The sequence below is a fragment of the Phyllobates terribilis genome, unplaced genomic scaffold, assembly GCF_046119375.1.
Source record: "Phyllobates terribilis strain yellow unplaced genomic scaffold, ASM4611937v1 Scaffold_2__4_contigs__length_985480577, whole genome shotgun sequence".
Taxonomy (NCBI): domain Eukaryota; kingdom Metazoa; phylum Chordata; class Amphibia; order Anura; family Dendrobatidae; genus Phyllobates; species Phyllobates terribilis.
The window spans coordinates 978,979,089-979,267,446 of NW_027362762.1; the positions used below are offsets into that span (position 1 = coordinate 978,979,089).

Sequence of the window (288,358 nt, forward strand, 5' to 3'; positions counted from 1 at the left end):
TGAAGGCCACCAGCGCCGCTGCAGTCCGCTGAGGCATGGTGTTATGGCGGCCAAAGTTCTCACTGCTCCCCACAGGCGGAGCAAGGCCTCAGGGCAGAGGGACAGAAGGACGGGGTCAGCAGTAGAGGGAGACTGGCGCCGCGTCTCGTGGTGTGGCGCAGAATAAAAAGTCCGGAGGCCATAGGGGTGAACTTCCAAGGCTGTACTCACTTTAGAGATGGCAGAAGGAAGGCGACTCCCTGCTCCCCGTGGAGTCCTGCGGTCACCAGGGACGGGGGGCCGACTACCTCCGAGTAAGTCCAGCATTCAATCGGGACCCTACACCAGAGTGTTCCTGAACTACAGACCGAATCCTTTCCTGTCCGTGTGTGTGCAAATAGGCCGGACTCCCTCTGAACTCCTCCCAGAACAAGGGCACGGGTGGCAGCTCCGCTCCGTCCGATACCCGGTGGGATCCTCAGGGCCTACCGTGCTTTCCCGACCAGGACATGGAGTAACAAGGTTCGGTATCGGGGGCCGGTACCCCTCTTGCAGCCGGACTCCCTCTGAATATATAAGGTTGGCGAGGACAGGTGGCGTACTGCGCTCCGTCTGCCACTTCCTGGCTGCCTCGATCCCTGCATGCGGAGCGTAAGAGACCATCTCTATTACTCTTTTTGGCTCGGATGTATCCCCTCTTTATGGATCTGTTACTGTATCCCCTATTTTGAAACGTTTCTCTCATATCAGGAGCTTGGGCCTCAAATTTAGAATCAGATGAACAGATACGTCTGATTCGTATAAATTGCCCTACTGGAATCCCTTGGATGGTCGAATACAGATGGCCAGATTTGGCATTTTGTTAGAACCCTCCTGTTTGTTTTCCCATCTTGTGTTTTGCTGTCACGTGACCATCTGCCTTTATTTTACAGCTCTGCCCTTTTGGCTGTGCTGGACTCCAGTGTTGTTTGACTGTTTCTCTAGCCAGGTGCTTCGGTGCCTTTCTCTGTCATTTTGCTTGGTCCTTCTGGGACCTCTAGTACTTTTTCTCAGTTTGTCTTTTTGTGTTCTGCAACAACTTTCTGTCTTGGAGGTGTCCCTTTTTTGTCCCAGTCCTTAGTTCTTTTAGTACCCCTTCCTTTATGCTATAGGTCTTCATTCAGACTAGCCGAGGACTAAGGCGGGTCTGTTCACTAGGAACAGGCAGCCCGCTACATCGTAGGGATTCAGCTTAGTCTTACCGTAGGGACAGCTTTCCCTTATCTTTCCTTAGTACTTGTTGCAGATCATAACACATGGAGCAGCGAGGTAACTGAGTGGATTTCCTGTGAACGTCCGTCTGCAACTACAGATGCGCATCCACGTTTATCTTGATGTCTAAGAAGTCCACCTCTGTTTTACTGTATGTGTAGGGGCGCCCTCCCCACCAAAAACATCCCTCTCCCAGTACCCTAGAAAGAGGTTGGCGAAAGAAGGCGCACAGGCTGCCCCCATGGCGGTGCCGCACCGCTGCAGGTAGAACATATCCTTAAACACAAAAAAGTTGGTCACAGTTATCACTGTCCCAATTGATACCATATAAATAAAAGCGACATGCTTCAATGCCATCCTGGACTTTATAACACTGCTGCGTTACCCTGTATGCTGCCCTTTAACTTGCTGGTAAACCTTGATATTAATATTCTCCCTGTTGTCAGGTGGATTCCTCCTACCCATATACTGGGTATTTATACCGTCTAGCTACATATATATTTCTATTTTTTGTACTTGAATATGTAATGTTTTTAATATATTACTTAATAAAACATTATTTTTTAATGAGGATTATGAACTCAATTGCCTCCGTATTTTGCAAATTCAGAAAACACAGCAATATTGGGTGCAGCAAAAGCAGACGCTGGCAGGAGCTCTAGATGAAGGCAGCACTGATTGCAGCCCTGAGAGCAGCAGCTCCCCGCCATACAGTGCCAGACACTCCTGTCGCTCTCCCCATCCATTACATCTGTCTGCTCCCTTCTCCTCACACACGTTCTGTATTCTACATACTATCTGCCCGATTCATCATTTCACTTTCATTTTTTTATCTTTTAGTATTTCCTGTTGTTGTTTTGTGCCAAATTCTTCAAAATGGCTCAAGCAAGTTCATGAATCTTGTGTAAAATAAAGAATGCCCTTTTTTTTGTTCTGTTGCACTTTTTTAGAGCAAATGGCACGCAACGCTAATCCTTCAGGTGTTCAACAGAATCACTCCCAGGGGAGGGAACTGCAGGACCCTTGTACAAATATTTAGAAACTTTATAAAAAGTCGCAAAAAATGAATCGGCTGCAAATATCTGAACAGAGAAAAAACAGATGAAGGAGTAGAATATAGACTTCAAAATAAGCGAAACTTCAAAAAGAATTTGGTGCAAAACAAAAATACAGACTAAAAACACAAAGTATTTTGCTAATACAATAATGAATGGCAGCCGCATCTCCTGCTTGGGCTTTTATAGTGGCTGTGAATCATCAGTGACCTCTGACCTTTGCTCCCAATCATTGGCTGAGCTGTAAGGTGGGGTGCTGCATGACATTATGGGGAGGCCCGTCAGACCACACCCCAGTTCCTGTCATCCTCTCTCTGATTGGCTGAGCTGTAAGGTGGGGTGCTGCATGACATTATGGGGAGGCCTGTCTGACCACACCCCAGTTCCTGTCATCCTCCCTCTGATTGGCTGAGCTGTAAGGTGGGGTGCTGCATGACATTATGGGGAGGCCCGTCAGACCACATCCCAGTTCCTGTCATCCTCTCTCTGATTGGCTGAGCTGTAAGGTGGGGTGCTGCATGACATTATGGGGAGGCCCATCAGACCACACCCCAGTTCCTGTCATCCTCCCTCTGATTGGCTGAGCTGTAAGGTGGGGTGCTGCATGACATTATGGGGAGGCCCGTCTGACCACATCCCAGTTCCTGTCATCCTCTCTCTGATTGGCTGAGCTGTAAGGTGGGGTGCTGCATGACATTATGGGGAGGCCCATTAGACCACACCCCAGTTCCTGTCATCCTCCCTCTGATTGGCTGAGCGGTAAGGTGGGGTGCTGCATGACATTATGGGGAGGCCCGTCAGACCACACCCCAGTTCCTGTCATCCTCTCTCTGATTGTCTGAGCTGTAAGGTGGGGTGCTGCATGACATTATGGGGAGTCCCGTCAGACCACACCCCAGCTCCGGTCATCCTCCCTCTGATTGGCTGAGCGGTAAGGTGGGGTGCTGCATGACATTATGGGGAGGCCCGTCGGACCACACCCCAGTTCCTGTCATTCTCCCTCTGATTGGCTGAGCTGTAAGGTGGGGTGCTGCATGACATTATGGGGAGGCCCGTCTGACCACACCCCAGTTCCTGTCATCCTCCCTCTGATTGGCTGAGCGGTAAGGTGGGGTGCTGTATGACATTATGGGGAGGCCCATCTGACCACACCCCAGTTCCTGTCATCCTCCCTCTGATTGGCTGAGCTGTAAGGTGAGGTGCTGTATGACATTGACATTATGGGGAGGCCTGTCTGACCACACCCCAGTTCCTGTCATCCTCCCTCTGATTGGCTGAGCGGTAAGGTGGGGTGCTGCATGACATTATGGGGAGTCCCGTCAGACCACACCCCAGCTCCGGTCATCCTCCCTCTGATTGGCTGAGCTGTAAGGTGAGGTGCTGTATGACATTATGGGGAGGCCCGTTGGACCACACCCCAGTTCCTGTCATCCTCCCTCTGATTGGCTGAGCGGTAAGGTGAGGTGCTGTATGAAATTATGGGGAGGCCCGTCAGACCACACCCCAGTTCCTGTCATCCTCCCTCTGATTGGCTGAGCTGTAAGGTGGGGTGCTGTATGACATTATGGGGAGGCCCGTCTGACCACACCCCAGTTCCTGTCATCCTCCCTCTGATTGGCTGAGCGGTAAGGTGAGGTGCTGTATGACATTATGGGGAGGCCCATCAGACCACACCCCAGTTCCTGTCATCCTCCCTCTGATTGGCTGAGCTGTAAGGTGAGGTGCTGTATGACATTATGGGGAGGCCCGTCTGACCACACCCCAGTTCCTGTCATCCTCCCTCTGATTGGCTGAGCGGTAAGGTGGGGTGCTGTATGACATTATGGTGAGGCCCATCAGACCACACCCCAGTTCCTGTCATCCTCCCTCTGATTGGCTGAGCTGTAAGGTGAGGTGCTGTATGACATTGACATTATGGGGAGGCCCATCAGACCACACCCCAGTTCCTGTCATCCTCCCTCTGATTGGCTGAGCTGTAAGGTGAGGTGCTGTATGACATTGACATTATGGGGAGGCCTGTCTGACCACACCCCAGTTCCTGTCATCCTCCCTCTGATTGGCTGAGCGGTAAGGTGGGGTGCTGTATGACATTATGGGGAGTCCCGTCAGACCACACCCCAGCTCCTGTCATCCTCCCTCTGATTGGCTGAGCTGTAAGGTGGGGTGCTGCATGACATTATGGGGAGGCCCGTCTGACCACATCCCAGTTCCTGTCATCCTCCCTCTGATTGGCTGAGCTGTAAGGTGGGGTGCTGCATGACATTATGGGGAGGCCCGTCTGACCACATCCCAGTTCCTGTCATCCTCCCTCTGATTGGCTGAGCTGTAAGGTGGGGTGCTGCATGACATTATGGGGAGGCCCGTCTGACCACACCCCAGTTCCTGTCATCCTCCCTCTGATTGGCTGAGCTATAAGGTGGGGTGCTGTATGACATTATGGGGAGGCCCATCTGACCACACCCCAGTTCCTGTCATTCTCCCTTTGATTGGCTGAGCTGTAAGGTGGGGTGCTGCATGACATTATGGGGAGTCCCGTCGGACCACACCCCAGTTCCTGTCATCCTCTCTCTGATTGTCTGAGCTGTAAGGTGGGGTGCTGCATGACATTATGGGGAGTCCCGTCGGACCACACCCCAGTTCCTGTCATCCTCTCTCTGATTGTCTGAGCTGTAAGGTGGGGTGCTGCATGACATTGACATTATGGGGAGGTCCGTCTGACCACACCCCAGTTCCTGTCGTCCTCCCTCTGATTGGCTGAGCTATAAGGTGGGGTGCTGCATGACATTATGGGGAGGCCCATCAGACCACACCCCAGTTCCTGTCATCCTCCCTCTGATTGGCTGAGCTGTAAGGTGAGGCGCTGTATGACATTGACATTATGGGGAGGCCTGTCTGACCACACCCCAGTTCCTGTCATCCTCCCTCTGATTGGCTGAGCGGTAAGGTGGGGTGCTGTATGACATTATGGGGAGGCCCATCAGACCACACCCCAGTTCCTGTCATCCTCCCTCTGATTGGCTGAGCTGTAAGGTGAGGTGCTGTATGACATTGACATTATGGGGAGGCCTGTCTGACCACACCCCAGTTCCTGTCATCCTCCCTCTGATTGGCTAAGCGGTAAGGTGGGGTGCTGTATGACATTATGGGGAGGCCCATCAGACCACACCCCAGTTCCTGTCATCCTCCCTCTGATTGGCTGAGCGGTAAGGTGGGGTGCTGCATGACATTATGGGGAGTCACGTCAGACCACACCCCAGCTCCTGTCATCCTCCCTCTGATTGGCTGAGCTGTAAGGTGAGGTGCTGTATGACATTATGGGGAGGCCCGTTGGACCACACCCCAGTTCCTGTCATCCTCCCTCTGATTGGCTGAGCGGTAAGGTGAGGTGCTGTATGACATTATGGGGAGGCCCATCAGACCACACCCCAGTTCCTGTCATCCTCCCTCTGATTGGCTGAGCTGTAAGGTGGGGTGCTGTATGACATTATGGGGAGGCCCGTCTGACCACACCCCAGTTCCTGTCATCCTCCCTCTGATTGGCTGAGCTATAAGCTGGGGTGCTGTATGACATTATGGGGAGGCCCATCAGACCACACCCCAGTTCCTGTCATCCTCCCTCTGATTGTCTGAGCTGTAAGGTGGGGTGCTGTATGACATTATGGGGAGGCCCGTCTGACCACACCCCAGTTCCTGTCATCCTCCCTCTGATTGGCTGAGCTATAAGCTGGGGTGCTGTATGACATTATGGGGAGGTCCGTCTGACCACACCCCAGTTCCTGTCATTCTCCCTCTGATTCGCTGAGCTGTAAGGTGGGGTGCTGCATGACATTATGGGGAGGCCCATCAGACCACACCCCAGTTCCTGTCATCCTCCCTCTGATTGGCTGAGCTGTAAGGTGGGGTGCTGTATGACATTATGGGGAGGCCCATCTGACCACACCCCAGTTCCTGTCATCCTCCCTCTGATTGGCTGAGCTATAAGGTGGGGTGCTGTATGACATTATGGGGAGGCCCGTCTGACCACACCCCAGTTCCTGTCATCCTCCCTCTGATTGGCTGAGCTATAAGGTAGGGTGCTACATGACATTATGGGGAGGCCCGTCTGACCACACCCCAGTTCCTGTCATTCACCCTCTGATTGGCTGAGCTGTAAGGTGGGGTGCTGTATGACATTATGGGGAGGCCCGTCTGACCACACCCCAGTTCCTGTCATCCTCCCTCTGATTGGCTGAGCTATAAGGTGGGGTGCTACATGACATTATGGGGAGGCCCGTCTGACCACACCCCAGTTCCTGTCATTCACCCTCTGATTGGCTGAGCTGTAAGGTGGGGTGCTGTATGACATTATGGGGAGGCCTGTCGGACCACACCCCAGTTCCTGTCATTCTCCCTCTGATTGGCTGAGCTGTAAGGTGGGGTGCTGTATGACATTATGGGGAGGCCTGTCGGACCACACCCCAGTTCCTGTCTTCCTTCTTCTCTGTCTTATGGTTGTTGTAATTTTGCTGCAACCTGTTAGGAAATTCATCCAAAATTAATTGAGAATTATTCAGACTCGCTAACTTCTACTAAATTCTGCAGATTCGTACACTGGTGGATTCGTTCTTCTCTGTCTTATTATTACATCATGGTACAATAAGGGGTTAATGGCACAAAGAAGGCCATCATGTACCAGGAGCAGCACACCTGTCCTTTACCACAGTTGTTTCTTCCCCTGGGGGATGGGAGGGTGAGGACATTTTTTTTAAACGTTTTGCCCTTCTGCGACTTTTTTGAAAAGTGGGAGGAGCATAGAAAATGGGAGTGGCCAACAACCACATGACAAATTAATACAATTATTAAAAATCTTCAGATTTCATCTTTCTCGCACACGTATGGCTCAAAGAAGTGGCAAATCTATAAAGATGAATGTGCCACCCAAAAAGGCGGTGTTCACACGTTGCATTTTTGCTGTGTTTTTTCATGCAAATTTTCAGCTGCGTTTTACAGCACCATCAAAGTCTATGAGATTTCAGAAATTTCCTACACATCTTGTTTTTTTTCCTGACTGTTCTGTTTTGCAAAGAGCTGCGTTTTTGTGAACTGCTGTGTGTCACTTCTTCCAACATTTTTGCAGCGTTTTTCACCCATAGAAAGCAGTGGGTAAGAGCAAAAATGCTGCAAAAAAAGCAGTTATTAGGTTTTGTTTCATTTTTGGTGCCAAAACCTGAGGAAGTTGAATGAGGTTATTTTTTTCCGCACTAAACTTTATCAGCATGCACAAGAGACAAAAATGCAGTAAAAAAAAGCGCAGCAAAAATGCAACGTGTGAACATAACCAAAATCCAAGGGGTAATAGTTCTCCTTGCGGAGAGCGACATGTTAAGCATGTCACGGTGAGGAGACTTATAAAGCCCCAATATGCAAATTGTCTCTTCAGAGAGGAAGAGGACCAGAACTCTAGCGCCACCTACAGGAAGTAGCAATCCTAAGAGTCAATAGTGACCCTTTAACGAGCCTTATCACATGACTTAGGATATAATCCATAACCAGTAACTCAATGTGCAGACACTGTGTTTCGGGGTACTGCCCCTTGTCAGTGCAAAGTGTACCGGTCTGACGCCTCTCACCCAGCCAAACCAGAACTTTGCACTGACGAGGGGCAGTACCCCGAAACACAGTGTCTGCAAATTGGATTTCTGGTTCTGGCTTATATCCTATGTCATGTGGTAAGACTCGTTAAAGGGTCAATATTGACTTTTAGGATCGCTACTTCTTGTAGGTGGCGCTAGAGTTCTGCTCCTCTTCCTCTCTGAAGAGACAATTTGCATAACCAAAATCTGACGCATCTTACTTCAGCCGACTTTCTGATACAGGACAGATGCTGACAAATTCCCCCTGACTGCACAGGGAACTATTTGAGGCTGCACCACTGAGGCCTCGTGACTACGACCAGGACTGGTGGGGCGAGAATAGGGGAAAAGTCCCCATAGTAGAGAGACCGACATCACAGCACATGAAGGGTCTCCACTGCTCCACTGCAGGGGCTTCGCCCCGGACAGTCACAACCATTGCTGGTTGTTATGGTTACTGAGGACCCCGTTACCGCTGAACTCCCCCGGTTAGGTCAGTTATAGCATTGCCATGTAAAAGTATTGATTCTGCTACGTCTTGTATGTCGTGTGTAGCAATCACATATCGTGTGCCGTGTGTGTCACTTTGTGTGCCATGTCACGTGTCATATGTATCACGTGTGCTTTGTGTGTTGTGTGTACTGTGTTTGTCTGCGGTGCCGTGTGTGTTGTGTATATCATGTGTATCACGTGCGCTTTGTGTGTACAGTGCTTGTGCCCCGATACTTATGTTGGCAGGACACACTGGGTGTTAGCAGTAGGGTTGAGCGAGTATGTTCTGTTCCGAGTATGCTCGGCCGAGCTCCGAGTATTTACAGCTGCTCGGGGATATGGTTGAATCGCTCCCCATGATTTGCGACTGTTTGACAGCTTTATTACATGTGAGGAATGTGTAAGAAATAGACATCACATGTAATAAAACTTCCAACTTCCAACCGTCTCGGATTTGGTGGGACTGTCCCGATCTGAGGGCTCAGTCCCGCGTCTCGTCACAGCTGTGCTGCCGGCTTCTATACTCACCTCTCCTACATTCTCATGGCTCCATAGCTCCTCCTCCAATCATCTCTTCTCAGTGCATAAATTAAATTATATAAAATTACCTCTTCTCCCTCCTGTGATCTGTCTCACCCAGGAATCAAACTCACATCTCAGTGCGCATCTCAGTGTTCACAGGATGTTGCTCTACCACTGAGCTACTTCCCATAGTGATCTGTATTGGAGAATTTGGTATTCTTGACCTCTATATTGCAGGCAATGAATTCAGAAGCAGAGTATACATCTCCATAGAAATACATTGTGTATAACAATGTATTTTTACGGTGTCTGAATACTGAGGTGATAATGAAAAAATTAATTTCATTTGAATGCGTTTTTTTTAAATAATAGTCATCACAAATCAGCAAATAGAATGGACATATTTAGTGTCCATTTAATCATAACGACCCGCACAACACAGAGATTAGATTTACGGGGATCAATAAATGGTGTAAAAAAATGGCGTGATTGATATTTTTCTCTATTAATCCTATAAATAATGTAAGAAAACTGTAATGCTGAGGCCGTGTTCACACGTAGCGTTAATGCTGCGTTATTTCTGCTGCTTTTTTTCTACAGATGTCCGCACCACACGACGCAGTAACAATGATCACTGATTTTACTGTGCTTCTTTTATGCGTTTTCCTGCTTATTTGATGCGATTCTGGGGCAGATATGAAGCAGAGTTTTTAACGCTTTTTTAATTTTACAGAAAAGCTTTGATTCTGCGCTTAAAAATGCAGCGGAGTTTATTTCTTTATGGGTTTTTTTTTTCAGAAGAAGCCTATAGAGAAAATGCTCCAAAACCGCAGAGTTCAGCAGAGTCTTGAGACCACAGAGAGTGGAGATTTCATGGAATCACGTCCACTTTGCTTAGGCGTTCGTCCTCCCCCTTTTCTTTCCTTGCCTTTCCTGTTCCTTTTCTTCCCCGCCTACCTCCTAAATGTTTTATATATAAGGTGTCTTATATGTGTATCGTAACCCCTTTCCCTCACCTATCTAGTACACGCCAATCTTTTTCATTTTCCCTCAATCTCTTTAATTTGTTCTTTTTCCCTTTTTCCTTAATAAACCATATTTTTCCTTCCCCTTTTCATCCTGATCCCTTTACACCCTTTATTTTGTCTATATCTTTCATCCCTTTAAATTTAGCTTTTTTGCTTTTATTTTGCTCTTGTATGCTTCTATATTACTGTGTATTTATAATATGTCTCCGCCTTTACAGTGTATTTATAATGTCTCCACCCTTTTTCTATATTACTGTGTATTTATAATATGTCTCCGCCTTTACAGTGTATTTATAATGTCTCCACCCTTTTTCTATATTACTGTGTATTTATAATATGTCTCCGCCTTTACAGTGTATTTATAATGTCTCCACCCTTTTTCTATATTACTGTGTATTTATAATATGTCCCCCTTTTTCTATATTACTGTGTATTTATAATATGTCTCCCCCTTTTTCTATATTATTGTGTATTTATAATATGTCTCCCCCTTTTCCTATATTACTGTGTATTTATAATATGTCCCCCCCTTTTTCTATATTACTGTGTATTTATAATATGTCTCCCCCTTTTCCTATATTACTGTGTATTTATAATATGTCTCCCCCTTTTCTATATTACTGTGTATTTATAATATGTCCCCCTTTTTCTATATTACTGTGTATTTATAATATGTCTCCCCCTTTTTCTATATTATTATGTATTTATAATATGTCTCCCCCTTTTTCTATATTACTGTGTATTTATAATATGTCCCCCTTTTTCTATATTACTGTGTATTTATAATATGTCTCCCCCTTTTTCTATATTACTGTGTATTTATAATAGTCTCCTCCTTTTTCTATATTACAGTGTATTTATAATATGTCTCCCCCCTTTTTCTATATTACTGTGTATTTATAATATGTCTCCGCCTTTACAGTGTATTCATAATATGTCCCCCCCTTTTTCTATATTACTGTGTATTTATAATATGTCTCCCCCTTTTCCTATATTACTGTGTATTTATAATATGTCTCCCCCTTTTCCTATATTACTGTGTATTTATAATATGTCCCCCTTTTTCTATATTACTGTGTATTTATAATATGTCTCCCCCTTTTTCTATATTATTGTGTATTTATGATATGTCCCCCTTTTTCTATATTACTGTGTATTTATAATATGTCCCCCCCTTTTTCTATATTACTGTCTATTTATAATATGTCTCCCACTTTTTCTATATTACTGTGTATTTATAATATGTCTCCCCCCTTTTTCTATATTATTGTGTATTTATAATATGTCCCCCTTTTTCTATATTACTGTGTATTTATAATATGTCCCCCCCTTTTTCTATATTACTGTGTATTTATAATATGTCTCCCCCCTTTTTCTATATTACTGTGTATTTATAATATGTCTCCCACTTTTTCTATATTACTGTGTATTTATAATATGTCCCCCTTTTTCTATATTACTGTGTATTTATAATATGTCTCCCCCTTTTTCTATATTACTGTGTATTTATAATAGTCTCCTCCTTTTTCTATATTACAGTGTATTTATAATATGTCTCCCCCCTTTTTCTATATTACTGTGTATTTATAATATGTCTCCACCTTTTTCTATATTACTGAGTATTTATAATATGTCTCCCCCCTTTTTCTATATTACTGTGTATTTATAATATGTCTCCCCCCCTTTTTCTATATTATTGTGTATTTATAATATGTCTGCCTCCTTTTTCTATATTGCTGTGTATTTATAATATGTCTCCCCCCTTTTTCTATATTACTGTGTATTTATATATGTCTCTCCCTTTTTCTATATTACTGTGTATTTATAATATGTCTCCCCCTTTTTCTATATTACTTTGAATTTATAATATGTCTCCACTTTTTTCTATATTACTGTGTATTTATAATATGTCTCCTCCTTTTTCTATATTACTGTGTATTTATAATATGTCTCCCCCTTTTCCTATATTACTGTGTATTTATAATATGTCTCCCACTTTTTCTATATTACTGTGTTTTTATAATATGTCTCCCTCCTTTTTCTATATTACTGTGTATTTATAATGTCTCCCCCCTTTTTATATATTACTTTGTATTTATAATATGTCCCCCTTTTTCTATACTACTGTGTATTTATAACTCGTCTCCCCCTTTTTCTATATTACTGTGTATTTATAATATGTCTCCCTCCTTTTTCTATATTACAGTGTATTTATAATATGTCTTCCCCCTTTTTCTATATTACTGTGTATTTATAATATGTCTCCACTTTTTTCCATATTATTGTGTATTTATAATATGTCGCCCCCCTTTTTCTACATTACTGTGTATTTATAATATGTCTCCCCCCTTTTTCTATATTACTGTGTATTTATAATATGTCTCCCCCTTTTTCTATATTATTGTGTATTTATAATATGTCTCCCCCTTTTTCTATATTACTGTGTATTTATAATATGTCCCCCTTTTTCTATATTACTGTGTATTTATATGTCTCCCCCTTTTTCTATATTACTGTGTATTTATAATAGTCTCCTCCTTTTTCTATATTACAGTGTATTTATAATATGTCTCCCCCCTTTTTCTATATTACTGTGTATTTATAATATGTCTCCGCCTTTACAGTGTATTTATAATATGTCCCCCCCTTTTTCTATATTACTGTGTATTTATAATATGTCTCCCCCTTTTCCTATATTACTGTGTATTTATAATATGTCTCCCCCTTTTCCTATATTACTGTGTATTTATAATATGTCCCCCTTTTTCTATATTACTGTGTATTTATAATATGTCTCCCCCTTTTTCTATATTATTGTGTATTTATGATATGTCCCCCTTTTTCTATATTACTGTGTATTTATAATATGTCCCCCCCTTTTTCTATATTACTGTGTATTTATAATATGTCTCCCACTTTTTCTATATTACTGTGTATTTATAATATGTCTCCCCCCTTTTTCTATATTATTGTGTATTTATAATATGTCCCCCTTTTTCTATATTACTGTGTATTTATAATATGTCCCCCCCTTTTTCTATATTACTGTGTATTTATAATATGTCTCCCCCCTTTTTCTATATTACTGTGTATTTATAATATGTCTCCCACTTTTTCTATATTACTGTGTATTTATAATATGTCCCCCTTTTTCTATATTACTGTGTATTTATAATATGACTCCCCCTTTTTCTATATTACTGTGTATTTATAATAGTCTCCTCCTTTTTCTATATTACAGTGTATTTATAATATGTCTCCCCCCTTTTTCTATATTACTGTGTATTTATAATATGTCTCCACCTTTTTCTATATTACTGAGTATTTATAATATGTCTCCCCCCTTTTTCTATATTACTGTGTATTTATAATATGTCTCCCCCCCTTTTTCTATATTATTGTGTATTTATAATATGTCTGCCTCCTTTTTCTATATTGCTGTGTATTTATAATATGTCTCCCCCCTTTTTCTATATTACTGTGTATTTATATTATGTCTCTCCCTTTTTCTATATTACTGTGTATTTATAATATGTCTCCCCCTTTTTCTATATTACTGTGAATTTATAATATGTCTCCACTTTTTTCTATATTACTGTGTATTTATAATATGTCTCCTCCTTTTTCTATATTACTGTGTATTTATAATATGTCTCCCCCTTTTCCTATATTACTGTGTATTTATAATATGTCTCCCACTTTTTCTATATTACTGTGTTTTTATAATATGTCTCCCTCCTTTTTCTATATTACTGTGTATTTATAATGTCTCCCCCCTTTTTTATATATTACTGTGTATTTATAATATGTCCCCCTTTTTCTATACTACTGTGCATTTATAACACGTCTCCCCCTTTTTCTATATTACTGTGTATTTATAATATGTCTCCCTCCTTTTTCTATATTACAGTGTATTTATAATATGTCTTCCCCCTTTTTCTATATTACTGTGTATTTATAATATGTCTCCACTTTTTTCTATATTATTGTGTATTTATAATATGTCGCCCCCCTTTTTCTACATTACTGTGTATTTATAATATGTCTCCCCCCTTTTTCTATATTACTGTGTATTTATAATATGTCTCCCACTTTTTCTATATTACTGTGTTTTTATAATACATCTCCCCCCTTTTTCTATATTACTGTGTATTTATAATACATCTCCCCCCTTTTCTATATTACTGTGTATTTATAATACATCTCCCCCCTTTTTCTATATTACTGTGTATTTATAATACATCTCCCCCCTTTTTCTATATTACTGTGTATTTATAATATGTCTCCTCCTTTTCTATATTACTGTATATTTGTATGTCTCCCTCCTTTTTCTATATTATTGTGTATTTATAATATGTCTCCTCCTTTTTCTATATTACTGTGTATTTATAATACATCTCCCCCCTTTTTCTATATTACTGTGTATTTATAATACATCTCCCCCCTTTTTCTATATTACTGTGTATTTATAATATGTCTCCCTCCTTTTTCTATATTACTGTGTGTTTATAATGTCTCCCCCCTTTTTATATATTACTGTGTATTTATAATATGTCCCCCTTTTTCTATACTACTGTATATTTATTATACGTCTCCCCCTTTTTCTATATTACTGTGTATTTATAATACATCTCCCCCCTTTTTCTATATTACTGTGTATTTATAATATGTCTCCCTCCTTTTTCTATATTACTGTGTATTTATAATGTCTCCCCCCTTTTTATATATTACTGTGTATTTATAATATGTCCCCCTTTTTCTATACTACTGTGCATTTATAACACGTCTCCCCCTTTTTCTATATTACTGTGTATTTATAATATGTCTCCCTCCTTTTTCTATATTACAGTGTATTTATAATATGTCTTCACCCTTTTTCTATATTACTGTGTATTTATAATATGTCTCCACTTTTTTCTATATTATTGTGTATTTATAATATGTCGCCCCCCTTTTTCTACATTACTGTGTATTTATAATATGTCTCCCCCCTTTTTCTATATTACTGTGTATTTATAATATGTCTCCCCCCTTTTTCTATATTACTGTGTATTTATAATATGTCTCCCACTTTTTCTATATTACTGTGTTTTTATAATACATCTCCCCCCTTTTTCTATATTACTGTGTATTTATAATACATCTCCCCCCTTTTTCTATATTACTGTGTATTTATAATACATCTCCCCCCTTTTTCTATATTACTGTGTATTTATAATACATCTCCCCCCTTTTTCTATATTACTGTGTATTTATAATACATCTCCCCCCTTTTTCTATATTACTGTGTATTTATAATATGTCTCCTCCTTTTCTATATTACTGTGTATTTGTATGTCTCCCTCCTTTTTCTATATTATTGTGTATTTATAATATGTCTCCTCCTTTTTCTATATTACTGTGTATTTATAATACATCTCCCCCCTTTTTCTATATTACTGTGTATTTATAATACATCTCCCCCCTTTTTCTATATTACTGTGTATTTATAATATGTCTCCCTCCTTTTTCTATATTACTGTGTATTTATAATGTCTCCCCCCTTTTTATATATTACTGTGTATTTATAATATGTCCCCCTTTTTTCTATACTACTGTGTATTTATTATACGTCTCCCCCTTTTTCTATATTACTGTGTATTTATAATATGTCTCCCCCCTTTTTCTATATTACTGTGTATTTATAATATGTCTTCCCCCTTTTTCTATATTACTGTGTATTTATAATATGTCTCCCTCCTTTTTCTATATTACAGTGTATTTATAATATGTCTTCCCCCTTTTTCTATATTACTGTGTATTTATGTCTTCCCCCTTTTTCTATATTACTGTGTATTTATAATATGTCTCCCTCCTTTTTCTATATTACTGTGTATTTATAATATGTCTTCCCCCTTTTTCTATATTACTGTGTATTTATAATATATCTTCCCCCTTTTTCTATATTGCTGTGTATTTATAATATGTCTCCCTCCTTTTTCTATATTACTGTGTATTTATTATATGTCTCCCTCCTTTTTCTATATTGCTGTGTATTTATAATATGTCTCCCTCCTTTTTCTATATTACTGTGTATTTATAATATGTCTCCCTCCTTTTTCTATATTGCTGTGTATTTATAATATGTCTTCCCCCTTTTTCTATATTACTATGTATTTATAATATGTCTCCACTTTTTTCTATATTATTGTGTATTTATAATATGTCGCCCCCCTTTTTCTACATTACTGTGTATTCATAATATGTCTCCCCCCTTTTTCTTTACCCCATTTATGTAAAAAATCCTTAATTTAACTACTTTAAAGAGGTCCTATCATTCCTTTTTTTATCATTTAAATTAAAAGCAGAGGCAATAATGGTAATGATTTGACAGAAAACAAGGCATATACCAAATGGGAGAAAAACTCTTCTTGGCACGAGCCTCTCAGTTCAGCTGAAGTCGCCTCCAGGCCAGGAAAGAGAATTCCTTGGCTTCTCTGTTCTGCTGAAGTCAATCTCCCATGATGCAGTGCATCAAGGAAAGTGAGCAGCAGTCTGCAGATCTGTGCCCAGGCCGGCATGGTAACGATACTGTTTTGGCTCAGTGCTGCTGACATTTTTGTGAAAGGCAAGCAGTGCTGCTCCAGATGCAGAGCCACAGAAACTAAGTACTCAAAGAAGAGGTATGCCGGACAAGAGGGGGTTTATTTATTTCCAATACCTGTATGTGGGCAGTGTATATACAGTGGGTACGGAAAGTATTCAGACCCCTTTACATTTTTACAACTGAAATATCACATGGTCATAAGTATTCAGACTAGTGATGAGCGAGCATGCTCGCCACTGCTCGGTACTCGCCCGAGCATCTCAGTACTTGAGATGCTCGGAGCTCGCTGAGTTCTTTCGAGATGCTCGGGCGGGAGCTCGGGTCCCCGTCCTGCATGTCTGGCACTATTTAGAGCAGCAATCATGCAGGGATTGTCTGCCACTCACTGTAATGTCACAGCCAAATCTATGGGAACAGTGCTCACAGTGAAACATGAAAAGCCGACAATTCAGCAGCTGCATACACCGGTACCCGACAATTTATAACAGAAAGAATAGAGCATCACACATAGATTAGATAGATAGAAACATGTCAGTCACATATATATGAAGTACAGTGATAGTGTTGGTTACTGTACTTGTCATTTAGTATTAAAATAAAGAATTTATTAAAAAAAAAATTGGCGTGGGGTTCCCCGTAATTTTAGTCTCTAGCGGAGGTTAAGCAGACGGCTGGGGCAGATGTTTGAAGCCTGGGAAGGGGGCAATACCCACGGAGCTTTCCAGGCTACTAATATCAGCCCCCAGCTGAATGCGTAGCCTTTACTAGCTATTAAAATGGGGGACCCCCCCAAAAAATGACGTGGGGTCCCCCCTAATTTAATAGCTAGCAAAGGCTAGGCAGACAGCTGGGGGCTGACATTAATAGCCCAGGAAGGGAGCCATGAATATTGGCCCCCTCCCAGGCTAGAAACACCAGCCGTCAGCCGCCCCAGAAATGGCGCATCCATAGGATCCGCCAATTCTGGCACTTAGCCTCGCTCTTCCCACTGCCCTGTAGCGGTGGCAGTGGGGTAATAGGGCTGGGGTTGATGTCAACTTATAATGCCAGCTGACATCAAGCCCAGGTTAGTAATGGAGAGGCGTCTATAAGACACCCCCATTACTAACCCCATAGTCAAAGTTACAAAAAAAAACACAAACACCCAGAATAAAGTCCTTTAATTGAAATAAACACACAATTCTTTATTGTTCTAAATTAAACCATACTTACCATCACGCCCATTCCAGCTGAAGCCAACGATCCCCTGCAATAAAAGAAAAATAATAAAGCAACCTCATCCTTACCTTTTCATGGTTCCCACGACGGCTCTAGCTCTTCTACATTCACATGACAGGCTGGACCGCAGCAGAAAGCTGCCATCCAGCCTGTCATCCTGCAGACACTGAGAAGCGCAGGCTTGCTTGCGCTCCTCAGTGTCTGGCTGTGACGGCATAAAGATGAGCCGAGGTCATGTCCAATCAACTCAGCTCACCTCATGCACGTCACTGACAGCGTGGGAAAATTCTCCTGCGCTCAGCGCTTGAGCAGGAGAATTCTCCCACGCTGGGACGGCATTGAGATGGCAGGCTGGATCGCAGACCTCTGCCATCCAGCATGCCATCCTTCAGAGACACTGCAGAGCACAGACATGCTTGGACACACCTTCTCATTTAAAGATTTTTCTGTATTTTCATGACTGTGAAAATTGTACATTCACACTGAAGGCATCAAAACTATGAATTAACACATGTGGAATTATATACTTAACAAAAAAGTTTTTTTCCCCCTCCCTTTGTCACTAAATATAAACGTGATCGCCTTCACTCCACAAGTGGAAGCCGCCCCCTTCTCTGCATCCAAATCTTCTAACTACAATCGACCAACACAGGTACAAAAACCCATTTTTCTCCCCCCTCCTTCCCGTAGGCAACTAAGACCTCCCGTGACCAAAGGAAAATCGAATCTCATTCCCTTGCAGTCTAACTGGAATTTGGATAACCCACACCTGACCGGACCCCTTCCCCAAAACCCTCCTACACCTCAGATCAGGTAACTAGATATCTCAACAATATAAGAAGGCAACCTCTAAAACTTGCCACTAAACAATTCCCTTCCTTTTATCCATATAAGGATATATGGACCTGGTCATCAAAAGACCCTCCAGGAAGCCTATAACTGCCTCTCAACCAGGAGAAACTTCTCGGGCTCCCATCCTGACTATCTTCCCTCCCCCCATTGCTTTTAGCCCACTAGCCACTTTTTAAAACAATGATTTTTAACTTATTGTAACCTATGTATTTAATAAGATTGGACAATTGTAACATCTTCATTGTTATTTCTTGCCACATACCCCCTATACACCAGCGTAAGTTGTTTTATATATATTTTTATCTTGAAAACGTCAGAGAAGTGTAGTAGTTGTCCTCTCTTGGTAGTTGTCCTCTCTCTTGGTAGTTGTCCTCTCTCTTGGTAGTTGTCCTCTCTTTTGGTAGTTGTCCTCTCTTTTGGTAGTTGTCCTCTTTTGGTAGTTGTCCTCTCTTGGTAGTTGTCCTTTCTTGGTAGTTGTCCTCTCTTGGTAGTTGTCCTCTCTTGGTAGTTGTCCTCTCTTTTGGTAGTTGTCCTCTCTCTTGGTAGTTGTCCTCTCTTTTGGTAGTTGTCCTCTCTCTTGGTAGTTGTCCTCTCTCTTGGTAGTTGTCCTCTCTTTCGGTAGTTGTCCTCTCTTTCGGTAGTTGTCCTCTCTTGGTAGTTGTCCTCTCTTTTGGTAGTTGTCCTCTCTTGGTAGTTGTCCTCTCTTTTGGTAGTTGTCCTCTCTTTCAGTAGTTGTCCTCTCTCTTGGTAGTTGTCCTCTCTCTTGGTAGTTGTCCTCTCTTTTGGTAGTTGTCCTCTCTTGGTAGTTGTCCTCTCTCTTGGTAGTTGTCCTCTCTTTTGGTAGTTGTCCTCTCTTTTGGTAGTTGTCCTCTCTTTCGGTAGTTGTCCTCTCTTGGTAGTTGTCCTCTCTTTTGGTAGTTGTCCTCTCTTGGTAGTTGTCCTCTCTTTTGGTAGTTGTCCTCTCTTTCGGTAGTTGTCCTCTCTTGGTAGTTGTCCTCTCTTTTGGTAGTTGTCCTCTCTTTTGGTAGTTGTCCTCTCTTGGTAGTTGTCCTCTCTTTTGGTAGTTGTCCTCTCTTGGTAGTTGTCCTCTCTTTTGGTAGTTGTCCTCTCTCTTGGTAGTTGTCCTCTCTTTCGGTAGTTGTCCTCTCTTGGTAGTTGTCCTCTCTTTTGGTAGTTGTCCTCTCTTGGTAGTTGTCCTCTCTTGGTAGTTGTCCTCTCTTTTGGTAGTTGTCCTCTCTTTCGGTAGTTGTCCTCTCTCTTGGTAGTTGTCCTCTCTCTTGGTAGTTGTCCTCTCTTTTGGTAGTTGTCCTCTCTTGGTAGTTGTCCTCTCTCTTGGTAGTTGTCCTCTCTTTTGGTAGTTGTCCTCTCTTTCGGTAGTTGTCCTCTCTTGGTAGTTGTCCTCTCTTTTGGTAGTTGTCCTCTCTTGGTAGTTGTCCTCTCTTGGTAGTTGTCCTCTCTTTTGGTAGTTGTCCTCTCTTTTGGTAGTTGTCCTCTCTTGGTAGTTGTCCTCTCTTTTGGTAGTTGTCCTCTCTTGGTAGTTGTCCTCTCTTTTGGTAGTTGTCCTCTCTTTTGGTAGTTGTCCTCTCTTGGTAGTTGTCCTCTCTTTTGGTAGTTGTCCTCTCTTGGTAGTTGTCCTCTCTTTTGGTAGTTGTCCTCTCTCTTGGTAGTTGTCCTCTCTTTTGGTAGTTGTCCTCTCTTGGTAGTTGTCCTCTCTCTTGGTAGTTGTCCTCTCTTTTGGTAGTTGCCCTCTCTTTTGGTAGTTGTCCTCTCTTGGTAGTTGTCCTCTCTCTTGGTAGTTGTCCTCTCTTTTGGTAGTTGTCCTCTCTTTTGGTAGTTGTCCTCTCTTTCGGTAGTTGTCCTCTCTTGGTAGTTGTCCTCTCTTTTGGTAGTTGTCCTCTCTTGGTAGTTGTCCTCTCTTGGTAGTTGTCCTCTCTTTTGGTAGTTGTCCTCTCTTTCGGTAGTTGTCCTCTCTTGGTAGTTGTCCTCTCTTTTGGTAGTTGTCCTCTCTTTTGGTAGTTGTCCTCTCTTGGTAGTTGTCCTCTCTTTTGGTAGTTGTCCTCTCTTTTGGTAGTTGTCCTCTCTTGGTAGTTGTCCTCTCTTTTGGTAGTTGTCCTCTCTTTTGGTAGTTGTCCTCTCTTGGTAGTTGTCCTCTCTTTTGGTAGTTGTCCTTTCTTTTGGTAGTTGTCCTCTCTTGGTAGTTGTCCTCTCTTTTGGTAGTTGTCCTCTCTTTTGGTAGTTGTCCTCTCTTTTGGTAGTTGTCCTCTCTTGGTAGTTGTCCTCTCTTTTGGTAGTTGTCCTCTCTTTTGGTAGTTGTCCTCTCTTTTGGTAGTTGTCCTCTCTTGGTAGTTGTCCTCTCTTTTGGTAGTTGTCCTCTCTTTTGGTAGTTGTCCTCTCTTGGTAGTTGTCCTCTCTTTTGGTAGTTGTCCTCTCTTGGTAGTTGTCCTCTCTTGGTAGTTGTCCTCTCTTGGTAGTTGTCCTCTCTTTTGGTAGTTGTCCTCTCTTGGTAGTTGTCCTCTCTTTTGGTAGTTGTCCTCTCTTGGTAGTTGTCCTCTCTTTTGGTAGTTGTCCTCTCTTTTGGTAGTTGTCCTGTCTTTTGGTAGTTGTCCTCTCTTTTGGTAGTTGTACTCTTTTGGTAGTTGTCCTCTCTTTTGGTAGTTGTCCTCTCTTTTGGTAGTTGTCCTCTTTTGGTAGTTGTCCTCTTTTGGTAGTTGTCCTCTCTCTTGGTAGTTGTCCTCTCTTTTGGTAGTTGTCCTCTCTTTTGGTAGTTGTCCTCTCTTGGTAGTTGTCCTCTCTTTTGGTAGTTGTCCTCTCTTTTGGTAGTTGTCCTCTCTTGGTAGTTGTCCTCTCTTTTGGTAGTTGTCCTCTCTTTTGGTAGTTGTCCTCTCTTGGTAGTTGTCCTCTCTTTTGGTAGTTGTCCTCTCTTTTGGTAGTTGTCCTCTCTTTTGGTAGTTGTCCTCTTTTGGTAGTTGTCCTCTCTTTTGGTAGTTGTCCTCTCTTTTGGTAGTTGTCCTCTCTTGCAGCAGATATAGGGCGTACCCTTTAGCGCCACCATTCCACTGAATTGATTTTATATATTATGCTATATTGATGGTGTCTCGGCTTCCTTTGTACACTCCTATCAGGCGCCCTCTTACCGCATTGATTTTCATTGTTTCTTGTATTTGTAGTCCATGTTCACATCTGATTTGTAAGCATTAAGTAAAGATTACGATTTTTTGTGATACCATTTGGACTTTTTTTTCAAAGTTTTCTTCTCTTTTTTTTCTTTAGCTGTCATTATGCCTTCGATTGCCCGGCGTCCACTGTTTAGTCCTTGATTTGGGTTATATAAATCATTGATATATATTCTGATATCTCTGCTCTTTATATTCTGCCTATGAGTAATGAGACATGATGACAACCACTTCTCGCATTATCATGTAACCTGGGAACATGAACAGATCAATCATTACATATATAAATCACGGGAACCTGCGGCCGACATCCTTGACGCCGGCACTTCACCAAAAATCTCAGCAGAATTTTTGAAATAGCTGTAAATCTTCCAACATATATTCAGTGTTAGTGAAAACTTCTCTTCTGTCTCAGAATAAACCGAAGCGTCATTGTATCCATTACTCTGAGTTATTAGATTGAGGGGAGGAAGAACAGATCTAGTAACTCGTTCACAGTAATGGATACAATTGTCCTATTTGCTTGCTGGAAAGCGCTGACAGGCGCAGCGGTCCTGGCAATGTGGCGGAGACTAAGTTGCGGCTGGTAGATAATGCGCATGTGTTGTGACTGCGGCGCTTGTGGTGGATCGGATGGTGACTACGGCAGCGTCGTTTGATGACGGGGGTAAAATGAGAGATATGTATACTACTCAGGATTGGACAAGAGTGGATTCTGACATATGGACTATACCTAGGATGGGCTGATTGATGCGAAAATTTGATTGCTCTTTGGTCGTTCCAATAGAATGTGAGCTTAGGCTTTAAAAGGTCAGTATGAGGATTTTTATATTCACTATAGCCCTAGCCCCCTGAGAAAGCCCTTGTGGCGAAACTTGTTGGGGTGACTATGTGCTGAACGTTTTAATATGCGCTAATAGTGTCAGTGAGCAATAGCGCTAGTGATTCCATCGAGTTTAGTGTAGATCATGAATGCAGTCATGGTGAATGAAGGAGTAAACCGTTGAGAATCAGCTAGTGGTCGACCCGGACCAACAGAAAGAAGCCAGCCAGAACACGGACACTATACTGTGCTTTTAATTTTTTGCTTTACTGTTACTTCTTAAAATTAATAGAAGTCAAGTTTTAGCACATCCCTAAAATTGGGTCTAGTTGTCCCTGTGGGTAATATGGTGGCTCAGTGGTTAGCACTGTATGGTGGCTCAGTGGTTAGCACTGTATGGTGGCTCAGTGGTTAGCACTGTATGGTGAGTCAGTAGTTAGCACTGTATGCTGGCTCAGTAGTTAGCACTGTATGCTGGCTCAGTGGTTAGCACTGTATGGTAGCTCAGTGGTTAGCACTGTATGGTGGCTCAGTGGTTAGCACTGCAGCTTTGCAGCGCTGGGGTCCTAGGTTCCAATCCCCCCAAGGACAATATCTGCAAGGAGTTTGTATGTTCTCCCTGTGGGTTTCCTCTGGGTTCTCCTGTTTCCTCCCACACTCCAAAGAGTGATAGGGAATGTAGATTGTGAGCCCCGATGGGGACAGTGCCGATAATGTATGTAAAGCGCTGTGGAATTAATGGCGCCATATAAGTGAGTAAAATAAATGAATACGGTAATTAGTATAAGTTATCCCTATGGGGGTGTGAACACCTTCCATTAGTTTTTGGTATCAGGGTTTGGGCGCAGACGGCCGCCATCACTGATGGGACAATGAATTCTGATTTATATCAGCAAATGGTAAAGGAAAATGTCCGGACGTCTGTCCATGAATCTCCGGAGAACGAGGGTCCTGCATGAAGACAACGATCTGAAGCCACAAGTTCTACACAAGAAAGAATAATAAAGAAGTTCTGCAGCAGCCGTGTCACATCTTGACCTCAGTCCTATAGAAGTATTGTGGAAGGAGCTGAAGAGAGAAGATTATGGAGAAACCACCGACATTACAGGAGAAGCTGATCTGTAGGAGGAAGAGGATACAACTCCTCCATCCGATGTGCAGGAATAATCAGCGATTACCGGAGACAGAAGCCGTTATTACAGCACAAGGGACATACCAGATCCTGAGAGCGAGGGGGTCACATACTTTACCACTACACCAGATCCTGAGAGCGAGGGGGTCAGATACTTTACCACTACACCAGATCCTGAGAGCGAGGGGGTCACATACTTTACCACTACACCAGATACTGAGAGCGAGGGGGTCACATATTTTACCACTACACCAGATCCTGAGAGCGAGGGGGTCACATACTTTACCACTACACCAGATACTGAGAGCGAGGGGGTCACATACTTTACCACTACACCAGATACTGAGAGCGAGGGGGTCACATACTTTACCACTACACCAGATCCTGAGAGCGAGGGGGTCACATACTTTACCACTACACCAGATACTGAGAGCGAGGGGGTCACATACTTTACCACTACACCAGATACTGAGAGCGAGGGGGTCACATACTTTTACCTCTGCAGTCATGTGATATTGGAGCATTTTCCTCCATAATAAAATGATAGCGCCTTGGATTTCTGCCTCATTTGTTTGATTTGATTCTTTATTTGATGTAGTTTTAGGTCAAATGTTCACGGAAATATGGAAAATCCTGAAGGGTCCCCAATCTCTCCTCATCGCTGCAGGGGGGTTCCCATCATCTCTGGCACATCACATATCCTGTCTGCTATCCACCATTACTGAATGGTCACCACTAGTGTTGAGCATTCCGATACTTAATTCCGATACTATTGCAATATCGAATACCGGAATCGGAAGTTCCCATAATGCAATGAGCCATTTTCATTTTATTCAGCCAATGAGGATCCTAAGAAGTGTGGGCACATCCTGTTAGGCATGTAGGCATCTTAACTAATGGCATGGCTGTGATTGGCTGCTGAAATGAGGTCATGATGCACTATAAAAGCCGCCGCCGCCATTTTCAGCTCACTCTGCTGTGAATTCAGTTAGGGATAGGACGCTGTTGTTCTGAGGGACAGTTTTAGCGACCTATTTGTTCTATTCTGCTTTACCCAAGCTACTTTATAAATCACTGTGCCTTGCAGCGCTAGTGCACAGTTCTCTGCACTGTTCACGGCTGTCTGCAAGGTCTCTGTGTGTGAGTGCAGCTCACCCTGTACTGTGTGCTTCAGCCACGTCTGGTTGTAGTGCACTCAGTGTGTGTCACTGCCTCATACATTGTCCTTTATTGCCAATTCATAATTTTTCCTGATTTCTCCTATTACTGTGGTGGTTCCATCCGTATTCAGCTAAATTGGTTCCAAACACACTATATAGGAGTAGTTAGAGGAGCCTTTCTGCAGCATTGGGCCCTGCAGCCCCAGCCAGATTAGTATTAGCCTATTTTTTGCAGCCTCATCTATTGCATTGTAGGTTACCTTCCTACATTGTAATAGCTACAAAAAGTTTGTGATACTATCGTTATTACATCTTTAGGCACATCCAGTGTCTTTTTGTGACAAAAAAAAACCTAAATAAAGTTCACCAAACACTCCACTTTACAGTTGTGTAGGCCACATTAGCTCATATTAAAGTCTAGTCCACACTTTATAAAATTAGTGTTTCTTATACCTGTTAGCAGCTGTTCAGGAATAAGCACACTAAGCCCTTAGTACTTTTCTGCCTATCTTTATCAGTCTACCAAGATGAAGAAGGCAGGGAGTAAGGCATGTGGTCGTGGGCATGGGCGTGGGCATGGAGTTTCTGCAGGGAGAGGACGTGAGGATTCTGTGACTGCAGGGAGAGGACGTGGGGATTCTGTGCCTGCTGCAGGCACCAGTGACTCAGCATCCCCCAGTTTTACCAGGGAACAGTCCTTTATGCGCAGCTTTGTAGGAGCTAGCCGTACCCCACTGCTGCGCGAGGACCAAATTGAAGCCGTTGTCGGATGGATGGCAGCTAACGCATCGACTTCAATTAGTTCCAGATCCTCTCAGGTCCTGAGCACTGAAGAGCACCCATCTGTCTCTTCACCACCTGCCAAATTGCCCAGGCAGTCAGAGAGCCCTGGACAGGAGCCATCTCTACTTCTGTTCTCTGAATCTCTTGGCTTGGAAAGAGGGGGCCAGCCAAGCAGAATTCGAGAATTTGAAGAAGAGGTAGTATGCAGTGATGCGCAACCGTTTTGTCTCTCTGAATCTGAAGAGGCGGGTGGGCCAGTGCCTATGGTCAGCAGCACACCTCAGTACGCATCTGATGATGAGACTCAGGTGCCACTTTCTGGTGCGTACTGTGCTGTCGAGACTACCCAGGAGAAGCAGTTGTTTGAAGAGGGTGGTGTAGATGATGAGGTCCTTGACCCATCATGGCGTGAGGGACAGGAAGGTGGTGGGAGCAGCTCTGAGGAAGAGATTCCCCGAACGGCCCAAAAAGGAGGGAGAGGGAGGGGGCAGACTTGGTTGCCTGTAGCCTCCACTTCGGCACCCATTAGGAGCATGGCTCTTCCAAAATCCAAAGCGGGGGCTCCCAAGACTTGCAGTGCCTGGTCCTTTTTTGACACAGTTGCAGATGACATTTGCTTTGTCAAATGCAAGCTGTGTAATCAGAAGGTGAAAAGAGGGAAAAGTGTCAGCAACCTCAATACCACAAATATGTGGAAACATGTGCGGACCAAGCACGTGGTGGAGTTACAAAAACACACTGAAGACCTAGGCCAACCTACAGCGCCACCTACCTTCCTCCAGCTCACACACAGCTGGTTCGGCTTCCTCACAGGATCGCCATGGAAGAATCTCTGGCACTGTTGGACAGAGACACAGTGTAATTCCACCCACAGCACCACTTTCCCAGTCATCCTCACACTCCCAGGCCAGTCTACAGCCATCGTTAGCACAGGCATGGGAGAAAAGGCGCCCATACTCGGCAAACCACCCCCGAGCACAGGCTCTGAATGCTGGCATTGCTAAACTACTGGCCCTTGAAATGCTATCATTCAGGCTGGTGGAGACTGACACATTCCGTAACTTTATGGCATTGGCAGTCCCACAATACAACGTGCCCAGCCGCTTTTATTTCAGCAGGCAAGCCGTCCCTGCCCTGCAACATCATGTGGAGGGAAAAATTAAACATGCGCTACAAAACGCCGTCAGTAGCAAGGTCCACCTGACCACTGATGCGTGGACCAGTAAGCATGGACAGGGACGATACCTTTCCCTCACTGCCCATTGGGTAAATGTTGTGGAGCCGGGTACAAATCTTGAGAGTGGCGCTGTACGTGTTCTGCCAACTCCAAGGATTGCAGGAATCCAGTCTGTACACATTGACTCCTCCTCATACTCCAGTTCCTCTGAATCAGCGCTGCAGGAGCCGTCACGGTCTACCTCCACATCGACCCGTGAACGGTTACCTGTTATGATGACCGATATGAGCACAGCCGTGGCCAAACGTCAACAGGCCGTATTAAAATTAATTTCTTTGGGGAATCGAAGCCACACAGCCCAGGAGCTCTGGAATGCCATCAAGCAGCAGAGCGACGTGTGGTTTGTGCCAGCGAATCTCCAGCCAGGCATGGTAGTGTGTGACAATGGCCGAAATCTGGTGGCAGCTCTGGGCCTAGGCAACCTCACTCACATCCCATGTCTGGCACATGTGCTCAACTTGGTCGTGCAGAGTTTTTTGAGGGACTATCCGGATCTTGATGCACTGCTTCACAAGGTCCGCATAGAGTGCGCTCACTTGCGGTGTTCCAGCAATGCAAGATCACGCATTGCAGCTCTGCAGCGCCGATTACGTCTTCTGGAACATCGCATCATATGTGACCTACCCACCAGGTGGAATTCAACGTTACATATGTTGGAGAGGTTGTGTGAGCAGCAGGCAGCAGTAATGGAGTACCAGCTGCAGCAGGCGCAAACAAGTCGCAGTGCGCGCCGTTCACACTTCACCACCACTGAGTGGGCCTCTATGAAGGACATTTGCCACGTTTTGCGTGCCTTCGATTATTCCATGCGGATGGCGAGTGCAGATGATGCACTAGTCAGCATGACTATCCCCCTTATCTGCCTGCTTGAAAGAACACTGCAAGCACTAAGGGACGAGGTTTTGGAAGAGGTGGAGGATGAGGAGTCACAAATTCCATCTGCTTCTCTACAGTCTGCGCAACGTGGTTCCTCACAAAGGCCTAGGCAGGGGACACTTTGTGAGGAGGATGAGGAGGAGTCAATGGATGAGGAAGACATCTGTCCAGAGGAGGGAGGTACACAATGCTCTAGTAGTCAGTATCTAGAGCGAGGGTGGGGTGATGCAGAGCAGGCAGAGATCACACCTCAAGCAGGAGACAGCGTTTCTTGGCCAGTTGGCAGTCTGCAGCACATGGTTGATTTCATGCTGCAGTGCCTGAGAAACGACCGCCGCATCGCCCACATTCTCAACACGGCTGATTATTGGGTGTGCACCCTCCTAGATCCTCGCTACTGGGACAACTTACAAAGCCTCATAACACCGTTGAACCGGGAGCGTAAAATGCGGGAGTACCAAGACGCACTGGTGCATTCCATCATGTTCTCCATTCCAACCGAGAGCAGTGCTGCTAGTGCTTTACAAAGCAGCTCAGTGCGTCGAGGCAGTGGAGGAAGCGCTGCACAAAGAGGAAGCAGAAGCAGCACCTCAGCACAAGGCAAGACCAGTATGGCCGAAATGTGGCAAAGTTTTGTGTCCCCGCCGCCACAAATGTCTACACCATCACAGACGGCTTCAGTCAGCAGGAGGCAACATTTCCGTCAGATGGTGACAGACTACATGTCTTGCCCTCTTAGTGTACTCCCAGACGGCTCTTCTCCCTTCAAGTTTTGGGTCTGTAAGCTGGATACATGGCCAGAGCTTAGTCAGTATGCATTGGAGGTGCTAGCTTGCCCTGCTGCTAGTGTATTATCGGAACGCATCTTTAGTGCCGCAGGTGGTGTACTAACAGACCGTCGCATGCGACTATCCTCCGATAACGTTGACCGGCTTACTTTTCTCAAAATGAAAAAGGCCTGGATCTCTCATGAATTTGCCAGTCCTCTTCCAGAATAAATAATTGGTTGGCAACAGTATCCAGGTCTCCTGTTCTGTTCATGTTTCTACCACCTGAACTGTAATCCCTGAGCTCCAACACCGCCAGTTGGCGCTCGGAAGTGCCGTCTGCACAGTCAACACTTGCTGCCGTGTTATTGGGGTTCAGTAACGTCAGCTGTTCCCCTGCTGTGCGGACGGCAATTTCTCCTGCTCTGTCCACATTCTCACTACTACAGATTTGAAAGTTTCTCCAATTACACCTCTGGCTCCTCTGTTTTCAGTATTATCCCTGCGCTCCAACACCGCCAGTTGGCGCTCGGAAGTGCCGTCTGCACAGTCAACACTTGCTGCCGTGTTATTGGGGTTCAGTAACGTCAGCTGTTCCCCTGCTGTGCGGACGGCAATTTCTCCTGCTCTGTCCACATTCTCACAACTACAGATTTGAAAGTTTCTCCAATTACACCTCTGGCTCCTCTGTTTTCAGTATTATCCCTGAGCTCCAACACCGCCAGTTGGCGCTCGGAAGTGCCGTCTGCACAGTCAACACTTGCTGCCGTGTTATTGGGGTTCAGTAACGTCAGCTGTTCCCCTGCTGTGTGGACAGCAATTTCTCCTGCTCTGTCCACATTCTCACTACTACAGATTTGAAAGTTTCTCCAATTACACCTCTGGCTCCTCTGTTTTCAGTATTATCCCTGAGCTCCAACACCGCCAGTTGGCGCTCGGAAGTGCCGTCTGCACAGTCAACACTTGCTGCCGTGTTATTGGGGTTCAGTAACGTCAGCTGTTCCCCTGCTGTGCGGACGGCAATTTCTCCTGCTCTGTCCACATTCTCACTACTACAGATTTGAAAGTTTCTCCAATTACACCTCTGGCTCCTCTGTTTTCAGTATTATCCCTGAGCTCCAACACCGCCAGTTGGCGCTCGGAAGTGACGTCTGCACAGTCAACACTTGCTGCCGTGTTATTGGGGTTCAGTAACGTCAGCTGTTCCCCTGCTGTGCGGACGGCAATTTCTCCTGCTCTGTCCACATTCTCACTACTACAGATTTGAAAGTTTCTCCAATTACACCTCTGGCTCCTCTGTTTTCAGTATTATCCCTGAGCTCCAACACCGCCAGTTGGCGCTCGGAAGTGCCGTCTGCACAGTCAACACTTGTTGCCGTGTTATTGGGGTTCAGTAACGTCAGCTGTTCACCTGCTGTGTGGACGGCAATTTCTCCTGCTCTGTCCACATTCTCACTACTACAGATTTGAAAGTTTCTCCAATTACACCTCTGGCTCCTCTGTTTTCAGTATTATCCCTGAGCTCCAACACCGCCAGTTGGCGCTCGGAAGTGCCGTCTGCACAGTCAACACTTGCTGCCGTGTTATTGGGGTTCAGTAACGTCAGCTGTTCCCCTGCTGTGCGGAAGGCAATTTCTCCTGCTCTGTCCACATTCTCACTACTACAGATTTGAAAGTTTCTCCAATTACACCTCTGGCTCCTCTGTTTTCAGTATTATCCCTGAGCTCCAACACCGCCAGTTTGCGCTCGGAAGTGCCGTCTGCACAGTCAACACTTGCTGCCGTGTTATTGGGGTTCAGTAACGTCAGCTGTTCCCCTGCTGTGCGGACGGTAATTTATCCTGCTCTGTCCACATTCTCACTACTACAGATTTGAAAGTTTCTCCAATTACACCTCTGGCTCCTCTGTTTTCAGTATTATCCCTGAGCTCCAACACCGCCAGTTGGCGCTCGGAAGTGCCGTCTGCACAGTCAACACTTGCTGCCGTGTTATTGGGGTTCAGTAACGTCAGCTGTTCCCCTGCTGTGCAGACGGCAATTTCTCCTGGTCTGTCCACATTCTCACTACTACAGATTTGAAAGTTTCTCCAATTACACCTCTGGCTCCTCTGTTTTCAGTATTATCCCTGAGCTCCAACACCGCCAGTTGGCGCTCGGAAGTGCCGTCTGCACAGTCAACACTTGCTGCCGTGTTATTGGGGTTCAGTAACGTCAGCTGTTCCCCTGCTGTGCGGACGGCAATTTCTCCTGCTCTGTCCACATTCTCACTACTACAGATTTGAAAGTTTCTCCAATTACACCTCTGGCTCCTCTGTTTTCAGTATTATCCCTGAGCTCCAACACCGCCAGTTGGCGCTCGGAAGTGCCGTCTGCACAGTCAACACTTGCTGCCGTGTTATTGGGGTTCAGTAACGTCAGCTGTTCCCCTGCTGTGCGGAAGGCAATTTCTCCTGCTCTGTCCACATTCTCACTACTACAGATTTGAAAGTTTCTCCAATTACACCTCTGGCTCCTCTGTTTTCAGTATTATCCCTGAGCTCCAACACCGCCAGTTGGCGCTCGGAAGTGCCGTCTGCACAGTCAACACTTGCTGCCGTGTTATTGGGGTTCAGTAACGTCAGCTGTTCCCCTGCTGTGCGGACGGGAATTTCTCCTGCTCTGTCCACATTCTCACAACTACAGATTTTAAAGTTGCTCCAATTACACCTCTGGCTCCTCTGTTTTCAGTATTATCCCTGAGCTCCAACACCGCCAGTTGGCGCTCGGAAGTGCCGTCTGCACAGTCAACACTTGCTGCCGTGTTATTGGGGTTCAGTAACGTCAGCTGTTCCCCTGCTGTGCAGAAGGCAATTTCTCCTGCTCTGTCCACATTCTCACTACTACAGATTTGAAAGTTTCTCCAATTACACCTCTGGCTCCTCTGTTTTCAGTATTATCCCTGAGCTCCAACACCGCCAGTTGGCGCTCGGAAGTGCCGTCTGCACAGTCAACACTTGCTGCCGTGTTATTGGGGTTCAGTAACGTCAGCTGTTCCCCTGCTGTGCGGAAGGCAATTTCTCCTGCTCTGTCCACATTCTCACTACTACAGATTTGAAAGTTTCTCCAATTACACCTCTGGCTCCTCTGTTTTCAGTATTATCCCTGAGCTCCAACACCGCCAGTTGGCGCTCGGAAGTGCCGTCTGCACAGTCAACACTTGCTGCCGTGTTATTGGGGTTCAGTAACGTCAGCTGTTCCCCTGCTGTGCGGACGGCAATTTCTCCTGCTCTGTCCACATTCTCACTACTACAGATTTGAAAGTTTCTCCAATTACACCTCTGGCTCCTCTGTTTTCAGTATTATCCCTGAGCTCCAACACCGCCAGTTGGCGCTCGGAAGTGCCGTCTGCACAGTCAACACTTGCTGCCGTGTTATTGGGGTTCAGTAACGTCAGCTGTTCCCCTGCTGTGCGGACGGCAATTTCTCCTGCTCTGTCCACATTCTCACTACTACAGATTTGAAAGTTTCTCCAATTACACCTCTGGCTCCTCTGTTTTCAGTATTATCCCTAAGCTCCAACACCGTCAGTTGGCGCTCGGAAGTGCCGTCTGCACAGTCAACACTTGCTGCCGTGTTATTGGGGTTCAGTAACGTCAGCTGTTCCCCTGCTGTGCGGACGGCAATTTCTCCTGCTCTGTCCACATTCTCACTACTACAGATTTGAAAGTTTCTCCAATTACACCTCTGGCTCCTCCGTTTTTAGTATTTACCCTGGGCTCCAATACCGCTAGTTGCTGCTCAGAAGTGCCGTCTGCACAGTCAACGCTTGCTCCAGTGTTATTGGGGTTCAGTAACGTCAGCTGATCCCCAGCTGTGTGTCCGGCAAATTCTCCTGCTTTGTCCACATCCACTGTACTACGGATTTAAAACCTCCTCCAAATACACCTCTGGCTACTCCGTTTTTAGTATTTACCCTGGGCTCCAATACCGCTAGTTGCTGCTCAGAAGTGCCGTCTGCACAGTCAACGCTTGCTCCAGTGTTATTGGGGTTCAGTAACGTCAGCTGATCCCTAGCTGTGTGTCCGGCAAATTCTCCGGCTTTGTCCACATCCACTGTACTACGGATTTAAAACCTCCTCCAAATACACCTCTGGCTCCTCCGTTTTTAGTATTTACCCTGGTCTCCAATACCTCTAGTTGCTGCTCAGAAGTGCCGTCTGCACAGTCAACGCTTGCTCCAGTGTTATTGGGGTTCAGTAACGTCAGCTGATCCCCAGCTGTGTGTCCGGCAAATTCTCCTGCTTTGTCCACATCCACTGTACTACGGATTTAAAACCTCCTCCAAATACACCTCTGGCTCCTCCGTTTTTAGTATTTACCCTGGGCTTCAATACCGCTAGTTGCAGCTCAGAAGTGCCGTCTGCACAGTCAACGCTTGCTCCAGTGTTATTGGGGTTCAGTAACGTCAGCTGATCCCCAGCTGTGTGTCCGGCAAATTCTCCTGCTTTGTCCACATCCACTGTACTACGGATTTAAAATCTCCTCCAAATACACCTCTGGCTCCTCCGTTTTTAGTATTTAACCTGGGCTCCAATACCGCTAGTTGCTGCTCAGAAGTGCCGTCTGCAGTCAACGCTTGCTCCAGTGTTATTGGGGTTTAGTAACGTCAGCTGATCCCCAGCTGTGTGTCCGGCAAATTCTCCTGCTCTGTCCACATTCACACTACTACAGATTTTAAAGTTGCTCCAATTACGCCTCTGGCTCCACTCTGTTTTTAGTATTTACCCTGGGTTCCAGCACCGCCAGCTGTTTCCCAGCAGTGTCTTTGGCACGGGTACTCCCTCCTGCCCAGCCTGGTTCCAGCACGCCAGCTGTTTCCGGGTAGTGTCAACGTCACTTTGCCTCCAATGCGTTGTCCTGTCGTGTTGCGGTCGGGTTAGCCGACTCTATGGTGCCTGCAGTTTAGGTGACTCCTATGTGGGCTGCGGGATCTGGCAATGAAGGCTGGTTCCATAGTGCCAATAGGACAAGCACCCCCTGTAGGACTGTGGGTTTTGGTAACTGCGGCCGGCTCGCGGCCTTGAACTTTTTTTTACATGGGTACCTTCTGCTACCCATCCGGGTTCCAGTACCGTCAGCTGGTTCTCGGCAGTGCCTTTGGATTAGGTGCCTCCTTCTCGGTATCCAAGTTCCACCAACGTCTGCTGGTCCTTGGTAGTGCTTTCTGGCACAGGTACCTCCTGCTTAGTAACCGAGTTCCAGTACCGTCAGCTGGTCTTCGGCAGTTCCATTGGCTCTTGTACCTTCTGCTACCCATCCGGGTTCCAGTACCGTCAGCTGGTTCTCGGCAGTGTCTTTGGCACGGGTACTCCCTCCTGCCCAGCCTGGTTCCAGCACGCCAGCTGTTTCCGGGTAGTGTCAACGTCACTTTGCCTCCAATGCGTTGTCCTGTCGTGTTGCGGTCGGGTTAGCCGACTCTATGGTGCCTGCAGTTTAGGTGACTCCTATGTGGGCTGCAGGATCTGGCAATGAAGGCTGGTTCCATAGTGCCAATAGGACAAGCACCCCCTGTAGGACTGTGGGTTTTGGTAACTGCGGCCGGCTCGCGGCCTTAAACTTTTTTTTACATGGGTACCTTCTGCTACCCATCCGGGTTCCAGTACCGTCAGCTGGTTCTCGGCAGTGCCTTTGGATTAGGTGCCTCCTTCTCGGTATCCAAGTTCCACCAACGTCTGCTGGTCCTTGGTAGTGCTTTCTGGCACAGGTACCTCCTGCTTAGTAACCGAGTTCCAGTACCGTCAGCTGGTCTTCGGCAGTTCCATTGGCTCTTGTACCTTCTGCTACCCATCCGGGTTTCAGTACCGTCAGCTGGTTCTCGGCAGTGACTTTGGCACGGGTACTCCCTCCTGCCCAGCCTGGTTCCAGCACGCCAGCTGTTTCCGGGTAGTGTCAACGTCACTTTGCCTCCAATGCGTTGTCCTGTCGTGTTGCGGTCGGGTTAGCCGACTCTATGGTGCCTGCAGTTTAGGTGACTCCTATGTGGGCTGCGGGATCTGGGAATGAAGGCTGGTTCCATAGTGCCAATAGGACAAGCACCCCCTGTAGGACTGTGGGTTTTGGTAACTGCGGCCGGCTCGCGGCCTTGAACTTTCTTTACATGGGTACCTTCTGCTACCCATCCGGGTTCCAGTACCGTCAGCTGGTTCTCGGCAGTGCCTTTGGATTAGGTGCCTCCTTCTCGGTATCCAAGTTCCACCAACATCTGCTGGTCTTTGGTAGTGCTTTCTGGCACAGGTACCTCCTGCTTAGTAACCGAGTTCCAGTACCGTCAGCTGGTCTTCGGCAGTTCCATTGGCTCTTGTACCTTCTGCTACCCATCCGGGTTCCAGTACCGTCAGCTGGTCCTCGGTAGTTCCATTTGCTCTTGTACCTTCTACTACCCATCCGGGTTCCAGTACCGTCAGCTGGTTCTCGGCAGTGACTTTGGCACGGGTACTCCCTCCTGCCCAGCCTGGTTCCAGCACGCCAGCTGTTTCCGGGTAGTGTCAACGTCACTTTGCCTCCAATGCGTTGTCCTGTCATCTTGCGGTCGGGTTAGCCGACTCTATGGTGCCTGCAGTTTAGGTGACTCCTATGTGGGCTGCGGGATCTGGCAATGAAGGCTGGTTCCATAGTGCCAATAGGACAAGCACCCCCTGTAGGACTGTGGGTTTTGGTAACTGTGGCCGGCTCACGGCCTTGAACTTTTTTTTACATGGGTACCTTCTGCTACCCATCCGGGTTCCAGTACCGTCAGCTGGTTCTCGGCAGTGCCTTTGGATTACGTGCCTCCTTCTCGGTATCCAAGTTCCACCAAGGTCTGCTGGTCTTTGGTAGTGCTTTCTGGCACAGGTACCTCCTGCTTAGTAACCGAGTTCCAGTACCGTCAGCTGGTCTTCGGCAGTTCCATTGGCTCTTGTACCTTCTGCTACCCATCCGGGTTCCAGTACCGTCAGCTGGTTCTCGGCAGTGACTTTAGCACGGGTACTCCCTCCTGCCCAGCCTGGTTCCAGCACGCCAGCTGTTTCCGGGTAGTGTCAACGTCACTTTGCCTCCAATGCGTTGTCCTGTCGTGTTGCGGTCGGGTTAGCCGACTCTATGGTGCCTGCAGTTTAGGTGACTCCTATGTGGGCTGCGGGATCTGGCAATGAAGGCTGGTTCCATAGTGCCAATAAGACAAGCACCCCCTGTAGGACTGTGGGTTTTGGTAACTGCGGCCGGCTCGCGGCCTCGAATTTTTTTTTACATGGGTACCTTCTGCTACCCATCCGGGTTCCAGTACCGTCAGCTGGTTCTCGGCAGTGCCTTTGGATTAGGTGCCTCCTTCTCGGTATCCAAGTTCCACCAACGTCTCCTGGTGTTTGGTAGTGCTTTCTGGCACAGGTACCTCCTGCTTAGTAACCGAGTTCCAGTACCGTCAGCTGGTCTTCGGCAGTTCCATTGGCTCTTGTACCTTCTGCTACCCATCCGGGTTCCAGTACCGTCAGCTGGTCCTCGGTAGTTCTATTTGCTCTTGTACCTTCTACTACCCATCCGGGTTCCAGTACCGTCAGCTGGTTCTCGGCAGTGACTTTGGCACGGGTACTCCCTCCTGCCCAGCCTGGTTCCAGCACGCCAGCTGTTTCCGCGTAGTGTCAACGTCACTTTGCCTCCAATGCGTTGTCCTGTCACCTTGCGGTCGGGTTAGCCGACTCTATGGTGCCTGCAGTTTAGATGACTCCTATGTGGGCTGCGGGATCTGGCAATGAAGGCTGGTTCCATAGTGCCAATAGGACAAGCACCCCCTGTAGGACTGTGAGTTTTGGTAACTGCGGCCGGCTAGCGGCCTTGAACTTTTTTTTACATGGGTACCTTCTGCTACCCATCCGGGTTCCAGTACCGTCAGCTGGTTCTCGGCAGTGCCTTTGGATTAGGTGCCTCCTTCTCGGTATCCAAGTTCCACCAACGTCTGCTGGTCCTTGGTAGTGCTTTCTGGCACAGGTACCTCCTGCTTAGTAACCGAGTTCTAGTACCGTCAGCTGGTCTTCGGCAGTTCCATTGGCTCTTGTACCTTCTGCTACCCATCCGGGTTCCAGTACCGTCAGCTGGTTCTCGGCAGTGACTTTGGCACGGGTACTCCCTCCTGCCCAGCCTGGTTCCAGCACGCCAGCTGTTTCCGGGTAGTGTCAACGTCACTTTGCCTCCAATGCGTTGTCCTGTCGTGTTGCGGTCGAGTTAGCCGACTCTATGGTGCCTGCAGTTTAGGTGACTCCTATGTGGGCTGCGGGATCTGGCAATGAAGGCTGGTTCCATAGTGCCAATAGGACAAGCACCCCCTGTAGGACTGTGGGTTTTGGTAACTGTGGCCGGCTCGCGGCCTTGAACTTTTTTTTACATGGGTACCTTCTGCTACCCATCCGGGTTCCAGTACCGTCAGCTGGTTCTCGGCAGTGCCTTTGGATTAGGTGCCTCCTTCTCGGTATCCAAGTTCCACCAACGTCTGCTGGTCTTTGGTAGTGCTTTCTGGCACAGGTACCTCCTGCTTAGTAACCGAGTTCCAGTACCGTCAGCTGGTCTTCGGCAGTTCCATTGGCTCTTGTACCTTCTGCTACCCATCCGGGTTCCAGTACCGTCAGCTGGTCCTCGGTAGTTCCATTTGCTCTTGTACCTTCTACTACCCATCCGGGTTCCAGTACCGTCAGCTGGTTCTCGGCAGTGACTTTGGCACGGGTACTCCCTCCTGCCCAGCCTGGTTCCAGCACGCCAGCTGTTTCCGGGTAGTGTCAACGTCACTTTGTCTCCAATGCGTTGTCCTGTCGTGTTGCGGTCGGGTTAGCCGACTCTATGGTGCCTGCAGTTTAGGTGACTCCTATGTGGGCTGCGGGATCTGGCAATGAAGGCTGGTTCCATAGTGCCAATAGGACAAGCACCCCCTGTAGGACTGTGGGTTTTGGTAACTGCGGCTGGCTCGCGGCCTTGAACTTTTTTTTACATGGGTACCTTCTGCTACCCATCCGGGTTCCAGTACCGTCAGCTGGTTCTCGGCAGTGCCTTTGGATTAGGTGCCTCCTTCTCGGTATCCAAGTTCCACCAACGTCTGCTCGTCTTTGTTAGTGCTTTCTGGCACAGGTACCTCCTGCTTAGTAACCGAGTTCTAGTACCGTCAGCTGGTCTTCGGCAGTTCCATTGGCTCTTGTACCTTCTGCTACCCATCCGGGTTCCAGTACCGTCAGCTGTTTCTCGGCAGTGACTTTGGCACGGGTACTCCCTCCTGCCCAGCCTGGTTCCAGCACGCCAGCTGTTTCCGGGTAGTGTCAACGTCACTTTGCCTCCAATGCGTTGTCCTGTCGTGTTGCGGTCGGGTTAGCCGACTCTATGGTGCCTGCAGTTTAGGTGACTCCTATGTGGGCTGAGGGATCTGGCAATGAAGGCTGGTTCCATAGTGCCAATAGGACAAGCACCCCCTGTAGGACTGTGGGTTTTGGTAACTGCGGCCGGCTCGCGGCCTTGAACTTTTTTTTACATGGGTACCTTCTGCTACCCATCCGGGTTCCAGTACCGTCAGCTGGTTCTCGGCAGTGCCTTTGGATTAGGTGCCTCCTTCTCGGTATCCAAGTTCCACCAACGTCTGCTGGTCTTTGGTAGTGCTTTCTGGCACAGGTACCTCCTGCTTAGTAACCGAGTTCCAGTACCGTCAGCTGGTCTTCGGCAGTTCCATTGGCTCTTGAACCTTCTGCTACCCATCCGGGTTCCAGTACCGTCAGCTGGTCCTCGGTAGTTCCATTTGCTCTTGTACCTTCTACTACCCATCCGGGTTCCAGTACCATCAGCTGGTTCTCGGCAGTGACTTTGGCACGGGTACTCCCTCCTGCCCAGCCTGGTTCCAGCACGCCAGCTGTTTCCGGGTAGTGTCAACGTCACTTTGTCTCCAATGCGTTGTCCTGTCGTGTTGCGGTCGGGTTAGCCGACTCTATTGTGCCTGCAGTTTAGGTGACTCCTATGTGGGCTGCAGGATCTGGCAATGAAGGCTGGTTCCATAGTGTCAATAGGACAAGCACCCCCTGTAGGACTGTGGGTTTTGGTAACTGCGGCCGGCTCGCGGCCTTGAACTTTTTTTTACATGGGTACCTTCTGCTACCCATCCGGGTTCCAGTACCGTCAGCTGGTTCTCGGCAGTGCCTTTGGATTAGGTGCCTCCTTCTCGGTATCCAAGTTCCACCAACGTCTGCTGGTCCTTGGTAGTGCTTTCTGGCACAGGTACCTCCTGCTTAGTAACCGAGTTCCAGTACCGTCAGCTGGTCTTCGGCAGTTCCATTGGCTCTTGTACCTTCTGCTACCCATCCGGGTTCCAGTACCGTCAGCTGGTCCTCGGTAGTTCCATTTGCTCTTGTACCTTCTACTACCCATCCGGGTTCCAGTACCGTCAGCTGGTTCTCGGCAGTGACTTTGGCACGGTTACTCCCTCCTGCCCAGCCTGGTTCCAGCATGCCAGCTGTTTCCGGGTAGTGTCAACGTCACTTTGCCTCCAATGCGTTGTCCTGTCGTGTTGCGGTCGGGTTAGCCGACTCTATGGTGCCTGCAGTTTAGGTGACTCCTATGTGGGCTGCGGGATCTGGCAATGAAGGCTGGTTCCATAGTGTCAATAGGACAAGCACCCCCTGTAGGACTGTGGGTTTTGGTAACTGCGGCCGGCTCGTGGCATTGAACTTTTTTTTACATGGGTACCTTCTGCTACCCATCCGGGTTCCAGTACCGTCAGCTGGTTCTCGGCAGTGCCTTTGGATTAGGTGCCTCCTTCTCGGTATCCAAGTTCCACCAACGTCTGCTGGTCCTTGGTAGTGCTTTGTGGCACAGGTACCTCCTGCTTAGTAACCGAGTTCCAGTACCGTCAGCTGGTCTTCGGCTGTTCCATTGGCTCTTGTACCTTCTGCTACCCATCCGGGTTCCAGTACCGTCAGCTGGTCCTCGGTAGTTCCTCAGCTTTCTTGTACCTTCTGCTACATTTCCAAGTTCAAGCTTTTTGAAATGGTTCTTGGTAATCACTCTAGATCTCCCTGACGAGGACCCTGAAGACGAGGACCCCGAAGACCAACCATAAGAAAACGAGGACCCCGAAGACGACGACCCTGAATACGAGGAACCTGAAGACCACCCCGAAGAAGACGAGGACCCTGAAGACCACCCCGAAGAAGACGAGGACCCCGAAGACGAGGACCCAGAAGACCAACCCGAAGAAGACGAGGACCCCGAAGACGAGGACCCCCGAAGACGACGACCCTGAAGACCACCCCGAAGAAGACCAAGAAGATGACCCTGAAGAAGTTGACCAAGAGGACAAAGAAGAGAAGACAAGCACCAAGATACAGAAGAACAAGAGACAGAAAGCCAAGAAGCAGAAATACAAGAAGCTGCAGAACAAAAAGCGGAAGAACATTAAGCATAAGACTAAAAATCATAGCAAAAGATAATATCTAAATTATAAGCAGAAGATGACTAAGCAGTGTATGGGGGTGAGTCTGTTCCTCCTCGTGGTGCCCCTGGAAAAGACCTGCTGCTGCAGCCCAAACTGAACGCGGACAAATCCTGTTGTAAATCGTTTGTGACGGGCAGAACGAAAGGTGTAATGTCCAACCTTTTATAGATAGCAACTACAGGAATGCCTGCAACAAATAAGAATATGATGAAGAAGAAGAAGATGAAGAAGATGAAGAAGTAGAATATGAAGAATGTAAAAAAAAAGAATAATACGAAGAAGGTGAAGAAGAAGAAGATGAAGAAGGTGAAGAAGAAGTGGATGAAAAAGATGCTGAGGATGATGAAGGAGAAAGTGTGGGAGAAGTAAAAAAGAAGGTGAAGAGCATGTGTAGCACCCTGAGGATTCGGCTGCTACAGGGGTATTGCACCTCAAGCCAGAGGTGTGGTATTCCACTCCCGGGTAAGGATGGAGTGTGGAACTAAGCTCAGTAGGCTGCATGCACTACATACATCCCATTTCCGGGGGACAGATCAACGGTACTCCCACTAGGTATATGTGCAGGTACGACAGGGGGAGCAGTCTGGGTAATGCTAGGAGCTCATTGGGTGCTGGTCACCTGAGCTCACACATAGAGGGAGTATATAAGGTGGGAACCATCTTAGATCAGGGTCAGACAGGCAGACAGTTACCAGTCAGTCTTTTGTAGAGGGTCAAGCAGTCCTGAAAGAAGAGAGAGAGGAGAAGAGAAGGACCCAGAGGGGAAGAAGAGGGAACCCCAAGAGCCCAAATACAACCAGAAGGGTGAAGGGTTGGCACAAGGGTACCGGATCCCAAGCTGGTGGAGGGCACTAATCCTCAGCCAGAGACCGGAGGTTGTGGGCAGGATCTGCCACGACCCCCCACTAAATCCACTGCGAAGGCACACCAAGTATAGGGTCAGGGAACCCAGAGACAAGGGTTTTACCAACAAGAGGCCCGAGGGAGCCGGACATAAGTGGATCCCTGGTGGGGAAGGCCAGAGAAAAGGAACGTCAGAGAGGGAGCTCAGGATCACGCTCCAGAATTACCTGGGGGTTGGCCGAGTCCAGGACCTGGTGGACGCAGCACGGCTCGGGCGGTCACTCAAGGCCGGAGTGACCAGCACAACAGCAGTAAGTAAAAACCCTGAACTGCACAGCCCGACTCTGAGTCTTATTACCATCCTCACTGCACCACCACAACCACCACCCTCTACAACTGACCCCCTGAGGCTATACCCCTCCCGTTGGGGGTTATACTACCAGAAGCTGCACACACACCACCAGCCTCAGCGGACCCTGCTGCAGCGGCGGCCGTATTGACCGCAAATCAACGGGTGGCGTAGTCGACACTAAAGAACATCCAGCAACATCTGTAGGACTGCCACACACTGAGCTTGACACCCTGGGCACGGACCGGGTCACCGCCACTCGGAGACTACAACCCCCATCTGATCCGGCTCCGGGTATCCCCCAAACAACACTGGCCCAGGGGGCGCGTCAACTTTGGCGTAGTCGGCAGGATAACGTGCCCGCAACAACCGGGTACTGCGTGCCTGAAGAAAAGTTCACCGTTACCTCAAAAAGAAGTCTCCCGCCGGTTCCGGAGGGTCCCCGCCAACGGACCCCATCACAGGTCGTTTCCCGCCGGTTGTCCGCCATTTGCAGCTTTTTCCCGCCATCCATGGAGTTTCCCGCCACTGGGAGACGATTCCCGCCATTTCCAAAGATTTCCCGCCTTGGAAGAGCGGACGCCATTATGGGCGTGCCAGAGGGTGGCAAAAGGCCACCTCCCATCGTGGGCCAGGTCGAAGAATGGCGCCAAAAGCAGAAACCGCGCCCACCAACAGAGACTGTGATGCTGGAAGTGTCCATCAGCGTGAGAGAACTGCCCCTGGAACTGACAATCACAAAGTTGCCCCGGGACCACCCTCAATGTGGGCGGAGACGGAACAAAAAAAGAGCGAAGATGGGTGCAGCCTGGAGGAGTCTGGAGAGAGCGCACCCGGAGACAAGAAGTCTGGAGAGGACTCCAGAGGAGCCGTACCCGGAGATGGAAGGAGAGTCAGGCAGCACCGACCCTGAGGTCAGGAGCCTGCTGCAAGCAACAACCCCACTAGGCTTAGTGGAGATCCTAGCACAGCTCCCCCGAGACCGGGAGTGTGCACAGACCGCGCTGGAGGGCCTCGCACGGAGGATGGCCCAGGTGCAGCAAGACACGCTGACGGAGTGGAGCCGTGAGATGGCCCAGCAGACCGGAACCCGTCAGCGGAGCACGCCACCCGAGACGAGGAGACAGACCGCCTCTGAGGATGGTGCAGGAGGAGTGAAGGCCGGAGACGGCGCCGAGAAGGGAGCTGGACAACTGGAGGCAGGTAAAGGGGACGTCACTACCCCGAGCCGAGAAACCGTGAGCCTGCCCCAGCTCCCCGTCGCAGAGCCCGAAATTCCCCCTGCCGTGCCCGTCGCTGCATCGTCACCGTGCCGGACTAGGCCTCAAGTAGAAGCCGCGGCCGCGACCCCTGTGACGTCATACGCCTCGACCCTGAGCGTGGCGAAGCAGGAAATACCATCGGCCTGGTCGCAAGGTCTAGTACCTCCGGGCGCCGCAATTCCAACAGCGCCCCCTACCTCCGCGGAGCCACCGGCCTGGTCGCAGGGCCGAGTACCCCCGGGCGCCACCGTCCTTACGGTGCCCTTTACCTTTAGGGTGCCCCAAGCCTGGTCGCAAGGCCTGGTCAACCCGGGCGCCGCTACCATCAACGCGCCCTCAACATCTCGAGTGCCGCACCTGGGCGAAGATCTATTTGCCCAGCACACGTGCCCGGATGGGCAGCCCTTTGTATGGCCCCAGGAGTACTACCAACTGGAACTCCAAAGAGCAAGGCCCCTGTGCGAGCCCCTGATTCCGGCTCCGAAGCCCGTCAGGAGAACCCCGCTCCCGCTAGAAGAAGCACAATTCGAGTGGGACCCCACCGGAGGAGACCTCATGGGGTTCACTCAAGAAACGCGGGCAGCCGCAGCAGAGCGAGTGGAGTGCTGCCGCCAGCAGTTGGCAGCCTTCGAGCAAGAGCGGAAAGAGAGGCGGATCCGTGAGCAGCGGCTGCAGGAACAGAGCGCAGGGCAGAAGAGCCGGACCAGGAGGAACCCCCGTGCAGCTCATGGTCCCCGTACCACCGGGACTGTGATTAAATTCAACCTGCAGCATGGGTGGGGCTTCATAAGAGACCATCATACCCCCGGCGACGTCTTTGTAACCCGCAGAGACGTAGAAAGCCATCTGCCGGAGGGACACAGAGGTCGTGACCTGTACGTAGGGGACGAGGTCACGTTCACCCAGCACAAGTGTGCCAAAGGACCCTACGCCCTCCATGTGCATCGCCTGACGGAGGAGGAGCTGCGGTGTGAGGAGGAGCAAGAGGACCCGGACGGGTCTGAAGATAAAGAAGGAGCAGGAGGACGCCGTCGTTAAAGTACGGTAAAGAGACTGTAAATAGTTACCCGTCGGGGTACAGTGAACTGTTGCTGCTTTAAATATGTCCCCGTTGGGACAAGTGTGAACTGTTAACCCGTGTGTCCCTTAATCCCACTGACCGAGGACTGAGAGCGGTCATTCCTTCCTTATACCTGGCCGAGGACTGAGAGCGGCCACTTTCCCCTTGTATATAGTTGCGCTTCTTAAAGTGCCCCCTACCGGTTTTATAGGAAACTGTTGTTATTACTACAAGAGACTGTTGCACTTTACCCGGTCACAAGTCGCACCGTGGCCGGAGGAGCAAGAGTGTTAATATATATATAATGTTTTATATGTTATTGTTGTTATGAAAATTTGTATGTTTGATGTTTTTATTCTCTTACAGCCCGAGGACGTGCTGTGATTTACCAGGGGGGAATGTAGCACCCTGAGGATTCGGCTGCTACAGGGGTATTGCACCTCAAGCCAGAGGTGTGGTATTCCACTCCCGGGTAAGGATGGAGTGTGGAACTAAGCTCAGTAGGCTGCATGCACTACATACATCCCATTTCCGGGGGACAGATCAACGGTACTCCCACTAGGTATATGTGCAGGTACGACAGTGTCTGTCCCTGGCTGGAGTGGGAGGGGGGTGGAACATCCCAGTAGTGTAGGGGCAGATAGGGGGAGCAGTCTGGGTAATGCTAGGAGCTCATTGGGTGCTGGTCACCTGAGCTCACACATAGAGGGAGTATATAAGGTGGGAACCATCTTAGATCAGGGTCAGACAGGCAGACAGTTACCAGTCAGTCTTTTGTAGAGGGTCAAGCAGTCCTGAAAGAAGAGAGAGAGGAGAAGAGAAGGACCCAGAGGGGAAGAAGAGGGAACCCCAAGAGCCCAAATACAACCAGAAGGGTGAAGGGTTGGCACAAGGGTACCGGATCCCAAGCTGATGGAGGGCACTAATCCTCAGCCAGGGACCGGAGGTTGTGGGCAGGATCTGCCACGACCTCCCACTAAATCCACTGCGAAGGCACACCAAGTATAGGGTCAGGGAACCCAGAGACAAGGGTTTTACCAACAAGAGGCCCGAGGGAGCCGGACATAAGTGGATCCCTGGTGGGGAAGGCCAGAGAAAAGGAACGTCAGAGAGGGAGCTCAGGATCACGCTCCAGAATTACCTGGGGGTTGGCCGAGTCCAGGACCTGGTGGACGCAGCACGGCTCGGGCGGTCACTCAAGGCCGGAGTGACCAGCACAACAGCAGTAAGTAAAAACCCTGAACTGCACAGCCCGACTCTGAGTCTTATTACCATCCTCACTGCACCACCACAACCACCACCCTCTACAACTGACCCCCTGAGGCTATACCCCTCCCGTTGGGGGTTATACTACCAGAAGCTGCACACACATCACCAGCCTCAGTGGACCCTGCTGCAGCGGCGGCCGTATTGACCGCAAATCAACGGGTGGCGTAGTCGACACTAAAGAACATCCAGCAACATCTGTAGGACTGCCACACACTGAGCTTGACACCCTGGGCACGGACCGGGTCACCGCCACTCGGAGACTACAACCCCCATCTGATCCGGCTCCGGGTATCCCCCAAACAACACTGGCCCAGGGGGCGCGTCACATGGAAGTAGTGAAACATAAATATATAAAAATACTTAACATAGTCAATATTTCCGTAACTCAGAACGTCTTAAAAAAAAATATTAATTCCTGCTATTCCATTTGATTGGGTTAAACCTCTATGCCTTTATTGTCTCCCCCACCTCCCCCAATACATTCTACATTATTCTTAGTTGTTTTCCTTCATGTAGAATTAACCTACAAGGAAAGAAAGGGTTTATTTTCATTCCGATATTTCTGTCCCATTGACTTGCATTGGTTTCCGGTATCGGAATCGGCGATATCCGATACTTTTTCGGTATCGGTCCGATCCAATCCGATCCGATATTTCCCGATATCGGAAGGTATCGCTCAACACTAGTCACCACATGTCACATTACAACTGATTCATTCTCCGGTGCCCCATCACCACCCAACAGCGTATAATATTGTGAGACGGTGGGAAGACGTGAAAGTCCCGGGAGGGTGCAGAGTCTTCACACTGGCAAGACCCATGACATCAGGGTTGTTACATATGGAAGGCCCCCGAGGCTTGGCCATATCCCAAGGATGGTGGTCCTGGGCTGAACACGTAGGTGACTGGAGGTTGTCAGTGACCGGCTGCTGAAGATACGTCTCCAGGGATTGGCCGGCAATGGGGCTATCTTCTACTGACAATCCTTGTGTTTGAGGACATTGGTTCTCTTATATCCCGGGGTCCAGCCATTCTCACCGGAAGGTGGAGAGCGTCTCTACTTCACCGATTTCCTCTTTATTTCCTCCCAGCTCAGCCCAGGGACCTAGAATATAGACAACCAGATAAGTCCCGGGTAAACCCTGGGTGCTGAGAAAAGTACAGTCCTGGTAAAAAGTAAGTGCCCCCTACATTTATCACTACCATAGAGGACTAAGACTACAATTTGGTGCAGCAGATTATACTCCATGAGGAAAACTTGCTGAGGTTTGTCATGGTAGCCTCTTCCGAGGAGAGCTGATTTGGGTTGAGATACAAATTATCTTCAAATCTGCCATTATTGCTCCAAATTAAAATAAAATAAATAAATATGATGCATCAGAGGCAAGAAAATCCAATTCTTTTCCATTGCCCAGTCACAAGTCTTTATTACAAGCACAGAGATAAGGAGAAGGCAATGGCTTTACAAGACCTAAGGAAGAAGATAGTTTAATTGGGAAAAACAGATGATGGAAACTGACAAATTCCTTGAAACTGCTTCTACCCAACTTTCTATTCCTTCTGTAACAAAGAAACCTTAACACAAAGGCTCCTCTATATCAGAGACAGCGCCCCGTGTTACTGCTTTTATGAATAACACTTATAAAGCTAATGCTAAAATACCAACGATAGATACAGTGGTTACAGAAAGTATTCACACCCCCTTAAATTTTTCCCTCTTTATTCATTGCTGCCATTTGGTAGATTCTAAAAAGTTCATTTTTTTTCCTCATTAAAGTCCACTCTGTTCCCATCTTCACTGAAAAAAAACAGAAATGTAGAAATTTTTGCAAATGTATTAAAAAAACTGAAATCTCACATGGTCCTAAGTATTCAGACCCTTTGCTCAGTATTGAGTAGAAGCCTCTTTTGAGCTAGTACAGCCATGAGTCTTCTTGGGAATGATGCAACAAGTTCTTCACCCCTGGATTGGGGGTCCTCTGCCATTCTTCCTGGCAGATCCTCTCCAGTTCTGTCAGGTTGGATGGTGAACGCTGGTGGACAGCCATTTTCAGGTCTCTCCAGAGATGCTCAATTGGGTTTAGGTCAGGGCTCTGGCTGGGCCAGTCAAGAATGGTCACAGAGTTGTTCTGAAGCCAGTCCTTTGTTATTTTAGCTGTGTACTTAGGGTCATTGTCTTGTTGGAAGGTGAACCCTCGGTCAAGTCTGAGGTCCAGAGCACTCTGGAAGAGGTTTTCATCCAGGATATCTCTGTACTTGACCACATTCATGTTTCCTTCAATTGCAACCAGTCGTTCTGTCCCTGCAGCTGAAAAACACCCCCATAGCATGATGCTGCCACCACCATGTTTCACTGTTGGGATTGTATTAGGCAGGTGATGAGCAGTGCCTGGTTTTCTCCACACATACCACTTAGAATTATCACCAAAAAGTTCTTTGTCTCATCTGACCAGAGAATCTTATTTCTCATAGTCTGGGAGTCCTTCATGTGTTTTTGAGCAAACTCTATGCGGGCTTTCATATGTCTTACACTGAGGAGAGGCTTCCGTCGGGCCAATCTGCCATAAAAGCCCGACTGGTGGAGGGCTGCAGTGATAGTTGACTTTGTGGAACTTTTTCCCATCTCCCTACTGCATTTCTGGAGCTCAGCCACAGTGATTTTGGGGTTCTTCTTTACCTCTCTCACCAAGGCTCTTCTCCCACGATTGCTCAGTTTGGCTGGACGGCCAGGTCTAGGAAGACTTCTGGTGGTCCCAAACTTCTTCCATTTAAGGATTATGGAGGCCACTGTGCTCTTAGGAAACTTGAGTAATGCAGAAATTCTTTTGTAACCTTGGCTAGATCTGTGCCTTGCCACAATTCTGTCTCTGAGCTCCTTGAGCAGTTCCTTTGAGCTCATGATTCTCATTTGGTCTGACATGCACTGTGAGCTGTGAGGTCTTATATAGACAGGTGTGCGCCTTTCCAAATCAAGTCCTATCAGTTTAATGAAACACAGCTGGACTCCAATGAAGGAGTAGAACCATCTCAAGGAGGATCACAAGGAAATGGACAGCATGTGACTTAGATATGAGTGTCTGAGCAAAGGGTCTGAAAACTTATGACCATGGGATATTTCAGTTTTTCTTTTTAATAAATTTGCAAAAATTTCTACATTTCTGTTTTTTTTCAGTGAAGATGGGGACAGAGTGCACTTTACTGAGAAAAAATGAACTTTATAGAATTTACCAAATTTCTGCAATGAAACAAAAAGTGATAAATTTAAAGGGGTCTGAACACTTTCCGCACCCACTGTAGGTAGATTTAATTGTCTAAATGATAATCAAAGCAAAGTATAAGTATTAATCACTACAGCTTGAACTTATTTATTCATTATCACAAAATCGGCTTTACCGATAATCTACAGCAAGAAGTGATTCATCTAGGGACCTACAGGAGGCTCTCCCCGATACCAGAGCAGGGGCAAGAATTAGCGAGAGGAGCACAAATGACATCAAATCTACCTGTGCTCTAATGTGCCTTAACTCCCCCTACCTGTGACATAATAAGCTGTGACTCCTCCTACCTGTGACATAATATACTCTGGCTCCCCCTACCTGTGACATAATATACTCTGGTTCCTCCTACCTGTGACATAATAAGCTGTGACTCCTCCTACCTGTGACATAATATACTCTGGCTCCCCCTACCTGTGACAAAATATACTCCGGCTCCCCATACCTGTGACGTAATATACTCTGGCTCCCCTTACTTGTGACATAATATACTCTGGCTCCCCCTACCTGTGACATAATATACTCTGGCTCCCCCTACCTGTGACATAATATACTCTGGCTCCCCCTACCTGTGACATAATATACTTTAGCTCCCCCTACCTGTGACATAATGTGCTTCTGCTCCCCCTACCTGTGACATAATATACTTTGGCTCCCCCTACCTGTGACATAATATACTCTGGCTCCCCCTACCTGTCACATAATAAGCTGTGACTCCTCCTACCTGTGACATAATATACTTCGGCTCCCCCTACCTGTGACATAATATACTCTGGCTCCCCCTACCTGTGACAAAATATACTCCGGCTCCCCATACCTGTGACATAATGTGCTCTTGCTCCCCTTACTTGTGACAAAATATACTCTGGCTCCCCCTACCTGTGACATAGTATACTCTGGCTCCCCCTACCTGTGACATAGTATACTCTGGCTCCCACCTACCTGTGACATAATATACTCTGGCTCCCCATACCTGTGACATAATGTGCTCTTGCTCCCCCTACCTGTGACATAATATACTTTGGCTCCCCCTACCAGTGGCATAATATACTCTGGCTCCCCCTACCTGTCACATAATAAGCTGTGACTCCTCCTACCTGTGACATAATATACTTCGGCTCCACCTACCTGTGACATAGTATACTCTGGCTCCCCCTACCTGTGACAAAATATACTCCGGCTCCCCATACCTGTGACATAATGTGCTCTTGCTCCCCTTACTTGTGACATAATATACTCTGGCTCCCCCTACCTGTGACATAGTATACTCTGGCTCCCCCTACCTGTGACATAGTATACTCTGGCTCCCACCTACCTGTGACATAATATACTCTGGCTCCCCATACCTGTGACATAATATACTCTGGCTCCTCCTACCTGTGACATAATATACTCTGGCTCACCCTACCTGTGACATAGTATACTCTGGCTCCCCCTACCTGTGACATAATATGCTCTTGCTCCCCTTACTTGTGACATAATATACTCTGACTCCCCCTACCTGTGACATAATATACTCTGGCTCCCCCTACCTGTGACATAGTATACTCTGGCTCCCCCTACCTGTGACATAGTATACTCTGGCTCCCACCTACCTGTGACATAATATACTCTGGCTCCCCCTACCTGTGACATAATATACTCTGGCTCCCCCTACCTGTGACATAATATACTCTGGCTCCCACCTACCTGTGACATAATATACTCTGGCTCCTCCTACCTGTGACATGATATACTCTGGCTCCTCCTACCTGTGACATAATATGCTGTGACTCCTTCTACCTGTGACATAATATACTCTGGCTCCCTCTACCTGTGACAAAATATACTCCGGCTCCCCATACCTGTGACATAATATACTCTGGCTCCCCCTACCTGTGACATAATATACTCTGGCTCCCTCTACCTGTGACATAATATACTCTGGCTCCCCCTACCTGTGACATAATATACTCTGGCTCCCACTACCTGTGACATAATAAGCTGTGACTCCTCCTACCTGTGACATAATATACTCTGGCTCCCCCTACCTGTGACATAATATACTCTGGCTCCCCCTACCTGTGACATAATATACTCTGGCTCCCCCTACTTGTGACATAATATACTCTGGCTCCCCCTACCTGTGACATAATATACTCTGGCTCACCCTACCTGTGACATAATATACTCTGGCTCCCCCTACCTGTGACATAATATACTCTGGCTCCCCCTACCTGTGACATAATAAGCTGTGACTCCTCCTACCTGTGACATAATATACTCTGGCTCCCCCTACCTGTGGCATAATATACTCTGGCTCCCCCTACCTGTGACATAATATACTCTGGCTCCCCCTACCTGTGACATAATATACTCTGGCTTCCCCTACCTGTGACATAATATACTCTGGCTCCCCCTACCTGTGACATAATATACTCTGGCTCCCCCTACCTGTGACATAATATACTCTGGCTCCTCCTACCTGTGACATAATATACTCTGGCTCACCCTACCTGTGACATAATATACTCTGGCTCCCCCTACCTGTGACATAATATAACCTGGCTCCCCCTACCTGTGACATAATATACTCTGGCTCCCCCTACCTGTGACATAATATACTCTGGCTCCTCCTACCTGTGACATAATATACTCTGACTCCTCCTACCTGTGACATAATATACTCTGGCTCCTCCTACCTGTGACATAATATACTCTGGCTCACCCTACCTGTGACATAATATACTCTGGCTCCCCCTACCTGTGACATAACATACTCTGGCTCCCAGTACCTGTGACATAATATACTCTGGCTCCCCTTACCTGTGACATAATATACTTTGGCTCCCCCTACCTGTGACATAATATACTCTGGCTCCCCCTACCTGTGACATAATATACTTTGGCTCCCCCTACCTGTGACATAATGTGCTCTTGCTCCCCCTACCTGTGACATAATATACTTTGGCTCCCCCCACCTGTGACATAATATACTCTGGCTCCCCCTACCTGTCACATAATAAGCTGTGACTCCTCCTACCTGTGACATAATATACTTCGGCTCCCCCTACCTGTGACATAATATACTCTGGCTTCCCATACCTGTGACAAAATATACTCCGGCTCCCCATACCTGTGACATAATGTGCTCTTGCTCCCCTTACTTGTGACAAAATATACTCTGGCTCCCCCTACCTGTGACATAGTATACTCTGGCTCCCCCTACCTGTGACATAGTATACTCTGGCTCCCACCTACCTGTGACATAATATACTCTGGCTCCCCATACCTGTGACATAATGTGCTCTTGCTCCCCCTACCTGTGACATAATATACTTTGGCTCCCCCTACCAGTGGCATAATATACTCTGGCTCCCCCTACCTGTCACATAATAAGCTGTGACTCCTCCTACCTGTGACATAATATACTTCGGCTCCACCTACCTGTGACATAATATACTCTGGCTCCCCCTACGTGTGACAAAATATACTCCGGCTCCCCATACCTGTGACATAATGTGCTCTTGCTCCCCTTACTTGTGACATAAAATACTCTGGCTCCCCCTACCTGTGACATAGTATACTCTGGCTCCCCCTACCTGTGAGATAGTATACTCTGGCTCCCACCTACCTGTGACATAATATACTCTGGCTCCCCCTACCTGTGACATAATATACTCTGGCTCCCCCTACCTGTGACATAATATACTCTGGCTCACCCTACCTGTGACATAATATGTTCTGGCTCCCCCTACCTGTGACATAATGTGCTCTTGCTCCCCTTACTTGTGACATAATATACTCTGGCTCCCCCTACCTGTGACATAATATACTCTGGCTCCCCCTACCTGTGACATAGTATACTCTGGCTCCCCCTACCTGTGACATAGTATACTCTGGCTCCCACCTACCTGTGACATAATATACTCTGGCTCCCCGTACCTGTGACATAATATACTCTGGCTCCCCCTACCTGTGACATAATATACTCTGGCTCCCACCTACCTGTGACATAATATACTCTGGCTCCTCCTACCTGTGACATAATATACTCTGGCTCCTCCTACCTGTGACATAATATGCTGTGACTCCTTCTACCTGTGACATAATATACTCTGGCTAACTCTACCTGTGACAAAATATACTCCGGCTCCCCATACCTGTGACATAATATACTCTGGCTCCCCCTACCTGTGACATAATATACTCTGGCTCCCTCTACCTGTGACATAATATACTCTGGCTCCCCCTACCTGTGACATAATATACTCTGGCTCCCCCTACCTGTGACATAATAAGCTGTGACTCCTCCTACCTGTGACATAATATACTCTGGCTCCCCCTACCTGTGACATAATATACTCTGGCTCCCCCTACCTGTGACATAATATACTCTGGCTCCCCCTACTTGTGACATAATATACTCTGGCTCCCCCTACCTGTGACATAATATACTCTGGCTCACCCTACCTGTGACATAATATACTCTGGCTCCCCCTACCTGTGACATAATATACTCTGGCTCTCCCTACCTGTGACATAATAAGCTGTGACTCCTCCTACCTGTGACATAATATACTCTGGCTCCCCATACCTGTGGCATATTATACTCTGGCTCCCCCTACCTGTGACATAATATACTCTGGCTTCCCCTACCTGTGACATAATATACTCTGGCTCCCCCTACCTGTGACATAATATACTCTGGCTCCCCCTACCTGTGACATAATATACTCTGGCTCCTCCTACCTGTGACATAATATACTCTGGCTCACCCTACCTGTGACATAATATACTCTGGCTCCCCCTACCTGTGACATAATATACTCTGGCTCCTCCTACCTGTGACATAATATACTCTGGCTCCCTCTACCTGTGACATAATATACTCTGGCTCCCCCTACCTGTGACATAATATACTCTGGCTCCCCCTACCTGTGACATAATAAGCTGTGACTCCTCCTACCTGTGACATAATATACTCTGGCTCCCCCTACCTGTGACATAATATACTCTGGCTCCCCCTACCTGTGACATAATATACTTTGGCTCCCCCTACTTGTGACATAATATACTCTGGCTCCCCCTACCTGTGACATAATATACTCTGGCTCACCCTACCTGTGACATAATATACTCTGGCTCCCCCTACCTGTGACATAATATACTCTGGCTCCCCCTACCTGTGACATAATAAGCTGTGACTCCTCCTACCTGTGACATAATATACTCTGGCTCCCCCTACCTGTGGCATAATATACTCTGGCTCCCCCTACCTGTGACATAATATACTCTGGCTCCCCCTACCTGTGACATAATATACTCTGGCTCCCCCTACCTGTGACATAATATACTCTGGCTCCCCCTACCTGTGACATAATATACTCTGGCTCCCCCTACCTGTGACATAATATACTCTGGCTCCTCCTACCTGTGACATAATATACTCTGGCTCACCCTACCTGTGACATAATATACTCTGGCTCCCCCTACCTGTGACATAATATACTCTGGCTCCCCCTACCTGTGACATAATATACTCTGGCTCCCCCTACCTGTGACATAATATACTCTGGCTCCTCCTACCTGTGACATAATATACTCTTACTCCTCCTACCTGTGACATAATATACTCTGGCTCCTCCTACCTGTGACATAATATACTCTGGCTCCCCCCACCTGTGACATAATATACTCTTGCTCCTCCTACCTGTGACATAATATACTCTGGCTCACCCTACCTGTGACATAATATACTCTGGCTCCCCCTACCTGTGACATAATATACTGTGGCTCCCCCTACCTGTGACATAATATACTTTGGCTCCCCCTACCTGTGACATAATGTGCTCTTGCTCCCACCACCTGTCACATAATATACTTTGGCTCCCCCTACCTGTGACATAATATACTTTGGCTCCCCCTACCAGTGACATAATATACTCTGGCTCCCCCTACCTGTGACATAATATACTCTGGCTCCCCCTACCTGTGACATAATATACTCTGGCTCCCCCTACCTGTGACATAATATACTCTGGCTCCCCCTACCTGTGAAATAATAAGCTGTGACTCCTCCTACCTGTGACATAATATACTCTGGCTCCCCCTACCTGTGACATAATATGCTCTGACTCCCCATACCTGTGACATAATATACTCTGGCTCCTCCTACCTGTGACATAATATACTCTGGCTCTCCATACCTGTGACATAATGTGCTCTTGCTCCCCTTACTTGTGACATAATATACTCTGGCTCCCCCTACCTGTGACATAATATACTCTGGCTCCCCCTACCTGTGACATAATATACTCTGGCTCCTCCTACCTGTGACATAATATACTCTGGCTCCTCCTACCTGTGACATAATATACTCTGGCTCCCCCTCCCTGTGACATAATATACTCTGGCTCCCCTTACCTGTGACATAATATACTTTAGCTCCCCCTACCTGTGACATAATATACTCTGGCTCCCCCTACCTGTGACATAATATACTTTGGCTCCCCCTACCTGTGACATAATGTGCTCTTGCTCCCCCTACCTGTGACATAATATACTTTGGCTCCCCCTACCTGTGACATAGTATACTTTGGCTCCCCCTACCAGTGACATAATATACTCTGGCTCCCCCTACCTGTCACATAATAAGCTGTGACTCCTCCTACCTGTGACATAATATACTTCGGCTCCCCCTACCTGTGACATAATATACTCTGGCTCCCCCTACCTGTGACAAAATATACTCCGGCTCCCCATACCTGTGACATAATGTGCTCTTGCTCCCCTTACTTGTGACATAATATACTCTGGCTCCCCCTACCTGTGACATAGTATACTCTGGCTCCCCCTACCTGTGACATAGTATACTCAGGCTCCCACCTACCTGTGACATAATATACTCTGGCTCCCCATACCTGTGACATAATGTGCTCTTGCTCCCCTTACTTGTGACATAATATACTCTGGCTCCCCCTACCTGTGACATAATATACTCTGGCTCCCCCTACCTGTGACATAGTATACTCTGGCTCCCCCTATCTGTGACATAGTATACTCTGGCTCCCACCTACCTGTGACATAATATACTCTGGCTCCCCGTACCTGTGACATAATATACTCTGGCTCCCCCTACCTGTGACATAATATACTCTGGCTCCCACCTACCTGTGACATAATATACTCTGGCTCCTCCTACCTGTGACATGTTATACTCTGGCTCCTCCTACCTGTGACATAATATGCTGTGACTCCTTCTACCTGTGACATAATATACTCTGGCTCCCTCTACCTGTGACAAAATATACTCCGGCTCCCCATACCTGTGACATAATATACTCTGGCTACCCCTACCTGTGACATAATATACTCTGGCTCCCTCTACCTGTGACATAATATACTCTGGCTCCCCCTACCTGTGACATAATATATTCTGGCTCCCCCTACATGTGACATAATAAGCTGTGACTCCTCCTACCTGTGACATAATATACTCTGGCTCCCCCTACCTGTGACATAATATACTCTGGCTCCCCCTACCTGTGACATAATATACTCTGGCTCCCCCTACTTGTAACATAATATAGTCTGGCTCCCCCTACCTGTGACATAATATACTCTGGCTCACCCTACCTGTGACATAATATACTCTGGCTACCCCTACCTGTGACATAATATACTCTTGCTCCCCCTACCTGTGACATAATAAGCTGTGACTCCTCCTACCTGTGACATAATATAGTCTGGCTCCCCCTACCTGTGGCATAATATACTCTGGCTCCCCCTACCTGTGACATAATATACTGGCTCCCCCTACCTGTGACATAATATACTCTGGCTCCCCCTACCTGTGACATAATATACTCTGGCTCCCCCTACCTGTGACATAATATACTCTGGCTCCCCCTACCTGTGACATAATATACTCTGGCTCCTCCTACCTGTGACATAATATACTCTGGCTCACCCTACCTGTGACATAATATACTCTGGCTCCCCCTACCTGTGACATAATATACTCTGGCTCCTCCTACCTGTGACATAATATACTCTGGCTCACCCTACCTGTGACATAATATACTCTGGCTCCCCCTACCTGTGACATAATATACTCTGGCTCCCCCTACCTGTGACATAATATACTCTGGCTCCCCCTACCTGTGACATAATATACTCTGGCTCCTCCTACCTGTGACATATTATACTCTGACTCCTCCTACCTGTGACATAAAATACTCTGGCTCCTCCTACCTGTGACATAATATACTCTGGCTCACCCTACCTGTGACATAATATACTCTGGCTCCCCCTACCTGTGACATAATATACTCTGGCTCCTCCTACCTGTGACATAATATACTCTGGCTCACCCTACCTGTGACATAATATACTCTGGCTCCCCCTACCTGTGACATAATATACTCTGGATCCCCCTACCTGTGACATAATATACTCTGGCTCCTCCTACCTGTGACATAATATACTCTGGCTCCTCCTACCTGTGACATAATAAGCTGTGACTCCTCCTACCTGTGACATAATATACTCTGGCTCCAACTATCTGTGACATAATATACTCTGGCTCCTCCTACCTGTGACATAATATACTCTGGCTCCCCCTACCTGTGACATAATGTGCTCTTGCTCCCCCTACCTGTGACATAATAAGCTGTAACTCCTCCTACCTGTGACATAATATACTTTGGCTCCCCCTACCTGTGACATAATAAGCTGTGACTCCTCCTACCTGTGACATAATGTGCTCTGGCTCCCCCTACCTGTGACATAATATACTCTGGCTCCAACTACCTGTGACATAATATACTCTGGCTCCCCCTACCTGTGACATAATATACTCTGGCTCCCCCAGCCTGTGAGATAATATACTTTGGCTCCCCCTACCTGTGACATAATATACTTTGGCTCCCCCTACCTGTGACATAATATACTCTGGCTCCCTCTACCTGTGACATAATATACTCTGGCTCCCTCTACCTGTGACATAATAAGCTGTGACTCCTCCTACTAATGACATAATATACTCTGGCTCCCCCTACCTGTGACATAATATACTTTGGCTCCCCCTACCTGTGACATAATATACTCTGGCTCCTCCTACCTGTGACATAATATACTCTGGCTCCCTCTACCTGTGCCATAATAAGCTGTGACTCCTCCTACCCATGACATAATATACTCTGGTTCCCCCTACCTGTGACATAATCTACTCTGGCTCCCCCTACCTGTGACATAATATACTCTGGCTCCTCCTAAATGTGACATAATAAGCTGTGACTCCTTCTACCTGTGACATAATATACTTTGGCTCCCCCTACCTGTGACATAATATACTCTGGCTCCCCCTACCTGTGACATAATAAGCTGTGACTCCTCCTACCCATGACATAATCTACTCTGGCTCCCCCTACCTGTGACATAATATACTCTGGCTCCTCCTACCTGTGACATAATAAGCTGTGACTCCTCCTACCTGTGACATAATATACTCTGGCTCCCCCTACCTGTGACATCATGTGATCTGGCTCCTCCTACATGTGACATAATATACTCTGGCTCCCCCTACCTGTGACATAATATACTCTGGCTCCCCCTACCTGTGACATAATATACTCTGGCTCCCCCTACCTGTGACATAATATACTCTGGCTCCCCCTACCTGTGACATAATATACTCTGGCTCCCCCTACCTGTGACATAATATACTCTGGCTCCTCCTGCCTAAGACATAATATACTCTGGCTCCTCCTACCTAAGACATAATATACTCTGGCTCCCCCTACCTGTGACATAATATACTCTGGCTCCCCCTACCTGTGACATAATATACTCTGGTTCCCCCTACCTGTGACATAACATACTCAGGCTCCCCCTACCTGTGACAAAATGTGCTCTTCCTCCCCCTGCCTGTGACATAATATACTTTGTCTCCGCCTACCTGTGACTTAATATGCTCTGGCTCCTCCTACCTGTGACATGATATACTCTGGCACCCCTACCTGTGACATAATATGCTGTGACTCCTCCTACCTGTGAGATAATATACTTTGGCTCCCCTACCTGTGACATAATATACTCTGGCTCCCCCTACCTGTGACATAATATACTCTGGCTCCCCCTACTTGTGACATAATCTACTCTGGCTCCCCCTACCTGTGACATAATCTACTCTGTCTCCCCCTACCTGTGACATAACATACTCTGGCTCCCCCTACCTGTGACATAATATACTCTGGCTCCCCCTACCTGTGACATAATATACTCTGGCTCCCCCTACCTGTGACATAATATACTCTGCCTCCCCCTACCTGTGACATAATATATTCTGGCTCCCTCTACCTGTGACATAATAAGCTGTGACTCCTCCTACCTGTGACATAATAAGCTGTGACTCCTCCTACCTGTGACATAATAAACTTTGGCTGCCCCTACCTGTGACATAATATACTCTGGCTCCCCCTACCTGTGACATAATATACTCTGGCTCCCCCTACCTGTGACATAATATGCTCTGGCTCCCCCTACCTGTGACATAATGTGCTCTTGCTCCCCCTACCTGTGACATAATAAGCTGTAACTCCTCCTACCTGTGACATAATATACTTTGGCTCCCCCTACCTGTGACATAATAAGCTGTGACTCCTCCTACCTGGGACGTAATATACTTTGGCTCCCCCTACCTGTGACATAATATACTCTGGCTCCCCCTACCTGTGACATAATATACTCTGGCTCCCCCTACATGTGACATAATAAACTCTGGCTCCCCCTACCTGTGACATAATAAGCTGTGACTCCTCCTACCTGGGACGTAATATACTCTGGCTCCCCCTACCTGTGACATAATATACTCTGGCTCCCCCTACCTGTGACATAATAAACTCTGGCTCCCCCTACCTGTGACATAATATGCTCTGGCTCCCCTTACCTGTGACATAATATGCTCTGGCTCCCCCTACCTGTGACATAATATACTGTGGCTCCCCCTACATGTGACATAGTATACTCTGGCTCCCCCTACCTGTGACATAATAAACTCTGGCTCCTCCTACCTGTGACATAATATACTCTGGCTCCCCCTACCTGTGACATAATATACTCTGGCTCCCACCTACCTGTGACATAATATACTCTGGCTCCCCCTACCTGTGACATAATATACTCTGGCTCCCCCTACATGTGACATAGTATACTCTGGCTCCCCCTACCTGTGACATAATAAACTCTGGCTCCCCCTACCTGTGACATAATATGCTCTGGCTCCCCCTACCTGTGACATAATATGCTCTGGCTCCCCCTACCTGTGACATAATATACTCTGGCTCCCCCTACATGTGACATAGTATACTCTGGCTCCCCCTACCTGTGACATAATAAACTCTGGCTCCCCCTACCTGTGACATAATATACTTTGGCTCCCCCTACCTGTGACATAATATACTCTGGCTCCCCCTACCTGTGACATAATATACTCTGGCTCCCCCTACCTGTGACATAATATACTCTGGCTCCTCCTACCTGTGACATAATATACTCTGGCTCCTCCTACCTGTGACATAATATACTCTGGCTCCCCCTACTCTGGCTTCCTGCTAATACATGTGGGGACAAATGACACCGCAAGAAAGGACCTGGAAACCATCTGCAGTGACTTTGAAGACTTAGGCAAGAAAGTGAAAGAATTGGGAGCACAGGTGGTCTTCTCATCCATCCTCCCAGTGGATGGCCATGGAACAATGAGGTGGAATAAGATTCTACAGGTGAACAACTGGCTACGTCGATGGTGCCGTCAACAAGGATTTGGATTTCTGGATCACGGAATGAATTACCTATACGATGGACTACTTGCTAGAGATGGGGTGCACCTTACGAAGACTGGAAAACATGTATTTGGAAGTCGCCTTGCTACACTCATCAGAAGAGCTTTAAACTAGAACAATGTGGGAAGGGAAGCAAAAGGCCAGAAAAAGCCATACAGCTGACAAATACTATTGAGATCTCTGCTACTGGAAGTGGAAAGGAAGAACAAAGACAAAACAATTTAAATAATAAAAATATGGGAGGAAGAGAAACCAATCACAAACTAAAATGTTTTTATACAAATGCACAAAGCATGGGCAACAAACAAGGAGAATTGGAACTACTAATGCAGGAAAAGGAATATGATGTCATTGGAATCACTGAAACTTGGTGGGACGATACACATGATTGGAATAAAAGGCTAAAAGGATACAACTTATTTGCAAGAAACAGACTTGATAAACGAGGAGGAGGTGTCGCATTGTATGTTAGAAAAGCGAATATCTGCACAGAGACTGAAGCTTCAGAGACTGGGAGTTCTGTGGGAACTGTCTGGGTAAGAATACAAGGAGAGAACAACGGAAAGGACACCATTGTAGGCATTTACTACAGGCCACCTGGGCAAGCTGAAGATATGGATGAACTCTTTATGTATCAAATGACCAAGTTCTCCAAAAAATATGACGTAGTGGTCATGGGAGATTTCAACTATCCAGACATTTGTTGGGAATCTCTCTCAAGTAAAACTAACAGGTCAAGCAAATTCTTATCGTCTCTTGCTGACAACTTTATCTTCCAAAAGGTAGGGGAGAAAACAAGGGGATCTGCTACTTTGGATCTAATCCTTATAAACAGGGAGGAAATGGTTGAGGAGGTAAAGGTGGCTGGGACCCTAGGAGGCAGCGATCATGCTATTATAGAATTTTGGATAACTAGAGGAGGAAGACATGTGAAGACTCAGACTTCAAGGTTAGATTTTAGAAAGGCAGATTTTAAGAGACTCAGAAAGAGAATAGGAGGGATCCAATGGCTGGATGTCCTTAAGGACAAAAATGTCCAGGAAGGATGGGAAATTTTTAAAAATGAGATTCTCAAAGCACAATCGTTAACAATCCCGAAAAGTAGGAAGAATGGGAAGCATTTAAGGAAACCAGGATGGATGAACACAGAACTTAAACACATGCTAAAAAGAAAGAAAGAAATGTTTATTAAATGGAAAGAGGGAGGCATATCTAAAGAAGATTATAATGCAGTCTGCAGATCCTGCAGGGCACGTATCAGGTTAGCTAAAGCTGACAATGAATTAAGGCTTGCAAGAGATGTCAAAAGCAATAAAAAAGGATTTTGGGGGTATGTCAAAAGTAAAAGAAAAGTCAAAGATGCTATAGGATTTTTACAGGATGAAAATGGAGAAATGGTAAGAGAGGATGTTGAGAAGGCCGAACTTTTTAATTCCTATTTTGCATCTGTTTTCTCTCAGAAAGAAAATGTAACATCAACTGATCTTCACTGTCCTTTTAAAGGAATAGAGGAATCCAAGTTATCTGTAAACAGAAAGATTGTGAGGGAATATTTAGCTAACATAAATGAGTTCAAGTCTCCAGGTCCAGATGAATTACACCCCAGAGTACTGAAGGAGATCGTAGAAGAAATTTTAGAACCACTCTCCATAATCTTTGAAAATTCTTGGAGAACAGGAGAAGTCCCAGAAGACTGGAGAAGAGCAAATGTTGTTCCTATCTTCAAAAAGGGGAAGAAGGTGGACCCAGGGAACTATAGGCCGGTGAGTCTGACTTCTATACCAGGAAAGATCTTTGAACAAATTATTAAACAACATGTATGTAAGTACATGGATAAGAATGAAGTGATTAACCAGAGTCAGCATGGGTTTGTAACTAACAAGTCATGTCAGACTAACTTAATTTCCTTCTATGACAGAATCACTGACTGGGTGGATCAGGGAAATGCTGTAGATATAGTATATCTTGACTTCAGCAAAGCATTTGACAAAGTATCTCACACCATCCTTATTGAAAAAATGACCAAGTATGCAATGGACCAGGCAACTGTTAGGTGGATTCATAACTGGCTTAGTGATCGGACTCAAAGGGTGGTTGTAAATGGCTTCACATCCAGCTGGATGAATGTCTCAAGTGGGGTACCACAGGGCTCCGTCCTGGGACCTGTATTGTTCAACATCTTTATCAATGATTTAGATGAAGGAATTGAGGGTAAACTGATTACATTTGCTGATGACACAAAGCTAGGAGGGATAGCTAATACTAGAGAAGAGAGAGGGAGGATTCAAAAAGACCTAAATAAACTGGAGCAGTGGGCAGCAACCAACAGAATGGTTTTTAACAGGGAAAAATGCAAAGTACTACATCTGGGCAATAAAAATGAAAAAAGCATATACAGAATGGGAGGAATAGAGCTAAGCAACAGTACATGTGAAAAAGACTTAGGTATACTAATAGATCATAGACTCAACATGAGTCAACAGTGTGATGCAGCAGCAAAAAAGGCAAATACAATTCTGGGATGTATTAACAGAAGCATACAGTCTAGATCACGTGAAGTCATTATCGGTCTTTACTCCTCTTTGGTCAGACCCCATCTGGAATACTGTGTACAGTTTTGGGCACCACATTTTAAAAAAGACATAGACAAACTGGAGCAAGTTCAGAGAAGAGCAACCAGAATGGTGACTGGTCTGCAAACCATGTCCTATGAGGAACGGTTGCAGGATTTGGGAATGTTTAGCTTGCAAAAAAGAAGACTGAGAGGAGACTTAATAGCTGTCTACAAATATGTCAAGGGCTGTCACATTGTAGAAGGATCATCTTTATTCTTATTTGCACAAGGAAAGGCTAGAAGCAATGGGATGAAACTAAATGGGAGGAGACACAGATTAGATATTAGAAAAAACTTTTTGACAGTTAGGGTGATTAATGAGTGGAACAGGCTGCCACGAGAGGTGGTGAGTTCCCCTTCAATGGACGTCTTCAAACAGAGGATGGACAGACATCTGTCTGAGATGATCTAGTGAATCCTGCTTTGAGCAGGGGGTTGGACCAGATGACCCAGGAGGTCCCTTCCAACTCTACCATTCTATGATTCTATGATTCTACCTGTGACATAATATGCTGTGACTCCTCCTACCTGTGACATAATATACTCTGGCTCCCACCTGCCTGTCACATAATATACCCTGGCTCACCCTACCTGTGACATAATATACTCTGGCTCCCACCTGCCTGTCACATAATATACTCTGGCTCCTCCTACCTGTGACATGATATACTCTGGCTCCTCCTACCTGTGACATAATATACTCTGGCTCCCTCTACCTGTGACATAATATACTCTGGCTACCCCTACCTGTGACATAATATACTCTGGCTCCCTCTACCTGTGACAAAATATACTCCGGCTCCCCATACCTGTGACATAATATACTCTGGCTCCCCCTACCTGTGACATAATAAGCTGTAACTCCTCCTACCTGTGACATAATATACTTTGGCTCCCCCTACCTGTGGCATAATAAGCTGTGACTCCTCCTACCTGTGACGTAATATACTTTGGCTCCCCCTACCTGTGACATAATATACTCTGGCTCCCCCTACCTGTGACGTACTAAGCTGTGACTCCTCCTACCTGTGACATAATATACTCTGGCTCCCCCTACTTGTGACATAATATACTCTGGCTCCCCCTACCTGTGACATAATAAACTCTGGCTCCCCCTACCTGTGACATAATATACTCTGGCTCCTCCTACCTGTGACATAATATGCTGTGACTCCTCCTACCTGTGACATAATCTACTCTGGCTCCCCCTACCTGTGACATAATATACTCTGGCTCCCCCTACCTGTGACATAATCTACTTTGGCTCCAACTACCTGTGACATAATATACTCTGGCTCCCCCTACCTGTGACATAATAAACTCTGGCTCCCCCTACCTGTGACATAATATACTCTGGCTCCTCCTACCTGTGACATAATATGCTGTGACTCCTCCTACCTGTGACATAATCTACTCTGGCTCCCCCTACCTGTGACATAATATACTCTGGCTCCCCCTACCTGTGACATAATCTACTTTGGCTCCAACTACCTGTGACATAATATACTCTGGCTCCCCCTACCAGTGACATAGTATACTCTAGCTCCCACCTACCTGTGACATAATATACTCTGGCTCCCCGTACCTGTGACATAATATACTCTGGCTCCCCCTACCTGTGACATAATATGCTGTGACTCCTCCTACCTGTGACATAATCTACTCTGGCTCCCCCTACCGGTGACATAATATGCTCTGGCTCCCCCTGTGACATAATATACTCTGGCTCCCCCTACCTGTGACATAATATACTCTAGCTCCCACCTACCTGTGACATAATATACTCTGGCTCCCACCTGCCTGTCACATAATATACTCTGGCTCCTCCTACCTGTGACATAATATACTCTGGCTCCTCCTACCTGTGACATAATATGCTGTGACTCCTTCTACCTGTGACATAATATACTCTGGCTCCCCCTACCTGTGACAAAATATACTCCGGCTCCCCATACCTGTGACATAATATACTCTGGCTCACCCTACCTGTGACATAATATACTCTGGCTCCCCCTACCTGTGACATAATATACTCTGGCTCCCCCTACCTGTGACATAATATACTCTGGCTCCTCCTACCTGTGACATAATATACTCTGGCTCCCCCTACCTGTGACATAATATACTCTGGCTCACCCTACCTGTGACATAATATACTCTGGCTCCCCCTACCTGTGACATAATATACTCTGGCTCCCCCTACCTGTGACATAATATACTCTGGCTCCTCCTACCTGTGACATAATATACTCTGGCTCCCCCTACCTGTGACATAATAAGCTGTGACTCCTTCTACCTGTGACATAATATACTCTGGCTCCCCCTACCTGTGACATAATATACTCTAGCTCCCACCTACCTGTGACATAATATACTCTGGCTCCCACCTGCCTGTCACATAATATACTCTGGCTCCTCCTACCTGTGACATAATATACTCTGGCTCCTCCTACCTGTGACATAATATGCTGTGACTCCTTCTACCTGTGACATAATATACTCTGGCTCCCCCTACCTGTGACAAAATATACTCCGGCTCCCCATACCTGTGACATAATATACTCTGGCTCACCCTACCTGTGACATAATATACTCTGGCTCCCCATACCTGTGACATAATATACTCTGGCTCACCCTACCTGTGACATAATATACTCTGGCTCCCCCTACCTGTGACATAATATACTCTGGCTCCTCCTACCTGTGACATAATATACTCTGGCTCCCCCTACCTGTGACATAATATACTCTGGCTCCTCCTACCTGTGACATAATATACTCTGGCTCCCCCTACCTGTGACATAATAAGCTGTGACTCCTTCTACCTGTGACATAATATACTCTGGCTCACCCTACCTGTGACAAAATATACTCCGGCTCCCCATACCTGTGACATAATATACTCTGGCTCACCCTACCTGTGACATAATATACTCTGGCTCCCCCTACCTGTGACATAATATACTCTGACTCACCCTACCTGTGACAAAATATACTCCGGCTCCCCATACCTGTGACATAATATACTCTGGCTCCCCCTACCTGTGACATAATATACTCTGGCTCCCTCTACCTGTGACATAATATACTCTGGCTCCTCCTAACTGTGACATAGTATACTCTGGCTCCCCCTACCTGTGACATAATATACTCTGGCTCACCCTACCTGTGACAAAATATACTCCGGCACCCCATACCTGTGACATAATATACTCTGGCTCCCCCTACCTGTGACATAATATACTCTGGCTCCCCCTACCTGTGACATAATATACTCTGGCTCCCCCTACCTGTGACATAATATACTCTGGCTCCCCCTACCTGTGACATAATATACTCTGGCTCCCACCTACCTGTGACATAATATACTCTGGCTCCCCCTACCTGTGACATAGTATACTCTGGCTCCCACCTACCTGTGACATAATATACTCTGGCTCACCCTACCTGTGACATAGTATACTCTGGCTCCCACCTACCTGTGACATAATATACTCTGGCTCACCCTACCTGTGACATAATATACTCTGGCTCCCCGTACCTGTGACATAATATACTCTGGCTCCCCCTACCTGTGACATAATATACTCTGGCTCCTCCTACCTGTGACATAATATACTCTGGCTCCCCCTACCTGTGACATAATATACTCTGGCTCCCACCTACCTGTGACATAATATACTCTGGCTCCCCCTACCTGTGACATAATATACTCTGGCTCCTCCTACCTGTGACATAATATACTCTGGCTCCTCCTACCTGTGACATGATATACTCTGGCTCCCCCTACCTGTGACATAATAAGCTGTGACTCCTTCTACCTGTGACATAATATACTCTGGCTCCCCCTACCTGTGACATAATATACTCTGGTTCCCACCTACCTGTGACATAATATACTCTGGCTCCCCCTACCTGTGACATAATATACTCTGGCTCCTCCTACCTGTGACATGATATACTCTGGCTCCCCCTACCTGTGACATAATAAGCTGTGACTCTTTCTACCTGTGACATAATATACTCTGGCTCCCTCTACCTGTGACATAATATACTCTGGCCCCCCCTACCTGTGACATAATAAGCTGTGACTCCTCCTACCTGTGACATAATATACTCTGGCTCCCCCTACCTGTGACATAATATTCTCTGGCTCCCCACACCTGTGACATAATATACTCTGGCTCCCCCTACCTGTGACATAATATACTCTGGCTCCCCCTACCTGTGACATAATATACTCTGGCTCCCTCTACCTGTGACATAATATACTCTGGCTCCCCCTACCTGTGACATAATATACTCTGGCTCCCCCTACCTGTGACATAATATACTCTGGCTCCTCCTACCTGTGACATAATATACTCTGGCTCCTCCTACCTGTGACATAAAATACTCTGGCTCCGACCTACCTGTGAAATAGTATACTCTGGCTCCCTCTACCTGTGACATAATATAATCTGGCTCCCCCTACCTGTGACATAATATACTCTGGCTCCTCCTACCTGTGACATAAAATACTCTGGCTCCGACCTACCTGTGAAATAGTATACTCTGGCTCCCTCTACCTGTGACATAATATACTCTGGCTCCCTCTACCTGTGACATAATATACTCTGGCTCCCCCTACCTGTGACATAATATACTCTGGCTCCTCCTACCTGTGACATAAAATACTCTGGCTCCGACCTACCTGTGAAATAGTATACTCTGGCTCCCTCTACCTGTGACATAGTATACTCTGGCTCCCACCTACCTGTGACATAATATACTCTGGCTCCCCCTACCTGTGACATAATATACTCTGGCTCCCTCTACCTGTGACATAATATACTCTGGCTCCGACCTACCTGTGACATAATATACTCTGGCTCCCCGTACCTGTGACATAATATACTCTGGCTCCCCCTACCTGTGACATAATATACTCTGGCTCCCCCTACCTGTGACATAATATACTCTGGCTCCCCCTACCTGTGACATAATATACTCTGGCTCCCCGTACCTGTGACATAATATACTCTGGCTCCTCCTACCTGTGACATAATATACTCTGGCTCCGACCTACCTGTGACATAATATACTCTGGCTCCCACCTACCTGTGACATAATATACTCTAGCTCCCACCTACCTGTGACATAATATACTCTGGCTCCCCGTACCTGTGACATAATATACTCTGGCTCCCCCTACCTGTGACATAATATACTCTGGCTCCCCGTACCTGTGACATAATATACTCTGGCTCCCCCTACCTGTGACATAATATACTCTGGCTCCCCGTACCTGTGACATAATATACTCTGGCTCCCTCTACCTGTGACATAATATACTTTGGCTCCCCCTACCTGTGACATAATATACTCTGGCTCCCCGTACCTGTGACATAATATACTCTGGCTCCCTCTACCTGTGACATAATATACTTTGGCTCCCCCTACCTGTGACATAATATACTTTGGCTCCCCCTACCAGTGACATAATATACTCTGGCTCCCCCTACCTGTCACATAATAAGCTGTGACTCCCCCTACCTGTGACATAATATACTCTGGCTCACCCTACCTGTGACAAAATATACTCCGGCACCCCATACCTGTGACATAATATACTCTGGCTCCCCCTACCTGTGACATAATATACTCTGGCTCCCCCTACCTGTGACATAATATACTCTGGCTCCCCCGTACCTGTGACATAATATACTCTGGCTCCCCCTACCTGTGACATAGTATACTCTGGCTCCCACCTACCTGTGACATAATATACTCTGGCTCACCCTACCTGTGACATAATATACTCTGGCTCCCCGTACCTGTGACATAATATACTCTGGCTCCCCCTACCTGTGACATAATATACTCTGGCTCCTCCTACCTGTGACATAATATACTCTGGCTCCCCCTACCTGTGACATAATATACTCTGGCTCCCACCTACCTGTGACATAATATACTCTGGCTCCCCCTACCTGTGACATAATATACTCTGGCTCCTCCTACCTGTGACATGATATACTCTGGCTCCCCCTACCTGTGACATAATAAGCTGTGACTCCTTCTACCTGTGACATAATATACTCTGGCTCCCCCTACCTGTGACATAATATACTCTGGCTCCCACCTACCTGTGACATAATATACTCTGGCTCCCCCTACCTGTGACATAATATACTCTGGCTCCTCCTACCTGTGACATGATATACTCTGGCTCCCCCTACCTGTGACATAATAAGCTGTGACTCCTCCTACCTGTGACATAATATACTCTGGCTCCCCCTACCTGTGACATAATATACTCTGGCTCCCCCTACCTGTGACATAATATACTCTGGCTCCCCCTACCTGTGACATAATATACTCTGGCTCCCTCTACCTGTGACATAATATACTCTGGCTCCCCCTACCTGTGACATAATATACTCTGGCTCCCCCTACCTGTGACATAATATACTCTGGCTCCCTCTACCTGTGACATAATATACTCTGGCTCCCTCTACCTGTGACATAATATACTTTGGCTCCCCCTACCTGTGACATAATATACTTTGGCTCCCCCTACCAGTGACATAATATACTCTGGCTCCCCCTACCTGTCACATAATAAGCTGTGACTCCCCCTACCTGTGACATAATATACTCTGGCTCACCCTACCTGTGACAAAATATACTCCGGCACCCCATACCTGTGACATAATATACTCTGGCTCCCCCTACCTGTGACATAATATACTCTGGCTCCCCCTACCTGTGACATAATATACTCTGGCTCCCCCGTACCTGTGACATAATATACTCTGGCTCCCCCTACCTGTGACATAGTATACTCTGGCTCCCACCTACCTGTGACATAATATACTCTGGCTCACCCTACCTGTGACATAATATACTCTGGCTCCCCGTACCTGTGACATAATATACTCTGGCTCCCCCTACCTGTGACATAATATACTCTGGCTCCTCCTACCTGTGACATAATATACTCTGGCTCCCCCTACCTGTGACATAATATACTCTGGCTCCCACCTACCTGTGACATAATATACTCTGGCTCCCCCTACCTGTGACATAATATACTCTGGCTCCTCCTACCTGTGACATGATATACTCTGGCTCCCCCTACCTGTGACATAATAAGCTGTGACTCCTTCTACCTGTGACATAATATACTCTGGCTCCCCCTACCTGTGACATAATATACTCTGGCTCCCACCTACCTGTGACATAATATACTCTGGCTCCCCCTACCTGTGACATAATATACTCTGGCTCCTCCTACCTGTGACATGATATACTCTGGCTCCCCCTACCTGTGACATAATAAGCTGTGACTCTTTCTACCTGTGACATAATATACTCTGGCTCCCTCTACCTGTGACATAATATACTCTGGCCCCCCCTACCTGTGACATAATAGGCTGTGACTCCTCCTACCTGTGACATAATATACTCTGGCTCCTCCTAACTGTGACATAGTATACTCTGGCTCCCCCTACCTGTGACATAATATACTCTGGCTCACCCTACCTGTGACAAAATATACTCCGGCACCCCATACCTGTGACATAATATACTCTGGCTCCCCCTACCTGTGACATAATATACTCTGGCTCCCCCTACCTGTGACATAATATACTCTGGCTCCCCCGTACCTGTGACATAATATACTCTGGCTCCCCCTACCTGTGACATAGTATACTCTGGCTCCCACCTACCTGTGACATAATATACTCTGGCTCCCCGTACCTGTGACATAATATACTCTGGCTCCCCCTACCTGTGACATAATATACTCTGGCTCCTCCTACCTGTGACATAATATACTCTGGCTCCCCCTACCTGTGACATAATATACTCTGGCTCCCCCTACCTGTGACATAGTATGCTCTGGCTCCCACCTACCTGTGACATAATATACTCTGGCTCCCCGTACCTGTGACATAATATACTCTGGCTCCCCCTACCTGTGACATAATATACTCTGGCTCCCACCTACCTGTGACATAATATACTCTGGCTCCCCCTACCTGTGACATAATATACTCTGGCTCCTCCTACCTGTGACATGATATACTCTGGCTCCCCCTACCTGTGACATAATAAGCTGTGACTCCTTCTACCTGTGACATAATATACTCTGGCTCCCCCTACCTGTGACATAATATACTCTGGCTCCCACCTACCTGTGACATAATATACTCTGGCTCCCCCTACCTGTGACATAATATACTCTGGCTCCTCCTACCTGTGACATGATATACTCTGGCTCCCCCTACCTGTGACATAATAAGCTGTGACTCTTTCTACCTGTGACATAATATACTCTGGCTCCCTCTACCTGTGACATAATATACTCTGCCCCCCCCCTACCTGTGACATAATAAGCTGTGACTTCTCCTACCTGTGACATAATATACTCTAGCTCCCCCTACCTGTGACATAATATACTCTGGCTCCCCACACCTGTGACATAATATACTCTGGCTCCCCTACCTGTGACATAATATACTCTGGCTCCCCCTACCTGTGACATAATATACTCTGGCTCCCTCTACCTGTGACATAATATACTCTGGCTCCCCCTACCTGTGACATAATATACTCTGGCTCCCCCTACCTGTGACATAATATACTCTGGCTCCCCCGTACCTGTGACATAATATACTCTGGCTCCCCCTACCTGTGACATAATATACTCTGGCTCCCCCCTACCTGTGACATAATATACTCTTGCTCCCCCTACCTGTGACATAATATACTCTGGCTCACCCTACCTGTGACATAATATACTCTGGCTCCCCCTACCTGTGACATAATATACTCTGGCTCCTCCTACCTGTGACATAATATACTCTGACTCCTCCTACCTGTGACATAATATACTCTGGCTCCCCTACCTGTGACATAATATACTCTGGCTTCCCCTACCTGTGACATAATATACTCTGGCTCCCCCTACCTGTGACATAATATACTCTGGCCCCCCTACCTGTGACATAATATACTCTGGCTCCTCCTACCTGTGACATAATATACTCTGGCTCCCCCTACATGTGACATTATATATTCTGGCTCCCCCTACCTGTGACATAATATACTCTAGCTCCCCCTACCTGTGACATAATATGCTGTGACTCCTCCTACCCATGACATAATCTACTCTGGCTCCCCCTACATGTGACATAATATACTCTGGCTCCCCCTACCTGTGACATAATATACTCTAGCTCCCCCTACCTGTGACATAATATACTCTAGCTCCCCCTACCTGTGACATAATAAGCTGTGACTCCTCCTACCCATGACATAATCTACTCTGGCTCCCCCTACCTGTGACATAATATACTGTGGCTCCCCCTACCTGTGACATAATAAGCTGTGACTCCTCCTACCTGTGACATAATATACTCTGGCTCCCCCTACCTGTGACATAATGTGATCTGGCTCCTCCTACATGTGACATAATATACTCTGGCTCCCCCTACCTGTGACATAATATACTCTGGCTCCCCCTACCTGTGACATAATATACTCTGGCTCCCCCTACCTGTGACATAATATACTCTGGCTCCCCCTACCCGTGACATAATCTACTCTGGCTCACCCTACGTGTGACATAATATACTCTGGCTCCCCCTACCTGTGACATAATATACTCTGGCTCCCCCTACCTGTGACATAATATACTCTGGCTCCTCCTACCTGTGACATAATATACTCTGGCTCCCCCTACCTGTGACATAATATACTCTGGCTCCTCCTACCTGTGACATAATATACTCCGGCTCCCCCTACCTGTGACATAATATACTCTGGCTCCCCCTATCTGTGACATAATATACTCTGGCTCCCCCTACCTGTGACATAATATACTCTGGCTCCCCCTACCTGTGACATAATATACTCTGGCTCCCCCTACCTGTGACATAATATACTCTGGCTCCTCCTACCTGTGACATAATATACTCTCGCGCCCCCTACCTGTGACATAATATGATGTGACTCCTCCTACCTGTGACATAATATACTCAGGCTCCCCCTACCTGTGACAAAATGTGCTCTTCCTCCCCCTGCCTGTGACATAATATACTTTGTCTCCCCCTACCTGTGACATAATATACTCTGGTTCCCCCTACCTGTGACTTAATATGCTCTGGCTCCTCCTACCTGTGACATGATATACTCTGGCACCCCCTACCTGTGACATAATATGCTGTGACTCCTCCTACCTGTGACATAATATACTCTGGCTCCCCCTACCTGTGACATATTGTGCTCTTGCTTCCCCAGCCTGTGAGATAATATACTTTGGCTCCCCCTACCTGTGACATAATATACTCTGGCTCCCCCTACCTGTGACATAATCTACTCTGTCTCCCCCTACCTGTGACATAATAAACTCTGGCTCCCCCTGCCTGTGACATAATATACTCTGGCTCCCCCTACCTGTGACATAATATACTCTGGCTCCCCCTACCTGTGACATAATATACTCTGGCTCCCCCTACCTGTGACATAATATATTCTGGCTCCCTCTATCTGTGACATAATATACTCTGGCTCCCCCTACCTGTGACATAATATACTCTGGCTCCCACTACCTGTGACATAACGTGTTCTTGCTCCCCCTACCTGTGACATAATAAGCTGTGACACCTCCTACCTGTGACATAATAAACTTTGGCTGCCCCTACCTGTGACATAATCTACTCTGGCTCCCCCTACCTGTGACATAATAAACTTTGGCTGCCCCTACCTGTGACATAATCTACTCTGGCTCCCCCTACCTGTGGATTTAGAAAATCTACGTCAGTTAATGCCCTAATACACGCTGATACAGCTCACCACCCTACCACTATAAGGGCCGTCCCCGTCGGGCAATTCTTGAGGGCGAGGCGGATCTGCTCCTCTGACCTTAGATTTGAGCGTCAGGCCGTGGATTTGAGGCTCAGATTCAAACAACGAGGTTACAGTAACAGATGTATCAAGCATGGATATGACAGGGCTAGACGAACTCCACGCAACAATTTATTATATTCCAACGTTATTAGAGGATCGGAGACCGGACAGGCAAAAATTCGGTATATTTCGAATTATAACCATGAGTGGGAGAATATGAGGAGGATTATGACCAAGCATTGGGACATTTTGGCAACCGACCCCTCCCTGGGACCAATTCTTGGGGATCGTCCCCTTATGACACCGAGACGGGCCAAGAATCTTAAAGATTTTTTAGTGTCGAGCCACTATGTTCCGACACAACCAAATCCCTTTGACTCTCGTGGACCGACCCTTGGAACCTTTCCCTGCGGTCGTTGTCTTGCCTGCACCAATGTCGCGCGCTGCAACACGTTTACGTCCTCAGATGGCAACAGACTCTTTAAAATAAGACACTATATTTCATGTGGCACTAGTAATGTCATCTATTATGCCACATGTGATTGCCCCCTAATCTATATTGGCCTTACTTCCAGAGAACTGAGAATACGTGTGCGTGAGCACGTGCGCGACATTGGTGCGGCCAGGACAGCGACCGATGTTAGCGAACTTAAAAGTATTCCTAGGCATTTTAGGGCTGTCCATAATTGCGACCCTCGCTGTTTCAAAGTGCGGGGGATAGACGTGATACATTTGGGTTCACGGGGCGGCAATGTCAAAAAGATTTTGGCGCAGGTTGAAGCTAAGTGGATAGTAACACTTGGGACATTGTCGCCCCGTGGACTTAATGAGTCCCTCTCTTTTTCCTCCTTTTTGTGATGTTGGTCTTTTCTGGTTGATTTTAATTCATACAATTTACCCTCTCCCTGTTACCCTCACTGTGTTCGAGGGATATATATGTTTGTCTGGGGTTATATCTGTCTTCATGTTTTTCTTTTTTTGTTTGGTTTTAAATCAATTTTGTGTTTTTAACTGTATACATTTCTCAGTTTTCTTTTAGATAACAATATAACTCCTCTCTTAGCACCCTATCGGATCAATCTTCATTTATTTCAATATGATTATGTGATGCAGATGCTCCATAGAAATTAAGGATGGGATGACAGAAATATGGAAAAAGACAAAGAAAAGGGCCTGATGGATAAATTGTCATGGATATGGTGTCATGATAGGAAATTTCCTGTTTAATTCCTGCCTTGCCTTCCTTGGTTCTTGTGTACATTTACTTTGTTGTATGCACTGCTGCCCTGGGACGTGGTGCGCATGCGCCGGCCTCCCTGCTGGTGGGCGCGCCTCCGGCTGTCATTATGACGTCCGCGCACGGTCGGGCACCTCCGCTCTATGAGCGGCGTGCCCGCGCGTGCGCGATGATGTCTTGACGGATTGGGGGCGTGGCCTGGCGCGGGTTACGGCGGGCGCATGCGCCGGCGTCGCGTCGCTAGGGCACCAGTGCATGCCCCCATCACACATGTGACCGGTCACGTGATCACTCACGTGACCGGCACTAATGATTTAAAAAGGGTGCTTGTCCCTCTCTATCTGCACTGCCCCTTGAGAAAGCGGCCGTAATCGCCGCAAAACGCGCGTCGGGGGACGTACTATTTGTCCCAAAGCCCATTTGACTGCCCACCACCACCACCACCCCTGGTAAGAGTAACATCTCCCCCATTGTTTATTTGAGTGTCATGCCCTTTATGGCACTTTATGTTGAAATGTCTAAGAGGTCACTCTCCCCTCCTTTTATTTTGTAGGAGTGGGCGTTTGGGGGATGGGAGGAAATATGTGGAGATGCTTTTCTATTTGTCCAACTCTACAGTTTACATTAATATGCACGCTGCACCTTAATTGATGGGTCTGTCTTTGATGCCTGTTTTTCATTATACTATAGGGCGCCACTAGGCGTTTAAATTTAATGACAGTCCCTCAATCTTGTTATTCCATTGAGATAAATTATTGGTCCATCATTTATGCTATTTTAATCGTATTGGTTGGAAATTCTAGGTGCAGCGGGTTTTCCATTTTCTCGTGGAGAAATCCCCTCTTATTTTTAGCTACAAGAGTTGTGCTTACTTCTGATTATAGCATCTAATATTGGGGCAGGTCCGTTTGGGCTTATGTGGATAATTCATTGTCCACCTTGCCTTTTCACTTGTTCTTTATCAATTTTCTTTTGTTTTTCTGATTATAAGATTTGTCTTAACTGATTGTTAATAAAATATGTGTCTCTTTCTAAAAAACCATGATGACTCTGTTTTTCTCTTAGTAAAAAAATGTTGCCTTGGAGTCGGTATTTGAGGGTGTTGGGGGGGATTATTTTCCCTTGCCTACGCTCAATTTATAGTATTTGGGCTATTTTTCTAATTATATTTATTTCTGTGGTTTACACAGTTTATTTCAGGCCTGCTATGGACTTCCGAGCCCGGGACGGAACCTGGCTCTCACAACTTAATGATGCATGCAAGGAGGACAATGATAGTAATGTAGGGGGGGGGATTTGTGTTAATGAACACACCAACAAATTTAAGGATCTCATCAGAAAGAGAACACGGCTATGGTGGAATGTGGCTTTCCTAAAAAAATATATTGAGAGGGGTCTTATACCCCGGGGTCTGAGAGTACAGATCTTTCCCTCCTTTCATGTAGACGATGATTCTATCAAGACTAGATGGGAACAGCATTCCAACATATGCTCAATTGGATACATGCACCTACTTATTGAGATGAACCAGAAATCTCTAACATCAATCGAGACCGAAATTGAGCAATTACAGCTCATATTGAAGAAAGAGATGTCTAACGAATCTTTAAAAAAATTTAATGAAGACATTGAAACTTTAGCTCAGGAATTGGATAATGAGGTCCAGACGTTTAAGTCTAAGAAATTCTCACGTGATTTACAAGATAAGCAATTACAACGTATGTATAGATGGGGACATTCAAATAGACGGTCTCGACCTCAACAGAGAGGAGGCTCTTTTTCAAGATCAAGATCAACGTCTATGTCATCCACCACGTCTGTGGAGGACCCTCACGAAAAAACGAGGGTCGACATGATATAATCTGGCTCCTCCTACCTGTGACATAATATACTCTGGCTCCTCCTACCTGTGACATAATATACTCTGGCTCCCCCTACCTGTGACATAATATACTCTGGCTCCCCCTACCTGTGACATAATATACTCTGACTCCCCCTACCTGTGACATAATATACTCTGGCTCCCCGTACCTGTGACATAATATACTCTGGCTCCCCCTACCTGTGACATAATATACTCTGGCTCCCAGTACCTGTGACATAATATACTCTGGCTCCCCCTACCTGTGACATAATAAGCTATGACTCCTCCTACCTGTGACATAATATACTTTGGCTCCCCCTACCTGTGACATAATATACTCTGGCTCCCCCTACCTGTGACATAATATACTCTGGCTCCCCCTACCTGTGACATAATATACTTTGGCTCCCCCTACCTGTGACATAATATACTCTGGCTCCCCCTACCTGTGACATAATATACTCTGGCTCCCCCTACCTGTGACATAATATACTCTGGCTCCCCCTACCTGTGACATAATATACTCTGACTCCCCCTACCTGTGACATAATATACTCTGGCTCCCAGTACCTGTGACATAATATACTCTGGCTCCCCCTACCTGTGACATAATAAGCTATGACTCCTCCTACCTGTGACATAATATACTCTGGCTCCCTCTACCTGTGACATAGTATACTCTGACTCCCCCTACCAGTGACATAGTATACTCTAGCTCCCACCTACCTGTGACATAATATACTCTGGCTCCCCCTACCTGTGACATAATCTACTTTGGCTCCACCTACCTGTGACATAATATACCCTGGCTCCACCTACCTGTGACATAATATACTCTGGCTCCCCCTACCAGTGACATAGTATACTCTAGCTCCCACCTACCTGTGACATAATATACTCTGGCTCCCCCTACCTGTGACATAATATACTCTGACTCCCCCTACCTGTGACATAATATACTCTGGCTCCCAGTACCTGTGACATAATATACTCTGGTTCCTCCTACCTGTGACATAATAAGCTATGACTCCTCCTACCTGTGACATAATATACTCTGGCTCCCTCTACCTGTGACATAGTATACTCTGACTCCCCCTACCAGTGACATAGTATACTCTAGCTCCCACCTACCTGTGACATAATATACTCTGGCTCCCCCTACCTGTGACATAATCTACTTTGGCTCCACCTACCTGTGACATAATATACCCTGGCTCCACCTACCTGTGACATAATATACTCTGGCTCCCCCTACCAGTGACATAGTATACTCTAGCTCCCACCTACCTGTGACATAATATACTCTGGCTCACCCTACCTGTGACATAATATACTCTGGCTCCCCCTACCTCTGACATAATATACTCTGGCTCCCCCTACCTGTGACATAATATACTCTGGCTCCCCCTACCTGTGACATAATATACTCTGGCTCCTCCTACCTGTGACATAATATACTCTCGCGCCCCCTACCTGTGACATAATATGATGTGACTCCTCCTACCTGTGACATAATATACTCAGGCTCCCCCTACCTGTGACAAAATGTGCTCTTCCTCCCCCTGCCTGTGACATAATATACTTTGTCTCCCCCTACCTGTGACATAATATACTCTGGTTCCCCCTACCTGTGACTTAATATGCTCTGGCTCCTCCTACCTGTGACATGATATACTCTGGCACCCCCTACCTGTGACATAATATGCTGTGACTCCTCCTACCTGTGACATAATATACTCTGGCTCCCCCTACCTGTGACATATTGTGCTCTTGCTTCCCCAGCCTGTGAGATAATATACTTTGGCTCCCCCTACCTGTGACATAATATACTCTGGCTCCCCCTACCTGTGACATAATATACTCTGGCTCCCCCTACCTGTGACATAATCTACTCTGTCTCCCCCTACCTGTGACATAATAAACTCTGGCTCCCCCTGCCTGTGACATAATATACTCTGGCTCCCCCTACCTGTGACATAATATACTCTGGCTCCCCCTACCTGTGACATAATATACTCTGGCTCCCCCTACCTGTGACATAATATATTCTGGCTCCCTCTATCTGTGACATAATATACTCTGGCTCCCCCTACCTGTGACATAATATACTCTGGCTCCCACTACCTGTGACATAACGTGTTCTTGCTCCCCCTACCTGTGACATAATAAGCTGTAACTCCTCCTACCTGTGACATAATATACTCTGGCTCCCCCTACCTGTGACATAATATACTCTGGCTCCCACTACCTGTGACATAACGTGTTCTTGCTCCCCCTACCTGTGACATAATAAGCTGTGACACCTCCTACCTGTGACATAATAAACTTTGGCTGCCCCTACCTGTGACATAATCTACTCTGGCTCCCCCTACCTGTGACATAATAAACTTTGGCTGCCCCTACCTGTGACATAATCTACTCTGGCTCCCCCTACCTGTGACATAATAAACTTTGGCTGCCCCTACCTGTGACATAATCTACTCTGGCTCCCCCTACCTGTGGATTTAGAAAATCTACGTCAGTTAATGCCCTAATACACGCTGATACAGCTCACCACCCTACCACTATAAGGGCCGTCCCCGTCGGGCAATTCTTGAGGGCGAGGCGGATCTGCTCCTCTGACCTTAGATTTGAGCGTCAGGCCGTGGATTTGAGGCTCAGATTCAAACAACGAGGTTACAGTAACAGATGTATCAAGCATGGATATGACAGGGCTAGACGAACTCCACGCAACAATTTATTATATTCCAACGTTATTAGAGGATCGGAGACCGGACAGGCAAAAATTCGGTATATTTCGAATTATAACCATGAGTGGGAGAATATGAGGAGGATTATGACCAAGCATTGGGACATTTTGGCAACCGACCCCTCCCTGGGACCAATTCTTGGGGATCGTCCCCTTATGACACCGAGACGGGCCAAGAATCTTAAAGATTTTTTAGTGTCGAGCCACTATGTTCCGACACAACCAAATCCCTTTGACTCTCGTGGACCGACCCTTGGAACCTTTCCCTGCGGTCGTTGTCTTGCCTGCACCAATGTCGCGCGCTGCAACACGTTTACGTCCTCAGATGGCAACAGACTCTTTAAAATAAGACACTATATTTCATGTGGCACTAGTAATGTCATCTATTATGCCACATGTGATTGCCCCCTAATCTATATTGGCCTTACTTCCAGAGAACTGAGAATACGTGTGCGTGAGCACGTGCGCGACATTGGTGCGGCCAGGACAGCGACCGATGTTAGCGAACTTAAAAGTATTCCTAGGCATTTTAGGGCTGTCCATAATTGCGACCCTCGCTGTTTCAAAGTGCGGGGGATAGACGTGATACATTTGGGTTCACGGGGCGGCAATGTCAAAAAGATTTTGGCGCAGGTTGAAGCTAAGTGGATAGTAACACTTGGGACATTGTCGCCCCGTGGACTTAATGAGTCCCTCTCTTTTTCCTCCTTTTTGTGATGTTGGTCTTTTCTGGTTGATTTTAATTCATACAATTTACCCTCTCCCTGTTACCCTCACTGTGTTCGAGGGATATATATGTTTGTCTGGGGTTATATCTGTCTTCATGTTTTTCTTTTTTTGTTTGGTTTTAAATCAATTTTGTGTTTTTAACTGTATACATTTCTCAGTTTTCTTTTAGATAACAATATAACTCCTCTCTTAGCACCCTATCGGATCAATCTTCATTTATTTCAATATGATTATGTGATGCAGATGCTCCATAGAAATTAAGGATGGGATGACAGAAATATGGAAAAAGACAAAGAAAAGGGCCTGATGGATAAATTGTCATGGATATGGTGTCATGATAGGAAATTTCCTGTTTAATTCCTGCCTTGCCTTCCTTGGTTCTTGTGTACATTTACTTTGTTGTATGCACTGCTGCCCTGGGACGTGGTGCGCATGCGCCGGCCTCCCTGCTGGTGGGCGCGCCTCCGGCTGTCATTATGACGTCCGCGCACGGTCGGGCACCTCCGCTCTATGAGCGGCGTGCCCGCGCGTGCGCGATGATGTCTTGACGGATTGGGGGCGTGGCCTGGCGCGGGTTACGGCGGGCGCATGCGCCGGCGTCGCGTCGCTAGGGCACCAGTGCATGCCCCCATCACACATGTGACCGGTCACGTGATCACTCACGTGACCGGCACTAATGATTTAAAAAGGGTGCTTGTCCCTCTCTATCTGCACTGCCCCTTGAGAAAGCGGCCGTAATCGCCGCAAAACGCGCGTCGGGGGACGTACTATTTGTCCCAAAGCCCATTTGACTGCCCACCACCACCACCACCCCTGGTAAGAGTAACATCTCCCCCATTGTTTATTTGAGTGTCATGCCCTTTATGGCACTTTATGTTGAAATGTCTAAGAGGTCACTCTCCCCTCCTTTTATTTTGTAGGAGTGGGCGTTTGGGGGATGGGAGGAAATATGTGGAGATGCTTTTCTATTTGTCCAACTCTACAGTTTACATTAATATGCACGCTGCACCTTAATTGATGGGTCTGTCTTTGATGCCTGTTTTTCATTATACTATAGGGCGCCACTAGGCGTTTAAATTTAATGACAGTCCCTCAATCTTGTTATTCCATTGAGATAAATTATTGGTCCATCATTTATGCTATTTTAATCGTATTGGTTGGAAATTCTAGGTGCAGCGGGTTTTCCATTTTCTCGTGGAGAAATCCCCTCTTATTTTTAGCTACAAGAGTTGTGCTTACTTCTGATTATAGCATCTAATATTGGGGCAGGTCCGTTTGGGCTTATGTGGATAATTCATTGTCCACCTTGCCTTTTCACTTGTTCTTTATCAATTTTCTTTTGTTTTTCTGATTATAAGATTTGTCTTAACTGATTGCTAATAAAATATGTGTCTCTTTCTAAAAAACCATGATGACTCTGTTTTTCTCTTAGTAAAAAAATGTTGCCTTGGAGTCGGTATTTGAGGGTGTTGGGGGGGATTATTTTCCCTTGCCTACGCTCAATTTATAGTATTTGGGCTATTTTTCTAATTATATTTATTTCTGTGGTTTACACAGTTTATTTCAGGCCTGCTATGGACTTCCGAGCCCGGGACGGAACCTGGCTCTCACAACTTAATGATGCATGCAAGGAGGACAATGATAGTAATGTAGGGGGGGGGATTTGTGTTAATGAACACACCAACAAATTTAAGGATCTCATCAGAAAGAGAACACGGCTATGGTGGAATGTGGCTTTCCTAAAAAAATATATTGAGAGGGGTCTTATACCCCGGGGTCTGAGAGTACAGATCTTTCCCTCCTTTCATGTAGAGGATGATTCTATCAAGACTAGATGGGAACAGCATTCCAACATATGCTCAATTGGATACATGCACCTACTTATTGAGATGAACCAGAAATCTCTAACATCAATCGAGACCGAAATTGAGCAATTACAGCTCATATTGAAGAAAGAGATGTCTAACGAATCTTTAAAAAAATTTAATGAAGACATTGAAACTTTAGCTCAGGAATTGGATAATGAGGTCCAGACGTTTAAGTCTAAGAAATTCTCACGTGATTTACAAGATAAGCAATTACAACGTATGTATAGATGGGGACATTCAAATAGACGGTCTCGACCTCAACAGAGAGGAGGCTCTTTTTCAAGATCAAGATCAACGTCTATGTCATCCACCACGTCTGTGGAGGACCCTCACGAAAAAACGAGGGTCGACATGATATAATCTGGCTCCTCCTACCTGTGACATAATATACTCTGGCTCCCCCTACCTGTGACATAATATACTCTGGCTCCCCCTACCTGTGACATAATATACTCTGGCTCCCCCTACCTGTGACATAATATACTCTGGCTCCCCCTACCTGTGACATAATATACTTTGGCTCCCCCTACCTGTGACATAATATACTCTGGCTCCCCCTACCTGTGACATAATATACTCTGGCTCCCCCTACCTGTGACATAATATACTCTGGCTCCCCCTACCTGTGACATAATATACTCTGACTCCCCCTACCTGTGACATAATATACTCTGGCTCCCCGTACCTGTGACATAATATACTCTGGCTCCCCCTACCTGTGACATAATATACTCTGGCTCCCCCTACCTGTGACATAATATACTCTGGCTCCCCCTACCTGTGACATAATATACTCTGGCTCCCCCTACCTGTGACATAATATACTCTGGTTCCCCCTACCTGTGACATAACATACTCAGGCTCCCCCTACCTGTGACATAATATACTCTGGCTCCCACCTACCTGTGACATAATATACTCTGGCTCCTCCTACCTGTGACATAATATACTCTGGCTCCCCGTACCTGTGACATAATATACTCTCGCGCCCCCTACCTGTGACATAATATGATGTGACTCCTCCTACCTGTGACATAATATACTCTGGCTCCCTCTAGCTGTGACATAATATACTCTGGCTCCCCGTACCTGTGACATAATATACTCTGGCTCCCCCTACCTGTGACATAATGTGCCCTTGCTCCCCCTACCTGTGACATAATATACTCTGGCTCCCCCTACCTGTGACATAATATACTCTGGTTCCCCCTACCTGTGACATAATATACTCAGGCTCCCCCTACCTGTGACAAAATGTGCTCTTCCTCCCCCTGCCTGTGACATAATATAGTTTGTCTCCCCCTACCTGTGACAAAATATACTCTGGTTCCCCCTACCTGTGACATAACATACTCAGACTCCCCCTACCTGTGACAAAATGTGCTCTTCCTCCCCCTGCCTGTGACATAATATAGTTTGTCTCCCCCTACCTGTGACAAAATATACTCTGGTTCCCCCTACCTGTGACTTAATATGCTCTGGCTCCTCCTACCTGTGACATGATATACTCTGGCACCCCCTACCTGTGACATAATATGCTGTGACTCCTCCTACCTGTGACATAATATACTCTGGCTCCCCCTACCTGTGACATATTGTGCTCTTGCTCCCCCAGCCTGTGAGATAATATACTTTGGCTCCCCCTACCTGTGACATAATATACTCTGGCTCCCCCTACCTGTGACATAATATACTCTGGCTCCCCTACCTGTGACATAATCTACTCTGTCTCCCCCTACCTGTGACATAATATACTCTGGCTCCCCCTACCTGTGACTTAATATACTCTGGCTCCTCCTACCTGTGACATAATATACTCTGGCTCCCCCTACCTGTGACTTAATATACTCTGGCTCCCCCTACCTGTGACATAATATACTCTGGCTCCCCCTACCTGTGACATAATATACTCTGGCTCCCCCTACCTGTGACATAATATACTCTGGCTCCCCCTACCTGTGACATAATATATTCTGGCTCCCTCTACCTGTGACATAATATACTCTGGCTCCCACTACCTGTGACATAACGTGCTCTTGCTCCCCCTACCTGTGACATAATAAGCTGTAACTCCTCCTACCTATGACATAATATACTTTGGCTCCCCCTACCTGTGACATAATATACTCTGGCTCCCCCTACCTATGGCATAATAAGCTTTGACTCCTCCTACCTGTGACGTAATATACTTTGGCTGCCCCTACCTGTGACATAATATACTCTGGCTCCCCCTACCTATGACATAATATACTCTGGCTCCCCCTACCTGTGACATAATATACTCTGGTTCCTCCTACCTGTGACATAATAAGCTATGACTCCTCCTACCTGTGACATAATATACTCTGGCTCCCTCTACCTGTGACATAGTATACTCTGACTCCCCCTACCAGTGACATAGTATACTCTAGCTCCCACCTACCTGTGACATAATATACTCTGGCTCCCCCTACCTGTGACATAATCTACTTTGGCTCCACCTACCTGTGACATAATATACCCTGGCTCCACCTACCTGTGACATAATATACTCTGGCTCCCCCTACCAGTGACATAGTATACTCTAGCTCCCACCTACCTGTGACATAATATACTCTGGCTCACCCTACCTGTGACATAATATACTCTGGCTCCCCCTACCTGTGACATAATATACTCTGGCTCACCCTACCTGTGACATAATATACTCTGGCTCCCCCTACCTGTGACACAATATACTCTGGCTCCCACCTACCTGTGACATGATATACTCTGGCTCCCACCTGCCTGTCACATAATATACTCTGGCTCCTCCTACCTGTGACATGTTATACTCTGGCTCCTCCTACCTGTGACATGATATACTCTGGCTCCCCCTACCTGTGACATAATATACTCTGGCTCCCCCTACCTGTGACATAATAAGCTGTGACTTCTCCTACCTGTGACATAATATACTCTGGCTCCCCCTACCTGTGACATAATATACTCTGGCTCCCCACACCTGTGACATAATATACTCTGGCTCCCCTACCTGTGACATAATATACTCTGGCTCCCCCTACCTGTGACATAATATACTCTGGCTCCCTCTACCTGTGACATAATATACTCTGGCTCCCCCTACCTGTGACATAATATACTCTGGCTCCCCCTACCTGTGACATAATATACTCTGGCTCCCCCTACCTGTGACATAATATACTCTGGCTCCCCCTACCTGTGACATAATATACTCTGGCTCCCCCTACCTGTGACATAATATACTCTTGCTCCCCCTACCTGTGACATAATATACTCTGGCTCACCCTACCTGTGACATAATATACTCTGGCTCCCCCTACCTGTGACATAATATACTCTGGCTCCTCCTACCTGTGACATAATATACTCTGACTCCTCCTACCTGTGACATAATATACTCTGGCTCCCCCTACCTGTGACATAATATACTCTGGTTCCCCCTACCTGTGACATAACATACTCAGGCTCCCCCTACCTGTGACATAATATACTCTGGCTCCCACCTACCTGTGACATAATATACTCTGGCTCCTCCTACCTGTGACATAATATACTCTGGCTCCCCGTACCTGTGACATAATATACTCTCGCGCCCCCTACCTGTGACATAATATGATGTGACTCCTCCTACCTGTGACATAATATACTCTGGCTCCCCGTACCTGTGACATAATATACTCTGGCTCCCCCTACCTGTGACATAATGTGCCCTTGCTCCCCCTACCTGTGACATAATATACTCTGGCTCCCCCTACCTGTGACATAATATACTCTGGCTCCCCCTACCTGTGACATAATATACTCTGGTTCCCCCTACCTGTGACATAATATACTCAGGCTCCCCCTACCTGTGACATAACATACTCAGACTCCCCCTACCTGTGACAAAATGTGCTCTTCCTCCCCCTGCCTGTGACATAATATAGTTTGTCTCCCCCTACCTGTGACAAAATATACTCTGGTTCCCCCTACCTGTGACTTAATATGCTTTGGCTCCTCCTACCTGTGACATGATATACTCTGGCACCCCCTACCTGTGACATAATATGCTGTGACTCCTCCTACCTGTGACATAATATACTCTGGCTCCCCCTACCTGCGACATATTGTGCTCTTGCTCCCCCAGCCTGTGAGATAACATACTTTGGCTCCCCCTACCTGTGACATAATATACTCTGGCTCCCCCTACCTGTGACATAATATACTCTGGCTCCCCCTACCTGTGACATAATCTACTCTGTCTCCCCCTACCTGTGACATAATATACTCTGGCTCCCCCTACCTGTGACTTAATATACTCTGGCTCCTCCTACCTGTGACATAATATACTCTGGCTCCCCTACCTGTGACTTAATATACTCTGGCTCCCCCTACCTGTGACATAATATACTCTGGCTCCCCCTACCTGTGACATAATATACTCTGGCTCCCCCTACCTGTGACATAATATACTCTGGCTCCCCCTACCTGTGACATAATATATTCTGGCTCCCTCTACCTGTGACATAATATACTCTGGCTCCCACTACCTGTGACATAACGTGCTCTTGCTCCCCCTACCTGTGACATAATAAGCTGTAACTCCTCCTACCTATGACATAATATACTTTGGCTCCCCCTACCTGTGACATAATATACTCTGGCTCCCCCTACCTATGGCATAATAAGCTTTGACTCCTCCTACCTGTGACGTAATATACTTTGGCTGCCCCTACCTGTGACATAATATACTCTGGCTCCCCCTACCTATGACATAATATACTCTGGCTCCCCCTACCTGTGACATAATATACTCTGGTTCCTCCTACCTGTGACATAATAAGCTATGACTCCTCCTACCTGTGACATAATATACTCTGGCTCCCTCTACCTGTGACATAGTATACTCTGACTCCCCCTACCAGTGACATAGTATACTCTAGCTCCCACCTACCTGTGACATAATATACTCTGGCTCCCCCTACCTGTGACATAATCTACTTTGGCTCCACCTACCTGTGACATAATATACCCTGGCTCCACCTACCTGTGACATAATATACTCTGGCTCCCCCTACCAGTGACATAGTATACTCTAGCTCCCACCTACCTGTGACATAATATACTCTGGCTCACCCTACCTGTGACATAATATACTCTGGCTCCCCCTACCTGTGACATAATATACTCTGGCTCACCCTACCTGTGACATAATATACTCTGGCTCCCCCTACCTGTGACACAATATACTCTGGCTCCCACCTACCTGTGACATAATATACTCTGGCTCCCACCTGCCTGTCACATAATATACTCTGGCTCCTCCTACCTGTGACATGTTATACTCTGGCTCCTCCTACCTGTGACATGATATACTCTGGCTCCCCCTACCTGTGACATAATATACTCTGGCTCCCCCTACCTGTGACATAATATGCTGTGACTCCTTCTACCTGTGTCATAATATACTCTGGCTCCCTCTACCTGTGACAAAATATACTCCGGCTCCCCATACCTGTGACATAATATACTCTGGCTCCCCCTACCTGTGACATAATATACTCTGGCTCCCCCTACCTGTGACATAATATACTCTGGCTCCCCCTACCTGTGACATAATATACTCTGGCTCCTCCTACCTGTGACATAATATACTCTGGCTCCCACTACCTGTGACATAATAAGCTGTGACTCCTCCTACCTGTGACATAATATACTCTGGCTCCCCCTACCTGTGACATAATAAGCTGTGACTCCTCCTACCTGTGACATAATATACTCTGGCTCCCCCTACCTGTGACATAATATACTCTCACTCCCCCTACCTGTGACATAATATACTCTGACTCCCCCTACCTGTGACATAATATACTCTGACTCCCCCTACCTGTGACATAATAAGCTGTGACTCCTCCTACCTGTGACATAATATACTCTGGCTCACCCTACCTGTGACAAAATATACTCCGACTCCCCATACCTGTGACATAATATACTCTGGCTCCCCCTACCTGTGACATAATAAACTCTGGCTCCCCCTACCTGTGACATAGTATACTCTGGCTCCCACCTACCTGTGACATAATATACTCTGGCTCCCCCTACCTGTGACATAATATACTCTGGCTCCCCGTACCTGTGACATAATATACTCTGGCTCCCCCTACCTGTGACATAATATACTCTGGCTCCCACCTACCTGTGACATAATATACTCTGGCTCCCCCTACCTGTGACATAATATACTCTGGCTCCCCCTACCTGTGACATAATATACTCTGGCTCCTCCTACCTGTGACATGATATACTCTGGCTCCCCCTACCTGTGACATAATATACTCTGGCTCCTCCTACCTGTGACATAATATACTCTGGCTCCTCCTACCTGTGACATAATATACTCTGGCTCCCCCTACCTGTGACATAATAAGCTGTGACTCCTTCTATCTGTGACATAATATACTCTGGCTCCCCCTACCTGTGACATAATAAGCTGTGACTCCTCCTACCTGTGACATAATATACTCCGGCTCCCCCTACCTGTGACATAATATACTCTGGCTCCCTCTACCTGTGACATAATATACTCCGGCTCCCTCTACCTGTGACATAATATACTCTGGCCCCCCCTACCTGTGACATAATAAGCTGTGACTCCTCCTACCTGAGACATAATATACTCTGGCTCCCCCTACCTGTGACATAATATACTCTGGCTCCCACCTACCTGTGACATAATATACTCTGGCTCCCCCTACCTGTGACATAATATACTCTGGCTCCCTCTACCTGTGACAAAATATACTCTGGCTCCCACCTACCTGTGACATAATATACTCTGGCTCCCTCTATCTGTGACATAATATACTCTGGTTCCCCCTACCTGTGACATAGTATACTCTGGCTCACCCTACCAGTGACATAGTATACTCTAGCTCCCACCTACCTGTGACATAATATACTCTGGCTCACCCTACCTGTGACATAATATACTCTGGCACCCCCTACCTGTGACATAATATACTCTGGCTCCCCCTACCTGTGACATAATAAGCTGTGACTCCTTCTACCTGTGACATAATATACTCTGGCTCCCCCTACCTGTGATATAATAAGCTGTGACTCCTCCTACCTGTGACATAATATACTCTGGCTCCCCCTACCTGTGACATAATAAGCTGTGACTCCTCCTACCTGTGACATAATATACTCTGGCTCCCTCTACCTCTGACAAAATATACTCTGGCTCCCCCTACCTGTGACTTAATAAGCTGTGACTCCTCCTACCTGTGATTTAATATACTCTGGCTCCCCCTACCTGTGACATAATGTACTCTGTTTCCCCCCTACCTGTGACATAGTATACTCTGGCTCCCACCTACCTGTGACATAATATACTCTGGCTCCCCCTACCTGTGACATAATATACTCTGGCTCCCCCTACCTGTGACATAATATACTCTGGCTCCCACCTACCTGTGACATAATATACTCTGGCTCCCACCTACCTGTGACATAATATACTCTGGCTCCCCCTACCAGTGACATAATATACTCTGGCTCCTCCTACCTGTGACATAATAAGCTGTGACTCCTTCTACCTGTGACATAATATACTCTGGCTCCCCCTACCTGTGACATAATATACTCTGGCTCCTCCTACCTGTGACATAATAAGCTGTGACTCCTTCTACCTGTGACATAATATATTCTGGCTCCCCCTACCTCTGACATAATAAGCTGTGACTCCTTCTACCTGTGACATAATATACTCTGGCTCCCCCTACCTGTGACATAATAAGCTGTGACTCCTCCTACCTGTGACATAATATACTCTGGCTCCTCCTACCTGTGACATATTAAGCTGTGACTCCTCCTACCTGTGACATAATATACTCTGGCTCCTCCTACCTGTGACATAATATACTCTGGCTCCCCCTACCTGTGACATAATGTACTCTGTTTCCCCCCTACCTGTGACATAGTATACTCTGGCTCCCACCTACCTGTGACATAATATACTCTGGCTCCCCCTACCTGTGACATAATATACTCTGGCTCCCACCTACCTGTGACATAATATACTCTGGCTCCTCCTACCTGTGACATAATAAGCTGTGACTCCTCCTACCTGTGACATAATATACTCTGGCTCCCCCTACCTGTGACATAATAAGCTGTGACTCATCCTACCTGTGACATAATATACTCTGGCTCCTCCTACCTGTGACATAATAAGCTGCGACTCCTCCTACCTGTGACATAATATACTCTGGCTCCTCCTACCTGTGACATATTATACTCTGGCTCCCCCTACCTGTGACATAATGTACTCTGTTTCCCCCCTACCTGTGACATAGTATACTCTGGCTCCCACCTACCTGTGACATAATATACTCTGGCTCCCCCTACCTGTGACATAATATACTCTGGCTCCCCCTACCTGTGACATAATATACTCTGGCTCCCACCTACCTGTGACATAATATACTCTGGCTCCCACCTACCTGTGACATAATATACTCTGGCTACCCCTACCTGTGACATAATATACTCTGGCTCCCCCTACCTGTGACATAATATACTCTGGCTCCTCCTACCTGTGACATAATAAGCTGTGACTCCTCCTACCTGTGACATAATATACTCTGGCTCCTCCTACCTGTGACATAATAAGCTGTGACTCCTCCTACCTGTGACATAATATACTCTGGCTCCTCCTACCTGTGACATAATATACTCTGGCTCCCCCTACCTGTGACATAATGTACTCTGTTTCCCCCCTACCTGTGACATAGTATACTCTGGCTCCCCCTACCTGTGACATAATATACTCTGGCTCCCACCTACCTGTGACATAATATACTCTGGCTCCCCCTACCTGTGACATAATATACTCTGGCTCCCCCTACCTGTGACATAATATACTCTGGCTCCCACCTACCTGTGACATAATATACTCTGGCTCCCACCTACCTGTGACATAATATACTCTGGCTCCCCCTACCTGTGACATAATATACTCTGGCTACCCCTACCTGTGACATAATATACTCTGGCTCCTCCTACCTGTGACATAATATACTCTGACTCCCCCTACCTGTGACATAATATACTCTGGCTCCCCCTACCTGTGACATAATAAGCTGTGACTCCTTCTACATGTGACATAATATATTCTGGCTCCCCCTACCTGTGACATAATAAGCTGTGACTCCTTCTACCTGTGACATAATGTGCTCTGGCTCCCCCTACCTGTGACATAATATACTCTGTCTCCCCCTACCTGTGACAAAATATACTCCGGCTCCCCATACCTGTGACATAATATACTCTGGCTCCCCCTACCTGTGACATAATAAGCTGTGACTCCTTCTACCTGTGACATAATATACTCTGGCTCCCCCTACCTGTGACATAATATACTCTGGCTCACCCTACCTGTGACATAATATACTCTGGCTCCCCCTACCTGTGACATAATAAGCTGTGACTACTTCTACCTGTGACATAATATACTCTGGCTCCCCCTACCTGTGATATAATAAGCTGTGACTCCTCCTACCTGTGACATAATATACTCTGGCTCCCCCTACCTGTGACATAATAAGCTGTGACTCCTCCTACCTGTGACATAATATACTCTGGCTCCCTCTACCTGTGACAAAATATACTCTGGCTCCCCCTACCTGTGACATAATGTACTCTGTTTCCCCCCTACCTGTGACATAGTATACTCTGGCTCCCACCTACCTGTGACATAATATACTCTGGCTCCCCCTACCTGTGACATAATATACTCTGGCTCCCCCTACCTGTGACATAATATACTCTGGCTCCCACCTACCTGTGACATAATATACTCTGGCTCCCACCTACCTGTGACATAATATACTCTGGCTCCCCCTACCTGTGACATAATATACTCTGGCTCCCCCTACCTGTGACATAATATACTCTGGCTCCTCCTACCTGTGACATAATAAGCTGTGACTCCTTCTACCTGTGACATAATATACTCTGGCTCCCCCTACCTGTGACATAATATACTCTGGCTCCTCCTACCTGTGACATAATAAGCTGTGACTCCTTCTACCTGTGACATAATATATTCTGGCTCCCCCTACCTCTGACATAATAAGCTGTGACTCCTTCTACCTGTGACATAATATACTCTGGCTCCCCCTACCTGTGACATAATAAGCTGTGACTCCTCCTACCTGTGACATAATATACTCTGGCTCCTCCTACCTGTGACATATTAAGCTGTGACTCCTCCTACCTGTGACATAATATACTCTGGCTCCTCCTACCTGTGACATAATATACTCTGGCTCCCCCTACCTGTGACATAATGTACTCTGTTTCCCCCCTACCTGTGACATAGTATACTCTGGCTCCCACCTACCTGTGACATAATATACTCTGGCTCCCCCTACCTGTGACATAATATACTCTGGCTCCCACCTACCTGTGACATAATATACTCTGGCTCCTCCTACCTGTGACATAATAAGCTGTGACTCCTCCTACCTGTGACATAATATACTCTGGCTCCCCCTACCTGTGACATAATAAGCTGTGACTCATCCTACCTGTGACATAATATACTCTGGCTCCTCCTACCTGTGACATAATAAGCTGCGACTCCTCCTACCTGTGACATAATATACTCTGGCTCCTCCTACCTGTGACATAATATACTCTGGCTCCCCCTACCTGTGACATAATGTACTCTGTTTCCCCCCTACCTGTGACATAGTATACTCTGGCTCCCACCTACCTGTGACATAATATACTCTGGCTCCCCCTACCTGTGACATAATATACTCTGGCTCCCCCTACCTGTGACATAATATACTCTGGCTCCCACCTACCTGTGACATAATATACTCTGGCTCCCACCTACCTGTGACATAATATACTCTGGCTACCCCTACCTGTGACATAATATACTCTGGCTCCCCCTACCTGTGACATAATATACTCTGGCTCCTCCTACCTGTGACATAATAAGCTGTGACTCCTCCTACCTGTGACATAATATACTCTGGCTCCTCCTACCTGTGACATAATAAGCTGTGACTCCTCCTACCTGTGACATAATATACTCTGGCTCCTCCTACCTGTGACATAATATACTCTGGCTCCCCCTACCTGTGACATAATGTACTCTGTTTCCCCCCTACCTGTGACATAGTATACTCTGGCTCCCCCTACCTGTGACATAATATACTCTGGCTCCCACCTACCTGTGACATAATATACTCTGGCTCCCCCTACCTGTGACATAATATACTCTGGCTCCCCCTACCTGTGACATAATATACTCTGGCTCCCACCTACCTGTGACATAATATACTCTGGCTCCCACCTACCTGTGACATAATATACTCTGGCTCCCCCTACCTGTGACATAATATACTCTGGCTACCCCTACCTGTGACATAATATACTCTGGCTCCTCCTACCTGTGACATAATATACTCTGACTCCCCCTACCTGTGACATAATATACTCTGGCTCCCCCTACCTGTGACATAATAAGCTGTGACTCCTTCTACCTGTGACATAATATACTCTGGCTCCCCCTACCTGTGACATAATATACTCTGGCTCCCCCTACCTGTGACATAATAAGCTGTGACTCCTCCTACCTGTGACATAATATACTCTGGCTCTCCCTACCTGTGACATAATATACTCTGGCTCCCCCTACCTGTGACATAATAAGCTGTGACTCCTCCTACCTGTGACATAATATACTCTGGCTCCCTCTACCTGTGACAAAATATACTCCGGCTCCCCATACCTGTGACATAATATAATCTGGCTCCCCCTACCTGTGACATAATATGCTCTGGCTCCCCCTACCTGTGACATAATATGCTCTGGCTCCGCCTACCTGTGACATAATATGCTATGGCTCCCCCTACCTGTGACATAATATACTCTGGCTCCCCCTACCTGTGACATAATATACTCTGGCTCCTCCTACCTGTGACATGATATACTCTGGCTCCCCCTACCTGTGACATAATAAGCTGTGACTCCTTCTACCTGTGACATAATATACTCTGGCTCCCCCTACCTGTGACATAATATACTCTGTCTCCTCCTACCTGTGACATAATATACTCTGGCTCCCCCTACCTGTGACATAATATACTCTGGCTCCCCCTACCTGTGACATAATATACTCTGGCTCCCCCTACCTGTGACATAATATACTCTGGCTCCCACCTACCTGTGACATAATATACTCTGGCTCCCCCTACCTGTGACATAATATACTCTGGCTCCTCCTACCTGTGACATAATATACTCTGGCTCCCACCTACCTGTGACATAATATACTCTGGCTCCCCCTACCTGTGACATAATATACTCTGACTCCTCCTACCTGTGACATAATATACTCTGGCTCCCCCTACCTGTGACATAATATACTCTGGCTCCCCCTACCTGTGACATAATATACTCTGGCTCCTCCTACCTGTGACATGATATACTCTGGCTCCCCCTACCTGTGACATAATAAGCTGTGACTCCTTCTACCTGTGACATAATATGCTCTGGCTCCCCCTACCTGTGACATAATATACTCTGGCTCCCCCTACCTGTGACATAATATACTCTGCCTCCTCCTACCTGTGACATGATATACTCTGGCTCCCCCTACCTGTGACATAATAAGCTGTGACTCCTTCTACCTGTGACATAATATACTCTGGCTCCCCCTACCTGTGACATAATATACTCTGGCTCCCACCTACCTGTGACATAATATACTCTGGCTCCCCCTACCTGTGACATAATATACTCTGGCTCCTCCTACCTGTGACATAATATACTCTGACTCCTCCTACCTGTGACATGATATACTCTGGCTCCCCCTACCTGTGACATAATAAGCTGTGACTCCTTCTACCTGTGACATAATATACTCTGGCTCCCTTTACCTGTGACATAATATACTCTGGCTCCCCCTACCTGTGACATAATGTACTCTGTTTCCCCCCTACCTGTGACATAATATACTCTGGCTCACCCTACCTGTGACATAATATAGTCTGGCTCCCACCTACCTGTGACATAATATACTCTGGCTCCCCCTACCTGTGACATAATGTACTCTGTTTCCCCCCTACCTGTGACATAGTGTACTCTGGCTCCCACCTACCTGTGACATAATATACTCTGGATCCCACCTACCTGTGACATAATATACTCTGGATCCCACCTACCTGTGACATAATATACTCTGGCTCCCACCTACCTGTGACATAATATACTCTGGCTCCCCCTACCTGTGACATAATATACTCTGACTCCTCCTACCTGTGACATAGTATACTCTGGCCCCCCCTACCTGTGACATAATATACTCTGACTCCTCTTACCTGTGACATAGTATACTCTGGCCCCCCCTACCTGTGACATAATATACTCTGGCTCCCCCTACCTGTGACATAATATACTCTGGCTCCCACCTACCTGTGACATAGTATACTCTGGCCCCCCCTACCTGTGACATAATATACTCTGGCTACCCCTACCTGTGACATAATATACTCTGGCTACCCCTACCTGTGACATAATATACTCTGGCTACCCCTACCTGTGACATAATATACTCTGGCTCCCACCTACCTGTGACATAATATACTCTGGCTCCTCCTACCTGTGACATAATATACTCTGGCTACCCCTACCTGTGACATAATATACTGTGGCTACCCCTACCTGTGACATAATATACTCTGGCTCCTCCTACCTGTGACATAATATACTCTGGCTCCTCCTACCTGTGACATAATATACTCTGGCTACCCCTACCTGTGACATAATATACTCTGGCTACCCCTACCTGTGACATAATATACTCTGGCTCCTCCTACCTGTGACATAATATACTCTGGCTACCCCTATCTGTGACATAATATACTCTGGCTCCCCCTACCTGTGACATAATATACTCTGGCTCTCCCTACCTGTGACATAATAAGCTGTGACTCCTCCTACCTGTGACATAATATACTCCGGCTCCCCCTACCTGTGACATAATATACTCTGGCTCCCCCTACCTGTGACATAATAAGCTGTGACTCCTCCTACCTGTGACATAATATACTCTGGCTCCCTCTACCTGTGACAAAATATACTCTGGCTCCCCCTACCTGTGACATAATATACTCTGGCTCCCCCTACCTGTGACATAATATACTCTGGCTCCCCCTACCTGTGACATAATATGCTCTGGCTCCCCCTACCTGTGACATAATATACTCTGGCTCCCCCTACCTGTGAGATAATATACTCTGTCTCCTCCTACCTGTGACATAATATACTCTGTCTCCTCCTACCTGTGACATAATATACTCTGGCTCCCCCTACCTGTGACATAATATACTCTGGCTCCCCCTACCTGTGACATAATATACTCTGGCTCCCCCTACCTGTGACATAATAAGCTGTGACTCCTTCTACCTGTGACATAATATATTCTGGCTCCCTCTACCTGTGAAAAAATATACTCCGGCTCCCCATACCTGTGACATAATATACTCTGGCTCCCCCTACCTGTGACATAATAAGCTGTGACTCCTTCTACCTGTGACATAATATACTCTGGCTCCCCCTACCTGTGACATAATATACTCTGGCTCCCCCTACCTGTGACATAATAAGCTGTGACTCCTCCTACCTGTGACATAATATACTCTGGCTCCCTCTACCTGTGACAAAATATACTCCGGCTCCCCATACCTGTGACATAATATACTCTGGCTCCCCCTACCTGTGACATAATAAGCTGTGACTCCTTCTACCTGTGACATAATATACTCTGGCTCCCCCTACCTGTGACATAATATACTCTGGCTCCCCCTACCTGTGACATAATATGTTCTGGCTCCTCCTACCTGTGACATAATATACTCTGGCTCTCCCTACCTGTGACATAATATACTCTGGCTCCCCCTACCTGTGACATAATATACTCTGGCTCCCCCTACCTGTGACATAATAAGCTGTGACTCCTCCTACCTGTGACATAATATACTCTGGCTCCCTCTACCTGTGACAAAATATACTCTGGCTCCCCCTACCTGTGACATAATATACTCTGGCTCCCCCTACCTGTGACATAATATGCTCTGGCTCCCCCTACCTGTGACATAATATACTCTGGCTCCCCCTACCTGTGACATAATATACTCTGGCTCCCCCTACCTGTGACATAATATACTCTGTCTCCTCCTACCTGTGACATAATATACTCTGTCTCCTCCTACCTGTGACATAATATACTCTGGCTCCCCCTACCTGTGACATAATATACTCTGGCTCCCCCTACCTGTGACATAATATACTCTGGCTCCTCCTACCTGTGACATAATATACTCTGGCTCCCCCTACCTGTGACAAAATGTACTCTGGCTCCCCCTACCTGTGACATAATATACTCTGGCTCCCCCTACCTGTGACATAATATACTCTGGCTCCCCCTACCTGTGACATAATATACTCTGGCTCCCCCTACCTGTGACATAATATACTCTGGCTCTCCCTAACTGTGACATAATATACTCTGGCTCCCCCTACCTGTGACATAATAAGCTGTGACTCCTCCTACCTGTGACATAATATACTCTGGCTCCCCCTACCTGTGACATAATAAGCTGTGACTCCTTCTACCTGTGACATAATATACTCTGGCTCCCCCTACCTGTGACATAATATACTCTGGCTCCCCCTACCTGTGACATAATAAGCTGTGACTCCTCCTACCTGTGACATAATATACTCTGGCTCCCTCTACCTGTGACAAAATATACTCCGGCTCCCCATACCTGTGACATAATATACTCTGGCTCCCCCTACCTGTGACATAATAAGCTGTGACTCCTTCTACCTGTGACATAATATACTCTGGCTCCCCCTACCTGTGACATAATATACTCTGGCTCCCCCTACCTGTGACATAATATGTTCTGGCTCCTCCTACCTGTGACATAATATACTCTGGCTCTCCCTACCTGTGACATAATATACTCTGGCTCCCCCTACCTGTGACATAATATACTCTGGCTCCCCCTACCTGTGACATAATAAGCTGTGACTCCTCCTACCTGTGACATAATATACTCTGGCTCCCTCTACCTGTGACAAAATATACTCTGGCTCCCCCTACCTGTGACATAATATACTCTGGCTCCCCCTACCTGTGACATAATATGCTCTGGCTCCCCCTACCTGTGACATAATATACTCTGGCTCCCCCTACCTGTGACATAATATACTCTGGCTCCCCCTACCTGTGACATAATATACTCTGTCTCCTCCTACCTGTGACATAATATACTCTGTCTCCTCCTACCTGTGACATAATATACTCTGGCTCCCCCTACCTGTGACATAATATACTCTGGCTCCCCCTACCTGTGACATAATATACTCTGGCTCCTCCTACCTGTGACATAATATACTCTGGCTCCCCCTACCTGTGACAAAATGTACTCTGGCTCCCCCTACCTGTGACATAATATACTCTGGCTCCCCCTACCTGTGACATAATATACTCTGGCTCCCCCTACCTGTGACATAATATACTCTGGCTCCCCCTACCTGTGACATAATATACTCTGGCTCTCCCTAACTGTGACATAATATACTCTGGCTCCCCCTACCTGTGACATAATAAGCTGTGACTCCTCCTACCTGTGACATAATATACTCTGGCTCCCTCTACCTGTGACAAAATATACTCCGGCTCCCCATACCTGTGACATAATATACTCTGGCTCCCCCTACCTGTGACATAATATACTCTGGCTCCCCCTACCTGTGACATAATATACTGTGGCTCCCCCTACCTGTGACATAATATACTCTGGCTCCCTCTACCTGTGACAAAATATACTCCGGCTCCCCATACCTGTGACATAATATATCTGGCTCCCCCTACCTGTGACATAATATACTCTGGCTCCCCCTACCTGTGACATAATATACTGTGGCTCCCCCTACCTGTGACATAATATACTCTGGCTCCCCCTACCTGTGACATAATATGCTCTGGCTCCCCCTACCTGTGACATAATATATTCTGTCTCCTCCTACCTGTGACATAATATACTCTGTCTCAACCTACCTGTGACATAATATACTCTGGCTCCCCCTACCTGTGACATAATATACTCTGGCTCCTCCTACCTGTGACATGATATACTCTGGCTCCCCCCACCTGTGACATGATATACTCTGGCTCCCCCTACCTGTGACATAATAAGCTGTGACTCCATCTACCTGTGACATAATATACTCTGGCTCCCCCTACCTGTGACATAATATACTGTGGCTCCCCCTACCTGTGACATAATATACTCTGGCTCCCCCTACCTGTGACATAATATACTCTGGCTCCCCCTACCTGTGACATAATATGCTCTGGCTCCCCCTACCTGTGACATAATATACTCTGTCTCCTCCTACCTGTGACATAATATACTCTGTCTCAACCTACCTGTGACATAATATACTCTGGTTCCCCCTACCTGTGACATAATATACTCTGGCTCCTCCTACCTGTGACATGATATACTCTGGCTCCCCCTACCTGTGACATAATATACTCTGGCTCCCCCTACCTGTGACATAATATGCTCTGGCTCCCCCTACCTGTGACATAATATACTCTGTCTCCTCCTACCTGTGACATAATATACTCTGTCTCAAACTACCTGTGACATAATATACTCTGGCTCCCCCTACCTGTGACATAATATACTATGGCTCCCCCTACCTGTGACATAATATACTCTGGCTCCTCCTACCTGTGACATGATATACTCTGGCTCCCCCTACCTGTGACATAATAAGCTGTGACTCCTTCTACCTGTGACATAATATACTCTGGCTCCCCCTACCTGTGACATAATATACTGTGGCTCCCCCTACCTGTGACATAATATACTCTGGCTCCCCCTACCTGTGACATAATATGCTCTGGCTCCCCCTACCTGTGACATAATATACTCTGTCTCCTCCTACCTGTGACATAATATACTCTGTCTCAAACTACCTGTGACATAATATACTCTGGCTCCCCCTACCTGTGACATAATATACTATGGCTCCCCCTACCTGTGACATAATATACTCTGGCTCCTCCTACCTGTGACATGATATACTCTGGCTCCCCCTACCTGTGACATAATAAGCTGTGACTCCTTCTACCTGTGACATAATATACTCTGCCCCCCCCCTACCTGTGACATAATAAGCTGTGACTCCTTCTACCTGTGACATAATATACTCTGGCTCCCCCTACCTGTGACATAATATACTCTGGCACCCCCTACCTGTGACATAATATACTCTGGCTCCCCCTACCTGTGACATAATATACTCTGGCACCCCCTACCTGTGACATAATATACTCTGGCTCCCCCTACCTGTGACATAATAAGCTGTGACTCCTTCTACCTGTGACATAATATACTCTGGCTCCCCCTACCTGTGACAAAATATACTCCGGCTCCCCCTACCTGTGACATAATATGCTCTGGCTCCCCCTACCTGTGACATAATATAATCTGGCTCCCCCTACCTGTGACATAATATACTCTGGCTCCCCCTACCTGTGACATAATATGCTCTGGCTCCCCCTTCCTGTGACATAATATACTCTGTCTCCTCCTACCTGTGACATAATATACTCTGTCTCCTCCTACCTGTCACATAATATACTCTGTCTCCTCCTACCTGTGACATAATATACTCTGGCTCCCCCTACCTGTGACATAATATACTCTGGCTCCCCCTACCTGTGACATAATATACTCTGGCTCCCCCTACCTGTGACATAATGTACTCTGGCTGCCCCTACCTGTGACATAATATACTCTGGCTCCCCCTACCTGTGACATAATATACTCTGGCTCTCCCTACCTGTGACATAATATACTCTGGCTCCCCCTACCTGTGACATAATATACTCTGGCTCCTCCTACCTGTGAAATAATATACTCTGGCTCTCCCTACCTGTGACATAATATACTCTGGCTCCCCCTACCTGTGACATAATATACTCTGGCTCTCCCTACCTGTGACATAATATACTCTGGCTCCTCCTACCTGTGACATAATATACTCTGGCTCCCCCTACCTGTGACATAATAAGCTGTGACTCCTCCTACCTGTGACATAATATACTCTGGCTCCCTCTACCTGTGACAAAATATACTCCGGCTCCCCCTACCTGTGACATAATATACTCTGGCTCCCGCTACCTGTGACATAATATGCTCTGGCTCCCCCTACCTGTGACATAATATACTCTGGCTCTCCCTACCTGTGACATAATATACTCTGTCTCCCCCTACCTGTGACATAATATACTCTGGCTCCCCCTACCTGTGACATAATAAGCTGTGACTCCTCCTACCTGTGACATAATATACTCTGGCTCCCTCTACCTGTGACAAAATATACTCCGGCTCCCCCTACCTGTGACATAATATACTCTGGCTCCCCCTACCTGTGACATTATATACTCTGGCTTCCCGTACCTGTGACATAATATACTCTGGCTCCCCCTACCTGTGACATAATATACTCTGGCTCCCCCTACCTGTGACATAATATACTCTGGCTCCCCATACCTGTGACATAATATAATCTGGCTCCCCCTACCTGTGACATAATATACTCTGGCTCCCCCTACCTGTGACATAATATACTCTGTCTCCTCCTACCTGTGACATGATATAATCTGGCTCCCCCTACCTGTGACATAATATACTCTGTCTCCTCCTACCTGTGACATAATATACTCTGGCTCCCCCTACCTGTGACATGATATAATCTGGCTCCCCCTACCTGTGACATAATAAACTCTGTCTCCTCCTACCTGTGACATAATATACTCTGGCTCCCTCTACCTGTGACATAATATACTCTGGCTCCCCCTACCTGTGACATAATATACTCTGGCTCCCCCTACCTGTGACATAATAAGCTGTGACTCCTTCTACCTGTGACATAATATACTCTGGCTCCCCCTACCTGTGACATAATAAGCTGTGACTCCTTCTACCTGTGACATAATATACTCTGGCTCCCCCTACCTGTGACATAATATACTCTGGCTCCCCCTACCTGTGACATAATATACTCTGACTCCCCCTACCTGTGACATGATATAATCTGGCTCCTCCTACCTGTGACATAATATACTCTGTCTCCTCCTACCTGTGACATAATATGCTCTGGCTCCCCCTACCTGTGACATAATATACTCTGGCTCCCCCTACCTGTGACATAATATACTCTGGCTCCCCCTACCTGTGACATAATATAATCTGGCTCCCCCTACCTGTGACATAATATACTCTGGCTCCTCCTACCTGTGACATGATATAATCTGGCTCCCCCTACCTGTGACATAATAAGCTGTGACTCCTTCTACCTGTGACATAATATACTCTGGCTCCCACCTACCTGTGACATAATATTCTCTGGCTCCCCCTACCTGTGACATAATATACTCTGGCTCCCCCTACCTGTGACATAATATTCTCTGGCTCCCCCTACCTGTGACATAATATACTCTGGCTCCCCCTACCTGTGACATAATATTCTCTGGCTCCCCCTACCTGTGACATAATATTCTCTGGCTCCCCCTACCTGTGACATAATATACTCTGGCTCCCACCTACCTGTGACATAATATTCTCTGGCTCCCCCTACCTGTGACATAATATACTCTGGCTCCCCCTACCTGTGACATGATATACTCTGGCTCCCCCTACCTGTGACATAATAAGCTGTGACTCCTTCTACCTGTGACATAATATACTCTGGCTCCCTCTACCTATGACATAATATACTCTGGCTCCCCCTACCTGTGACATGATATACTCTGGCTCCCCCTACCTGTGACATAATAAGCTGTGACTCCTTCTACCTGTGACATAATATACTCTGGCTCCCCCTACCTGTGACATAATATACTCTGGCTCCCTCTACCTGTGACATAATATACTCTGGCTCCATCTACCTGTGACATAATATACTCTGGCTCCCTCTACCTGTGACATAATATACTCTTGCTCCCCCTACCTGTGACATAATATACTCTGTCTCCTCCTACCTGTGACATAATATACTCTGGCTCCCCCTACCTGTGACATAATATACTCTGGCTCCCTCTACCTGTGACATAATATACTCTTGCTCCCCCTACCTGTGACATAATATACTCTGTCTCCTCCTACCTGTGACATAATATACTCTGGCTCCCCCTACCTGTGACATAATATACTCTGGCTCCCTCTACCTGTGACATAATATACTCTTGCTCCCCCTACCTGTGACATAATATACTCTGTCTCCTCCTACCTGTGACATAATATACTCTGGCTCCCCCTACCTGTGACATAATATACTCTGGCTCCCTCTACCTGTGACATAATATACTCTGGCTCCCCCTACCTGTGACATAATATACTCTGGCTCCCTCTACCTGTGACATAATATACTCTGGCTCCCCCTACCTGTGACATAATATACTCTGGCTGTTAGAACCTTGCTGTTAGGTTTTTTTTCCTTTGCTGGTCACATGACCTTGTTGGCCTATTTAATCCTGCTCCGCCCTTCTGGCTTTGCTGGACTTCATTGTATATCTACTTTCTAGCTAGCCTGTGCTCTGTGTCTTGCTCTGTTAGTTTGCTTGGTCTACGGACCTCTATGTTCTTTATATTTTGTTTGTTCGTCTGTCTGCTACTATTTCTGTTAGGAGGTGTCCCATATTCCTCCCAGTCCTTAGTACTTGTAGGGATTCCCTCCCCACATCTATAGGTCTCCGTACAGACTTGCTTAGGACTTTAGCAGGTCTGATCGCAGGATCAGGTTCCCTGTTACATCGTAGGGATTAAGCTGAGTTCTATTGTAGGGACAGATCTCCTCTCTTTCCTTAGCTCTGGTAGCAGAACATAACAGTAAGTCCAGCCAGCAAATTCTCTAAGGAAAGATTTTTCTGTTCCATCATGGTGTCGGTTCAGGATTTGGCTCATCGCCTGCAGGGACTCTCTCTGGAAGTGGCCGAGCTCCGTCAGCACGTGAGTAACTGTTCTGGAGCACATTTCTTGGAGCCTAAGGTATGTTTGCCGGATTTATTTTTTGGTGAACATCGAGAATTTTTTTCATTTAAAAATGCTTGCTTATTGTATTTTCGTTTGAGACCCAAGTCCTCTGGGGATGAATCCCAGCGCGTAGGGTTCATAATGTCACTTTTGCGCAAAGAGCCTCAGGAGTGGGCCTTTTCTTTGCAACCTAGTGATTCATGCTTCAGATCAGTGGATAGTTTTTTTTCTGCTTTAGGACTATTATATGATGATCCTGACCGTGTGGCATCAGCTGAGACTGAGTTGAGACGTTTAAAACAAGGATCAGGTAATGTCGAAAAATATTGTACACATTTTCGTCGTTGGTCCATTCAAACAGGGTGGAACGATTCTGCTCTGAAAAGTCTATTTCTTGCTGGGCTCAGTGAAAGGGTTAAAGACCTGCTAATTGCTTATCCTACACCTGAGGATTTGCAACAGGCTATGCAATTAGCTATACGGATGGATAGAAGACTGCGTGCTAGGGTTAATGAGAGCAAATCCTCTGCTATGTCAGTTTCTGGTTATGATAATGTGTGTACTAACAGTGGTGAACCGATGGAGATTGGATCGGTGGCACCTCGCTCTCAAGAAAAAGACCGTAGATTTTCTGAAGGCTTGTGTTTCTATTGCGGAAAATCTGGTCATTTGATTAAAGGCTGTGAACTTCGTATGAAGAAAGAAAAAAAAATGGTCAGTCACGCCCGTATTGCCTGTTTAAATTCCAAGGGTGTATTTTTAGCTGCTTCCACGATTGCTCAGGAAAAATTAATGGAATTTCGGGTGTTTGTTGATTGTGGGTCTACTCTGAATGTAATTGATGGGGGATTCGTGGAAAAACTCAATTTAAAACCTGAACCTTTATCATCCTCCATTGCTGTGGTTTCTGTGGATGGTTCCCCTTTGAAGAATATTACTCTCAAGGTCTGTGAATTTCCTCTCACTATTAATGGTGTTCACCATGAGAAATTGGATTTGGTAGTGTTGAATAACTTGCCTTCTCCAGTAATATTGGGATTGCCCTGGTTAAAATTTCACAATCCTGTACTGGATTGGTCTACCAGTGAAATTAAATCCTGGAGCCATAAATGTTATGACAAGTGTTGTAACGGGCGTATTGCAGCTTTGGATAGGGGAGAATTGCCTGTTCCTATTCAGGATTTTTGGAGAGTTTTTTCTGAGAAGGAATCGCAGGTTTTGCCTCCCCATAGAGACTATGATTGTTCTATTGAATTTGTCCCTGGAGCGACTCTTCCTAAAAGTCGTTTATTTAACCTTACTATTCCTGAGAGGAAGGCTTTGGAGGAATACATACAGACAAGTTTGGCCGCCGGTCACATTAGGCCCTCTAAGTCTCCTGTGGCGGTTGGATTTTTTTTTGTAAAAAAAAAGGACGGCGGTTTACGTCCTTGTCTGGATTTTCGTGAGATTAACAAAATTACGGTACGCAATCCTTACCCACTGCCATTGATTCCTGATCTGTTTAACCAGTTATTGGGGGCCAAGTGGTTCTCTAAAATTGACCTTAAGGGGGCATACAATCTGTTGCGCATGAAGGAGGGTGACGAATGGAAGACTGCTTTTAACACTCCTGTGGGTCATTTTGAGAATCTGGTTATGCCTTTTGGTCTTACTAATGCTCCTGCATTTTTTCAGAATCTGATTAATGACATCCTTAGACCTTTGATCGGTAAAAATGTGGTTGTGTATTTGGATGACATTTTGATTTATTCGCCGGATCTGGAGTCTCATTGGCGGAGCGTGCGTGAGGTATTACAGTTATTAATGGACAATTCGCTTTTTGCTAAGCTGGAGAAATGTGAGTTCGCTGTACAGAGAATTAGTTTTTTGGGCTACATTATCTCCAGCAAAGGTTTTGAGATGGATCCGGTTAAGGTTCAGGCTGTGCAGGAATGGCCTAGGCCTATTGGTTTGAAATCGATACAGAGGTTTTTGGGTTTCGCCAATTACTATAGAAAATTCATAAAAAATTTTTCTAGTATTGTCAAACCTCTGACTGATCTCACCAGGAAAGGTGCTGATGCGGTTCAGTGGTCTTCTGAGGCCATTGAAGCTTTTGTGTATCTCAAGGAGAGGTTCACCTCTGCTCCCATCCTTATGCAGCCTGATGTGACTAAGCCGTTTTTGGTTGAGGTTGATGCTTCCTCTGTGGGGGTTGGCGCAGTATTGTCTCAGGATAACGGGGATGGATTCCATCCCTGTGCCTTTTTTTCAAAAAAATTTTCGGAGACTGAATTGAATTACGATATTGGTAATCGGGAATTATTGGCTATTAAACTCGCATTTGAACACTGGCGCCACTTCTTGGAAGGTGCGGAATTTCCCGTTCAGGTTCTTACGGATCATAAAAATCTGATATATCTTGACGCTGCCAAGCGCCTGAATGCCCGTCAGGCTAGGTGGGCACTGTTTTTCTCGCGGTTTAATTTCTCCGTTACTTACATCCCTGGTACTAAGAATGTTAAGGCGGATGCCTTGTCTCGCAGTTTTTCTCCCATAGTCGGTGCTGAGAAAGAGGAGAACATTTTACAAGAAGGTGTTGTGATAGCTGCTTTAGACTCCGTTTTGGAAGATGAGATTCTTAAAGCACAGGAGAATGCCCCATCTAACACTCCTCATGGGAGGTTGTTTGTGCCTGGGACCTTTAGGAGAGATTTGTTTGTTGAGTGTCACGAATCTCGGTTGGCAGGTCATCCCGGAATCTCTGAGACCAAGAGACTGGTGGGTCGCAGTTTTTGGTGGCCTGGATGGCAGAAGGAAGTCATTAAGTGGGTACGCCAATGTACTGTATGTGCTAGATCTAAGTCCTCACATACTCCTGCTGCAGGGTTGCTTTGTCCTTTGGAGGTCCCCAGTGCTCCTTGGACACATTTGGCTATGGACTTTATAACTGACCTTCCCCCCCTCTGAGGGTTTTACTGTCATCTGGGTGGTCGTGGACCGTTTTAGCAAGATGTGTCACTTGGTTCCCTTCATCAAACTGCCCTGCGCTAAAACTCTCGCTAAGGCCTTTGTCAAGGAAATTGTCAGACTTCATGGCGTTCCTACTGACATTGTTTCTGATAGGGGTCCTCAGTTCGTGGCTCGTTTTTGGCGTGCCTTTTGTGACAGGTTGGGAATTCATTTGTCGTTTTCGTCCGGATATCATCCTGAATCTAATGGCCAGACAGAAAGGAAAAACCAGGATGTTGAGCAGTTCTTGCGTTGTTTTGTGGCAGACAATCAAGAGGGGTGGTCTGAGTTTCTGCCACTTGCCGAATTTGCTCTGAACAATCATACATCTTCTTCTGCTGGTTGTTCGCCTTTTTTTTGTTGTTCTGGGAGACATCCGTCGTTTGGGTCGTTCTCCAAGTTGGGATCTGCCGTGCCTGAGGAGGAGAATTTTTCCGGTGATTTGGAAAGAGTTTGGACGGATGTGCGTGGTAATCTTCAGGAGGCCAACAGAAAATCTAAAGACTACTTTGATAGGAAACGACAGGAGGTTTTGTTCGCTGTTGGTGACATGGTTTGGTTGTCCTCTAGGAATCTGCGGTTGAGGATTCCTTCTAAGAAATTGGGTCCCAAGTTTGTAGGGCCCTTTAAGGTGCTTCAGGTTGTCAACCAATCTGCTGTTAGGTTGGAGGTTCCTACCTCCTGGAGAATTAATCCGGTATTTCATGTCTCTCTGTTAAAAAAAGCTGTTGTGTCGGATGGTGACGCCTCTGCCTCTGTTCCTCCGGTGGTGGAGGACGGGGAAAATGAAATTTCTCGCATCCTTGACTCTAGACGGTATAGAGGTAGTTTGCAGTATCTTGTGGCCTGGAAAGGTTTCGGACCCGAGGATAACTCTTGGGTGAGGTCAGATGATGTTTCCGCGTCCAGACTTATCAGAGCGTTTCACAGGAGATTTCCTGATAAGCCTGGTCCTAGGGGATCCGGAGGATCCTCTTAGAAGGGGGGGTACTGTTAGAACCTTGCTGTTAGGTTTTTTTTCCTTTGCTGGTCACATGACCTTGTTGGCCTATTTAATCCTGCTCCGCCCTTCTGGCTTTGCTGGACTTCATTGTATATCTACTTTCTAGCTAGCCTGTGCTCTGTATCTAACTCTGTTAGTTTGCTTGGTCTACGGACCTCTAGGTTCTATCTATTTTGTTTGTTCGTCTTTCTGCTACTATTTCTGTTAGGAGGTGTCCCATATTCCTCCCAGTCCTTAGTACTTGTAGGGATTCCTCCCCCACATCTATAGGTCTTCGTACAGACTAGCTTAGGACTTTAGCAGGTCTGATCGCAGGATCAGGTTCCCTGTTACATCGTAGGGATTAAGCTGAGTCCTATAGTAGGGACAGATCTCCTCTCTTTCCTTAGCTCTGGTAGCAGAACATAACACTGGCTCCCCCTACCATTGACATAGTATACTCTGGCTCCCCCTACCTGTGACATAATATACTCTGGCTCCCCCTACCTGTGACATAATATACTCTGGCTCCCCCTACCTGTGACATAATATACTCTGGCTCCCTCTACCTGTGACATAATATACTCTGGCTCCCTCTACCTGTGACATAATATACTCTGGCTCCCACCTACCTGTGACATAATATACTCTGGCTCCCACCTACCTGTGACATAATATACTCTGGCTGCCCGTACCTGTGACATAGTATACTCTGGCTCCCCCTACCTGTGACATAGTATACTCTGGCTCCCCCTACCAGTGACAAAGTATACTCTGGCTCCTCCTACCTGTGACATAATATACTCTGGCTCCTCCTACCTGTGACATAATATACTCTGGCTCCCCCTACCTGTGACATAATATACTCTGGCTCCCCCTACCTGTGACATAATATACTCTGGCTCCCCCTACCTGTGACATAATATACTCTGGCTCCCCCTACCTGTGACATAATATACTCTGGCTCCCACTACCTGTGACATAATATACTCTGGCTCCCCCTACCTGTGACATAATATACTCTGGCTCCCCCTACCTGTGACATAATATACTCTGGCTCCCCCTACCTGTGACATAATATACTCTGGCTCCCCCTACCTGTGACATAATATACTCTGGCTCCCCCTACCTGTGACATAATAAGCTGTGACTCCTCCTACCTGTGACATAATATACTCTGGCCCCCCTACCTGTGACATAATATACTCTGGCTCCCCCTACCTGTGGCATAATAAGCTGTAACTCCTCCTACCTGTGACATAATATACTTTGGCTCCCCCTACCTGTGACATAATATACTCTGGCTCCTCCTACCTGTGACATAATATACTTTGGCTCCCCTACCTGTCACATAATATACTCTGGCTCCCCCTACCTGTGACATAATATACTTTGGCTCCCCCTAGTTGTGACGTAATATACTTTGGCTCCACCTACCTGTCACATAGTATAATCTGGCTCCTCCTACCTGTGACATAATATACTCTGGCTCCCTCTACCTGTGACATAATATACTCTGGCTCCCCCTACCTGTGACATAATATACTCTGGCTCCCCCTACCTGTGACATAATATACTCTGGTTCCCCCTACCTCTGACATAATATGCTGTGACTCCTCCTACCTGTGACATATTATACTCTGGCCCCCGCTACCTGTGACATAATGTACTCTGGCTCCTCCTACCTGTGACATAATATACTCTGGCCCCCCCTACCTGTGACATAATATACTCTGGCCCCCGCTACCTGTGACATAATGTACTCTGGCTCCCCCTACCTGTGACATGATATACTCTGGCTCCACCTACCTGTGACATAATGTACTCTGGCTCCCCCTACCTGTGACATGATATACTCTGGCTCCTCCTACCTGTGACATGATTTACTCTGGCTCCCCCTACCTGTGGCATAATAAGCTGTAACTCCTCCTACCTGTGACATAATATACTTTGGCTCCCCCTACCTGTGACATAATATACTCTGGCTCCTCCTACCTGTGACATAATATACTTTGGCTCCCCTACCTGTGACATAATATACTTTGGCTCCCCCTAGTTGTGACGTAATATACTTTGGCTCCACCTACCTGTCACATAGTATAATCTGGCTCCTCCTACCTGTGACATAATATACTCTGGCTCCCTCTACCTGTGACATAATATACTCTGGCTCCCCCTACCTGTGACATAATATACTCTGGCTCCCCCTACCTGTGACATAATAAACTCTGGTTCCCCCTACCTCTGACATAATATGCTGTGACTCCTCCTACCTGTGACATAATATACTCTGGCCCCCGCTACCTGTGACATAATGTACTCTGGCTCCCCCTACCTGTGACATGATATACTCTGGCTCCCCCTACCTGTGACATAATAAGCTGTGACTCCTCCTACCTGTGACATAATATACTTTGGCTCCCCCTACATGTGACATAATATACTCTGGCTCCCCCTACCTGTGACATAATATGCTGTGACTCCTCCTACCTGTGACATAATATACTCTGGCTCCCCCTACCTGTGACGTAATAAGCTGTGACTCCTCCTACCTGTGACATAATATACTCTGGCTCCCCCTACCTGTTACATAATCAACTTTGGCTCCACCTACCTGTGACATAATATAATCTGGCTCCTCCTACCTGTGACATGATTTACTCTGGTTCCCCCTACCTGTGACATAATATGCTGTGACTCCTCCTACCTGTGACATAATATACTCTGGCTCCCCCTACCTGTGACGTAATAAACTCTGGCTCCCCCTACCTGTGACATAATCTAATCTGGCTCCCCCTACCTGTGACATAATATACTCTGGCTCCCCCTACCTGTGACATAATATACTTAGGCTCCCCCTACCTGTGACATAATATACTCTGGCTCCCCCTACCTTTGACATAATATACTCTGGCTCCCCCTACCTGTGACATAATATACTCTGGCTCCCCCTACCTGTGACATAATATACTTTGGCTCCCCCTACCTGTGACATAATATACTCTGGCTCCCCCTACCTGTGACATAATATAGTCTGGCTCCCCCTACCTGTGACATAATGTGCTCTTGCTCCCCCTACCTGTGACATAATAAGCTGTAACTCCTCCTACCTGTGACATAATATAATTTGGCTCCCCCTACCTGGGGCATAATAAGCTGTGACTCCTCCTGCCTGTGACATAATATATTCTGGCTCCCCCTACCTGGGGCATAATAAGCTGTGACTCCTCCTACCTGTGACATAATATGCTGTGACTCCCCCTACCTGTGACATAATATACTCTGGCTCCTCCTACCTGTGACATAATATACTTTGGCTCCCCCTACCTGTGACATAATATACTCTGGCTCCCCCTACCTGTGACATAATATACTCTGGCTCCCCCTACCTGTGACATAATATACTTTGGCTCCCCCTACCTATGACATAATATACTCTGGCTCCCCCTACCTGTGACATAATATACTCTGGCTCCCCCTACCTGTGACATAATATACTCTGGCTCCCCCTACCTGGGGCATAATAAGCTGTGACTCCTCCTACCTGTGACATAATATACTTTGGCTCCCCCTACCTGTGACATAATATACTCTGGCTCCTCCTACCTGTGACATAATATACTCTGGCTCCTCCTACCTGTGACGTAATAAGCTGTGACTCCTCCTACCTGTGACATAATATACTCTGGCTCCCCCTACCTGTGACATAATATACTCTGGCTCACCCTACCTGTGACATAATATACTCTGGCTCCCCCTACCTGTGACATAATAAGCTGTGACTCCTTCTACCTGTGACATAATATGCTCTGGCTTCCCCTACCTGTGACATAATATACTCTGGCTCCCCCTACCTGTGACATAATATAGTCTGGCTCCTCCTACCTATGACATAATATACTCTGGCTCCCCCTACCTGTGACATAATATACTCTGGCTCCCCCTACCTGTGACATAATAAGCTGTGACTCCTCCTACCTGTGACATAATATACTTTGGCTCCCCCTACCTGTGACATAATATACTCTGGCTCCCCCTACCTGTGACATAATATTCTGTGACTCCTCCTACCTGTGACATAATCTACTCTGGGTCCCCCTACCTGTGACATAATATACTCTGGCTCCCCCTACCTGTGACATAATATACTCTGGCTCGCCCTACCTATGACATAATATACTCTGGCTCCTCCTACCTGTGACATAATATGCTCTGGCTCCCCCTACTTGTGACATAATATACTCTGGCACCCCCTACCTGTGACATAATATACTCTGGCTCCTCCTACCTGTGACATAATATGCTCTGGCTCCCCCTACCTGTGACATAATATGCTCTGACTCCTCCTACCTGTGACATAATATACTCAGGCTTCCCCTACCTGTGACATAATATACTCTGGCTCCCCCTACCTGTGACATAATATACTCTGGCTCCCCCTACCTGTGACATAATATACTCTGGCTCCCCCTACCTGTGACATAATATACTCTGGCTTCCCCTACCTATGACATAATATACTCTGGCTCCCCCTACCTGTGACATAATATACTCTGGCTCCCCCTACCTGTGACATAATATACTCTGGCTCCCCCTACCTGTGACATAATATACTCTGGCTCACCCTACCTGTGACATAATATACTCTGGGTCCCCCTACCTGTGACATAATATACTCTGGCTCCCCCTACCTGTGACATAATATACTCTGACTCCCCCTACCTGTGACATAATAAGCTGTGACTCCTCCTACCTGTGACATAATATACTCTGGCTCACCCTACCTGTGACATAATATACTCTGGCTCCCCCTACCTGTGACATAATATACTCTGGCTCCCCCTACCTGTGACATAATATGCTCTGGCTCCCCCTTCCTGTGACATAATGTGCTTTGACTCCCCCTACCTGTGACATAATATACTCTGGCTCCTCCTACCTGTGACATAATATACTCTGGCTCCCCCTACCTATGACATAATATAATCTGGCTCCCCCTACCTGTGACATAATATACTCTGGCTCCCCCTACCTGTGACATAATAAGCTGTGACTCCTCCTACCTGTGACATAATATACCTTGGCTCCCCCTACCTGTGACATAATATACTCTGGCTCCCCCTACCTGTGACATAATCTACTCTGGGTCCCCCTACCTGTGACATAATCTACTCTGGGTCCCCCTACCTGTGACATAACATGCTATGACTCCCCCTACCTGTGACATAATAAGCTGTGACTCCTCCTACCTGTGACATAATATTCTGTGACTCCTCCTACCTGTGACATAATATACTCTGGCTCCCCCTACCTGTGACATAATCTACTCTGGGTCCCCCTACCTGTGACATAACATGCTATGACTCCCCCTACCTGTGACATAATAAGCTGTGACTCCTCCTACCTGTGACATAATATACTCTGGCTCCCTCTACCTGTGACATAATATACTCTGGCTCCCCATACCTGTGACATAATATGCTCTGGCTCCCCCTACCTGTGACATAATATACTCTGGCTCCCCCTACCTGTGACATAATATGCTCTGACTCCCCCTACCTGTGACATAATATACTCTGGCTCCCCTACTTGTGACATAATATACTCTGGCTCCCCCTACCTGTGACATAATATACTCTGGCTCCCCCTACTTGTGACATAATATACTCTGGCTCACCCTACCTGTGACATAATATACTCTGGCTTCCCCTACCTGTGACATAATATACTCTGGCTCCCCCTACCTGTGACATAATAAGCTGTGACTCCCCCTACCTGTGACATAATATACTCTGGCTCCCCCTACCTGTGACATAATATACTCTGGCTCCCCCTACCTGTGACATAATAAGCTGTGACTCCTCCTACCTGTGACATAATATACTCTGGCTCCCCCTACCTGTGACATAATATGCTCTGGCTCCCCCTACCTGTGACATAATATACTCTGGCTCCCCCTACCTGTGACATAATATGCTCTGGCTCCCCCTACCTGTGACATAATATACTCTGGCTCCCCCTACCTGTTACATAATATGCTCTGGCTCCCCCTTCCTGTGACATAATGTGCTGTGACTCCCCATACCTGTGACATAATATACTCTGGCTCCTCCTAACTGTGACATAATATACTCTGGCTCCCCCTACCTGTGACATAATATACTTTGGCTCCCCCTACCTGTGACATAATATACTCTGGCTCCCCCTACCTGTGACATAATATACTCTGGCTCCCCCTACCTGTGACATAATATGCTCTGGCTCCCCCTACCTGTGACATAATATGCTCTGGCTCCCCCTACCTGTGACATAATATACTCTGGCTCCCCCTACCTGTGACATAATAAGCTGTGACTCCTCCTACCTGTGACATAATATACTCTGGCTCCCCCTACCTGTGACATAATATGCTGTGACTCCTCCTACCTGTGACATAATATACTTTGGCTCCCCCTACCTATGACATAATATACTCTGGCTCCCTCTACCTGTGACATAATATACTCTGGCTCCCCGTACCTGTGACATAATAAACTCTGGCTCCTACTACCTGTGACATAATAAGCTGTGACTCCTCCTACCTGTGACATAATATACTTTGGCTCCCCCTACCTGTGACATAATATACTCTGGCTCCCCCTACCTGTGACATAATATGCTGTGACTCCTCCTACCTGTGACATAATATACTATGGCTCCCCCTACCTGTGACATAATATGCTCTGGCTTCCCCTACCTGTGACATAATGTGCTCTGGCTCCTCCTACCTGTGAAATAATAAGCTGTGACTCCTCCTTCCTGTGACATAATATACTCTGGCTCCCCCTACCTGTGACATAATATACTCTGGCTCCCCCTACCTGTGACATAATGTACTCTAGCTCCCACTACCTGTGACATAATAAGCTGTGACTCCTCCTTCCTGTGACATAATATACTCTGGCTTCCCCTACCAGTGACATAATGTACTCTGGCTCCTCCTACCTGTGACATAATATACTCTGGCCCCCCCTACATGTGACATAATGTGCTCTGGCTCCCCCTACCTGTGACATAATATACTCTGGCTCCCCCTACCTGTGACATAATATACTCTGGCTCCCCCTACCTGTGACATAATAAGCTGTGACTCCTCCTACCTGTGACATAATATACTTTGGCTCCAACTACCTGTGACATGATATACTTTGGCTCCCCCTACCTGTGACATAATATACTTTGGCTCCCCCTACCTATGACATAATATACTCTGGCTTCCCCTACCTGTGACATAATAAACTCTGGCTCCCCCTACATGTGACATAATGTGCTCTGGCTCCCCCTACCTGTGACATAATATACTCTGGCTCCCCCTACCTGTGACATAATATACTCTGGCTCCCCCTACCTGTGACATAATATACTCTGGCTCCCCCTACCTGTGACATAATATACTCTGGCTCCCCCTACCTGTGACATAATATACTCTGGCTCCCCCTACCTGTGACATAATATACTCTGGCTTCCCCTACCTATGACATAATATACTCTGGCTCCCCCTACCTGTGACATAATATACTCTGGCTCCCCCTACCTGTGACATAATATACTCTGGCTCCCCCTACCTGTGACATAATATACTCTGGCTCACCCTACCTGTGACATAATATACTCTGGCTCCCCCTACCTGTGACATAATATACTCTGGCTCCTCCTACCTGTGACGTAATAAGCTGTGACTCCTCCTACCTGTGACATAATATACTCTGGCTCCCCCTACCTGTGACATAATATACTCTGGCTCACCCTACCTGTGACATAATATACTCTGGCTCCCCCTACCTGTGACATAATAAGCTGTGACTCCTTCTACCTGTGACATAATATGCTCTGGCTCCCCCTACCTGTGACATAATATACTCTGGCTCCCCCTACCTGTGACATAATATACTCTGGCTCCCCCTACCTGTGACATAATAAGCTGTGACTCTTCCTACCTGTGACATAATATACTCTGGCTCCCCCTACCTGTGACATAATATACTCTGGCTCCCCCTACCTGTGACATAATAAGCTGTGACTCTTCCTACCTGTGACATAATATACTTTGGCTCACCCTACCTGTGACATAATATAGTCTGGCTCCTCCTACCTATGACATAATATACTCTGGCTCCCCCTACCTGTGACATAATATACTCTGGCTCCCCCTACCTGTGACATAATAAGCTGTGACTCTTCCTACCTGTGACATAATATACTTTGGCTCCCCCTACCTGTGACATAATATACTCTGGCTCCCCCTACCTGTGACATAATATTCTGTGACTCCTCCTACCTGTGACATAATCTACTCTGGGTCCCCCTACCTGTGACATAATATACTCTGGCTCCCCCTACCTGTGACATAATATACTCTGGCTCGCCCTACCTATGACATAATATACTCTGGCTCCTCCTACCTGTGACATAATATGCTCTGGCTCCCCCTACTTGTGACATAATATACTCTGGCACCCCCTACCTGTGACATAATATACTCTGGCTCCTCCTACCTGTGACATAATATGCTCTGGCTCCCCCTACCTGTGACATAATATGCTCTGACTCCTCCTACCTGTGACATAATATACTCAGGCTTCCCCTACCTGTGGCATAATATACTCTGGCTCCCCCTACCTGTGACATAATATACTCTGGCTCCCCCTACCTGTGACATAATATACTCTGGCTCCCCCTACCTGTGACATAATATACTCTGGCTTCCCCTACCTATGACATAATATACTCTGGCTCCCCCTACCTGTGACATAATATACTCTGGCTCCCCCTACCTGTGACATAATATACTCTGGCTCCCCCTACCTGTGACATAATATACTCTGGCTCACCCTACCTGTGACATAATATACTCTGGGTCCCCCTACCTGTGACATAATATACTCTGGCTCCCCCTACCTGTGACATAATATACTCTGACTCCCCCTACCTGTGACATAATAAGCTGTGACTCCTCCTACCTGTGACATAATATACTCTGGCTCACCCTACCTGTGACATAATATACTCTGGCTCCCCCTACCTGTGACATAATATACTCTGGCTCCCCCTACCTGTGACATAATATGCTCTGGCTCCCCCTTCTTGTGACATAATGTGCTTTGACTCCCCCTACCTGTGACATAATATACTCTGGCTCCTCCTACCTGTGACATATTATACTCTGGCTCCCCCTACCTATGACATAATATAATCTGGCTCCCCCTACCTGTGACATAATATACTCTGGCTCCCCCTACCTGTGACATAATAAGCTGTGACTCCTCCTACCTGTGACATAATATACCTTGGCTCCCCCTACCTGTGACATAATATACTCTGGCTCCCCCTACCTGTGACATAATCTACTCTGGGTCCCCCTACCTGTGACATAATCTACTCTGGGTCCCCCTACCTGTGACATAACATGCTATGACTCCCCCTACCTGTGACATAATAAGCTGTGACTCCTCCTACCTGTGACATAATATTCTGTGACTCCTCCTACCTGTGACATAATATACTCTGGCTCCCCCTACCTGTGACATAATCTACTCTGGGTCCCCCTACCTGTGACATAACATGCTATGACTCCCCCTACCTGTGACATAATAAGCTGTGACTCCTCCTACCTGTGACATAATATACTCTGGCTCCCTCTACCTGTGACATAATATACTCTGGCTCCCCATACCTGTGACATAATATGCTCTGGCTCCCCCTACCTGTGACATAATATACTCTGGCTCCCCCTACCTGTGACATAATATGCTCTGACTCCCCCTACCTGTGACATAATATACTCTGGCTCCCCCTACTTGTGACATAATATACTCTGGCTCCCCCTACCTGTGACATAATATACTCTGGCTCCCCCTACTTGTGACATAATATACTCTGGCTCACCCTACCTGTGACATAATATACTCTGGCTTCCCCTACCTGTGACATAATATACTCTGGCTCCCCCTACCTGTGACATAATAAGCTGTGACTCCCCCTACCTGTGACATAATATACTCTGGCTCCCCCTACCTGTGACATAATATACTCTGGCTCCCCCTACCTGTGACATAATAAGCTGTGACTCCTCCTACCTGTGACATAATATACTCTGGCTCCCCCTACCTGTGACATAATATGCTCTGGCTCCCCCTACCTGTGACATAATATACTCTGGCTCCCCCTACCTGTGACATAATATGCTCTGGCTCCCCCTACCTGTGACATAATATACTCTGGCTCCCCCTACCTGTGACATAATATGCTCTGGCTCCCCCTTCCTGTGACATAATGTGCTGTGACTCCCCATACCTGTGACATAATATACTCTGGCTCCTCCTAACTGTGACATAATATACTCTGGCTCCCCCTACCTGTGACATAATATACTTTGGCTCCCCCTACCTGTGACATAATATACTCTGGCTCCCCCTACCTGTGACATAATATACTCTGGCTCCCCCTACCTGTGACATAATATGCTCTGGCTCCCCCTACCTGTGACATAATATGCTCTGGCTCCCCCTACCTGTGACATAATATACTCTGGCTCCCCCTACCTGTGACATAATAAGCTGTGACTCCTCCTACCTGTGACATAATATACTCTGGCTCCCCCTACCTGTGACATAATATGCTGTGACTCCTCCTACCTGTGACATAATATACTTTGGCTCCCCCTACCTATGACATAATATACTCTGGCTCCCTCTACCTGTGACATAATATACTCTGGCTCCCCGTACCTGTGACATAATAAACTCTGGCTCCCCCTACCTGTGACATAATAAGCTGTGACTCCTCCTACCTGTGACATAATATACTTTGGCTCCCCCTACCTGTGACATAATATACTCTGGCTCCCCCTACCTGTGACATAATATGCTGTGACTCCTCCTACCTGTGACATAATATACTATGGCTCCTCCTACCTGTGACATAATATGCTCTGGCTTCCCCTACCTGTGACATAATATACTCTGGCTCCTCCTACCTGTGAAATAATAAGCTGTGACTCCTCCTTCCTGTGACATAATATACTCTGGCTCCCCCTACCTGTGACATAATATACTCTGGCTCCCCCTACCTGTGACATAATGTACTCTAGCTCCCACTACCTGTGACATAATAAGCTGTGACTCCTCCTTCCTGTGACATAATATACTCTGGCTCCCCCTACCTGTTACATAATATACTCTGGCTCCCCCTACCTGTGACATAATATACTCTGGCTCCCCCTACCTGTGACATAATAAGCTGTGACTCCTCCTACCTGTGACATAATATACTTTGGCTCCAACTACCTGTGACATAATATACTCTGGCTCCCCCTACCTGTGACATAATATACTATGGCTCCCCCTACCTGTGACATAATATGCTCTGGCTTCCCCTACCTGTGACATAATATACTCTGGCTCCTCCTACCTGTGAAATAATAAGCTGTGACTCCTCCTTCCTGTGACATAATATACTCTGGCTCCCCCTACCTGTGACATAATATACTCTGGCTCCCCCTACCTGTGACATAATGTACTCTAGCTCCCACTACCTGTGACATAATAAGCTGTGACTCCTCCTTCCTGTGACATAATATACTCTGGCTCCCCCTACCTGTGACATAATGTACTCTGGCTCCTCCTACCTGTGACATAATATACTCTGGCCCCCCCTACATGTGACATAATGTGCTCTGGCTCCCCCTACCTGTGACATAATATACTCTGGCTCCCCCTACCTGTGACATAATATACTCTGGCTCCCCCTACCTGTGACATAATAAGCTGTGACTCCTCCTACCTGTGACATAATATACTTTGGCTCCAACTACCTGTGACATGATATACTTTGGCTCCCCCTACCTGTGACATAATATACTTTGGCTCCCCCTACCTATGACATAATATACTCTGGCTTCCCCTACCTGTGACATAATAAACTCTGGCTCCCCCTACATGTGACATAATGTGCTCTGGCTCCCCCTACCTGTGACATAATATACTCTGGCTCCCCCTACCTGTGACATAATATACTCTGGCTCCCCCTACCTGTGACATAATATACTCTGGCTCCCCCTACCTGTGACATAATATACTCTGGCTCCCCCTACCTGTGACATAATATACTCTGGCTCCCCCTACCTGTGACATAATATACTCTGGCTTCCCCTACCTATGACATAATATACTCTGGCTCCCCCTACCTGTGACATAATATACTCTGGCTCCCCCTACCTGTGACATAATATACTCTGGCTCCCCCTACCTGTGACATAATATACTCTGGCTCACCCTACCTGTGACATAATATACTCTGGGTCCCCCTACCTGTGACATAATATACTCTGGCTCCCCCTACCTGTGACATAATATACTCTGACTCCCCCTACCTGTGACATAATAAGCTGTGACTCCTCCTACCTGTGACATAATATACTCTGGCTCACCCTACCTGTGACATAATATACTCTGGCTCCCCCTACCTGTGACATAATATACTCTGGCTCCCCCTACCTGTGACATAATATGCTCTGGCTCCCCCTTCCTGTGACATAATGTGCTTTGACTCCCCCTACCTGTGACATAATATACTCTGGCTCCTCCTACCTGTGACATAATATACTCTGGCTCCCCCTACCTATGACATAATATAATCTGGCTCCCCCTACCTGTGACATAATATACTCTGGCTCCCCCTACCTGTGACATAATAAGCTGTGACTCCTCCTACCTGTGACATAATATACCTTGGCTCCCCCTACCTGTGACATAATATACTCTGGCTCCCCCTACCTGTGACATAATCTACTCTGGGTCCCCCTACCTGTGACATAATCTACTCTGGGTCCCCCTACCTGTGACATAATCTACTCTGGGTCCCCCTACCTGTGACATAACATGCTATGACTCCCCCTACCTGTGACATAATAAGCTGTGACTCCTCCTACCTGTGACATAATATTCTGTGACTCCTCCTACCTGTGACATAATATACTCTGGCTCCCCCTACCTGTGACATAATCTACTCTGGGTCCCCCTACCTGTGACATAACATGCTATGACTCCCCCTACCTGTGACATAATAAGCTGTGACTCCTCCTACCTGTGACATAATATACTCTGGCTCCCTCTACCTGTGACATAATATACTTTGGCTCCCCATACCTGTGACATAATATACTCTGGCTCCCCCTACCTGTGACATAATATACTCTGGCTTCCCCTACCTGTGACATAATATACTCTGGCTCCCCCTACCTGTGACATAATAAGCTGTGACTCCCCCTACCTGTGACATAATATACTCTGGCTCCCCCTACCTGTGACATAATATACTCTGGCTCCCCCTACCTGTGACATAATAAGCTGTGACTCCTCCTACCTGTGACATAATATACTCTGGCTCCCCCTACCTGTGACATAATATGCTCTGGCTCCCCCTACCTGTGACATAATATACTCTGGCTCCCCCTACCTGTGACATAATATGCTCTGGCTCCCCCTACCTGTGACATAATATACTCTGGCTCCCCCTACTTGTGACATAATATACTCTGGCTCACCCTACCTGTGACATAATATACTCTGGCTTCCCCTACCTGTGACATAATATACTCTGGCTCCCCCTACCTGTGACATAATAAGCTGTGACTCCCCCTACCTGTGACATAATATACTCTGGCTCCCCCTACCTGTGACATAATATACTCTGGCTCCCCCTACCTGTGACATAATAAGCTGTGACTCCTCCTACCTGTGACATAATATACTCTGGCTCCCCCTACCTGTGACATAATATGCTCTGGCTCCCCCTACCTGTGACATAATATACTCTGGCTCCCCCTACCTGTGACATAATATGCTCTGGCTCCCCCTACCTGTGACATAATATACTCTGGCTCCCCCTACCTGTGACATAATATGCTCTGGCTCCCCCTTCCTGTGACATAATGTGCTGTGACTCCCCATACCTGAGACATAATATACTCTGGCTCCTCCTAACTGTGACATAATATACTCTGGCTCCCCCTACCTGTGACATAATATACTTTGGCTCCCCCTACCTGTGACATAATATACTCTGGCTCCCCCTACCTGTGACATAATATACTCTGGCTCCCCCTACCTGTGACATAATATGCTCTGGCTCCCCCTACCTGTGACATAATATGCTCTGGCTCCCCCTACCTGTGACATAATATACTCTGGCTCCCCCTACCTGTGACATAATAAGCTGTGACTCCTCCTACCTGTGACATAATATACTCTGGCTCCCCCTACCTGTGACATAATATGCTGTGACTCCTCCTACCTGTGACATAATATACTTTGGCTCCCCCTACCTATGACATAATATACTCTGGCTCCCTCTACCTGTGACATAATATACTCTGGCTCCCCCTACCTGTGACATAATATACTCTGGCTCCCCCTACCTGTGACATAATATACTTTGGCTCCCCCTACCTGTGACATAATATACTCTGGCTCCCCCTACCTGTGACATAATATACTTTGGCTCCCCCTACCTATGACATAATATACTCTGGCTCCCCCTACCTGTGACATAATATACTCTGGCTCCCCCTACCTGTGACATAATATACTCTGGCTCCCCCTACCTGTGACATAATATACTCTGGCTCCCCCTACCTGTGACATAATATACTTTGGCTCCCCCTACCTATGACATAATATACTCTGGCTCCCCCTACCTGTGACATAATATACTCTGGCTCCCCCTACCTATGACATAATATACTCTGGCTCCCCCTACCTGTGACATAATATACTTTGGCTCCCCCTACCTATGACATAATATACTCTGGCTCCCTCTACCTGTGACATAATATACTCTGGCTCCCCCTACCTGTGACATAATATACTCTGGCTCCCCCTACCTGTGACATAATATACTTTGGCTCCCCCTACCTGTGACATAATATACTCTGGCTCCCCCTACCTGTGACATAATATACTTTGGCTCCCCCTACCTATGACATAATATACTCTGGCTCCCCCTACCTGTGACATAATAAACTCTGGCTCCCCCTACCTGTGACATAATATACTCTGGCTCCCCCTACCTGTGACATAATATACTTTGGCTCCCCCTACCTATGACATAATATACTCTGGCTCCCCCTACCTGTGACATAATATATTTTGGCTCCCCCTACCTATGACATAATATACTCTAGCTCCCCCTACCTGTGACATAATATACTCTGGCTCCCCCTACCTGTGACATAATATACTCTGGCTCCCCCTACCTGTGACATAATATACTCTGGCTCCCCCTACCTGTGACATAATGTGCTCTGACTACAACTACCTGTGACATAATATACTCTGGCTCCCCCTACCTGTGACATAATATACTCTGGCTCCTCCTACCTGTGACATAATATACTCTGGCTCCCCCTACCTGTGACATAATAAGCTGTGACTCCTCCTACCTGTGACATAATATACTTTGGCTCCCCCTACCTGTGACATAATATACTCTGGCTCCCCCTACCTGTGACATAATATGCTGTGACTCCTCCTACCTGTGACATAATATACTATGGCTCCCGCTACCTGTGACATAATATGCTCTGGCTTCCCCTACCTGTGACATAATATACTCTGGCTCCTCCTACCTGTGACATAATAAGCTGTGACTCCTCCTTCCTGTGACATAATATACTCTGGCTCCCCCTACCTGTGACATAATATACTCTGGCTCCCCCTACCTGTGACATAATGTACTCTAGCTCCCACTACCTGTGACATAATAAGCTGTGACTCCTCCTTCCTGTGACATAATATACTCTGGCTCCCCCTACCTGTGACATAATGTACTCTGGCTCCTCCTACCTGTGACATAATATACTCTGGCCCCCCCTACATGTGACATAATTTGCTCTGGCTCCCCCTACCTGTGACATAATATACTCTGGCTCCCCCTACCTGTGACATAATATACTCTGGCTCCCCCTACCTGTGACATAATCTACTCTGGCTCCCCCTACCTGTGACATAATAAGCTGTGACTCCTCCTACCTGTGACATAATATACTTTGGCTCCCCCTACCTGTGACATAATATACTTTGGCTCCCCCTACCTATGACATAATATACTCTGGCTTCCCCTACCTGTGACATAATAAACTCTGGCTCCCCCTACATGTGACATAATGTGCTCTGGCTCCCCCTACCTGTGACATAATATACTCTGGCTATCCCTACCTGTGACATAATATACTCTGGCTCCCCCTACCTGTGACATAATCTACTTTGGCTCCCCCTACCTGTGACATAATATGCTCTGGCTCCCCCTACCTGTGACATAATATACTCTGGCTCCCCCTACCTGTGACATATTGTGATCTGGCTCCTCCTACCAGTGACAAATTGTGCCCTGGCTCCTCCTACCTGTGACATAATATACTCTGGCTCCCCCTACCTGTGATATAATATACTCTGGCTCCCTCTACCTGTGAAATAATATACTCTGGCTCCCCCTACCTGTGACATAATGTACTCTGGCTCCCTCTACCTGTGACATAATATGCTCTGGCTCCCCCTACCTGTGACATAATATACTCTGGCTCCCTCTACCTGTGACATAATATGCTCTGACTCCTCCTACCTGTGACATAATAAGCTGTGACTCCTCCTACCTGTGACATAATATACTCTGGCTCCTCCTACCAGTGACATAATGTGCCCTGGCTCCTCCTACCTGTGACATAATATACTCTGGCTCCCTCTACCTGTGACATAATATACTCTGGCTCCCTCTACCTGTGAAATAATATACTCTGGCTCCCTCTACCTGTGACATAATATACTCTGGCTCCCTCTACCTGTGACATAATATACTCTGGCTCCTCCTACCTGTGACATAATATACTCTGGCTCCCTCTACCTGTGACATAATATGCTCTGACTCCCCATACCTGTGACATAATATACTCTGGCTCCCCCTACCTGTGACATAATAAGCTGTGACTCCTCCTATCTGTGACATAATATACTTTGGCTCCTCCTACCTGTGACATAATATACTCTGGCTCCCCCTACCTGTGACATAATAAGCTGTGACTCCTCCTATCTGTGACATAATATACTTTGGCTCCTCCTACCTGTGACATAATATACTCTGGCTCCCCCTACCTGTGACATAATAAGCTCTGACTCCTCCTACCTGTGACATAATATACTCTGGCTCCCCCTACCTGTGACATAATATACTCTGGCTCCCCCTACCTGTGACATAATATACTCTGGCTCCCCCTACCTGTGACATAATATACTCTGGCTCCCTCTACCTGTGACATAATATACTCTGGCTCCCCCTACCTGTGACATAATATACTCTGGCTCCCTCTACCTGTGACATAATATACTCTGGCTCCTCCTACCTGTGACATAATATACTCTGGCTCCTCCTACCTGTGACATAATATACTCTGGCTCCTCCTACCTGTGACATAATATACTCTGGCTCCCTCTACCTGTGACATAATATACTCTGGCTCCCCCTACCTGTGACATAATATACTCTGGCTCCCCCTACCTGTGACATAATATACTCTGGCTCCCTCTACCTGTGACATAATATACTCTGGCTCCCCCTACCTGTGACATAATATACTCTGGCTCCTCCTACCTGTGACATAATATACTCTGGCTCCCCCTACCTGTGACATAATATACTCTGGCTCCCCCTACCTGTGACACAATATACTCTGGCTCCCCCTACCTGTGACATAATATACTCTGGCTCCCCCTACCTGTGACATAGTATACTCTGGCTCCTCCTACCTGTGACATAATATACTCTGGCTCCCCCAACCTGTGACATAATATACTCTGGCTCCCTCTACCTGTGACATAATATACTCTGGCTCCCCCTACCTGTGACATAATATACTCTGGCTCCCCCTACCTGTGACATAATATACTCTGGCTCCCTCTACCTGTGACATAATATACTCTGGCTCCCTCTACCTGTGACATAATATACTCTGGCTCCCCCTACCTGTGACATAATATACTCTGGCTCCCCCTACCTGTGACATAATATACTCTGGCTCCCTCTACCTGTGACATAATATACTCTGGCTCCCTCTACCTGTGACATAATATACTCTGGCTCCCCCTACCTGTGACATAATCTACTCTGGCTCCCCTTACCTGTGATATAATATGCTCTGGCTCCCCCTACCTGTGACTTAATATACTCTGGCTCCCCCTTCCTGTGACATAATGTGCTCTGGCTCCCCCTACCTGTGACATAATGTGCTCTGGCTCCAACTACCTGTGACATAATATACTCTGGCTCCCCCTTCCTGTGACATAATGTGCTCTGGCTCCCCCTACCTGTGACATAATGTGCCCTGGCTCCCCCTACCTGTGACATAATGTGATCTGGCTCCTCCTACCAGTGACAAAATGTGATCTGGCTCCCCCTACCTGTGACATAATATACTCTGTCTCCCCCTACCTGTGACATAATATACTCTGACTCCCCCTACCTGTGACATAATATACTCTGACTCCACCTACCTGTGACATAATATGCTCTGGCTCACCCTACCTGTGACATAATATACTCTGGCTCCCCCTACCTGTGACATATTATACTCTGGCTCCCCCTACCTGTGACATAATATACTCTGGCTCCCCCTACCTGTGACATAATATGCTCTGGCTCCCCCTACCTGTGACATAATATACTCTGGCTCCCCCTTCCTGTGACATAATATACTCTGGCTCCCCCTACCTGTGACATAATATACTCTGGCTCCCCCTACCTGTGACATAATATACTCTGGCTCCTCCTACCTGTGACATAATATGCTCTGGCTCCCCCTACCTGTGACATAATATACTCTGACTCCACCTACCTGTGACATAATATGCTCTGGCTCACCCTACCTGTGACATAATATACTCTGGCTCCCCCTACCTGTGACATAATATACTCTGGCTCCCCCTACCTGTGACATAATATACTCTGGCTCCCCCTACCTGTGACATAATATGCTCTGGCTCCCCCTACCTGTGACATAATATACTCTGGCTCTCCCTTCCTGTGACATAATATACTCTGGCTCCCCCTACCTGTGACATAATATACTCTGGCTCCCCCTACCTGTGACATAATATACTCTGGCTCCCCCTACCTGTGACATAATATACTCTGGCTCCCCCTACCTGTGACATAATATACTCTGGCTCCCCCTACCTGTGACATAATATACTCTGGCTCACCCTACCTGTGACATAATATGCTCTGGCTCCCCCTACCTGTGACATAATATACTCTGGCTCCCCCTTCCTGTGACATAATATGCTCTGGCTCCCCCTACCTGTGACATAATATACTCTGGCTCACCCTACCTGTGACATAATATGCTCTGGCTCACCCTACCTGTGACATAATATACTCTGGCTCCCCCTACCTGTGACATAATATACTCTGGCTCCCCCTACCTGTGACATAATATGCTCTGGCTCCCCCTTCCTGTGACATAATGTGCTCTGGCTCCCCCTACCTGTGACATAATGTGATCTGGCTCCTCCTACCAGTGACAAAATGTGATCTGGCTCCTCCCACCTGTGACATAATGTGCCCTGGCTCCTCCTACCTGTATCATTTCTTGGGCTGCTCCTTTCAGCACCACTTCGGTGGCTCTTCCTTCGGATCTCAGTGTAGGAGACGCAGGATTTGCCATCATCTGAAATGAAATGATTACTCTTATTATCTGACCTCATCATCATCATCACTACTCTCACTGTCACTGTTCGCCATTATCATTCTCATCATCCTCAGCTTCTTATACTTTACATAGAATTTATGATATGAGAGGCCCGTCCTGACCTCTCCAGCTGCCAGCGCTCAGGCAGAGGATATTCTTGTATCATTGGTGTCAGGAGATCCACTTTATGCTATATACGGTGGAGTCCTGCTTGATCCGGTGTGTTGGGTGGCCTCACTGGAGCCACGTTTTAAGCTGTGCTGTTGAAGTTGCACTTACACTGTGTCAGGTGGAGTTATATTTTACGCTTTGTTGGAGTTATGTTATACTCTGTGCTGAGTTGAGTCTGTAGTGCCAGCGTCCCTGCATGCTGCCACCCTCGCACGGCAGGGGCGCCGAATAAATAAACGCTGCGTCCCCGTCACGCTCTTCCTTCTCCTTTCTCATCTGCTGCTGCCTGGGGTGCGCGCACAGTGCGCAGATCCCCGGGCACTGTGCTTAGGGAGCGCGTGCTCCCTCTTAAAGCGTTCTCAGCCTATGACTGGGAGGCACTTACTATTTAAGGCACCTCCACCTGTATGGAGGTGCATGTGCAACATTGTTAGTCTGTTCCCAAACACTCTTGCTAGTTCTCAGGTCCCCAGTGCTTGTATCTCAGTATGCCTGTCCTGTATATCCATGCCTGCTATGCCTGCCTGTGTTAGTTATATCTTCCAGCTCAGCTGCCTGCCTGTATATCAGCTGTGCCCGCCAACACCTGCCTGCTTGTGTATCTGACGTACCCGCCTGCTTGCCTGTATATCTGCCGGTCCCTTCCACACCTGCAATGCCCATCAGTTTATATGCCAGGCCTGCCTGCACCTGCTGTGCCAATCGGCATATCAGCCTTGTCCCTGTCGGCACTTGCCGTGCCACTCTGTATATCAGCCGGATCCGCCTGCACCAGTCTTACCAGTCTTACCAGTCTGTGTATCAGCTGGACCCTACTGCATCTGTGGTTCCTCTGTTCCTGCCATGCTTGCCTTATCAGCTGAACTCTCCTACTGGGCCGTTCCAGCTACCTGTCGCTTGGGTGTCAGCTGCTGTGTACCCGAGGTCAGTCCTGGTTTCACCTCCCCGGGCTCTCCTTGGACCGTGGTACCGTCTTTTGCGGTGCATCCGGGGTCAGCCTTGGTGTGGCATTTAGTCAGGCTTTCCTTGGGTCTTGGCACAGTGGTTCCACCACCCAGTCCTGCTTTGTTCTATAGTGGATGGCGCCCTGTTTTAAGCTGTGTCGGTAGGAGTCTTTGCTTTGGGTGTCGTCTTGATTTATGTGGTGGTTTAAGTGGCATCACAAATTACGATGTGCTGGGAGAAATCACGGTTTACACAGAGACACTCTTTACACTTTGTTAGTAGGGATGAGCGGACCTGTGGATGTTCGGATTCATTGGGTTCGGCCGAACTGTAGTTCAAAGTTCGGTTCGGCATCCTAACTTGACCCCGAAACCCGAATCCAATAGAAGTCAATGCGGACTCAAACTTCAGTGCTGTAAAATGGTCATAGTCTGGGCTATAGAGGGCTGAAAAGGAAGCAAAATGGGGGTAAGAGCAGGACAATTGCCCTGCAAAGAAATGTGGACAGGAAAATGACTCAAAGTGACATAGAAATAAAAAAAAAAAAAATAATAATAATCTTGAACCAGGAGGTGGAGGAAGTGGAGGTGGACATGGCGGTGTCAGTGGGAGAGGCAGGGGAGGACGCATCCAACAATATTTTTGTGTTTTTTTTTATTTGGGGAGGCCCCAAAATTAAACAAATGGCAAATAGAGTATAACAATGGCTGGGTGAGGCTGGTATAGTTGTCTAGTCATCCAAAGGTACAGACAATTCCCTTGCGGTCCATGCCTGGTTCATTTTAATGAATGTTACCTTCCCCACGTTGGATGTGGACAGGCGGATGCACCTGTCTGTGATCACACCCCATGCCGTGCTAAACACACGTTCTGATAGTACACTTGCCGCAGGGCAGGCCAGCACCCCCAAGGCATAAAGGGCAGGCTCAGGCCATGTCTCCGATTTGGAGACTCAGAAGTTAAATGGGGAAGACCCAGCACTCAGTATGTGGAGATGTGTGGATAGGTACTCTTCCACCATGTTGTTGTAACGTTGCCTCCTTCTAATATGGACCGTATCAGATGGTGGTGCCGGATGTTTTGGCGTGCTGAGAAATTCTGCCATGCTAACCCAGCTTTCCGAGGTGGTGCCAGTGCCCCAGCTGAGTTGGCAATGTGGCACCCCAGGGGTCTGGTTTCCACAGTAACAAGCAATGTTATGTCTGAGAGCAGGTGGGAAGTCTCTTGGTCAGGGATCCTATGCATGCCACACCTCCTGCCCAGTCCTGGGAGGGGAAGAACTTCCCCTAGATAAACCTGGGGCTGAGGCAGGGTTAGAGAGTTCAGAGGGAGAGTTCAGCCAGGAGGGCTGACAGGGAGCTGTGGCTCCGGCTGGGCCCAGCTCCTGGGCCATGCCAGAAGTAGAGAAGAGAAGCAGCATAGGAAGAAACAACAGGAGCTCTGTGGGAGCAGTGTTACAAAGAGTCAGGGGCTGGCAGCTGCAGAGCTCGCCCTGACTGAGAAGTTATCACCGGACCCAGAGTCCGAGGCTGTGGGGACTAACTCCTACCCAGCAGCAGAATCCGTCAGGCAGGGGATTTCAGGTCCTCTGGCACGGTCACACGCATGGGACCAGCACCGCCGTCGTGGAGCGGAAGCTACTAGAAGGCCCCGAGTCACCGGCCATACGGGTGAGCACCACACGGTACACTCAGGGACGTGGGCTACTTATACCCGCTTCTAGCAAGGTAGCCAGAAGAGTACAGTCAGTTTGGGAGGCCTACAACTCCGCCTGGCCAGGGGAGATCCCATCTGCTCAAGGACTGACCAGGCCCCAACCGCTAGCCAGTACTCCGGGAGGGTCTATCTTTGTCACCAGTAAAGACCCTGAACTACACCGCATCGTCTCTGAGTGGTTCCTGCTACCCCCATCATCCACGTCGGCTGCCCTGAGGCCATACCCCTCCCGTTGGGGGTTATACCATCCCCGCTGCACCATCCTTCCACCGGCCTCAGCGGTCTGCCCTGCAGCGGCAGCTCCAAAGCTGCATTCAACGGGTGGCGTAGTCATCCAACATCTACTGCTAATAGACTCGCCACTTAGTTTGACTCCCTGGGCACGGACCGGGTCACCGCCACGAGACTACTACCCCCATCTGATCCGGCTCCGGGTAAGCCCCCGTGCGCGCGATGCCGCACGACACAGAAGGCCCAGGGGCGCGTCAGCAACTTCCTCCTCCTCCTCCACCTTGTTCTTCTTCTGAGCCCCTGCTGTCAGGTGGGAATGCCATCAGTAATGCCTCTACGGAAGTAATGATGGTAGGTTGTCCTCGTAGTGGGGATCCAGCAAGGAGGCCGCACAGTAATCTGCACTGGTAACAATCCAGCAACTCAGCGGTCATTGCGCAGGCACAGCAGCATGTATTGGTTCATGTGTGCCAGGCTGCCCAGGGGCAACGACAAGCTGTCCTAGGTGGGAAGTGTATGGTCTGGGTACTCTATATCCCCCCAGCCACGCTCCAGTGATGCCGTGAGCTGCTTTAAGTGCCACCCTTCTGTGAACACTGTTCCTCCTCCTCTTCCTCATCCTCCAAAACTGTCCCCTGGTTGGACAGTTGTTTCCTGGCCACTGTTGGTACTGGAACCCACCCTCTGAGTCATGTGCAGATGACAGGACTGATAATGGTGTCAATGGTCCCTGTTCCTGCTTCTCCTCTTCCTCCTGTGCCACCACCTCATCCATCATCGCCTGAAGTGTTTTTTCCAGCAGGCAGAGAAGTGGTAAAGTAACGCTCATGATTTCATCATCAGCACTGGCCATGTTGGAGGGTCTGAAGACTTATGACCATGTGATACTTCAGTTTTTCTTTTTTAATAAATTTGCAAAAATTTCTACATTTCTGGGTTTTTTTCAGTGAAGATGGGGACAGAGTGGACTGTAAGGAGAAAAAAAATGAACTTTTTAGAATTTACCAAATGGCTGCAATGAAACAGAGTGAAAAATGTAAAGGGGTCTGAATACTTTCCGTACCCGCTGCATAATCTATTTAATACATGCCTTTATTTGTTGCTAATAGCGTGTTTCAACCACACTATCTGAGCAACATTAGTGGGAAGAAGTGAGGTCGTGGTGGAAGGGGGAATAGGCTTGGTGTTCAAGATATATGTGGGGTAGGTGGTAATGGCAGTGAAAGCACTAGTGAACCAACACCGTCATGTCCTATCCAAAGACAACTTCTGTTAGTGGACGGCTACTCCACTCCCTTTCTTTGGCAGCCGCACAGCGATACGCCTTGTAGATGAGGGCCAGAAAGAGCATGTGCTCCTGTGGATGGCAAGCGCTGCGTCAAGTGGCCTCTCCTCCTCTTCCTCCACCTCAACATCACACACAGTACAGTCCTCAGAGGTGGCACCCCGATTACCCTTGTTTCCCCCCATGTCACAGCTCTCCAACAGCCCAACTGACTGTAGGGAACCACAGATGGGCGAGTCTGCAGAGCTGTTCACACATTCTATGCCATGGGCATCAGAAGTCTGCTCCAAAGATTCACAGACTCAAGAGGAGGAAATCATCTGCAATGATGCCCAAAAATTTTTTATGTTGGATCTGGGGCAGGACGAAGTAGGATCCGAGCAGAATCCTGACCCTCGTCACCAGACGTTAACCCCCCGGGGGAAGGTGATCCTGATGAGACTCAGATACTTGAGGCTCACGAGGACTGTACTGTGCTGTCAGGGCAGGAAGAGAAGGAGGGTGACTCTCAGGGCGAAGAATGGGAGAACAGAGAGGATGATGATGAGGTTGTAGATCCCAATTGGTGTGAAACCAGAGGCACGCACCTGAGTAGCTCATCTGAGGAGGAGGAGGAAGACGAGGAGGTTATGTTGCGCCATGTGGCACAGACACGGAGTGATGCAACCATGATGAGCACTGCATCCACAACTGTGGCTATAGCCAGTGTAACATACCTGGCGGCGTCCTTGCATGGTGGTCCATCTCCCACTGTGCAGGAGCGCGCACTTGATCTCCAGTGCAGGGTGTCTCTCTGGCTTCCCTCCATGCTGTCTGTTTGCTTCTGTTTCTGCTGCTTAAGGGCGGCGCCCGATCACTTCCTGCTTTTTGTACCTGCTGTGGGTCACACCCCTTGTGCGTCCTCAGCCTATTGCTGTCTGACACCTGGTATTTAAAAGAGCTGCCCCAATTAACCCATGCCTGAGCATCTTGCCCTGTCAGTTAGCTTTTGTCTCTGACATGCCAGGTCCTGTCTATGTTACCTGTCTTGCAGTATCTGTTCCCATGTCTGTACTGTGTCCTATCTGTGTACTTTAACCTGCAGTCTGTACTCGTTCCTTGCCTGTTCGTTCCGCCTTCCTGGAGGCTGTATTTCCAGGCCAGTCTGAACACGCTCCTTGCCTGTTCGTCCCGCCTCTCTGGGGGCCGTATTCCCAGACCCGCTCCTGTATCCCGCTGCAGTGTCGGTCTCCTCCGTACACTCAGTTCCAGTCTGAACTCTCTCCTATCTTTTACCTGTTTTTTCTCTATGTCCGTTCCTTTCCTTTTTCTGCAGAGTCTGAACTCGTACCTACTCCTGCTCGTTGTCACTGTACTTCCGTTTGTGAGTTTGTGGTCCACTCGCTACTTCTCTGCAAGTACCCTGTGGGTATCTGGTTCTGCCTTTCCCTTCTAGTCTGTTCCGTGTGAACAGAGCCCTGTTCCCTCCGCGTCTGCGGTTTTCGCTTTGCTCAGCTCTGTCCGCCGCGTCTGCGGTTTTCGCTTTGCTCAGCTCTGTCCACCGCGTCTGCGGTTTTCGCTTTGCTCAGCTCTGTCTACCGCGTCTGCGGTTTCGAATTTGTCTCCCAGTCTGTACTGGACCCTACCCAGCCTGTGCTCTAGTCTGCCTGTTCCTGTATTCCCCGGTGTGGGTCAACAGCCGTGTCCGGAGTCTGACCTGGAGTAGACCCTGGTTCCTCTGCTCGGTTCCTCCCTGGTGCACTGGCGTCGTATGCCGTCGTGCGACCTTGGTCGGATCGGGCAGATACTTAGTTACGCCCCTCCAGGCACTCTCCGGTTCATGGCACAGTGGAATCACTACATAAACACGCACACGCCAGTCAGTCTGGGCGTGTGCTTTACAGCCAGCAGCGGTCGCCGGTCTGCAGCTCGCAGGGGCAGCAAGGGTTGCCTAGCCTAGGCCTTTTTTGACACCGTAAAGGAAGAGCCAACTCACGTTATCTGCCAACTTTGCAAAAAAAAGACTCAGTAGAGGGAAAAATTGCAATAATTTGACTACTACATGCATGAACCGTCACATGTGCGGTCAACATGCATTACTCTGGCAACGTTACTACGATAAAATGTGGACCAGTGGGCCTCCCCAAACCATCAGCCGCCCCATCAACATAATCTGCTGCTTCTTCCTCCTCCTCAGTTACCTTGCCAAGTGTTGTCACACAGGTCTCCTACTGCAGAACCTCCATTTGTTTACCAGCTCCAGTCAGACTGACTGAGAGTCCGTCAGCTGTAATGGAAGTGGACATGCCTGCTGCTGTCTTTGCTTCAACGAGCACACCACACGTTTCTCAATCCATAGTAACATCTGCGCCTGCACCTCATTCACGGTCTAGCTCACCGTTTCACCGTACTTCGCCCTCTCTCAGCACTGCAGCCAGCCCTCGGTCCCGCAGTTGTGATCACGTAAAAGATTGTTTCCTCCTACACATGATAAAGCTAAGAGGTTGAGCTCCACCATCTCCAATCTGTTGGCCACTGAAATGCTGCCTTTCTGCCTGGTGAATACAGACGGTTTCCAAAAGCTGATGGTCGTCGCAGTCCCCCTAGTACTAGTTGCCCAGTCACTATTACTTCTCAAAGAAAACTGTGCCTACGCTACTGTGATGCCTCTTACTCGAAAAAGCCCTTTAGTTTACCCTGGGTGATGGGGAACTCGGAGTCGGGTCCTGTGATGGAGAGATGGGGTGCAGCCGTGGCCCGGACCTGACCCGTGCTCAGGGCCGTCACATTAAAAAGAATGGTGTGGGCTTATCCGGGTTGAGTGGCTGATTTACGACTACGCCACCTGTGGCACCTGGTGAAGGCCACCAGCGCCGCTGCAGTCCGCTGAGGCATGGTGTTATGGCGGCCAAAGTTATTACTACTCCCCACAGGCGGAGCAAGGCCTCAGGACAGAGGGACAGGATGGAAGGGGGTAGTAGTAGAGAAGAACGGATGCCGCGTCGTGCGGTGTAGCGCAAAATAAACAGTCCGGAGGCCATAGGGGTAAACTTCCAAGGTTTTACTCACTTTAGAGATGGCAGAAGGAAGGCGACTCCCTGCTCCCCGCGGAGTCCTGCGGTCACCAGGGACGGGGGTTCGACAACCTCCGAGTAAGTCCAGTGTTCAGTCGGGACCCTACATCAGAGTGTTCCTGAACTACAGACCGAATCCTTTCCTGTCCGTGTGCGTGCGAATCGGCCGGGTCTCCCTCTGAGCTCCTCTCAGAACAAGGGCACGGGTGGCAGCTCCGCTCCGTCCGATACCCGGTGGGATCCTCAGGGCCTACCAGGCTTTCCCGACCACGACATAGAGTAGCAAGGTCGGGTGTCGGGGGCCGGTACCCCTCTTGCAGCCGGACTCCCTCTGAATATATCAGCATGGCGAGGACAGGTGGAGTACACCGCTCCGTCTGCATCCTGCCTGGGATCCATTTGCTGTGGAGCCACACCCTTAAGCTCCGGGCCTTCTTGGTCCTGGTCATTGGCCGGGTTGAGACATCCCCGTCTGCAACCTGCCCCTCATCCCAAGGCCGGGGTACGAGGGCCGTGTCTCCCTCCCTGCAGGTCCACACAGGATCCACTATCAGGTTGGGAGATCACAGTACCTGACAGTCAGAAGAACCAAAGACCAAGATGGCGTTTTATTAAATATCAAATTTAAAGTGTAACTAACTTGTAAGTCCTCCACCCTCACCCACTAACTGGTTCCCCTAACTCTTGGTTCCCCAGTCTCCCTGTAACCAGGGGAGCAGCACCTAGTGCATACTAGCTCCCTCTGGTGGAGAAATGTGGTGTTGGATGCAAAGGTCGGGTCACGACTATCACACTGTTCTTACCTCAGAGGAGGAACACTACACTCCATTAGAGAAGTGCAGCATCCCTGTGGTGGTCGAACCCTCAGGGGCGCCACACTACACCAACATGTCACACACAACATCACCCGTTCCTTGACTAAATCTGTGTCTGCCAGGGTGCATTTCACCACAGACACCTGGATGAGTAAGAATGGCCAAGGGAGTTACATCTCGCTGACTGGGCACTGGGTGACTGGTGGATGTGGGGGCAGGCAGGGAAGGGGCTGCTCCACAAATCTTGGAATCCGCAAGACTTAAGGGACAAACCTCTGTATTTAACAGTTACTCCACTGCTTCTGCCTCCTCCAACTCCTCTAGGGCCTCCACCTGCACCCTCAACCTCTGCCTTAATGAGACACGACTTCCAACAGTCCAAAACGAATACACACCAACTCCATACTGCACAGCCAGTGCTCACCGAAATCAGGCAGTCTTAAAATTAATTTGCTTTGGAGATCGCAGTCATATGAAGAGTGGCGGACAGCTATCCAGGCCGAGTTTGAGCATGGAAGCTGTGTGCTCACTTCTGCAGTTTGCACAATTGGATATACAGTTTTAACGGTTTCGTTGTGACCTAACACAGTCTTTGGATCCAGTCTAATTTTGTGTTTCGTAGTATTCATCACCGATACTGTCACTCGAGCAAACCCACCAGTAGGAGTCGTAAGCACAGTCTCACCTTGAACTAGGCCTTCCGGAAGTTCTGAGGAGTCTTTTGGCACGAACAGACTTTTATGGACTTTTCTTCCCGGTTCTACCCGGACTCCACACCTCACCCCGACATCTGGTTTGCAGGGATGATGGTTGGGCGCCAGCCTACCTTGACTTCTTTTAGGTCCATTGTATTCTGTGCTTTCTTTACTCTGTGAATCAAATTTTCAGCCACGGCGTTGGGTATGGCAAGCGATTTGGCAACTGCATCCACCACCAGTATCTCTGACTTGTGTTTCATGATGACCTCGCTGATTACATTATAACCCAGGATAGGATCCTGTAGCACGTTCTGATCACTGGTCGCGAGAAAAGGTACCAAAAGCTCAATGGTGTTGCTGTTCTTCGTGTCCCTCAGTTGGAAGTCACTTCCACCCAGCCTATGAAAGGGATTTCGGTCTGGTTGATGGCTTTGCCATGGATTTCCACTGGTGCTAAGAGTTCTTTTAGCGACCAAAGGCAGGTATGTGGCAGGTAGTGCCTTCTCCATTCTTCATTTAAAAGGCTCGCTTGGGCTCCTGTGTCCCACAGTGCTTTTACCAGGAGTCCATCTAGCTGGCACTGTATAAAGCACCTTTCACCGATTAGGCTGATGAGGCTATCTTTCATTTGACCTCCACACTGGGCATTAAGTAACTGATGCCTCTGTCTCCCTTGCAGCTGTTGTAGACGGGAACACACTTGGGGATAGTAGTGACGCAGCCATTTTACCTCATGCGCCGTTCTGGGGTTTGGTGAGATTCGGATTTGCTTCTTGGGCCTCCTCCGTGTCGCGGTTACCAGTCGCCCCGCACTGGCAACCTCCTGTCTTTTAACCCAAACGGCCGTGACCATTGGCATTCCTTGGCATAATGTCCTTCCTCACCACATCTTAGACAGTGGACACACACCATACTCTGATTTGATGAACGGCACGCTTCACAAGCCGAGTATCTTCTGTTTTGGAACCCACTCCTGGGTCTGAGGGATTTTGGTCCTGGCCTGGAACGAATCAACTTTTTCACTTCAATCAACTCGGCTCGCAGTTCGCCTATTACTTCCTCCCAGTCAGCGCTGGCGGTTCTCTCTTTTGCTGGTGATTTAAGGTTCCAACTCGGAGGTGCCACTGGAGGGTCTCCATGATGATCTTCGGATTGGCCACTGGGGGTCTCCAACTTCAGCTGACTCATTTTGGTGATTTTAGGAGCAGAGCTTTTCTTTAACTTCTGTTCGCTCTCTGACTCCAAACTAGCTGCCTCATTCATTTTTTCAATTAGGACTTTGTCCAGAATGCCAGGATCTTCCAAGTACTGTTTCAGCTGCAACTTGATGTCTTTGCTGATTAACCCCGTTGCCAATGATCTCAAGAACTTCTGGACTAGTCCAGCATTAAAATTCTCTTCCGCATCTACATAGCTGGATGCAAACAACAGTTTATCCTTAAGTTCAATTACTCTGAACAAGAACCTTTGGGATGATTCATTATTTTTCTATGAGAGGTTAATGAGTCAGTGGAACAATTCTGAAGTACTCTCTTCTTTATAGTGCCCTTTTAAAATCATCTTCAGCTGTTGCAAGGTCAATTGACTCTTCATTTCTAGTATACTACAGAGGTTCAGTCCTGGGCTGATCGCTTTCACCACCCCCTCAATGATCTCATCTGGCTGGTAGCCTTTCTGTAATCCTGCTTAGAACTGGTGCAACAAGTTCATGTAAGACAGTTTCTCTTTCTCTTCACACTCTCCAATCTGTCCCAGGATCTTGAATTCTTTCCTTATGGTGATTTGTGGTGTTAGAGAAGACTGTCTCCCTGATTTATCTAACCCGAGCAGGTTAAAGGTCCTGTCTGAGGCTATCACCCATTCAGAGGTTTTCGTCGATTCCTGAAGGGCTGTTGTTAGGACTTTGAATTGTTCTTTAAATTCCTGTAGTTCAGTCTGTGGACGGAGATTCTCGCTTTTGATAATTGGTGCCGCCCCTCCATCCTCCAACTTCAACCTGGTTATAAACTGTGTTAGCTTCTGGAGGAATGTCCCCATGACGTCTTCAGCTTCTTTCTTCCCCAGCTCATCCATTTTTGCATTAATGGCAGCTAACAGTTGCCTGCTGGTTGTGTGCTTTGGAAATCTGTTGTACTGACGTCTTTATATGTTCTGCTACTGTTCTCAATTCTTCACAGGTTAACTGAAGAAGCAGCTCACTAATTCTGTCCATTTGTATTTCCACATCCATTGCTGCTAGTGAGTTTTCTTTAGGGCTGATCCCCTTTAACTGGTGTAGCAGAGTTGAGTTGAGGTGGTGTGCTGCTGTGTTTTTCCAGACACTTTTCCTCTTCTCCCTCTACACGCTAATTCCCACTCAGGACTCCCCGTACGGGCCACCAATGTCACACGCACGCCGCTAGGTTCAGACAGGGGTGAGACAGGTTACATGAAGTCTTTGGAATCCTGGGGGAACCGGTACTCAGGACGACCATAGACCATGTGCTGCAGCTTCTCTCAGGCACACAGGGGTATTGACCCTCAGGCACAGACATGTAGGTTGTTTCACTTGCTGACCAGACACACTTGACAAGAGTCGTCATAAATGGTAAAACAGTAGCATTTAATAAGAAGCCACACAGCCAGTGCAAGTTAAGTCTTATGAGCAACAGGCTCCAGTGACAAACAGTACAGTTTCCTTAGCAGCACCGCAGTTCACAGTCTACCCAGTAGTACAGGACAGCACAGTTCTAATGCAAAGGCACATTAATGAACACAGCATTCTTTGCAGCACAGTGAGATGGAGGAGGGGGGAGAGTTTGCTGAGGGAGATGATCCCTGTGACACCATTTCTTCCAGTCCTTATCTTTCTGCCTGACAATACTCTGCACTGTTAGTTCAGGAACTCTACCTGACCTGTGCTTAGCTTCTCTCCTGACTTGAATGCTTTTCACTTGCAGGGGCGCTTCTTTGAGATACAGAACACACACACCACCTTTCTCTTCGGTTCCAGCCAAACAGTAAACAACTTCTCCACAATCCCCTGGGGCTCTGCTAAAACACTCCCTTTCTCCTGTGACTGTGTTAACCCCTCTAGTTGCTGGATGCTTCTGGAGCACAACACTTCCTGTCTCCTGTGCTTGTGTTACGTCTAATAGTTCCTGGATGCTTTTAAAGCAACAGCGCTATTTCTGCATGTCACATATGGCTACTTTAATTTGCACCTATATAATGATATATATATATATATATATATATATATATATATGTATATACTTACCTGTATGTCATAAGTTTGTCTGTAGACCACATTACCCATTGTTTTTAATTGGGATTGTTTTAACTGTTTCGCTTGCTGTGTTAAATAAAGTAATGTACACAATTGATTATCACATGACTATGTCATAGTATGACTTTTTCTAAACATAATAAAAGGAGGAATTGTTGAGGTATGCAATCTTACACCACCTCAACATGTTTTGGGATCACCATTTGTGCAGCGGTACTCGACCCTATGAAATCATGCAGAACGTCCTGTCGCCTGTGTGCACCAGAGGAAGGTGTTTCATTTGAGCATGTAGCAGGTACAGAACTACCACGTCCTCTCCCTGCAGCAGATACACCACCACCAGCAGCTACACCAGTATCACCAGGGCCACGTCGACGTCCCCTACTTGATGTTCTCCTCATTTTTTTAAGTGGTTTTTAGGCACAATTCTCGACATGGATGTGATGGCTCTGGAAGTGCCCATAGCCTAAAAGCTTGTTGATTGGCTGAGCTGCAGCCTTTCAACAAACTTTACTTGGCATCTGAACTTCCGGTAAAAAGTCTGTATTTGAGTTCACTCCTCCCTATTTTCTTAGGTAGAATCGCTATTTACGTGCCATGTTGGGTGGGGACACTCTTTTTGCTGTGTTGGGTGGGGACACTCTTTATGCTGTGTTGGATGGGGTCACTCTTAAGGCTATGTTAGGAGGGGTCACAGTTTTACATTGTATTGGGAGGGGTCACTCTTTACGTTATGTTGGGTGAGGTCACTCTTTACGTTATGTTGGGTGAGGTCACTCTTTACGTTATGTTGGGTGAGGTCACTCTTTACATTATGTTGGGTGAGGTCACTCTTTACGTTATGTTGGGTGAGGTCACTCTTTACATTATGTTGGGTGAGGTCACTCTTTACGTTATGTTGGGTGAGGTCACTCTTTACATTATGTTGAGTGAGGTCACTCTTTACGTTATGTTGGGTGAGGTCACTCTTTACGTTATGTTGGGTGAGGTCACTCTTTACATTATGTTGGGTGAGGTCACTCTTTACATTATGTTGGGTGAGGTCACTCTTTACGTTATGTTGGGTGAGGTCACTCTTTACGTTATGTTGAGTGAGGTCACTCTTTACGTTATGTTGGGTGAGGTCACTCTTTACGTTATGTTGGGTGAGGTCACTCTTTACATTATGTTGGGTGAGGTCACTCTTTACGTTATGTTGGGTGAGGTCACTCTTTACGTTATGTTGGGTGAGGTCACTCTTTACGTTATGTTGGGTGAGGTCACTCTTTACATTATGTTGGGTGAGGTCACTCTTTACATTATGTTGGGTGAGGTCACTCTTTACATTATGTTGGGTGAGGTCACTCTTTACGTTATGTTGGGTGAGGTCACTCTTTACGTTATGTTGGGTGAGGTCACTCTTTACATTATGTTGGGTGAGGTCACTCTTTACGTTATGTTGGGTGAGGTCACTCTTTACGTTATGTTGAGTGAGGTCACTCTTTACGTTATGTTGGGTGAGGTCACTCTTTACGTTATGTTGGGTGAGGTCACTCTTTACATTATGTTGGGTGAGGTCACTCTTTACGTTATGTTGGGTGAGGTCACTCTTTACGTTATGTTGGGTGAGGTCACTCTTTACGTTATGTTGGGTGAGGTCACTCTTTACATTATGTTGGGTGAGGTCACTCTTTACATTATGTTGAGTGAGGTCACTCTTTACGTTATGTTGGGTGAGGTCACTCTTTACGTTATGTTGGGTGAGGTCACTCTTTACGTTATTGCAGTTACCTGATTTTTCCATCTTTCTCTTCTTCCACAAGAATCTTCCCAGTGCAATAAAGGTGAGTACTCCCAGGCAAGAGATGATTATCATACAGATGAAGAAGACTAAGGGCACGGAGGTACTCCCATTGTTACTCCCCTCATTGGTGGCCTCAACATCTGAAACTAATCACAAAGAGCAGTGAGAGGAGACTCTGTCACCCATGATCATATTTTTAGGAGCTCCGTTGCCTGTGAGAAATAACTAAACTCAGAGCAGTTAGTCTCCTGCAGAGTTTTTCCTTACATATTATAAACTGATCGCTCTCATCTACAAAGCTCTGCACAGTTTTGCACCACCCTAAACCTACCCATCCTCTCCACAGCACTGCACCACCATACATCTCCTCCTCATCTCTGTCTACCGCACTACCCGTCCTCTGCACAGTGCTGCAAAAACCTACATCTCCTCCTCATCTCTGTCTACCGCTATACTCTTTGTGATGACACAGCATTTAATATTAATTATCCAGACGTCTAAATTCAGTAGGCCAGGAGAAATACACTATTATCTTTATGTTGACTTTTGAATTTATGTGTTTTTCTTTGGTTGCTCAAGAAGGTCAGACTGTTATTTGTATAAGTCTGGATGTTGTTACTTTAGTTGATAATTACTGCAACTTATTGTCTGTTATCTCTGGAGGACAGGGACTCAGGGTCATGGAACAATGATGTTTACTAATATGCTAATTGAACCAGGCCAGCTAGTTTATTGATCTGCAGAGCAATAGAAGACAAACTATGCAAATTGATTAAATGCTCAAGCAATGAGACATGAGCCCCTGACACCTTCCCCTCTGCCCTGTGAATGATGAGAAACACTTTACAAAATCACAGCCAAGAGAGACTCTTTAGATTCAGTGTAACTCTTCAGAACAGCAACTAGGATACATCGCTCCATACAGGGGGACACAGATTTGGATTCTACAGGATGCCAGCCTAAGAGACCAAGGCTCTGGTTAATGGGATACAGATCTGCCCCATTGACTATCACAGAACCCATGGATACATTTGGGGAAAATCAGGTTGGGACAATCATGTCACCTGGTCCCATGGATATTTTTGGGGTAGCCAGGTTGGGACCCACCGGTCACCAGGAACCCATGGATACGCTTGGAGAAAGCCAGGTTGGGACCCACCGGTCACCTGGAACCCATGGATACGCTTGGAGAAAGCCAGGTTGGGACCCACCGGTCACCTGGTTCTATGGATATGTTCGGAGAAGCCAGGTTGGAACCCACGGGTCTCCTGACCACATACCTCAATAGACTGTCAGCTTCCTAAGCTTGCCACTGCCTCCTCTCTGTGGGTGTCCACCCAAAACTGGGTGCCACTGGTTGAGGTAGTTGGCCCTGGAAGTCCCAAAGTCACAGCTGCTCTATCCCCGGCGGGCCAGCGGAAGGGAGAGACTGTGTAATGTTGTACCATCTTGGGTATTTGCTGGGACTGTTCTGTTTACTGCCTGTTTTGTGGTTCAATAAAGTATTGCCAAACTGTTTTACCCTCACCCTGTGCTGTCTAAGTAGTATTATGCCCACGGGAGACCCCCGTGTCTTCACACTCGTCCTCTCCACAGTGTTGTACCACCCTACATCTCCTCCTCTTCTCTGTGTACCGTGCTACCTGTCCTCTCCATAGTGCTGCACCTCCATGCATCTCCTTCTCTTCTCAGCCTATCACCCTTCCCATCCTCCCCACAGTGCTGCACTACCTTACATCTCCTTCTCATCTCTGTCTATCACCCTACCCGTCCTCTCCACAATTCTGAACCGCCCTACATCTCCCCCTCATCTCTGTCTATCACCCTTCCTGTCCTCTCCACAGTGCTGGTTGGCGCCCCTGCGGGTCCAGTTGCCACAGAGGTATTGCATCTCAGCCAGAGGTGTGGTACCCCACTCTCAGGTAAGGAGGGAGCAGTACCCAGGACCCAACCACTCACATCCAACACTCCATTAGGGAAGGTCCAGATTGCTCCTAAGGGAGAGCACAGACCTGGTCCCTGTCTGGAGGGTGGAACTAAGTAGAGGAGGTGGATGGAGGAAGTAGTTTGGGGGAGCACTGAAGGCAGAGTGACAGTTGGCGATGTGGGTCACATGACTGAGAGTATAAAAGGAAGGGTAGAAACATCTAGAAGGGGGTTCAGCTCAGTTCAGTAAGTGAGGACCGTGGAGGAGTAGGGTCCAGACTGAGTAAGGGCCCAGTCAGAGGGGCCCAGTAGGAGAGTGAGGAGAGAAGACCGGAGCAGTGAGAAAGGCTCCAGAGAGAGAGAGGATCCTAGGGGCACGGGAAGTGCGGAGTCCACCCATGCGCCCGAGTTCACGCTGACCGTGAAGGGATCAGGTCGCAGTAGGGGACCGGCCCCAGACTAGTGGAGGACTGCAAGACTCAGCTAGCAAACCGGAGGTTGCGGTATCTTCATGTGCCGTAGCCAAAAACCACACACATTCGCTGAAAAGGTGGCCATATAGGACAAACGGGACAGAATGGACGTCGCCCAACAAGGCCTGCGGCCACTGGCTCGGGACACTGTGTGTGAGGCGCAGGGCGGGAGGGCGAGAGCCAGCGCAGAGAGATGACCCGGAAAAGGTACATAAAAAGGGGGTCCCATTCAAGTGCACCCAAGTTATCTGAGAGTTGGCTGGATCACTTCCCCGGAGGACACAGGACTCGGTGGGCTGTTATAACCTGCTGGCAGTTGTAACCTGGAACATCATAAGAACTGTGAGTAAATACTTGAAGACTGCACCCAGCTGTGTCCTCTATTTAATTGCTGCGTCACCTGCCTTGCACTACACCAAACAACATCCAAACTGATCTCTTTAATTGCCCTGAGGCCTAGCTCTACCCGTGGAGAGCTGAACCATCTTTGCTGCGTCACCAAGAGCCCCAGTGGATCTGAACAGCAGCGGCGGCCACCTATAGCCGCATACCACGGGTGGCGTCACGAATCTTATTTCCCCAATTGACTTTTCTTATTGACCGCCCTGGGCCATGGACCGGGTCACTGCCACCGTGACTACCCCAAAAAGGACCGGCCTGGCTACCGAGTACCCCATGGCCCCAGGTATGTTTACCTCCCTACCTGTCCTCTCCACAGTGCTGCACCATCCTACATCTCCTCCTCATCTTTGTCTACAACCCTACCTGTTCTCACTACAGTGCTGCACCACCCTACATCTCCTCCTCATCTCTGTCTATCACCCTTCCTGTCCTCTCCACAGCGCTGCACAACCCTACATCTCCTCCTCATCTTTGTCTACAACCCTACCTGTTCTCACTAAAGTGCTGCACAGTCCTACATCTCCTCATCTCTGTCTACCACCCTACCAGTCCAATCCACAGTACTGCACCACCATACAGCTCCTCATCTCTCACCCTACCCTCTCCCCAGTGCTGCATTACACTTTATCTCCCCCTTCAACTCTATCAACCTACCCATCCTCTCCGTTCTGTAACTGATCTAAAACATCCTCAATAATCCAAACTTCGCACCTCCATCTCCAAGACTTCTCTCGTGCTGCGCCAGTTTTCCGTAATGCATTACCCCAAATGATCCCATAAACACCCACGGCCACACAGTGAGAACATGTCCTGTGGGGTCACATTGTAGAGGGGATGAAGAATCTTACCATTGATGTACAAGAAGATTTGGAGGAGGGGGGACAGGGAAGAGTTGAGGGTCCGTGCTGAGTACATCCCTTCATCTGCTTTCTGCACACGCCGTAAAAAGAGGCTGCCATTACTGAAGACATGAGAGTGCCCGATGCAGCCTTGGATGCACACCTCCATAGATGCATTGCCCACCTCCTCTGCTCCCTTGCTCCACACAACCTGTTTGGGGTAGTCCGGGGACCCACTTTCCAGGTTGAGGTCAATCATGTGATCTGTAAAGACATCTAAATAGAATAAATCAGTCAATGACGGGAGATTTCATTGTTCCTCTATATGGGGCCAATGTCTCAGCTCCTGCAGGGCCACATTTGGAAATGTCACTGCTCCAAATTGTGACAGACTCTTAGGATGAGTATGAATATATATATACATATATATATACAGTATATAGATATATAGGTATCTTGTACAGTATGGTGCGATATGGTATGTGGGGTAGTGGCACAGGTTCCTTGGAGGTCCATGGCCAAAAGACCCCTCGGGTACCTACCTACTATATGTAGGAGGATCTCAGCTTGGTGGACGAGGACTCCAGACTCATTATACACGACTGCCATGTATGTACCCTCGGCTTCTCTTTGTACTTGACTGAGGAACAGGCTCCCATTGGATAAAACGGAGAACATCTCACTGCAGCCATAAGTACACTGTCCTCTGTGGATTCTGCCCAGCAGTGCCCCCTCTTTCTTCCACATCACCAAGAATGGAGGTTCCTGGGTCTTCAGACCAAGTGGAATCAGCAGCGAGGTTCCGTCTTGCAATGACGATGATGATCCAACATACGGAAAATCTGATGGACACGGAGAAGTTCAAAGGCGTCAGATCCACACGCACCCTCCCATAGTTAGACATGTCTGATCAGTTATTCTATTTCATCATCTGTAAAATGTAATATTTTATTTTTTGAAGGATGTTGGAGTCCCTGCTGTGAGATACAGCTGCTTGCCTCTGTGTGTGTGTGTGTGGGGGGGGGCAGCTACACGTTCTTGTGTAAGGCGGGGACGGCACACCGGGAGAAATAGTGGCGGCTGGGGATCGAGTACTAAGGGACGGCCGCTGCCATGAAGTTGCGGAAAGATTCCGTCTCCACGAGCCTAAACGACAACATTTCAAGTGAAAGCAGTCGAGAAATGTGGCAGTTTAGGGGCGTTGGCTGCGTATTTGCACTTGTGCTCAAATGACTGGGGTAGGGACAACTGAACGCTGCGCTGGGACAAGGACATGGTTGCTGATGGTGGTGGTTGCAAGTGTGCAATGACAGGTGCAGGGCAGAAGGCATCTTCGTCTGTGCCATGGACAGGGGATTGGAGTGCACGCACAACAGCGGAACAGGAAGTGGTGTCATCCACAGACACTGTTTCTGGACCCTGGCGTTCGACCCAATTAGTCGGGTGCTTTGCTCTCATGTGCCTGAGCATGCTGGTGGTGGTCAGGCTGGTAGTTTTGCTGCCCCTGCTGACGCTGGCATGGCAGATGTTGCAAATGGCCTTTTTGGGGTTAACTGGACAGTCTTTAAAAAAGAAACAGACTCTGGAAGACCTAACAGTTGGACTGGCAACTTCCCTCGTGTTAGTGTTCTGGGGAACAGTTTCCTGCCTTGTGTCTGTGGGCACCACACTGCTTGTTCCAGCCTGTTGTGGTGCTATGGCTCCCTTCCCCTCTGTGCTGCTGTGCTCGCTATGCATGTCACCTTCCCAGGATGGGTCAGTGACTTCATCGTCCACCACCTCGTCTTCCACATACTCACCCTGGGCCTCCTCCTGACTTGCTGGCAATTGTCTCATCCTCATCCACCTATTGTGACAGTAATTGCACTTTCCCACCGTCACCTTTGTGTGACTGTGGCTGCTTCAATATTTGGGTATCGCTACATGCGATTTCCTCTTGCCCCACTTCAAGCAGGCTGGGCGAGAAGCCCAAATCTATAAATGGAAAAGTGAACAGCTCTTCAGAGTGTCCAAGTGTGGGATCAGTTGTCTCCGGGCACTCGGCATGGTGGGAGGAAGGAGGGTCAGGGTGAGGAATATGTGGTCCAGACTCACAGCTACTGATACTGGACCGTGTGGAAGACAGGGTGGTGGTGGCCAAGTGACTGGAAGGATTATCTGCTGTCCAACCAACGACCTTTTCACACTGCTCTGGCTTCAATAGTGGTGTTCCGTGGCTCCCTACAAAGTGGGACAGGAAGGTCGAGGGACAAGATGTGGGTGCTTGTTTTGCTCCCTCAGCAGGCACAATTTCAGCTTGCCCATGGCCACGACCTCTGCGTGCACCATCACCATCATGTCCACCTTCTCGTCTTTTGCCATCCGCCTTGGCCATTTTAAATGGAATATAATATTTGTCACGTTCCCAAAAATGTCTGTATTATTACCGCAGTAATACCGGATCACGTCTGATGACCACGGTTTTAGGCAGTGGCCTAATAGTGTTCCCCAACTACAGTCTTCAAAGCCAACCAACAGGTCGTGTTTTCAGGATTTTCTTAGTATTGCACAGGTGATGGAGTTATTGCCTGTGCAGGTGATGTAATTTTCATCTGGGCAATACTAAGGAAATCCTGAAAACATGATCTGTTGGTGGGCCTTGAGGACTGGAGTTGGGGAACACTGGCCTAATAAATATGGTACTGGTCAGCGACCCAGTGTGAATAGGTTTGAACAACACACAACTGGCAGACTTTAAATGGAGTGTAATATTTGTCACGCTTCCAAAAATGTCTGGATTATTACTGTAGTAATATAGGATCACCTGAGATGATGGACAAGTGTCTCTGCTTCCACAATACAGCAATGCTATTAAAATCAAGCAAATCTGTCTGTATTCTGCTAACAAGCAAATGGAGCAGTAAAAATGGTGTATTATATTGCTTTTCCCCAAAATAATCAGGATTCAGAGCAAAAAGAATATTATTAGCCCTGATATCTAGGGCTATGGATATCAGTAACAGCAGCAGAAAGAACGTGCAATGGACCCTATTCTGCTCTACACGCTCTCCACAAACTCTGCCTGCCTAACTCCTGCTATCACCAGGATTAATATTCATCAGAATTAGTCCTTAGAAGGACTGTTAGTGTACCCTTGTAACGCTGTGGAATACCTCACTAAAACAACCACCAATTCTCTCTCTCCTTCAGCTGCAGCTCTCCCTACTCTGCCTGTCTGAAGGGTAGACTGTGACGAGCATATAGAACCGATGACTCCAAGCGGCTAGCCAATCACTGTAATACCACAACCAATATGGCTGCGGCATTACAGTGACTGGCAGGAAATCCCTGCCAGTTAATTCGCTGTCTAAACAGCAGTAAACATGCGGGGCGAGTACTGAGCATTTGAGAGCATTGCTATTGCTAATGTGATTCAGCACGCCATATCTCACCTTGTCATTTAGTGGCGCTGAAATTCAGCTGCGTGCAGAGCTGGTGCAGAGTAAAAAATCTAATTTTTTGTTGCTAATAGCGTGCTCCCACCACAGTATCTGAGCAACATGAGTGACTGGGAAAAAGAGAGGTCGTGGTGGAAGGGGGAATGTACTTACAAAAAATGAAGGCTCTTAGCGCATAAATTGCCCAATTCATGTATGCCCATCAACCACGACAAGATAGCCTCCGCATGATGGGTAACTAATCTCCTAAACATGCCTCTCTTGGGCTAGATGCCTGCAAATTTAAGTGGGCAGGTAGAAACCAACACTAATTAAAAGCTCCCTTGGGCTGATGGGTGGAGTGCAGAGTCAGAAAAGGAGGCAGTCAAAACCTCCATAGTAAACTGCATTTATACTGTAGGCTTATAGCCGAAGAGAGGCATGTTTAGGAGGTTAGTTACCCATCATGCATTTTTTCCATTTTCATTCTGTTGCAGTGTGTCGGTGAAGCTATTCACACTAGGTCTCTGTGTAGAATAATATTAGTAAATTACAGGCCTGCTATTTAAAATCGTGGTTCTCTGTCAGACGTATCACATATAACTGCCTTCCAAAATCAGTAATTTCTCGTGAACGTGGAAGATATTGTCCTCCATTTAAAATGGGCAAGGTGCGTGGCAAGGGACGGGGAAGTGGACGTGATGGTGATGGTGCATGCAGAGGCCGAGGACTTGGCCGTGGGCAAGCTGAAATTGTGCCACAACAAACACCCACATCTTGTCGCTCGACCTTCCTGTCCCAATTACTAGGGGACCGCAGACCACCACTATTGAACACAGAGTCAAAAGGTTGTTGGTTGGATAGCAGATAATGCTCCAGTCACTTTGCCACCACCACCACCCTGTCTTCCACACGGTCAAGTTTTAGCCATGAGTCTGGACCGCATATTCCTCACCCTGATCCTCCTTCCTCCCACCATGCTGAGTGCCCAGAGACAACTGATCCCACACTTGGACACTCTGGAGAGCTGTTCACTTTTCCATTTGTAGATACGGGCCTATCGCCAAGCCAGCTTCAAGTGAGTCAAGAGGAGAACGCGTGTAGTGATGTCCAAATATTGGAGCAGCGACAGTCACACGAAGGTGACGGTGGGAAAGTGCAATTACTGTCGCAAGAGGTGGATGATGATGATGAGACACAATTGCTAGAAAGTCAGGAGGAGGACCAGGGTGTGGAAGTGGAAGACGAGGTGGTGGATGATATAGTAACTGACCCAACCTGGCAGGGGGACATACAGAGCGGGAAAAGCAGCACACAGGGGAAGTGAGGCAGAGCACCACAACAGGCAGGAAGAAGCAGTGTGGTGCCCGCAGACACAAGACAGAAAAGCGTTCCTCATAACGCCAACACAAGTTGCCAGTACAACTGTTAGGTCTTCCCGAGTCTGGTAATTTTTTAAAGACTCTGCAGATAACCCCAAAAAAGCCATTTGCACCACCTGCCAGGCCAGCATCAGCAGGGGTAGCAAAACTAGCAGCCTGACCACCATCAGCATGATCAGGCACATGGCAGCAAAGCACCCGACTAAGTGGGCCGAACCCCAGGGTCCAGCAACAGTGTCTGCTATTGACACCAATGCTGCTTCCGCTGTTGTGTGTGCACGCCAATCCCCTGTCCATGCGCATGCTACGATGCCTCCCGCCTTGCACCTGTCGTTGCACATTCTCAAGTAGCACCATCAGCAAGCACGTCCTTGTTCCAGCGCAGTGTTCAGTTGTCCTTGGAATGCAAGTGCAAATACGCAGCCAACGCCCCACAGGCCACACTAATAAATTCACACATTTCTCGAATGCTAGTGCTCGAAATGTTGCCTTTTAGGTTCGTGAAGACAGAAGCTTTCCGCAACCTGATGGCGGTGGCCCTCCCTCGGTACTCGGTCCCCAGCCGTCACTATTTCTCCTGGTGTGCCGTCCCCGCACATGAGCACACGTCCCACAACATTAGCCATGTCCTCAACAACTCAGTTACTGGGAAAGTCCACCTAACCACAGACATGTGGACAAGTGCTTGTGGGCAGGGATGGTACATCTCGCTGACGGCACACTGGGTTAATATAGTGGAAGCTGGGACCCAGTCGTACCTTGGGACAGAACACATCCTCCCGATGCCGAGGATTGTGGGCCCTGGGTCAATCAGGGTTGCCCCCACATTCTACAGCTCCTGCACCTCCTCCTCCTTCTCTTCAGCCTCCATCTCTGAAATGCCCACATCAGTCACAAGCTGGAAGCACTGCAGCACTGCCTCGGCCAAGAGGCAACAGGCTGTGCTGAAGCTAATATGCTTAGGTGACAAACCGCACAACGATAAAGAGTTGTGGACAGCTCTGAACGAGCAGGCACATCTGTGGCTGACACCGCTGACTCTACAGCCAGACATGGTCATGTGTGACAATGGCCGGAACCTGGTGGCGGCTTTGAGGCGAGGCGAGCTCACACACCTACCATGCCTGGCCCATGTGCTTAACCTTGTGGTTCAGCGGTTTCTCAAAACCTACCCGGATCTGTAGGATCTGCTTGTCAAAGTACGCCGCCTGTGTGCCCATTTTAGAAAGTCAGCTACAGTTTCCGCTGACCCTGCCATGCTTCAGCAGCGTTTGAAGCTTCCAGCTCACCGGCTACTCTGCGATGTCCCCACACGTTGGAACTCTACATTGCAGATGTTGGGAAGGATTTGTGAGCAGAAGAGAGCAGTTGTTGAGTACCAGCATCAACAAGGCCTTCGGTATTCAGTTCAGACTACACACATAAGACCTCAGGAATGGATATGGATGTCAGAATTATGTACCATCCTCCAACACTTTGAGGACTCCACCAAGATGGTGAGTGGTGATGACGCCATAATTAGCGTCACCATCCCGCTTCTCTGTCTTCTGAAATGCTCTCTACCCACAATTAAAGACATGGCAGATGGACTGGCAGATGAGCACGACTGGTAGGCAGTCAGCGCAGGTAGACAGGCAGGCTCGGCTGGCGGGCTGACTACCGGGCACGGCAGAAAGACAGGCTGGTGGGCACGGCTGATAGACAGTCTGACGGGCACGGCTGATAGACACACTGAGGAGGTGCCTTAAATAACGGAAGTCCTCCGGCCATTGGCCGGGGAAGTCTTAGGATGGCGCACGCGGCCCCTTTAAGAAGCAGGGAGCGTGTGCGCCCTAAGCACAGTGACTGGGGATCTGCATGGTGCGCTCACCCCGGGAAGACGCGGCGAGGGAGCCGGAAGGAGGGGCGGAGGACGCCGGACCGGACCCGCGGTGGTGAGGAGATCGGCATCTGTGTCGGGCAGGAGGCAGAGACGCCGACGCTACAGTACCCCCCCTCTTCTTCAAGCCCGCAAGAAACCCCTTTCAATCCACAAGAAAGAAAGTCTTTCCTCTTACCCTCTTGGTGGCCAGAATGTTTTTTAAACATCCTTAGTGGAGACTGGAGCTGGAGTGGTTCCTGGATCGTCAGAGAAGGAATTGAGGACTACAGGCTTGAGGAGAGACACATGAAAGGAATTGGAGATCAATAATGAGGCAGGGAGTTTCAACTTGTACGCCACTGGATTTATTTGGCTAAGAATCTTGAAAGGACCGATGAACCGTGGACCCAACTTGTAAGAAGGTATCTTGAGACGAACATACTTGGAGGATAGCCCGACCTTGTCCCCCGGACGGAATAGAGTTGGGTCCAGACGTCTCTTGTCAACATGTCTCTTCATCCGCTCAGAGGACTGCAGCAGTGCAGTTTTAGTGTCCTCCCAAATCACAGAGAAGTCTTTAACGAGAGACTCCTCAGCAGGATTGCCAACAGAAGTAGAAACCGGAAACGGAATATTGGGATGCTGACCGTACACCACAAAGAACTGGCAGAGGATTCACTTACATGCTTTTTGTAGGAAAATTCGGCCCAAGGCAGAAGCTCCACCCAGTCATTATGGTGAGCGTTGACAAAGTGCCAAAGAAAGCTAGTGAGGATCTGATTGATACTCTCAACCTGACCATTGGACTGAGGATGATAAGCCGATGAGAAATCCAATGCGACATTCAGCAGCTTGCATGTGGCTCTCCAGAAGCGTGTAGTAAACAGAACTCCTCTATCCGAGACAATATGAAGAGGTAGGCCCTGGAGACAGAAAATGTGAAGGATGAATTCTTTAGCCAGCACTGGCGCAGAAGGAAGACTTGGCAAAGGGATGAAGTGGGCCATCTTGGAGAAGCAGTCAGAGATCACCTAAATGACAGTACAACCGACCGATACAGGAAGATACGTGATGAAATCCATCGCAATATGTTGCCACGGAGTGGAAGGCACGGGTAGAGGAAGAAGTCGACCAGTCGGAAGTTGCCTAGGCGTCTTGTTACGGGCACAGGAAGAGCAAACAGAGACAAAATCTGCAACGTCCTTGCGCAGGGTAGGCCACCAATAATGTCGGAAAATTAGCAGAAGCGTCTTCCCCTGACCAGTATGACCTGCCAGTTTGGATGAATGACCCCAGAGTAAGACCCTCTTCCTATCCGGAGCGGCAACAAAGGTCTTACCAGGAGAAAGAAGAGACAGGTCAAACGAGGCGACAGTCATTATTCTGGAGGGCTCAGTGATATGTAGAGGCTCCTCCTCTTGATCGGTAGACAGGAAGGAACGGGAGAGCGCGTCTGCCTTAATATTCTTGTCTGCTGGACGGAAGTGAGGAGTGAAGTTGAAGCGAGCAAAGAACAGAGACCATCTGGCCTGACGAGGATTAAGTTGTTGAGCGGACTGCAAGTAGGCGAGATTCTTGTGGTCCGTGTAGATAACCACTGGATGCAAGGCCCCCTCTAGGAGGAACCACCACTCCTCCAGTGCCAGCTTGGTGGCAAGCAGTTCTCAATTTCCAATGGAATATCTGCGCTCTGAAGGAGTGAAGAGCTTGGAAAAGAAGCCTGGATGAGGACTTCTGGGTGAGAACTGCTCCGGCCCCAGAGGAAGCGCGTCAACCTCCAGGAAGAACTGCTTGTTACCGTCAGGACCATGAAGCACCAGGGCAGAAGAGAAGGCTTGTTTCAAGGATACAAAGGTACTTTCCACCTTGGGAGTCCATTCCTTGGGATTAGCCCCTTTACGGGTCAGGGCAGAGATGGGAGCAGTCCGGGAGGAAAAATGAGGAATGAACTGGTGGTAATAATTAGCAAACCCCAAAAACCACTGAATAGCCTTCAACCTCTCAGGTCGGGGTCACTTTAGAATGGCAGACACTTTTTCGGGGTCCGTCTTAAGCCTGGTCTCTGAGATTATGTATCCCAGGAAGGGAAGAGAAGTCTGTTCAAAGACGCATTTCTCGAATTTGGCATACAGACGATTCTTTCGCAGCCTCTGCAATACCTGTCGAACGTCGCTTCAACGTGAGGGCAAATCAGAAGAGAACACCAGGATATCATCCAGGTACACCACCACGCAAGCGTATAGGAGATCTCAGAATATGTCATTCACTAGTTCCTGGAAGACTGCTGGTGCATTGCAGAGTCCGAAGGACATCACGCGGTACTCGTAGTGTCCATCCCGAGTGTTGAATGCCGTCTTCCACTCGTCATCCGGGCGAATCCGGACCAGATTGTATGCGCCACGGAGGTCGAGCTTAGTAAAGACCTTGGTGCCCTTGAGGTGATCAAACAGCTCGGAGATGAGAAGCAGAGGATACTTGTTTTTGATAGTAATCTGATTTAGACCCCCATAGTCGATACAATATCTTCTTCTTGGCCAGGGACATCTTAGGACGGCACGCGCGGCCCTTTAAGAAGCAGGGAGCAAGCGCGAGCCCTAAGCACAGTGCCCGGGGATCTGCGCGCAGCGCGCACACCCCGTGCACGCGCAGCGAGGGAGCTGGAAGGAGGGGCGGAGGACGCTGGACCGGAGCTGCGGCGGTGAGGGGATCGGCGTCTCTGCCGGGAAGGAGGCAGAGAAACCGACGCTACACATTGCAGGCTTTTGCCGGCTCCTCTTCCTCTCCTTTTCCCCTTACTATCGGGGTCCGCAGGGCTCAGTCCTAGGCCCCCTCCTCTTCTCTATACACACCCCCTATTGGACAAACAAGCAGCAGATTTGGGTTCCAGTATCATCTCTATGCTGACGACACCCAACTATGCACCTCTTCCCCTGACATCACCCCTACCCTAATACAAAATACCAAGGATTGTCTGTCCGCTGTCTCTAACATCATGTCCTCCCTCCATCTGACACGGAATCTCTCCAAAACTGAACTTCTTGTGTTTCTCCCCTCTACTAACCTAACTCTACCCAACATCGAAATTACCTTGGAGGGTTCAACCATAACTCCCAGCAGCACGCCCGCTGCCTTGGGGTCATATTCGACTCTAACCTTTCCTTTACTCCCTATATCCGACCAGTCACTCGCTCCTGTCACCTGCATCTTAAACACATCTCCAGAATCCGACCTTTTCTCACTTTTGAAACTGCTAAAACTCTTACTGTCTCTTATTCCCTCTCGTCTGGACTATTGCAACTCTCTTCTGATCGGTCTCCCTCTTACCAAACTTTCTCCTCTTCAATCCGTCCTGAATGCGGCAGCCAGGGTCGTATTTCTGTTCAGCCGCTTCACTGATGCCTCCATCTTGTGCCAGTAGTTATGTGCCGCCCCTGCGGGTTCAGTCGCAACAGAAGTATTACAACTTGTGGTGCCTCACTCTCTGGTAAGGAAAGGGTACAGCCCGGGACCCCAACACCTGCATCCAACTCTACACTGCTCCAGGCCGGCTGGAAGGGCAAGATGCACTGTGTTCTGCTGAGCCCTGTCCCTGGCTGGAGTGGGGGGAACCAGAGTGAGGGGGAACCAAGTAGTGGGTGTGGGTGGAGGAAGGAGTTTAGGGTAGCATTGGTTAGGAGTATAAATAGGGATCCATCTTAGGTAGTGAGGAGTAGTAGTAAGTGGAGGTCTGTGTTCTAGTAACAGGAGCAGGTGCTCTTCAGGAGCTCTGCTCCAGAGTGGGCCTGGTGAATGAGGCCCAGGAGGGGAGCAGAGGAGGAAGGCTCCGGTAACTGAAGGGGTCCCAGGGGTACGGAAGGAGCAGGAAGCCACCGGTACGCTCTAATCTGTCAAGTGTCAGAGGGACCAGGCCGCAAGAAGGGAACTGGTCCCTGGGCTAGTCGTGTCGCTTCAAGCCTCTGCTAGGAAACTGGAGGCTTCTGACTTTTATGGTGCAGTTGCCATACTCGCATTCTAGCAGCCAAGAAAGGTAGCCGAGTAGGACCAGGGAACTCCAGGTGTCCTTGAGGGATCCGAGGACGCCATCTTGGGGCTCAGTTTGTGAGGCGCAGGGCAGGAGGGAGAGACCCAGCACGGAAAGTCGGCTGAGGAAAGGAACATATAGAAAGGGGATCCCGATAAGTACTCTCGAATTGCCGGAGGGACTTCTGAACCCCTGCTTGGTGAACGCAGCGCGACGCGGGAAGCGGTAACCTGTACAGTGTACCTGAGGAACCTAAAAAGAACTGTGAGTAAACTCGGATGACTGCACTCCAATGTCTCTGTCGGTTATTGCCACCGCGCCATCTCTCACCTGCATCCCATCTATCAACCCTGCCCCGGGGGTCCGCTCCACCTGTGGGGAGCAGAAACTCCTCAGCTGCCATCCCATCACCCCCGGAGGTCTGCAGCAGCTCCGGTAACCATTACCAGAAACCACAGGTGGCGTCACGAGAGTGACCCAGAGGACGGGCCCGGGAGCCGACTGCCGTGACATCCCAAGGAGGTAAAGGCCCGGGTACCGAGTCTCCCCCATATCCTCCCCCCCGGGTGAGACAATTACACTGGTTAGCTATTCGCTACAGGGTCCAATATAAACTCATCGCTCTCACCCACAAAGCTCTCCACAGTTCTGCACCGCCTTATACAAATGACCTAAGACTAACATCCCCCATAATCCGAACCTCGCACCTCCGTCTCCAAGACTTCTCTCGTGCTGCACCAGTTCTCTGGAATGCTCTACCCCAGACTATCTGAATGATGCCTAGCCCCCACGTCTTCAAGCGCGCTTTAAAAACCCATCTCTTTAAACAAGCCGACCACCTCAACTACTCAGTAACCTAACTTTCCCCTGTTCCCTCCTTCTAAATATTAGGAGGGTTTCTCCACACCCTCCATGCACACGATAACAGCACTCAGTACTTGAGTATTGCACTTAAACATACAGGCTGATGACCGGATGATGCAGCTTTATATGAAAATCCCTATTTATTATAGTTGCCAGACCTGAAATAACAAGCACCTTTCACCTATTGTGTCCCCCCATTTCCGTGTAGATTGTAGCTTGCGAGCAGCCGGACCCTCGCTCCTGATGTAACTGTTCACTGTCTCACCTTGTATTGTTTTTATTGTCTGTACATGTCCCCGCTTATTGTAAAGCGCTGCGGAATATGTTGGCGCTATAGAAATAAAAATTATTATTATCTATGAAGCTGATGTTTCTGTCACCTGAGTGCGGCTGAGCAGAAGACAATGCTGAGCTGTTACATGAAGCATCAGGGGTCCAGCACAGCGGACCTACACCGATCCCTCACCCACCGCGTGCATGGCCCAGACCCTGATACCTCATACATGGCCCAGACCCTGATACCTCATACATGACCCAGACCCTGATACCTCATACATGACCCAGACCCTGATACCTCATACATGGCCCAGACCCTGATACCTCATGCTGGCCCAGACCTTGATACCTCATGCATGGCCCAGACCCTGATACCTCATACATGGCCCAGACCCTGATACCTCATGCATGACCCAGACCCTGATACCTCATACATGGCCCAGACCCTGATACCTCATGCATGACCCAGACCCTGATACCTCATCAGTGGCCCAGACCCTGATACCTCATACATGGCCCAGACCCTGATACCTCATACATGGCCCAGACCCTGATACCTCATGCATGGCCCAGACCCTGATACCTCATACATGACCCAGACCCAGATACCTCATACATGACCCAGACCCTGATACCTCATGCATGACCCAGACCCTGATACCTCATGCATGGCCCAGACCCTGATACCTCATACATGACCCAGACCCTGATACCTCATGCTGGCCCAGACCCTGATACCTCATGCATGGCCTAGACCCTGATACCTCATACATGGCCCAGACCCTGATACCTCATACATGACCCAGACCCAGATACCTCATTCATGACCCAGACCCAGATACCTCATACATGGCCCAGACCCTGATACCTCATACATGGCCCAGACCCTGATACCTAATGGATGGCCGAGACCCTAATTCCTCATACATTGCCCAGACCCTAATACCTCATACATGACCCAGACCCTGATACCTCATACATGACCCAGACCCTGATACCTCATGGATGGCCGAGACCCTAATTCCTCATACATGGCCCAGACCCTGATACCTCATACATGGCCCAGACCCTGATACCTCATACATGGCCCAGACCCTGATACCTCATACATGACCCAGACCCTGATACCTCATGCTGGCCCAGACCCTGATACCTCATGCTGGCCCAGACCCTGATACCTCATGCTGGCCCAGACCCTGATACCTCATACATGGCCCAGACCCTGATACCTCATACATGGCCCAGACCCTGATACCTCATACATGGCCCAGACCCTGAAACCTCATACATGGCCCAGACCCTGATACCTCCATACATGACCCAGACCCTGATACCTCATGCTGGCTCAGACCCTGATACCTCATGCATGGACCAGACCCTGATACCTCATGCATGGCCCAGACCCTGATACCTCATGCATGGCCCAGACCCTGATACCTCATGCATGGCCCAGACCCTGACACCTCATGCACGGCCCAGACCCTGATACCTCATACATGGCCCAGACCCTGACACTTCATAAATGGCCCAGACCCTGATACCTAATGGATGGCCGAGACCCTAATTCCTCATACATTGCCCAGACCCTAATACCTCATACATGACCCAGACCCTGATACCTCATACATGACCCAGACCCTGATACCTCATGGATGGCCGAGACCCTAATTCCTCATACATGGCCCAGACCCTGATACCTCATACATGGCCCAGACCCTGATACCTCATACATGACCCAGACCCTGATACCTCATACATGACCAAGACCCTGATACCTCATACATGGCCCATACCCTGATACCTCATGGATGGCCCAGACCCTGATACCTCATACATGGCCCAGACCCTGATACCTCATACATGGCCCAGACCCTGATACCTCATACATGGCCCAGACCCTGATACCTCATACATGACCCAGACCCTGATACCTCATACATGACCCAGACCCTGATACCTCATGCATTTCCCAGACCCTGATACCTCATGCATGGCCCAGACCCTAATACCTCATACATGGCCCAGACCCTAATACCTCATACATGGCCCAGACCCTGACACCTCATACATGACCCAGACCCTGATACCTCATACATGGCCCAGACCCTGATACCACATGGATGGCCCAGACCCTAATACCTCATACATGGCCCAGACCCTAATACCTCATACATGGCCCAGACCCTGATACCTCATGGATGGCCCAGACCCTAATTCCTCATACATGGCCCAGACCCTGATACCTCATGGATGGCCCAGACCCTAATACCTCATACATGACCCAGACCCTAATACCTCATACATGGCCCAGACCCTGATACCTCATACATGACCCAGACCCTGATACCTCATGCATGGCCCAGACCCTGATACCTCATACATGGCCCAGACCCTGATACCTCATGCATGGCCTAGACCCTGATACCTCACATGGCCCAGACCCTGATACCTCATGGATGGCCCAGACCCCAATACCTCATACATGGCCCAGACCCTGATACCTCATACATGGCCCAGACCCTGATAGCTCATACATGGCCCAGACCCTGATACCTCATGCATGGCCCAGACACTGATACCTCATGCTGGCCCAGACCCTGATACCTCATACATGGCCCAGACCCTGATACCTCATGCATGGCCCAGACCCTGATACCTCATGCACGGCCCAGACCCTGATACCTCATGCATGGCCCAGACCCTGATACCTCATGCACGGCCCAGACCCTGATACCTCATACATGGCCCAGACCCTGATAGCTCATACATGGCCCAGACCCTGATACCTCATGCATGGCCCAGACACTGATACCTCATACATGACCCAGACCCTGATACCTCATGCTGGCCCAGACCCTGATACCTCATGCATGGCCCAGACCCTGATACCTCATACATGACCCAGACCCAGATACCTCATACATGACCCAGACCCTGATACCTCATGCATGACCCAGACCCTGATACCTCATGCATGGCCCAGACCCTGATACCTCATACATGACCCAGACCCTGATACCTCATGCTGGCCCAGACCCTGATACCTCATGCATGGCCCAGACCCTGATACCTCATACATGGCCCAGACCCTGATACCTCATACATGACCCAGACCCAGATACCTCATTCATGACCCAGACCCAGATACCTCATACATGGCCCAGACCCTGATACCTCATACATGGCCCAGACCCTGATACCTCAAACATGGCCCAGACCCTGATACCTCATACATGGCCCAGACCCTGATACCTCATACATGGCCCAGACCCTGATACCTCATACATGACCCAGACCCTGATACCTCATAAATGACCCAGACCCTGATACCTCATACATGGCCCAGACCCTGATACCTCATACATGGCCCAGACCCTGATACCTCATACATGGCCCAGACCCTGATACCTCATACATGGCCAGACCCTGATACCTCGTGCATGACCCAGACCCTGATACCTCATCAGTGGCCCAGACCCTAATACCTCATACATGGCCCAGACCCTGATACCTCCTGCATGGCCCAGATCCTAATACCTCATGCATGGCCCAGACCCTGATACCTCCTGCATGGCCCAGACCCTGATACCTCATACATGGCCCAGACCCTGATACCTCATACATGGCCCAGACCCTGATACCTCATGCATGGCCCAGACCCTGATACCTCATGCATGGCCCAGACCCTGATACCTGATGCATGGCCCAGATCCTGATACCTCATGCATGGCCCAGACCCTGATACCTCCTGCATGGCCCAGACCCTGATACCTCATACATGGCCCAGACCCTGATACCTCATACATGGCCCAGACCCTGATACCTCATGCATGGCCCAGACCCTGATACCTCATGCATGGCCCAGACACTGATACCTCATGCACGGCCCAGACCCTGATACCTCATGCATGGCCCAGACCCTGATACCTCCTGCATGGCCCAGATCCTAATACCTCATGCATGGCCCAGACCCTGATACCTCCTGCATGGCCCAGACCCTGATACCTCATACATGGCCCAGACGCTGATACCTCATACATGGCCCAGACCCTGATACCTCATGCATGGCCCAGACCCTGATACCTCATGCATGGCCCAGACACTGATACCTCATGCACGGCCCAGACCCTGATACCTCCTGCATGGCCCAGACCCTGATACCTCCTGCATGGCCCAGACCCTGATACCTCATACATGGCCCAGACCCTGATACCTCATACATGGCCCAGACCCTGATACCTCATACATGGCCCAGACCCTGATACCTCCTACATGGCCCAGACCCTGATACCTCCTGCATGGCCCAAACCCTGATACCTCATACATGGCCCAGACCCTGATACCTCATACATGACCCAGACCCTGATACCTCATACATGGCCCAGACCCTGATACCTCCTGCATGGCCCAGACCCTGATACCTCATGCATGGCCCAGACCCTGATACCTCCTGCATGGCCCAGACCCTGATAACTCATACATGGCCCAGACCCTGATACCTCATACATGGCCCAGACCCTGATACCTCATGCATGACCCAGACCCTGATACCTCACATGGCCCAGACCCTGATACCTCATGGATGGCCCAGACTCTGATACCTCATACATGGCCCAGACCCTGATACCTCATGGATGGCCCAGACCCCAATACCTCATACATGACCCAGACCCCGATACCTCATACACGGCCCAGACCCTGATACCTCGTGCATGGCCCAGACCCTGATACCTCATGCTGGCCCAGACCCTGATACCTCATGCACGGCCCAGACCCTGATACCTCCTGCATGGCCCAGACCCTGATACCTCATACATGGCCCAGACCCTGATACCTCATACATGGCCCAGACCCTGAAACCTCATACATGGTCCAGACCCTGATACCTCATACATGGCCCAGACCCTGATACCTCCTGCATGGCCCAGACCCTGATACCTCATACATGGCCCAGACCCTGATACCTCATACATGACCCAGACCCTGATACCTCATACATGGCCCAGACCCTGATACCTCCTGCATGGCCCAGACCCTGATACCTCATGCATGGCCCAGACCCTGATACCTCCTGCATGGCCCAGACCCTGATAACTCATACATGGCCCAGACCCTGATACCTCATACATGGCCCAGACCCTGATACCTCATGCATGACCCAGACCCTGATACCTCACATGGCCCAGACCCTGATACCTCATGGATGGCCCAGACTCTGATACCTCATACATGGCCCAGACCCTGATACCTCATGGATGGCCCAGACCCCAATACCTCATACATGACCCAGACCCCGATACCTCATACACGGCCCAAACCCTGATACCTCGTGCATGGCCCAGACCCTGATACCTCATGCTGGCCCAGACCCTGATACCTCATGCACGGCCCAGACCCTGATACCTCCTGCATGGCCCAGACCCTGATACCTCATACATGGCCCAGACCCTGATACCTCATACATGGCCCAGACCCTGAAACCTCATACATGGTCCAGACCCTGATACCTCATACATGGCCCAGACCCTGATACCTCCTGCATGGCCCAGACCCTGATACCTCATACATGGCCCAGACCCTGATACCTCATACATGGCCCAGACCCTGATACCTCTTACATGGCCCAGACCCTGATACCTCCTGCATGGCCCAGACCCTGATACCTCCTGCATGGCCCAGACCCTGATACCTCCTGCATGGCCCAGACCCTGATACCTCATACATGGCCAAGACCCTGATACCTCATACATGGCCCAGACCCTGATACCTCATGCATGACCCAGACCCTGATACCTCATACATGGCCCAGACCCCGATACCTCATACATGGCCCAGACCCTGATACCTCATGCACGGCCCAGACCCTGATACCTCATGCATGGCCCAGACGCTGATACCTCATACATGGGCCAGACCCTGATACCTCATACATGCCCCAGACCCAGATATCTCATGCATGGCCCAGACCCAGATACCTCATGCATGACCCAGACCCTGATACCTCATGCATGGCCCAGACCCTGAGACCTCATACATGGCCCAGACCCTGATACCTCATGCATGGCCCAGACCCCGATACCTCATACATGGGCCAGACCCTGATACCTCATACATGGCCCAGACCCTGATACCTCATACATGGCCCAGACCCTGATACCTCATACATGGCCCAGACCCTGATACCTCATACATGGCCCAGACCCTGATACCTCATACATGACCCAGACCCTGATACCTCATGCTGGCCCAGACCCTGATACCTCATGCTGGCCCAGACCCTGATACCTCATGCTGGCCCAGACCCTGATACCTCATACATGGCCCAGACCCTGATACCTCATACATGGCCCAGACCCTGATACCTCATACATGGCCCAGACCCTGATACCTCATACATGGCCCAGACCCTGAAACCTCATACATGGCCCAGACCCTGATACCTCCATACATGACCCAGACCCTGATACCTCATGCTGGCTCAGACCCTGATACCTCATGCATGGACCAGACCCTGATACCTCATGCATGGCCCAGACCCTGATACCTCATGCATGGCCCAGACCCTGATACCTCATGCATGGCCCAGACCCTGACACCTCATGCACGGCCCAGACCCTGATACCTCATACATGGCCCAGACCCTGATACTTCATACATGGCCCAGACCCTGATACCTCATGCTGGCCCAGACCCTGATACCTCATACATGGCCCAGACCCTGATACCTCATACATGGCCCAGACCCTGATACCTCATGCTGGCCAAGACCCTGATACCTCATGCATGGCCCAGACCCTGATACCTCGTGCATGACCCAGACCCTGATACCTCGTGCATGGCCTAGACCCTGATACCTCATACATGACCCAGACCCTGATACCTCATACATGGCCCAGACCCTGATACCTAATGGATGGCCCAGACCCTAATACCTCATACATTGCCCAGACCCTAATACCTCATACATGACCCAGACCCTGATACCTCATACATGACCCAGACCCTGATACCTCATGGATGGCCGAGACCCTAATTCCTCATACATGGCCCAGACCCTGATACCTCATACATGGCCCAGACCCTGATACCTCATACATGACCCAGACCCTGATACCTCATACATGACCAAGACCCTGATACCTCATACATGGCCCATACCCTGATACCTCATGGATGGCCCAGACCCTGATACCTCATACATGGCCCAGACCCTGATACCTTATACATGGCCCAGACCCTGATACCTCATACATGGCCCAGACCCTGATACCTCCTGCATGGCCCAGACCCTGATACCTCATACATGGCCCAGACCCTGATACCTCATGCATGGCCCAGACCCTAATACCTCATACATGACCCAGACCCTAATACCTCATACATGGCCCAGACCCTGATACCTCATACATGACCCAGACCCTGATACCTCATACATGACCCAGACCCTGATACCTCATGCATTTCCCAGACCCTGATACCTCATGCATGGCCCAGACCCTAATACCTCATACATGGCCCAGACCCTAATACCTCATACATGGCCCAGACCCTGATGCCTCATACATGACCCAGACCCTGACACCTCATACATGGCCCAGACCCTGATACCTCATGGATGGCCCAGACCCTAATACCTCACACATGGCCCAGACCCTAATACCTCATACATGGCCCAGACCCTGACACCTCATACATGACCCAGACCCTGATACCTCATACATGGCCCAGACCCTGATACCACATGGATGGCCCAGACCCTAATACCTCATACATGGCCCAGACCCTAATACCTCATACATGGCCCAGACCCTGATACCTCATGGATGGCCCAGACCCTAATTCCTCATACATGGCCCAGACCCTGATACCTCATGGATGGCCCAGACCCTAATACCTCATACATGACCCAGACCCTAATACCTCATACATGGCCCAGACCCTGATACCTCATACATGACCCAGACCCTGATACCTCATGCATGGCCCAGACCCTGATACCTCATACATGGTCCAGACCCTGATACCTCATGCATGGCCTAGACCCTGATACCTCACATGGCCCAGACCCTGATACCTCATGGATGGCCCAGACCCCAATACCTCATACATGACCCAGACCCCGATACCTCATACACGGCCCAGACCCTGATACCTCGTGCATGGCCCAGACCCTGATACCTCATGCTGGCCCAGACCCTGATACCTCATGCACGGCCCAGACCCTGATACCTCCTGCATGGCCCAGACCCTGATACCTCATACATGGCCCAGACCCTGATACCTCATACATGGCCCAGACCCTGATACCTCATACATGGCCCATACCCTGATACCTCATACATGGCCCAGACCCTGATACCTCATACATGGCCCAGACCCTGATACCTCCTGCATGGCCCACACCCTGATACCTCATACATGGCCCAGACCCTGATACCTCATACATGGCCCAGACCCTGATACCTCTTACATGGCCCAGACCCTGATACCTCCTGCATGGCCCAGACCCTGATACCTCCTGCATGGCCCAGATCCTGATACCTCCTGCATGGCCCAGACCCTGATACCTCATACATGGCCAAGACCCTGATACCTCATACATGGCCCAGACCCTGATACCTCATGCATGACCCAGACCCTGATACCTCATACATGGCCCAGACCCCGATACCTCATACATGGCCTAGACCCTGATACCTCATGCACGGCCCAGACCATTATACCTCATGCACGGCCCAGACGCTGATACCTCATACATGCCCCAGACCCAGATACCTCATGCATTGCCCAGACCCAGATACCTCATGCATGACCCAGACCCTGATACCTCATGCTGGCTCAGACCCTGATACCTCATGCATGGCCCAGACCCAGATACCTCATGCATGACCCAGACCCTGATACCTCATGCTGGCTCAGACCCTGATACCTCATGCATGGCCCAGACCCTGAGACCTCATACATGGCCCAGACCCTGATGCCTCATACATGACCCAGACCCTGACACCTCATACGTGACCCAGACCCTGATACCTCATGCATGGCCCAGACCCTGATACCTCATGGATGGCCCAGACCCTAATACCTCATACATGGCCCAGACCCTAATACCTCATACATGGCCCAGACCCTGATACCTCATACATGACCCAGACCCTGATACCTCATACATGGCCCAGACCCTGATACCTCATGGATGGCCCAGACCCTAATACCTCATACATGGCCCAGACCCTAATACCTCATACATGGCCCAGACCCTGATACCTCATGGATGGCCCAGACCCTAATTCCTCATACATGGCCCAGACCCTGATACCTCATGGATGGCCCAGACCCTAATACCTCATATATGACCCAGACCCTAATACCTCATACATGGCCCAGACCCTGATACCTCATGGATGGCCCAGACCCTGATACCTCATGGATGGCCCAGACACTAATTCCTCATACATGGCCCAGACCCTGATACCTCATGGATGGCCCAGACCCTAATACCTCATACATGACCCAGACCCTAATACCTCATGCATGGCCTAGACACTGATACCTCACATGGCCCAGACCCTGATACCTCATGGATGGCCCAGACCCCAATACCTCATACATGACCCAGACCCCGATACCTCATACACGGCCCAGACCCTGATACCTCGTGCATGGCCCAGACCCTGATACCTCATGCTGGCCCAGACCCTGATACCTCATGCACGGCCCAGACCCTGATACCTCCTGCATGGCCCAGACCCTGATACCTCATACATGGCCCAGACCCTGATACCTCATACATGGCCCAGACCCTGATACCTCATACATGGCCCAGACCCTGATACCTCATACATGGCCCAGACCCTGATACCTCCTGCATGGCCCACACCCTGATACCTCATACATGGCCCTGATACCTCATACATGGCCCAGACCCTGATACCTCTTACATGGCCCAGACCCTGATACCTCCTGCATGGCCCAGACCCTGATACCTCCTGCATGGCCCAGACCCTGATACCTCCTGCATGGCCCAGACCCTGATACCTCATACATGGCCAAGACCCTGATACCTCATACATGGCCCAGACCCTGATACCTCATGCATGACCCAGACCCTGATACCTCATACATGGCCCAGACCCCGATACCTCATACATGGCCTAGACCCTGATACCTCATGCACGGCCCAGACCATTATACCTCATGCACGGCCCAGACGCTGATACCTCATACATGCCCCAGACCCAGATACCTCATGCATGGCCCAGACCCAGATACCTCATGCATGACCCAGACCCTGATACCTCATGCTGGCTCAGACCCTGATACCTCATGCATGGCCCAGACCCTGAGACCTCATACATGGCCCAGACCCTGATACCTCATGCATGGCCCAGACCCCGATACCTCATACATGGCCCAGACCCTGATACCTCATACATGGCCCAGACCCAGATACCTCATGCTGGCCCAGACCCTGATACCTCATACATGGCCCAGACCCTGATACCTCATGCTGGCCCAGACCTTGATACCTCATGCATGGCCCAGACCCTGATACCTCATACATGGCCCAGACCCTGATACCTCATGCATGACCCAGACCCTGATACCTCATACATGGCCCAGACCCTGATACCTCATGCATGACCCAGACCCTGATACCTCATCAGTGGCCCAGACCCTGATACCTCATACATGGCCCAGACCCTGATACCTCATACATGGCCCAGACCCTGATACCTCATACATGGCCCAGACCCTGATACCTCATACATGGCCCAGACCCTGATACCTCATACATGACCCAGACCCTGATACCTCATGCATGACCCAGACCCTGATACCTCATACATGACCCAGACCCTGATACCTCATACATGACCCAGACCCTGATACCTCATGCATGACCCAGACCCTGATACCTCATACATGGCCCAGACCCTGATACCTCATGCATGGCCCAGACCCTAATACCTAATGCATGGCCCAGACCCTGATACCTCATGCTGGCTCAGACCCTGATACCTCATGCATGGAACAGACCCTGATACCTCATGCATGGCCCAGACCCTGATACCTCATGCATGGCCCAGACCCTGATACCTCATGCATGGCCCAGACCTTGACACCTCATGCACGGCCCAGACCCTGATACCTCATACATGGCCCAGACCCTGATACCTCATACATGGCCCAGACCCTGATACCTCATACATGGCCCAGACCCTGATACCTCATGCTGGCCCAGACCCTGATACCTCATACATGGCCCAGACCCTGATACCTCATACATGGCCCAGACCCTGATACCTCATGCTGGCCAAGACCCTGATACCTCATGCATGGCCCAGACCCTGATACCTCGTGCATGACCCAGACCCTGATACCTCGTGCATGGACCAGACCCTGATACCTCATGCATGGACCAGACCCTGATACCTCGTGCATGGACCAGACCCTGATACCTCATGCATGGCCCAGACCCTGATACCTCATGCATGGCCCAGACCCTGATACCTCATGCATGGCCCAGACCCTGATATCTCATTTATGGCCCAGACCCTGATACCTCATACATGGCCCAGACCCTGATACCTCATGCATGGCCCAGACCCTGATACCTCATGCATGGCCCAGACCCTGATACCTCATACATGGCCCAGACCCTGATACCTCATGCGCGGCCCAGACCCTGATACCTTATGCACGGCCCAGACCCTGATACCTCATGCATGGCCCAGACCCTGATATCTCATGCATGGCCCAGACCCTGATACCTCATACATGGCCCAGACCCTGATACCTCATACATGGCCCAGACCCTGATACCTCATGCATGGCCCAGACCCTGTTACCTCATACATGGCCCAGACCCTGATACCTAATGCATGGCCCAGACCCTGATATCTCATGCACGGCCCAGACCCTGATACCTCATGCAGGGCCCAGACCCTGATACCTCATGCACGGCCCAGACCCTGATACCTCATGCACGGCCCAGACCCTGATACCTCATGCACGGCCCAGACCCTGATACCTCATGCATGGCCCAGACCCAGATACCTCATGCATGACCCAGACCCTGATACCTCATGCATGGCCCAGACCCAGATACCTCATGCATGGCCCAGACCCTGATACCTCATGCATGACCCAGACCCAGATACCTCAAGCATGGCCCAGACCCTGATATCTCGTGCATGGCCCAGACCCTGATACCCCGTGTATGACCCAGACCCTGATACCTCATACATGGCCCAGACCCTGATACCTCGTGCATGACCCAGACCCTGATACCTCATGTATGGCCCAGACCCTGCTACCTCATGCATGGCCGAGACCCTGCTACCTCATGCATGGCCCAGACCCAGATACCTCATTCATGACCCAGACCCTGATACCTCATGCATGACCCAGACCCTGATACCTCATGCATGGCCCAGACCCTGATACCTCATGCATGGCCCAGACCCTGATACCTCATGCATGGCCCAGACCCTGATACCTCCTGCATGGCCCAGACCCTGATACCTCATGCACGGCCCAGACCCTGATACCTCATACATGGCCCAGACCCTGATACCTCGTGCATGACCCAGACCCTGATACCTCATGCATGGCCCAGACCCTGCTACCTCATGCATGGCCCAGACCCTGATACCTCGTGCATGACCCAGACCCTGATTCCTTATGCATGGCCCAGACCCTGATACCTCATACATGGCCCAGACCCTGATACCTCATACATGGCCCAGACCCTGATACCTCATGCTGGCCCAGACCCTGATACCTCATACATGGCCCAGACCCTGATACCTCATACATGGCCCAGACCCTGATACCTCATGCTGGCCAAGACCCTGATACCTCATGCATGGCCCAGACCCTGATACCTCGTGCATGACCCAGACCCTGATACCTTGTGCATGGCCTAGACCCTGATACCTCGTGCATGGACCAGACCCTGATACCTCGTGCATGGACCAGACCCTGATACCTCATGCACGGCCCAGACCCTGATACCTCATGCATGGCCCAGACCCTGATATCTCATGCACGGCCCAGACCCTAATACCTCATGCATGGCCCAGACTCTGATATCTCATGCATGACCCAGACCCTGATACCTCATACATGGCCCAGACCCTGATACCTCATGCATGGCCCAGACCCTGATACCTCATGCATGGCCCAGACCCTGATACCTCATGCATGGCCCAGACCCTGATACCTCATGCACGGCCCAGACCCTGATACCTCATGCATGGCCCAGACCCTGATCCCTCATGCAGGGCCCAGACCCTGATCCCTCATGCACGGCCCAGACCCTGATACCTCATGCACGGCCCAGACGCTGATACCTCATGCACGGCCCAGACCCTGATACCTCATGCATGACCCAGACCCTGATACCTCATGCATGGCCCAGACCCTGATACCTCATGCATGACCCAGACCCTGATACCTCATGCATGACCCAGACCCTGATACCGCATGCATGACCCAGACCCTGATACCTCATGCATGGCCCAGACCCAGATACCTCATGCATGGCCCAGACCCTGATACCTCATGCATGACCCAGACCCTGATACCTCATGCATGGCCCAGACCCAGATACCTCATGCATGACCCAGACCCTGATACCCCGTTTATGACCCAGACCCTGATACCTCATACATGGCCCAGACCCTGATTCCTCGTGCATGACCCAGACCCTGATGCCTCATGTATGGCCCAGACCCTGCTACCTCATGCATGGCCGAGACCCTGATACCTTATGCATGGCCCAGACCCAGATACCTCATTCATGACCCAGACCCTGATACCTCATGCATGGCCCAGACCCTGATATCTCATGCATGGCCCAGACCCTGATACCTCATGCATGACCCAGACCCTGATACCTCATGCATGGCCCAGACCCTGATACCTCATGCATGGCCCAGACCCTGATACCTCATGCATGGCCCAGACCCTGATACCTCCTGCATGGCCCAGACCCTGATACCTGATGCACGGCCCAGACCCTGATACCCCGTGCATGACCCAGACCCTGATACCTCATGCATGACCCAGACCCTGATACCTCATGCATGACCCAGACCCTGATACCTGATGCACGGCCCAGACCCTGATACCTCATACATGGCCCAGACCCTGATACCTCGTGCATGACCCAGACCCTGATACCTCATGCATGGCCCAGACCCTGATACCTCATGCATGGCCCAGACCCTGCTACCTCATGCATGACCCAGACCCTGATTCCTCATGCACGGCCCAGACGCTGATACCTCATGCATGACCCAGACTCTGATACCTCATGCACGGCCCAGACGCTGATACCTCATGCATGACCCAGACCCTGATACCTCATGCACGGCCCAGACGCTGATACCTCATGCATGACCCAGACCCTGATACCTCATGCATGGCCCAGACCCTGATACCTCATGCATGGCTCATGGCTGTCTGCTGCTCTGCCATTATAACATTTGTGCTGTGGGTCAGTTGATGCCCCTTTCCTGGTGTCGGCCCCTAGTTTGAGCTGTTTTGGCAGCTTTTGCGCCTGTTTGAAAGTGTTGTCTATGCGTTTGGATTTGTCTCCCATTGAATCCAATGGGGTTCGGATATTTTTCAGCGAATGTTTGACTCATTAATCGGTGAATATTGCAAATTCGCCGATCGGAAACCGCAGATTGCAATGTTCTCTCATCTCTACCCCTGATTGTGGCTGATAGTTTGGATGCAGATATAGATGTATGAGGCACTCACCGCAGGACAGCAGGAGCAGGCAGCACAGCGGGAACATCTTCCTCCGGGACAGGAAAGCTGATGGTGAGAGTAGTTGGTGGGTGCAGCAGCCGGTGGTCACTTCTATCCCGCTGTCATAGACGGAGCTCCATGACCACCTCTGTCCCCATCGTTCTGATGCCACATATGAAATATAGGACAGGAAGGTTTCAGATTCTGCTCCTTTATCTGCACAATTACCGTGACTATTAATAAAAATAAATCCCCTCATGTCTTTAGCCCCACCACACGACTAATAAAGGCGCAGTTACTGAATCCGAGGTCAACTTTTCCATCTAAGTCACCATGGCTGGTCCACTGGAGTCCAGGAGTAATGAGGGTGATGAGTGGACATTGCTCTACTGAAGCCTTCCAATCTACGAGCGATATACATCGTGAGCGCCATCCATCACTGTGACGCACGGTAAATGTGATGACACAGCTTCTAAACTTAAATATCCAGACGTTTAGATTTGTTAAGCCAGGAGAAGTACACTACTATGTTTATGTTGACTTCTGAACTTATGTGTTTTTCTTTGGTGGGTCAAGAAGGACAGACTAGTATTGTATAAATCTGAATGTTAAGGTATAGGCTAAGGGGCGCTAATAGGTACACACCGTGTGCCTGCAGCGAGTGGTCTGGGGCACCATATACCCCTAGGGGATTACCTAATATTGCTACATCTGAATGTTGACTTCTCTTGGTCTGTGAACAATGAATGTTTGCTAAATATGTTGATTAACCATTGTGTGGACCTTGTGGCTTGGTGACTCACAGAACAGAGGAGTATACTGTATGTTCTCAGATGCCAGATTGGGACCATCCGGTCGCCTGGTCCCATGGAGATATTTGTGGAAAGCCAGGATTGTGACCCTCCAGTCCCTTGGGACCTATGGATACACCCAGGGAAATCCAGGTTGGGACTATCCGGTACTTGGATCCATGGATATGTTCAGAGAAAGCTAGGGTAGGATCTACGGGTCTCCTGGCCATGTACCTCAATAGACTGTCAGCTTCCTAAGTTTGCCGCTACTTCCTTGTGAAGACACGGGGTCTTCCATGTGCGTACCGCTTCTGGCGGGCCCCCACAGAGAGAAGTTAGCAGCAAGCTTAAGAAGCTAGCAGTCCATCGAGGTACAAGGCCAGGAGACCCAAGGGTCCCACCCTGGCCTCTCCAAGAGTTTTCTTGGGGCTAGATGACCAGCAGGTCCCAATCTGGCTTCTCCGAATGTCTCCATGAGTTCCAGGCGACCGATGGGTCCCTCCTGGCAAACTCAAACAACATATCCATGGGGCCAGGTGACTTTATCGTCCCAACCTGGTCTCCCCAAATGTATCCATGGGCTCTCTGATGGTCAATGGAGCATATCCATACCTTTCCAGTCAGGGCTATATTCCCTTAGGCTAGAATCATGTAGAATCCAAATCTGTGTCCCTTTAGGTAAAGCCATGCTTCCAAGCAATCTGAGTGACCTTGCTTCTCTGTCCCAAATCTGACTGCTACAGCAGCACATGTCCCTTAAAATAGTTACAGTTGTCCTTCAAGTACACATTCACAATTAAAGAGTTAGGGAGGGCATTACTCACATGTCTCAGCTATCATTGTTTGAGCTAATCTATTTACATAATTGGTATAGTAAATCAACATCATTGTTTCAAAATCAAATAGGAGACAACAATCAGGGTTATACAAATACTCGTCTGTTCTTATTGACAAGGCACATAAATACACATACATTCACAAGTCAATTGAAAGATAATAGTGTATTTCTCTTGGATTAACAAATCTAAACGTCTGGCTTATTAAGATTATAGGCTGCATCGTCACACTCCTTTAAGTGGGTGTCCACCCAAAGTGGGGTACCACTGGTTGAGGTAGTTGGACCTGGAAGTCCCAAAGTCGCAGTTACTCTATTCCCGGTGGGCCAGCAAAAGGGTGAGAGTGTGTAATTTTGCACCATCTTGGGTATTTGCTGGGACTGTTCTATGTGTTTATTGTCGGCTTTGTGGTTCAGTAAAGTATTGCCACGCTGTTTTACCCGCACCCTGTGATGTCTGAGTAGAAATACTCCCAAGGAAGACCCCGTGTCTTCAGAATAAGGTCTTAATATTAGAGGTTAGGACCATCCCGAACTTTGGTACAACTTGACATTGGTGGGATGGCTTCTACGCTTTTTGATCAAAGTTGGTGTTTACTAAGTACCCAATGTTATTTGCTTTTACGCACAGCAGGGTATTCATTTTGTTTATTTTGTTTCTGTTTTGGCTTTTTCTTTTTTTCAGTAGATCTGGGGCCTGCGGAGGCAAATCTCTCAGCAGGTCCGGCTATGAAACATGGGTTTAAGGAGCTAGGAAAACATCTTTTGTGCGAAATTAGGATCTGTTCACATCACATGCTTTTGCATTTGCCGCGTAGACATTCAATGTCCATGACACACGTCTACACAGGGTAACCATGCCAGATGGAGGCCAGACTGACCCTTCTGACTTTGTCTTGCTCGTTTATGTCATAAAAAAATGTAAAAATTGTAATAGCGTAGATGTGGAATAGATAAGTTCTCTAGCTGAGGTTTCTCCTCTCCCTGCAGAGAAATTCACTGGTCCACATCTTCTGGCGGAGAAATGATCTGGGACTGTTCTTTCAGTCAAGGTTGGTGGACTCCATACAACTAGGTTTGCAGACAGATGTTGCTGTTCACATGATGCTTTTTTGCAGATCTTATGTTCGCAGAACAAATCATGGAGACATTTCCATTTATAATCCTTCCCATGGATCAAAAATTCCCATAAAATGATGTGGAACAATGTCCATAAAGTCTACGGGTCTGTGAAAATCACGGACAGCACACGGATGTCATCCATGTACAATCCATGTGTTGTCTGTCTTTAATATTGTGATGGGTGGGAGAAACTTTGAATTTTCTTTTTGGCATATGAGAAAATCACCAAAGGTAAAAATGACTAATCAATATAATCATCAATGAAGATTGGTCCTTTTTGTTATGCTGCATGGGAAAAATCACAGACATCTGAATGAGACCTAAGGTGATAGGTTTGAGAAGGAAAAGTCTTGCAGATTCGAGATGGTCAATCACACAGCCCATGTTCGTGGAGCTTCATACATGACTTATGCTCCTCACCCCACCCTTCTTCCATGCTTGGTGGGTTTCTTGCCCGGGATGTGACTGTGGTGGGAAATGGTACCACATATGGTGTTATCTCACCCTACTGACTGACTGCTCTTGTGGGCGGGTGAATGAAGAGTTGTCATCATTGGCATCCTTGGAGGTGAGGCTGTTCTGCATCGGAAGCTGGAGGATATTTAAGGAAAATCTCACCCAGGGGGGATGATGCATGGGCCATCTTGACTCCTTTTTTTGTGAGTTTTTTTACTCCTTTAAGCATGATGATTAACTCTGAGCAGATGAATTGATCTTCATTTTTAACACCCGGACATTTCACCACCAACAAACTCTGGTATAAGGTAAGGATCCTTGGTTATGAGAGATGGATGGGGGGAGGACAACAGAGTAACAATCCACATGCCTTAGTCATATACTATAACTTTCTGATCATTAATAGCATCATCATCATCCATGTTAAAAAACAAACCATCTCATCATCATTATCAACCTGCAGAGACAAGTCCCTCTCCTTTTAATCCTCCTCATTATCAACTACCTGAATAGACAAGTCCTCCACATCATCACCATACTCCTCTCCTTCCTTCTTATCATCCAACTGAGGAAACAGGTCCTCCTCCTAATCCTTCTTCTCATCATTATCCACCTTCATCCTCATTGGCTCTTACCTCTCGTCTCCACCAGTGGTGATCAGGGCAGTTCGGCCTTCATCAGGATTTCTATGGTCTCCTCCTTATCCTCCTCTCTGTAGACACAGAGTCCGTATCCCCTTGGTTGCTCTCCTGTGTGTACTCACGTGAGTGATTCTTACAGTACTAGTCCCTTCTGTATCCGCCGTCAGGTGGTTTCCTCTCTGTGGTCTCCTTCAGGCACCGTCCATCTGTAAATGAAGGAACTGAGATCGCCTCACATTGCGAGAGCAAAGAGCCATTCCCATCATTAGCTTTCCACTGACTTATTTTTAATATTTTATTTGATTACACAAAGCATAAAGAAGGGGGCTGGAAGCAAGTGAAACTAGAAGGAAGCCCCACATGACCCGGATGGGCCACGAGCAGGGCCGGCGTCAGCACCCGGCGTACCCGGGCAAGTGCCGGGGCCCTGGAAAATCAGAGGGGCCCACCGCCCACTCACTGTCGGGGCCCACCGCCCACTCACTGTCGGGGCTCACCGCCCACTCACTGTCGGGGCCCTGGCCGCTTCCTCGGCACCTGTTCAGGGACGCAGGCTCTGCTTGATTGCCGGCACTCCGCCCAGACATGGCCGCGCGCTGTCCGGCTGTGTCTGCTAGTAATGACACGGCAGGGTCGACGGCACTGCACCTTTAATTGTGCTTGTGTGTCGCTCCTGCCGCGTCATTACTAGCAGACACAGCCGCACAGCGCGCGGCCATGTCTAGGGGAGTGCTGGCAATCAAACACCGTCGGAGCGGAGGTCCTGCACAGATGGGCGGGAGGGGCCCGGACCCGACCGCAAGTGGGCCCCTCTGATGTTCCAGGGCCATGAAGTCTGTGACACGCCGGGGGCCCTGCACTGCCCCATACCTGAGGAGCTGCTGGACAGGACACTGGACCGGGGACAGGTGAGGGAGGCTTCCCCAATCCCCATATTAAAAATATTTGTAATGGGTCTGTGTGAGTGCATGTATGTGAATGTCAGTGTGTATGACTGTGTATATATATTTGTCTGTTTTTGTGTAAAAATGTGTGTATGTCTGTATGTGTACATATCTGTGTACCGTGTGTGCATGCATATGTCTGCGTACCGTGTGTGCGTGCATATGTCTGCGTACCGTGTGTGCATATGTCTGCGTACCGTGTGTACGTGCATATGTCTGTGACGCGCCCCCTGGGCCAGTGTTGTTTGGGGGATACCCGGAGCCGGATCAGATGGGGGTTGTAGTCTCCGAGTGGCGGTGACCCGGTCCGTGCCCAGGGTGTCAAGCTCAGTGTGTGGCAGTCCTACAGATGTTATTAGAGTTCTTTGTGTCGACTACGCCACCCGTTGATTTGCGGTCAATACGGCCGCCGCTGCAGCAGGGTCCACTGAGGCTGATGATGTGAGTGCAGCTTAGGTAGTATAACCCCCAACGGGAGGGGTATAGCCTCAGGGGGTCAGATGTAGAGGATGGTGGTTGTGAAGGTGCAGGATGAATCAGCAAGAAGACTCAGAGTCGGGCTGTGCAGTTCAGGGGTTTTTACTTACGGGTGTTCTTATGGTCACTCTGGCCTGAAGCGACCACCCGAGCCGTGCTGCGTCCACCAGGTCCTGGACTCGGCCAACCCCCAGGCAGTTCTGGAGCGTGGTCCTGAGCTCCTGTCTGACTTTCCCTCTCTTCTGGCCGTTCTCACCAGGGATCCACCTATGTCCGGCTCCCTCGGGTCTCTTGGTGGGTACACCTCCTCTGGGTTCCCTGACCCTATACTTGGTCTGCCTTCCTGGTGGATTTGGTGAGGGTCGTGGCAGATCCTGCCCACGACCTCCGGTCTCTGGCTAAGGTGTGCTTTTCTCTCTGCCAGCTTGGGATCCGGTACCCTAGGTGCCAACCCTTCACCCTGTTGTTTGTATTCTGGGGTCTTGGGGTTCCTGCTTGTTTTCTCTGGGTCCTTCTGACTCCTCTCTCTCTCTTGGCCTTGGAGCTGGGCCCAGCCGGAACCACAACTCCCTGTCAGCCCTTCTGGCTGAGCTTCTCTGCTCTGCTTCTCTGACTAAACTCTGACAGACTGACCCTGTCCTAAGATGGTGCCCACCTTATATACTCCCTCTATGTGTGAGCTCAGGTGACCAGCACCCAATGAGCTCCTAGCATTACCCAGACTGCTCCCCCTATCTGCCCCTACACTACTGGGATGTTCCACCCCCCTCCCACTCCAGCCAGGAACAGACACTATCGTACCTGCACATTTCTCTAGTGGGAGTACCATCGGTCTGTTCCCCGGAAATGGGATGTGTGTAGTGCATGCAGCTAACTGAGCTCAGTTCCACACTCCATCCTTACCCGGGAGTGGAATATCACACCTCTGGGTTGAGGTGCAATACCCCTGTAGCAGCCGAATCCTCAGGGTGCTACATTCCCCCCTGGTAAATCACAGCACGTCCTCGGGCTGTAAGATATAAAAACATCCAAACATACAATTTTTTTTTTTCATAAACATCAACATATAAAACATCTTATATATTATAAAACTTTTCATATAAAACTTTTCATAAATAACATTCTTGTTCCTCCGGCCACGGTGCAACTTGTGACCGGGTAAGGTGCGACAGTCTCTCTTGGAAGAAAACAACAGTTTACTATAAAACCGGTAGGGGGCGCTTTAGGAAGCGCAACTATATACAAGGGAAATATGGCCGCTCTCAGTCCTCGGTCAGTGGGAATAGGGACACACGGGATTCAGTTCAATTGGCTGGTCCCAACGGGGACTATATTTTAACTAGAACAGTTCTTATACCCTGACGGGTAACTATGTACAGTCTCTCTCTACCGTACTTCAACGACGGCGTCCTCCTGCTCTTTCTTTAGATTCTTCAGACCCGTCCGGGTCCTCTTGCTCCTCCTCACACCGCAGCTCCTCCTCCGTCAGGCGATGCACATGGAGGGCGTAGGGTCCTTTGGCACACTTGTGCCGGGTGAAGGTGACCTCGTCCCCTACATACAGGTCACGACCTCTGTGTCCCTCCGGCAGATGGCTTTCTACGTCTCTGCGGGTTACAAAGACGTCGCCGGGGGTCTGATGGTCTCTGATAAAGCCCCATCCGTGCTGCATGTTGAATTTTATCAAAGTCCCGGTGGCACGGGGACCATGAGCTGCACGGGGTTTCCTCCTGGTCCGGCTCTTCTGCTCCGCGCTCCTTATCTGCATTTGCTGTTCCCGGACCCGCCTCTCTCTCCGCTCCCTCTCGAAGACCTCGAGCTGCTGCCGGCAGCACTCTGCACGCTCCGCTGCGGCCGCCCGAGTCTCCTGAGTGAACCCCATGAGGTCTTCTCCGGTGGGATCCCACTCAAACTGGGTCTCTTCTAGCGGGGTCGAGATCCTCTTTATGGGCTTTGGAGCCGGGATCAGGGGTTCGCACATGGCCCTTGCTTTTTGCAGCTCCAGCTGGATGTATTCCTGGGGCCATACGAAGGGCTGCCCATCCGGGCACGTATGCTGGGCGAACAGGTCCTCACCCAGGTGCGGTACTTTAGGTGTTATGGGCGCCGTGGTGGTAGCGGCGCCCGGGTTAACCAGGCCTTGCGACCAGGCCTGGGGCACCTTGAAAGTAAAGGGCACCGTAAGAACGGCGGCGCCCTGTGTTACTTGGCCCTGCGACCAGGCCGGGGGCTCCGCGGAGGTAGGGGGCGCTGTTGGTATTGCGTCGCCCGGGGGTACTAGGCCTTGCGACCAGGCCGATGGTACTTCCTGCTTGGCCACGCTCGGGGTCGAGGCGTGTGACGTCACAGGGGTCGCGGCTTCCGGTTGAGGCCTAGTCGGCGGCGGTGACGATGCAGCGACGGGCACGGCAGGGGGAACTTCGGGCTCTGCGACGGGGAGCTGGGGCAGGCACGCGGTTTCCCGGCTCGGGGTAGAGACGTCCCCTTTACCTGCCTCCGTCCGTTCAGCTCCCTTCTCGGCGCCGTCTCCTGCCTTCATTCCTCCTGCGCCATCCTCAGAGGCGGTCTGTCTCCTCGTCTCGGGTGGCGTGCTCCGCTGACGGGTGCCGGTCTGCTGGGCCATCTCTCGGCTCCACTCCGCCAACGTCTCTCGCTGCACCCGGGCCATCCTCCGTGCGAGGCCCTCCAACGCGGTCTGTGCACACTCCCGGTCTCGGGGGAGCTGTGTTAGGATCTCCAGCAGGCCTTCTGGAGTGGCGACCTGCAACAGGCTCCTGACCACTGGGTCGGTGCTGCCTGACTCTCCCTCCATCTCCGGGTAGGCTCTCTCTGGACTCTCTTCCAGACGTTTTGTCTCCGGGTGCGCTCTCTCTAGACTCCTCCAGGCTGCACCCATCTTCGTTCTCTTCTTCTGTCGCCGCCCACATCGAGGGTGGTCCCGGGGCAACTTCAGTTCCAGGGGCAGTTCTCTCACGCTGATGGACACTTCCAGCATCACAGTCTCTGTTGGTGGGCGCGGTTTCCGCTTTTGGCGCCATTCTTCGACCTGGCTCACGATGGGAGGTGGCCTTTTGCCACCCTCTGGCACGCCCATAATGGCGTCCGCTCTTCCAAGGCGGGAAATCTTTGGAAATGGCGGGAATCGTCTCCCAGTGGCGGGAAACTCCATGGATGGCGGGAAAAAGCTGCAAATGGCGGACAACCGGCGGGAAACGACCTGTGATGGGGCCCGATGGCGGGGGCCCTCCGGAACCGGCAGGAGACTTCTTTTTAAGGTAACGATGAACTTTTCTTCAGGCACGCAGTACCCGGTTGTTGCGGGCACGTTATCCCGCCGACTACGCCAAAGTTGACGCGCCCCCTGGGCCAGTGTTGTTTGGGGGATACCCGGAGCCGGATCAGATGGGGGTTGTAGTCTCCGAGTGGCGGTGACCCGGTCCGTGCCCAGGGTGTCAAGCTCAGTGTGTGGCAGTCTTACAGATGTTATTAGAGTTCTTTGTGTCGACTACGCCACCCGTTGATTTGCGGTCAAAAGGCCGCCGCTGCAGCAGGGTCCGCTGAGGCTGTTGGTATGTGTGCAGCTTTGGTAGTATAACCCCCAACGGGAGGGGTATAGCCTCAGGGGGTCAGATGTAGAGGATGGTGGTTGTGAAGGTGCAGGATGAATCAGCAAGAAGACTCAGAGTCGGGCTGTGCAGTTCAGGGGTTTTTACTTACGGGTGTTCTTATGGTCACTCTGGCCTGAAGCGACCACCCGAGCCGTGCTGCGTCCACCAGGTCCTGGACTCGGCTAACCCCCAGGCAGTTCTGGAGCGTGGTCCTGAGCTCCTGTCTGACTTTCCCTCTCTTCTGGCCGTTCTCACCAGGGATCCACCTATGTCCGGCTCCCTCGGGTCTCTTGGTGGGTACACCTCCTCTGGGTTCCCTGACCCTATACTTGGTCTGCCTTCCTGGTGGATTTGGTGAGGGTCGTGGCAGATCCTGCCCACGACCTCCGGTCTCTGGCTAAGGTGTGCTTTTCTCTCTGCCAGCTTGGGATCCGGTACCCTAGGTGCCAACCCTTCACCCTGTTGTTTGTATTCTGGGGTCTTGGGGTTCCTGCTTGTTTTCTCTGGGTCCTTCTGACTCCTCTCTCTCTCTTGGCCTTGGAGCTGGGCCCAGCCGGAACCACAACTCCCTGTCAGCCCTTCTGGCTGAGCTTCTCTGCTCTGCTTCTCTGACTAAACTCTGACAGACTGACCCTGTCCTAAGATGGTGCCCACCTTATATACTCCCTCTATGTGTGAGCTCAGGTGACCAGCACCCAATGAGCTCCTAGCATTACCCAGACTGCTCCCCCTATCTGCCCCTACACTACTGGGATGTTCCACCCCCCTCCCACTCCAGCCAGGAACAGACACTATCGTACCTGCACATTTCTCTAGTGGGAGTACCATCGGTCTGTTCCCCGGAAATGGGATGTGTGTAGTGCATGCAGCTAACTGAGCTCAGTTCCACACTCCATCCTTACCCGGGAGTGGAATACCACACCTCTGGGTTGAGGTGCAATACCCCTGTAGCAGCCGAATCCTCAGGGTGCTACATCTGCGTACCGTGTGTGTGCGTGCATATGTCTGCGTACCGTGTGTGCGTGCATATGTCTGCGTACCGTGTGTGTGCGTGCATATGTCTGCGTACCGTGTGTGTGCGTGCATATGTCTGCGTACCGTGTGTGCGCGCGCATATGTCTGCGTACCGTGTGTGCGCGCGCATATGTCTGTGTACCGTGTGTGCGTGCATATGTCTGCGTACCGTGTGTGCGTGCATATGTCTGCGTACCGTGTGTGCGTGCATATTTCTGCGTACCGTGTGTGTGTGCATATGTCTGTGTACCATGTGTGTGTGCATATGTCTGCGTACCGTGTGTGCGTGCATATGTCTGCGTACCGTGTGTGCGTGCATATGTCTGCGTACCGTGTGTGTGTGCATATGTCTGCGTACCGTGTGTGTGTGCATATGTCTGCGTACCGTGTGTACATATGTCTGTGTACCGTGTGTGCGTGCATATGTCTGCGTACCGTGTGTGCGTGCATATGTCTTCGTACCGTGTGTGCGTGCATATGTCTGCGTACCGTGTGTGTGTGCATATGTCTGTGTACCGTGTGTGCGTGCATATGTCTGCGTACCGTGTGTGCGTGCCTATGTCTGCGTAACGTGTGTGTGTGCATATGTCTGCGTACCGTGTGTGCGTGCATATGTCTGCGTACCGTGTGTACATATGTCTGTGTACCGTGTGTGCGTGCATATGTCTGCGTACCGTGTGTGCGTGCATATGTCTTCGTACCGTGTGTGCGTGCATATGTCTGCGTACCGTGTGTACATATGTCTGTGTACCGTGTGTGCGTGCATATGTCTGCGTACCGTGTGTGCGTGCATATGTCTTCGTACCGTGTGTGCGTGCATATGTCTGCGTACCGTGTGTGTGTGCATATGTCTGTGTACCGTGTGTGCGTGCATATGTCTGCGTACCGTGTGTGCGTGCATATGTCTGCGTAACGTGTGTGTGTGCATATGTCTGCGTACCGTGTGTGCGTGCATATGTCTGCGTACCGTGTGTACATATGTCTGTGTACCGTGTGTGCGTGCATATGTCTGCGTACCGTGTGTGCGTGCATATGTCTTCGTACCGTGTGTGCGTGCATATGTCTGCGTACCGTGTGTACATATGTCTGTGTACCGTGTGTGCGTGCATATGTCTGCGTACCGTGTGTGTGTGCATATGTCTGCGTACCGTGTGTGTGTGCATATGTCTGCGTACCGTGTGTGTGTACATATGTCTGTGTACCGTGTGTGCGTGCATATGTCTGCGTACCATGTGTGTGTGCATATGTCTGCGTACCGTGTGTGCGTGCATATGTCTGCGTACCGTGTGTACATATGTCTGTGTGGCACCCCAGGGGTCTGGTTTCCACAGTAACAGCAATGTTATGTCTGAGAGCAGGTGGGAGGTCTCTTGGTCAGGAATCCTATGCATGCCACACCTCCTGCCCAGTCCTGGGAGGGGAAGAACTTCCCCTATATAAACCTAGGGCTGAGGCAGGGTTAGTGTGTAGAGAAGAAGTAGAGACAGAGAAGAGCAGCAGATATAGGAAAAGAACATCAGGAGCTCTGTGGGAGCAGTGCTATAAGGAGTCAGGGGCTGGCAGCTGCAGAGCTCGCCCTGACTGAGAAGCTATCACCGGACCCGGAGTCCGAGGCTGTGGGGACTAATCTTTACCCAGCAGCAGAAACCGCCCGGCAGGGGATTTCAGGTCCTCTGGCCAAGAAACCCGAAGGCACGGTCACACGCGTGGGACCAGCACCGCCGTCGTGGAGCGGAAGCTACTAGAAGGCCCCGAGTCACCGGCCATACGGGTGAGCACCACACGGTACACTCAGGGACGTGGGCTACTTATACCCGCCTCTAGCAAGGTAGCCAGAAGAGTACAGTCAGTTTGGGAGGCCTACAACTCCGCCTGGCCAGGGGAGATCCCATCTGCTCAAGGACTGACCAGGCCCCAATCGCTAGCCAGTACTCCGGGAGGGTCTATCTTTATCACCAGTAAAGACCCTGAACTACACCGCATCGTCTCTGAGTGATTCCTGCTACCCCCATCATCCACGTCGGCTGCCCTGAGGCCATACCCCTCCCGTTGGGGGTGATACTATCACGCTGCACAATCCTACCACCGGCCTCAGCGGTCTGCCCTGCAGCGGCAGCTCCTTCGCTGCATTCAACGGGTGGCGTAGTCGTCCAACATCTACCGCTAATACAACGCCACTTAGTCTGACTCCCTGGGCATGGACCGGGTCACCGCCACGAGACTACAACCCTCAACAGATCCGGCTCCGGGTAAGCTCCTGCATGCGCAACGCTGTGCGACACAGGCCCAGGGGTGCGTCATCTGTGTACCGTGTGTGCGTGCATATGTCTGCGTACCGTGTGTGCGTGCATATGTCTTCGTACCGTGTGTGCGTGCATATGTCTGCGTACCGTGTGTACATATGTCTGTGTACCGTGTGTGCGTGCATATGTCTGCGTACCATGTGTGCGTGTGACGCGCCCCTGGGCCTACCTGGTGTAGTGTTGCGCACGCGGGGACTACCCAGAGCCGGGCCTGTTGGGGGTAGTAGTCTCGTGGCGGTGACCCGGTCCGTGCCCAGGGAGTCAAACTGTGTGGCTGGGTATTAGCAGTAGATGTTGGACGACTACGCCACCCGTTGAATGCAGCTATGGAGCTGCCGCTGCAGGGCAGACCGCTGAGGCCGGTGGTAGGATTGTGCAGCGTGGATGGTATAACCCCCAACGGGAGGGATATGGCCTCAGGGTAGCCGACGTGGATGATGGGGGTAGCAGGAACCACTCAGAGACGATGCGGTGTAGTTCAGGGTCTTTACTGGTGACAAAGATAGACCCTCCCGGAGTACTGGCTAGCGATTGGGGCCTGGTCAGTCCTTGAGCAGATGGGATCTCCCCTGGCCAGGTGGAGTTGTAGGCCTCCCCAACTAATTGTACTCTTCTGGCTACCTTGCTAGAGGCGGGTAAAAGTAGCCCACGTCCCTGAGTGTACCGTGTGGTGCTCACCCGTATGGCCGGTGACTCGGGGCCTTCTAGTGGCTTCCGCTCCACGACGGCGGTGCTGGTCCCACGCGTGTGACCGTGCCTTCGGGTTTCTTGGCCAGAGGACCTGAAATCCCCTGCCGGTCGGTTTCTGCTGCTGGGTAAGGATTAGTCCCCACAGCCTCGGACTCCGGGTCCGGTGGTAACTCTTCAATCAGGGCGAGCTCTTCAGCTGCCAGCCCCTGATTCCTTGTAGCACTGCTCCCACTGAGCTCCTGATCTTTCTTTCCTATAGCTGCTCCTCTTCTTAACTAACTAACCCTGCCTCAGCCCCAGTTTTATATAGGGGAAGTTCTTCCCCTCCCAGGACTGGGCAGGAGGTGTGGCATGCATAGGATCCCTGACCAGGAGACCTCCCACCTGCTCTCAGACGTAATATCTCTATTACTGTGGCAACCAGACCCCTGGGGTGTCACATTCCCCCCTAGTGAAATTTAGTACTCCGGGACTAAACATACTTTTGTAAACATAACAAGTAAAAACAAAAACAGTACAATAAAGAAAAACACATTAGGATGGTTACGGCATGTCCGCAACCGGGTGCAGTCTTTGAAGAAAACAAAGGTGTCCATTTCACCAAAACAGGGAGACGTAACCAGGTAGGGGTCTGTCCTGCCCCGAGTCCTTATCAGTCTTTTAGTCCGTCCTGGGTTACGCTACAACTATATGCACAAAGGATTCCCGGTAAATCCACCAAAGACTCCTACAAATAACTAGAAACACAAAATTATACACAAGCAACAATAAACAGGTAAACATTAATAAAATCGCTTGAACATTTAGATCCTCCACCGTATGGGCAACTGGCCTCTAGTGACCCTAGTGGACCTACGGAGCTGGCTGACTGGTCCTGAGCTACAGGGTATAGGAGCTGTCAAGGGTAAACTGGGCAGCCGTCTACGGACTCTTTGGCTCACTAGGGGTATGGCAGGCTCACTATAAGCAGAGGGTTGATTCTCCTGGTCTGCTTGCGTGGGGTCTTCTGCCTCCTGGACCGGCTGTTCTTCCAGCTCTACCTGTGTCTCCGTAGGCACTTGGGATGCTGGTTGGAGGAACGTGAGGACGGGTACCACAACAGCACCATTGACTTGAGTCCAAGACCGAGGGAAGTCTCCGAGCACAGTACTAACCATATCTTCCCTTTTTTCTACGGGTCGAGGGTCTTCTTGTTCCTCTTCAGCGTTCCGTAGCTGTTCGGGACACTTCTTCAGGTGATCCCGGGATACAATGACTGTGGTTTCCCCTCCGTCTTTACTGATTGTACAGATCTTTGGGTTGTCGTGGCTTGAGGGCAGTACGGTGTACGGGTCCTTCTCCCACTGGTCGTCCAACTTGTGGAGCCGTCTTTTCCTCTTCAAGACCTGCTCTCCGGGCACCAGGGGAACAGCGGGAGCATACTGGTTGTAAGTTTTCTCTTGTCTTTCCCTAGCTTGACAGAGACTTCGCTCCACGCTCTCCTGTACTTTCCGGTACTGCTGCTGCCTCTCTGTGTCCCAGTCTGCTTCTGGTGAAGTGTCCTCGGGTATCAGGACTCCCATTTCCAGATCAACAGGAAGCTTACCAGGTCTTGCCCTCATTAGGTAAGCCGGGGTACAGTTGGTGGAACCTACAGGGATGTGGTTGTATAGGTCCACCAGGTCGGGCAGCTTTTCAGGCCACAGACTACGTTCTTCCAGGGGCAATGTTTTCAGAAGATCTATCACCACCTGGTTCATTTTCTCACAAAGTCCATTAGTTTGCGGGTGATAGGGTGTTGTTCTTATCTTCCGGCAGCCATACAGGGTGCAGAACTCCTGGAAGACTTCCGCTTCAAAGGCAGGCCCCTGGTCCGTCAGCACCTGCTCCGGGTATCCGTGCGGACGGCAGAAGTGCTGCTGGAAGGCTCTAGCTGCTGTTTGAGCCGTTAAGTCCTTGACGGGGACGACAACCAAGAACCGGGAGTAGTGATCCACGATGGTTAACGCGTAGACGTAGCCACTTCTGCTTGGGGTCAGTTTTACATCATCCAAGGCTACCAGTTCCAACGGCTGTCTGGTGATGATGGACTGCAGGGGAGTCTTCTGGCTGGCACGGTCCCTCCTTCTTAGGTTGCATGGGCCACAGTCTCTGCACCACCTCTCGATGGTTCCTCTCATGCCTACCCAATGGAACCGCCCGCGCAGCAGGAACTCCAGCTTCTTCCATCCGAAGTGCCCAGCTCCGTCGTGGTATGCCTCCATCACCATAGCTGCATCTCTTCTTGGCACCACTACTTGCCAGATTAGTTCATGCGTCCGGGAGTTAACCATTCTGCGGCACAACTTCCCTTTGTAAAGGAACAGTCGACTCTTCTCAGCCCACAGTTGCTTGGCTTCCTCCGGAGCGTCTGGGTCAAGGCGTGCATCTGGCCGAGTCAGCATCTCCTTTACCAGTCGGACGGCAGGGTCACTGTCTTGCGTCTCCACCTAGTTGTAATGAGGTAATGGGTTGAACGTAGCGGATTGCTTACTCCTTACACGGTGGGAATACTGGATAGTCCCATGACAGTGGAACGCGGGGAGTTCAACTTCTTCCAGTTCCTCTGAATCTTCCCCTACGTCCGGTAGGTTCGGCATCCTGGACAGGGCGTCCGCGTTGGTATTGGAGCGTCCTGCCCGGTATTTGATTGTAAACTCATAGTTGGACAAGCGGGCCATCCATCTCTGCTCTAGGGCACCGAGTCTTGCAGTGTCCAGGTGTGTCAACGGGTTGTTATCCGTGTACACGGTGAACCGGGAAGCAGCGAGGTAGTGCTTAAAGCGTTCGGTGACTGCCCACACCACTGCCAGGAACTCTAGCTTAAATGAGCTGTAATTCTCAGGGTTTCTTTCGGTGGGTCGCAGTTTTCGGCTGGTGTAAGCAATTACTCGTTCCTTCCCCTGCTGGATCTGGGACAGTACGGCTCCTAGCCCGATGTTACTGGCGTCGGTGTAGAGGATAAAGGGCTGGCTATAATCAGGGTACGCCAGGATTTCATCCCCCGTGAGGGCCATCTTCAGCTGGCGGAAGGACTCTTCTTCCAGCTTCTCCCATCTGAAGGGTGGCTTCTGGTTCTTGGCCTTCCTGGACTGGCCTATCAGGAGGTCCTGCATAGGAGCTGCCTTTTTGGTGAAACCGGGAATGAACCTTCGGTAGTAGCCTACCAACCCGAGGAACTGCCTCACTTCCTTTACGCTGGAGGGGCTTGGCCATTCCTTAATTGCGGTGATCTTATCAGGGTCGGGAGCCACTCCGTCAGCACTCACCACGTGTCCCAGGTACTGCACCTTTGGCTTCAGGAGGTGACACTTGGAGGGTTTCACCTTTAGGCCGTAACTTGCCAGAGCTTCGAACACTTCCGCCAGGTGTTTCAGGTGGTCCTCGTAGGTCTTGGAATAGACGATGACATCGTCCAGGTATAACAGGACCGTCTCAAAGTTTCGGTGTCCCAGACAGCATTCCATCAATCGCTGGAAGGTTCCTGGTGCGTTGCAGAGTCCGAACGGCATGCAGGTAAACTCGCTAAGTCCCATTGGGGTGGTGAATGCGGTCTTCTCCCAGTCCGCCTCTGCTACAGGAACCTGCCAGTACCCGCTAGTGAGATCCAAGGTGGAGAAGAAGTTAGCAGATTTTAAAGCAGCCAAAGACTCCTCTATTCTTGGTAAGGGGTACGCATCTTTGTGTGTGATACGGTTAATTTTCCGGTAATCTACACACATTCTCATGGTGTTGTCTTTCTTTTTGACCAAGACTAGTGGAGCTGCCCAGGGGCTACAGCTATCCCTGATTACCCCAGCCTCCTTCATGTCTCTAAGCATCCCCTTGGCGTGTTGGTAGTGTGCAGGGGGTACGGGTCGATACCTCTCTTTTATGGGAGGATGGTCTCCCGTGGGGATGTGGTGTTCTACCCCCTTGACTCGCCCGAAGTCTAACGGGTGTTTACTAAACACTCTCTCGTACTCTTGAACCACCCGATAGACTCCCTGTTTCTGGTGGGAGGGAGTGGAGTCAGTACCCAAATGTAGTTGCTGACACCAATCCTCCATTGTTTCCTTAGAGCCGTTACCTTCCTCCGGGTGAGATGGAGGCAAGGGTTCCACAGACTGTATAGAATTTTGGTTGATAGTATATAATTTGGCTAGCGTAGCATACCGGGGCAGGTATACTTCCCTTTTCCCGATATTTATTATACGAACGGGCACCCTCCCATGGCGTACATCAACTACCCCCCGTGCTGTCAAAATGGTGGGCCTACTGTCTGAGTAGACTGGTTCTACCATGGCCTGGTAATCTCTACCTCTCAGACCAATAGCTGCCCGGCACCAAATCATCATTTCACTTTTCGGGGGCATGGCAATAGGGAAAGGGTCACACATTCTTACGCTACCAATCTCACCACCGGAGAGTTCCACCTGTTGCCGTCGCATCAGTGCCCGGATCTCTTTCTGGAGCACTCGCTGCTGGCCGGAGCTGGCGTTCTTGGCAACCTGCTGTAAAAGGAAAATCACCTCTGCAAGACAATTTTCAATCACATTAGTTCCTAGAGTTATCTTTGGGTGACTCTCGCGCTTGTCAATGTCTACAATGATCAGTAACTGTGCTGCCAGTTCGACTCTACCGATTTTAATGGTCATTTCTTTAAATCCGATCTGTGGCACGGGCTGACCATTACTGGCGATGATACTCAAGTCGTCGTCTGGATAGCGGGTTATATCCGAGTCATTCCAGTACTGCTTGAAGAGCACGTACGGGATGGTGGTGACATGTGACCCGGTGTCCAGTAGGGCACTCATAGGGATGCCATCCAGTACCACAGGCAAGACTGGACGTCCTCCCACATATTTGTCGCGCCAGTTCGATGGGCCTGGTGATCTTTTTCCTGGGGGTTGGTCCTCTACCCCAGGTTGTGCCAGTTTAAAGGACAGTACCTTGCCATATGTCCGGGTTGATTGCAGCGGCGGCAGATAGGTTGTCCGTCCTCGTTGTACCGGTCGCTGGGTCTTCCTCTGGCCGGTGGGGTCCTCCTTGGTCGACGCCACGGGATGTCCTCCGGTCCGGATGCCAGCTGGATCTTCCCTGGAGTGGAAACCTGTAAAGACTGCACAGTTCGGGTTAGCGCAGCAACGCTTTTAGCTAGCTCTTGGACCTGATGGTGCAGGTCTGGAGCCGGGTCATTGTTCAAAGCCTGCGCATCAGCCCCCACAGGCCCTGCCGACAAGGGCGCCGCCTCCTGGTGGTAAGTGATAGCTGGGCGCCTGTGGGTCACAACGCCACCCGGTGTCGGTTCTCGGAGCACCCGGGTGGCTCTGTCCTTGAACTGTGCAAAGTCCAGATGAGGATCCTGTAAGGCTATGGCCCGCAACTGGGTTCGGTGGACATTGCAATATAGTCCCTCTATAAATTGCTCGGTCAACAGCCTGTCCTCGTTTCCCACGCTGTCAGGGTCGGTCTGCTTAATGGCTCTCAGGGCCTCTTGTAGGTTTAGTGCATAGTCCCTTATACTCTCATGTGCTCGCTGCTTGCACCCATAGAATCTAAGCTTAATCTCGGCTGAGGTGCGGGTATCAAAGGTGTCCCTCAGCCGGGTTAGTATCCCTGCGACAGTCCTCCTCCCAGGTGGCCAGGACTTTACCTCCCTTTGGGCTGCCCCGGTTAGTTGGGCCACCAGGATGCTCACTTTTTGCTCTTCTGTGAGGGGGTACACCTGGAAGAGGCTATCCAGTCTTTCTCTAAAGTCATTTAGAGTATGTGACTCCCCTGAGTACTGGGGTAGCCAGGCTGCTCCCGGGATATAGGGCATGGTGAAAGGCATGACTGTAGCAGCGGTGGCGCTGGCGGGGGTTGAGGCAGTGAAGCTCTCCTCCGTATCCGACATCTTTCTCCCCCCCTAGTGGACCGTGGCCTACCTTGCGATGATCCTCTTCCGTATGCCGCGGTTCCGCAGTGGATCATCAGGGTTGAGGACCTTCCGTCGCGCTCCTGTGACGTCGGCGTCTGCTGGGCTCCTTCCAGGACCTTACGCAACGTCCTGACGTGAGGCGGGGCTTCAGTTCTCGCGCGCTTTCAGAGTCCACGCCCCTCTTCTTCCCGCGCGGCGTCTTCAAGATGGCGTCCAACGGCGGGAAAACTCCACGGATGGCGGGAAGAAGGCAGAAGATGGCGCCGGATGGCGGGAAAACTTCGCGGATGGCGGGAAGAAGGTAGAAGATGGCGCCGGATGGCGGGAAACCTCCACGGATGGCGGGAATCTTCACCACTGGTAAGTTTGAACAGTTTCTTTCAGGCACGCAGTACCCGGTGGTTGCGGGCACGAAATCCTGCCGACTACGCCAAAAGTTGACGCGCCCCTGGGCCTACCTGGTGTAGCGTTGCGCACGCGGGGACTACCCGGAGCCGGGCCTGTTGGGGGTAGTAGTCTCGTGGCGGTGACCCGGTCCGTGCCCAGGGAGTCAAACTGTGTGGCTGGGTATTAGCAGTAGATGTTGGATGACTACGCCACCCGTTGAATGCAGCTATGGAGCTGCCGCTGCAGGGCAGACCGCTGAGGCCGGTGGTAGGATTGTGCAGCGTGGATGGTATAACCCCCAACGGGAGGGGTATGGCCTCAGGGCAGCCGACGTGGATGATGGGGGTAGCAGGAACCACTCAGAGACGATGCGGTGTAGTTCAGGGTCTTTACTGGTGACAAAGATAGACCCTCCCGGAGTACTGGCTAGCGATTGGGGCCTGGTCAGTCCTTGAGCAGATGGGATCTCCCCTGGCCAGGTGGAGTTGTAGGCCTCCCCAACTAATTGTACTCTTCTGGCTACCTTGCTAGAGGCGGGTAAAAGTAGCCCACGTCCCTGAGTGTACCGTGTGGTGCTCACCCGTATGGCCGGTGACTCGGGGCCTTCTAGTGGCTTCCGCTCCACGACGGCGGTGCTGGTCCCACGCGTGTGACCGTGCCTTCGGGTTTCTTGGCCAGAGGACCTGAAATCCCCTGCCGGTCGGTTTCTGCTGCTGGGTAAGGATTAGTCCCCACAGCCTCGGACTCCGGGTCCGGTGGTAACTCTTCAATCAGGGCGAGCTCTTCAGCTGCCAGCCCCTGATTCCTTGTAGCACTGCTCCCACTGAGCTCCTGATCTTTCTTTCCTATAGCTGCTCCTCTTCTTAACTAACTAACCCTGCCTCAGCCCCAGTTTTATATAGGGGAAGTTCTTCCCCTCCCAGGACTGGGCAGGAGGTGTGGCATGCATAGGATTCCTGACCAGGAGACCTCCCACCTGCTCTCAGACGTAATATCTCTATTACTGTGGCAACCAGACCCCTGGGGTGTCACACGTGCATGTCTGCATATGTGAAGGATGAGGGGGCAGGCTGAGCCCTGTGTACTATATATATATTTCTCCGCCATATCTGTGCATCATGAATCGTGGTATGTGTTAAAAGGGCCCACTGAGACTCTTTCGCCCGGGGCCCAGAAAAACCTGGAGCCGACCCTGGCCACGAGGGTGCAATTTTGAATCCCAATATTGGGATTGGTTATAAGTCTGGAGGGGCGGGCATTGGAAGGGGCTGGGGAGCTATAATAAGGAAAAGTGCGGGAAAACAGTCAGTCCAGGAAGGAAGTCAGCGGGGAAAGTTGCAGAACTCAAAAAAAAAAAAAAAACTACATCTTTCCCATTGTTTGAGTACACTTACCAATCTTATGGAAACCGTTGATTCCCTGATCGCCAGGCTGAGGGAGGCTGCCAGATCCAGGCGTGGAGGGTGGCTTGAGTCCCAGCTGGATTGCTGGGGAATGCCGGGGCAGAAGATTCTCCGTCGGGTTCCGGAAGAAGCGGCAGGAGGATGCGGCCCCCCCCCCCCCCGAGAGGCTTTCCCCGGAGATGGTTAGTACGGGCAGCAGGCGCAGGCTGCGGAGCCCCTCAGGGGACCCTGCGTCGGGTGAGCATGCCGGCGGAACCCCCTGCCAGCGCGCCCGCCGTGGCAGGAATCCGCCCAGCCGGCCTGCGGGCTCCTCCAGCATCGGGTCGCGGTCCGCGACTGAAGTGACCCGCTCAGCTGTAGTGCGGCCTGCTCCGGCGGCGCGCCGCAATACCAGAGCCCGGGCCGCGCCGGAAGCAAGGCCCGCGCTGCAGCCGCGTCATCATCCGGGGGACGGGGCTTCATCGGAAGTGCCGCCTACGTCACTTCCGGCCCCGGCGTCATGTGACAGGGACGTTCAGGAAGTGAGCGGTGGGCGCATGGACACCCCCCCGCAGCAGGAGTCGGCGATTCACGACGCCGCTTGCCCATAAGAAAACTGAGTGCCAGAGCGGATGAGGGGACCAGAGGGACCACCAGCACGGCAGGCGCACCTGGCGATGTACCAGTCGGGGTGCCTGCCAGAAACATCAGCGGAGGGATACAGCAGCGCAGGTGCACGGGCAGGCAGCAGTAATTCGAGGACCTGGCAGTCACCCACGGACCACCACGGATCGGGCTAGGGAGTCCGGGTCTGGAAGTCGCGGAGTGCCACGGATGGCGGGGAGGACCGGAGCCGGGACTGACGGGGGACGATCGGCGGGGACATGGCACGTGCTCGGGTCCCCCCTGGTGACGAGGAGGCCAGGGGCACGGGCCTTGAGCAGCAGCAGGAGTCTGGCGGATCAGAGTGTGGAGAGGATCAAGGCGAATCCAGGATTCATCAGGACTCGGGACGTTCGGCTGGCGGGGACACAGCACCTGCGCAGCTTTGTGAGTATGCGTCTATGTATTGTTTGTCGCCCGCTGGGTCATTAGTGGATGGGGGAGGTGATAGGCAGTTGGCTGGGCCCAGCGGAGAAAATACTAGGGGAGGTCGTGGGTCGGACGTCGTGGGGCTTAGGGATATTTTGTTTAGCATGTCGCAAATTTTGGCTAGAATGGACGGTGGTGGAGTTAATCAGGGAGGGTTGTTACCTGCGGCAGCGTGGTTACCTAGTCAACCGATGTTGTCGCAGGCGGGGAGCGAGTCGGCTAGGTCGGCGGTGAATGCAGCCGGGACACCTTCTGGGGTATCGGTTTGTATATAGACAGAAAAGGACAAAGCGGATACCGTAAAACTGGATGATAGGGCGAAAGGGGAGGTATATATCTGTGCTTTGAGGGGCTGTTGGGGACACACTTAAAAAAAAAAAAAAAAAAAGAGGTAAAGGAGAAAGTTTGGCGGGATGACTATGTTGAAATTTTTTCCCTTCTTCCGCTGGAAAAGTTTAATCTGGATAAGGGTAAAAAGGACGATAGTAAAAGAGGAGGAGGAGAAGCGTAGGTGGAGGTTAATTCCTCAGATGTTTGTCAATTGGTTACAGGCTTTTGCAATATTGGCTAGCGTTATTGGGGAAAAAGCTCCAGATAATTGCTCGGGTTAATTTTGCTACCTTGATGCTATTGGGGAGGCTCATCGTACTTACGGGGGTCAGGCGTGGTTACGATATGATGAACAATTTCGGCAGAGGAAGGCAGTCCGCCCAGAGATCAGATGGGATCAAAAGGACATTGGGTTGTGGCTGAAGGTTATGGCCCCAGTGAGGTATGGGCAGTCCTTTCACGGGAGCAACAGTAGCGGGAATCAGTCAGCGGGACACGGGGGAAGTAGTCAGGAGGCACAAAGCACTAAAAGGAAGCGGAACTTGCTGGCAATTTAACGATGGCCAATGCAAGTACGGGAACTCATGTAAATTCAAACATGTGTGCTCCCATTGTAATGGAAGTTCACATGGAGCATCAAAATGCTTTAAGAAGGGTAAGGGAAAGCCGACAGTGGGTACTGGTCAAGGGGGTGACTCTGGTGAGGATTCACGCGATGGCCCCCTTTCTAAGTAGGTATCCGGATCAGTTGAAGGCTAAGGTCATTGCGGATGGTTTTTGGAAGGGTTTAGAATCCCTCCTCCTGATCATGAGGTCCCCTTTTTCAGTTAAAAATTTGATGTCGGCTTCCCTTCATCCGGAAGTGGTTAGTGTGAAGTTGGCTAAAGAGGTGGAATTGGGTAGGATGGCAGGACCGTTTCAGGAATTGCCTAGCAGCAGGGTGATTATCTCGCCGTTGGGGGTTGTGCCCAAGAAAGAGCTGAATAAGTTTCGTTTGATTCAGCGTTTGTCATACCCGAAGGGGCGTTCGGTTAATGATGGCAATACGCAGGAGTTGTGTTCGGTTGAATATACATCATTCGATGCGGCAGTGCATTGGGTACGGAGATACGGGCCAGGCTCGTTGCTAGCTAAGACTGATATCGAGTCGGCTTTTAGGTTGCTGCCAGTTCACCCGGATAGCATCCCGTTGTTAGGTTCTTTTTGGGAAGGGGAGTTCTATGTGGATAGGTGTTTGCCAATGGGTTGTGCAATTTCGTGTTTCTTTGTTTGAAACTTTTAGTACCTTTTTGTAATGGGTAGTGAAGGACTTGGCTTCTGGTAAGTCGGTCATTCATTATTTGGATGACTTCTTGTTTATAGGCCCCCGGCAATCGTGGTTGTGTAGGAATTTGTTAGGTACTATGGTGTGGGTAGCGGAGTATTTTGGCGTACCGTTGGCAGAAGAAAAAACGGAAGGACCTTGCACCATCTTAAGTTTCTTGGGCATTGTAATTGATACCGATAGGATGGAGTGTCGGTTACCGGATGATAAATTGATTTTGCTTAAGCAGGAGGTTGATAGGATCAGGAGGTTGCGCAAGGTTACCCTGAGGGAGCTACAGTCGCTATTAGGGCGTTTGAATTTTGCTTGCAGGATTATGCCAATGGGCAGAATATTTTGTCGCAGGTTGTCAGGAGCGACAGCAGGAGAGCGTGCGCCCCATCATTTCATTTGCTTAAATAAGGACCACAAGGAGGATCTGAAAGTTTGGAAGTTGTTTTGAAAAATTATAACGGCAGGTCATTAATCCAGCACGAGTTTTTGAACAGTTTTTGATTGTGAGATATTTACAGATGCTGCAGGAGGTGCTGGTTACGGGGGCCTACTGGAAGGGGCGGGGGAGCGTTGGTGAGTGGCTGAGTATGTGGAAGGAGAGGGGTCTTACGAGGAACTTGGTATTTTTGGAATTGTTCCCTATTGTTGTTGCGGTTACTATTTGGGGGGAGTGTTTTGCCAACAGGAGAATTCGGTTTCATTGCGATAACATGGGAGTGGTGTCTGTCATCAACAGCTTGTCGGCCTCGTCCCCGCCGGTTATTAGGCTGCTGAGGGAACTAGTTCTTTGTTCTCTTAATTTGAATGCCTGGATTACGGCAGTCCATGTTCCAGGTGTACAAAATTCCATAGCAGATGCCTTGTCTCGTTTTCAGTGGGATCGTTTTCGGGCGCTAGCACCAGAGGCAGAGGACGTGGGTCAAGAATGCCCTACGCGTTTGTGGCAGCTGGTTATGGAGGAGCGTGAAGGGTTAATACGGGAGTCCATCTCAAGGCAGACCTGGGCATCATACGAGACATCGTGGCGAGTATGGAAAAGTTGGATTATGCAGTGGGGTGTGGTGGAGAGTGATGGAGATAGAGAGATGGCGGTGTTGTTTCTTGTGGGAAGGGCAGCGGAGAGCGGATGGTCGGTTTCAAAAGTTGGCAAGTTTGTTGCAGGTTTAGCGTTTGGTTTTAAATTGCAGGGGATAAAGGATGTTACGAAGTCCTTTTTAGTGAAGCAAGCTCTCAAGGGCTTTAGGAGAAGAGGTAAAGAGTTGGATAAACGGAGACCGGTGACTTTTAGTATTTTGGAACGTTTGGGTTTTGTATTGGATAAGATTTGTTGTTCAGTTTTTGAAGCCACACTGTTTAGGTTGGTTTTTTCATTGGCGTTTTTTGGCGCGCTAAGATTAGGTGAGTTGGTGGCACCAAGCAGGAATAAGGTTGGGGGTTTGTTTGCCGAGGATATGAGCGGTCGAGATGGGGGCATTGAATTTTGGATTAGGCGGGGGAAGACGGATCAATTGGGGCTGAGGTAAGCGAGTGGTATTGGGTGAGGTTAATGGATCTTTGCTTTGTCCTAGGAGATGTTTATTGGCTTACTGGCAGGTTTGGTCAGGGCGGAAGGGCCCATTATTGTGTCATGAAAATGGTGAATTTTTGTCACGTTTTCAATTCATAGCGGTGTTTAAGAAGGGGATTGCTGAGCTGGGCCTTAGCCCTGAGGTATACGGGTCACATTCATTCAGAATTGGTGCGGCGTCAGAAGCGGATGGCTTGGGGTTGGGCAAGGACGTGATAAAACGTATTGGGAGGTGGAGTTCTGATCGTTACCTGTCTTATGTAAGGCATTAGGTATGCGGTCTTATGTAATTTTATCTTTTAAGAATTGAATACCTTTTGGTTGTCTTGTTGCAGGTGGCGTCCCGTTGTTAGTTTGGATGCTAGGACACTTGTTCGTCCACTGGGGGGGCGCTGTGGGCGGACGTGAGGCCGGACGGTAGGCAATTGGGTTTTAGCAGAGAGCAAGCGGTGGTTCGGTGGTTGGGTTTTCGAGGGATGGTTTGGAGAAGGGTGCTGACAGAATTCCATAAAGCAGCTCGTTTGGATCAGGCGCCGGATATTTTGGTGGTGCATATGGGGGGGAATGATTTGGGGGCTCGGCCGGTCAGGGAATTGATGGGGGACATTCGAATTGATTTTTTAAGGTTATGGACATCCTTTGCTGAGGTGTTGACAGTGTGGTCCGACATTGTGCCCAAAAAAAAAAAAATGGAGAGAGGCCAGATCATTGAAGGGAATTAATAGGGCACTTATAAAGTTGAACAGAGCCATATCAGCTTTTGTTACCAGGAACGGGGGAGTGAGCGTACGACATCTTGATCTTGAAGTGGGAGTTGGAGACTTTTGGGCAAAGGATGGCGTGCATTTGAACAGTATTGGCATCGATTTATGGGCATTGGCCATACAGGAGGGGATCGAAAGGGCTTTGGCGGTGTTGGGGCGCTCACGAGCCTGAGGTGGTCAGGGCTGTTCGTTGGTGGCGGGGTTCTTGGAGTTGGCACAGAAGTGTCGGTGGAAAGAATATTGGATAATCACAGGCAGTACCTTGATTAAGCGGGGTGATCTGGCATTTGGTTTTGGGCTCTGGACGGGGTTTTACCCTGGGAGCTTTTGGTGCCCTTGAGCTGGTGATGGACGGCTGAGGGTAACATGGTGGTTCGAGTTCGGTTTAATTTATGCCAGATCTAATTTTAACTCCAAGAACCCTCCCTTCTTATTTATTTTATAACACTGTTAATGTGTTAATGTTGTTTTGTTAATAAAATGGCCGCTGTGGCCAAATTTATCCAAAAGAAATACAGGTGCAGTGTTTTTATTTGGTGGGGAAAGGTGAGCGCTGGAAGATGAGGGGGCATGTTGAACGATGGAACCCGGGTTGGCAGTACACGGTCATGTGCACACAGACAAATTAGTCATCAAGACCCCCGACCTCCCACCTCCCCATAGTTCCTGAATTGTACTATACTCTGTACCGTTACGTAGTCATTATTCCAGGAGGGACGGTCATTATTCTCAAGTTCAGGGCAATTCCTCTTCTTCCTAGAATTAGTGGAGTCAGGTGGGGCCAAGACCCTCCATCACTGCCCTATATATGAATACCACCTGCAATATACTGTGAGTCTTCCCCTGATTGACCTTGATCCGGACGCCACATTCCTACATAGGTGTCTTATGGTATCTGGGAAAAGATCTTGTGTTACCTGGTGGCACTGCCTCCCTGAGATGATGAATCAGATTGAGATCTGGGAATTGTGAGAAGGGTCCTCATCACAACCCTCAGGCCATTCCTGACCCACCATTGTCGGCTGAGAGATGCTGCCACTGGGGGATCCGCTGCCATGTAGGAGGTGCTGTACACTGTACGGTAGGTGGCACATGTCACATCACACTGCAGGACATTGTCCCCGAACACTGCAGGCTCAGCTTCTCTTCTTCCCTTTATACATCCTAGTGTCATCTTTTGCCAGGTAAGTAACATACACGCACCCAGCCGTGCACAGTCCACCATCTTCACTTCACGGTCCAGTTCTCATGCTCTGTGGTTCGTGACACCTTTGTATCATAGATGTGACTCGCCCCCTGGGCTTTGGGGTACTCGAGACCGGGCCTTCTGGTGCACAGTGACGATGGGAGTAGTAGTGGCAACCCGGTCCCGTGACTCAGGGTGGTCAGACCAATACTGTGGCAGTCTGTTTATCAGTGGTTTCGAATGTCGGACTACGCCACCCGTGGATTGCGGTCAGGGATAACCGCCGCTGCAGTTCAGACCGCTGGGGCAGATGTAATTGTGCAGCATCAAGTAGTATAACTCCCCACGGGAGGAGTGTGGCCCCAGGACAGTGTAAGTGGATGATGGAGGGGATGATTCCGACCGCAATAGCCAGGAAACTGAGGCCTCTTAAACAGTTCAGGGTCTTTATTAGAACAGGTGAAATGACTCATAAACAATCCCAACTAGGAGGGGGGGACCTGGATGTCTGAGAACAAATGGGAAGCCCTCCTGGTCAGGGTGAGGGTGTAGGCCTACCGTGCTCTCTGAGCTCTTTCTGGCTATTTCCTTCCTCGTGGTGTAATAGCCCATGTTCCTGAGCTCACCGTGTCTTCTCGCCTGTATGGTTGGTGACTTTGGTCCCTTTCTACTCTTGGCCTGGTGCAGCTTCACTGGTCCCTTCTGCTGTGGCGGAACCTCCGGGCTTCTTAGGCCAAAGGACATACAGTCCCCTGCGGACTGGTTATTTACTGTAGGACTTGGAATCCTAACAGCCTCGGACACCAAAGTCCGGTAGATAAGTTTCTCTCTCTGCCAGGACAGGCTCGCTTTGCCTTACGTCCCTGGCTCGTGGCTCTCCTACTTCCACACGGCCTCTTAGGCTGCAACACAACTGTCTGTCCCTGCTCTGGGATGCCTCTTTCTTCAGAGACAGGTCGTCCAGTTCTCCCTAACCCTGCCCCCAGTTCCAGCTTTTATAGTGGCAGCCTGCTCCCCCTACTGGCCTGGGACAGGAGGTGCTGCATGCTAATGGTCCCTGAACAGAGAACCTCCCCCTTGCTCTCAGACACAGCTTTATTATACATTTGTGGCATACAGGCCAGGGTGACACAGATGCAAAAGACTTGTCTTATACCAGGGACAGCCTATAAGACCCACCGTATGGCCAAGAACACTGCGCAAAACCCGCCACAAATCTGCAACACCCTACAAGACCCAACTTATACCGAGAACATCCTACAAGACCGGCTGTATACAGGGAACACCCTACAAGACCAGCCATATAACAGGAACATCCAACAAAGTCCACCAAATACTGGAAAAAACCCACAAGACCTGCCGTATACCAGGAACACTCCTCAAGACCCACTGTATACAAGGAATACCCCAAAAGACCCCCCACATACAAGGAGCAGCCCACAAACCCTCTGTCTACAGATGAGCAATAGTGAGTGTACTAAGTTAAAATATAACTTTTAATAGCATTAAAAAACTGTATAAATATTACCAATACCTATAGGCGAAAATATACACCATTACAATGAAACAGACAAATGTTACAATGTGAGTTCTGTATGAGATTAGTCCACAACAAATGGTTGAGGTGCTATTCCCAACCTGCGACAGTGGTCACGTAGTAATAGTACACCTTAAATACACAAATAGAGGAAAACCAGATTGATCTCACCCAATCCTTTGTACTTAGATGTAGATGAGAAGATCACGATATGCAGCAGTCTTAAGGTGGAAACACAGTTATTCAGCCAGGTGGAGCCAGTCGGGAGGCCTGCTATGCCCTAAGCACGCTAACATGGCCCTGTATCCCCATAACTCCCACCCTGACAAGGACGGTGCACAGCTATCCCTGCTAGTAGAAAACCCTAGGATATGTTCTCTCACGACGCGTTTCCCTCTCTGAGTTCATCAGGTGAGTTAAGTGCACAAAGTCCTATGTGGTAAATATCATTCCATTATTCTGACCGTGGATCTGGTCAAAGACTGGTCCCTCTGTTTACATGTAACACGCCACAAGACCTTTACATGTAACACGCCACAAGACCTTTACATGTAACACGCCACAATGTTAGTACCCTCCTGTTAGTTTTTGCTGTCTTGTGTTTTGCGGTCACGTGACCTGCTGCCTATTTATTCCAGCTCCGCCCTTCTGGCTTTGCTGGACTTCAGTGTTACTTGACTCTCTATCTAGCCAGGTGCTTTTGTACCTATCTCTCTAGTTCGTTTGGTCCTTGGACCTCTAAGTACTTTTTGTCTGTTTGCCTTTTTGCTCCGCTACAACTTCTGCTAGGAGGTGTCCAATTTTGTCCCAGTCCTTAGTTCTTTTAGAGACCCCTCCCTTTATTCTATAGGTCTGCATTCAGACTAGCCGAGGACTTAGGCGGGTCTGTTCACAAGGAACAGGTTGCCCGTTGCAACATAGGGAATCAGCTTAGTCTTATTGTAGGGACAGATCTCCTGTCTTTCCTTAGTTCTTGTAGCAGATCATAACAGTAAGTCCAGCCCAAACTAAAACTTTAAGGAAAGAAATCCGGGGATCAGTATGGCTTCTGTTCAAGATTTGGCTCAACGCCTGCAGGGATTGTCTCTAGAGGTGGCCGAACTACAGCAACACATGAGTAGCTGTCCTGGAGCGCATTTTGTGGAACCGAAGGTAGGACTGCCTGATGTTTTTGATGGTAAACAACAAGATTTTTTTTCCTTTAAAAACGCTTGTTTATTGTATTTTCGTTTGAGACCCAGGTCCTCTGGGAATGAATCACATTGCATTGGGTTTATCATGTCACTTTTGCGCAAGGAACGACAGGGGTGGGCCTTTTCTCTCCAACCTAATGATCCGAGTTTTAGATCAGTGGAGAATTTTTTTTCCGCTATGGGGTTATTGTATGACGATCCTGATCGAGTCTCATCTGCTGAGACAGAACTGAGACGTTTGAAGCAGGGGTTAGGTGATGTTGAAAATTACTGTACACACTTCAGAAGGTGGTCCTCAGAAGTGAAATGGAATGATTCGGCGTTAAAATGATTGTTTCTTGCTGGTCTAAGTGAAAGGGTTAAGGATCTGCTGATTGCATTCCCGGCACCTGAGACCTTGCAAGAAGCCATGCAATTAGCTATACGTGTGGACAGGAGACTGCATGCCAGGGTTAATGATGAAAAAATTCCTGCAATGGCAGCTCCTAGTCCTCAGAGGGTCTGCTCGGACGGCGGAGAACCGATGGAGGTTGGGGCGATGTCACTCCGCTCTCAGGAAAGAGACCGCAGGTTTTCCAAAGGAATGTGTTTTTATTGTGGTAAATCTGACCATTTAATTAAGAACTGTGAGCTTCGTTTAAGCAAAGAAAAAAAAAAGGTCAGTTACTCCCGTATTGCTTGTTTGAACTCTAAGGGAGTATTTCTTTCAGGGAGTACCTCATTGCAGGAAGATTTGATTGAATTTCAGGTATTTGTGGATTGTTGTTCAACACTTAATGTGATTGATAAAGGGTTTTTGGAAAAACTTAAATTGGAATCCAAACCTTTGTCATCTCCTATTTCTGTGGTTGCAATTGATAACACTCCCTTGAAATGTATTACTCACAAGGTTGCTGCATTTCCCCTCACTATCAATGGTATTTACCAAGAACATTTGGATTCTTGGTATTAAATAATTTACCTTCTCCAGTAGTTTTAGGTTTGCATTGGTTAAAACTGCACAATCCTTTACTGGACTGGTCTACTAATGTGATTAAGTCTTGGAGTCTTAAGTGTTATGATAAATGTTGTAACGGTAGCATTGTGGCTGTGGAAAAAGGGGAATTACCTGTACCTATTCAGGATTTTTGGAAGGTTTTTTCAGAGGAGGAGTCGCAAGTTTTACCTCCTCATAGGGATTATGATTGCACCATTGAGTTTGTTCCGGGAGTTACTCTTCCCAAGAGTCGCTTGTTTAATCTGACTATCCCTGAAAGAAAAGCCTTGGAGGAATACATACAGACTAGCCTGGCTGCTGGTCACATTAGACCTTCTAAGTCGCCTGTGGCAGTTGGATTTTTCTTTGTAAAAAAAAAGGACGGCGGTTTACGTCCATGTCTGGACTTTCGCGAAATTAATAAAATTACCGTACGCAATTCCTACCCATTGCCGTTAATTCCTGACTTGTTTAACCAGTTAGTGGGGGCCAAGTGGTTCTCTAAAATTGATCTCCGGGGGGCATACAATTTGTTGCGAATAAAGGAGGGTGATGAATGGAAAACTGCTTTTAACACTCGGGTAGGTCATCTTGAGAATCTGGTGATGCCTTTTGGTCTTACCAATGCACCTGCATTTTTTCAGAGCCTTATTAATGACATCCTGAGACCTCTGATTGGTAAGAATGTGGTTGTGTATTTGGATGACATTTTGATTTATTCACCAGATCTGGAGTCTCATTGGCGGAGCGTACGTGAGGTATTACAGTTATTAATAGACATTTCGCTTTTTGCTAAGCTAGAGAAATGTGAGTTCGCTGTACTGAGAATTAGTTTTTTGGGCTACATTGTCTCCAGCGAAGGCTTTGAGATGGATCCGGTGAAGGTTCAGGCTGTGCAGGAATGGCCTAGGCCTATTGGTTTGAAATCGATACAGAGGTTTTTGGGTTTTGCCAATTATTACAGGAAATTCATTAAGAATTTTTCTGTAATTGTTAAGCCTCTAACCGATCTCACCAGGAAAGGTGCGAATACGGCCCAGTGCACTACTGAGGCCATTGAAGCTTTTGTGTATGTCAAGGAGAGGTTCAGTTCTGCCCCTATCCTTATACAGCCTGATGAGATCAAGCCTTTTTTGGTCGAGGTCGATGCTTCATCGTTGGGGGTCGGTGCGGTTTTGTCTCATGAGAACAAAGATGGAGTACATCCCTGTGCTTTTTTTTCAAAAAAAATTTAAGAAACCGAACTTAATTACGATGTTGCTAATCGGGAATTGCTGGCTATTAAACTCGCGTTTGAACATTGGCGTCATTTCTTGGAAGGTGCTGAATTTCCTATTCAGGTTTTCACAGATCATAAGAATCTGATCTATCTGGATGCTGCCAAGCGCTTGAATGCCCGTCAGGCTAGGTGGGCACTTTTTTTTTCTCGGTTTAATTTTTATGTTACTTACATCCCTGGTACTAAGAATGTTAAAGCGGATGCTTTGTCTCGCAGCTTTTCTCCCATGGTTGGTACCGAGGAGGAGGAGAGCATTTTACAGGAAGGTGTTGTGATAGCAGCATTGGACTCCGTTTTGGAAGATGGGATTCTGAAAGCCCAAGAGGATGCCCCATCTAACACTCCCCATGGGAGGTTGTTCGTGCCTAGAGCCTTTAGGAGAGATTTGTTTGTTGAGTGTCATGAGTCTCGGTTGGCAGGTCATCCAGGAATTTCTGAGACTAAGGCTGTGTGCCCACGTAGCATTTTTCAAGCGTATATGCTGCGGAATTTCCGCAGCGTAAACGCTTGAAAAACGCATGTATATCCGCACCCCATGGTCCCCAATGGGATTCCGCAAGTTCTATGCACATGCTGCGGATTTTTCCGCAGCGTTTATGCCGCGTTCAAAAATCCGCAGCATGTCATTTAATTTTGCGTTTCCGCAAGCGGAATTGCCTTTGTCCAATGCATAAAAAACGCAAGGCAATTCCGCATGTGGAAAACGCGTGATAAACGCGCGAAAAATGCGCGATAAACGCGTGCGGAATTCCGCATGCGTTTTTCCGGGAGAGGACTTGCATTTATGCAGCAGAAATTTTCTGCTTCATAAATGCAACGTGGGCACATAGCCTAAGAGACTTGTAGGTTGCAGTTTTTGGTGGCCTGGATGGCAGAAGGAAGTCATCAGGTGGGTGCGTCAATGTACGGTGTGTGCTAGGTCAAAGGCTTCACATACCCCTTCTGCGGGGTTGCTTTGCCCTCTGGAGGTTCCTAGTGCGCCTTGGACGCATCTGGCAATGGATTTTATTACGGGCTTCCCTGTGTCCGAGGGTTTCACTGTCATCTGGGTGGTCGTGGACCGTTTTAGCAAGATGTGTCACTTGGTTCCTTTCATTAAACTACCCTGCGCCAAGACACTCGCTAAGGCTTTTGTCAAGGAACTTGTCAGACTCCATGGCATTCCCACCGACATTGTTTCCGATAGGGGACCTCAGTTTGTGGCTCGCTTTTGGCGCTCTTTTTGTGACAGGTTGGGAGTCCATTTGTCATTTTCATCTGGGTATCATCCTGAGTCTAATGGACAGACTGAAAGAAAGAACCAGGATGTTGAGCAGTTCTTGCGTTGTTTTGTGGCGGACAATCAAGAGGGGTGGTCTGAGTTTCTGCCACTCGCAGAATTTGCTCTTAACAATCATACATCCTCCTCTGCTGGGTGTTCTCCTTTTTTTTGTTGTACTGGGAGACATCCGTCTTTTGGTTCGTTCTCCAAATTGGTATTGGCGGTGCCGGAGGAGGAGAATTTTTCCGGTGATTTGGAGAGAGTTTGGACTAATGTACGTTGTAACCTTCAAGAGGCTAACAAAAAATCCAAGAGGTACTTTGACAGGAAACGTCAAGAGGTTTTGTTTACTGTGGGTGACATGGTTTGGTTGTCCTCTAAGAATCTGCGGTTGAGGATTCCATCTAAGAAATTGGGCCCAAAGATTGTGGGTCCATTTAAGGTGCTTCAGGTGGTTAACCCGTCTGCTGTTAGGTTGGAGGTTCCTACATCCTGGAAGATTAATCCTGTATTTCATGTTTCCTTGTTGAAAAAGGCTGTCGTATCTGATAGGGACGCCACTGTCTCTGTTCCTCCGGTGGAGGAAGACGGCGAGTATGAAATTTTTCGTATCCTGAAAGGCATAGAGGGAGATTACAGTATCTTGTCTCCTGGAAGGGTTTCGGTCCCAAGGATAACTCCTGGGTAAGGGCGGATGATGTCTCTGCTCCTAGACTTATCAGAGCGTTTCACAGGCGGTTTCCTAATAGGCCTGGGCCTGGAGGATCTGGAGGATCCTCATAGAAGAGGGGGTACTGTTATAACCCACCTGTTAGTTTTTGCTATTTTGTGGTCACGTGACCTGCTGCCTATTTATTCCAGCTCCGCCCTTCTGACTTTGCTGGACTTCAGTATTATTTTGACTCTTAATCTAGCCAGGTGCTTTGTACCTATCTCTTTAGTTTGCTTGGTCCTTGGACCTCTAAGTACTTTTTGTCTGTTTGTCTTTTTGCTCCGCTACAACTTCTGCTAGGAGGTGTCCAATTTTGTCCCAGTCCTTAGTTCTTTTAGGGACCCCTCCCTTTATTCTATAGGTCTGCGTTCAGACTAGCCGAGGACGAAGGCGGGTCTGTTCACAAGGAACAGCTTGCCCACTGCAACGTAGGGAATCAGCTTAGTCTTATTGTAGGGACAGATTCCCTTTCTTTCCTTAGTTCTTGTAGCAGATCATAACAGTTATATGTGAGAGAGAGGAGGACGAGAATGAAGGACTGTGGTGCCGGAGATCGCGGTATGCGTTTAGCGCTTCCGCATACCGCGATCTCCGTCGCCATTAGGACACATACCTCGATCTGTCCGGCGAGTCTGGATGAGTGTGGCACCAGAATTCGCAGTGTGCAAGTTTGTCTTCAACAAAATGGCGCCGGAGATCGCGCTATGCGCAGGCGCGAACTCCGGCTCCACACTCCTCCTCCAGACTCGCCAGAGATCAAGGACGCGCTGCAAGGTAGAGGGGAAAAGGTGAGTAAGAGTGTTTGTTTTTTTTTGTATATGGAACATCCCTTTAGGGCTACCACGGTACACTGGGTGTTATGGGGGGGTCTCACCTCTCTAGGGCGCAGTGCCTCCACCCGAATCTTGATTGGAGCTCTCTCTCTGGGACTGCAGACGGACGGTTATCTTCTGCCAGGGGCTTATTCGGGAAGCTCCTGCCACAGCTCAGTACACACACAGGGAACAGGAGTAAAACCGTTTAACAGGTTTATTACTATGCAGCAGAATTAAGGTGGGTGTAAAGGAATAACATACAAGACAAGTAACGGTGCTCTATAAAAGTCATATACACATCACAATGTACTTCTACTCCGACCCGGCAAATCTAATGTAGCAGGTTTTCCCTTTTCGTATTAACTCATTCCAAACGTTGGGGCCCAGTTGCCGCGGATGTTGGCGCGCAAATTAGGACCGTTGGTGCACTTAGATGAATATTAATGTCAATAGTCTAGGTTGTAGTGTACTCACTGTAAATAGCGCTGGTAGAACCACAAGTCTCAGAAGGGCACTCACTGTGTGTCTCAAACAGTGGGATGGTTCTCTGGACACCAGCTGGGGGCGTCAGGATTCAGGCCTTTATACGGTGGGAGTGCTGGCAGAACTCATCCAATCCACTCTCTCTTCTTCTATCCTTCCAGGCTGTGTCATCTGACTGAAACAAGGGTCCCTGGGAGTTGTAGACCACTGCAGCTCAGGGGAAAAATGGTTAATGTCTGTAGGTCCCTGTTTAACAGCCGCTGCAAAGCTCTTAGTGTCTGTAAGTCCCAGTATACCAGTAGCTGCTCTGACAGTTCCATGTGCAGGTGTTACATTCTCCCCCTGGTGAGTCATTGAAAGTGTCTCATCACCACATGAGGACTCACCACCTGAAACATGAATGGGGTTAAGGCATCCTGACTAACACCAAATTTACATGCACACAAACCACCACCTGGACACATGGGAGATACTGGGAAATAAGGCCAAACAGAATTTGAATTAGGGTGTATTAGCCTGGGGACCTCAGTGGTATGTCCCATTCTATCATAGGTCAGCACCATGGGTGGCCTAGTGTCCCTTTTGGGACGAGTGTGTACCGAGGGGCCCCTCTCCTCAGCCCCCGACTCTTGTCTCTCAAAAACGGGCTCCTCCAGATGGATCTCTTCATTCAATAAATGTCCCTCTTCTGAACTCTCCCCAAATTGTGGGCAGAGCGCACTCGCCTCCTGACAAATGTCCTTTTTTCGTGTTTCCACTTCAGGAGTCTGGTTTACAGGGTCCACGCCTATGGGGCATGGTTCCTCGGTCCATCTGTAGCTCCATTGACCGTCGGGTCCCCATTCATCCCCAGATTCGCTGTCACTTCCTCCTGAGGCAACCCCAGGCTGGGGTGGTTGTTCACACCTACGACTTCTCCTATTGCACGGAAGGGTGGTATGACCTCCTTGGGTTGGCAATGGTGGTTAAACGGATGTTTTTTCCCACAGGCAACAGATGGTGTCGATGATAGGTTTTGACAGCTCCGCCCCCTTTCTCAGGCTTCACTCTGTAAGCCGAGACACCGGGCAGCTTCTTCATCACCACATAAGGGTCAGGACACCACCGATCAGCAAGCTTGTGCTTCCCAGGAAGGCCCAGAAGTTGAATAAGGACTCTATCTCCAGGCAGTAAAACTTGTTCTCGAACTCTACAGTCATAGCGAGTCTTATTGCGCCTCCCTGACCAACCAGAGGCCTGCTCTGCCAATCTGTAAGCTTTTTTCAAATCTTCTTGTAGCTGGGACACATATTTTAAGTAGGTCTTCCCATTAGAACTGTCAAAGGATGTCCCAAAACTAATATCCACTGGTAGCCGGGCTTTTCTTCCAAACATGAGGAAATAAGGCGAGTATCCAGTTGACTCATTTGTGGTGCAATTGTAGGCATGAACCAACTGACTCACATGCCTGCTCCAGTGTCCCTTCTTCCTGGGATCCAAAGTGCCTAACATGTTCAGAAGGGTACGGTTGAACCTTTCAGGTTGAGGGTCCCCTTGGGGGTGATATGGTGTGGTTCTGGATTTCTTGATTCCACAAATGGCGCATAGCTCCTTGATTAGTCTACTTTCGAAATATCTTCCTTGATCGGTATGGATGCGGGCTGGCAGCCCATAATGTACGAAGAACTTCTCCCATAGTGTTTTTGCCACAGTAATTGCCCTTTGATCTTTAGTGGGGTAGGCTTGGGCATATCGGGTGAAATGGTCAGTGACCACTAACACATTACTGACATTGCTTTCATCAGGCTCGATGGAGAGGAAATCAATGCACACTAGCTCAAGTGGGCCATCACTGGTAATGTTCACAAGGGGGGCTGTTCTCAAAGGCAAGGTTTTTCTCAACACACACCGGGAGCATGATTTGCAGTATTCTTCAATATCCGCTTCCATCCGAGGCCAGTAAAATCGGTCAGCCACAAGACCCGTGGTCTTCTCGATGCCAAGATGTCCATGATCATCATGCAGGGACTTCATGACCATCCTCCGAAATCGGGTGGGTAACACCAGCTGTCTACGGACTCCTCCCTTCTGGCGCTTTGCCTCCCGGTATAGTAGTCTATTTCTTACTACTAGCGACTCTAGCTGCCGAGTCAGAAGGACAGACTCCTCTGTTCTTAATGCATTCTTTTCGGGCCTCCAGCCCCTCTTAACCCACCATCGGAATACCCCCACTGACCGATCTTCCTGCTGCGCCATTCTGACTTGATTACGAGTCAGTTGAGGGAGAGAGTCTGGGGTTACATTTGTCACTCGGCAGTACAACAACGGGAGCGCTTCACTGGATGCTCCTAAGAATTTAGCACAGCACTGCATAGGGAGGGCATTAGTTTGATGTCTATGGCACAGAGTCTTCACCTCAGGGGCAGGGACCTCTATCCATCCTCCTTCTTCTTCCTCTTTTAAGGGTTCCCTGGCAGGCGAGAGAGTGTGTCTGCATTAATGTTACTGATCCCTGGTCGATATTTTAAGCTTAAATCGTACAGAGAGAGTGCGGCAAGCCACCGGTACCCTGTGGCATCCAGTTTTGCTGTGGTTCTCACGTAGGTTAATGGATTGTTGTTGGTATGAACCACGAAGTGTACCCCATAGAGGTAGTCATGCAGCGTGTCCACTACAGCCCATTTCAGAGCCAGAAACTCCAGTTTGTGAGCTGGGTAGTTGCGTTCACTGGGAGTCAATCCTCGACTAATGTAGTAAACGGGACGCAGACAGCCATCATGGTCCTGGTAGAGAATCCCTCCTAGTCCATCGAGAGAAGCATCTACATGTAACACATATGGTTTACTGGGGTCTGCATAGGCCAACACTGGAGTTTGGGTCAAACATGACTTCAGTTTCTCGAATGCCTCATCGCATACAGGTGTCCATCTTTTCCCAAAAAGTTAATTAACTCGGAAGTAGACCCTCTTTCCTGACCTTGAGGAGTGGGCTGTCCTCCCGGAAGGGGGATACCCCTGGGTAAGGGCAGTTAACGGCTTCGCAATCCGAGAGTACTGGGGTACAAATCTTCGGTAATATCCACAAAATCCTAAGAAGGACTTAAGCTCCATCAGTTTGGTGGGCTTAGGCCAGTTTACAACAGCCTCCACTTTGGTGGGGTCGGTGGAAATTCCTTCTCTGCTGACTATGTGCCCCACATATTTCACAGTCGTCTGGCAAATCCGGCACTTGTCAAGGGACAACTTCAACCCAGCCTCCTTCAACCGATCCAGCACCTTGAACAACCGCTGGTTGTGTTCTTCCAGAGTCTTCCCAAAAACAATAAGATCATCTAGATAAACCAAGACCTCACGTAAGTGCATGTCCCCCACTACTTTGTCCATACATCTCTGAAAAGTGTCCGGAGCACCTGTCAGTCCTTGAGGCAGTCTCTGAAACTCGAAGAACCCAATGGGGCAGATAAAAGCGGTCTTCTCTTGATCTTCTTTTGACATGGGTATCTGATAGTAGCCATTCGGGAGATCTAACACAGAAAACCATTGGCTCCCTTGCAGGCAATCCAAAGCTTCATCGATTCGGGGCACAGTGTACTGGTCAGGGACCGTACGTTTGTTCAAGGTACGATAATCCACACACATCCGAATAGCTCCATTTTTTTTCCGAGCTATCACGATGGGGGAAGCATAGGGGCTACTAGACTCTATGATGACTCCTGTGTCTAACATACCGCGTAGATGCTGCCTGACATCTTCGATATCCGCCGGGGCCAATCTTCGGGATCTCTCTCGGAAAGGCTTTTGATCCTTCAACCGAATGCGATGCTCTACTCCTTGGGCGAGGCCCATGTCCCATTCGCCTAAAGAGAAAGCCTCCCCCCGCATCATCATGCCGTTGATGACCAGCCTCCTCTCTTCTCCTTTCAGCTCACTTCCTTCAAAACAAGGGTCAAAGCTTTCAGGCTGTAGTTCCCTCTTCTCCTCCTCCGTTCTCACATAGGCTTCCAGACAGACTGGGTGGATGAATAGGGTCTGCGAGTAATTTTCTCCCCCAACTTCCCGACACCACTGAGCTAACGTACGAAAGATGTTGGCATTTGTTCCCACTATGACAGGTGTTGGTCTCTCATCTGTCTCTGCCTCCAGGCAGATTAGCGCTATGATGGGCATCTCTTTATCCACTCCAACAACAGTCTTTGGGAATCGCAGTGTCACGGACATGTACCCTCTGTAGGGGTAGCTGTGCTCACTCAGTTCCCGCACCACGAGTCCAGACGGTTTCAGAGGCACGTTGGATAAATATCTCTTATACCATCCTTCGAAGATGATGGAAACTTGAGACCCGCTATCCAGCAATACTGTACAAGGTTGACCATGGATATATGTGGGGCTGGTCCCACTAAACCTTCAGGCAGTGTTTTCGATGAGGCACTATTGTATGGGGCGGTAGAGTAGGTCTTAGTTGCTGATGGGGGCTCAGTATGGGGTTCTACTGGCCCCCTTTCCCGTTTCCCGACTGCCTCTGAGTGTGATGGGGAAGATGTGAAGAGTTCTTTGAGCTCCACCTCTTCAGACACTGACGAGCTATATGGCCTGGACTCCCACAGACAAAGCACCCTTCTGGTTTCCTACTCTCTACACTACAGAGGTCATCATTCCCGCTTCCAGAAGCCAGGGTTTGCTTCTCGGCTACCTCCGCAGCACTTTGTAGCCGCTGTATTGTCTTGGCCTGGGCACTTAACAATTGTGTAATCTGCTCCCCCTGTTTCTCGATGACTTTCAACAGTTCCATCTCTCGGCAGTCGGCTGCTGGCTTCAGGGCAATAGTAGTCACCCAAGGGGATGTCTTCTCTCTTGCGGCAAAAATAACCTCCTCCTTGCGAACTTCCTTAAGCAACTCATGAAAAGAGCCAGGAATCTTCTCTCTATCACAAGACCTCATCCGCTGGGCAATTGGATCATACGTGAGAGCTCCTCTGAGTACTTGTTCCAGGCGACACTGATCAACTTCTTTAGGGCTGACTCCACCTTTAGATACTATTCTATGAACCAGCTTATCTAGTCGGTATAGATAGTCGGACATCTTCTCATCTGGCAGTTGGTAGGTGGTACGGAGTTTATACAGTAGATCAGTAGCATCTTCAGGGGATCTTCTAAAGCACTCATATAATCTTGATAAGTTGCTAGTGGCTTGCTCCGCCAAGCAGCCTGCAGCACTTCCATAGCAGTACCCTTCAAACTTTCTACTATTCTCTGCTTCTTTACGGCATCAGTGTGTGACGCCTCTACTCGTAAAGCCCGTGTTTTACCCTGGGTGATGGGGGACTCGGTGTCGGGCCCTTTAATGAAGAGATGGGGTGCAGCCGTGGCCCGGGCCCGACCCGTGCTCAGGGCCGTCACATTAGAAAGAGATGGTATGGGCTTGTCCGGGTTGAGTGGCTAATTTAACGACTACGCCACCTGTGGTGCCTGGTGAAGGGTCACCAGCGCCGCTGCAGTCCGCTGAGGCCTGGTGGTATGGCGGCCTAAGTTATTACTACTCCCCACAGGCGGAGCAGGGCCTCAGTGCAGAGGAAAAGGATGGAGGGGGTAGTAGTTGAGGAGTACGGGCTCAGAGTCTCGCGATGTGGCGCAGAAATAAACAGTCCGGAGGCCATAGGGGTGAACTTCCAAGGCTTTACTCACTTAGATGGCAAAGGAAGGCGACTCCCTGCTACCCGCGGAGTCCTGCGGTCACCAGGGACGGGGGTCCGACAACCTCCGAGCAAGTCCAGCATTCAGTCGGGACCTCACACCAGAGTGTTTCTGAACTACAGACCGTATCCTTTCCTGTCCGTGTGTGTGTGAATAGGCCGGATATCCCTCTGAGCTCCTCTCAGAACAAGGGTACGGGTGGCAGCTCCGCTCCGTCCGATACCCGGTGGAATCCTCTGGGCCTTACTGGGCTTTCCCATCCAGGACATACAGTAACAAGGTCGGGTGTCGGGGGCCGGTACCCCTCTTGCAGCCGGAGTCCCTCCTGAATATATCAGCATGGCGAGGACAGGTGGCGTACACCGCTCCGTCTGCATCCTGCCTGGGATCCATTTGCTATGGAGCCACACTCTTAAGCTCCCGGGCTTTCTTGCTCATGGTCCTCGACCGGGCTGAGATAGTCCTTATCCCCCGCCAGCCTCTCGACCCCAAGGCTAAGGTACGAGGGCCCGTGTCCCATCCACTGCAGGTCCTCACAGGATACACGCTTAGTGATGAGGATCACCATGTAAAATGACAGCCAAAGAACCCTGAGCCAAGATGGCAATCTTAAATATGAAATCTAAAGTGTAACTAACTTGTAAGTCCTCCACCCTCACCCACTAACTGGTTCCTACCACTTTGTGTTCCCCAGTCTCCCTGTAACCAGGGGAGCAGCACCTAGTGCATACTTGCTCCCTCTGGTGGAGAAATGTGGTGTTGGATGCAAAACGTTAGGTCCTGACTATCACACTGGCCTTACCTCAGAGGAGGAACACCACACTCCATTGAAGAAGTGCAGCATCCCTGTGGCAGTCGAAGCCTCAGGGGCGCCACAAGTGCACTGCCATTCTTCTAAGCACAGTAAAGTGACATCCCTCCAAGTATCATATCCTTCTTCTCCAGCAGGGGTGGGGAGAACACCCAAAAAAGTTCTTAGACGACGGTAGTTCCCTTCTGGCTGCATCTTTGCAAACTGACTGACTAACTTTTCCATAGCTGTCATAAGCACATCAGCAGGGGCCGCTGTCTCTTCAGAACTGGCTCTAAGTGGAGTAGAGGGTGGACATATGCTAGTCTTTCTAGGCTGAGTGGTTGATTCCTGTTGCCGGGTCTCAACTTCGGACTCAGTAGGCCAAGTGATCTTCCATTGTCGACCATACTCTGGGGACACGGCTATCATGGATGGGAAGTATTCTTTCCTCAAGATCTTCCCGTTTGAGATCAGGGCTGTGAGTAACTGTCCCCCCTTTTCCTTCCTGCGGTCGACCACTTTAGGGTGGGCAAGTTCAGTGAGTCGGTTAACTATTTTCAATATCTCTTCATCAGATGCATCACAGAGCTCATCACTCACTGCAAAGCTTTGTTTAGCTGTAACATCCATCTCTTCACACCACAAATACACTTCTTGCTCTGTTAAAGTCTCCATAGTAAATACTCCTGTGTTAGTTCTGGATATCAGCAGTGCCTCCACTGTAACACCCCTTTAGGGCTACCATGGTACACTGGGTGTTATGGGGGGGTCTCACCTCTCTAGGGCGCAGTGCCTCCACCCGAATCTTGATTGGAGCTCTCTCTCTGGGACTGCAGACGGACGGTTATCTTCTGCCGGGGGCTGATTCGGGAAGCCCCTGCCACAGCTCAGTACACACACAGGGAACAGGAGTAAAACCGTTTAACAGGTTTATTACTATGCAGCAGAATTAAGGTGGGTGTAAAGGAATAACATACAAGACAAGTAACGGTGCTCTATAAAAGTCATATACACATCACAATCTACTTCTACTCCGACCCGGCAAATCTAACGTAGCAGGTTTTCCCTTTTTGTATTAACTCATTCCAAACGTTGGGGCCCAGTTGCCGCAGATGTTGGCACGCAAATTAGGACCATTGGTGCACTTAGATGAATATTAATGTCAATAGTCTAGGTTGTAGTGTACTCACTGTTAATAGCGCTGGTAGAACCACAAGTCTCAGAAGGGCACTCACTGTGTGTCTCAAACAGTGGGATGGTTCTCTGGACACCAGCTGGGGGCGTCAGGATTCAGGCCTTTATACGGTGGGAGTGCTGGCAGAACTCTCCGAGTCCTTGATGTAACTTGCTACAGAGGGTGACAGGACCGCGCTCTCTCCAGCAGCGCGGGTATCTCAGAGGGGGCCGCCACACTCTGCAGCGTAGAGGAATGCAGATCCACACTGCTCCGTCTCTCACAGCAAGATACCACGCTCCTTCTCCTCTGAACTTTCACTTTCTGCCCAGCTGCCTCCTCCAAGTCCCTCCTCATCCAATCCACTCTCTCTCCTTCTATCCTTCCAGGCTGTGTCATCTGACTGAAACAAGGGTCCCTGGGAGTTGTAGTCCACTGCAGCTCAGGGGAAAAGCGGTTAATGTCTGTAGGTCCCTGTTTAACAGCAGCTGCAAAGCTCTTCTTAGTGTCTGTAAGTCCCAGTATACCAGTAGCTGCTCTGACAGTTCCATGTGCAGGTGTTACATATAGATGGGGGCACAAATACCAGGATGGTGGAGCAGGATGGGGACAGCACATAACAGGATGGGGCAGCACATAACAGGATGGGGCAGTAGGATGGGGGCAGCACATAACAGGATGGGGCAGCACATAACAGGATGGGGCAGCACATAACAGGATGGGGCAGCAGGATTAGGGCTGCACATAGCAGGATGGGGGCTGCACATAGCAGGTGTCACGGGACAGTCACTCTTCAGTGGTTTGCAGGAGATCTCCACATTTGGCAATGCAGACAGCTGCCTAGATAGAAGGCTGTGTTCAGGACCCAGCGACTACCTCCCTTTAGTCTGGGTGTATATATACCTGGTGTGTCTAGGTGGGTGTCGCCGGTTATACTCATTTCTACTTGGAACTTGGCCGAAGCAGCATCATGTCCTGTCTGGAGTCTTGAGGTCGTGTGCCCTGTTGGAGTTCTTCTAGAGCTAAGTTATTATTCCCCTGTGTTGTCTTCCCCTTTTGTTTTTAGAGTGCTAGCGGAGGTTGAATAGTGCTCATATCCTTCCACCCCCAGCTATAGCCTTACACCAGGGATAGTAGGGTGAGGCACGTGATCGGCGACAGCTGCAGAGGCTGTATAGGGACGTTAGGGGGAGACAGGATGATGCTAGTCCAGATTAGGAGGTCACCTCTTCCCCCTTTCCCTAGTGTCTGGGCTCCCTTTCCCTTTCCCCTATGTGTTGCACTCATACCAGGCGTGACTCTCTGTGTTGCACTTACACCTGGCGTGACATTATAACCGGCCGAGCACGTTGTGGAAGAAAAAAAAAAAAAAAGACACAAGATTGACATTTTGTTTTGTTTTTTCTTTGTGAGTTTTTGGACATGCACCTTTTTTTTCCTTACTCCCTTAAGTATGGGATCAGTTGCAGAGCTCGCAGAGCAGTTCCGCTGTCTGTCTCTGGAGGTGAAAGACCTCTGCTGTGAGGTTCAGCAGCGGTTACAGACCGCCAATGTGGGGGTCTCTGCAGGTAGGCCTCCCCTGCCAGAACCCAAGGTTTCCCTCCCGGACAGGTTTTCAGGAGGTAGGGACAAGGTTTTTTGTATTTAAGGAGGTATGCAAATTGTATTTCAAACTTCATCCCTTCTCCTCCGGTAATGAGGAGCAGCGGGTTGGTATTGTGATCTCTCTACTGCAGGGAGATCCTCCGTCCTGGGCATTTTCGTTATCGCAGGACTCAGTTTGTCTCCAGTCTGTGGAGGGGTTTTTTGGAGCTCTTGCCCTCATCTATGATGACCCTGACCGAGTCGCCTTGGTTGAGTCTAGGCTACGTCGCCTTCAGCAGGGGAATCGGTCAGTGGAGACGTACAGCTCGGAATTCTGTAGATGGCAACGGATTCCAAGTGGAATGACTCAGCCCTTAAAAGTCAATTTTATGAGGGTCTTACTGAAAGGTTAAAAGATGCCTTGGCTGTATATGAAACCCCTCAGTCCTTCGAGGCTGCCATGTCTTTGGCCATACGTCTGGATAGGCACCTTCGGGATAGACGGGGGCAACCTTCTTCTCCGAGGCCTTCTTGTTGGGGTTGTGTACCTTTGCCAAGGGAGAGGTCTGGGGGTGAACCAGTACTGGGGGAGGTGAAGGAACCCATGCAGTTAGAGGGTGCCTCTACATCATACATCTCCCCGGAGATTCACAAGAAAAAAGGCGTATGTTTTTTTATGGGAAAAAGGGACACTTTGTTGGGACCTGTCCTTCAATTCCTAAACAAAAGGAGACTCCTTTAACTCTCAGTGGTCTGGAGTTGGATAAACAAGGGGTGCATTTGTGGCCAAATTGCAGTTCCCGCTTTGCCCTAACAGCAGAGGTGGTGCTAGAGAGCAAAACCGAAAAAATTTCTGTGTTTGTTGACGGTGGAGCCGGGGTCAGCATGGTTGATGCTGAGTTTGTGAAGACTCATGGTCTTGCTCGCTGTGCTTTAGCTGAACCTATTCCCATCTTTGCCATCGACTCAGCGCCACTTGCACAGGAAGCATTTACTCAGATTGTACATAATGTAAAACTGAGGATGGGGTCAGTTCATTGTGAAATAATCCCTTGCTAAGTTCTGGAGAATCTCCCTACTCCGATTGTCTTGGGTATACCTTGGCTTGTTAAACATAATCTGTTGGTGGATTGGTAAATCGGGGAGATTATTGAATGAGGAGATTACTGCCATGAGAACTGTTTAGATATTTCCATTGCTGCTGTCTCTACGGGGATATTACCTGCTTTTCTGTCTGGTTTTGAGGGTGTTTTTTCTGAGAGGTGGTGTCAGGATTTGCCTCCTCATCGTGCTTATCTCTGTCCTATTAACCTGACCCCCGGAGCTAAACTACCAAAGTCCAGACTGTATAATCTTACTGGCCCTGAGAGACAAGTCATGAAGGATTTCATTGCGGAAAGTCTGGAGAAGGGACATATCAGACCCTCATCTTCACCCGTGGCGGCAGGGTTCTTCTTTGTGAAGAAAAAAGATGGCGTTCTCCGTCCCTGATTTACGGGAATTAAATCAAATTACCATCCGTGATCCATACCCTCTTCCTCTGATTCCTGATTTGCTCAGCCAGGTTGTAGGAGATAAGGTCTTCTCCAAGTTGGATTTAAGGGGAGCCTACAATCTGGTTAGAATCAGAGAAGGGGATGAATGGAAGACGGCGTTCAATACCCCGGAAGGACATTTCGAGAGTCTGGTTATGCCTTTTGGTTTGACCAATGCACCCGAGGTATTCCAGCATTTCATAAATTATATTTTCCATCATTTGGTGGGCAGGTTTGTGGTGGTCTATCTGGATGGTAATTTAGTTTACTCATCTGATTTTGAGACCCATCGGGGGCATGTTAAGCAGGTGCTTCAGGTATTAAAAGATAACAAACTTTATGCCAAACTAGAAAAATGGGTTTTTGCTGTTCCGGAGGTGCAGTTTTTGGGGTACTTGTTGTCATCTTCAGGTTTTCGGATGGATCCAGAGAAGATCCGTGCAGTCCTTGACTGGGAACGTCCCGAGAACCTGAAGGCCCTACAATGTTTTCTGGGCTTTACTAATTTTTACAGGAAATTCATCCAAAATTACTCAGTAACTGTGAAACCCCTTACTGACATGACTAAGAAGGGGTCTGATTTTACCAAATGGTCGGAGGCTTCCCTCCAGGCTTTTTCTTCCTTAAAGAATCATTTTGTCACTGCACCTATACTCAGTCAACCCGATGTTTCTCAACCCTTTATTGTGGAGGTTGATGCTTCAGATGTCAGGGTTGGGGCTGTGTTGTCTCAGGGTTCGTCCCCTGGTAAATGGCGTCCATGCACCTTCTTTTCTAAAAATTGTCTTCGGCTGAGAGAAATTATAATGTGAGTAATAGGGAACTTTTGGCAATCAAATTGGCATTCGAGGAATGGCGACACTGGTTGGAGGGGACTGTCCATCCTATTACTGTTATTACTGACCAAAAGAACCTGTTATATCTCCAGTCAGCTAAATGTCTCAACCCTAGGCAAGCCAGATGGTCCCTGTTTTTTACTAGGTTCAATTTTTTTGTCACTTTTCGTCCAGGGGTCAAAAACGTCAAGGCTGATGCTTTGTCCCGGAGCTTCCCTGGTGGTGGTGACCATGAGAACCCTGCCCCGATATTACAGAAAGGGGTAGTCATTTTGGCTCTTTACCCTGAGCCTCCACACCTCACCCTCCTGTTCAGGAAAAAGTAATCAAGGAACATCATAACTCTGTGCTTGCTGGGCATACAGGTGGTAAGGAAATTGCGGACCTCCTCTCTCGTCGTTTTTGGTGGCCGGTGTTGTATCGGGATGTGATTGAACACGTAGCTGCTTGTAGTATTTGCGCGCGTTCTAAGTTTTCACACACCCATCCGTCTGGTACTCTTCTTCCGCTACCTATCCCTAGCAGGCCATGGACATTCTTGTCCATGGATTTTATTAGTGACCTACCGCTTTCTGCAGGCAAAACGGTGGTTTTAGTAGTAGTAGATTACCTGCACTTCCCAATGCTACGACAATTGCTCAGGTGTTCATAAATGAGATTGTGAAGCTTCATGGGGTTCCCTCCAATGTGGTGTCTGATCAGGGGACCCAGTTTGTTTCCAAGTTCTGGAAAGCTTTCTGTTCTCGAATGGGGGTGCAGCTATCCTTTTCCTCTGCCTTCCACCCTCAGTCAAATGGTCAGACCGAGCACGTCATTCAGAATTTGGAGACCTATCTCAGGTGTTTCGTCTCCGAAAATCAGGAGGATTGGGCATCCTACTTACCTCTGGCAGAATTTTCCATCAATAATCATCGTCAAGAATCCACTGGCAGGTCACCTTTTTTCGGTGCATACGGTTATTATCCACAGTTTGGTACTTTCAGTGGGGGGGAGCTTCGGTAGTTCCTGAAGAGGAACGGTTTGCTTCGTCGCTCTCCTCGGTATGGCAGGGTGTTATGTGTAATTTGAAGACCATGGGTGACAGGTATAAATGTATGGCTGACAGAAAGCGCTTGCCAGGTCCGGACCTGAATGTGAATGACTTTGTGTGGTTGTCTACCAAGAATATAATATTGAGGCTGTGTGCCTCAAAAACGCTGCAGAAACGCTTAAAAAACACATGGTAGAAGGTCTGCCATGTTCCCCAATGATAATCCGCTTGTGCTGTGCACATGCTGCGGAAATTTCCGCTGCGGATCATCATTGCGGAAAAAAACGCAGCACTACCAATTATTTTGCGGAAGCGCTGCGTTTTCGCCGCCATTGACTTGCATTAGAACGCATGGATTACGCATCACTGTGTGTCACCCAGGGGGATATAGGGGACTCGGTACCCGGGCCTTTTACCTTGCTTAGGATGTCACGGCAGTCAGCTCCCGGGCCCGTACTCTGGGGTCTCTCTTGAAAAAGGGATTTTTAGTGTATGGTTTGTTTCGTGACGCCACCTGTGGTTTCCGGTAATGGTTACCGGTGCTGCTGCAGACCTCCGGGGGTGATGAAATGGCAGCTGGGATGTTTCTGCTCCCCACAGGTGGAGCGGACCCCCCGGGGCAGAGTTGATGGGAGGGATGCAGGTGAAAGGTGGCCAGGTCCAGGGGAATGACGGACACATACACAGGGGGTTCGCTTCAGTACCTTTACTGGTGTAACGGCAGTTACGGTCCAGGGTACTTGCTAGGAAGGGTGCACTTCAGGACTTCTCCCCAGTGAGCGGGTATAAGGCCTCCTGGTCCGTGTCTCCCTCTCTCTAAGCTTCTAGCCAGCCTGGAACTTGGCCTAGCTTCTGTGTTGTGTTGCTCTCTCACCTGTCGCTTGGTAGTAGGACCTTTCTCTGGCAACCACTATCCCTGGACGCTGGGGCCTTCGTGGTTCCTAGTCCTTTTAAGGGTTTAGCTTCAGGTTGACCAGGGATCTGTAATTCTCCTGGTATGCTGGTTGTCCCTACTGGGTATAGAGGACCCTGTAGGCGCGGACCCGGTGTCCGGATTATGTACTCTGGGGTGAGCCTGTGATTCTCCTCTGCCTCCTTAGCCTCCGGCCACACTCAGGGCCCTCAGAACACAGCAGCAGACATACTGCGTCTTCACTGCTCTCAGTGGCAGCACACTCTCTCTAACTACCTAACTCCACCCTCCATATATATATCCCTAACAGGGCTCCCTCTGGTGGTCTGAGGTGGAAGGGTGGAGGTGTTGTTTGTAGTGAGGGCCTCTTGCGGAGAAGTCCATCCATGCACCCTTTTGGGTCTTGTGGTACCTGAGGTAGCGGGGTGCCACAACTGTATATGTAGATGCGGAATCCACGCGTTTCAATGTGTGGATGGTACCCGGGTTTAGAGGAGAGGAGACTCTTCTCCGGACCTGGGTACCATAGAAAACTGTAAAAAAAACAGAATAAAATAAAAAATAAATATATACTTACCTTCTGGCGGCCCGCGGTGCGCTCCTCCTCGCATGCCAGCAGTTCGCGATGGACTGAAGGACCTGCGCTGATGTCATAGTCATGTGACGTCGGCAGGTCCTTCAGTGTGCCGCTGCCGGCAAGGGAGAACGGAGGGAAGCAAGACAACGGGGGCCATCAGAGGGTAAGTATATATTTTTTTTTTTGCATGGATTTATATAGTGTGACCAAGTTGACAAGCACTTTCCAAGTGACGTTAAAATTCTCTTTTCCTGAGAAACCCAGTCCTGAGTGTCCGGAGGCCACTCGTAGAGGGGGAGGTAATGTCACGGGTGTATCAGAGGTGACAGACAGTCACCCTGCTGTGGTTTGCAGGAGATCTCCATGTTTGGCAATGCAGACAGCTGCCTAGATAGGAGGCTATGTTTAGGACCCAGCGACTACCTCCCTTTATTCTGGGTGTATATATACCTGGTGTGTCTAGGTGGGTGTCGCCGGTTATACTCATTTCTACTTGGAACTTGGCTGAAGCAGCATCATGTCCTCTCTGGAGTCTTGAGGCCGTGTCCCTGTTGGAGTTATTCTAAAGCTAAGTTATTATTCCCCTGTGTTGTCTTCCCATTTTGTCTTTAGAGTGCTAGCGGAGGTTGACTAGTGTTGCACATAACAGGATGGGGGCTGCACATAACAGGATGGGGGCTGCACAAAGCAGGATGGGGGCAGCACGATGGGGGCGCAGGATGGGGGTAGCACAGTGGGGGCAGCACAGAGCAGGATGGGGGCAGCACATAGCAGGATAGGAGACCATATACCTATAAAAATGCTCACCACTCGGGCGTAGAATGGGCTCAATAGCTAGTAGATTATAATGGGTACGGGATCTCTCCGAAAAAAAAAATGCATACAACACAGAAATGTGAAGGAGGCCTAATTTAGAGATGAGGCTTCTTTGTACTTGATGTGATATGATGACTGGACCATGAAGAGAACGTTCTTCACAATCTCACAATTTATACTTTTATTACGAGCTGCAGATAGTGAGAATTTTCTGGAAAGTTCCGTCACAGACAGTAATATTCCCGTACATCACATGTGAGATACCATCGGCCCGAACCTCCAGCACAACGAGCTTCTGTTTCCCCAATTCTGAGCTTCCACTTCTCCAAATACATAAGATAGTCAGAATTTTCTCACACAACGGTTTCCTGCAGCCAAAACAACGGCACAATCATGAACCCTTCATATGTACGTAATGTATACAGTATATACAGTGCTGTGCAAATGGCGGGTGGGAAGACGCTGCAGAGTCAGAAGCTGAAGACAAGCAAGGGTTAATTGACTATTCTTATTTACAAGACACAAAGTGACAGAATAGAAGAATATCATCATCAGTATCCGGTGACCGCCCATCACCTCCATCATCAGTATCTGGTGACCGCCCATCACCTCCATCATCAGTATCTGGCGACCGCCCATCACCTCCATCATCAGTATCCGGTGACCGCCTCCATCATCAGTATCTGGTGACAGCCCATCACCTCCATCATCAGTATCTGGTGACCGCCCGTCACCTCCATCATCAGTATCTGGTGACCGCCCGTCACCTACAGCATTAGTATCTGGTGACCGCCCATCACCTCCATCATCAGTATCTGGTGACCGCCTCCATCATCAGTATCTGGTGACCGCCTGTCCCCTCCATCATCAGTATCTGGTGACCGCCCATCACCTCCATCATCAGTATCTGGTGACCGCCTCCATCATCAGTATCTGGTGACCGCCCGTCACCTCCATCATCAGTATCTGGTGACCGCCCGTCACCTACAGCATCAGTATCTGGTGACCGCCCATCACCTCCATCATCAGTATCTGGTGACTGCCTCAATCATCAGTATCTGGTGACTGTCCATCACCTCCATCATCAGTATCTGGTGACCGCCCGTCACCTCCAGCATCAATATCTGGTGACCGCCCATCACCTCCATCATCAGTATTTAGTGACCGCCCGTCACCTCCATCATCAGTATCTGTTGACCGCCCGTCACCTCCAGCATCAGTATCTGGTGACCGCACAGAAGACACACACAGAGGCTTTTTGGCAGAGTACACACACAGAACCTAACACTGTCCTCACTTGAGCGGCATCCTGTCCCTACACTAACCAGAGCAGACTGGCGGCGGCACCCGTGATCCAGTGTTTATACAGGCCTGGTCATGTGCTGCGCCGACCAATCACAGCCATGGCAATAATTGAATAATTGATATTTGGCACCGAACCCAAACAATACAACGGAAAAAGTCTGTGTTCAGAGTTCTGAGACACTGAGTGTTCGGAGTTCTGAGACACTGAGTGTTCGGAGTTCTGAGACATTGAGTGTTCGGAGTTCTGAGACACTGAGTGTTCGGAGTTCTGAGACACTGAGTGTTCGGAGTTCTGAGCCACTGAGTGTTCGGAGTTCTGAGACATTGAGTGTTCGGAGTTCTGAGACACTGAGTGTTCGGAGTTCTGAGACACTGAGTGTTCGGAGTTCTGAGACACTGAGTGTTCGGAGTTCTGAGACACTGAGTGTTCGGAGTTCTGAGCCACTGAGTGTTCGGAGTTCTGAGACACTGAGTGTTCGGAGTTCTGAGCCACTGAGTGTTCGGAGTTCTGAGACATTGAGTGTTCGGAGTTCTGAGACACTGAGTGTTCGGAGTTCTGAGACACTGAGTGTTCGGAGTTCTGAGACACTGAGTGTTCGGAGTTCTGAGACATTGAGTGTTCGGAGTTCTGAGACACTGAGTGTTCGGAGTTCTGAGACACTGAGTGTTCGGAGTTCTGAGACACTGAGTGTTCGGAGTTCTGAGACATTGAGTGTTCGGAGTTCTGAGCCACTGAGTGTTCGGAGTTCTGAGACACTGAGTGTCCGGTACAAACCCAAAACTTTTTTCTTTTCAATTTTTTCAAAAATGTTTTCTATTTTTTTTTCTTTCTTCTGTTTTTAGTTTCTTTGACTTTATAGTTTGATAAATTTGTCCTATTAAAATCTTTTAGTTCCCTATATTTTTATTCTCATGTTAATGCTGCCTTATTAACATTATTGAATGTGTTTATTCCTATAATTATGATGTCATTTGTATGGGCTGTGGACAAGGTCTCGCGATGGCCCGCGTGCACAGACCGGCTGTTAGTTGTGAATTTGGATGCGACATTGTATCTTTTCTATTTATAATAAAAATGTAGAAAGTCAAAAAGCAGAAGACAAAATCAAAAACTGATTCCATCCGGCAGGACATGGAGGACGCCCCGAAAAGATGTTTCTCCTGGCTGCAGCCTCCTGGGAACTCGCCATTTTTGAAGGTGGTAATAATTTTGCTATCAATATAATTGGTTTTGGTGGTTCTGGAGCTCAGGAAGACTGGAGAGATCCAAACATCTCAGTAATGGCCACCAGTCTCCGTGCTATCGGGCCATATGCAGAGACCCTCAGACTGGTGGCTGTTCTGGGACACCAAGTACCATCTGAACCAGAGCTCCCAATGGCGGTTCTGACTCATCTTTAGGACCAGGAGAAACCATCCAGAATGGGCAGACGCAGAGGCGTAGCTAGGGTTCAGCTCAGGGGGGGCAAAACATCTGAGTGGGCCCCTAATAAAAATAATGATTAAAACTATGGTGACGCAGTGATATTACCACCATATAGTGACCATATAGAGGTAGATACCGGTCCTGCAGAACATATAGATCACAGTATGGTTATAGATGGTGACTTACAGGTGACGTTCTCTCTGATGGACTCGTTCGCTTTTCCTGTCTTTTTCATCTGGCCCAGACCGACATGACGACTTCTCCAGCCAGGACTCGTCTGCAGAGATTACAGCACAGACACATTTGACTTCTCACATCTCCAAAACGGCCCCATCTATTCCCAACCTGCACAACCTCCTCATCCTGCTGATACCCCAATACGAATCCGCTGCTGCCGTATGTGTCCATATTACTGCACCTGCTGTGTGGCACAAAACAGCTCCTCTTACTGCTCCACATAATAATTCCCACCACTGTGCCCCCCACATAATAATGCTTCCACTGTGCCCCCATATAATGATGCCTCCACTGTGCCCCCCACATAATAATGCCACCACTGTGCCCCCCACATAATAATGCCACCACTGTGCCCCCCACATAATAATGCCTCCACTGTGCCCCCCACATAATAATGCCACCACTGTGCCCTCCCCATAATAATGCCACCACTGTGCCCCCCACATAATAATGTCACCACTGTGCCCCCCACATAATAATGCCACCACTGTGCCCCCCACATAATAATGCCTCCACTGTGCCCCCCACATAATAATGCCTCCACTGTGCCCCCCACATAATAATGCCACCACTGTGCCCCCCACATAATAATGCCTCAACTGTGCCCCCCACATAATAATGCCACCACTGTGCCCCCCACATAATAATGCCACCACTGTGCCCCCCACATAATAATGCCTCCACTGTGCCCCCCACATAATAATGCTTCCACTGTGCCCCCATATAATGATGCCTCCACTGTTCCCCCCACATAATAATGCCACCACTGTGCCCCCCACATAATAATGCCTCCACTGTACCCCCATATAATGATGCCTCCACTGTACCCCCCACATAATAATGCCCACCACTGTGCCCCCATATAATGATGCCTCCACTGTGCCCCCCACATAATAATGTCACCACTGTGCCCCCCACATAATAATGCCACCACTGTGCCCCCCACATAATAATGCCTCAACTGTGCCCCCCACATAATAATGCCACCACTGTGCCCCCCACATAATAATGCTTCCACTGTGCCCCCATATAATGATGCCTCCACTGTGCCCCCCACATAATAATGCCACCACTGTGCCCCCACATAATAATGCCCACCACTGTGCCCCCCACATAATAATGCCACCACTGTGCCCCCCACATAATAATGCTTCCACTGTGCCCCCATATAATGATGCCTCCACTGTGCCCCCCACATAATAATGCCACCACTGTGCCCCCCACATAATAATGCCTCCACTGTACCCCCATATAATGATGCCTCCACTGTACCCCCCACATAATAATGCCCACCACTGTGCCCCCATATAATGATGCCTCCACTGTGCCCCCCACATAATAATGCCACCACTGTGCCCCCCACATAATAATGCCACCACTGTGCCCCCCACATAATAATGCCTCAACTGTGCCCCCCACATAATAATGCCACCACTGTGCCCCCCACATAATAATGCTTCCACTGTGCCCCCATATAATGATGCCTCCACTGTGCCCCCCACATAATAATGCCACCACTGTGCCCCCACATAATAATGCCCACCACTGTGCCCCCCACATAATAATGCCACCACTGTGTCCCCCACATAATAATGCCACCACTGTGCGCCCCACATAATAATGCCACCACTGTGCCCCCACATAATAATGCCCACCACTGTGCCCCCCACATAATAATGCCACCACTGTGCCCCCCACATAATAATGCTACCACTGTGCCCCACATTATAATGCCCACCACTGTGCCCCCCACATAATAATGCCCCCACACTGCCCCCCACATAATAATGCCACCACTGTGCGCCCCACATAATAATGTCACCACTGTGCCCCCACATAATAATGCCCACCACTGTGCCCCCCACATAATAATGCCACCACTGTGCCCCCCACATAATAATGCTACCACTGTGCCCCCACATTATAATGCCCACCACTGTGCCCCCCACATAATAATGCCACCACTGTGCCCCCCACATAATAATGCCTCCACTGTGCCCCCCACATAATAATGCCCACCACTGTGCCCCCCACATAATAATGCCTCCACTGTGCCCCCCACATAATAATGCCCACCACTGTGCCCCCCACATAATAATGCCACCCCTGTGCCCCCCACATAATAATGCTACCACTGTGCCCCCACATTATAATGCCCACCACTGTGCCCCCCACATAATAATGCCACCACTGTGCCCCCCACATAATAATGCCACCACTGTGCCCCCCACATAATAATGCCACCACTGTGCGCCCCACATAATAATGCCTCCACTGTGCCCCCCACATAATAATGCCTCCACTGTGCCCCCCACATAATAATGCCACCACTGTGCCCCCACATAATAATGCCCACCACTGTGCCCCCCACATAATAATGCGTCCATTGTGCCCCCATATTATGATGCCTCCACTGTGCCCCCACCTAATATTGTCGCCACTTTACCCCTTACATAGTAATAACGCCTCCTTTGTGCCCTCTAGATGGTAAAATTGCCTCCTAGAAAATATTAATGCCCTGTCCAAGTGCCCTAGAAAACAGTGTGCCCCTTTGATGGCCACAATACCCTGAGTGCCCTATAACAATAATGCTTCTTAAGTGCCCACTTAACTTTTAATAACATCCACTGAGTCCCCAATGTACAGCTCCTCTATATGCAGTATTGTGGGACTGCTGCTCCTTTATATAGAGTATGATGTCCTCACAGCTCCCCTATACACAGCATGGTGGTCCCACTGCTCCGCTATACACAGTATGATGTCCCCACAGCTCCCCTATACACAGTATGGTGGTCCCACTGCTCCACTATACACAGTATGGTGGTCCCACAGCTCCTCTATATATACTACGATGTCCCCACAGCTCCGTTATACACAGAATGATGCCCCCACAGCTCCTCTATACATAGTATGATGTCCCCACAGCTCCCCTATACACAGTATGGTGGTCCCACTGCTCCACTATACACAGTATGGTGGTCCCACAGCTCCTCTATATATACTATGATGTCCCCACAGCTCCGTTATACACAGAATGATGCCCCCACAGCTCCTCTATACATAGTATGATGTCCCCACAGCTCCCCTATACACAGTATGGTGGTCCCACTGCTCCACTATACACAGTATGGTGGTCCCACAGCTCCTCTATATATACTACGATGTCCCCACAGCTCCGTTATACACAGAATGATGCCCCCACAGCTCCTCTATACATAGTATGATGTCCCCACAGCTCCGCTATACACAGTATGGTGGTCCCACTGCTCCACTATACACAGTATGGTGGTCCCACAGCTCCTCTATATATACTACGATGTCCCCACAGCTCCGTTATACACAGAATGATGCCCCCCACAGCTCCTCTATACATAGTATGATGTCCCCACAGCTCCCCTATACACAGTATGGTGGTCCCACTGCTCCACTATACACAGTATGGTGGTCCCACAGCTCCTCTATATATACTACGATGTCCCCACAGCTCCGTTATACACAGAATGATGCCCCCACAGCTCCTCTATACATAGTATGATGTCCCCACAGCTCCCCTATACACAGTATGGTGGTCCCACAGCTCCTCTATATATACTATGATGTCCCCACAGCTCCGTTATACATATAATGATGCCCCCACAGCTCAGAGTCAGAACCTGACTACTGATTGTGGAAGTAACAGTCAGTCACAGACAATGATGACTCAATTGTGAAAATGGTTCATTTTAATTTCAAAGTCGCATCATAAATTCTCTCCACGGCAAATCAGTAGAGAGATCGATGCCAGATATTCACCGGCCAATAAAAAGTCCATGAACAGACGCCGCCCAGAGGGGATTACACATGGAGGAGCTCACCTGGACGCCTCAGGGGAACGACGCCTCAGGGCAGGGATGCCTCAGGGGAGGGACGCCTCAGGGGAGGGACGCCTCAGGGGAAGGATGCCTCAGGGGAGGGACGCCTCAGGGGAGGGACGCCTCAGGGGAACGACGCCTCAGGGCAGGGATGCCTCAGGGGAGGGACGCCTCAGGGGAAGGACGCCTCAGGGCAGGGATGCCTCAGGGGAGGGACGCCTCAGGGGAGGGACGCCTCAGGGGAGGGATGCCTACGTGGCCACAACTCGATATCTGGAATTAGAAAAAGCAGCGGACCTAGCAATGAGGGCAGGGCAAGAGTAATCGCATTATCATTAGTAGGAGTGGCCAGCAGTCATCTAATTATCATAAAAGGGTGAGGTCATAATTAATCTCATTATCATAAGGGGGTGGGGTCATTCATCTCATTATTATTAGAGGGGGGCTCAGAGGGGTCATCTCATTATTATTAGAGGGGGGTCAGAGGGGTCATCTCATTATCATTAGTAGGAGTGGCCAGCAGTCATCTAATTATCATAAAAGGGTGAGGTCATAATTAATCTCATTATCATAAGGGGGCTGGGGCATCAGTCACCTCATTATCATTAGAGGGCGGGGTCAGAGGTCACCTCATTAGCATTAGGGCTCATTGACACCACTATATTTTCGGTCCATGTTTTTCCGATATAATTTTTACAATATACAGAGTATCTCAGCGTGCGCTGGATTCCTCCGGATGAGGCTCGGCATTCAGGACAATGAGTGCGTGAGACATCAGGTGCCGCACAGAGAAAGAATAGATCCGATTCTTTCTGGGACATCACAATCTGTAACAGGAAACTAAAAATCCTCGTGGAAATGATTCATTACTTTTCTGATGGACACTGAGCGATGTTTTATAAGCTCGTGTGAACCTGCCCTTAGGGGGCGGGATCAACAGAGTCATCTGATTATTAGAGGGCGGAGTCAGCAGTTATCTCTATGATAAGAGGGAGGAGTCAGCAGCGTAATCTCATTATTATTAGAGGGCGGGGTCATCAGATCAGATCGACAATGTCTGTCTTGAATTGATAAAGGACGACTCCAGAACTAATAGTCGCTGCAGATTTATGGATATTACAGGAAATGTTTGGAACAAAGTAGAAGTTTGTCATCAGTTTATCAATCAGAATGATCACTGCTGACATTCAGTTAAGGGTTTAATGATGACATCACACCAATCAGAGTGTCCACTGATGACATCACATCTAACAGAGTGTCCACTGATGACATCACATGAGCGGATTGTCCACTGATGACATCACACCGATCCGAGTGTACACTTATGACATCACATCTAACAGTGTCCACTGATGACATCACATGAGCAGATTGTCCACTGATGACATCACACCGATCCGAGTGTACACTGATGACATTACACCAGAGTGTCCACTGATGACATCACACCGATCAGAGTGTCCACTGATGACATCACACCGATCAGAGTGTACACTGATGACATTACACCAGAGTGTCCACTGATGACATCACACCGATCAGAGTGTCCACTGATGACATCACACCGATCAGAGTGTCCACTGATGACATCACACCAATCAGAGTGTACACTAATGACATCACACTGATCAGAGTCTCCACTGATGACATTACACCAGTGTCCACTGATGACATCACATGAGCAGATTGTCCACTGATGACATCACACCGATCCGAGTGTACACCGATGACATTACACCAGAGTGTCCACTGATGACATCACACCGATCCGAGTGTACACCGATGACATTACACCAGAGTGTCCACTGATGACATCACACCGATCCGAGTGTACACCGATGACATTACACCAGAGTGTCCACTGATGACATCACACCGATCAGAGTGTCCACTGATGACATCACACCGATCAGAGTGTACACTAATGACATCACACTGATCAGAGTGTACACTGATGACATTACACCAGAGTGTCCACTGATGACATCACACCGATCAGAGTGTACACTGATGACATCACACCGATCAGAGTGTACACTGATGACATTACACCAGAGTGTCCACTGATGACATCACACCAATCAGAGTGTACACTGATGACATTACACCAGAGTGTCCACTGATGACATCACACCGATCAGAGTGTCCACTGATGACATCACAGCGATCAGAGTGTCCACTGATGACATTACACCAGAGTGTCCCCTGATGACATCACACCGATCAGAGTGTACACTGATGACATTACACCAGTGTCCACTGATGACATCACTCCGATCCGAGTGTACACTAATGATATTACACCAGAGTATCCACTGATGACATCGCACCGATCAGAGTGTCCACTAATGACATCACACCGATCAGAGTGTCCACTGATGACATCACACTGATCAGAGTCTCCACTGATGACATCACACTGATCAGAGTCTCCACTGATGAGATCCCACTGATCAGAGTCTCCACTGATGAGATCCCACTGATCAGAGTGTACACTAATGACATCACACTGATCAGAGTCTCCACTGATGACATCACACTGATCAGAGTCTCCACTGATGACATCACTCTGATCAGAGTCTCCACTAATGACATCACACTGATCAGAGTCTCCACTGATGAGATCCCACTGATCAGAGTGGCCAGGCCTGAGACATGGTCCACACTTGGAGGATGTGCAGAGGAGGGACCGGTATAATTTCTGGTAGTCACTATATTAAGATTATTATTCACAGTTCTTCACCCGACCACCACTGTTGATTTTTTCCCACGACGTTTCTTCTCCATAAAGTCACACAGTAATTTGTACATAAAATCAGAGGACACAAGGCAGCGAGACGCGTCTGGAGACATCTTCTGTCTTTTCTGGCTGCTGTTCAGGGAGGAGTGAAGAGGAAGCCATTATTGTCCATGCAGAAATGAAAAATGCAAATTGTAGACCAACAGGACGCAGAGACTCTCAGAAGCCGCACGAGAAGATTCTGTGGGTAGAAGACGACATTGTGAGAGACGAGGAGACATGTACAGGAGGCGTCCCACCAACCAGGCACAGGCACCCCCGCTCTGCTGCCTGCCACTGTGCTGCCTGCTCACGTGACTGTTCATCATCAGCTCCCCCTGCTGGTTGCCCTTTTCACAGGCAAATCCCATACTGCAGGCACTTACCTCCCAACCCATAAATCCATATTCACTGGACATTGCAAGCTTTGTCCCAATTAGTCCAGAAACAGCCACAAAATATTCCAAAAAATGTTCATTTTTGGTCATAAATTCCTCCCCTTCGGGTAAGTTTGTAGCCACAGCCCTGCAAGAAGTAGGTACGCAGTCTGCTAGCTTCACAACGGACCACCACCTGCCTGTACCGGGGCTTCTACCAGACATTGTAATAGCCCACCTGCAGAATGGACCAGCAGCGGCCCTATGGGAAGGCCTGATATTAGGTGGCCACCAGGCATCACTGATATGAATCTTGTCACACGGGACATTAATCGTACCTCATCATTGATCCTGTCTCGTATTGCGTCCAATGTAAAACGCGGCGAAGAGAAGCGGAGCGGTCGTCACAATCAGCGCCACAACACCACCGATTACAGACTTCTGCAGGCAAGTCATGCAAGGATCTCGTGAGGAGGACCCTTCTAAAACAGAAAGGTACAGAACATCAATATGTGATCTGGTCTGTGCGTGATCTGCTCTACATGGTCCCAAATCTACATGTGATCTACTCTACATGGTCCCAAATCTACATGTGATCTACTCTACATGGTCCCAAATCTGCATGTGATCTACTCTACATGATCCCAAATCTACCTGTTATCTACTCTACATGGTCCCAAATCTACATGTGATCTACTCTACATGGTCCCAAATCTACCTGTGATCTACTCTACATGGTCCCAAATCTACATGTGATCTACTCTACATGGTCCCAAATCTACATGTGATCTACTCTATATGGTCCCAAATCTACATGTGATCTACTCCACATTGTCCCAGATCTACATGTGATCTACTCTACATGGTCCAAAATCTACATGTGGTCTACTCTATATGGTCCCAAATCTACATGTGATCTACTCTACATGGTCCCAAATCTACATGTGATCTACTCTACATGGTCCCAAATCTACATGTGATCTACTCTACATGATCCCAAATCTACCTGTTATCTACTCTACATGGTCCCAAATCTACATGTGATCTACTCTACATGGTCCCAAATCTACCTGTGATCTACTCTACATGGTCCCAAATCTACATGTGATCTACTCTACATGGTCCCAAATCTACATGTGATCTACTCTATATGGTCCCAAATCTACATGTGATCTACTCCACATTGTCCCAGATCTACATGTGATCTACTCTACATGGTCCAAAATCTACATGTGGTCTACTCTATATGGTCCCAAATCTACATGTGATCTACTCTACATGGTCCCAAATCTACATGTGATCTACTCTACATGGTCCCAAATCTACCTGTTATCTACTCTACATGGTCCCAAATCTACATGTGATCTACTCTACATGGTCCCAAATCTACCTGTGATCTACTCTACATGGTCCCAAATCTACATGTGATCTACTCTACATGGTCCCAAATCTACATGTGATCTACTCTATATGGTCCCAAATCTACATGTGATCTACTCCACATTGTCCCAAATCTACATGTGATCTACTCTACATGGTCCAAAATCTACATGTGGTCTACTCTATATGGTCCCAAATCTACATGTGATCTACTCTACATGGTCCCAAATCTACATGTGATCTACTCTACATGGTCCCAAATCTACATGTGATCTATTCCACATAGTCCCAATCCTACATGTGATCTACTCTACATGGTCACAATCCTACATGTGATCTACTCTACATGGTCCCAAATCTACATGTGATCTACTCTACATGGTCCTGATCCTACATGTGATCTACTCTACATGGTCCCAAATCTACATGTGATCTACTCTACATGGTCCCAAATATACATATGATCTACTCTACATGGTCCCAAATCTACATGTGATCTACTCTACATGGTCCCAAATCGACATGTGATCTACTCTACATGGCCCCGAATCTACATGTGATCTACTCCACATGGTCCCAATCCTACATGTAATCTACTCTACATGGCCCCAATCCTACATATGATCTACTCTACATATTTCCAACCCTACATCCTGTAACCTATTCTACATGTTCTCAACCCTATGTGTTGTCATTATTACATAAAATCCACTCTAAATGCTTTCAAGCCTATAAATGTGATCTACTTTACAGGAATTCAATCTTGCCCAAGATCTGCTCTACATGTTCTCAACCCTACATCAAATCCACTTTACATGTTGAGGACTCTATGAGTGATCCACTCTGTTATCAGCTCTGCAATTAATCTACTCTACTTTACATGTTCTCAATCCTACACGAGATAATAATAATAATAATAATACTTTTATTTCTATAGCGCCAACATATTCCACAGCACTTTACATTTTAGAGGGGACTTGTACAGGCAATAAATCACCAGATACAAGAGGGGTGAGGGTCCTGCGGCTCGCAAGCTGCAATCTATGAGCAAATAGGGGACACATGAAAGGTGGATGGTAACAATTGCTTGTATTGTACGGTCCGGTCATCAGTATAATAAAGTGGGTGTTCACATAATGCTGCAAGCAATGCAGCATGAACCGGTCACCAGCCAGTATGTGTACAGACACAGAGGGCTATTAAGTGCATGGAGGGTGTGAAGAAAATTTTGTATGGGCAAAACATGAGGTGAGGTGATAGGCCAGTCTAAAGAAATGGGTTTTTATATCTCGCTTAAAACTGTAGGTATTGAGAATTTATCAAATTGTCCTGGTAGTGCATTCCAAAGAATTGGTGCAGCACGTGAGAAGTCTGGGAGACGAGAGGGGGAGGTTCCGATTCTGGAGGATCTTAATCTTAGGTCATTAGCACCTAAGATTAACAGAGGAACAGAGGGCACGCGTAGGATGGTAGACTGAGACAAGTGAGGAGATGTAGGGGGGTGCTGGAGCATTTTGTGGGTAAGAGTGATAACTATAAGGTTATATTGAACTTTGTAGCGGATGGGCAACCAGTGCAACGACTGGCACAATTCTTGAAATGTTTGAGGTATAGATGACATGAGCGGGCAAGTGACCAGATGTGGGGACTGAAGGAAAGATCTAAATCAAGTATGACCCCAAGACAGCAGACATGTTGCCACGTAGCGCACGTCCCCCGATGCGCGTTTTGGCTGTATATAAATACACATGGATACAATGGATGTAATCGATATATAATGTACATAGACCAACTTGTGTACTAACCTACAGGTTATATGACTAGATATTGTAAATTGTGGACATCCTATTCAGTTGTGTTATTCCATATAACCAAGAGTCAAAGTGCTTCAATACAGCCATTGTATCATATTACCTCAATTAGTGAAACCACGTAGCACACATCCCCCGACGCTCGTTTCGGCATGAGCCTTTCTCAAGGGGTACATATCCATTTTTGAGCACATGTGGGCCCTATTTATAGTGGACTCATGCAAATGATATGTACCCCTTGAGAAAGGCTCTCGCAAGAACCGTGCAAGTTTTCAGTGACAGAAATGATTGCTCAATCCAGCCACTGATGTTCTGTAATATCCCACCGCTGCCACCAATTTGTCAGGGATCCCCACACAGCGACGACACCGGGGAAATCACGTGATATCTCGGCATTGCTGTCACGCTGTCAGTATTTCGTCCGGAATCATGAGCACGCAATTCAGATTACTCGCTACGTGGATATCGGCAAGCGACCAGTGAGAGTATGGCGTCACACCTCTGGGTTCCAAAGCCTGGAGTCACGTACCATCACTGTCAGCTTCATGATAGCCTGATTATTAATATTATTCTCTGCCACCACCGGCCGAGTTTGAAATATAATACAAACGGGCGCCTTCGTTTTGGTACTGTGTATGGCTTCGGAGGAGGGAACAATTACAGGACAAAAGAAACAGAACTATTAAATTTTATATTTAATCCAAAAGGGAGACAGTGATAAGGAAAAATATATATACAAGGATGTTTGTAAATGTTTTTTCCCAGCAATATGCGCTCCTGAAGGATGATGATGGAACTTGATATTCGGATTCAAAGAATTTTTATTTCAAACTAAAATACTGTATTTTAGTTTGAAATAAAAATTCTTTGAATCCGAATATCAAGTTCCATCATCATCCTTCAGGAGCGCATATTGCTGGGAAAAAACATTTACAAAGTGGTATTGCCTATGAAAGCTCTGTCCAGTGCTCTCATCAGCTCCCAGATTTCTGCAGCAAACTGAATGGATAGAGGAATGGAGTGATCCACTGATTGGATTTACATGCTTTACCTCAAGATACCAAATAGGTGAGTGGATTTATACTGAGTATATACCCTTGGAATCTAACTACTACACTTAGAAGCCTGCGCTTCCTATTTTCTCTCCCTACAATCCCCTCTTGTTTCATATACAAGGATGTTACAAGGGAGACATTAAAATACATAGGCAGTTACATAAAATAAACAGGATAAAAAGAAGAAAAACTTACACTATATGATCGCGGAGATGATTCAATATACAGTTATATGAAAACGTTTGGGCACCCCTATTAATCTTAAGCTTAATTTTTTTAAAAATTGGTGTTTTTGCAACAGCTATTTCAGTTTGATATCTGTAATAACTGTTGGACACAGTAATGTTTCTGCCTTGAAATGAGGTTTATTGTACTAACAGAAAATGTGCAATCTGCATTCAAACAAAATTTGACAGGTGCATAAGTATGGGCACCTCACCAGAAAAGTGACATTAATATTTAGTAGATCCTCCTTTTGCAAAAATAACAGCCTCTAGTCGCTTCCTGTAGCTTTTAATGAGTTCCTGGATCCTGGATGAAGGTATTTTTGACCATTCCTCTTTACAAAACAATTCCAGTTCAGTTAAGTTTGATGGTCGCCGAGCATGGACAGCCCTCTTCAAATGATCCCACAGATGTTCAATGATATTCAGGTCTGGGGACTGGGATGGCCATTCCAGAACATTGTAATTGTTCCTCTGCATGAATGCCTGAGTAGATTTGAAGCGGTGTTTTGGATCATTGTCTTGCTGAAAGATCCATCCCCTGCGTAACTTCAACTTTGTCACTGATTCTTGAACAATATTGTCAAGAATCTGCTGATACTGAGTGGAATCCATGCGTCCCTCAACTTTAACAAGATTCCCGGTGCCGGCATTGGCCACACAGCCCCAAAGCATGATGGAACCTCCACCAAATTTTACTGTGGGTAGCAAGTGTTTTTCTTGGAATGCTGTGTTTTTTTGCCACCATGCATAACGCCTTTTTGTATGACCAAACAACTCAATCTTGGTTTCATCAGTCCACAGGACCTTCTTCCAAATAGAAATTGGCTTCTCCAAATGTGCTTTTGCATACCTCAGCCGACTCTGTTTGTGGCGTGCTTGCAGAAACGGCTTCTTTCGCATCAGTCTCCCATACAGCTTCTCCTTGTGCAAAGTGCGTTGTATAGTTGACCGATGCACAGTGACACCATCTGCAGCAAGTTGATGCTGCAGCTCTCTGGAGGTGGTCTGAGGTTTGTCCTTGACTGATCTCACCATTCTTCTTCTCTGCATTTCTGATGTTTTTCTTGGCCTGCCACTTCTGGCCTTAGCAAGAACTGTCCCTGTGTTCTTCCATTTCCTTACTATGTTCCTCACAGTGGAAACTGACAGGTTAAATCTCTGAGACAGCTTTTTGTATCCTTCCCCTGAACAACTATGTTGAATAATCTTTGTTTTCAGATCATTTGACAGTTGTTTTGAGGAGCCCATGATGCCACTCTTCAGAGGAGATTCAAACAGGAGAGCAACTTGCAAGTGGCCACTTTAAGTAGCTTTTCTCATGATTGCATACACCTGGCTCTGAAGTTCAAAGCTCAATGAGGTTACAAAACCAAAAAAAGTGCTTTAGTACCTCAGTAAAAAGTAGGTAGGAGTATTTAAAACAAGAAAATGATAAGGGTGCCCATACTTATGCACAGGTCAAATTTTGTTTGAATGCAGATTGCACATTTTCTGTTAGTACAATAAACCTCATTTCAAGGCAGAAACATTACTGTGTCCAACAGTTATTACATAGATCAAACTGAAATAGCTGTTGCAAAAACACCCATTTTTAAAAAACATTAAGCTTAAGATTAATAGGGGTGCCCAAACTTTTTCATATAACTGTAGGTGGAGGAGGGGCTCTCCAGTTTGATTATGCTGTTATCGAACAGGACCCATTGCTTATAATGCTTATACCCCCTGGCAATGAGTGCTCCTGTATTCTCCATGGGTTCTCTTATACCTAAGGGGAGATCTGGCCACATGCCCCCTGTGGTGACATTATGTGGGCTGGTCCCCAACCTGTACATTTTTATTCTAAACGCTAACTTCTGCAATAACTCATCGCTCGTTGATCACAGAAGCTTGCAAACTACGCCATTTTTTCCCTTATGATTTTATCTTCAGTTAGAGACCACATATCGCATAGCTGCAGTCTGCTATTCTGGGATTTTTGCGCTACAGCTGTTATGTTCTGCTACCAAAGCTAAGGAAAGAGAGGAGATCTGTCCCTACTATAGGACTCAGCTGAATCCCTACGATGTAACAGGGAACCTGATCCTGCGATCAGACCTGCTAAAGTCCTAATCTAGTCTGTACGGAGACCTATAGATGTGGGGAGGGAATCCCTACAAGTACTAAGGACTGGGAGGAATATGGGACACCTCCTAACAGAAATAGTAGCAGACAGACGAACAAACAAAATAGATAGAACATAGAGGTCCGTAGACCAAGCAAACTAACAGAGCTAGATACAGAGCACAGGCTAGCTAGAAAGTAGATATACAATGAAGTCCAGCAAAGCCAAAAGGGCGGAGCAGGATTAAATAGGCCAACAAGGTCATGTGACCAGCAAAGGAAAAAAAAACCTAACAGCAAGGTTCTAACAGTACCCCCCCTTCTAAGAGGATCCTCCGGATCCCCTAGGACCAGGCTTATCAGGAAATCTCCTGTGAAACGCTCTGATAAGTCTGGACGCGGAAACATCATCTGACCTCACCCAAGAGTTATCCTCGGGTCCGAAACCTTTCCAGGCCACAAGATACTGCAAACTACCTCTATACCGTCTAGAGTCAAGGATGCGAGAAATTTCATATTCCCCGTCCTCCACCACCGGAGGAACAGAGGCAGAGGCGTCACCATCCGACACAACAGCTTTTTTTAACAGAGAGACATGAAATACCGGATTAATTCTCCAGGAGGTAGGAACCTCCAACCTAACAGCAGATTGGTTGACAACCTGAAGCACCTTAAAGGGCCCTACAAACTTGGGACCCAATTTCTTAGAAGGAATCCTCAACCGCAGATTCCTAGAGGACAACCAAACCATGTCACCAACAGCGAACAAAACCTCCTGTCGTTTCCTATCAAAGTAGTCTTTAGATTTTCTGTTGGCCTGCTGAAGATTACCACGCACATCCGTCCAAACTCTTTCCAAATCACCGGAAAAATTCTCCTCCTCAGGCACGGCAGATCCCAACTTGGAGAACGACCCAAACGACGGATGTCTCCCAGAACAACAAAAAAAAGGCGAACAACCAGCAGAAGAAGATGTATGATTGTTCAGAGCAAATTCGGCAAGTGGCAGAAACTCAGACCACCCCTCTTGATTGTCTGCCACAAAACAACGCAAGAACTGCTCAACATCCTGGTTTTTCCTTTCTGTCTGGCCATTAGATTCAGGATGATATCCGGACGAAAACGACAAATGAATTCCCAACCTGTCACAAAAGGCACGCCAAAAACGAGCCACGAACTGAGGACCCCTATCAGAAACAATGTCAGTAGGAACGCCATGAAGTCTGACAATTTCCTTGACAAAGGCCTTAGCGAGAGTTTTAGCGCAGGGCAGTTTGACGAAGGGAACCAAGTGACACATCTTGCTAAAACGGTCCACGACCACCCAGATGACAGTAAAACCCTCAGAGGGGGGAAGGTCAGTTATAAAGTCCATAGCCAAATGTGTCCAAGGAGCACTGGGAACCTCCAAAGGACAAAGTAACCCCGCAGCAGGAGTATGTGAGGACTTAGATCTAGCACATATAGTACATTGGCGCACCCACTTAATGACTTCCTTCTGCCATCCAGGCCACCAAAAACTGCGACCCACCAGTCTCTTGGTCTCAGAGATTCCGGGATGACCTGCCAACCGAGATTCGTGACACTCAACAAACAAATCTCTCCTAAAGGTCCCAGGCACAAACAACCTCCCATGAGGAGTGTTAGATGGGGCATTCTCCTGTGCTTTAAGAATCTCATCTTCCAAAACGGAGTCTAAAGCAGCTATCACAACACCTTCTTGTAAAATGTTTTCCTCTTTCTCAGCACCGACTATTCGTGGAAAAACTCAATTTAAAACCTGAACCTTTATCATCCCCCATTGCTGTGGTTTCTGTGGATGGCTCCCCTTTGAAGAATATTGTACTCATTTTCGTCGTTGGTCCACTCAAACAGGGTGGAACGATTCTGCTCTGAAAAGTCTATTTCTTGCTGGGCTCAGTGAAAGGGTTAAAGACCTGCTAATTGCTACTGTTATGTTCTGCTACCAAAGCTAAGGAAAGAGAGGAGATCTGTCCCTACTATAGGACTCAGCTGAATCCCTACGATGTAACAGGGAACCTGATCCTGCGATCAGACCTGCTAAAGTCCTAATCTAGTCTGTACGGAGACCTATAGATGTGGGGAGGGAATCCCTACAAGTACTAAGGACTGGGAGGAATATGGGACACCTCCTAACAGAAATAGTAGCAGACAGACGAACAAACAAAATAGATAGAACATAGAGGTCCATAGACCAAGCAAACTAACAGAGCTAGATACAGAGCACAGGCTAGCTAGAAAGTAGATATACAATGAAGTCCAGCAAAGCCAAAAGGGCGGAGCAGGATTAAATAGGCCAACAAGGTCATGTGACCAGCAAAGGAAAAAAAAACCTAACAGCAAGGTTCTAACAACAGCTCTCTGATTCTGCTTACAGCCACAGAAAACTATGTATGCATTCCTCGGCTGTTTCTGTCACTAGAAATATGTCCCATTATTGTCAAACGTATGGAACTTACAATGTTTCATATTTCATTTCCTAGTCGGATTGTCTGGAGATTTCTTTGTTAAGCTCGGGAAAGCAAATTTCCCAGTTACAAGCAAATTAGTTGAGATGCGAGCCTCTTGTCCCTGGCACACGCAGGGGGGCTGCGTGTGCCAGGGACAAGAGGCTCGCATCTTAACGAAGTTATAACACTCCTTGGCTGGCATTTGTTTGTGTAAGCTATTTCTCAGGTGTGTGTTAATTGGGGCTTTTGTGCTGAGCAGAAGGGGAATAAGGGAGGGGGGTGAATATATATGTCAGGCAAATATGGAAGAACATTTTCCTGACATTAATATTTCCCTGACAGCTATGAAGTCTACATTTGATATTCTCTCCATGGTACCAACCTTATGTGTGATCCACTTTCCATCATAACATCCTTAAATGTGATCTCCTCTTAAGGCTATCAACTTTACATGTGATTTTCTCTGTATGCTATGTTCCTTACATCTGATTTACTGTCCATGATAAAAACCTCTACATGTTATCTACTCTCCATGTTATCAACCTTACATATGATCTATTCTCTACACTAGCAATCTTACGTGTGATTTACTCTGCACGCTATTCACTTTAAAAGTGATCTACTCTCAAAGCTATAAACCTTACATGTGATCTATTTTTCACACTAACATTAACCGCACAATTGATCTACTCTCTATGCTATCAACTTTAAATATGATCTACTGTCCATAACACCTTTATTTGTGATCTCCTCTTCACACTTTCAACCTTACATGTTATCCACTCACAAGGCTATTCACGCAACATTTGATCTACTCTCCACATCAACCTTACATGAGATCTACTGTCCATGATAAGAACCTTACATGTGAGGACCCTACTGACCATAAGAGCTTACACTCTACAGGAAAGAGAGAGAGGACCCCACTGACCATCAAAGCTTACACTCTACAGGAGAGAAAGAGGACCCCATTGACCATAAGAGCTTACACTCTACAGGAGAGAGAGGACCCCACTGACCATAAGAGCTTACACTCTACAGGAGAGAGAGAGGACCCCATTGACCATAAGAGCTTACACTCTACAGGAGAGAGAGGACCCCACTGACCATAAGAGCTTACACACTACAGGAGAGGGAGGACCCTGCTGTCCATAAGACCTTACACTCTAAAGGAGAGAGAGGACCCCAATGACCATAAAAGCTTACACTCTACAGGAGATAAAGGAATCCACTGACCATAAGAGCTTACACTCTACAGGAGAGAGAGGACCCAGCTGACCATAAGAGCTTACACTCTACAGGAGAGGGAGGACCCGGCTGACCATAAGAGCTTACACTCTACAGGAGAGAGAGGACCCCACTGATCATAAGAGCTTACACTCTACAGGAGAGGGAGAGGACCCCACTGACCATAAGAGATTACACTCTACAGAAGAGAGAGAGGACCCAACTGACCATAAGAGCTTACACTCTACAGGAGAGAGAGGACTCCACTGATCATAAGAGCTTACACTCTACAGGAGAGGCAGAGGACCCCACTGACCATAAGAGATTACACTCTACAGGAGAGAGGGAGGACCCCACTGACCATAAGAGCTTACACTCTACAGGAGAGAGAGAGGACCCCACTGACCATAAGAGCTTACACTCTACAGGAGAGAGAGAGGACCCAACTGACCATAAGAGCTTACACTCTACAGGAGAGAGAGGACCCCACTGATCATAAGAGCTTACACTCTACAGGAGAGGGAGAGGACCCCACTGACCATAAGAGCTTACACTCTACAGGAGAGAGAGAGGACCTCACTGAGCATAAGAGCTTACACTCTACAGGAGAGGGAGAGGACCCCACTGACCATAAGAGCTAACATACTACAGGAGAGAGAGAGGACCCCACTGACCATAAGAGCTTATACTCTACAGGAGAGAGAGGACCCCACTGACCATAAGAGCTTACACTTTACAGGAGAGAGAGAGGACCCCACTGACCATAAGCGCTTACACTATACGAGAGAGAGGACTCCACTGACCATAAGAGCTTACACTCTACAGGAGAGAGAGAGTACCACACTGATCATAAGCGCTTACACTATAGGAGAGAGAGGACTCTGCTGATCATAAGAACTTACACTCTACAGGAGAGAGAGGACGCCACTGATCATAAGAGCTTACACTCTACAGGAGAGGACCCCACTGACCATAAGAGCTTACACGCTACAGGAGAGAGAGGACCCCACTGACCACAAGACCTTACACTCTATAGGAGAGAGAGATGACCCCACTGACCATAAGAGCTTATACTCTACAGGAGAGAGAGGACCCCACTGACCATAAGAGCTTACACTCTACAGGAGAGAGAGAGAGGATCCCACTGACAATAAGCGCTTAAACTATACAAGGGAGAGGACTCCACTGACCATAAGAGCTTACACTCTACAGGAGAGAGAGAGAGGACCCCACTGATCATAAGCGCTTACACTATAGGAGAGAGAGGACTCTGCTGATCATAAGAGCTTACACTCTACAGGAGAGAGAGGACCCCACTGATCATAAGAGCTTACACTCTACAGGAGAGGACCCCACTCACCATAAGAGCTTACACTCTACAGGAGAGAGAGGACCCCACTGACCATAAGAGCTTACACTCTACAGGAGAGAGAGATGACCCCACTGACCATAAGAGCTTACACTCTACAGGAGAGAGAGAGGACCCCACTGACCAGAAGAGCGTAGACTCTACAGGAGAGAGAGAGGATCCAACTGACCATAAGAGCTTACACTCTAAGGAGAGAGAGAGGACCCCATTGACCATAAGAGCTTACACTCTACAGGAGAGAGAGGACTCCACTGATCATAAGAGCTTACACTCTACAGGAGATAGAGAGGACCCCACTGATCATAAGAGCTTACACTCTACAGGAGAGAGAGGACCCCACTGATCATAAGAGCTTACACTCTACAGGAGAGAGAGATGACCCCACTGACCATAAGAGCTTACACTCTACAGGAGAGCCAGGATCCTGCTGACCATTAGAGCTTACAATCTACAGGAGAGAGAGAGGACCCCGCTGATCATAAGAGCTTATGTAACGCTCACGCCCGGACTGACTGGCGTGAGCGTGGTTAGTGATCCCACTGGACCATGAACCGAGGAGTGCCGGGAGGGGCGTGACTAAGTATCAACCCGGTCCGACCAAGGTCGCACGTCGGCTCAGTCGACGCCTTGAACCCGGGAGGAACCGAGCAGAGGGACCAGGTGCTACTCCAGGTCAGACCCCGGTCACCGCTGTTGACCCACACCGGGGAATGCAGGAACAGGCAGGTTAGGCTGGCATACAAACAGGTGGGTACTGGCAGGCAGGGCTGGTATGCAGACAGGTGGGCACTGGCAGGCACGGCTGGCATGCAGACAGGTGGGCACTGGCAGGCACAGCTGGCATGCAGACAGGCGGGTACTGGCAGGTAGGAACGCAGGCAGGATAGGGACCAGTACAGACTGGGATACAGGAACGTAGCCGCAGGTGCGGTAGACAAGCAGAGCAGTGCAAAACCCGCAGATGCGGTAGACAAGCAGAGCAGAGCAAAACCCGCAGGTGCGGTAGACAAGCAGAGCAGAGCAAAACCCACAGGTGCGGTAGATAAGCAGAGCAAAACCCGCAGGTGCGGTAGACATGCAGAGCAGAGCAAAACCCGCAGATGCGGTAGACAAGCAGAGCAGAGCAAAACTCGCCGGTGGGGTAGACAAGCAGAGCAGAGCAAAACCCGCAGGTGCGGTAGACAAGCAGAGCAGAGCGAACCCGCAGGTGCGGTGAACAATCAGAGCAGAGCGAAACCGCAGGTGCGGTGAATAAGCAGAGCAGAGCGAAACCGCAGGTGCGTTGAATAAGCAGAGCAGAGCGAAACCGCAGATGCGGTGAACAAGCAGAGCAGAGCGAAACTGCAGGTGCAGTGAACGAGCAGAGCAAAACCGCAGATGCGGTGGACAAGCAGAGCAGAGCGAAACCACAGATGCCGTGGGCAAGCAGAGCAGAACAGAGCAGAAGGTGCAGGCAGACAGGACAGGGCTCTGTTCACATGGAACAGACTGGAAAATACAGGAAGATAGTTAGAAAACAGGAGGTAGATACGGAGGCAGGGAAACGGGACAAGCAGAACCAGATACACACAAGGTACTTACTATGAAGTAGCGAGTGGACACAAAACTCACAAACAAAAGTACAGAGACAACGAGTTGGAGTTAGGTGCAGGTTCAGACACTGCAGGAAAAGGGAAGGTTCGGACATAGAGACAAACAGGTAACGGGCTAGGACACAGTTCAGACAGGAACCGAACCAGGAACAAGACACAGGAACGAGCATGGGAACTCAGCCCCCAGGGTGGCGGAGACAGACTAGAAGTCACAGATACAGGTAACAGGCCTGGGTATACAGCCCCCAGGGTGGCGGAACAGACTAGAAGTCACAGACACAGGTAACAGTCCTGCGTATACAGCCCCCAGGGTGGTGGAAACAGACAAGATACAGGACAGGACCTGGCAACTCAGTTGCTAGGAACACACTGAAGAAAAGTGTTGCTCAGGCACCTTCTACTGGGTAGAGGGGGTTTAAGTGTCCAGTGACTCACAGCAATAGGCTGGGGAGGCATTAGGAGTGTGCACACAGTAACTTTAAGAATCAGGCAGTAACCGCGCCGCCGCCATAAGCAATCAGACAAGAGACACAGCAGGTACTGGAGCAAAGTGTGCAGCCTGGACTGATAGGTAAGATAGCGGTCTTGCATGGTGGGAGGTGGTAAGCCATGCCAGCACGCCGCCAGAGATGTTACAGCTTACACTCTACAGGAGAGAGAGGACCCCACTGACCAGAAGCGCGTACACACTACAGGAGATAGAGAGGACCCAACTGACCATAAGAGCTTAAACTCTACAGGAGAGAGAGAGGACCTCACTGACCATAACAGCTTACACTCTACAGGAGAGAGAGAGGATTCTACTGACCATAAGAGCTTACACTCTACAGGAGAGAGAGAGGATCCCACTGACCATAAGAGCTTACACTCTACAGGAGAGAAAGAGGATCCCACTGACCATAAGAGCTTACACTCTACAGGAGAGAGAGGACCCTACTGACCATAATAGCTTACATTCTACAGGAGAGAGAGAGGACCCCACTGATCATAAGAGCTTACACTCTACAGGAGAGGACCCCACTGACCATAAGAGCTTACACTTTACAGGAGAGAGAGGACCCCATTGACCATAAGAGCTTACACTCTACAGGAGAGAGAGAGAGGACCCCGCTGACCATAAGAGCTTACACTTTACAGGAGAGAGAGAGGACCCCACTGACCATAAGAGCTTACATTCTACAGGAGTGAGAGAGAACCCCACTGACCATAAGAGCTTACACTCTACAGGAGAGAGAGAGAGGACCCCACTGACAATAAGAGCTTACATTCTACAGGAGAGAGAGAGGACCCCACTGACCATAAGAGCTTAAACTCTACAGGACAGAGAGAGGACCTCACTGACCATAAGAGCTTACACGCTACAGGAGAGAGAGAGGATTCCACTGACCATAAGAGCTTACACTCTACAGGAGAGAGAGAGAGGATCCCACTGACCATAAGAGCTTACACTCTACAGCAGAGAGAGGACCCTACTGACCATAAGAGCTTACACTCTACAGGAGAGAGAGAGGACCCCACTGATCATAAGAGCTTACACTCTAGAGGAGAGGATCCCACTGACCATAAGAGCTTACACTCTACAGGAGAGAGAGGACCCCATTGACCATAAGAGCTTACACTCTACAGGAGAGAGAGATGTACCCCGCTGACCATAAGAGCTTACGCTCTATATGAGAGAGAGAGGACCCCGCTCACCATAAGAGCTTACACTTTACAGGAGAGAGAGAGGACCCCACTGACCATAAGAGCTTACATTCTACAGGAGAGAGAGAGGACCCCACTGACCATAAGAGCTTACACTCTACAGGAGAGAGAGAGGACCCCACTGACCATAAGAGCTTACACTCTACAGGAGAGAGAGAGGACCCCACTGACCATAAGAGCTTACACTCTATAGGAGAGAGAGAGGACCCCACTGAACATAAGAGCTTACACTCTAAAGGAGAGAGAGAGAGAGAGAGAGAGGAGCCCACTGACCATAAAAGCTTACACTCTACAGGAGAGAGAGAGGACTGCACTGACCATAAGAGCTTACAATCTACAGGAGAGAGAGGACCCACTGACCATAAAAGCTTACACTCTACAGGAGAGAGAGAGGACCCCACTGATCATAAGAGCTTACACTCTACAGGAGAGAGAGGACCCACTGACCAGAAGAGCTTACACTCTACAGGAGAGAGAAGATCCCGCACACCATACGAGCTTACACTCTACAGGAGAGAGAGGACCCCACTGACCATAAGAGCTTACACTCTACAGGAGAGAGAGGACCCCACTGACCATAAGAGCTTACGCTCTACAGGAGAGAGAACCCCACTGACCATAAGAGCTTACACTCTACAGGAGGGAGAGGACCCCACTGATCATAAGAGCTTACACTCTACAGGAGAGAGAGAGGACCCCACTGATCATAAGAGCTTACACTCTACAGGAGAGAGAGGACCCCACTGACCATAAGAGCTTACACTCTACAGGAGAGAGAGGACCCCACTGACCATAAGAGCTTACACTCTACAGGAGAGAGAGGACTCCACTGACCATAAGAGCTTACACTCTACAGGAGAGAGTGAGGACACCACTGATCATAAGAGCTTACACTCTACAGGAGAGAGAGAGAGGACCCCACTGACCATAAGAGCTTACACTCTACAGGAGAGAGAAGACTCCACTGACCATAAGAGCTTACACTCTACAGGAGAGAGAGGATTCCACTGACCATAAGAGCCTACACTCTATAGGAGAGAAAGGACCCCACTGGCCATAAGAGCTTATACTCTACAGGAGAGAGAGGACCCCATTGACCATAAGAGCTTACACTCTACAGGAGAGAGAGAGGACCCCACTGGCCATAAGAGCTTACACTCTACAGGAGAGAGAGGACCCCTCTGACCATAAGAGCTTACACTCTACAGGAGAGAGAGGACCCCTCTGACCATAAGAGCTTACACTCTACAGGAGAGAGAGAGGACCCCACTGACCATAAGAGCTTACACTCTACAGGAGAGAGAGAGGACCCCACTGACCATAAGAGCTTACACTCTACAGGAGAGAGAGAGGACCCCACTGACCATAAGAGCTTACACTCTACAGGAGAGAGAGGACCCCACTGACCATAAGAGCTTACACTCTACAGGAGAGAGAGAGGTCCCCGCTGATCATAAGAGCTTACACTCTACAGGAGAGAGAGAGGACCCCACTGACCATAAGAGCTTACACTCTACAGGAGAGAGAGAGGACCCCACTGACCATAAGAGCTTACACTCTACAGGAGAGAGAGGACCCCACTGACCATAAGAGCTTACACTCTACAGGAGAGAGAGAGGTCCCCGCTGATCATAAGAGCTTACACTCTACATTAGAGAGAGAGGACCCCACTGACTATAATAGCTTACACTCTACAGGAGAGAGAGAGGACCCCACTGACCATAAGAGCTTACACTCTACAGGAGAGAGAGGACCCCACTGATCATAAGAGCTTACACTCTACAGGAGAGAGAGAGGACCCCACTGACCATAAGAGCTTACACTCTACAGGAGAGAGAGAGGACCCCGCTGATCATAAGAGCTTACACTCTACAGGAGAGAGAGAGGACCCCGCTGATCATAAGAGCTTTCACTCTACAGGAGAGAGAGAGGACCCCACTGACCATAAGAGCTTACACTCTACAGGAGAGAGAGAGGACCCCACTGACCATAAGAGCTTACACTCTACAGGAGAGAGAGAGGACCCCACTGACCATAAGAGCTTACACTCTACAGGAGAGAGAGGACCCCACTGACCATAAGAGCTTACACTCTACAGGAGAGAGAGAGGTCCCCGCTGATCATAAGAGCTTACACTCTACAGGAGAGAGAGAGGACCCCACTGACCATAATAGCTTACACTCTACAGGAGAGAGAGAGGACCCCACTGACCATAAGAGCTTACACTCTACAGGAGAGAGGACCCCACTGATCATAAGAGCTTACACTCTACAGGAGAGAGAGAGGACCCCACTGACCATAAGAGCTTACACTCTACAGGAGAGAGAGAGGACCCCGCTGATCATAAGAGCTTACACTCTACAGGAGAGAGAGAGGACCACGCTGATCATAAGAGTTTACACTCTACAGGAGAGAGAGAGGACCCCACTGACCATAAGAGCTTACACTCTACAGGTGAGAGAGAGGACCCTGCTGATCATAAGAGCTTACAATCTACAGGAGAGAGAGGACGCCACTGACCATAAGAGTTTACACTCTACAGGAGAGAGGACCCCGCTGATCATAAGAGCTTACAATCTACAGGAGAGAGAGGACCCCACTGACCATAAGAGCTTACACTCTACAGGGGAGAGAGAGGACCCCGCTGATCATAAGAGCTTACACTCTACAGGAGAGAGAGAGGACCCCACTGACCATAAGAGCTTACACTCTACAGGAGAGAGAGAGGACCCCGCTGATCATAAGAGCTTACAATCTACAGGAGAGAGAGGACGCCACTGACCATACGAGCTTACACTCTACAGGAGAGAGAGGACCCCACTGATCATAAGAGTTTACACTCTACAGGAGAGAGAGAGGACCCCGCTGATCATAAGAGCTTATACTCTACAGGAGAGAGAGGACGCCACTGACCATACGAGCTTACACTCTACAGGAGAGAGAGGACCCCACTGATCATAAGAGTTTACACTCTACAGGAGAGAGGACCCCGCTGATCATGATAGCAGGGGACACAGCTGGGTGGCCAAGGTGGTGAGTATGTTGGTGTCCCTGCAGGGGGGAGGGTTAGGCAACATGCACGCATGCCGGTGTTACAGTGCGGCTGACCTGCATGCTGCCTAAAAAACAGGGATTGTATCAAAACTGCAGAAAGCTGCCCAGTGAGTGACACATCGCTGGAAACAGGCTCTCTGCACCTACCTCATGATGCTCTCACGTTACATAGCAACACCCTGCTGACAGATTCCTTTAAGTCATAACCTTCTGGGGACCCTGAGACCAGAGAGTATAAGGAGCTCCGGCAAACACCTTATTGGTTGAATTTCACTTCTGTTACTTTATTTAATAAATAAACTTGTCACAAAACCAAAGTGGAAACTCCCAGAGACAGACCTAAAGAGAGGCGAGTAGCATAGTCTGCCAGGGACAGCCAGAGTGACTCACTTTATTTAAAGTGCTCAGCATAAATGAGTACACCCCAACAGATTTGTCAGACAACCTTTAGTTTCCTTTCAGAATCCACAAGATACTCCCATAATTGTAGATCATTGATTGAAAATAAGATTTGTTATTTTGCACCCAAAAAAGTAATTTTTCTAAGAAATTCATTCAAGACCACATTGAGAAAATGAGTACACCCTAATGAAAGTCTTAAGAGCAAAGATGAAATTTGGACTCTAAAATTCTAAGTAATAAGAGTTCACCTCCAGTTCAGTCTAATTCTTCATTACACCAGTGTCCAGAAGATGGGCGACTATAAGAGGGCGATACCTAACACAGAAAACCCTTCCCATTTCCTGCTGTTATAAATGGCACCACATGGAAGAGAAATGTCACAAGACCAAGAGAGGTGAAGGCTACAAGAGGATCTGCAAAGCTTTACTTATCAGATACTGGATCAAAAGTGATACAAAGATGTAAAAAAGATGGAGCTGCAGCATCTCTCAGAGCAGCTCATGTCTCCCACTCCTGAGAAAAAATACTGACCGAATACTGATAGTGGGGCCGTGGCCTAAGAATCATAGTGGGATCCAGATCAACCAGATCCAACCTCGACTCATTTGCGTGGCCGCAGCAGAAGAATAACATGAGTAGTCCATGGAGAGAAGGTCTGAGAATAAGTGTAGGTACAATGAGTTGTGCTAGGTCCTCGGTCACAGTCTGATGATAAAGGAGAAATGTGGCCAAGATGAAGCTCTGACATGGCACATACAGTGGAGGCGTCAATTTCCAGAAGGAATGTCTACCTCTACATGATGGTGGGAACGCTTCTACTTTTGGCATGACTATCGCTGTGGTAAATATTACCTGTGCTCGTCTTTATAGCTTACAGGACCACATCATCACAAGGTGCACGATTCGCACACTCACCAGAACATGCATGGCTGGAGATATTGGTCATGCACACCCGCAACTTGTTTCCCACAGAACAAGAAATATTCCATGGACCTCCTGAGGATGTTATTTGCTAATATTAGGAAGCAGTATAAGATGTCCATTCACAGTCAGGTCGAATTCAGGATTCGTCCCACTAAGAAGACGACAGGAGATGACAGCGCTGCCATTACTGACGCATTCAGCACAGGCTCTGATACCGGCACTAAATGTGAAAAAGCAAGAGAGCTCTGGAGATAAGAGAAAGAAAAGTAGGAAACAACCACAGAAAAGTGTGCTGAAAAGTGTGAGTATAGAACTAAGTATGAAGAGGTAGCAGAGAGTGAGGAGGAGCAGAGTGTGAAGAGGGAGGAGAGTGTGAAGAGGAGGCAGCGTCTAATGAGGGAGCAGAGTGTGAGGAGGAGCAGAGTGTGAAGAGGGAGGAGAGTGTGAAGAGGAGGCAGCGTCTAATGAGGGAGCAGAGTGTGAGGAGGAGCAGAGTGTGAAGAGGGAGGAGAGTGTGAAGAGGAGGCAGCGTCTAATGAGGGAGCAGAGTGTGAGGAGGAGCAGAGTGTGAAGAGGGAGGAGAGTGTGAAGAGGAGGCAGCGTCTAATGAAGGAGCAGAGTGTGAGGAGTGAGCAGAGTGTGAGAATGGAGCAGAGTGTGAGAATGGAGCAGAGTGTGAAGAGGGAGCAGAGTGTGAGAATGGAGCAGAGTGTGAAGAGGGAGCAGAGTGTGAAGAGGAGGCAGCGTCTAATGAGGGAGCAGAGTGTGAGGAGGAGCAGAGTGTGAAGAGGGAGGAGAGTGTGAAGAGGAGGCAGAGTCTAATGAGGGAGCAGAGTGTGAGAAGGAGCAGAGTGTGAAGAGGGAGGAGAGTGTGAAGAGGAGGCAGCGTCTAATGAGGGAGCAGAGTGTGAGGAGGAGCAGAGTGTGAGGAGTGAGCAGAGTGTGAGAATGGAGCAGAGTGTGAGAATGGAGCAGAGTGTGAGGAGGGAGCAGAGTGTGAGAATGGAGCAGAGTGTGAAGAGGGAGCAGAGTGTGAGAATGGAGCAGAGTGTGAAGGGGGAGCAGAGTGTGAGAATGGAGCAGAGTGTGAGGAGGGAGCAGAGTGTGAGGAGGGAGCAGAGTGTGAGGAGGAAGCAGAATGTAAGGAGGGAGCAGAGTGTGAGGAGGAAGCAGAGCGTAAGGAGGAAGCAGAGTGTGAGGAGGGAGCAGAGTGTGAGGAGGAAGCAGAGTGTGAGGAGGGAGAAGAGTGTGATGAGGGAGCAGAGTGTGGGAAGGAAGCAGAGTGTGAGGAAGGAGCAGAATGTGAGGAGGGAGCAGAATGTGATGAGAAAGCAGAGTGAGAGGAGGGAGCAGTCAGGACACCACTGATCAAAAGAGCTTACACTCTACAGGAGAGAGAGAGAGGACCCCACTGACCATAAGAGCTTACACTCTACAGGAGAGAGAAGACTCCACTGACCATAAGAGCTTACACTCTACAGGAGAGAGAGGACTCCACTGACCATAACAGCCTACACTCTATAGGAGAGAAAGGACCCCACTGACCATAAGAGCTTACACTCTACAGGAGAGAGAGGACCCCACTGACCATAAGAGCTTACACTCTACAGGAGAGAGAGAGGACCCCACTGACCATAAGAGCTTACACTCTAGAGGAGAGAGAGGACCCCTCTGACCATAAGAGCTTACACTCTACAGGAGAGAGAGGACCCCTCTGACCATAAGAGCTTACACTCTACAGGAGAGAGAGAGGACCCCACTGACCATAAGAGCTTACACTCTACAGGAGAGAGAGAGGACCCCACTGACCATAAGAGCTTACACTCTACAGGAGAGAGAAAGGACCCCACTGACCATAAGAGCTTACACTCAACAGGAGAGAGAGGACCCCACTGACCATAAGAGCTTACACTCTACAGGAGAGAGAGAGGTCCCCGCTGATCATAAGAGCTTACACTCTACAGGAGAGAGAGAGGACCCCACTGACTATAATAGCTTACACTCTACAGGAGAGAGAGAGAGGACCCCACTGACCATAAGAGCTTACACTCTACAGGAGAGAGAGGACCCCACTGATCATAAGAGCTTACACTCTACAGGAGAGAGAGAGGACCCCACTGACCATAAGAGCTTACACTCTACAGGAGAGAGAGAGGACCCCACTGATCATAAGAGCTTACACTCTACAGGAGAGAGAGAGGACCCCGCTCATCATAAGAGCTTACACTCTACAGGAGAGAGAGGGGACCTCACTGACCATAAGAGCTAACACTCTACAGGAGAGAGAGAGGACCCCACTGACCATAAGAGCTTACACTCTACAGGAGAGAGAGAGGACCCCACTGACCATAAGAGCTTACACTCTACAGGAGAGAGAGGACCCCACTGACCATAAGAGCTTACACTCTACAGGAGAGAGAGAGGTCCCCGCTGATCATAAGAGCTTACACTCTACAGGAGAGAGAGAGGACCCCACTGACCATAATAGCTTACACCCTACAGGAGAGAGAGAGGACCCCACTGACCATAAGAGCTTACACTTTACAGGAGAGAGGACCCCACTGATCATAAGAGCTTACACTCTACAGGAGAGAGAGAGGACCCCACTGACCATAAGAGCTTACACTCTACAGGAGAGAGAGAGGACCCCGCTGATCATAAGAGCTTACACTCTACAGGAGAGAGAGAGGACCACGCTGATCATAAGAGCTTACACTCTACAGGAGAGAGAGAGGACCCCACTGACCATAAGAGCTTACAATCTACATGAGAGAGAGGACGCCACTGACCATAAGAGTTTACACTCTACAGGAGAGAAGACCCCGCTGATCATAAGAGCTTACAATCTACAGGAGAGAGAGGACCCCACTGACCATAAGAGCTTACACTCTACAGGAGAGAGAGAGGACCCCGCTGATCATAAGAGCTTACACTTTACAGGAGAGAGAGAGGACCCCACTGACCATAAGAGCTTACACTCTACAGGAGAGAGAGAGGACCCCGCTGATTATAAGAGCTTACAATCTACAGGAGAGAGAGGATGCCACTGACCATACGAGCTTACACTCTACAGGAGAGAGAGGACCCCACTGATCATAAGAGTTTACACTCTACAGGAGAGAGAGAGGACCCCACTGACCATAAGAGTTTACACTCTACAGGAGAGAGGACCCCGCTGATCATGATAGCAGGGGACACAGCTGGGTGGCCAAGGTGGTGAGTATGTTGGTGTCCCTGCAGGGGGGAGGGTTAGGCAACATGCACACATGCCGGTGTTACAGTGCGGCTGACCTGCATGCTGCCTAAAAAACAGGGATTGTATCAAAACTGCAGAAAGCTGCCCAGTGAGTGACACATCGCTGGAAACAGGCTCTCTGCACCTACCTCATGATGCTCTCACGTTACATAGCAACACCCTGCTGACAGATTCCTTTAAGTCATAACCTTCTGGGGACCCTGAGGACTCGAGAGTATAAGGAGCTCGTGCAAACACCTTATTGGTTGAATTTCACTTCTGTTACTTTATTTAATAAATAAACTTGTCACAAAACCAAAGTGGAAACTCCCAGAGACAGACCTAAAGAGAGGCGAGTAGCATAGTCTGCCAGGGACAGCCAGAGTGACTCACTTTATTTAAAGTGCTCAGCATAAATGAGTACACCCCAACAGATTTGTCAGACAACCTTTAGTTTCCTTTCAGAATCCACAAGATACTCCCATAATTGTAGATCATTGATTGAAAATAAGATTTGTTATTTTGCACCCAAAAAAGTAATTTTTCTAAGAAATTCATTCAAGACCACGTTGAAAAAATGAGTACACCCTAATGAAAGTCTTAAGAGCAAAGATGAAATTTGGACTCTAAAATTCTAAGTAATAAGAGTTCACCTCCAGTTCAGTCTAATTCTTCATTACACCAGTGTCCAGAAGATGGGCGACTATAAGAGGGCGATACCTAACACAGAAAACCCTTCCCATTTCCTGCTGTTATAAATGGCACCACATGGAAGAGAAATGTCACAAGACCAAGAGAGGTGAAGGCTACAAGAGGATCTGCAAAGCTTTATCAGATACTGGATCAAAAGTGATACAAAGATGTAAAAAAGATGGAGCTGCAGCATCTCTCAGAGCAGCTCATGTCTCCCACTCCTGAGAAAAAATACTGACCGAATACTGATAGTGGGGCCGTGGCCTAAGAATCATAGTGGGATCCAGATCAACCAGATCCAACCTCGACTCATTTGCGTGGCCGCAGCAAAAGAATAACATGAGTAATCCATGGAGAGAAGGTCTGAGAATAAGTGTAGGTACAATGAGTTGTGCTAGGTCCTCGGTCACAGTCTGATGATAAAGGAGAAATGTGGCCAAGATGAAGCTCTGACATGGCACATACAGTGGAGGCGTCAATTTCCAGAAGGAATGTCTACCTCTACATGATGGTGGGAACGCTTCTACTTTTGGCATGACTATCGCTGTGGTAAATATTACCTGTGCTCGTCTTTATAGCTTACAGGACCACATCATCACAAGGTGCACGATTCGCACACTCACCAGAACATGCATGGCTGGAGATATTGGTCATGCACACCCGCAACTTGTTTCCCACGGAACAAGAAATATTCCATGGACCTCCTGAGGATGTTATTTGCTAATATTAGGAAGCAGTATAACATGTCCATTCACAGTCAGGTCGAATTCAGGATTCGTCCCACTAAGAAGACGACAGGAGATGACAGCGCTGCCATTACTGACGCATTCAGCACAGGCTCTGATACCGGCACTAAATGTGAAAAAGCAAGAGAGCTCTGGAGATAAGAGAAAGAAAAGTAGGAAAGAACCACAGAAAAGTGTGCTGAAAAGTGTGAGTATAGAACTAAGTATGAAGAGGTAGCAGAGAGTGAGGAGGAGCAGAGTGTGAAGAGGGAGGAGAGTGTGAAGAGGAGGCAGCGTCTAATGAGGGAGCAGAGTGTGAGGAGGAGCAGAGTGTGAAGAGGGAGGAGAGTGTGAAGAGGAGGCAGCGTCTAATGAGGGAGCAGAGTGTGAAGAGGAGCAGAGTGTGAAAAGGGAGGAGAGTGTGAAGAGGAGGCAGCGTCTAATGAGGGAGCAGAGTGTGAGGAGGAGCAGAGTGTGAAGAGGGAGGAGAGTGTGAAGAGGACTCAGCGTCTAATGAGGGAGCAGAGTGTGAGGAGTGAGCAGAGTGTGAGAATGGAGCAGAGTGTGAGAATGGAGCAGAGTGTGAGGAGGGAGCAGAGTGTGAGAATGGAGCAGAGTGTGAAGAGGGAGGAGAGTGTGAAGAGGAGGCAGAGTCTAATGAGGGAGCAGAGTGTGAGGAGTGAGCAGAGTGTGAGAATGGAGCAGAGTGTGAGGAGGGAGCAGAGTGTGAGAATGGAGCAGAGTGTGAAGAGGGAGCAGAGTGTGAGAATGGAGCAGAGTGTGAGGAGGGAGCAGAGTGTGAGGAGGGAGCAGAGTGTGAGGAGGAAGCAGAGTGTGAGGAGGGAGCAGAGTGTGAGGAGGAAGCAGAATGTAAGGAGGGAGCAGAGTGTGAGGAGGAAGCAGAGCGTAAGGAGGAAGCAGAGTGTGAGGAGGGAGCAGAGTGTGAGGAGGAAGCAGAGTGTGAGGAGGGAGAAGAGTCTGAGGAGGAGCAGAGTGTGGGGAGGAAGCAGAGTGTGAGGAGGAGCAGAGTGTGAGGAGGAGCAGAGTGTGAGGAGGGAGAAGAGTGTGAGGAGGGAGCAGAGTGTGAGGAGGAGCAGAGTGTGAAGAGGGAGGAGAGTGTGAAGAGGAGGCAGCGTCTAATGAGGGAGCAGAGTGTGAGGAGGAGCAGAGTGTGAAGAGGGCGGAGAGTGTGAAGAGGAGGCAGCGTCTAATGAGGGAGCAGAGTGTGAGGAGTGAGCAGAGTGTGAGAATGGAGCAGAGTGTGAGAATGGAGCAGAGTGTGAGGAGGGAGCAGAGTGTGAGAATGGAGCAGAGTGTGAGGAGGGAGCAGAGTGTGAGAATGGAGCAGAGTGTGAAGAGGGAGCAGAGTGTGAGAATGGAGCAGAGTGTGAGGAGGGAGCAGAGTGTGAGGAGGGAGCAGAGTGTGAGGAGGAAGCAGAATGTAAGGAGGGAGCAGAGTGTGAGGAGGAAGCAGAGCGTAAGGAGGAAGCAGAGTGTGAGGAGGGAGCAGAGTGTGAGGAGGAAGCAGAGTGTGAGGAGGGAGAAGAGTGTGAGGAGGGAGCAGAGTGTGGGGAGGAAGCAGAGTGTGAGGAGGAGCAGAGTGTGAGGAGGGAGCAGAGTGTGAGGAGGGAGAAGAGTGTGAGGAGGGAGCAGAGTGTGAGGAGGAAGCAGAATGTGAGGAAGGAGCAGAATGTGAGGAGGGAGCAGAATGTGATGAGAAAGCAGAGTGAGAGGAGGGAGTAGAATGTGAGGAAGGAGCAGAATGTGAGGAAGGAGCAGAGTGAGTGGAGGGAGCAGAGTGAGAGGTGGGAGCAGAGTGTGAGGAGGGAGCAGAGTGTGAGGAGGAGCAGAGTGTGAGGAGGAGCAGAGTGTGAAGAGGTAGGAGAGTGTGAGGAGGAACAGAGTGCTAGGAGGGAGCAGAGGGTAATTAAAGAGCAAAGTATGAGGAGGGAACAGAGTGTAAGGAGAGCACCGAGAGTGAAGAGGAGCAGAGTGTGAGGATGAAGCAGAATGTGAGGATGAAGCAGAGTGTGAGGATGGAGAAGAGTGTGGTGATGGAACAGTGTGGGGAGGGAGCAGAGTGTAAGGAGGAAGCAGAGTGTGAGGATGGAGCAGAGTGTGAGGAGGGAGCAGAGTGTGAGGAGGGAGCAGAGTGTGAGGAGGAGCAGAGTGTGAAGAGGGAGCAGAGTGTGAAGAGGGAGCAGTGTGAGGAGGAAGCAGAGTGTGAGGAGGAAGCAGACTGTGAAGAGGAAGCAGAGTGTGAGGAGCAAGCAGAATGAGAGGAGAGAGCAGAGTGTGAGGAGGAGCAGAGTATGAGGAGAGAGCAGAGTGTGAGAAGAGAGCAGAATGTAATGAGGGAGCAAAGTCTGAGGAGACAGTAGAGTGTGAGGAGGAAGCACATTGTGAGGATGGAGCAGAGTGTGAGGCTGGAGCAGAGTGTAAGGAGGGAGCAGAGTGTAAGGATGGAGCAGAGTGTGAGGAGGAGCAGAGTGTGAAGAGGGAGGAGAGTGTGAGGAGGAAGCAGAATGTGAGGAAGGAGCAGAATGTGAGGAGGGAGCAGAATGTGATGAGAAAGCAGAGTGAGAGGAGGGAGCAGAATGTGAGGAAGGAGCAGAATGTGAGGAAGGAGCAGAGTGAGTGGAGGGAGCAGAGTGAGAGGTGGGAGCAGAGTGTGAGGAGGGAGCAGAGTGTGAGGAGGAGCAGAGTGTGAGGAGGAGCAGAGTGTGAAGAGGTAGGAGAGTGTGAGGAGGAACAGAGTGCTAGGAGGGAGCAGAGGGTAATTAAAGAGCAAAGTATGAGGAGGGAACAGAGTGTAAGGAGAGCACCGAGAGTGAAGAGGAGCAGAGTGTGAGGATGAAGCAGAATGTGAGGATGAAGCAGAGTGTGAGGATGGAGAAGAGTGTGGTGATGGAACAGTGTGGGGAGGGAGCAGAGTGTAAGGAGGAAGCAGAGTGTGAGGATGGAGCAGAGTGTGAGGAGGGAGCAGTGTGTGAGGAGGGAGCAGAGTGTGAGGAGGAGCAGAGTGTGAAGAGGGAGCAGAGTGTGAAGAGGGAGCAGTGTGAGGAGGAAGCAGAGTGTGAGGAGGAAGCAGACTGTGAAGAGGAAGCAGAGTGTGAGGAGCAAGCAGAATGAGAGGAGAGAGCAGAGTGTGAGGAGGAGCAGAGTATGAGGAGAGAGCAGAGTGTGAGAAGAGAGCAGAATGTAATGAGGGAGCAAAGTCTGAGGAGACAGTAGAGAGTGAGGAGGAAGCACATTGTGAGGATGGAGCACAGTGTGAGGCTGGAGCAGAGTGTAAGGAGGGAGCAGAGTGTAAGGATGGAGCAGAGTGTGAGGAGGAGCAGAGTGTGAGGAGGAGCAGAGTGTGAAGAGGGAGGAGAGTGTGAGGAGGAACAGAGTGCTAGGAGGGAGCAGAGGGTAATTAAAGAGCAAAGTATGAGGAGGGAACAAAGTGTAAGGAGAGCACTGAGAGTGAAGAGGAGCAGAGTGTGAGGATGAAGCAGAATGTGAGGATGAAGCAGAGTGTGAGGATGGAGAAGAGTGTGGTGATGGAACAGTGTGGGGAGGGAGCAGAGTGTAAGGAAGAAGCAGAGTGTGAGGATGGAGCAGAGTGTGAGGAGGGAGCAGAGTGTGAGGAGGGAGCAGAGTGTGAAGAGGGAGCAGAGTGTGAAGAGGGAGCAGTGTGAGGAGGAAGCAGAGTGTGAGGAGGAAGCAGAGTGTGAAGAGGAAGAAGAGTGTGAGGAGCAAGCAGAATGAGAGGAGAGAGCAGAATGTGAGGAGGAGCAGAGTATGAGGAGAGAGCAGAGTGTGAGAAGAGAGCAGAATGTAATGAGGGAGCAAAGTCTGAGGAGACAGTAGAGTGTGAGGAGGAAGCACATTGTGAGGATGGAGCACAGTGTGAGGCTGGAGCAGAGTGTAAGGAGGGAGCAGAGTGTAAGGATGGAGCAGAGTGTGAGGAGGAGCAGAGTGTGAAGAGGGAGGAGAGTGTGAACAGAGTGCTAGGAGGGAGCAGAGGGTAATTAAAGAGCAAAGTATGAGGAGGGAACAGAATGTAAGGAGAGCACCGAGAGTGAGGAGGAGCAGAGTGTGAAAATGGAGCAGAGTGTGAGGAGGGAGCAGAGTGTGAGGAGGGAGCAGAGTGTGAGGAGGGAGCAGAGTGTGAAGAGGGAGCAGAGTGTGAGGAGGAGCAGAGTGTGAGGAGGGAGCAGAGTGTAATGAGAGAGCAGAGTGTGAAGAAGGAGAAGAGTGTAATGAAAGAGCAAAGTGTGAGGAGGGAACAGAGTGTGAGGAGAGAGCCAAGTGTGAGGAGGGAGCAGAGTGTGAGGAGGGAGCAGAGTGTGAGGAGGAGCAGAGAGTGAGGAGGAGCAGAGTGCGAGGGAGCAGAGTGTGAGAAGGAGCAGGGTGTGAGGAGGGAGCAGAGTGTTATGAGAGAGCAGAGTGAGAGAAGGGAGCAGAGTGTGTGGAGGGAGCAGAGTGTGAGGAGGGAGAAGAGTGTGAGAAGGAGCAGGGTGCGAAGAGAGGGCAGAGTGTTATGACAGAGCAGAGTATGAGGATGGAGCAGAGTGTGAGGAGAGATCAGAGTGTGAGGAGGGAGCAGAGTGTGATAAGGGAGCAGAGTGCGATAAGGGAGCAGAGTGTGAAGAGGGAGCAGAGTGTGAAGAGGGAGCAGAGTGTGAGGAGAAGCAGAGTTTGAGAAGGGAACAAAGCATAAGGAGAAAGCAGAGTGTAAAGAGGCAGTATGAAAAGAGAGCAGATTGTGACAAGAGAACAGAGTGTGAGCAGTGAGCAGAGTGAGAAGAGGGAGAAGAGTGAAAAGAGAAGACAGAACATATGTTACACGCACGCAGCTAGGTTCAGATAGGGGCGAGACAGATTACATTAATTATTTGGAATCCTGGGGGAACCGTTACTCAGGGCGACCATAGACCATGTACGGCAGCTTCTCTCAGGCACACAGGGGTATTGACACTCAGGCACAGCACGTAGGTTGTTTCACTTGCTGACCAGACACACTTGATAAGAGTCCTCATAAACGGTAGAACAGTAGCATTTAAGAAGCTGCACAGCCAGTGCAAGTTAAGTCTTATGAGCAACAGGCTCAAGTGACAAGCTGCACAGCAGTTCACAGTCCTCCCAGTAGTACAGGACAGCACAGTTTTAATGCAAAGGCACATTAATTAACACAGCATTCTTTACAGCACAGTGAGATGGAGGGGGGGAGGGTTTACTGAGGGAGATGATCCCTGTGACACCATTTCTTCCAGTCCTTATCTTTCTGCCTGACAATACTTTGCACTATTAGTTCAGAAACTCTATCTGACCTGTGCTTAGCTTCACTCCTGACTTGAATCCTTTTCACTTGCAGGGGCGCTTCTGTGAGATACAGAACACACACACCACCTTTCTCTTAGGCTCCAGCCAGACAGTAAACAACTTCCCCACAAACCCCTGGGGCTCTGCTAAAAAACTCCCCTTCTCCTGTGACTGTGTTAACCCCTCTAGTTGCTGGATGCTTCTGGAGCACAACACTTCCTGTCTCATGTGCTTGTGTCACTTCTAATAGTTGCTGAATGCTTTTAAAGCAACAGCACTACTTCTGCATGTCACACATATTACGAAATGAGGTGAATATGAAGGGATTACAGATAATATAGGGGAGGATGGGCTTCGACATTAGATGAGAACAGAGGACATTATGTAAGGAGGGAATGTCGGGCTGATTGTAATGTGGGTGAGAAGGAACGTGAGGACCAGAGTGCAGAGAATGTGGAGTACGTGGAGGACAGACTGTGACTTCTCCCTTGTTACTCACCATCACAGAATATTTCGGCCTCGTTACTTTGCTCTTTGCTGACTGAGTTCTCTACAGAACAGCTGATGTTTACGGCACCGGACGTGAAGTCTGAGGCGTTTAGAATGAGGGTTTCAGCAGAGCGCCAGTGAATGAGTTCCCCGTTTACAGTCCAGGTATAGGTGACATGGCTTCCTTCCTCTACCTCACAGACGACCCTCGCACTTCCATTGATTTGACAGGAGGAATTAATGACGGGTCCCGAGAGGGGAATTAAGGAGACAGTCAGGGAATGTGCAGAATAGTTTTGGTAAATCATCTTTGGTCTTCATCAGTGATCTGACTACTCTCCTCAAAGTTCCTCAGGTTCATCAGGTTGTCAAAGCATCAGGTACGGGCACAGGTTTATTTAAAGGGAATCTGTCTGCAAGTTTTTTGCTATTTAATCTGGGAAAAGAAAAATACTGGGCAAGAGAGCATAATTCCATAGATGTGTCACTTCCATACAATCAGTGTTTTATCAGCAGGAGATTATCACTGTCAGACTAGGTTTTATGTGCAGACCAGTCAGGATCATTGGTGTAACCCCGCCCCACTACTGATTGGCAGCTTATGGACAATGTACACTGGAGCTGCCAATCAGGGGTGTGGGCAGAGACACACAGCTCAGCATTCTCTGCTCTGCTACATCTACAGCAGACAAAACAGGGATTGTATCAAAACTGCAGAAAGCTGCCCAGTGAGTGACACATCGCTGGAAACAGGCTCTCTGCACCTACCTCATGATGCTCTCACGTTACATAGCAACACCCTGCTGACAGATTCCCTTTAAGTCATAACCTTCTGGGGACCCTGAGGACTCGAGAGTATAAGGAGCTCGTGCAAACACCTTATTGGTGGAATTTCACTTCTGTTACTTTATTTAATGAATAAACTTGTCACAAAACCAATGTGGAAACTCCCAGAGACAGACCTAAAGAGAGGCGAGTAGCATAGTCTGCCAGGGACAGCCAGAGTGACTCACTTTATTTAAAGTGCTCAGCATAAATGAGTACACCCCAACAGATTTGTCAGACAACCTTTAGTTTCCTTTCAGAATCCACAAGATACTCCCATAATTGTAGATCATTGATTGAAAATAAGATTTGTTATTTTGCACCCAAAAAAAGTAATTTTTCTAAGAAATTCATTCAAGACCACGTTGAAAAAATGAGTACACCCTAATGAAAGTCTTAAGAGCAAAGATGAAATTTGGACTCTAAAATTCTAAGTAACAAGAGTTCACCTCCAGTTCAGTCTAATTCTTCATTACACCAGTGTCCAGAAGATGGGCGACTATAAGAGGGCGATACCTAACACAGAAAACCCTTCCCATTTCCTGCTGTTATAAATGGCACCACATGGAAGAGAAATGTCACAAGACCAAGAGAGGTGAAGGCTACAAGAGGATCTGCAAAGCTTTACTTATCAGATACTGGATCAAAAGTGATACAAAGATGTAAAAAAGATGGAGCTGCAGCATCTCTCAGAGACCTCCAGGCGATCACAGAGGTCACCACCTAAACAGGAGAATCTTCTGATGAGAAGGGTGAAGAAATCCAAAAGCTAAGGGAAAGCTGAACCTGGGTGACACAATCCGGCGCACACTGCAGGGGAACAGCAACATGCGGTATGTCTGTAGATGAAGCCACTGCTGAAGCCCAGGCACAAACAAGCTGCCTACCTACAGATGTGGCGTTACAAAGGTGAGGAGACAAAAAAACCTGAATGGTGCCTTCAGTGAGGTCGATGGGAATCTGCCAGATACAGGACTTATATTAGACCTCACATGTTGTAAGTAGTGTTGAGCCACCCCCGTAGTGTTCAAGTTCGGTTCGGTTCGTCGAACACCTTCGAACACCGTTAAAACCAATGGCAGGCAAACAAAAACACATAGAAACACATAGAAAACACCTTCAAAGGTGTCCAAAAGCTGACAAACTGCTCAGAAGACACAACTAACACATGGAAAAGTGACAAGTACATATAGCCATGCGAAAAGAAAAGAGGTGGAGGAGTAAAAGGAGGGGGAGACACAGATATAGGCATGTCATGCCCTTCTAAAACCAAAAAAGTGCGAAGCCGACACGTTCAGTCCTCTCCTGCCCGTGCCACCTCCGTGTCGCCGGGTTTGTGCCAGAGCTGCGGTGAACCCTGACAGCCAGCCCCCCTCTCCCAATACTGGTGCCTGTCCGCTGGTGGGTCGAGCGAGCCCCCCTGTGGTGGAGGCAGCTCTAAGCTTTTTAATTTAAATTGTCTCTCTAATTTGAATGAATACACTTCAAATTCATTTACAAGGATCTATTGGAGGGCAAGTCTCATGCCAGCAGCCGCGTAATTCCAGCTCCAGTAGCGTCCACTAAAGCTGCTGCAGTTAAAAAGCTTTTATAAGGATCGAGCTCGGCGGTCCACCGCAAGGCGTCCTACCGCCAGTCCCAGCCCCTGTGCCTTGGGGTGCCTCCCCGATGCTCTTCACTGAGTGTCCTGGGGGCCCGAACCATTTCCTTTGAAAAAATTAAGTGTCCAAACTACAGGTGGTGTAGCTTGCTTAACAGCTGGGATAATCCGCTGACTAGCAGACACTGCTACTAGGCACAAAGTATTTCCTGGGCTAGATGCAGTTAAAAATTTGGAATTAGATACTCTCGTTGGATGCTGAGAAAGCACTCCATAGAGTCTCCTGGCACGCCATATATTATTCTCTTAAAAAGCTTGGGGTAGGGGTCTAGGGGACCCTTTTATAGCCAAAATCACGGCCCTGTATCGCAATACGTCACCTAGGCTGAAGATAAATGGAACATTTTCATCACCTTTCATAATCACCAATGGGACAAGGCAGGGATGTCCTCTGTCCCCTCTCTTATACATCCTAGTGACGGAGCACCTGCTCTCATCAATTCGCCATAACCCCAATATTAGGTGGATTGAGGTGGGAGGCACCGAGTACAAGTGCTCTCTATTTGCTGATGATGTCCTAGTATATATCACTCAATCACATATATCCATCCATGCTGTTATGGCTGAAATAGATCACTTTGTTACATGGTCAAATTTTAAAATCAATGCAGCGAAGTCTGAGGCCCTCGATGTCTCCCTCCCCAAATCCATACAGGATTCCATCCAGTCCAACTTTCCCTTTGCCTGGCCCTCACAGGGTATCAAATACTTAGGAATTCCTATTCATAGAGACCTCTCCCATCTATGTTATCTTAATTTTGGGCCCTTTATTGAACAACTCCATACAGACCACGGTTGGCAAGTTAGAACTGTAAGATTCACTACGTGAACCACTGGTGTTTTGTAGAAAAGCACATGTACACTGTGTTCCAAATTATTATGCAAAAAGTGTTTCGGAGTGATAAGGGAAGAATTTGTTTGTCAGTTAAACTCATTGATGGTGATGTGTGTCAGGGCTCTTTATATCACTGTAAGCAATTGCAGACACCTGTGCTAATTAGTTTGGCAGGAGTGTCCAATGAAAGGCAAGACTACTTAAGAAGGCTGTCCCACATTATTAAGCAGCCTACATTTTCTGCCAAAATGGGAAAGAAAAAGGATGTGTCGGCTGCTGAGAAGCAACAAATTGTGGAGTGTTTAGGTCAAGGCATGACTACAATCAACATTGTGCGATGATCAGGATGAAGTGTCTTGGCAATCAAGAAGTATGTAGCTGATTCACAGTACACACGTGTGCGTGCTGATAAGGGAAAATCGAGGACTCTTTCCTACAGGCAATTACGTCAGGTTAAAAGAGCAGCGGCAAAAAAGCCTTGTCATAGCAGCAGACAAGTTTTTGAAGCTGCTGGTGCCTCCAACGTCCCCCGAACAACAAGATGCAGGGTCCTTCAGAGGTTTGCAGCTGTGCGTAAGCCATCCTGTCGATCTCCTCTATTCACGGTACACAAGCAGAAAAGGCTCCAGTGGGCCAAACAATACATGAAGACTGACTTCAAAACTGTTTTGTTCACCGATGAGTGCCGTGCAACGCTCGATAGTCCAGATGGATGGAGTGGAGGATGGCTGGTTGATGGACACCCCATGCAAACAAGGCTACGGCGCCAACAAGGAGGAGGTGGAGTAATGTTTTGGGCTGGAATCATGGGGAGATAGATTGTCGGCCCCTTCAGGATCCCTGAAGGGGTAAAGATGAACTCCATAATGTATGTGGAGTTTCTCAAACAGCACTTCCTGCCATGGTTCAAGAAGAAGAACCGTGTATTCCGCAGCAAGATCATTTTTATGCATGATAATGCCCCGTCTCATGCTGCACATAACACATCTGCATCTCTGGCTGATATGGGCATAAAAGGGCACAAACTTATGGTGTGGCCCCCATGCTCCCCTGACCTCTACCCCATTCAGAACCTCTGGAGCATCATCAAAAGGAGTGTCTATGATGGCGGGAGGCAGTTCACATCTAAGCCACAGCTCTGGGAGGGTATTCTGTCCTCATGCAAAACAATTGAAGCAGAAACCATCCAAAACCTGACAAATTCAATGGACGAGAGAGTTCAGAAGCTCCTTTCGAACAAGGGGTCCTATGTGCAAATGTAACATCACCTAGAATAAAGTTATGAGTTGAAAACTGTTTGATTTCAGTTTCTAATAACCTGCTAATGCTTATAATTTCACAAATGATCATTTTTTTGTTCTTTATTAAAATGAAAAGGTTGATCGAAGAGTGTGGGGGATCTAAGAGTGTGGCAACCCAGTAGTCAGGATTATTTCGAATTCTGACAATCTGAGGGTCATGTTGCAGGTAGTGCAGCAAGAAGGCACTCATGTGTCTTGCGCATCTAGGAGCCCCAAAATTATTTTCCGGGCTAGATGCAGCTAAAAATTATTATTAATTTGAAAGCTGGTGGAGCTTAGTATAGATGGCCTAATAGAATCAGTACTGCACACTGCTACAAAGCCCAAATTATTTTCCAGCCAAGATACAGATAAACATGATTAGTAATTTTAAATCTGGTGGAGCTTAGTATAGATGGCCTAATAGAATCAGTACTGCAAACTGCTACAAGGCCCAAATTATTTTCCAGCCAAGATACAGATAAACATGATTAGTAATTTGAAAGCTAAAAACGGTTGGTAGGGTGATTTTAACCAGTCATCAAGCTTTTACTCTCCCCAGGATGACACAGGGGTAGAAAAGTCGTTTCGGATCCAGGATTTGTTCATCTTTATGAACGTGAGTCTGTCTACATTATCAGTGGACAGCCGCGTGCACTTATCTGTCAGCACACCACCAGCAGCGCTGAACACACGTTCAGACAGAACGCTGGCTGCGGGGCATGACAAGATCTCCAAGGCATAAGTGGCGAGCTCCGGACATTTATCCAGATTGGAAGCCCAAAAAGAGCAAGGGTCCAGTGACACAGTCATGGCTTCAATGTTTACTTGGAGATACTCCTGTACCATCGTCTCTAGGCGTTGACTATGTGTCAGACTTCTTGTCTCCTGTGGCCTTGCAAAGGATGGGCTAAAAAAGTGGTGAAATGATTCCGCAAAATTGCTGTTACCAGCAGATACTGTGGTTCTGTTACGGTTTGAGTGCTGAACACTTGACGGTCCCACGGTTGGCAAGTTGGAACTGTGAGATTCACTACGTGCACCACTCCTGTTTTGTGGAAAAGCCCATGTAAGATTCTGCAACAGTCTCTGCTGATACTCCTGCATGCGTGCATCCCTTTTTATGGCAGGAATAATTTCTGCAAATTTACTTTTGTATCGGGGATCTAACAGTGTGGCAACCCAGTAGTCAGGATTATTTCTAATTCTCCCAATTCGAGGGTCATGTTGCAGGTAGTGCAGCAAGAAGGCACTCATGTGTCTTGCGCATCCAGGAGCACCAAGTCCCTGTTGTGTTGGTGGCGAGGTAACAATCATGCTTCCTTCCTCTGTCCTCTCCCCCCAACCTCGCACAACAGAAATGTGATCAAGGTCTCCCTCATCTGATGAGTCTTCCATCAGTTCGTCCTCCACTTCTTCCTGGGCTCCTGCACCTTCCTCACTAGTTTGGCTGCTACCATGCGCCCTGGTAAAACCATCTCCCCCACCCTCACATGCATGCCGCCTAGGTGCTGCCGACCGTCTGGACCTTGCAGATGTTAGCCCTTCCGCATACAACTCCTCCTCCTCTACTTCCTCCACCTCCTCTTGTGCCACCACCTGACTCCGAATTCTGTTTAACATGTGCTCCAGCATGTAAATCACCGGAATAGTCATGCTGATAATGGCATCGTCAGCACTAAACATCTTCGTCGCCATTTCAAAACTGTGCAGAAGGGTGCATAGGTCCCTGATCTGAGACCACTCCTCCAGCGTGATTTGCCCCACCTCTGAATCTCGTTGGCCCAGGCTATACGTCAGAACGTATTGCACCAGGGCTTGTCGGTGCTGCCACAGTCGCTGCAACATGTGCAGAGTTGAATTCCACCGGGTAGGCACATCGCATTTTAGCCGGTGAAGTGGCAGGCCCAACGACTTCTGTAGAGATGTAAGTCGCTGAGCTGCGGGATGCGAACGGCGGAAGTGAGCACACAGCGACCGTGCCCTCTGCAGAAGGCCATCTAGTCCGGGATAGTGGGCTAAAAATTGCTGGACAACCAGGTTCAACACGTGAGCCATACAAGGCACGTGTGTGACATTGCCCCGGCGAAGGGCCACACCCAGGTTTGCAGCATTGTCGCACACGGCCTTCCCTGGTTTCAGGTCCAGTGGAGACAACCATTCATGAAATTGGTTCTCCAGAGCTGACCACAACTCCTCAGCTGTGTGACTCACATTTCCCAGACATTTCAAAGTAAAAACCGCCTGATGACGTTGAGCCCTACTGCCAGCATAGTAAGAAGGTGTGCAGGATCCCTTCTGCGCAGTTAGAAAGCTTGTGGCATGACCAGACAGGCTTTGGGTGCAGGTGGAAGACCGAGAGGAGGTTGAGGAGGCAGAAGCAGTGGAGGAACTTCGAGATAAAGAGGATTGACGCACAACTCGTGGGGACGGCAAGACTTGGACAGCAGCCCCTTGTCCTGCTGTCACCATAGTTACCCAGTGCCCAGTCAGCGACATGTAACGCCCCTGTCCATGCCTACTCGTCCAAGTGTCTGTGGTGAAATGCACCCTGTCACACACAGAGTTTCTCAAAGAAGCGGTGATGTTGTGTGCGACATGCTGGTGGAGCGCAGGCACACCTTTCTTTGAGAAGTAGTGCCGACTGGGCATCTGGTACTGGGGCACTGCGACGGATATAAGGTCTCGAAAATCCTCTGTGTCCACCAGGCGGAAAGGCAGCATTTCTGTAGCCAAGAGCTTGCAGATGGTGAAATTCAACCTCTTAGCTTTCTCATGGCTAGGAGGAAATGGTCTTTTACTTGTCCACATCTGAGGGACCGAGGGCTGGCTGTTGTGCTTAGACGGGGTTGATAAGGGTGTACCCGGCAAACTGCCGGTCTGTGAGGAAGATGCAGGTGGACATGTTAGGTTGCCTTGATCCAAAGGTGGTGCTATCGATGTCGGACAGCGCTCAACACCAGCTGGTGTTACCACCTCCAAAGAAAATGATGACCTGCCAATCACGCTGGCTGTTGCGGGTAAAGAGGTGGCAGGTCTGCGTCCCAATACAGGTGTGACTGCTGTCCCCCCAGTCACAGATGAGGAAGAGGCCGCGGATGCACAAGATGTGGCAGACGGTGGCTGGCCCGGCCGGCTAGGCCGCATTGTAGCACACTGAGCTTCCCACTGCAACTTATGCTTCATGTCCATGTGCCGGTTCATGCATGAAGTACTCAAACTATGTATTTTTTGGCCTCTACTTAGCTTTTGTTGACAAATGTTACAGATAGCACGAGTTGGGTCATCCTTATCGATCTGAAAAAATGCCCAGGCTATGCAAGGCTTAGAGCCCATGCGACCTGAAGAGCCACCACGACTTGTGGTCAGAGGCAGAGTTGTGTTTGAGGATGCAGTTGTTGACGTGCTTCCAGTACTACGTCTCTGTCCAGGAAGGCGCAACCTGACCTCGTCGTCACTAGCATCCTCCTCCACCTCCTCTGCTGACCTCATCGACTGGCTGACTGTGGGTTGACAGTAAGTGGAATCTCCAACCTCGTCATCATCACCCTGTGTGTTATCACACCCGTCGTCCTCAGAGCCAACCTCTTCCTGCCCTGACAAAAAACTCAAGTTGTCGCTCCAATCAGGTATTTGAGTCTCATCATCGTCTTCCTCATTGTCTCCACCAACAGGAGTTACAGTTTGGGAATGAGGGTCTACATTATGGTCAGAACTTTCTGCGTCTGGTCCTGGATCCGACTCATAAAGATTCTGGGCATCAGTGCAGATTATTTCCTCGTCTGGATTCACAGAAGCGCTGGAGTCGACCTCTGATTCCCAGGCTATAGTATGAGTAAACAGCTCTGCAGACTCAACCATCTGTTCTACCTCATACTCAGACGGGCAGCTGGAGATTTGGGAGCTGTGAGGAAGCAAGTGCGATTTGGGTGACACCTTTGAGGACTGGAGTATTTGTGATGTTGAAGTTGATGTGGAGGAGAGCCCACTTAAAGGAGCACTTGATATCCGTTGAAGCACCTGCTGTTTTTGTGCCTCATCTGGAATTTGTAGCGATTGGCGTGGCCGTAAGAAAGGGATCTTATCACATTGTCCGCTAAAAGAAGTAGACATTTTAGTTTGGCTGGAAGATGGTCTTTCTTCTGCAGATGTTACTGTTGCTTTAACACCTACCCCACGGACACAACCTTTTTTCCCCTTCCCAACACGCCTATTCCCCTTTCCACCAGCAGCAGGCCTTTTTCCACTCATTTTGGTGGTTAACTAATTCACAACTCTGGAGTTGTTTGCACAAAAAAACAATGGATGGGAACCGAGCAGAGCTGAGTGGCCAAACTGTGGTATTAGGCCAAAACTATTGGCTGGGTTAGATGCAGATAAAAATTATATTCAGTTTGCAACCTGATGGAGGTCAGTATAGATGGACTAATAGAATGATGCTATGCCCAAAAGATTTTACTTCACTAGGTGCAGTAAAAAAATTGGTATTCTATACACAGGTGGTATATCTTGCAACACAGATAGGCTACTCCACTGACTAACACACTCTGCAATAGGCCAAAAAGGATTAGCTTTGCTAGATTCAGCCAAATGCTGTGAAAAAAACTTGCACAGCACTGGCACAGACCTGCCTGGCAAAAACTGATAGGAACTGATGTAACCTAGTCCTGAAAAGGACTTCAATTACAATTAGTCTTTACTCCCACAATCTATCTATTTAAGAGCACAGACCTGCCTGATAAAAGTCGTAGGAAATGCTGTAACCTAGTCCTTAAAAGGACTGCAATCACAACTATTCCCTACTCCCAAGCTATCTGTAGATTTGTGCGAAAATTGGCTTGAAATTAACAAGGTATAGCGCACACAGCAACAGCGGTGCCGTCTAACACGCAGCTGCAGCAGTGAGAAAATGGTGGCGATGGGGAAAATGGCTGGGTCTTATAGGGCAAGGACATGTGACATACACAGCCAATGACACATGCCCTTGCTTGTGTGAAAAAAAGCACTTCGCTCCGTGTGTGCGCTGCTGATAGGCTGACAGATTGCACCTCCCCACTGTAAATGCGGGAAAGAGAAAAAAAAATGGAGATCTTCATTGTTCCTGCAGAGATCCATCCCCTGCCCCTCCCCCCGCCCCGCTGTACACTCAAACTGCGGATTAACATTAATTTTCATCATTACTGAGAAAAAATCCAGTTATGATTTTGGTGCATGAACAGTTATCGAACATAACCTCGAACAGCCGAATTTTTCTCAAATCGTTCGTGTTCGCCGAACGGCTCGAACACCGCCCAAAACAGCTCGAAATTTGAGATTGGCGAACAGTTCGAGTCGAACAACGCTCATCTCTAGTTGTAAGGGTCATAGTGTATTTGGCTATGCATCTTTGAGGTTAAAGGTTTTTTGTTATCAACCTTATTTTGAATTCTCGTTTACAGTAAACCCCGTATTGGTATGGGTGTTAGGCCGTTCCTATGTCTACTGGGGAGCTATTCGGGCAGACGCGAGACCGTCGGGCCGCCAGTTGGGTTTAGGAAAGGATTTGGTGTTGGTCCAGTGGATCGGAATCAGGGGTTTGCAGTGGAACAGGGTAATGCCAGAATTTCATTTTTATAGTAATTTAGATAGGTCCCCGAATGTTTTAGTTCTTCACGCTGGGGGCAATGGTTTGGGTGCCAGGGCGTCCCGAGAGTTGATTCGGGATATTAAATATGATTGCCTTAGACTGCCTCCATCTTATCCGGGTTTGGTTATTGTTGGTCTGAAATTGTAGCGCAATTGGCTTGGAAACATGCCAGGACGGTTGAGAAGCTAAATAAAGCGCGCAGTATAGTTAACAGAGAGGTTTCCCCGTTTATTGTAAGGAATGGTGGGATAGTAGTTCGACATCGGGAGTTGGAAGTTCCTCCTGGGGAATTTCTTGGAGTTGATGGGGTTCATTTAATTACAATTGGAATTTATTTGTGGGCCCCGGCTTTGATGGAAGGTGTGGAAAAGGCGGTTTTAGTTATCGCAGGGATAAGGTGTCATGCTGCTCATTGTGGCGTGGAAGGAGGTGGGGTTTGGAGGTGGTGGTTGCACTGTAGGATGAGGGGAGTCCAGTCCCGGGATTGAGTCCCTAGGTGTTGAAGGTTATAAAGTGGAAGCGGGTCCCTACTGGGCTGGGTCCCAGAGGGACAAGTTAGTTTGGGCAGCAGACAGCTGGGGCCCCCGAGCCGGTGCGGTGCGGCTGGCGGCGGTGGGGAATAGCTGTCGCTGCATAAAATTTGAATGGTGGAACCGTCAATCCCCCCCCCCCTCCTTTGCTGGTTATTTAAGAATGTTTATAATTTGAGTTTATTGAATAAACGAGGCTGCTGTGGCCTTAACACTCCAATGTCACGCAGTGTGTTGTGTCGTTATTTATTAGATAAGGGGAAAGGTACAAACGGGGTCTATAGTCAAACATTCAGAAGTCAAGGAGACAGGCAAAAATGAAACAGCACGTGTGCGAACGCACAACTCCTGAAGTCATATATTAACACGGAGAAAAACAAAGGAGTTGTTCACTACCCCTTGAAAAAGAAAATGAAACGTACGTCGGGGTGCGTTTGATTACTTAAAAGGGGGTCTCACTACCAAAAGGGTAAGACTACATTAGTCACACGGCTATGATCATTGACGATATGTGCTGACTTTGTGAGGTTGCATTTTGTCTAATCAACAGATATGTGATTGTACTATATGTAATCAAGATCTTAGGGGATGTTTTAAAGTGCAACCTCTTGTATCTTTACTTACCTGTTTAGTGAGATTAACCCTCTGTATAGCAATTGTTTTTTTTCTTTGTTTTTATTGTTTTTTTTCTGGGTTATTTGCATTTTTCTGTCTTTATTGTAGGTGTATTTTTGATGAACCACCCATTCGGGTCCATCAATGTTTTTAATATTTGATCCATACATGGATACATTTTTTTTTACTTTTCCAATTAAACTCCTTTGTTTTTTCTCCATATTAATATATATTGCATATGTTGGAATCGGAGCAGTATATACCATACGCTCTCTATCAGTTCCCCAATAACCGTCCTATTAGTGGAAGCAGCCGTGGTGTAATAGTCCTGACGATTGGAGGCAGCGGAGTTGCGTTCCCTTGACAAAAAGGTAACAGCGAGTGTATCTGCGTGACTTCCCCCCTGTGTATCCTTGACACTGTAAGGCTATGTGCCCACGTTGCGGAACTGAAGCATATTTTTTACGCTTCTCGCTGGCGGGAAAATCACATGCGGATTTTACATGCAGTTTTCCCGCCAGGTAGAAGCGTTTGTGAGGCGTCTTTGCAGCGTCTTTGCATGCATTTCCGCATGCGGGTTATCAAGCACTTCTCCAAGTGATTTTAGCATCACTTGGAAAAGTGCTTGACAACTTGTTCACACTATATAAATCCATGCAACCGGCAACCGGCATATATAGTGTGACCAAGTAATAGTTAAAAAAAAAAGAATCAGAATGGTAAAAAATAAAAAAATAAAGTTTATACTCACCTACCGATGCATTCTCCGCCCCGTCCGGAGTCTTGAGCAGCTCACGCTGTTGTGTGCAGGACCTGCGGTGACGTCATTGAGTCATGTGATGGGTCACATGACTCAATGACGTGGCAAGTCCTTCACACAACAGCGCGACGGAGGGAAAACATCAGAAGATAAGTATAAACTTTATTTTATTATTTTTTTTACAGGTTCTTTGGTACCCAGGTCTGGATGAGAGTCTCCTCTCCTCCAGACTTGGGTACCATCCGCACATTGATTCCGCATGCGGAAACGCAAAATTAATGAACATGCTGCGGATTTTTGACCACAGCATATACGCTGCGGAACAATCCGCAGCATGGGCATTGACATTGCGGAATGCCATTGGGGACCATGGGGTGCGGATATACATGCGTTTTACAATCGTTTACGCTGCGGAAATTCCACAGCATATACGCTTGTAATACGCAACGTGGGCACGCAGCCTATCACATTGCCAACTTGTTCCTTCTTGAAGACTCGGTGCAGTCCTTACAAATCATGGACGTGATACAAAATACTAGATGTTGGAGTTATTGATCTGGGGTGTACTCATTTTTGCATCAATTAATTTTAGTAAAACTGAAAACTTTGTAGTAAAAGTTATAACATAAACCTAACTGTAGTGTTACGGGGTTAAAAATGTTCTATGAAACTCAGAATTGTCAAAATTTTGGAAATTGTTCTTGTGCTCAGTGAGATATTGATTAAAATCTTACTTTTCATAGGGGGTGTACTAATTTATACTGCACATTAAATATTAATCCAGTATAGATGAAGGAAATAGAACAGTGTTAGGAGGTAGCAGAGTGAGAGGAGGGAGCAGAGTGAGAGGAGTGAGCAGAGTGTGAAGAGAGAGCAGAGTGTGAGGAGGGAGCAGAGTGTGAGGAGAGAGCAGAGTGTGAGGAGAGAGCAGAGTGTGAGGAGGGAGCAGAGTGTGAGGAGGGAGCAGAATGTGAGGAGAAGCAGAGTGTGAGGAGAGCAGAGTGTGAGGAGAGAGAGCAGAGTGTGAGGAGAGAGAGCAGAGTGTGAGGAGGGAGCAGAGTGTGAGGAGGGAGCAGAGTGTGAGGAGAGAGCAGAGTGTGAGGAGAGAGCAGAGTGTGAGGAGGGAGCAGAGTGTGAGGAGGGAGCAGAATGTGAGGAGAAGCAGAGTGTGAGGAGAGCAGAGTGTGAGGAGAGAGAGCAGAGTGTGAGGAGAGAGAGCAGAGTGTGAGGAGGGAGCAGAGTGTGAGGAGGGAGCAGAGTGTGAGGAGGGAGCAGAGTGAGAGGAGGGAGCAGAGTGTGAGGAGGGAGCAGAGTGTGAGGAGGGAGAAGAGTGAGAGGAGGGAGCAGAGTGTGAGGAGGAGCAGAGTGTGAGGAGAGAGCAGAGTGTGAGGAGGGAGCAGAATGTGAGGAAGGAGCAGAATGTGAGGAAGGAGCAGAGTGAGTGGAGGGAGCAGAGTGAGAGGTGGGAGCAGAGTGTGAGGAGGGAGCAGAGTGTGAGGAGAGAGCAGAGTGTGAGGAGGGAGCAGAGTGTGAGGAGGGAGCAGAGTGTGAGGAGAGAGCAGAGTGTGAGGAGAGAGCAGAGTGAAAGGAGGGAGCAGAGTGTGAGGAGGGAGCAGAGTGTGAGGAGGGAGAAGAGTGAGAGGAGGGAGCAGAGTGTGAGGAGGAGCAGAGTGTGAGGAGAGAGCAGAGTGTGAGGAGGGAGCAGAATGTGAGGAAGGAGCAGAATGTGAGGAAGGAGCAGAGTGAGTGGAGGGAGCAGAGTGAGAGGTGGGAGCAGAGTGTGAGGAGGGAGCAGAGTGTGAGGAGAGAGCAGAGTGTGAGGAGGGAGCAGAGTGTGAGGAGGGAGCAGAGTGTGAGGAGAGAGCAGAGTGTGAGGAGAGAGCAGAGTGAAAGGAGGGAGCAGAGTGTGATGAGAGAATAGATTATGAGAAATAAGCAGATTATTAGGAGAGCAGAATGTGAAGAGGGAGCAGAGTGTGAGGGACAGAGCAGAGAGTGAGAAGAGAGCAGTGTGAGGAGGTAAGAGAGAGAATCAATAACTGAAAAAAATATCTAGAGAGAAGAGAGCATGAAATGGAATATTCCAGAACTGTGGAGAGCTTTGTAATGATAAATGAATGCGATGTAATATATTGACCGGCATAGGGTAGAGGAAGTGCAGTGACTGTCACAGGGTGAAACGGAAGCAGAGCCGTGACCAGCACAGGGTATAGGAAATACAGTGACTGGCACAAGGTAGAGACAGAGCAGTTAAAGTCACCAGATGGAGGCAGTGCAGTGATAGGCTCACAGTGAAGAGAGATGAGGAGGAGGTGTAGGGCGGTGGAACACGGTGGAGAGGACAGGAAGGGTGGTAGACAGAGATGAGGAGGAGATATAGGGTAGTTCAGCCCTGTGGAGAGGATGGGTAAGGTGGTAGACAGAGATGAGGAGGAGGTGTAGGGGGTGCAGCACTGTGGAGAGGACAGGTAGGGTGGTAGACAGAGATGAGGAGGAGGTGTAGGGCGGTGGAACACGGTGGAGAGGATGGGTAGGGTGGTAGACAGAGAAGAGGAGGAGATGTAGGGTAGTTCAGCCCTGTGGAGAGGATGGGTAAGGTGGTAGACAGAGATGAGGAGGAGGTGTAGGGGGTGCAGCACTGTGGAGAGGACAGGTAGGGTGGTAGACAGAGATGAGGGAGGAGATGTAGGGCAGTGGAGCACAGTGGAGAGGATGGGTAGGGTGGTAGGCAGAAATGAGGAGGAGATGTAGGGTGGTGCTGCACTGTGGAGTGGACAGGGAGGGTGGTAGACAGAGATGAGGAGGAGGTGTAGGGCGGTGGAACATGGTGAAGAGGATGGGTAGGGTGGTAGACAGAGATGAGGAGGAGGTGTAGGGCAGTGGAACACGGTGAAGAGGATGGGTAGGGTGGTATACAGAGATGAGGAGGAGATGTAGGGCGGTGGAGCACAGTGGAGAGGATGGGTAGGGTGGTAGACAGAAATGAGGAGGAGATATAGGGTAGTTCAGCACTGTGGAGAGGATGGGTAGAGTGGTAGACAGAGATGAAGAGGACATATAGGGTGGTTCAGCCCTGTGGAGAGGCCGGGTAGGGTGGTAGACAAAGATGAGGAGGAGATGTAGGATGGTGCAGAACTGTGGAGAGCTTTGTAATGATAAATGAATGCAATGTAATCTATTGACCGACATAAAGTAGAGGAAGTGCAGTGACTTGCATAGGGCGGAAAGGAAGCAGAGCCGTGACCAGCACAGGGTATGGGCAATACAGTGACTGGCACCAGATTGAGACAGACCAGTTAAATTCACCAGGTGGAGGCATTGCAGTGACTGTCACAGAGTGAAAGCTGTTTAGTAACTGTCAAGGGTTTGCAACGACGAAGAAGAGCCAGAAGACTGCGTCGTCTAATTCCGCCTACTTGTGCACTGACTAGAAGCACTTCTCCTTCATATTAAACGGTGCAGGTTTCTTCTAGCAGTGCAGGGGTTAATCTGCTCAGTTGGGAGCTCTGGGAAGTTTACCTGCATTAAGGCGCTCAGCTGTTCACTGTTGGCCACTCCCCTCTCCTAGGTATGCTGGACCCTGGCAAGCAGTCATTGCCAGAGCTAGCTTCATGCTGCATGGTTCAGGAGTTGGTGGAGTTTTGTTGTTTGAGAAGGCATTTGGTGGATTTATGAGACTGTTGCGTGATTTTGTTTATGTGCAAATCCTGTCCTTCTCCTACTTTGGTTTTTCCCCATCGTCCACTTCCTGGTGTTATCCTCTGTTGTTTGTGAGAGCATATTTGTATGATTGGTATTTCCTTTATCCCTGTACGTATTACCTTGTTAGTCTCATGGGTGTATTATCATACACTACTACTCCCCTCTTCCCTGGATTGGGGAGGGAACAGACTGAGGGTGTATTTAGAAGCTCAGCTAGATATGTGACCCCGGCATCTTCAGCATTAGCAGTAATCCAGGGAAATGGGACAGCTAGGGTGCCCCTAGCTTTAGGGACATGTAAGGAGCCCCTGGTCCCGGGATACTCGACAACAGAGTCGTGACAGTAACCATCAGAGGATGAAAGCAGTGCAGTGACCAGCATATGGAATAGATCACCAGCACACAGTAGGGGCACAGTGTAGTGAAAGGCACGAAGTAGAGGAAGCGCAGTGATTGGCAGTGCAGTAACTGGCACAGTGTAGAGGCAGTGCAGTGACTGGCACAGGAAGTAAGCAGTGCAGCGACTAGCACAGGATGTAGGCAGTGCTGTAACTGGCACAGTGTAGAGGCAGTGCTGTAACTGGCACAGTATAGAGGCAGTGTAGTGACTGGCACAGTGTAGAGGCAGTGCAGTGACTGGCACAGTGTAGAGGCAGTGCAGTGACTGGCACAGGAAGTAGGCAGTGCAGCGACTAGCACAGGATGTAGGCAGTGCTGTAACTGGCACAGTGTAGAGGCAGTGTAGTGACTGGCACAGTGTAGAGGCAGTGTAGTGACTGGCAGAGTGTAGGTGCAGTGCAGTAACTGGCACAGTGTAGAGGCAGTGCAGAAACTGGCACAGTGTAGAGGCAGTGCAGTGACTGGCACAGTGTAGAGGCAGTGCAGTAACTGGCACAGTGTAGAGGCAGTGCATTAACTGGCACAGTGTAGAGGCAGTGCAGTAACTGGCACAGTGTAGAGGCAGTGCAGTGACTGGTACAGTGTAGAGGCAGTGCAGTGACTGGTACAGTGTAGAGGCAGTGCAGTGACTGGCACAGTGTAGAGGCAGTGCAGTAACTGGCACAGTGTTGAGGCAGTGCAGTGACGGGCACAGGAAGTAGGCAGTGCAGAGAATAGCACAGGATGTAGGCAGTGCAGTAACTGGCACAGTGTAGAGGCAGTGCAGTGACTGGCACAGGAAGTAGGCAGTGCAGCGACTAGCACAGGATGTAGGCAGTGCTGTAACTGGCACAGTGTAGAGGCAGTGCTGTAACTGGCACAGTGTAGAGGCAGTGTAGTGACTGGCACAGTGTAGAGGCAGTGCAGTGACTGGCACAGTGTAGAGGCAGTGCAGTGACTGGCACAGGAAGTAGGAAGTGCAGCGACTAGCACAGGATGTAGGCAGTGCTGTAACTGGCACAGTGTAGAGGCAGTGTAGTGACTGGCACAGTGTAGAGGCAGTGTAGTGACTGGCAGAGTGTAGAGGCAGTGCAGTAACTGGCACAGTGTAGAGGCAGTGCAGTAACTGGCACAGTGTAGAGGCAGTGCAGTGACTGGCACAGTGTAGAGGCAGTGCAGTAACTGGCACAGTGTAGAGGCAGTGCATTAACTGGCACAGTGTAGAGGCAGTGCAGTAACTGGCACAGTGTAGAGGCAGTGCAGTGACTGGTACATTGTAGAGGCAGTGCAGTGACTGGCACAGTGTAGAGGCAGTGCAGTAACTGGCACAGTGAAGAGGTAGTGCAGTGACTGGCACAGTGTGAAAGCAGGGCAGTAACTGGCACAGTGTAGAGGCAGTGCAGTGACTGGCACAGGAAGTAGGCAGTGCAGCGACTAGCACAGGATGTAGGCAGTGCTGTAACTGGCACAGTGTAGAGGCAGTGTAGTGACTGGCACAGTGTAGAGGCAGTGTAGTGACTGGCAGAGTGTAGGTGCAGTGCAGTAACTGGCACAGTGTAGAGGCAGTGCAGAAACTGGCACAGTGTAGAGGCAGTGCAGTGACTGGCACAGTGTAGAGGCAGTGCAGTAACTGGCACAGTGTAGAGGCAGTGCATTAACTGGCACAGTGTAGAGGCAGTGCAGTAACTGGCACAGTGTAGAGGCAGTGCAGTGACTGGTACAGTGTAGAGGCAGTGCAGTGACTGGTACAGTGTAGAGGCAGTGCAGTGACTGGCACAGTGTAGAGGCAGTGCAGTAACTGGCACAGTGTAGAGGCAGTGCAGTGACTGGCACAGGAAGTAGGCAGTGCAGCGACTAGCACAGGATGTAGGCAGTGCAGTAACTGGCACAGTGTAGAGGCAGTGCTGTAACTGGCACAGTGTAGAGGCAGTGTAGTGACTGGCACAGTGTAGAGGCAGTGCAGTGACTGGCACAGTGTAGAGGCAGTGCAGTGACTGGCACAGGAAGTAGGCAGTGCAGCGACTAGCACAGGATGTAGGCAGTGCTGTAACTGGCACAGTGTAGAGGCAGTGTAGTGACTGGCACAGAGTAGAGGCAGTGTAGTGACTGGCAGAGTGTAGAGGCAGTGCAGTAACTGGCACAGTGCAGAGGCAGTGCAGTAACTGGCACAGTGTAGAGGCAGTGCAGTGACTGGCACAGTGTAGAGGCAGTGCAGTAACTGGCACACTGTAGAGGCAGTGCATTAACTGGCACAGTGTAGAGGCAGTGCAGTAACTGGCACAGTGTAGAGGCAGTGCAGTGACTGGTACAGTGTAGAGGCAGTGCAGTGACTGGCACAGTGTAGAGGCAGTGCAGTAACTGGCACAGTGTAGAGGTAGTGCAGTGACTGGCACAGTGTGAAGGCAGTGCAGTAACTGGCACAGGAAGTAGGCAGTGCAGCGACTAGCACAGGATGTAGGCAGTGCTGTAACTGGAACAGTGTAGAGGCAGTGTAGTGACTGGCACAGTGTAGAGGCAGTGTAGTGACTGGCAGAGTGTAGGTGCAGTGCAGTAACTGGCACAGTGTAGAGGCAGTGCAGAAACTGGCACAGTGTAGAGGCAGTGCAGTGACTGGCACAGTGTAGAGGCAGTGCAGTAACTGGCACAGTGTAGAGGCAGTGCATTAACTGGCACAGTGTAGAGGCAGTGCAGTAACTGGCACAGTGTAGAGGCAGTGCAGTGACTGGTACAGTGTAGAGGCAGTGCAGTGACTGGTACAGTGTAGAGGCAGTGCAGTGACTGGCACAGTGTAGAGGCAGTGCAGTAACTGGCACAGTGTAGAGGCAGTGCAGTGACTGGCACAGGAAGTAGGCAGTGCAGCGACTAGCACAGGATGTAGGCAGTGCAGTAACTGGCACAGTGTAGAGGCAGTGCAGTGACTGGCACAGGAAGTAGGCAGTGCAGCGACTAGCACAGGATGTAGGCAGTGCTGTAACTGGCACAGTGTAGAGGCAGTGCTGTAACTGACACAGTGTAGAGGCAGTGTAGTGACTGGCAGAGTGTAGAGGCAGTGCAGTGACTGGCACAGTGTAGAGGCAGTGCAGTGACTGGCACAGGAAGTAGGCAGTGCAGCGACTAGCACAGGATGTAGGCAGTGCTGTAACTGGCACAGTGTAGAGGCAGTGTAGTGACTGGCACAGTGTAGAGGCAGTGTAGTGACTGGCAGAGTGTAGAGGCAGTGCAGTAACTGGCACAGTGTAGAGGCAGTGCAGTAACTGGCACAGTGTAGAGGCAGTGCAGTGACTGGCACAGTGTAGAGGCAGTGCAGTGACTGGCACAGTGTAGAGGCAGTGCATTAACTGGCATAGTGTAGAGGCAGTGCAGTGACTGGCACAGGATGAAGGCAGTGCAGTAACTGGCACAGTGTAGAGGCAGTGCAGTGACTGGCACAGTGTAGAGGCAGTGCAGTGACTGGCACAGTGTAGAGGCAGTGCAGTGACTGCCACAGTGTAGAGGCAGTGCAGTAACTGGCACAGTGTAGAGGCAGTGCAGTTACTGGCACAGTGTAGAGGCAGTGCAGTAACTGGCACAGTGTAGAGGCTGTGCAGTGACTGGCACAGTGTGAAGGCAGTGCAGTAACTGGCACAGTGTAGAGGCAGTGCTGCAACTGGCACAGTGTAGAGGCAGTGCAGTAACTGGCACAGTGTAGAGGCAGTGCAGTGACTGGCACAGTGTAGAGGCAGTGCAGTGACTGGCACAGTGTAGAGGCAGTGCAGTGACTGGCACAGTGTAGAGGCAGTGCAGTGACTGGCACAGTGTAGAGGCAGTGCAGTGACTGGCACAGTGTAAAGGCAGTGCAGTGACTGGCACAGGATGAAGGCAGTGCAGTAACTGGCACAGTGTAGAGGCAGTGCAGTGAGTGGCACAGTGTAGAGGCAGTGCAGTGACTAACACAGTATAGAGGCAGTGCAGTAACTGGCACAGTGTAGAGGCAGTGCAGTAACTGGCACAGTGTAGAGGCACTGCAGTAAATGGCACAGTGTAGAGGCAGTGCAGTAACTGGCACAGTGTAGAGGCAGTGCAGTGACTGGCACAGTGTGAAGGCAGTGCAGTAACTGGCACAGTGTGAAGGCAGTGCAGTAACTGGCACAGTGTAGAGGCAGTGCAGTAACTGGCACAGTGTAGAGGCAGTGCAGTGACTGGCACAGTGTAGAGGCAGTGCAGTAACTGGCACAGTGTAGAGGCAGTGCAGTAACTGGCACAGTGTAGAGGCAGTGCAGTGACTGGCACAGTGTAGAGGCAGTGCAGTGACTGGCACAGAGTATAGGTAGTACAGTGACTAGCACAGTGTAGAGGCAGTGCAGTGACTGGCACAGGATGAAGGCAGTGCAGTGACTGGCACAGTGTAGAGGCAGTGCAGTGACTGGCACAGTATAGAGGCAGTGCAGTAACTGGCACAGTGTAGAGGCAGTGCAGTGACTGCCACAGTGTAGAGGCAGTGCAGTGACTGGCACAGTGTAGAGGCAGTGCAGTAACTGTCACAGTGTAGAGGCAGTGCAGTAACTGGCACAGTGTAGAGGCAGTGTAGTGACTGGCACAGTGTAGAGGCAGTGCAGTAACTGGCACAGTGTAGAGGCAGTGCAGTAACTGGCACAGTGTAGAGGCAGTGCAGTAACTGGCACAGTGTAGAGGCAGTGCAGTAACTGGCACAGTGTAGAGGCAGTGCAGTAACTGGCACAGTGTAGAGGCAGTGCAGTGAATGGCACAGTGTAGAGGCAGTGCAGTGACTGGCACAGTGTAGAGGCAGTGCAGTGACTGGCACAGTGTAGAGGCAGTGCAGTGACTGGCACAGTGTAAAGGCAGTGCAGTGACTGGCACAGGATGAAGGCAGTGCAGTAACTGGCACAGTGTAGAGGCAGTGCAGTGAGTGGCACAGTGTAGAGGCAGTGCAGTGACTGGCACAGTGTAGAGGCAGTGCAGTAACTGGCACAGTGTAGAGGCAGTGCAGTAAATGGCACAGTATAGAGGCAGTGCAGTGACTGGCACAGTGTAGAGGCAGTGCAGTGACTGGCACAGTGTAGAGTCAGTGCAGTGACTGGCACAGTGTAGAGGCAGTGCAGTAACTGGCACAGTGTAGAGGCAGTGCAGTGACTGGCACAGTGTAGAGGCAGTGCAGTAACTGGCACAGTGTAGATGCAGTGCAGTAACTGGCACAGTGTAGAGGCAGTGCAGTAACTGGAACAGTGTAGAGGCAGTGCAGTGACTGGCACAGGAAGTAGGCAGTGCAATGACTGGCCCAGGATGAAGGCAGTGCAGTAACTGACACAGTGTAGAGGCAGTGCAGTGACTGGCACAGGAAGTAGGCAGTGCAATGACTGGCCCAGGATGAAGGCAGTGCAGTGACTGGCACAGTGTAGAGGCAGTGCAGTGACTGGCACAGTGTAGAGGCAGTGCAGTAACTGGCACAGTGTAGAGGCAGTACAGTGACTGGCACAGTGTAGAGGCAGTGCAGTGACTGGCACAGTGTAGAGTCAGTGCAGTGACTGGCACAGTATAGAGGCAGTGCAGTGACTGGCACAGTGTAGAGGCAGTGCAGTAACTGGCACAGTGTAGAGGCAGTGCAGTAACTGGCACAGTGTAGAGGCAGTGTAGTGACTGGCACAGTGTAGAGGCAGTGCAGTGACTGGCACAGTGTAGAGTCAGTGCAGTGACTGGCACATTGTAGAGGCAGTGCAGTAACTGGCACAGTGTAGAGGCAGTGCAGTAACTGGCACAGTGTAGAGGCAGTGCAGTGACTGGCACAGTGTAGAGGCAGTGCAGTGACTGGCACAGTGTAGAGTCAGTGCAGTGACTGGCACAGTGTAGAGGCAGTGCAGTAACTGGCACAGTGTAGAGGCAGTGCAGTAACTGGCACAGTGTAGAGGCAGTGCAGTAACTGGAACAGTGTAGAGGCAGTGCAGTGACTGGCACAGGAACTAGGCAGTGCAATGACTGGCCCAGGATGAAGGCAGTGCAGTAACTGGCACAGTGTAGAGGCAGTGCAGTGACTGGCACAGGAAGTAGGCAGTGCAATGACTGGCCCAGGATGAAGGCAGTGCAGTGACTGGCACAGTGTAGAGGCAGTGCAGTGACTGGCACAGTGTAGAGGCAGTGCAGTGACTGGCACAGTATAGAGGCAGTGCAGTGACTGGCACAGTGTAGAGGCAGTGCAGTAACTGGCACAGTGTAGAGGCAGTACAGTAACTGGCACAGTGTAGAGGCAGTGTAGTGACTGGCACAGTGTAGAGGCAGTGCAGTGACTGGCACAGTGTAGAGTCAGTGCAGTGACTGGCACAGTGTAGAGGCAGTGCAGTAACTGGCACAGTGTAGAGGCAGTGCAGTAACTGGCACAGTGTAGAGGCAGTGCAGTGACTGGCACAGTGTAGAGGCAGTGCAGTGACTGGCACAGTGTAGAGTCAGTGCAGTGACTGGCACAGTGTAGAGGCAGTGCAGTAACTGGCACAGTGTAGAGGCAGTGCAGTAACTGGCACAGTGTAGAGGCAGTGCAGTAACTGGAACAGTGTAGAGGCAGTGCAGTGACTGGCACAGGAAGTAGGCAGTGCAATGACTGGCCCAAGATGAAGGCAGTGCAGTAACTGGCACAGTGTAGAGGCAGTGCAGTGACTGGCACAGGAAGTAGGCAGTGCAATGACTGGCCCAGGATGAAGCCAGTGCAGTGACTGGCACAGTGTAGAGGCAGTGCAGTGACTGGCACAGTGTAGAGGCAGTGCAGTGACTGGCACAGTATAGAGGCAGTGCAGTGACTGGCACAGTGTAGAGGCAGTGCAGTAACTCTCACAGTGTAGAGGCAGTACAGTAACTGGCACAGTGTAGAGGCAGTGCAGTAACTGGCACAGTGTAGAGGCAGTGCAGTAACTGGAACAGTGTAGAGGCAGTGCAGTGACTGGCACAGGAAGTAGGCAGTGCAATGACTGGCCCAGGATGAAGGCAGTGCAGTAACTGGCACAGTGTAGAGGCAGTGCAGTGACTGGCACAGGAAGTAGGCAGTGCAATGACTGGCCCAGGATGAAGGCAGTGCAGTGACTGGCACAGTGTAGAGGTAGTGCAGTGACTGGCACAGTGTAGAGGCAGTGCAGTGACTTGGACAGTGTAGAGGCAGTGCAGTGACTGGCACAGTGTAGAGGCAGTGCAGTAACTGGCACAGTGTAGAGGCAGTACAGTGACTGGCACAGTGTAGAGGCAGTGCAGTGACTGGCACAGTGTAGAGGCAGTGCAGTGACTGGCACAGTATAGAGGCAGTGCAGTGACTGGCACAGTGTAGAGGCAGTGCAGTAACTGGCACAGTGTAGAGGCAGTGTAGTGACTGGCAAAGTGTAGAGGCAGTGCAGTGACTGGCACAGTGTAGAGTCAGTGCAGTGACTGGCACAGTGTAGAGGCAGTGCAGTAACTGGCACAGTGTAGAGGCAGTGCAGTAACTGGCACAGTGTAGAGGCAGTGCAGTGACTGGCACAGTGTAGAGGCAGTGCAGTGACTGGCACAGTGTAGAGTCAGTGCAGTGACTGGCACAGTGTAGAGGCAGTGCAGTGACTGGCACAGTGTAGAGGCAGTGCAGTAACTGGAACAGTGTAGAGTCAGTGCAGTGACTGGCACAGTGTAGAGGCAGTGCAGTGACTGGCACAGTGTAGAGGCAGTGCAGTGACTGGCACAGTGTAGAGGCAGTGTAGTGACTGGCACAGTGTAGAGGCAGTGCAGTGACTGGCACAGTGTAGAGGCAGTGTAGTGACTGGCACAGTGTTGAGGCAGTGCAGTGACTGGCACAGTGTAGAGGCAGTGCAGTGACTGGCACAGTGTAGAGGCAGTGCAGTAACTGGCACAGTGTAGAGGCAGTGCAGTGACTGGCACAGTGTAGAAGCAGTGCAGTAACTGGCACAGTGTAGAAGCAGTGCAGTAACTGGCACAGTGTAGAGGCAGTGCAGTGACTGGCACAGTGTAGAGGCAGTGCAGTGACTGGCACAGTATAGAGGTAGTGTAGAGACTGGCACAGTGTAGAGGCAGTGTAGTGACTGGCACAGTGTAGAGGCAGTGTAGTGACTGGCACAGTGTAGAGGCAGTGCAGTGACTGGCACAGTGTAGAGGCAGTGCAGTGACTGGCACAGTGTAGAGTCAGTGCAGTGACTGGCACAGTGTAGAGGCAGTGCAGTGACTGGCACAGTGTAGAGGCAGTGCAGTAACTGGAACAGTGTAGAGTCAGTGCAGTGACTGGCACAGTGTAGAGGCAGTGCAGTGACTGGCACAGTGTAGAGGCAGTGCAGTGACTGGCACAGTGTAGAGGCAGTGTAGTGACTGGCACAGTGTAGAGGCAGTGCAGTGACTGGCACAGTGTAGAGGCAGTGCAGTAACTGGCACAGTGTAGAGGCAGTGCAGTGACTGGCACAGTGTAGAAGCAGTGCAGTAACTGGCACAGTGTAGAAGCAGTGCAGTAACTGGCACAGTGTAGAGGCAGTGCAGTGACTGGCACAGTGTAGAGGCAGTGCAGTGACTGGCACAGTATAGAGGTAGTGTAGAGACTGGCACAGTGTAGAGGCAGTGTAGTGACTGGCACAGTGTAGAGGCAGTGTAGTGACTGGCACAGTGTAGAGGCAGTGCAGTGACTGGCACAGTGTAGAGGCAGTGCAGTGACTGGCACAGTGTAGAGGCAGTGCAGTGACTGGCGCAGTGTAGAGGCAGTGCAGCGACTGGCACAGTGTAGAGGCAGTGTAGTGACTGGCACAGTGTAGAGGCAGTGCAGTAACTGGCACAGTGTAGAGGCAGTGCAGTAACTGGCACAGTGTAGAGGCAGTGTAGTGACTGGCACAGTGTAGAGGCAGTGTAGTGACTGGCACAGTGTAGAGGCAGTGCAGTGACTGGCACAGTGTAGAGGCAGTGCAGTAACTGGCACAGTGTAGAGGCAGTGTAGTGACTGGCACAGTGTAGAGGCAGTGCAGTGACTGGCACAGTGTAGAGGCAGTGCAGTGACTGGCACAGTGTAGAGGCAGTGCAGTGACTGGCACAGTGTAGAGTCAGTGCAGTGACTGGCACAGTGTAGAGTCAGTGCAGTGACTGGCACAGTGTAGAGGCAGTGTAGTGACTGGCACAGTGTAGAGGCAGTGCAGTGACTGGCACAGTGTAGAGTCAGTGCAGTGTCTGGCACAGTGTAGAGGCAGTGCAGTAACTGGCACAGTGTAGAGGCAGTGTAGTGACTGGCACAGTGTAGAGGCAGTGCAGTGACTGGCACAGTGTAGAGTCAGTGCAGTGACTGGCACAGTGTAGAGGCAGTGTAGTGACTGGCACAGTGTAGAGGCAGTGTAGTGACTGGCACAGTGTAGAGGCAGTGTAGTGACAGGCACAGTGTAGAGGCAGTGTAGTGACTGGCACAGTGTAGAGGCAGTGCAGTGACTGGCACAGTGTAGAGGCAGTGCAGTAACTGGCACAGTGTAGAGGCAGTGCAGTGACTGGCACAGTGTAGAGGCAGTGCAGTAAGTGGCACAGTGTAGAGGCAGTGCAGTGACTGGCGCAGTGTAGAGGCAGTGCAGCGACTGGCACAGTGTAGAGGCAGTGTAGTGACTGGCACAGTGTAGAGGCAGTGCAGTAACTGGCACAGTGTAGAGGCAGTGTAGTGACTGGCACAGAGTATAGGTAGTGAAGTTATTGGCACAGCGATGCCTGGCCCAGGGTGGAGGCAGTGCAGTAACTGGCACAGTGTATAGGCAGTGTAGTGACTGGCACAGTGTAGAGGCAGTGCATTAACTGGCACAGTGTAGAGGCAGTGCAGTAACTGGCACAGTGTAGAGGCAGTGCAGTGACTGGTACAGTGTAGAGGCAGTGCAGTGACTGGCACAGGGTAGAGGCAGTGCAGTAACTGGCACAGTGTAGAGGCAGTGCAGTGACTGGCACAGTGTGAAGGCAGTGCAGTAACTGGCACAGTGTAGAGGCAGTGCAGTAACTGGCACAGTGTAGAGGCAGTGCAGTAACTGGCACAGTGTAGAGGCAGTGCAGTGACTGGCACAGTGTAGAGGCAGTGCAGTAACTGGCACAGTGTAGAGGCAGTGCAGTGACTGGCACAGTGTAGAGGCAGTGCAGTGACTGGCACAGTGTAGAGGCAGTGCAGTAACTGGCACAGTGTAGAGGCAGTGCAGTAACTGGCACAGTGTAGAGGCAGTGCAGTAACTGGCACAGTGTAGAGGCAGTGCAGTGACTGGCACAGTGTAGAGTCAGTGCAGTGACCGGCACAGTGTAGAGTCAGTGCAGTGACTGGCACAGTGTAGAGGCAGTGTAGTGACTGGCACAGTGTAGAGGCAGTGCAGTGACTGGCACAGTGTAGAGTCAGTGCAGTGACTGGCACAGTGTAGAGGCAGTGCAGTAACTGGCACAGTGTAGAGGCAGTGTAGTGACTGGCACAGTGTAGAGGCAGTGCAGTGACTGGCACAGTGTAGAGTCAGTGCAGTGACTG

The 288,358-nt window shown here is 48.8% G+C and overlaps 2 protein-coding genes across 6 annotated transcripts in view; both read right to left on the reverse strand.

Annotated features, from left to right (window-relative positions):
- Positions 1-45,251: 45,251 nt before the first annotated feature.
- On the reverse strand, positions 45,252-175,963 carry LOC141253136 (immunoglobulin superfamily member 10-like). Of its 3 annotated transcripts, none has more exons than XM_073670893.1 (7): positions 175,766-175,963; positions 171,936-172,088; positions 145,883-146,182; positions 145,350-145,604; positions 141,688-141,846; positions 127,625-127,714; positions 45,252-45,903 (listed from the first exon to the last, which is right to left on the reverse strand). In XM_073670893.1, exons 2-7 carry the CDS (start codon positions 171,970-171,972, stop codon positions 45,833-45,835), a joined length of 912 nt encoding a protein of 303 aa, XP_073526994.1. In that variant the 5' UTR covers positions 171,973-172,088; positions 175,766-175,963; the 3' UTR covers positions 45,252-45,832. The 3 variants fall into 3 exon arrangements, with proteins under 3 accessions (XP_073526994.1, XP_073526992.1, XP_073526993.1); XM_073670891.1 differs by having other exon boundaries at positions 145,350-145,616; positions 175,766-175,960; XM_073670892.1 differs by lacking the exon at positions 175,766-175,963 and adding an exon at positions 175,636-175,751 and having other exon boundaries at positions 145,350-145,616.
- Positions 175,964-222,171: 46,208 nt separating this feature from the next.
- Positions 222,172-288,358, reverse strand: part of LOC141241447 (uncharacterized) — a 221,284-nt gene continuing 155,097 nt past the window's right edge. For 2 of the 3 annotated variants that reach the window (XM_073668768.1, XM_073668770.1), the window contains exons 8-9: positions 232,250-232,393; positions 229,846-231,736 (exon numbers count right to left, since the gene is read on the reverse strand). In XM_073668768.1, coding sequence (XP_073524869.1) covers positions 232,254-232,393 — 140 coding nt within the window. In that variant the 3' untranslated portion in view covers positions 229,846-231,736; positions 232,250-232,253. Of the gene's footprint in view, positions 222,305-229,845; positions 231,737-232,249; positions 232,394-288,358 lie in introns of those variants that run through there. The other variant, XM_073668769.1, reaches the window with a different exon arrangement.

Excerpts from the sequence above, each read along its gene's own strand:
- LOC141253136 (XM_073670891.1), bottom strand. The coding sequence starts at position 171,972 with ATGTTCCCGCTGTGCTGCCTGCTCCTGCTGTCCTGCG. Across the intron at positions 141,847-145,349 it reads AATCTTCTTGTACATCAATG|TTTCAGATGTTGAGGCCACC; the intron begins GTAAGATTCTTC and ends CTTTGTGATTAG. Across the intron at positions 127,715-141,687 it reads GAGAAAGATGGAAAAATCAG|ATGATGGCAAATCCTGCGTC; the intron begins GTAACTGCAATA and ends ATTTCATTTCAG.